A 243645-nucleotide genomic window follows, 5' to 3' on the forward strand; every position below is an offset into this window, starting at 1 on the left:
AAGCGTTTCTACCTTTGGTAACCAGATCATCCTCTAAACGGTTTGAAATGTGCAGGTCCATTATACTCTTGAACTTACCCAGCGAATTTTTCCAGGTATTGCGTTTTTCAGTGCTGAAATTTTCATTTGGTTCTGTTTTTAACAATTTCTATTTCTCTGCTGAGATTTTCTCTTTCCATTCATTTCTTCTTTTCCAGTTTTCTCCCCTCCATAGCTCCCCTCTTGCCCTGTCTTCTTTCTGTAGTTCTGAAGGGGGGTAAAGACGGCGAGAGTTCCGCTGGAAGGTCAGCAGCTGCCCTCTACAAGCTTGCCTTTGGGGCAATGTCATTAGAGGACAAGAACTGAGACCTTTTCCACTGTGAGGATTGCATCTCCACATTTTGATTCCCTACCACATTCTGCTTGGTCTGGTTTATTCTCAGTCTTTTCAGGTAGTTGGGGTATTCTTTGTTGTGCTCCGAGGGAAGGATCAGTTGTAGGGGGTTAACACCACCAGAGCAGAACCAGTACTCCTCAGAACATTTATTTTTATTTTTTGAAGATTTTATTTATTTATTTGAGAGAGAGAGAGAGTACAAGCAGGGGGAGCGGCAGAGGGAGAGGGAGAAGCAAGCTCTCTGCTGAGCAGGGACTCCAATGCGGGGCTCAACCCCAGGACCCCGGAATCATGATCTGAGCCAAAGGCAGACACTTAACCGATCGAGCCACCCAGGCACCCCTATTTTTGTTTTATAAAACACATTTTTGGTGGATGAAATAAAAGCATGATGCAAAGAGCTAGAATTTGATAATAAAACATGGCTACCTGAAGCTTTAAGCACATTTGTTCAGCCTTAAAGCAGTTTTTGGTTAAAGATTTGAGGCCTTTTTGGGTTTATTTAAGTTAAGTTGAAATGGCCATCTAGAAATAGGTTTCAGGTGGTCTTTTGGTTGCACTTGATACTTCTCAGTTCTGCTCCTGGACTATGTCTAATGAATTGGATTATTACAATTTTCCAGATCTGTATCAATTCATTTGTATGGAATATAAGCAATAAGAATAGTGTTCTTAAGGGCTCTTAACAAAGATATGAGAGACATTTAAAGTTGTGCTTAAAGACCTGATAATTTTTTAGCAACAATGTGTGAAGCATCCCAATAGAAACCTCTTATTGACTCCAGTGGCCTTAAAAAATCTGATTCTGGGGGCGGCTGCATGGCTTAGTCGTAAGTGTAATCATCTGACTTCACATGATCTCAGGGTCCTGGGATGGAGCCTTGCTTGAGTCCTGCTCCACGCTCAGTGCAGAATCGGCTTGTCCCTCTCCCTCTGCACCCCCTCCCCCACTTGTGAGCTCTCTCTCAAATAAATAAATAAAATCTAAAAAAAAATAAATAAAACCCTGATTCTGCTTTCTATTTTCATAATTGTTAATTTGCCTAACACTGAATAAAGTTTACATACCAAGTAATGAAAGGTGAGAACTGGCCCAATCCTTTTTTTTTTTTTAATTAATTTATTTTTTAGTAGTATCTACACTCAACATAGAGCTTGAACTCATGACCCCAAGATCAAGAGTTGTTTGCTCTTCTGACTGAGCCAGCCAGGCGCCCCTCAATCAATTCTTTTTAAAATGTTTTTCATCCAACAAAATGGCATCAGTATTTAGCAGTATAGTGGATATTTAATAAATAGTCATTATGAAGCAACTCCAAGAATAATGGAATGATTCTGAGTGCCTCTGGTGGTCACAGGAAATTTTACAGTGATGTGTGGGGTTTAGGGCACAGATTTCCTTGGAGTAGAACTGAATAGTTCCAGCAAAGAGCTAGCAACATGACTCCAAAAGGTCTTTGAGCGGCCTTTATTCTGTTGCTCAGGCTTCAGCTTAGGGCCTCCTGAGTTAATTGCAGCCTGCAGCCTTTCTTGCAGGGCCAGCTGCTTTTTATGGTCAGAGGAGATAAACAGAGGCTCAATAGGGGATCTATTTCTGGCCCTTGAAAGGGCCTCTGTGCCGCTGGGTCAGGGGGAAATCGTCCAACCTCCTCCGTGGAATGCCTGGATGATTTCTTGGGGCTGTCCTCCGCACACTGGCACTTCCCGTACCCAGTTTAACTAGTAGATCAGCTAAGCGAGGCTAGCTTTAAAACGTCGGAAGGTATGTCATCATGTCTGACTTGGCAAACCAACATTCCAATTTGGCAAGCCAATACGTGTGAAGTCCATGTTGAATTACTGGCCAGGATAAGCAGCATATTAATTTAGGGTCACAATTACAATTCAGTGATTGTTAATAACATTCTCTGGGTCAAGAGTGATTTGCTTGAGGGACGGGAGAAGGGAGTTTCCATTTATTGAATACTACTTGGGGCCGCCTGTAAGAACAGTATCCGCAGTATATTTATTTCCATTGTGCATTGTTAAAACGAAGTTTAACTTTATAAAATTGTGAGGGAGGTTTTTAACTGCTATGGTTTGATTTTATTACCTATTACTGTCCATATAATATGTTACTATGTTAGAGATCTGGTTCCCCATATTCAAGGAAGGGAACTTGGCTACAGAGAGTTTGAACCCTTAGTCCAAGGCCACAGCACCCACAAACAGGTAGTAGAATGCAGGCCTCTTTACATTACCCAGACCATCATCTTTATGTGATGTGAGTTTCTTGGTTAGAAAAGCAAGTCAAGAACAAAACCACTGGTTGCAGAAGAAGCATTAAGAAAAAATATCTTCTGGGGACGCCTGGGTGGCTCAGTCGTTAAGCGTCTGCCTTCGGCTGAGGTCATGATCCCAGGGTCCTGGGATAGAGCCCCACATTGGGCTCCCTGCTCAGTGGGAAGTCTGCTTTTCCCTCTCTCTCTGCTCCTCCCCCTGCTCTCTCTCTTTCTCTCTCTTTCTCTCTCTCTCAAATAAATACATAAAATATTTAAAAGAAAAAATATTTCTCTTTTACAATGATTTTTATTTCTGCAAAGAAACAGCCTTAGGCCCATAAATAGTACATCTTTTAGATATTTTTCACTATTATCAATTGATTACATAAAAATGCATGCTGTAAAAGGAGACAGAAAAATTTGAACCCAGCTCTAGTAATAAGTGTGCCGCTCCAATGATCTCTGTGAAGAGATGGGGTCTACCTGTACTGCCGTGTGACTGCTCACACTCGCTTAGATTCAGCCGCATCCCCGCCTCCACAAGTAGAAGGGCGCAGCACAGGCGGCCGCAGGCTCTGAGAGGTTAGGCGACTCCCCGGTTTTTATGTAAAACGTCGCTGCCGTTGTACCGTAACAAACAATTACACATTTTCTAGAAGGAAAACAGTGCTTGCGTCAAATGGGTTGTTCATCTTACAGAATTCCCTGCATCCTAGAACTAGGTTTTTCTGGGGAACAGAGGAGGTGGAGTGGGTTTTCCAAATGGAAGCCTGGAGTACTCCATAGATTGTGCTGTGGCCGTGCTTAGGCCCTGTCTTAGGGCTGACCAGAAACTGTCTCAGGTTTCCAGAGAATTCCATATAGGAAAGGGGAAAGTGTTTTTTCACTCCTTCAAAATTATTTGTTGAGCCATTGATCTCTATGTATCAGACAGTGTTCTAGTTACTGAGCCACCACATACCAGGCATTTTAACCCTGCAACAACCCTTCCAGGTAAGCATATTCTAATTTTACAGATGAGGAATTTGAGGTGCAAAGATGTTAAGTAACTTCTCCTAGTTGCCTGAGCTAAAACGCAGAGCCTAAATTTGTAATTCGTCTGTCTGTTCTTTCTATTACGCCTGACATGCATATAGATGCTATATATATATATATATACATATATATCCTATAAATAAAATATTTGAGACATATCTATACTAAAGGTAGTGGTAGTTTATCTAAAACTGAAATTTAATTGAGTGTCTTGCATTCAGTGTGATAACTGTTGGGTGGTAGCCTCCTCATGGCCAGCAAGGAGGCAACAAGGTGTCATCATGGTGCTTGAATTTTATTTCATGTTGGATTAGGACCCACCCATATGATTTCATTTTACCTTAATTACCTCATTAAAGGCCCTATCTCCAAAGATGGTCTCATTCTAAGGGGCTGGGGGCTAGGATTTCGACGTGTGAATTCTGAGGGACACAATTCAACCCATAGAAAGATCATACTAGACAAGAGTGGGCCCTAAATCCAATAACTGAAGTGAAGTGAAGACACCGCAAGTAAAGAAATGCCAAGGATTGCTGGCAACCACCAGACACTAGGGAGAGGCATGAAATAGTCTCCCTCGGGGCCTCCGAAAGGGACCAACCTTGCCGATGCTTTAATGTTGAACTTCGGTCTCCAGAAATGTGAGAGAATACATTTCTGTTGTTTTATGGCATCCAGTTTGTGGTACTTTGTGATATTAGCCCTGGGAAACAAATACAAAGTGCCTTGTTTGGGAGTGATTTGCAAGGAATGCTCAACAGAGGAGGCCGTGGTGATGTGTCCCATGTGGTACGGCCAGGATGATATTCTGCAGAAGATACTGGGCCTGAGGGCCATGGAGGAGGAGGAGTTCGATGGAGCAGGAGAAGGTAGGGAACCAGCCTGTGCGAAGGCACGGGGGCTTGACATGTTCTGTCCGGGTTGGAGAAATGCTAGAACTGAATAATTTGAACCAACTTTAAAAATACGTTGCACAGATCCAAATTTAATTGCTGAAAGAGACCTTAGAGATTGCCACCTCACTGGTCATTTTAGACTGACCTCTGGATAGTTATGTGGCTAATCTAATGTCACCAACCAAATTAGTCAGAGAATTCAAGGTAGGAATCATTGTTGAAACCCCTGCCTGGCACTGTCTCCCCCAGACCAGTGCTGGAGCCTGGCCTTTTCTTAAATGCACGTGCAGTATATTTTTATAATACAGCAGGGCCTCAATACATGTTTACTGAAAAAATAATTAAGTGAATAAAGAGTATCGAATGGGTTTTCCAATGAATGAATAAGTCAGAGAGAAAGTAACTGGCATTATACCATGTGCTTGCAGATACACTGTTTGCATCAGAATGTTCATACTGATCTTCCGTATTCTGTGAGGCTTCCCCAAAACATGCCACAGCAACACAACACAATCCACTTTCCAGAAAGCATATCCGGAATTTCTGTTCATTCCTGTTTCTGTAGTCTTAGAATCTAGTGCAGAAATGACTTCAATAGATCTTTCCAAATTTACTTACGTTCATGTAATTGTGCCATTGTCAAATTTTACCTTTTCATTTCTTTAAATTCCAAATGTACTGAAAAAAAGACAAGAGTCTTCTCTTTTAAAAACTTTTATTAGGCATTGCTAGATGACGTTGCATGATGTATCACACGCATCATGCGAGTAAACAGCACTCCACAGGAATCCATACAATAGCTCATACAGTGACAATAAAAATAGTTGATTCCCATTACAGTTTTCATCCCAGTAGAGTGTCATTATATCCTTCCATGAGATCTGATCTCACAGTTAAGATTACCCTTCCACTCTAAAACAACCAACCAAAAACATTAAAAAAAAAGAAAAAGCCCAACCACAACAAAAGGCCATAGGGACATACCGAAAGTCCAGAATTAGACTCCAGAATATCGTAAGGTATCCATCTTTTGAAAGATTTGCCCCTAAAATTTGTGTGATCTGACACTTGGGTTGTTTTTACTGCCAGCAGCAAGGGAGATTGTATTTGCTAACAACGAGCAGTACACCAACACATATCCACGGACAATTCTTGAGGTAATAGATTTTTAAATTTTACTGCTTAAAAAAAAATCTGTTAATTTCCAGGTCCCGTCCAGCAGGACATATCTGTTGGCAGGAAGATTCTTTTCCTCTTTTTTTCTTTGTCAAATATGTACACATATTTTCATATACAACCTGTGTCTTTGTCTTTTCTAAGCACACGATTTATTTTAATTATTCATCATACATTCATCAGGAAAAGTTGAATTACATACTATGGTACATAAACAATACAACAAACCCAACTTTTTATATAAAGCTAACACAAAAGGCAAAGACCAAGAAGAGCAAAATAACATTGTACAAAATATCTTGGTATCGATAAAGCCCACTGTGAATAAATAATTACATGTAAATAGCAAACACCATGGTTCTTCAGCATCTGTGTGGAGGTGGGTTACAAATAACATATTGCTAAAGACGAGTTGTAGGAAACAGATCAAATTCTTGAAGGTCCATATATTTACCTTTATTTTTAATGCTTTTTGTAAAGTAATTTTGTCCTCATTGGAGCTAAAAAGACTGATAGCCATTCCAACTTCCGTTTCAAATTTTGAAGATCAGCATTCTTTTTTGCAGCTTAAAAGTACATTTCAATAACAATGGCTTCAAATTATGCTGTTTAATATCCTTTTTTTTATTCTTTAGCTTAAAAATAAACACTGAATTTAAGAAAAAAATATTGGCTAACCTGCTGTTCCAGAGATAATACAGGGGGTTAAATGCAGCCTATATATACCTCTAAAGATACACTGTCTCATCAGCACTTTAAATATAGGGGCCAAGGAACACTCACAAAAAATATATGGCTCTTTAGGTAAGAAATAAAGTCAAGTGAAAAAAAAATAAGGCACTAATAACATATATAAATGTTATATACTCTCATCACACAAAGCACCATATGGAAGGTTAAAGAAGTATACATTAGTGCTATTGGAAAATAGGAATAAACCCAGTTTCCCCTGACTTTTATTCCTCAATTCCTTCCTTTCTTTTCAGTAATTAATGTATTTAAACACTAAAATGGTAGGGGAAATTATAAATTATACTAAAAGCACAATTCATGGAACCAACAGCATGAAATAATCATTTGGAAATAAGTTGATTAACAATGTAAGAAGTTAAAGTCTTTGAATACTCCCTATTTTCCAACATTTTCAACCCAACAGAATTTGTTTCTTCCTTTCCAATTTTCTTTCAGGGATTTCTACATAATATTATCATCTATTTTCTCATTTTATTTCTACTGCCTCTTTTTAAAAAATATAGTCAAAATAGTTCCCTCTACATAGTTTTATGAATACCAAAGTTAATAGTATGGCCAATGAAATGTAGAAAAAGTTAAAAAACAAAATCACGTACATATTTTCCAATGTCATTAAAAAAGAAAATCTCTTTTCAGCTAGGCTCATTTTAAACATGAGAAATATTGTAATTTATATTACTTGGAAATTGGTTACAAATTTTGCAGAAAACAAAAAATTTCTGAATATACAGCAATAACAGATTAAACTTAAACTCAAATGTATTTCTTTTTAGCATTTTACACTCTGTGAAAAAAGAGAACGTGAATCATTTAATTGTCCCACAGTTTTGCAATAGGTATACATACATATAGATATATCTATTTCATGAATATATCTTATGCCAAATTTTGTTTAAAATAAAAACAAAACAACTAACCATTGTGGTTTCTTTATAATGTGTTAAGTTTTAATTACACTGTTTTTGTGTTCCTTCTACACAAAATTATTTCTTTGATCTCTCAGAATTTACTACTTATTAATAATTGATTTCAAATAAACAATAAGATTGTCAATTAATTTTTACATTAAAAATCTGTTAAGTTGTTCTTGTCAAGGTAAATGGTAATGTATATCTATAAACCAATTACTCTTCTCGGTGTCATAAGAAATATAAGGTTGGTCTACTCTTTTCAATGCCAAATACAGAATTTTAATTATGATGAAAATGATCAAAAATAACAAAATTAAGGTATTGTCATATGGAAGTTAAAAAAAAAGGCCTTAAGGAAGGGGCTTATAGTCAGCTGATAAAAACTCATGATGCTTTATCTAGAATTTTCTTTATAAAGCATGCTAATTTTCTATAAATTAAAAATATTCAAATATATAAAATATTTAGCTAGTGTTTACTTGAAAGAATCAGTAAAAGTATATTTGGACATAGAGGAAGGAATATGTTAATGAAAAAATATTATTTTTGAGAATTTGACTGGATTATTGAGACTATTTCCCTACCTGGGGCATGTGGTGAACCCCTTCCAGGAAACTGATGACCAACAGCACAGTTTGTCAGCTGTAAGGAAAAACCTGCAATGACATTATTTCAGCAATTTCTGGGGCCCTTTAATACCCAAGTTTGGCTTTCCCTTAGGTTGTTCCATATCATATACCAAACCTATGCTAAATATATCTTGAGTGTACTTATGCCTAAATGGTATCACTGAAAATGTTGAACATTTGCAAATGACAAATGGTTTCTCTAGAATAAGGCTAATGTCGGTTACATTCAATGTTACTACTGTATATTATCAAAATGTCTAATAATGTTCACAGAGTATGAATCCATGGTCAAATCTTATATACAAATGCTACACTACATAAATCCAGCCCCAAGTCCAAGCTGTAGGACTTTTTGCTGACACAAAGATCGAACACCAGACATGTGGCAATTTTGGATGAATCATGAATGATTTGGGATCAGGTTGGATGAATATCCACACGTGCTTTCTGTCTAACTAATAGGCAAATGCAACACTGATTTTACAATATTCATGAAGCAATTTCTGAAGCTTGGTCTCAGAGTATTATTAGGCTCTCTGATCCAACTGACATCTTCTCATTCATTTTATTTCTTGTCAGAGGGGCTGGGCAGGGTAATCCAACTCCTATCAAGAGGAGGGGCAGTGTTCCAGGTACTCCTCATACATTTCAATTTACAAAGTAAGCCAAGGTAAATGATGTTCACTACCAGAGCCAAATTATGGAGTCCTTTCAGTATTTGAATTTCATTTCATTAGTCAACGAGTCAATGGTGAGATGGAATTTAATCCACAGCTGGCCAAGATGGGAAGGGGACAGAAGAGGGAAAAAGCAAGATAACTAGGAAATCTAAAGAAAACGGGAACGGGATGCTGAAGTACATGAGCATTACTTCAAAAACAGGGAAGAAAGTCATTTAGTATTGATGATAAAAGTGACAAAAATGTGGGATAAACTTGAAAAACAAAATATTTTCTATGCCAATGAGTCTGTATAATCTAAGTGATATGGAGTTAAATATACCTAAAGAAATTTCTTTTATAAGGCAAAAGAAAGTGGCCAAAAAAAAGGCAGTGGCAATATTTTGTGTATTTAAAAAAATAATTTTTTACCTTGTAAGTCATATTGTTATTCTCAAAACAGTCACTTTTTTAGTGAAAAAAAGAATACAGTTCATGATACAGATAATTACATGCTTCTACAATTGGCACTATATACGGGGATCTAAAGTATATGATACATGACGGCTTCAGCTAATGCCCCAAACAGACAATTAATTACAAGTCTCACACTACGTGACTCTCTGCTTCTTGGATTTGGATAAAGTCAGCTAAAGTACTACTCTCAGAACAGGGATGTCCAGTAGCAGTCCCACATAAGAGTTGGCTATGAAATGAGTATTAGCCCTATCCTCAAAACCAGAGTTATAAATGAGTTCTACCGCATTTCTCCTTTAAAGATTTGCATCATTGGTTTGCACTGAAAAGGTAACATTTCACAATCCTGAAGACACCCCAATTTTTGGAACTCTGATTTTGTTCAGACCATGTATTAATGATTCTCTAAAGTTATTTCAGTTTTTTTACATAATTGTAGATGTATATATTAAAAATGGGATTTTGCAACTTATTTTCCAGAGGAAGAAGATCATAATTAAATTATAAGAATGTTAAAAAAGTCATGCTCAAACTGGCTGTTGGGGATAGTTTTGATTTACTATGTTTCTAGCCAGTGGAATTCCTTTTATAGATTTCATGAAAAATGAAAATGCAGTTAAAATGCGGTAGAAATTAACTTAATATTTTAAACAAACATTCCAGCTAGGTTACTAAGGTAACATTAATTACTTGTTATGTTTGAGTTGATATCAATTTTTAGAATTACTATAATTTTCGGAAACTCAGCTACATTTTTTTCGGGTATGTTTTACTTGCTTTAAATTTTCAGCTCTGATTTCTACCCTCTCCTCACCCCACCCCAAATTTAGAGGTGACATATATTTACTAATACTGTTATTCTATTGTCTCCATCAAAATATATGCAACCTCTTCTTTAATTCTGTTGAATTACTTAAATGGCACAAGTATTTTAAAGTGCATTATTTCACTTTAAGGCTCTATTTATAATAGACACTAACACAAAACAATAAAGCTGACCACAAGAAAAATTACTTTCAATAACTGGGATAGATTTCAACTATATATATGAAAAGATAAGCACGTAATCCAATGTGAAGACTCACATTAAGGCAAACGTGCAGTTTGCTCCTAAAATTGAAAAATAAAATGGCTTTTGGCATGATTTTTTAAAAAAATTCATACTAAAAGAAGCATACCAATTACTCTCATTTAGGCCACTAGCTTTTTCTATAATTGTAAATTTAACAGGCAGCCTAAAGTCTAATGTTACAAACAACTGCAATGTTTAACAAGGGAGAAGATGGATCAACGTCTTGGCAGATGTACTTGAATTTGACAAAGCTCAGGAAGGAATACCAGTGCTTTGCCCATGCCAGAGTGAGCTTTTCACCTGTCCCATTCCTGTTCCTCTTTTGCAGTGAAGAGGAGCTAATTAGAGTTATCAGAGGAGTGGAGAAAAACCAGGTTGGGGAGAGTCATCAGGGACTGGACGAGATGACAGGGGTCTGATGGTATTTTAGGGGACCCAGGGGTCATTTGGGTGGTAGGATTGAATGCAAAAGGCTCAGCTGGGGGCTTGGGTGTCAAGAGATGATGGGTGGCACAGGACAGGGAATTTCCAGACAGGCACAGCCAAGCAAGCACAATGAAAGAGAACAGGTTGTGATCAGATTGTGTTTAATAATCTTTGATTGTTTTCCTGTCTGTTCTACCTTTAGGATCAATAGCACCTAGCAGAAAATCAAGGTGGTGGCCACAGGTTGTTGCTTGTACCAAAGGTTTGACCCCTCTCCTCTTCTTAGCTCCACATAGAGGTCTTAGGGAACTTCGGGGATTCGTTGTAAAAGGAATGTTTCATGTGATTTCAAATTTATGAGCATTCCAACAAACTACCAAACCTTACAAATAGTCAAATTTATTTTTTGTAGGTAATTGTGGTCATTCATAATTTCCAGCATATGCTTCCTATTTTTCACAATGGCATAATTAAGTTCCTTTGTGGTGCAACATGCATGAACATGGATAGTGTTTAAAAAAATGTGACAGACATTATCAGTTTAGCTATTTGCTTTAAATCCCTCAAATTTTAAAATGAGGCAATCCAAATATCAGTGTCCCTTACAGACATCTTGTAGACATCTCACATTATCTTAGAAACATCTCATTGCATTTTTTTTTTTATTGGAATAAGATGGACTTTCCTTTATACGTTTTGGCCACATATTTATTTGGCTAATCAAGCAAGGGGGGAAACTATCCTGCAAAAGATGCTTTTCTTTAAAAACTCCTACATAAAACTCCTACATAATCTTTCTTTTTCGCCAAGAAAAGGGTCTCAAATATAGCATCTCTATGATCTCATTCACTGAAAAAGCGTTAAAATTTTATTACAAATATCTTATAAAAAACAAATTTTGAAAGTTATGGAAATGTGTACATAAAGTGATAAAAATATATGTAAAAGATCTTCACTGATGCTTTGTAATAGAGAAGTAAAAACAATCTCGATGTCCATTCAACAGGGACTCATTAAGTAAAGTATAGCCCCACAATGGAATATGTAGTAATTTACAAAAGAATGAGGTAAATCTATTTAAACACTTATGGAAAGGCATCTACTAATGTATAATAAAATGAAAAATAGTCACAGGACATTAAGACTACTGTTCTATTTGTATAAAACTAATACACACGAACATATACAAACACACTTGTATATTTGCACAAAGTTTCTGGAAGGACATATATCAAAACATTAACAGTGGTTACCCCTAGAAAATAAGGGGTGGGGTGGAGCAGATGAATTTGTATTTTATAATTCTATATGGTTTCATTTTTTTAAAAGGAGTATATATTACATTTACAATAAAAAAATGACAAGCTTTGGATAGAACGATACTTATTTTATGTGTATGCTTCTTTTTCTAATGTAGCTTTTAGAATTTATCCCAAAAGTTACTACTGTTTAACTTTCATTGTTGGCACTAACATATAAATAATCCTTCTTATTTTCTTCTTTCTTTTTAAGATCTTGATGACACTTAGTAAAAACATTCACAAATTATTACTTTAAGTCACCATCAGGGAAAGGCCTAATATATACCAGCTTTGAAAGAGAAAAATGCATACATTAATTTAAGAAATCTATGCAATAGAAAAATGAAAAGCCTGTGCAACACTGTGTACAGTATCTCAAGCATTGATGAAAGAGCCTTCACTGATGAAAGACACCACGTTGTAACTGGAAAATTGGAACGTTTCTAAATAATATAAAAGTATCTCCAAAAGATAAGTTATTCAAAGGAAGGAATAAAAATCCCTGAGTAGATCAAAGACAAGATATACAATAACCTAAGAAAATAGATTATCTAAGACCAGAGAGTATATTATTTAGCCAGTTGGTATATATGCATGTGGCATTTGTATTTATATGCAGCTATGGAAATATTAGATATGTGTGTATGTATATTTACATATACATATACATACACATCATACATAAGCATATCCACTAGATTTAGAATTCATGGCATTCACATATGGTCGAACTAACACCTAAGTCCAGAAAAAAATGAATTTACAAAAATTAAGCACTCTAATGACAGAATTACATGGATTTAGGATAGAAATTTTCATTCTCTTGTTTTAATACTAAAGCACATAGAATAGGCACTCAAAAATATTTGTCGGCTGGATGGATGAATGGTAAGATGAATTTGTGAAATTAGAGCGTCACTTTTCCTTGCATCGTGTTAGGTTTAGAAACAGGCCATTGTAGGATCATAAATGTCACACCCTCCTCTAACTGAATGTAGAATAGCCCAGAAACTGCAGTATAGCTAGCCTGAGTGTTATTCAGAAAGAATGGAAGTGTGCTAGCTCATTATCCATGCAAGTAACCTTCACTATCATGGACTTTTTAGGTCTGATAAAAATGATAAATGTTTTTCCATTTCGGAGCCCAACAAGACAAACTATCCATGTTAATGCATGTTTTATCACAGAATTTATTACCATTCAGATAAGGCTGCTGACAGATAAATGCTACATCTATGCAGATAGTTAATTTTAAGGATTTGGAGTCAAGTGGAAACTTCAGGCTTCTTAGCGGTCTTTACTTCCGTTCTGCTGATGAACTTCCATGATGAAAACAAAGGAATAACATAGTTTGGTTGCTTGTCCTTTTCTTATTTTTAAAGACGTCTCGGTTTGGTAAAACTTCCTGAAGATATTTCCTTCATTTTTCCAAAAGTTGTTTCTATTTTAGATAAACCCATGAACACAAAAAGCTGTGTTTACAAATTACCCCATCCATAAGAAGATATCAACACGTTTGAGAGTATTTGAGCAGTAAACATAAGAAAAACCCTTCAAAACTCTATTTTTTTAAATGAAAATCTTGGGAACAGATTAAAAAAGATAAAAAAGAGAGCGAGAAAGAGAAGAGGTAAGAGGTTGGGGTTTCCAATACTATCACAACTTGACCTAAAGCAGAATAATCTGTAATTACAAGTTGATTAAAAAATTAGCAGAACAGTGATTTGTTTAAAGGCTTAAGCAGTTCTTGCTACAGCAAATTTGTTTTTTAAATTAACTAATCCTGTCTGAAGGATTTGTTCATTTAGTAAAGCATGTATGCCAAAATATAAAAAATCCGAAAAGACTGAACGTTCTGGTCTTGAGAATTTCCTAAAAGCAGCCTATCAGTTTCGTCAGTTAATAAAGTTTGATGATCCTCGACGTGACATTGCACAAATTTCTTGTGTGTGTGCATGTGTGTGAAACAGAGAGAGAGAGCAAGGAATAGAAAGGGTCAACATCAAAATAGCCTGTTGTCTACATTGACTTTAATTCAGTCCATTACCAAAATATGCCCAGAAAGGAACGATCATCCTTAAATATGTCTATGAAAATATGGAAAATAGTGTAGAGGCATAGAACTTGATGAGTACAAGGTTATTGGACCTAGTTTTAATACAGATACTTATATACACATACGCTCACACTCCTGCACAGATACACTTCAGTAACTCATGATTCTTCTCATTAATTTTGTTTCACTAGTTCCCTTTTGGGCATTGAGATTTTTAACAATTGTAGCATCTGAAGGATGAAGGAATTATACTGCACAGGCCACAGACAAAAACAGGTGCATATGGTGAGCTTTTGTCTTCTGCAAAGTGGCCTTGCTTTGTACAGGTGGCATGATTTCAGCTATTCACCCCAAGTCTCAGAAGAGGGCCTGGAAGGAGGTTTAGGTACAAAGACCATCCAAACAACGCGCAGGAGAGGCATGCTCAGACAATTCTGAGGATAACTGGTTCTTAATGAAAATATTTTCTTCCAAGAACCAGTAAGAAGGTCAGAGTTATGATACAGATATTTATAGTCTATGAAAGTGACCATTTTTTTAAAAGCAGCAAACTGTATAAGGAAAGGAATCAGGATACCATGGAGAGACTGCACCGAGCCAGAGGCGTTGTGGCCTGCAGACAACCACAGGGGGACAGGACGGGACGGGACGCGACGGGACGCAGTGTTTAGCGTGCCATTCTGTGTGGCTCCTACCCGCACCGGCTGCGTTCCACGAAATCATCCGCATTTTACCAGTGCATTCCTGTCCGTGATCGCTTTCTCTGTTTTTTACAAAGGCAATAGATAGGAAATACAAATAAACCTGAGGATAAAAAAAAGATTAAAGCTAATTAGGAGGAGAGGCATTTAGGTTTATATATTTGAAAAGTTTCCACTTTCCATTTTGCATTTTGCAGTCATTTACAAATGATCGCTACTTGGCAACGCATGCGGATGAAGATGGGGGAGACACCTACCTTATGAAATGTATTTACTTCTGTAAGATTTCATTCCGTGTTAGTTTCTGCAATTCTCTGCCCCTTTGAACAACCTCTGTGGCACCAGTTTGAATATGGAACCATGTTTTCTATCAAAATATCCAATCTTAGGTTTGTCTTCTTTATTATTCCTAGTCATATCATTTGTACCCTGATAGGACACTTCGGTCTCGGGCAGGACAGCACATTACTAAGGAACACGGGCTGTCGAGCTAAATTCCAGGTTCGATTCCCAGTTCTACCGCATCTGAGGTCCTAGTAAGCCTGATTTCCTCCACAGTAAAATGCAAATAATAACAGTACCAACTTCCTAAAGTCCTTCCTAACTACTTGTAAGAACAAATGTCAGTTACTTTACAATTCTATCCATCCCATACATGTAAATAGAACTTTACGTATGGAAATTTATTTTATTTAGAAAGGAAAAAAGAAATCCCATATACTATGGGCAACAGTCATCAAAGCAATCTTTATCTATAGTGTTTAATTTAAAATTCTCTAAAGCAATGGTTCTCCAAGTGTGGTCCCTGGACCGGCATCATCAGCATCACCTGGGAACTTCTCAGAACTAGAAATCCATGGGCCCTACCCCTATATGGGATCAGAAACTGAGGGTAGAAACCAGCCACCTGTGTTTTAACCAGTCCTCAAGGTTATCCTACAGCATGCTAGAGTATGAGAACCAGTGCTTTAAAATACATATTTCACTATACTTGTATGAATGAAACTATACAAATCACTCATACATTTTCTGTTTGTCAGTGCTGAAGTATGTGTTGGGTATATGTTCACATTGAAAGTATCTTTTTTACTCAGGGTCCACTTTTACTAGAACAAACCAATTATACAAGGGTATACCAGACCTTTTTCCTTTACGTTCCAACCTAAACTCAGAATTGGAAAATTTGAGTTCTAGTCCTTCGGACTCTTTCATTAAAATACTAGTTGTATTAACTTTGGTATTAAAAGGGAATTAATAATGTTTTATAAGATACATGAATCAAAGTCTTTATAGACTGCAAAAGTGTCACACAAATACATCCTATATGAAACACACTCCTCTGAATCTATACATCATATGCTGTTTGCTTACCTAAAGCAAGCATGCAACTGATATGTCCACTTAGTAACTGACTCATATTATTACATTTACACTCATATTCTCCTATGGCACTCAGAAAATTCTAATCTCAGATATGTTAAGTGTTTCTTACCGATTACAACTGCTATGGCCCCTAGTGCTAATCCCAAGACCAGGATTAGAGGTGCAACGAATAATTTTCCAGCTAGAAAACAAAAGGCAAAACCATTTAGAGTCTTAAAACTAATTTATCAAACAATTTCAGCAATGCTTCTTAATACCGCAGTGTATACTGTTTTTTAAGAAGTCTGATTATAATTAAGGCAATATTTCTCTTAGGAAATGGATCAGGTGTAGAACAAATATACTTATGTAAATTCAGTAACTCCGCAGAAGTCCTGGGCACATTAGTCAAAGGTCTCATAAATCATTTAAACTTCATAACCAAAAAAATTCCAAAGTTACAGGTCACTTTATTCTATCAGGACCATTCATCTTTGTGCTTTTCCTTTAAATATCTTTCATTTTTCAAGATTCTGAAAGATTAACAAAGGAGTGACACATTCAGAGTTGGCAGGAGAAAATCTAATTAGCTCACAAAATGGAAAGCTAGTAGGTGCTATAGAGGATTACATCCAAGCCCACATCTGGAAAACTGATGGACTTACTTCCTGGGTCCAAAGAAAATTAATAATATGAACACCTGGCAGACTGAACTACAATTGGGATGCTTAAATATTGTTAGAGGGGTGCCTGGGTGGCTCAGTCTGTTAAGCATCCGACTCTTGGTTTCAGCTCAGGTCATGATCTCAGGGTCCTGGGATCGATCCCTGCATCCTGCTCTGCACTCAGTGGGGAATCTGCTTGAGGATTCTCTCTCTCTCCTCCCCCCCAATTCATGCTCTCTCTCTCAAATAAATAAATAGTATCTTTAAAAATAGAAATAAATTAATAAATATTGTTAGAGAAAATTACCAATTACTAATAAACATACAGTATATTTAAGGTTATTCAAATGAATCACTTTAATAAATTCAGAGAAAAAAACTGATGTTGCCAGAGGGGAGGGGGGGTGGTAAGGGCAAAATGGGCAAAGGGGAGAGGGCAATATAGGTTTCCAGTTATGGGATGAATTAAGTCACAGGGATAAAAGGCACAGTATAGGGCATATAGTTGGTGATATTGCAATAGCAGTGTATGGGGACAGATGGCAGCTACACTTGTGGTGAGCACAGCGTAAGGTACAGAGAAACTGAATCACTGTGTAGTACACCTCAAACTAATGTAACATTGTGTGTCAACTAGAGTTAAAAAAAAAAAACAAAACACAAATTGGAAGGTCTGCATTGGTCTCATGGAAAAAATAAAATAAAATGTGAGAAAAATAAAAGGAAGCACTTATAAGAAAGCTAAGTGCTGGTCAGGTTGCCAAAGGATGGCATCAACTAGCACTTTTTTCCTAAATAAATAGCTGAGCAGCGATTATAGTAAGTGCTAGTTTCATGTGAACAGGGCATGGAGTTCACAGTCAGAATTCCACTCACTTTGAAAGGCACTAGCAGACACGGAAAGAGGGTAGTAGTTAATACCTTGTTGTGATACAGTAACCTGGACCTTAAGGCATGTGACACGGCTGCACAATTCAAACACAAAAAGAGGTGAGAATGAATGGAGGGGCTTTGCCATTTAAGGATAAACCAGCGACACTACTTTACAAATTAAGGGCAGTAATTTGGAATAAGCAATTACATAAAAAACCCAGAAATATAATGCTGCCATTTGTTGGAAGTTTGTCAGAAAAATATTAACTTTTTTATGTTTAAGGAACGGTTTTTGGAACCATGACCAGACAGATAGAAAATACAGCTTTTAATATCTAATTTAAAAAGAAGACTATTTAACGGACCCATGTCTAACCATGGGTTTTATTTATATTTTTTGCCAATGACAGAATCCAATTAAGCAATATGAAATCTTACTGAACAATGACATTTTCTACATTCTTAAAGCTATGCTTAATAGTTTAGAATATATTGGCCTGCATATTTTATTTTTATTTTTAAAAAAATATTTATTTATTTATTTTGGAGAGAGAGAGAGAGAGAGTGAGCAGGGGGGAGGGCAGTTATTTATTTATTTTGGAGAGAGAGAGAGCAAGCACGGGGGAGGGCAGAGAGAGAGGGAGACAAGCAGACTCCCTGCTGAGTGGGGAGCCCACCTCGGGGCTCCATCCCAGGACCCTGAGATCAGCACCTGAGCCAAAACCAAGAGTTGGACACTTACCCGACTGAGCCACCCAGGTGCCCCTGGCCAGCATATTTTAAAAGAATCTGTTCTTTCCTGTACCCCTGGTTCAGTATATTCATTCATGTTTTCTTTTTAAATAATTAATATATTTTCATAATAACAATGAAACATGATTGCAAAGTAATAGCACTGATTTTTTTCCCCAAAATATCACAGAACTTGAAGAACCAATGTGCTCTTTCTTTGGGAAGTAATAAACTTATTTCGATCATGTAATCAATGTTTAATACATGTTTAATTTTACTTTTGAAACTGTTTTGAGGAATTAAGCACACCTCTCATAATCATCCTCACATAATCTCACATCCTCACATAATCTAATCCTGGATTATTAACAATTCATTTAAAATACTATTCTCAGTAGCTGAAATAATATTCTATTATACCCATATATATATATTATTTAAATATTTAAATAATTTAAATATTTAAATATTCATGTGCTTACTTTTTTGTTCCTTTTTTTTTTTGCTATTTTAAAATATACCTGCAAATAAACCACTGTCAGCCTAGATTTGTCATATTTTAAAATGTCCTTCACTTTACTATCCAATTTCTTTGCAAAAGAATTGCACAAAATTTCTAATTCATTCAGTAGTGTATGAAAGTCCAGCATTGAGTATTAACAAGAAAAATTGCTAATCAATAATTTTAAAAAATCTTTTTTTTAACTTACACTTCTTTGCCTACTAAGAGCATTGAATATTTTAAAAAATGTTTATTGGCTGCTTGTATTTCCTCAATTCTGGTTCCAGACTTCATCTTTTTAAAAAAATTGGATATTTATTTTTGGAGGAGGCTCTATTGCTTTTGTTCATATAAATTATCTGCCACCTAGAAATCAGTTAAAGACCTATATTTTCTTTACTATTATACACTTTAACTTAATACTTTGAGCATTTGTATATAATGATATGAGAATTCAGTACTTTTTCTCAGTCCCTTTTATTCCCAATGCCATTCATTGAATAATCTGCCTACTCCCACCAGGGAGACAGCCCCATGTCAGAGGCTGCTAAACTCATCCTCAAATCTCTGTTCTCCCTTATTCTTTAGGAGCAGAACCTCTGATCCATAGCTGGGCACATGGTCACATGGAATGCAACCATGTTTCCCATCCTCCAGCTGTGAGAGCAGAGCAGGCCCTTTCTCTGCCTCTTCCAAGGATGTCTGGAGGCTGCAACCCCAAACGGAGGGAGCAAACTGGATTACATCACACAAAGACAAAGGCTGGGAGGGCTCTGCTATCATCCACCCTCTCTCTTATATGGCAGGGAGAAGCTAGGTTTGTGACTTACAGAGTCATTCCTTTCCCAAGCTTTTGGGTGGCTGGGAGAGGTATGGGCCGCCCTATTTGGAGCTAGGGTCCAACAGAAGTTAGAAGCAGCTGTACTGGAGGCGGGAAAGCAGGTGTGGGAGCGAGAGCTTTTCTGAAAGCCAGATGCCCCCTACTTTGTCAGGTTTGTCCGACACACATGGGCGTGCACACACTGTAGAAAATAGGCCCCAAACAAAACCATTTACAGAAAACTGACCATAAAATAAAATTTTAAATAAAAACAGAAAAGACTGTGCAGAAAAGATATTTCTCTGCTGACAATGTTCACTGGCTGGGCATTTTACAGGCTGTTAAATAACTCAATTCTATCTTATGACCCGAGAAGAGGATTCTAGTGGCCTCTAGGCAAATGAGAGGACCCAAAGAGAATGCATCTAAAATACTACTGGACAAATAGGGCAAGAGATAACTTCCCTTATTTAAGAACGATTAAAGCAAATAACAGAAAACAAAAATAAAAGATTATTAAAATAAAAAATGGAAGGAAACATCTTGCCACAAAATGTCACTGAAGTAGGAAAAAAACCCTAGTAATACAGAAAATATAAGAATTTTGTGTTTTTTGGTGGCTCTCTGTATATACAGATTTACAAATAGGTTACAGCTCAAAACTTAATTTGCAATTTAGTATCTTCATGGTAGTAATGTTGTAAATAGGGGTTAGATTCCCTAGCTATCCCTCCAAAGTCTATTTAACTAATAGGTAAATATTGGGTATACAATTATAATACATACAAGCAAATAAACAACAAATACATATATTACAAACAAGTAAAGAGGAAAACACTGAAAATCATTAAAACCAATCTTGACTATATTGAATGCTCTTGGTTGTGAACAATTACATTTAATTAAAGCTCAATAAGGATATTTCATAGAGATCATACAAGATTTTAGAAAACGACGGCACTGGTTTCCATGTTAAAATGAATTTTAAAATATATGTTCTAGTTTTACCTGATAGAAATGTGCCATTAGCACCAGCTTTGTTCTGATTAGCCATGGTATGATTCTAGTAAGGTGAGGGGTTTACAGTAGTAATGAAGTGATGGAGGCTTAAGGCGAGATAAAAAGAGATTTTCATGAGGTAACTAGGCAAAAGTCGGTAGCAAAGGGGAAATGTGGAAGACGTTAAAAAGTATTGTACATCCATGAGAAAGACTCTCAGAAGAGGAAATATTGGAGTTTTGTGTAATGAAAAAGAGAGGAAGAAACCTCACAGTGGACACACTCCAGAGAAGTAGGGAGCCATTGGAAGAAGCAGTATGGGGTCAGAAGAACACTGCATCCCACAAAGGTGGTGGCCTCAGGCCAGAGCAGGAGTCTGGGTTTATGTTTGTGTATGTGTGTATGACACCGTGTGTTGTTGAGGACAAAGAAGAGGGTAAAAACTCAATCCAAAAAGGCATTTCATTTGGATATTTAAACTTGGGTTTGTAGGCAATGAGGGCATTTGATACTCATTTCATTAACTGTTAGCTATTAATATTAATAACACAATAGAAAATACATACAATGGCCTCAACTCTACAGATACAATAAGACTCCAGTACAGGACTCTGAAACATAGGGATATTTATTTATTTTATTTTTAAATTTTATTTATTTATTTATTTATTTATTTATTTATTTATTTATTTTGGTCGGGGGCGGGAGAGAGAGACTGCATGCGCTGGAGAGCAGGGAGGGGGGAACAGAGGGAGAGGGAGTGAGAGAGTCCTAAGCAGGCTCCATGCTCAACACTCAGTGAGAGCCTGAGGCAGGGCTCGATCTCACCACCCTGAGCCAAAATCAAGAGCCTGAGGCTTAACCGACTGGGCCACCCTGGGGCTCCATAAGGATTCTCAAAAACTGTATTACACGTCCTCTATGAATGAATAGAGTATATGTGTATGACCTGTTGCTGGCACTGTCAATAGAAAAATAAATGTGACGTCCCTCTCATCAAGTGGCTTACAATAAGGCTTCAGAAATTTAAAAGATGAATTTACATTTCTGCAGTATAATAAATAACTTGGTTTTTTTTTTTTTAAATCTGCTTGCTCATATAAGTTGTGTCCTGCTAACAAATTTAAATTTCCATTCTAAACTCAAAAGTAAAGAAAGTATCTTCCTCCTGTTTTTGGGTAAAGTCCCCACTGGAATACCTGACATGTGCTCAGAATTATCATGGCTAATACATTTGAGTTCTCTTATCACCGCTTACTTCCCAGAAAACATCCCTATAAATCGTGTCGGATACTCACCACAGACCGACCCTCGCACTAATCTCCTTAGATGAGGTCTCTCTGGGAGGTAGCGATATTTGCAGCCAAATATACTGAGGTTTGATGTGTGGTCTCCAAAGAAACGGAGCTGGCGGTATCTTTCCCCACATCGATAACAAAAATTAGTGTTACATTGTGAGCAGGTCATATGGTCACATCCTTCAGTTCTCTGGATGTGGATCTGTATCAGTGACAGAGGAAAAGACAAGGAAAAGTTATTATAATTTTTTAAAAAGTGAAATCTGGCAAGTGTTATCAAACAATCAAGTTTCACCAAAACAAAAGTCTTACATAGCATTCTTGTGGCTGCCAGTTTACTTATAATCACACTGTGCACGATTGTGTTTGTATCAAATACTTTAACATGTGTAAAGCTCCATAACATTTCAGGTACTCAAGCTGTTGGCTTATTTTGACCAACATGTAAACAGACACATCCCAAAGAAAACTCACTTATCTCTCTAGACATACACCTAACTCAGTGGTTAGGAGGCAATTTAAAATGCTGTGAAAGTATATTTTGTTTATGCCATGATCAGCAAGAACGAGGTGATTTGAGGAATGAGAAGAGATGAAGAATATTCCTTAAAGGAAAGGATTATGCAAAGCTCTGTGTGCATAAATAAGAAGGCACAGAAATCTTTCTTAAAAAAAAAAAAAAGATTTTACTTTTAAGTAAACTGTACACCCAACATGGGGGCTCAAACTCACAACCCTGAGATCAAGAGTCACATGCTCTATGGACTGAACCAACCAGGCACCCTGAGTAGGAGTCTTTCTTTGAGGAAGGAAATGAGAGTAACTCTAAGTGTATTCACAGTACCATTTCAGTTTCCAACTCTAATGTCATTTGCAAGTATGTTTCCAGGACTGTTTATATAACGCCTTCTGTTAAACTCAGTGCCTTCCTCTATTGTTGCAGTCAAGTTACATGTAAATACAGCTTTGCCCAGAATGTAACAAGGATTGTACTCCGAGAGTCTACCAGGCACCCAGCATGGGGGTCACTGTCTCAAGCACTGAGGCCATGTTACAATAAAGATATTATTCCTTGAGATATAATTGGATACTTGGCTCAGAATCCTATGGACACTCTATATAAATTGGGGCCATCTTTCATTCAAGTACATGCACCCTTGTTAGGTGAATAACCATGAAAGAGAACTTAACATTACTTCATAAAAAAAGAAAAAGATTTGGTTACACTGTCTAACCCTTATGTGGTTAAAAGAGGATCACCAGAAATAGTCTTCCCATTTCACTACAGAGTAGGCATTTGTTATATTCAAGTCACATCCCACTCATTCTTGTTTATTTATATATTTATATTTATATATTAGTTCTTTGCTTAGAAAATTTATTTAAAATAGCCCTAATACCATTCTATTATAAATTTCTACCCCTGACTTTGCTTTGAGATGAGTGTGTCAGAAAGTGTTTTAATGTAATTGGGAACTTCACAATTAACATGTGAGTTGAACGCACCACTGGTTGCCTCTTTTCAACGAAGCCGTGGCTGCAGTCCACAACTTTACACAGTTTTTAAAAAGTAAATTCTATACCCAGCATGGGGCTTAAACTCATGACCCTGAGATCAAGAGTTACATGCTCTACCGCCTGAGCCAGCCAGGTGCCCCAACTTCACACATTTCATTTGAAATCCTACTCTCCTTCCCCTGATACACAAGGTAGTTCCCTGAACTTCTGCAGTAAGTACAGTTATATGTTTATATTTTTCAAAAACTTCTCAACGATTATGGAAATGAGATCAAATCATCCAGGAAAGAGAGAAGATATATAATGTGAAAAGAGAAATTTCAAAGTTGGGAGATAAAGAAAGTTATCCATTACAAAATATAACCTTATTTCATAGTTTTTGAAAATAAAAATTTTGAAATTGCTGACTTCAAATCATATGCAGTATTTCAGCTTTAGTGATTCAATAACCAAAATTCTGAACTTCAATTTAAAAGAACATGAATTTTTAGAAGGACTTCTGAGGGTGCTTTTAAAATAACAATACATAGTAATCATAGTAATGGTGAACGTTTCATTTGATAATACACATATTTGTGAATCCATCCTCTACCCATCTATCCATCCATCTACCTACCTACCTACCAACCATCTATTCACCTACCTATGTACCCACCTACCATCCATCCACCCATCTGCCTATCTACCTATTACCTACTATCTCCATCCATCTACCTGTTTACCTACCCACCATCCATCCATCCATCCATCCACCTACTTACCTACCTACCATCTATCCATCCACCTACCTACCTATCTACCTATCGGAGAGCTTCTAGGCGAGGATAACAATTTTGAAGAAGTAATAACTAAATGAAGGGCAGCACATTACAGGCAGCACAATGACTGGACATAACAGGCATTTACTAAATGATAACTGAATGTACTAAGAAAGCAAAGTGTACTAAGTGGTTGGCAGGACATTTGGTATTGAAAATCATTAGGCTGATTATAGGTTAAATGTCCATTCCATCCCAGTGGCTGATTCTTGGCAGGTAAGCTTTAGCTCCTAGGCAGGTTGAAAAAATCTGGGCTTTGACTTCATGAAGCCCTGTGTTTGAATTCTGGCTCCACAAGCTGTATAAAAAAGAGGTTACTTCTTGCTTCAATTTAGATAATATTACTTACATGAGAATAAAAATGTGATTATATATATATATATATATATATATACACACACAGTGCCTAACCCATTGTTTGGCACATACTGAGTCAGATCAATATAATATTGATTCCATCTATCCCTTCCCCTTTACCCACCTAAAAATGTGAGAAATCAAATGCCTGATCAATGTAACTGCACACCCTCTGATTGCTGGGTGGTCCCCATTCTTATGTTTTCATACGGGTAATTTTTAGGTTGATGCTAAACTGGAGAGTACCTTCCTAGATAGGCAAGGATAGTTTGTAGTCAGGTGCATACTAGCATCTCCGGTCCAGGGTTATTGAAAAATCCTTACTGGTCAATAGAAGCAAAACTTGCTTTCCCTGCTATTGGCCACTTCATCTTTTTAAATTATATTATTTTTTTTCTTTTACCTGACAGTCCAGTAAGAGTGAATCCAGATTTTGTGGGACCTGAAGATTATCTAATTTGAGGGACCCTCCTAAAGGAGAAGAATGTAAATTACAAATACAGTTGACCCTTGAACAACATGAGGGTTAGGGGCACTGACCCCCTTGCAGTAAAAACTCTGCCTATAACTTTTGACTCCCCCCAAATTTACTAATAGCCTACTGTTGATCAAAAGCCTTACCGATAACACAGTCGATTAACACTTATTTTGTATATTTTATGTATTATATGCTGTATTCTTATAATATAGTAAGTTAGTGAAAAGAAAATGTTATTAAGAAAATCATAAGGAAGGGGGCACCTGGGTGGCTCAGTCGGTTAAGCATCTGCCTTCAGCTCAGGTCATGATTCCAGGGTCCTGGGATTGAGCCCATGTCGGGCTCCCTGCTCAGCGGGGAGTCTGCTTCTCTCTCTCCTCCCCGCTTGTGCTCTCTCTCGCTATCTCTGTCAGTATCTGTCTCTCTCTCTCAAATAAATAAATAAAATCTTTAAAAAAGAAAAAAAAGAAAATCATGAGAAAATATATTTATGGTGAATCTGCACAGTTCAAACCTATATTGTTCAAGAGCCAACTGCACAAGTTAGATGCAAGGCTTAAGAAGGGACTTTTACAGGTGAGGGTCTCCAAGGCTTAAGCTCTTTAGCTTCCTGATAATTTCTTGCCTAGTCCAGCACTTCCCCTCTTGTGCCTGTTTCTGTGAACGATTCTGAAGAACGATTCCTGTCACCACAACCATTTCATAGTCATGGCCTTCAGGAATAATAGAGGCCAGAGGTTCTAGTGGACCCTTGAACTATTTCTGATCCTTCTTTAAACCCCTGAGCACTAGGAGAAACCATGTTCAAAGACAACTGCTGAGCACCCAAAATAAAGGTTACTTCATTGTCTACTCAACTTAACCAATTTCTTGGTCACATAGCATAGTGTTGTATGTGACCTATAAAGGGAAAAGGACGAATATTTGTTTAGGGCCCATTATGTGCCAAGCATTGTACATAGATTAGAACCTTTAAGCCTCATAACTGCACCATGAGACTGGCATTCTTATTCATAACCTGAGCTCAGAAAAGTAATCTGCTTGAGTGAATGGAGAAAGGATTTTGATTCATGTCTGTTTCTTTGTTATGCTAAGCAGCCTCTTATTATAAACTTAAAGATAAAAACAGAGGGTCAATAGTATCCTTTGCTAACTGACGAACAATCTTTGTGCTAGTCAAACAAACGTGTGTGCTCTTACACACAAGGCGTATCTTGAGTCTTTCTGCTTGTTTTAGCTGCTCTCTGGACCAATTTACGTTCTTCCTGTAACACAATATCCAAACTTTTTCTGACAGGAGACATTTATTAATAAGTTAAGCTTGTCACTGACGTTCACTTGGCTCAAAATTTCACATACAATTGTCACTGCCGTTTTATATCTGCTTGCAACATTGCGTCATTGGTTTCTAAAATCTTTATGCGGCATATTTATTATTTCATTCAAATAGTAAAGACTATAATTTCTAGTCTCTTTGAACAGTCTTCCCTTTTCTCTCTCCCTTTTTAAAGATTATATTGTTATGTAATCTCTACACCCAACATTGGACTCAAATTTACAACCCCAAGATCAAGACCAGGCACCCCTTTCCTTATTGCTAAAATAATATTCTGAACAGAGCAGGCAACTAAAATATTGTTAGTTCAATAATCTTTCTGCACAGGGAGTGATAAAATTTTAAACTCTATAGTAACCTTGCACATTGCAGGATTATATGGTTCTAAAGATTAATTTGAGTATCTTACACAAGACAGGCAATGATTTAATTATGAAAAAGTGGTTTCATAATTCATCAGCCTTCAAGTACACAGTGCTTCCTTTAATACTATTGTAACTGTCTCTTGATTATATATATTTCACAATTTGATAATTACAGAGAAATGAACTGACACAATGTGAATTAATATGCAACAGGAGACATTACTTTTCACATGTTGTAAGCAAGTTGTAATTCTGAACTCCTAACACCCAGGGGATAACAAATTTCATGTGCTAAATGAGTGCCCTAAGTATATTGTTAAAGGTCACCCTTTGACAATGCCATCTTTGTTTTTAGAACATAAAGCTTGAAAACATGCTTTGAATTATATTTACATAAAGTACATTTTATTTCTCAATGAAGCTGTTTTTACTCAGTATTATAGCTTCAAAATATTCATCATTTTATCTCTGCTACAAAACATTAATTTAACATCAAAATTCTGGTTTTACTTAAGAGATGGAGACAAAGTATGACAGAAAAGAAACTCCTAATCTATTAGATCAAACTGACTACTCATAAACCACAACTCTCATTTGATTTGTTATTACTCACAGGGTTTCTTCTCTCCATCTATAATAAATAAGAGTGGCTGATACTTAAAAAGTTGAATATTTAAACACTAAATGTTGCTTAGACCTCTCTAGACTTATAAGTCATGAAATGAAATGTTCAGAATATACTAGATATTGCTTTAAAAAGAGCTTGAGGGGCGCCTGGGTGGCTCAGTCGGTTAAGGTCTGCCTTTGGCTCAGGTCATAATCTCAAGATCCTGGAATCTTGAGCCCAGCACAGTTGGGCTTCCCGCTCAGTGGGGAGTCTGCTTCTCCTTCTCCCTCTGCCCCTCCCTGAACCTTCCCCACTCATGCTCTATCTCTCTCTCAAATAAATAAAATAATATATATATAAAAAAAGAGCTTGATATTAAATCCACTTTATAGTTGGTCAGAAATGACAACATGGACCTTTTTTGAGTCTATGACATTCCTCATAGGGCTAATATATTAACATCTGTAATAAGGTATTAATTATAAAAACCATACATATATATATTTAAGTATCTGCCATCCTCAAGTTGTTTACATTTTGTTTAGTAAAATGCCCACAAAATATCTAAAAAATAGAAGTAGAATCCAGCCTTTAATTTTCATATAGATTCCACTTAATCATAAGGTGGAAGAATAACAATAAATGAACTGCTAAATATCTAACTATTTTATAATTAAATCAGTACACATCCCTATGGTGCCTGGGTGGCTTAGTCTGTTGAGCGTCTGACTCTTGGGTTCGACTCAGGTTGTGATCTCATGGGTTCTGGGATCAAGTCCCATATTGGGCTCCTTGCTCAGCGGTGAGCCTGCTTCTCCCTCTCCCTCTTCCTGCCTCTGCCCTGCTTGTGTGTTCTCTCTCTGACAAATGAATAAATAAAAAAATCTTTTTTAAAAAGCAAACATATACACAAACCTTCAAAGATCTTATAAAAATATTATGAACCTAGAATTCTTGTCCAACTATAAAATAAATAATATATGAGGGCAGAAATAAGACATTTCCAGAGATGCTAAGACTCCTCTGTACCTCTCTGGGGCACCGCTTAAGGAAGCACTTTAGTAAGTGAATGACTGTGAAATTCAAGAAAAGGCCATTTAAGAACATACAAAAAATGTTGCAAGAAGTCTCAGAGAAAAAGCTGGAAAGCAATCAGTCTAATTTAAAATAGAAAGTCAGGTGGTTTAAAGAACATCTCCAAAAAATAACAATGGAATATATACCAAGCACTAAAATTCCTGAGGAGCAAATATTAAAAAACATGGTAATTAAAGTGGGCATTTCTACTCTCAATAGAGGAAAAAGAAAAACAATGAGAACTTTCAGGAAAAACAAAACAAATGGCATGTAAGTTCCAAATATGAGGTGTAACAAAATATGGCACAATTGAGTGATTGATAGTGAGCAAGGACGCTAGAGGCATTTTTCCTAGAAGTTGTGAATTCACAGAAAAGACAATATAATCCTAATTCCATAATTATATGTTCTTGATTGTGGAAACACACAATTGGTTTTTAAATGTTAGAATCATCCTTTAGAAAAAAAAACAGAAGTATTAAATATTATATTAGAATAGAATGTGAATGTTATTAAATTTAACAATATAAAAACAAAGTTACAGCTTATAGAGAATGGGAAATAAGGAAGAAGAAGAAAGAACTACAGGAGGGCTAGATCCTCATATGTCATCTAAAGTTGTTAGAATATTGAACAGATATTTGAGTACATTATTTAAAGGTAAAAGATAATCAAAAGAAGAACTAAAGTAATATCAAAAATTGGAAGGACAAGAAAGGAAGCGGATACATAAGTGAAATGAGTGGTCACCTCTATCATAGTAGACTGCATTGCAAAAACAAGTAAGATGTCGACTGCAAAATTATTTGGTGCCTCTTGCTGTGTTAGCTTCTCGAAGCCAATACTCTGGTAACTTTGTGTTCCAATGCACTGATTTTCTTTGTTATAGAGAATTTCATATATATTTCAAGTTAAATCTTATGACTTACTCATGATGACAAAGTTTTTTTTTTTAAAGATTTTATTTATTTATTTGAGAGAGGGAGAGAATGAGCCAGGGGGAGGGGGCACAGGGAGGGACAGAGGGAGACAGAGAAGCAGACTCCCGCTGAGCAGGGAGCCCCGACAGTACTTAATCCCAGGGTCTTAGGATCATGACCTGAGCCAAAGGCAGACACTTAACCAACAGAGCCACCCAGGCGCCCTGACAAAGTCTTTGAAGAAGAGTGTAGAGTACTGTCCTATGCTTATTCCCCAGAGGAGAACTGTACTATAAATTAGCCCCTAATTTTCTTCCTTCTTCTTCCCCATACTTCCCTTGACCCCATGCTGATGTTCTCAAAAATCTTCAGATGCCAATCCTGCCCTCTTTCTCACTTCCTTCACATTCATCTTCATCCCTTCCTCTCTGTGACAGTATACCCCTTAGCCTGCCAATATCTCAGGTGTCTCCCCATCCTGATAAATCCTTCCTGTAACTCTGCACGACCTTCTGACCAGTGATTACCCTCACCCTTCCATCTTTCCAAGGTTCTTATTTTTTTTAATTTTATTATTATTATTCTTTAAATTTTATTATGTTATGTTAATCACCATACATTACATCATTAGTTTTTGGTGTAGTGTTCCATGATTCATTGTTTGCGTATAACACCCAGTCCTCCATTCAATACGTGCCCTCTTTAATACCCATCACCAGGCTAATCCATCCCCCCCCACCCCCTCCCCTCTAGAACCCTCAGTTTGTTTCTCAGAGTCCATAGTCTCTCATGGTTTGCCTCCCCCTCCGATTTCCTCCTCTTCATTTTACCCTTCCTACTATCTTCTTCTTCTTTTTTTTTTTAACGTATAATGTATTATTTGTTTCAGAGGTACAGGTCTGTGATTCAACAGTCTTACACAATTCACAGCGCTCACCGTAACACATACCCTCCCCAATGTCTATCACCCAGCCACTCCATCCCTCCCACCCCTCACAATTCCAGCAACCCTCAGTTCGTTTCCTGAGATTAAGAATTCCTCATATCAGTGAGATCATATGATACATTATCTTTCTCTGATTGACTTATTTCACTCAGCATAATACCCTCCAGTTCCATCCACAAGATTGCAAATGGCAAGATTTCATTCCTTTGATGGCTGCATAATATTCCATTGTCTATATATATATATATATATATATATATATATATACACACACACATCTTCTTTATCCATTCATCTTCTTCTTTATCCATTCCTCTGTTGATGGACATCTTGGCTCTTTCCATAGTTTGGCTATTGTGGACATTGCTGCTATAAACATCAGGGTGCACATATCCCTTCAGATCACTACATTTGTATCTTTGGGGTAAATACCCAGTAGTGGTAATTGCTGGGTTGTACGGTAGCTCTATTTTCAACTTTTTGAGGAACCTCCATACTGTTTTCCAGAGTGGCTGCACCAGCTTGCATTCCCATCAACAGTGTAGGAGGGTTCCCCTTTCTCCGCATCCTCTCCAACATCTCTAGATTCCTGACTTGTTAATTTTAGCCATTCTGACTGGTGTGGTATCTCATTGAGGTTTTGATTTGGATTTCCCTGATGCCGAGGGATGTTGAGCACTTTTTCATGTGTCTGTTGGCCATTTGGATGTCTTCTTTGGAAAAATGTCTGTTCATGTCTTCTGCCCATTTCTTGATTGGATTATTTGTTCTTTGGGTGTTGAGTTTGATAAGTTCTTTATAGATTTTGGATACTAGCTCTTTATCTGATATGTTATTTGCAAATATCTTCTCCCATTCTGTTGGTTGTCTTTTGGTTTTGTTAACTGTTTCTTTTGCTGTGCAAAGCTTTTTATCTTGATGAAGCCCCAATAGTTCATTTTTGCTGCAGCTGAGGTCGAAGAGGTTGCTGCCCATGTTCTCCTCTAGGATTTTGATGGACTCCTGTCTCACATTGAGGTATTTCATCCATTTTGAGTCTATTTTTTGTGTGTGGTGTAAGGAAATGGTCCAGTTTCATTCTTCTGCATGTGGCTGTCCAATTTTCTCAACACCATTTGTTGAAGAGACTGTCTTTTTTCCATTGGACATTCTTTCTTGCTTTGTCGAAGATCAGTTGACCGTAGAGTTGAGGGTCCATTTCTGGGCTCTCTATTCTGTTCCATTGATCTATGTGTCTGTTTTTGTGCCAGTACCATACTGTCTTGATGATGACAGCTTTGTAATAGAGCTTGAAGTCTGGAATTGTGATGCCGCCAGCTTTGCTTTTCTTCTTCAACATTCCTCTGGCTATTCGGGGTCTGTTCTGGTTCCATACAAATTTTAGGATTATTTGTTCCATTTCTTTGAAAAAAGTTGATTGTATTTTGATAGGGATAGCATTAAATGTGTGGATTGCTCTAGGTAGCATTGACATCTTCACAATATTTGTTCTTCCAATCCATGAGCATGGAACGTTTTTCCATTTCTTTGTGTCTTCCTCAATTTCTTTCATGAGTATTTTATAGTTTTCTGAGTACAGATTCTTTGCCTCTTTGGTTAGATTTATTCCTAGGTATCTGAAAGCTTTTGCACAGCAAAGGAAACAGTCAATAAAACCAAAAGACAACCGACAGAATGGGAGAAGGTATTTGCAAATGACATATTAGATAAATGGCTAGTATCCAAAATCTATAAAGAACTTATCAAACTCAACACCCAAAGAACAAATAATCCAATCAAGAAATGGGCAGAAGACATGAACAGACATTTTTCCAAAGAAGACATCCAAATGGCCAACAGACACATGAAAAAGTGCTCAACATCCCTCGGCATCAGGGAAATCCAAATCAAAACCTCAATGAGATACCACACCAGTCAGAATGGCTAAAATTAACAAGTCAGGAATCTAGAGATGTTGGAGAGGATGCGGAGAAAGGGGAACCCTCCTACACTGTTGATGGGAATGCAAGCTGGTGCAGCCACTCTGGAAAACAGTATGGAGGTTCCTCAAAAAGTTGAAAATAGAGCTACCGTACAACCCAGCAATTGCCACTACTGGGTATTTACCCCAAAGATACAAATGTAGTGATCTGAAGGGATATGTGCACCCTGATGTTTATAGCAGCAATGTCCACAATAGCCAAACTATGGAAAGAGCCAAGATGTCCATCAACAGAGGAATGGATAAAAAAGACATGGTATATATATATATATATATACAATGGAATATTATGCAGCCATCAAAAGGAATGAAATCTTGCCATTTGCAACGACGTGGATAGAACTGGAGGGTATTATGCTAAGCAAAATAAGTCAATCAGAGAAAGATAATGTATCATATGATCTCACTGATATGAGGAATTCTTAATCTCAGGAAACAAACTGAGGGTTGCTGGAATTGTGAGGGGTGGGAGGGATGGGGTGGTTGGGTGATAGACATTGGGGAGGGTATGTGTTACGGTGAGCGCTGTGAATTGTGTAAGACTGTTGAATCACAGACCTGTACCTCTGAAACAAATAATACATTTTATGTTTAAAAAAAAGATAGTAGGAAGGGAAAAATGAAGGGGGGGAAATCGGAGGGGGAGACGAACCATGAGAGACTATGGACTCTGAGAAACAAACTGAGGGTTCTAGAGGGGAGGGGAGTGGGGGGGGATGGTCTAGCCTGGTGATGGGTATTAAAGAGGGCACGTATTGAATGGAGGACTGGGTGTTATATGCAAACAATGAATCATGGAACACTACATCAAAAACTAATGATGTAATGTATGGTGATTAACATAATATAATAAAATTAAATTAAAAAAACTACAATGGAGACTGACATGTAGTAAATATCAGTATTATTAATATTATTGTAACTGTGCTGATACCAAGGCATTTTTATGAATAAAATACAGATGGCACATAGAATGCAGCACACCCTGTTAATAGTTTGGCATTTCTTTTTAAAAAAAGAAAAGTGACCGAGGCGCCTGGGTGGCTTAGTGGGTTAAGTGTCTGCCTTCAGCTCAGGTCATGATCTCAAGGTCCTAGGATCCAGCCCCAGGTTGGGTTCCCGGCTTAGCTAGGAGCCTGCTTCTCCCTCTCTCTCTGCCCGCCCCGCCCTCCCAGCTCATGCTCTCTCTCTCTCTCTGTCTCTCTCAAATAAATAAATAAAATCTTAAAAAAAAAAGAAAAGAAAAGAAAAGTGACTGTCCTGTCACCTAGAAATAGGGAGTATGTTGACCCTGGAATAAAATAAATGACTTATTTACCCATTAATCGTGAATCACATTATATATTAGCCTATGAAAATATATAATTTCCCAGTTAATTATCTTTATTCAATGTCTTGTAAAGTGCCCTAAACAGAGATGTGAGATTATTTACACAAGAGGAAAATTAAGGTGGTCAGCTGCATGTAATCTAGTCACTTGTGACTAGATTTGCTCCCACATTACACAAATGTTTATTTAAATATTTTTCTAATCTGACATTAAGTGAGAAGGTAATTTGGGGGAGGGATGTTTGAGGAATTCCTCTTCAATTTTCCAAATTAAAGAAAGGTGACCGGGGCTTCTGGGTTGCTCAGTGGGTTAATAAGCTTCTGACTCTCGACTCTTGACTCATCTCTCCGTGTGCTTGGGATTCCCTTTGTCATTCTCCCTAGGCCCCTATCCCCCATGCTCTCTCTCTCCCTCTCGAATAAGTAAATAAATCTTAAAAAAAAAAGCTGACCATTTTGAGAAATATCAACACTAATTTTGGTTTAGAAAGCCCAGTATGCTGAGCAACATTTAACTTTTACCCGAGGAAGGGAAAAATATGTAACAGCCAAATCCTTAGAGGTTGTGCAGGCAAATAGAGATGGTTGAATGGCTTCAAAAAGCTATGATGTTATCATCCTTCAATTCCCTTGTTAGATTTCACTTATTTTTAATCACAAACTATTCCAAACATTTTAAAAATTAAAGTTAATAACGTAACAGGCATACACGGATTCACCATCCACATGTGATAATGTTAACATAGTATAATACTTGTTTCAGAAATATTTTTGAAGAGATAACACTTCCTTTATATATACTTCTTTCTTTATACGATTGTTTAACCTCTTGCTTGCTTTAAACTGGCCTGCCACACATTATTGGGTAAAAGGGTCTAAAGGTGTGTCCACCTCTCTTTTAAAAGTACATTTGTGGGGCGCCTGGGTGGCTCAGTCTAAGTGTCTGCCTTCAGCTCAGGTCATGGTCCCAGGGTCCTGGGATCGAGCCCCGCATTGAGCTCCTTTCTCCACGGGAAGCCTGCTTCTCCCTCTCCCACTCCCCCTGCTTGTGTTCCCTCTTTTGCTGTGTCTCTCTCTGTCAAATAAATAAGTAAAATATTTTTTAAAAAAAGAAAGTACATTTGTTAAAAAAATATACTCAGAAGGCAGAAAACTGGCCTTTGGAAAAATGGAGTTTTAACAAGTCAACACTTCACAAAGGAAAAACATGATATGGCTAACAATCAAACTCTGGTTAAGACAACGCTAATTGACTAATATTAAACCTTTTGGGAATAACCAGAAGATTAGATCATTAATCATTTTTGCAAAGTTTTCATCCACATTCTTGAAGGCTTCATAACTGTTTTTATCTAAAATGAAGCTTATTAAAATATTAGACAATATTAGAGATTTCTAATTCTTCTTTTAAAATCTACAATTATTCATGCCTTTAGAAACATCCAGCTGGGGTTTTGCTACCACTTGACAACAAATTTTTAATAAATTAAATATTTATTTTAAAATTTCCTAAAATAAACAGATTTTTTAAAAAGCATGTGTTCAGGGGCACCTGTGTGGCTCAGTCGTTGATTGTCTGCCTTTGGCTCAGGTCATGATCCTGGAGTCCCAGGATCGAGCCCCACATCGGGCTCCCTGCTCAGTGGGAGGCCTGCTTCTCCCTCTCCCATTCCCCCTGCTTGTGTTGCCTCTCTCACTGTCTCTCTCTTTGTCAAATAAATAAATAAAATCTTAAAAAAAAAAAAGTATGTGTTCAGCAATAAGATATATATGTCATAGCCACTTTTTGGAAAAAAGGAACCAATAAAATAGATTACTTTGTCTTTTGCTTTTAATTTAGTTAGTGCTATATTACTCTACCACTATAGAACCATAATGATATACACTTTAGAATAGTTAAAATATTTTGAACTTTTTTTAATTTTTATTTTTTAAAGATTTTATTTATTTATTTGACAGAGAGAGATAGCGAGAGCAGGAACACAAGCAGGGGGAGTGGGAGAGGGAGAAGCGGGTTTCCCACCAAGCATGGAGCCCGATGCAGGGCTTGATCTCAGGACCCTGGGATCATGACCTGAGCCAAAGGCAGACGCTTAACGACTGCACCCCTATTTTGAACTTTTATTTTATTTTATTTTATTATTTTTTTTTAAAGATTTTATTTATTTATTTGAGAGAATGAGGTAGAGCGAGCATGAGAGGGGGGAGGGTCAGAGGGAGAAGCAGACTCCCTGCTGAGCAGGGAGCCCGATGTGGGACTCGATCCCAGGACTCCAGGATCATGACCTGAGCCGAAGGCAGTCGCTTAACCAACTGAGCCACCCAGGCGCCCCTATTTTGAACTTTTAAATGAAAACATAATAAAACACCATTTGCACTTAAAAATGGTTAAGATGGTAAATTTTTGTTTTCACCATGATACAAACAGCACCATTTGACTCAATAATGTTTCCAAAAAACTTCATTACAATTTAAATCTAAAGTATATATGTGAAATTGCCTACAAAATGTGCTTACTCATTTGTTTTGTATTATCTTATGTTTCTTAATTTTTAGGTGTGCATCTCACTTTTCATTTTCTTTGGATTAGCAATTCTTTTTCTTATTAACTCAGAATTTAATATCTAATCTGTGCTGTAAGACATAGTCTCAAAATGAATTTTTACATGAAATTGAACAAATATTTTAATACCTTCAACAAAACTGATGTCCCCTGCTTGCTTTAAATTTAAACTAAAAATTATCATAAACCAGACTTAGTTTTGTAGTAACTATGTTCAAGAAAGACATTTTAAAATTAACATATATTTTCTGTAGGCTAAGAATTTATATAAGACAGAAAACATGTTTTTAAGATAAAAAATAGGGCGCCTGGGTGGCTCAGTTGGTTAAGCGATTGCCCTCGGCTCAGGTCATGATCCTGGAGTCCCGGGATCGAGTCCCACGTTGGGCTCCCTGCTCAGCAGGGAGTCTGCTTCTCCCTCTGACCCTCCTCCCTCTCATGCTCTCTGTCTCTCGTTCTCTCTCTCGCAAATAAATAAAATCTTAAAAAAAAAAAATTTAAGATAAAATATAGCACTGGGCTGCCTTGGTGGCTCAGTAGGTTGTGTTTGATTCCTGATTTTGGCTCAGGTCATGGTCTCAGGGCTGTGAGATTCAGCCCTGGTCGGACTCCCCACTCTGTGGGGAGTCTGCTTGACTTCCCTCTCCCTCTGCGCCTCCTCCTGCCGTGGCGCACATGCATATGCATACTCGCACACACACTCTCTCTCTAAAATAAATAAATAAATATTTTTTTAAAAAGGTAAAAAGTAGTGTCTCATAAGTGGAGAATAGTATGAATTAAGAAGCAATGAGAGTTAAATAAAAATGGCTAGGTAAAGTTAATCTTACTATGCTGCTATTAATTTTTTATAAAAATGTCTTATAAATAAATAACTTCCAGAAACATTTCTATATTTTTACCTTACTATAAAAAAAAAATCCCACTATGAATAAGCATCTTAATCACTTGTGGAAGAAAAATATTTCAATACTAATTCTGGTCATCTGCCAAAACTCAACTATAAATAATAATTTTGACTTCTCAGCATAAGTCAAATCTCTTCATAATATTATACCATATATTAAACTGGTCTTTCCACTTGAGCAAATGATAAAAACTCATTATGGGAGACATTTATAAGCGAAGTTTTTTATTTGGAATGCTAACTAAAATAATGAATTTATAGGTTATCAAAATGTGTTTGGATGGATATCTTTTACAAAAGCCAATCATTTAACACTCACCAATATAATCACAGAATTGCCTTGAAAAATTAGCAGCAGCAAGATTAGGGAGTTTAGAAGAGAGACTTTTTTTTATGTTTCAAATTTTTATTTAAATTCTAGTTAGTTAACATATAGTGTAATATTAGTTTCAGGAGTAGAATTTAGTGATTCATCACTTACACACAACACCCAATGATCACAAGGGCCCTCCTTACTACTACAGCCCATCCCCTCCATCTACCTCTCCTCCATCACCCCTCAGTTTATTCTCTATAGTTAGTCTGTTTTATAGTTTGCCTCCCTCTCTCTTTTTTTTCTTTCCCCTATGTTCATCTGTTTTGTTTCTTAAATTCTATATATGGAGTGAAATCATACAGTATTTGTCTTAGACAGACTTTTATATATATTAATTTAACATATGGTTAGAGAAAAATGACAAATCAATGGGTAGGAGGAGAATTATTTAATAAACAATTAGGTTAGATTGTCTTAATTTGGAAAAAATTAGAATAGGTATTCAATGCATAGTAAACATCAAAATAAGTTATGGTTAGATTAAAGAGTTAAAATTATTTAGAAATCAAATAGTTAAAAGAAAGGGAAGAAAATGAGCTGTTTTATCAAACTTCTGGTTGACAGATAACTTTCTAAGCTTAGGAACAAAATATTTACAAAGTGTATGTAAATATATAAAATATGTGTATAAGTATGATACGTGTTTGTGTATCCACCCAAAAAGAATGATATTTGGTCAAACTAAAAATTTTTAAAATACACACAGTAAAAAAAAAAAAAAAAAAAAAAGTTAAAAAAGAAAAACGAAAACAAAAACCCAAACTATCATTGATATAAAAAGAAAGTAACAGAAGATAGGAGAGAAAAATGCCAGAAAAGAAGTTAATACTTTCAAACAAAGAGTTCATATAATCTGATACAAAAAAAATATGCCCTGACCTGATCCATACAAATGGGCAAAGAATATGCACAGAAAACTCAAAAGGGGCATTACAAACTAAAAAGTACATGAATTTATATTTGATGTAAAAGCAAACAAGGAGATTCAAAATATAAGAACAAAATATTTTTAAACTACTAAAATAGCATTTTAAAAATACTTGAAATGGTAATCAGAAATGCTTACATAGAAACATGTCTTCAAGTTTTTCTGGTGGTATTATAAACTGTTTCAATCTTTTAGAAAGTAAATTGGTACCAAATACTAAAAACATTGATATCCTTTAACCCAATGATTCTATCTTTAGAAATATAAGCTTTAAAAGATCCAAAATCGGGAAAAAAAAGATATATTCAAGATGAACACCATCAATTCATTATGTAGAATATATATATTTTTTTATTTATAAATTTTATTTTAATTTATTTTTAGAATCAAAAAGAAATCATTTAATGTACATATTTTCACTTCTGTTAGTTCAACACTGATTTCTACTATACATGCATAGCCATTTAGTTTAACTTGCTTCATATTTATTTATTTTCCAACATGTTATATTTATAAATTTTAAAGGATTATTTATGAAACCAAAGCCTTGGAGTATAAGACAAACATTAAGTCATTGAGGAATATCTCCTCATGGATTTCTGTTATAAGAATAGAAATGTTTCATGGGAGAAAGTAATTTTAAGGTCCAACAACAGCAACAACAAAAACAACAACAAAATCACAGTTAAGAAAATGCAAAGATATAAAGTCGTATGCATAAAAGAAAAGGAAAACTGAACCATTTATATCCAAAACAAGCCCTAAAATATGACTTAAATTGACATAAATTATATGGGACCTGAATCTCACCAGAAGGTAGATTCTCTGTTACACACCAGTCATGTAAATGGATTCCATGGTTCCTTGGCTCCTTTCTTTTCAGCTATTTAAAAGTGAATTCCTTTTCAAGCCCCAACATTTTAGCAATTACTTCAAAAAGCAACCAACATGTATGCTTTCTCTTAACTGTTTATCTGTATTTGTTAAAACTGTGGGAAGTTGTTAGTGCATTCAGAAAACTCCTTACAGTTGGCTGCTTTTTCTTTCTATATATCAGAATCCGTTTAATGTTGGATTGAAGGATTACAGTAACCCCTGTATGTTTTTATGTATTACCTCCATTCATTCAGAATTTCCCCAATGTATAATGCTGCATTGCTCATTCAGCATACAGTCTTGGAGCCAGGCTAACTGGTAATTGTTTTCACAGCTTTCCAGAGAAATATAAAGTATACTTTCAAATAAAGTGCTAAATGGAATGACTTAACAGCACTCCTAAATTCCTACTGGTCTTTATTTAGTTGAAACTGAGTAGCAGCTTTGAATAAACTGGAAAGGCAAGAGCAAGGGGAAAAGGCCTCATTTTCTCATTGTTCTTCAATGGATGAAAAATAAATGTACTGAGCAATTGATGCAGTGATCTGGAACAACCCTGAAATCAAAAGGATAATTGTGGATGAATTTGCCTTCCACAGGGAAAACAAAGAAAGCTTTAGCTCAAAGTTCTTTAGACATCGCTTTTAAGAGAACCAGGTCATCAAAACTATTTCACAATTTTTTTCAAACGCTAAGAATGCAACATGTTATTTCAGGCAATACTTTTACTTACTATATGTATAAACTTGTATGTGAACCTAATACAGTGAATCTGTGCATTATATTTATGCTCATTAATAAGCTTCAGAATATACTTTACGACTTCAAGTTGGACTTACAAGGATTGATTTTTAACCATTTTCTGAGAACTGAAATTTTATTTATCTGGTGCTAAGTCTCCAGGAAGGAATTGCAGAATGATTTCTAAAGATTAATTTGGCAAAAAATGGAAAACATATATGGTAGGGTGTACATATGCATATACACACATATAGTTTTCTAAAGTGAGCTTTGAGAAAAAAAAAACTCCAAATTTCAACAGATCTCTATCCTGTAAGTATCAAATCCATAGTTTTCTGGCTGGATTTACTTGCTGATTTCTCTGTAGGTGAGTCTTCGCTGGCTGTTTGCATGGTTGACTTTCAACATCTAAATTTTAGCTCAAATGCCTGTTAACTCTTGATTTCCTGCATGATAATCAAGAGAAAAATGAAAAATGGGATTCATAAAATCCCCAAGTCCTGACTTCAACTATTAGCTTCTACGATTTACAAAAAGCAAATGATCAGCTTATTGTAATCCTAAAGTGATAAGCAATGAAAGAGGGAAAGAAAAGCAAAGGATTGCAAGGATTCAGAGCCTGCCTAATTGAGAAGTGATTATAGTGCATGTGGCACTAGAAATAATACTTTTATATCATTTCCATGCTGGATTTTCCCTGTACACACATCCCCATTTTTAAATGGAAAATAAAAACTCTGAAGTTTAAAATCAGTAATTATATGTAGCCTTCTTATATTTTGAAGTATAATGCAAATAAGAAGAATATACATTGTTTATACATAAAATCTTCCATTTAGTTAGGTAATATAATTACTCTTCTAAAATGAAGCAGCAAATATTCTTTTTCTCCACATCTGCATTAAGAAAGTCATGCATGTTGGGGTGCCTGGGTGGCTTAGTCGGTTAAGCGACCGACTCTTGATTTCGGCTCAGGTCATGATCTCGGGGTCATGAGATCAAGCCCCAGACCAGGCTCCACGTTCAGCCGTCAGTCTGCTTGAGATTCTCTCTCCCTCTCCCTGTGTCCCTCCCCCAACTTGCACACATGCTCTCTCTCTCTCAAATAAATTAAAAAAAGAAAGTTATGCACGTAATTCATTTTAATTTTGTAAGTATTACTGTTCAATGATATCCAGTTGCAACGTTTCTTGTCTTTCGTAAAGGTTAGTTATCTCACCTTGCACTTTGGACACTTCTGGGCATTTCTCTGTCCATGCTCAATTTCGCTGGCCCAGTGACGCAACAATTTGTCCCCTTTTTTGTACTCCTTGCAGTTAACACCTTCATGCCAAGGAGAGTGGCACTTAAAACACCAGACGAATTGGCAAGTGGGGCACTGGATCTGTATAAGGAAAAGTAATATTAAGCACTAGTAGACTTACTGAGAGTATTTAAAAGGATAAGAACGATGATGCTTGAGGAAATTAGCTAAAAGGCTGTAATTTGTCCAGATTTAAAATATTGCTCCCTCTACAAGATTAAGCTACAAGAAGATGTGACTCTTATATTATTAAAGGAGGAAAGATATGGATGGTATGGATGATAAAGGCCGTTTGTACACTATACTGGAATGAAACACTGGGCCATTCTGGAAATCATTTTGGCCTTATGAAAATCTTCTAGATTGAAGCACAGAGTAAAACCTGAAGGTTCACAATGCCCCTAATCTACACATTCAGACTGCTGCCCTTAAATTCAGCTTTCCCTTGAACCAATTTCCGAGGCATTTCAATTGCTCTTCTTACCAATGGCTTCATTCACTTTTATAAAATCAAAGCCTCATAGATGCTCCATCAAATGAAAAACACACTGGCAAATAAACTATATACCAGCATTTACTAGGAAGTACCATTTTAAATAAAGGATATGCTTCATTTGCTATTAACCTAAGGGAAGTTAATTATAAAATCAATACAAAAGATCCTATTATACATATATTCGTATGGTGAGCCTGTGGCCTGTACCTAGGAAACCATCAAAAAGACGTCTTCATATTTTCACTATGTGAGAGTGTGTGTTTACATTCATTGAAATATCTGTCTTCCACTTGACATGGAAGACATTTTATCTGACTTTCTTTATTTTGAATGACAGTGAAGTATCCCATTCTCATACAGGATTTCTGGTCTTCACTCTCTAAGAACATATGGGCATAATTTGACTTTCTCGGCCCTGTTTGATTAAAGCGAATGAATAAAATGTCTCACTATGAACAACACTGATAAGTACTCTTCTCTGTGCTCCTGTATGTTATTTCACGCAGCATGAATGAATTTACTGACTACACTTTGAAGATTAGTTAGAATTTCTTTTGGTAAACTGTTGACAATATCACTACTTACTTTTTCAGAAAACCCTTTTTTGACAACAAAGTTTCCAATATACAGGTTAACCAAGGAGCAATTATAATCACAGCTCTTATGTTTACCACTCAAAGCAGGGCAGTTCTCACTAACATCCAAGAATAAGTAATGTTCTTCCTATGTAAATATGAAGTAACAAAAGTACTTTTGCTTTTAATTTATATCAAAACAAAATAGTATTTTGTCATAAAATTTTAGACATCATGCCTATTTATTTATTGAAATTCTGTCATCTGCAATAGTTAGACTGCTGCATGACATGCAGTATTTATTTTTACCCACAAAATAATGCTACAAAGTAGGTACAATCACAAGTTTACAGATAAGAAAACTAAGACTCACAGAGGTTAAATAACTTGCCCAAAGTGACACAGCAAGCTTGTGTTAAGAAGCAATTTAAACATAAGTTTGTCTGGCTCCAAAGCCATCATTCTTTTCACTTTGCCAAACCCGCCCTCACACTAAAGAGTATTCTTTCTTTGGCAATTGAAAACCAAAATGTAGAAGTCAAAGGTCATGTGGTTAAGCTACTCAGTAAATCAGAATTCTATATGACTACCAACATACGGTGAATTTTGAAAACCCTTTACAAAATTTTACTTACATAAACTAGGAGACTCTTGGGTAAAAAAAAAAAAAAAAAGAGGCATGTTACTAGTTGGTCATTTAAAATCAACATTTTTGCCTTCTCTGGTCATTAAAGTTAAAATAAGTTATTTTAAAGTAAGAACAATGAGTTGAAGTGGGTAAACTCCAGATAATAAAAGAATATAAAATGACCATTCCCCCATGTCCTCAAACAATGAGTAATAAATGTAAATGCCACATGGGGCCTCTGTGAATGTAATTTTCGGATGTAATGAGTGAAATGGGGAAGAAGTCAGAAAGACTTGCTTTTCCTCACGCACCTGCCATTATCTCAGAAGGGCTTGAATATTTAACTAAGTTCTTTTCTATTCAACATTATTAGTAGTTCTAAGTCACTGACCTCTAGCACTGTCAAATAAGAAAAAAAACCTCTTTGGTTTTCAATCAGTCAGATTGTATTTTTGAAGTGGATAGAAGAGTGAATGAAAGAGCACTTTGACACTGGGATTAACTGTGGGTACTGGACATCACAATGGTTTAAGGATCCTTGTGACCAAGTGCTAGACTATCACCCCTATGGATCCCTAAGGAAGACGTTAGAAATGTGTGATTGTCCTAACAGACCAGAATGATAAGGAATCTGATACTTAGGTGTCTATACCAGTGACTCTGGCTCCCAACTTTGTGCAATAAACAGCGAAGTCCCACAGCAGATCCTACTGCCAATCTTCACCAACAACCCGGACTCCGTGGCAAACTGTGAAAAAAGTTTTGCTGCAAGCTCTCACGTGAAGATGAATAATTTAAATTCAGACCCAACTGCTTACTGTCTCCCACTGAAAACATTAAAATAACTATTGCTTTGCTCTGGACTAAGATAATAAAAGGACTAATAGGCAACCCCAACAACCCTATTGTTCTGAATGGTCTAAATTCTAACTTTCTGGTCTGAAGATGCCTTATTCCATTGTGGCCTTAACCATATTCAAAATTGGCCTTATATAAAAACACATACGGGCATCAATGCTGCACCTTCCTCCACTCCTTTTTCAATACTTATTCCTTCACATGAAACGCCATCTCACAACCACAGACCTCCCACACAGATTGCCCGCCTTCTGAGTAATTAGAGTCACACAGAGGTCACTGTGTTCTGTGCTTGTTACTCAAAGTGTGCTCCGAGGAGCACCAACATTGGCATCACCTGGGAGTTCGCTGGAAACAAAAAAAATCATGTCACAGCCCACACCTCCTGAATCAGACTCTGCATTCTCACAAGGTCTCCTGGTGATTCATATGCATGCTAAAGTTTGAGAAGGTCTGCTCTTTACCATGTGACCCCGTCTCCCCGGCCACAGCTGATTCCACCAGGGAGGAGGCACTAAGCAAAAGCATGTCTCCTCTGGCTGGCAAGCAGCCTACGTGGTGGCTGGCATGAGCTTTGTGCACTAGGGTGCTCATTGTTGAACAGAGATGAGGCAAGACAGATTTTCTTCTCTTGAGGCGTGAAATGGGGATACACGTACACTTTACCTTTGTTGTGGAGACAAAGACAAGAAAAGCTGAGTGACCATAGTGCAGATCACAAGAGAAGGGAACAACTGACATTCACATCTAGAGACACAAAAGAGGGGCTCTCATGCTACTAGAGCCAGTGACCAGTTCTCCGTGGGGCCTGCCTCGGTGGTGGCTGAGGCTGCTGTCCTGCCCTTCCTTCTTCCTGTGGAGACTCGCAGTAAAGCTCAGAAACTGAGGTAGCTTGAGAGAAAGTACATCTCTGCCTTTTGTAATTGGAGAAAGTCCAATTAACACAATCTGTCCATTGAAATCTTATCCCGATCAAATGCTACTTGCTTCGAGATGTCTTCCCTCTCTTCCCAAACAGATTCAGTATCTTAGAGAGCTCACATTCAACATGTAGATGTCTAATCTCTTTAACAGGCTACAAGCTCACTGAGTTACAAAAGCTGTCTCAGGTATCCCGTGTTTCCTGAGATAAGTAGCGCGGAACTTCTGGCTTATGGTAGGCCCTCAAAGTTACTTGTAAAATGAATTGTTTTGCACACAGCACGTACTACATATTGGCTAACACTAAATGAATTCCAAGAAAAACCAACATATCTAATTTATGACCAATGGCTGAGATGGTATCCTTACTTCTTAGATTACCAGATGATGTTTACTAAGTATTTTATCTACGTGACATTTTACTGAGCATCATTATCACGGTCAAAGTCTTCTACAAGAGACAGGGCTGCGAGTGTTTCAAGAATAAAGTTATCAGAGTTAAGAATCTTGATTAACTTGTCCCAGAATCCATGAAAGATTAAAAAAACCTTTGTATTACATTTTAAACTTCTGAATTCTTTTAGTTTTTCCAGAAATCTGGGCTACCGTGACACTCAGATGACAAGTTAAACCCACCGACTTGCCCTAAGCAAATGGTATTTTCTCTTGACAGTTCATGCCGAATAAAAAAATAACCCACAAAATAAAAACAGAGTTCCAAACCAAAGAGGATCCCAGAAATGTCTTTTTTTTGCCTAAATTCTATACACTCCTATAAACATAATTATTTTAAACAAATCAAGAAATCATTACTTATCAAACTTAAAATATCAGACAATATCTATGTTGAAATGCAGCATTGCAAATATGAGTTAACTCAGTCTTCCAAGAAGAATTTGCCTTATTAGAACTACAGGGTAAGACAGATATGCAATAATGAAACATATTCATCAATTCATTTGCCCATTCAACGAATATTTATTGAGCACCTCAAGTAGCAAGTACTGAGTGTACTGATTTTAGGCACATAAAAAAGAATGAAAATACTGATCCTCAAGGAACTTACTGAAGACAGGCAGATACAAACCCAGAGAGCTATGAAACCATGTAATTACCGGTAAAATAGAAGTTTGGACAAATGGGACAAATGGGAAAGGTGCTTTAGGGCAGAGTGGAAGGCTAATGTTCAGAGAGAAGGTGGCCTTGAAGGCTGAGTGGAATGTCATTGGGGCCAGTGATGGGGTAACACTTCCATGCCGAGGGCCCAGCCTAAGCTTCCACAGAGGCCTGAAAACACCTAGAGCACTGGGGAGATAGCAAGTGTTCTCGTGGGGCCCAAACTGAGATGTCATTTCAGCTGCTTCAGTCCTGAGCCTTGCTGAAGTGTCCAATTAACAGAGTTCACTTAGTCTTATATTTACATTCCTATACTCTTGATGTGTCTCTCAAAATACACTGTGGTCCAGAAACTTCTTACATGTAACATATAAAACTTATGGCTGTCAGACTAGGCTGGGTTCTGAGGAAATTGATCAATATATAAATAATAGGGAAATCTTGTGGTTGTAAAAAGTTCTGTAACAACTCAAGATGGCTTTCTTGAAGACAAGAAGATTGGGAAGAAGTATAGGGTATCATAGAAAGGAGAAGAAGTCGTCTTTGATGCATGGCTTCGAATACCTTCAAGGAAGCACTATCTGCTCCCTTATCAGATCAAATCCTAAAGCAAGAGTGGCAGTGGAGGGAGGTTCTCCACATGGGAAAACATAGGCTTGACTTCTTGCCTCAATTCTTAGTCCCTAAGATTAGTCCCTTAGTCCCCTCCTACTTGGGGATATCTCCCTGAATATAGTGCCAGTAACATGCAGGCTTATAAAGCACTGTTCCCTGAACATAGTCCAAATGTGGTCCAGTGACCTTTGCCTTAATTTCTCACAGCATAGCTGAAACTAAACCAGAAAATGAAAGGGAAACTTTCCTAAAGGTCGGGGATCAAATGAGGACAACAAACAAACAAACAAAAAACCCCCAAAACAGTTAACACACAAGATAACCTATATGGAGCTGTAGTGGTTATTCATATAAATAGCCTTACCGACATCCCTCATATTGGTTTCCAGGCTCCTTTTGTTTCATACCAATCTATTTTGCTTCTGCTGCCTGGAAACACCTTTAAGCATTTATAGACTCTTCCTTTAAACCTAGAAAGCAAGGCCCAGAGAACTATCTGTCTGAATTTATTGCTTATCTGAGGACCTATCTCTTCATAGATGAATATAAATGATACTGGAAGATTCTGCCCTGATTTGTGTAGTCCAAACTCACTAGCCAGAGCAGTATGGCATCATCCCATTCTCAACAAGACATCTCTTCTGAACACAACACAGTAAGGCTAACATCTCACAGAGATGACCCACCTTAAGTAGCAGAAGGGCCATCTAATTATATAGTGTACCTGAGGAAATGGGAGTATTGACTGTGACCAACAGGTGAAAGCAAGGGATAGAGCTCAGCCTGAAGATAACAATGAATTCTTTCAAAATGGAAGGGAATGATTCTCCGAGTAGAAAGTTTCTTAAAAATGGAAGTGTTTAATCAGTGTCTGAATGGCCACCTGCAGGTATTTTGTAGAGAGGACTTATGCACATGTAGACTGTTGCATTAGGTTCCCATACAGATCTGAGAGGGTAAATATGGCAAGGTAGGAATGCAGAGCATGGTACGTGAGAAATCCATTGCCCTAACATCTTCCAGACCATTTCCTAATGAGCACCAGACTTGGCTTACTTTTACCCACTCTTCAGCATGTCATCAGAGAGAAATGATTCTTGAGCTTGTCTCTTGTGCAGAAGACCCAAGGGATGATGTGGTGAAGCAAAAAACCCCAACAGTTTTCAATCCCATTGTAGGTCAATTTATGGTAGCTATGAGCCTTGATTATTACAATTATTGTAGTTTTTTTTTTAAACGTCAGATGTAGGTTAAGATACTAAACGAATTCTAGTATTTGGTCTTTGTTGTTAGAAGTTCAAGTAAAGACTCCATAAAATATTATGGCTAATTTATACATCAATAAAGGAAACAAAGAACAACTTTAGCAAAGCACCTCATTAGTAACTAGAGAGAAAATGCATCCTAATAAAATTTGGTAGATCTGCATCATAGCTGGGTATTACACATTTTTTCAAAGTTAGCATGTATAACACACCCTTTGTTTAAGCTGGCTTCTTTAAACCAGGCTAGACAACTTCATCTTTATCTCCTTCCCAAATCTATGCTAGCAATAATCATTTAAGAAGTGACACTTGTTTTCTACAGCCCCTAACATCAATGATGCATTAATGCCAAGAGAAAGTAGTGTGTGTCATAGGATGAACTGATCTTGCAGGGCTCATGCACAATCTGATTCTCAGTTTGTAAATATTGTCAACTTAAAGTGATGGTGTTGGGGGAAAAACCAAAGAGCAAAGCAGCATGCTAGCCACACTTTCATAGGAAACTGTTGAACATTTTCACACACAGGAAAAAATTCTCAAATTATCTTTACTAAAAGAAAGCTTAAGCATATTGATTGATTGATATAAATGAAAATTGTTTGCTGGAGGCACAACTGAAGATGTGCAGCTGGGATCTGAACAAAGGATTGGCAGGGTCCCCGAAGCAGAAATAGTGGGAAGCCACTGTCACTCTTAGGCCCAAGGAGACAAAGGGAGAAAGAGGTTTCTGCAACCCAGTGAGAATTAGAAATATGGGGGAGGGACCACCTAGTGGGAGGTAATCCTAGAGGGACATAGCTACTGCCAGAGCTTTGTACTGAATTAGGAAGGGAGTGAGGAGGTAATGTATCTACTGCTTTCTCCTTCTGCCCTCTTGTCTCCTGCCAATGGCAACAGTTGGCTGAACCCAAACAGGAATCGAGATGTAAGGGAGTCTGGAAAAGAAGTTCAAAGAGTCAACTTTCTAGAGTACAGGACAGGTCAGAGCGGGTTGAGTAATAGACACAGGAAGAGGGTAAATTGAGTATTACCAGAATTCCAGCCTTCCACTTAAGCACGTTTTAAAGTACATTAATTAAGAACAACACACCCGTTGATTTGATTATAAAGACCTTAGAAAAGTTCTTTTACCACACAAGGAAATAATGTATTTGCAGTTTTATAAAATGTGATTTCTACCCAGAGGGTTTAATAATTAAAAGAGAGGGAAAAAGGACTGCTAACTATATAAGGTAAGAACACAGAGGGAGTTTCCCCAGGACATTTTACTGGTTTTTTTCTTTCACCTTACAATGAATCAAAACACCATTCGGTGAATTTTCAAGGTTCTGTTTATTATCTGTGGGAAGAAGAGTGGGGTTTATATTAGTTTTGCCTCAAGGAAACCATAAAGAAAATGACCTCTAACACATTCCCTGCGTTGATTTATGCATGCCCTTCAACTTAGTCCAAATCAGTATGAAAAGGGGGACAATTTCTTGGTCTACACTGGAACTAGGAAGGAAACCAAGAACTGCCCCTACCTCAGTACAACTCCTAGGCATAAAATGACTACATTTAATCATTTGTAATTCTCTCCTCTTTTTCAGGAAAATCTATAACCTTCTCTACCTCTCAGAACATGTTTTATCCATTTCTGTGAATTCAGTCATCTTCCCCTGCCTTAATGCTTGCCAACAGATCCCTCCTCATAAGATCCACGCTTCTTAGAGATCTCTTTGAAGCCCCAAAGGGTTTTCGAACTTAACATCATCAATACATTTCAAACCAAATTTGTTTTTCACTTCCCAAGCCTGTTCTTCTTCAAGACAGAGTCAGTATCATCCCTCCTTTGCTCCCACCATCCATCAGTCACCCAGTCTTTTATTCCACCTGTCTTCTTCTTGACTCCTCTATCTCTTTCCCAGTAACCCAGGATTGCTCATTCTGTGGCCCGTGCCTAATAATGAGAGCAAACATAATAATTTCTAGCAAGTGTTGAGCATTAAGGATGCGTCAGACATGGTGTTAAGCACTTTACATGTGGGACCCTGTTTAATCCTTACTCTGCCCTTCTGACAGGTACTAACCCCAGTGAAACATGTGAAAACTACTCACAGGGGCAGAGCTTGTATGTGGCAGACTGAGTTTAAATAGAGTTGGAAGCCAGTGCTCTGACCCACCTTTTCCAGCTTGGCAAATTGAGCATTTCAAAGCTTAGTTTATTCTTATTGAAGTCTTTCCAGTCTCTCCTGTCCTTTTTTCTCCCAGTGCTCTCAGCATTTTCTACCCACATTGACTACAGTACATATTATTATATATGCATTGGCCCATTTATTAGTTCTTCCAACAAATATAATTTGAGAGTGCAGTCTATCAGACACAGGGCTTGACACAGCTTCTCAGCAGTCAGCAAGCCTGGACTTGGCCTCCTAGAGACCAGTGGGAGAGAGTTTAAGCAAATAACCACATGATAACACCATAAAACCCCAGATGATAGTTGCTATGGAGAAAAACTTCAGGTGCTGGGGACATGTCTGTCACCAGGCATCACATGAGCGTCATTAAAGCACAACTGCAGCATTTTCATTTTCCCATCGCTAATGTGTTCACTGTATTGATATGCAGTTGCATTAATACATTCTAGGAACTGTTTCAGTTAGAGATTAGATTTTTTTAATTGGATTTGAAATTAACATTGAAGAAATGGAGTGGTAAAATATTTTGGCCTCATGACAAGAGTTGCAGGAACAAGAAGACAAATATTATGAATGAGAAAGATTGGATTTGCACAAAGGCAAGGTTGTCTCAATGTAAATCTCTCCGTTCAGGAGTATACTTATTCTATTTGATATAGTAGTAGTTTAATGGAATTCTGGACATAATGAAAAGCTCTGAGTACTCAAACTTCTGTCAGAAGGGAGATGTTGAGTGAGGGCTTGGAAGGATGTACTGGCACCTAGGAGTTCTTCTTCCTGCTTGTTGATATATTTTGTTTACCTTGCAAAATACTAAAAAAATTAACAAGTGGTATTTACAAACCTATTTAAATGAAATCCCCACATATGGTATTTTAGATTTCAAATTTCATGTGAGATGTATCCAAAGGTATTTCCTGCTATAAAGTAGCTGTGATATTTCCAAGCAATTTTAACCTTCTATTTAAGTGCTTCTGAATTGACAGAAATCATAATAAATGTTCAAGGAGTGACATCTTGGATCACAACATTATAATTCAATGACACAGAAAGAGTAATATTGAAATATACATTACAAGGGTTTCACCAATTGATACAAAATCCATTTTAGGCTGTAAACAATATTATAAAGAGATTTTAAATTGCTCAGACATGTAAGACATTAGTAGTAATCTTTTTTTTTTGTTTCTGTTGTGTTATGACTCAGTTCACTACATTCAAGTACTTGAATTCAATACTCTTAAAGTTATGATGAACTACACCATTTGGAAGTGGATCTGTTATTGGGGAAACAGAATTTTTAAAAACAGAGCAAACCTAAAAAATAGCCATTGATTTACCACAAAGAACAAAGATAATAGTCTCAGTGTAGGGTGCTATACTATAATCATGAAAGTCACAGTTGGTTTGCTGAAGCATCTTTGTCCAAGCTCTCCTTATTCATAATATCCAGACAGGTATGGGCACGTAAATCAAGTAGTTAATGTTAACATAAGAACTTACAGTTTAATGATGAAAAATGCTATATAAACGTTATATTAAATAGTAAAAATCTTTGCTTCAGGAATTGTGTGAATTATCCCTAGAACTTTGTACTGTATAAAATGGGGGGATTATCTTTTCTGTTAGAGATCTTCTCTTCTACAAGAGTAAAGATGAGTAATAACAGTAAGCATCCCCAAATTTTGTGGTAGCTATATTTTTCTTGAAAGTTGTTTAATAGTTTTACTTTATATTTATTGAGATTTTCATCCCTTACCCATTACCAAGGATTTCCACTGTTTATGATCAACAGTGTTTATTTTGTGTTGAATTTCTCCTGTCCCTAAAGCAAATATCCTTCTCCTTTGCTCATCAGAAATAAAAAACTGAGCTTACTAGGTTTGAGGTCTTGATCCATTTGCCCCCTACGTCTCTTCTTACTTACAACCCAACTGATGGACATTGGAGGAAGCCCCACATTGGGAAATGTTATCAGGATGCACTTGGTTCACTCAAAATTATACAAATATAGGATCTTATATTTTTCAATTTTTACATATTTCCCTCTCAATACATGTGCATTCGGATAAATAATGCTCATCACCAAATAATTTGGTGACTTGGGATGAAATGGGATTTATAAAATTTTACTATAGCTATAATTGCACCTTAAATTACACCTCTAACCCATTTCATAAGAACAATATATTTTTGAATGTTTTCCATTTTGACTCAATTATGCATACATGTTTTAATTACCAAAATTCCAAAATAGTACAGTCTGAGTTTATATATATATTTTATAAATATGTATTAATTGTATCAATATATATATTTTATAAACAAATAAGTTATATAAAAATGTATTTATATATATATGATTCCAAACATAATTTAGAAAAAATAAAATACGCTGTTATGAGATAAGAAGTAATTTCTTCTAAAACTAAAACTAGTAATTTCTGATCACATCAACAACATAAAATTGGAATAAAAATAACTAAACCTAAGAAATATACAGAGTCAAATAAAAGTCTGCTCTTGCTATTAAGTCAGTATTCAAAATCACTGTGAGTGTATTATTTTAGTTATACAGTTTTGCAACCTCAAAAATGTACTTTTTGGAGAAGGAAAAAAAAAGGGGGCGGGGGGTTTCCTGCTAGTTACGAGCCTAGCCTTCACAAAAATAGTAAATAAAAGAATTAACTGTGAGAGCCAAGCGATTTTCAAAGCCCAGTTGCTCATTAAGAGGCTTTGAGTAACCCACTGTAGCTCATCACTGCAACCCACAGAGGGAAGTCCTTGCTAAACCACAGTCCCTCACAGTTACAGAATGAATACCATAGCCACGGCTGCTTCCAAGACCAGAACGTGGGCAAAGCCTTACCTTATTATTATATTACTATATTATATTATATTTTGCTGTAATGACAAGGGTGAGAAACTACTGCCACTGGTCTCAGCATCTTCCCGCGTCATTTACCGCACAGGTTCCCAGCTGCACCGCACGCTAGCAACACCCGGGGAGGCTCAGAACTGTGCTGGAGTGTTGTTGAGGGGCGGCCCGGGGCACTGGCAGTCTAAAAGACGCCTAGGTGATGGGGATGGACAGCCGACGCTGTGAATCAGGGAGTAGCTCCCACACCTCACGGCCCGGACTTCAGTCTTGCCCTCCAGTGACATCCTCTACTAATGCTGCCAGAATGATCTCTCCGTAATGCCTACAGAATTAAATTCAAACTTCAGAACACAGTGTAAGACTCTACACGATCTGCTTTTAAATACCGGCCCGGCTGCCTCTCCCTGGCTCCCTCCCCACCAGCCCCAGCAAGCGTTTGTTTCCAGCGTGCCTGCCCCAGCCTCGGGGCCTGCGCATGGACTCATTCCTTCAGTCCTTGCTCGGGCGTGTCCTCCAATGTTTACCTCTTTATCTGCCTGGAGAACTGCGTCTTCTCCAAGAAGTCTGTCCTCACATCCTAGCCTCTTCTCCTCCATCCATGTTCTCAAAGCACAAGTGTATTGGGGTTCTCGTTTTTGTTTGTTTTGTTTTTTTGACTAATCATATTGAACTGTCATTTTAGAACATATGTCTCTCTCACCTTCATTAGACATTTTTGGAGCAAGGACGATGTCACAGTTGCTTCTGTATCCCCCAAATTTAGCATACGGTCTAGCTTATACTGGCATTTTGTACCTGCTAAATACATGAATGAATAGCATTTTATACTATTTTCATTTATTATAGACAGAGCCAGAGGAGATTCATTTTGGGCCCACCAAAAAGACAAGCTTACACTAAAAAAAAAAAAAAAAAAAAAAAAAAAAAAAAAAAGATTAGTATTTACTTAATATTTAGTAATAGCAGGGACAATTACTTTAAAAGATTAGTCATCCAATTAGGCTACTAAATGAATTTTAAACATGGTTAAAGTCAAAGAAAAACTTTAGTTAAATCCTCAATCGTGCTTTCTTATCATCAGCCTCCCCAAACCACGTTATTTTCAGAATCACAGCCAATATATACCCACCTTAGACTTTGGTAAGGGAAGGAAGCCCACTTAATGCCCACCACAAGTTGGCCTAATTTGGCATCATGTGACATCTAACCCACAACTCTGGTGAACATGCTTACTTTGTATTTGCTTTCTGATCTGGAAGGGGTGGGGATATGTCCTTTTTTCTTGAAGGTTGTAAAGTGCTTGCACTGAGGACATGGCTTGGTGCTGGAATCAATACGGCCAAGTTCCAAGAAGTACTTATATTTGATGGAATCTTCATGGGTTAAGTTAAAGACAATCGTTCTTTCTTCCAGGAATTCAAAACATTCTGTGATAGGGCATTTGATTTCTACTTGGCCAAGTTGTACCTGTGAGAAAGAGCACATGGGAGACAAAAAAAAAAGACACTGGTTAATCTCTTCTTCTTTTCTCATATATTATCACTTATTTCATCATTACAGTAAAGGATTATCCGTCATTTTTCCAGATTTCTAACATAGTAAATGGTAATCACTTTGGTACCTACATTAGGCTGTACCAAAATAATTAATCACTATATAAATTTTCCAAAATGATTTATAGCATATTTAAGCATTCTCTATCATCATATTTGTGAACTTAAATGGACCTAAGCCACAGGCTCAGCAAAGAAGCAAATTATCATCCCATCCTTCTGGAAACCTCAGGGTAAGAGGGCATTCAGACAATGTGCCAGCTCGAGGATGAAAAGGTGGTTCAGATTTTTCAACCTTACTACGGAGTATGTCAGCACTAAACTTAGGGCAACTGTAATTTAAAAGAAATAAAAAGGATTTTGAAAAAAAAAAATATATATATACATATAGATATATATCACCTAGTAGTTTAATATACTGCAATAATAACCTCATCTTCCCTGACTCTTCCATGTAATAGTTTTTATGTCATCAGAATCACAGGAACAAGTAAGAAAATTACACAAATCACATTGGTTTAAAAAAAAAAAAATCCATATGATGGGATGCCTGAGTGGCTCAGTCAGTTAAGTGTCTGCCTTTGGCTCAGGTCATGATCCCAGGGTCCTGGGATGGAGTCCCGCTTCAGGCTCCTTGCTCAGCGGGGAGCCTGCTTCTCCCTCTGCCTGCCGCTCCCCCTGCTTGTGCTCTCTCTCTCTCTCTCATCTCTGGCAAATAAATAAATAAAATCTTAAAAAAATCCATATGAGATTTGGCTACAACTGAGGTTATTTATAAAATGAATTTCTCCCCAGGGCCACAGAGTTAAGCTAGGAGAGAGGAGAAGGATGTACTAGAATGCTACATTTAGCATTTGGTATAGGATTCTAGATAAGGTTAGCATTAAAGATTACAGCAAAAGATTAAAGCACAAAGTGTGGACAGAACTAAATTTTAAAAGATGAAGAAAATAAACTATTTAAAATTAAGGAGTTCCATAAATGTCTTCCATAAGTAGTGAACAAGAAGTGTTTATTGTATTTATATATCATGGCATCATAATCTCTTTTTGCATATAGCAAAGGGAGACAGTGAGAGTTCCAAATGGCAAACAATGCTAAACTGTTTCTTTTTCACTTGGGTGAAGCTGACATTCTGAGAAGGCAAAACACACTGACCTTAATGAGAAAAAGCCCTCCCTGAAAACTGAGGGAGGAATGGGGAAAAGCTATGCTGTCTGGGAAAAGAAAAACATCACCACAAAGAGCAATTAAAAAAAAAACAACTGACATCATAGTAACTTTTCTTTTAACTTTGCTGTTTATCTGGCACAGACTTGAGGATAGGTAGTTAAGAAGCCACAGGCTAAAGGATGCATGGGATGATACATTTAATACGAATAAAGGACCTGAGCCAGACTGATAATGAAATGAAGGAGTCTGGCTTTAGATAAACCTCCTTCTTAGGATCAACCTGCTGAAAGTGTCAATTGCTACATAATTTTATACGACTATTGTACAAAACACAGTCTAGAGAGGTTTTTCAAATATCAGCCCAAAACAATTTTTCTACTTTTTATGTTGTTAGAGTTATGAAATGTTATTATAAACCCAATTAAACTTTATAATGCATTGTTTTCAGTTATAGCTCAGTTTAAATCTTCAGATTTTAAACAGACAAAAAACCATGTGTGACATTATTAGAAACTGGGTTAATGAAGCAAATAAAACTTTTTAAAAATTAATAAATGTTCCCTTTTTTAATATTCTGTCAACATTTATCAAGCCTGCTTCTGAGCCAGGTATTGGGTTACGCACCGAAGCTTTGCAGTGCCCATCAGAAAAGAGGTGATCATGATACAGACTGAGTATGCCTCACGGACAAGAACAGGGTGTCAGGAGAGGATATGGGGGAGGCTGAGTAACCTCACACTTTGGAGGTTCAGACGAGGCTTCTAGGAAGAAGTGAGGTTTCAAGTGAGATCTTAAGATTAGTAGGACTTTGCCAAACAAGGGTGAAGGTGTTTCAAGCAGACAGAAGATACACCATGGACGAAGACCTGGAAGTAAGAGAATATGGCAGACTAGAGCAGGGGTACTCATATTTTGCCCACCTCCTAACTGGATCAAATGTATACCGCCCTAACGTACATGCATCCTAACCTAAAGATGATAGCCTCAGAGGGCCTGAAAGATGATCAGTAAGACTGGACCACAAAGTCAGAGTATAGAAAGATAAGGGTGTACAGATGAACTGGGATCAGAGCGTGAGGGCAGAGCATGAAGCCATCCTAAAAGTTTGGATGTTTTCATAAGAAAATAAAAAAAAAACCTCCAGTTTTCAGCAAGCGAAAAACAATTTGTTTTCATTCCACATAGAAGGAGCTCCCTTGGGCCATTTCAAGTGACTCTTGTTTATTGGGGATCAGCATACTTTAGGGGATAGGAGCCAAATTTTTTGCTACCAGGTCAATGTTTTAATCTGGCCTCCCTCCCCTATAAATTTATTTTAACCATACAGTGATAACAATGGAAGCAGTAAGTTCACAGCCAACCAGGGATAGTCAGGTCTTATAGAAATGGAATGTAGTTTAGGGACCAGAGCAATTCAAGGCAGCTCAAGGGAGTAGATTCTCTTGTTACTCCTTCAGCAGTGAGTGCTCATTACCACACCACATTGGATATTACCTACCATCTAACATCCGACCAGAGGACCTTGTCTTCAGTGTTTTTCATATCTGTCTGCATACCTATCCATTTCCTTAGAACGCACAATTTCTTCATGCTCTCAAACTCTCTGCATTTTGCCTATTCTATACCTTCTCTTCTTTCTGAAAGCTCCAAAATCCTTACCCTGAACTGAACAAAATGATCTCTATTTTATTAAGCAGATAGAAGCAGACAGAAGAAGCAATAGGATCATAGCTTCTCGTCTTCCCACTACCAAATGTCTCTGAATCTATGTCTGTCCCCATCTTTTCTATCCTCTTTCCTTTTCAAGCATAGGGCCTGAATCTCCAGGACAAGTGCTTGAGTCTCCACAGGGTTTGCTGAGAATTCAAGTTTTATGGCCCACCCAGGACCTACAAAATTTGAATCATTGCTGGTAAGCTAGTAATTGACAATTTGGAAAAATTCCTCATACAGTTCTTTGAATTACTCATAGTTCTTCATACTAAACAATATCTCCTTTTTCATAATAAAATGCTACTCATGACCTATGCAATCTCTGGGCCTCTACATAGCTTTCTCAGAATAATTTCCTCAAAAAAATCACTACCAAATAAGTAATCATGATTAAGCAAAGTTCATTCATTTATTTATTCAACAAGATATGTATTTCATCAGTTCAAGGACACATTTTTTCAGCATTTTTAAAAAATTTTATCTTATTATGTTATGTTAATCATCATACATTACATCACTAGTTTTTGATGTAGTGTTCCATGATTCATTGTTTGTGTATAACACCCAGTGCTCCATTCAATACGTGCCCTTTTTAATACCCATCGCCAGGCTAACCGATCCCCCCACCCCCCTCCCCTCTAGAACCCTCAGTTTGAGCATTTTAATATCTCAAAAGTCAGGATTGTCTTATCATCAATAGTCTTTAGCATTGTCCCATAGTTTAATTTGCAGTTTTTACTTTCTTGGTGGCACATAATATAATACTGCATCCTACAATTGATCATGTCTTAGATTTCAATGAAATGTGGTTTTTACAAGTTAAGCACCATGGTGGACTCTGGAGAAATGAGGGGAGAGAGACACAGAGCTTCTTTGCAGGAAATGTATAATAAGTAAATAAGCCAGGCAGATTATAGTCAGTGCTTGCACATCAGGGAAGGGATCTCTAAGGGAGAACTTGAATGGGGAACTAAAGTGCCCATCATGTAGAGAAACTGGGGAAGAGACTACAGGCAACAGAAGCAAGGACATGGCCCCAGGGCAGAAGGTGTCTGATGGGCTTGTGTTCACAGAACAGAACTGTGTGACTGAGACACATACCAAATGAGCCAGAGCACACAGACCTTGTTGGCTATGACAGGAAGTTATGGATTGTATTCTAAATTCAGTGCAAATCATCGACTAGTTTTATGAGGCGGAGTGACATACTTTGATTGACATTAAAAACATCACTCAGGCTCTTCCTGGAGAATGGACTGCAGAAGGACAAAAGTGGAGACTGGGAGAATAATAGGACTCTGGATTGTATTTTTCTTCTCACCAGTGGCCTCTGACCATTTCAGCCCTCTAGACGGTCGATGGTGGATGATGGAACTAGGTGACAGGAGTAGCCAGATATGGGGCACATTCTGGAAGTGGAGCCAATGGGGTTTGGTGATGGACCAGATATTGAAAATGAAGTAAAGGAAGGAAGCAAAGATAACTAGGATTTTGGCTTGAATAATCCGATGCTGAGGGATGCTATTCACTGAGAAGTGTCTAATAAAATACAGTTTTCATGGATATGTGATATTTGCTGGAAAGGATTCACTGCAAATTTATTATAGCAACAAGAATAAAGTTCATTAATTCATCCAAAAAAAACATATATTTAACTCTTAAGATATTACAAGTAAAAGACATAGGTCCAGGATATAAAGTAGCTTAAGCTATGAATCTTGCACTTGTGGAACTTGAGAATACAGCAATCAAAGTTGTGTTGATAGCCTCTTCTAGCAACTGATGATTTGATGATACTAATTCACTTAATATTTTACCCACTGTTTTAAACATTTTTTATTAGGGTAATCATGAACATATGCAAAAGTAAACAGATTGATATTATGAATCCTTAAGTACCCATTCTCCAGCCTCAACACTTATCAACTCTTGACCAATCTTGTTTCTTCTGTGCACTGAACCATATGGTCCTCCCATATTATTTTGAAGCAAATAGCAAACATCATGTCATTTCATTCATGAATATTTCAGTATGGATCCAAAGAAAATTAGTCCTTTAAAATACATGACCATGATATCAAATATCTCCTCAAATGACAATGATTCTTTAATATCAATTTAATAGTTCAAATAACGTGTCATCTAATTTCTGTTTCAAGGATTTTATGTACTTAATATACTTAGAACAAAGATATTTTATTTTTTAAAAAAGACTTTATTTGAGAGCAAGAGCAAGAGCGAGAACGAGAGAGAGAGAGAGAGAGAGAGTAGGGGAGGAGCAGAGGGGGAGGGAGAGGAAGGGGGAAAGAACCTCAAGCAGATCTTCATTGAGCATGGAGTCCAATGTGGGGCTCGATCTCAAGACCCTGAGCTGGAATCAAGAGTCAGGTGCTTAATTAACTGCACCACCCAGGTGCCCCCAAACAAAGATATTTTAAATTTGTATTGTGTTCAGTGCTAATACCAGTATTTGTATCACTGAAAAATATATTCTCCAATTCTTCTGGACAAAAACAGGTCCATTCTTGTAAGACAAAATTACTTAACATTAAGACAATCTCCAGGTGTCTCCAAGAGACACTACTATTCACTTAACATTAAAGCTAAAAGGCTAATTTGCCACTTGGGACAACTCAAAAGTAATTTAGTGACACAGGTGAGGGAGGGGGAGCCTCTGGAAAAGTGTCAGAATAATTAAATCATCCAGAGAAGGACAGAGAATGTTTAAAACTTGGACTTCAAAGCTCGATTTATCAAAGGTATGCCTAATGACTTTGATCTTGGTTTTAAGTGTTGGTCATAATAGTTTACAGGGTGCCTCCAACTTTTGTTCACTTGATATTAATTTCCTCTTTCCTTAAAAATGGAACATGTTAATATGACAGAGAAGAGACTACCACAACAAAAGTAGTAACAATCATGAAATGAACACAGCTCCTCCTACATGCCAAACACTATTCTTTTACTCTTTTTTTTTTTAAGATTTTACTTTTTTAAGTAGTCTCTACACTCAACATGGAACTTGAACTTACAACCCTGAGATCAAGAGTCACATGCTCTACCTACTGAGCCAGCCAGGTGCCCCGCCAAGCACTGTTCTAAACATTTTCTGTGCATTAATTACTTTGTGGAGCACCATAGAAGCAGATTCATTTTCAGGTTCATGGATTTCCCCATGACTTTATCATCAGTGACTATAGGAAAGTGGCTGCTTTACTGATAAATATGCTTTTCTGTTTACTCAACAGCAACTACAGAGCATTGTGCTAGATGTCTTTGAATTTTTAAAAAAAACTAATGAAAAACATCAAGCCAAATATCCCAGAAGTTCTCTCAACCCCAAGCAAGATAAATACAAAGAAAAACACACTTAGACACACCAAGTAAAAGTGCCAAACATAAAAAAGTATCTTAAGAACAACAAAGGAGAGGGGCGCCTGGGTAGCTCAGTCGGTTAAGCGTCTGCTTTCAGCTCAGGTCATGATCCCAGGGTTTTGGAATTGAGCCCCGCATCAGGCTCCCTGCTCAGTGGGGAGTCTGCTTCTCTCTGCCCTCCTGCCCTTCTCCTACTGCTGTCTCCCCACTCGTGCTCTATCTCTCTCTCAAATAAATAAATAAAATCTTAAAAAATAAGCAACAGAGAAAGATACTCCCACACAGAAAACTTCAGTCCCAAGTGCCTTGCTGGTAAATTCTGGGGAGAATTTAAGGGTGAAATAATACCAGTATCACACAACTACTCTTAGAGAACAGGGAAATAGGTATGGGGGGAGGGGTCACTGCTTAAGTTGTTTTATTAGGTCAGCATAATCCTGATACCAAAACCTGATAAAGACATTGCAAGAAAGGAAAATTACTGACCAATCTCTTCATAAACATAGATGCAAAAATCCTAAACAAAATATTAGTAAACCAAACTGAACAATACAAGAAAAAGGTAATATATCCTGATCAAAGAAGGTTTATTGTAAGAATACAAGTTTGGTTTAACATTCAAAAATCAATTGGTATAACTCACATTAATAAGGGAGAAAAATCATATGATTATCTCTATAGAAAGAGGAAAAGTTGACAAATTCAACATTCATTCATGGTAAAAATCTTAGCAAACTAGGAAGAGATGAAAACTCTTCATTAAAATGATAAAGAGTGTTTATTAAAAACCCTACAATAAACATCACACTCAATGGTGAAATACTGAAAACTTTTCTTCTTGAGATTGGAAATGTGTCAATTATGCACTGCCACTGTTATTCAGCATTGACTAGAGCTCATAACCAATGCAAGAAGAGAAGAGAAATGATAATAAAACAATCATAAATGAAGATATTAAATCCTCCATTTCTTGCAGATTGCATAATTGCATATGCAGAAAACCCAAAATAATCTACAGCTAAACTATTAGGATTAACAAGTGAACTTAGCAAATTTGCTGAATAGGTCAACTACACAAAAAACAAATGTACTGGGGCGCCTGGGTGGCTCAGTTGGTTAAGCGACTGCCTTCGGCTCAGGTCATGATCCTGGAGTCCCTGGATCGAGTCCCGCATCGGGCTCCCTGCTCGGCAGGGAGTCTGCTTCTCCCTCTGACCCTCCCCCCTCTCATGTACTCGCTCTCTCTCATTCTCTCTGTCTCAAATAAATAAATAAAATCTTTAAAAAATAAAAAAAAAAACAAAAAACAAAAAACAAATGTACTTCTGTAACTGGTAACAAGTGATGTGAAAATAATATTTAAGAAATATCATTTATAGCAGTATAAAAAACATGAAGTATTAATAAATCCAACAAAAGATGAATAATACTACCCCACAGATATATTTGAAATATTTTTGAGAAAATAAAAAGAAGCAAATGAATGGAGGGATATATCAGGGTCTTGAATTAGAAGTTTAAATATGGTAGAAATGTAAATTCAGTCATTTTTATCTATAAAATTTCCTGCAGTTTTCTTTCTTCTTTTTTTTGAGAACAAAGTGAGTTCAAAATTACAAGCTGACTGTAAAATACTTATGGATGGTCATGATATTCCTTTTTTTTTTTTTTAAGATTTTACTTATTTATTTGAGAGAGAGAGAGTGAGAGAGTGTGAGCAAGGGGAGGGGCAGAAGGAGAAGCAGACTCCCTGCTGAGCAGGGAGCCCTATGCGATGTGGGCTCCATCCCAGTGTCCTGGGATCATGACCGGAGCCTAAGGCAGGCGCTTAACTGACTGAACTACCCAGGTGCCCAGGTCATGATACTCCTGATCAAGAAAAACAAAGTAGTAGAACTTGTTTTACCAGGTATAAGATGAATCATAAAGCTACAGAAATTGCAATAGTATGACACCAGCACCAAGACAGGTAAGGATGGATAATGATAAATAGAACACAAAAGAGTATTGAACAGAACGACTTGCATATGGATAGGCATTGACATCACAGAGCAGTGTGGAGGATAATTTCTTTCAATAAATTGTTCTGGGTCACTGTATTTCCCTTTAAAAAATAGTCTTGACTTCTACCTCAAACCAAGTGGACTGTAGCTATAATTATAAAAGATTAAACAATAAAACTTCTAAAGATGGTCAAGAAAAATATCTTCATTATCTCAGGGAAGGGAAACATTTCTTACTTGTGACACGAAAAATATCCCCCCAAAATTGATAAATTGGATTAAATCAAATTTAAACCTCTGTTCACCGACAGATACTGTGGAGGGAATGAGACTGTAAATTAGAATGGGAGAAGATATTTACAATATGTAAAGACAAGGTTTTGTTCATCCAGAGTATATAAAGAACCTCTCCAAGTCAGTAAGAAAAAGGAAGACAACCAACTGAACAGAAAAATAGTCAAGGCACTTCACAAAAGAGGATGTTCAATGACCAACAAACATGAAAGTGTGTTCAACTTCATGAGTTATCAGGGGAATGAACATTAACACCACAATGACATGTAATTTTAAAGGAATTAATTGAGTTCTTATAGCACTTACAGAGTCAGCAAAATAATGTTTAAATAGTTAGAATAGGGACGTTTGGGTGGCTCAGTCAGTTAAGTGTCTGCTTTCATCAGCTCAGGTCATGATCCTGGGTCCTGGGATCGAGCCCCACATTGGGCCCCTTGCTCAGTGAGGAGCCTGCTTCTCCCTCTGCCTGCTGCTCCCCCTGCTTGTGCTCTCTCTGTCTCTGACAAATAAATAAAATCTTAAAAAGAAAACACAGAGATTTAAAAAAATGGTTAAAATAATAACTATATAATTAATGCAGTATTTATTTTCTATTCAATAATGCAACCCTGTTTTTCTATACACCATCACCTGTTTACGTTAAACCTCTTTCCTCTCTTTTCTCACCCAAATTTTCATGCTCCCTTATTCATTTAAGAAAAATTTTTAAATTTTAATTCAGCTTTTTGAATAAGGTTAGAAATTCTCATCATTCAAAAACCAAAAAGTATAAAGTAGATAAAAATAAGCAAGTCTCTCCCTTATAACCATACTCATTTTCTGTCCATCCCACCAAATGGTTGCTGTTTCCTTCAAGAAATGTTTTAGCACATATAAGAAATGCAAATATATGTATTTTGTCCCTTTTTTACCCAAATGTTAGCAAATAATAATCACTTTGTTTTCTGCACTTGACAATATATTGTGGAGATATTTTCGTATTACATAGGAAGGGCTTCCTTGTTTTTTGTTTGTTTTTAATAACTGTCTAGATTTCCACTGTACTAGAAATACCACCAGCCTTATTTCCCATACTGTAGAACATTTAGATTGTTTTTTAGGATATATTTTGCTATGGCAAATAATGCCACAATGAATACCCTTATATGTAAATTATTCACATGTAGGCAAGTATATCAGTAAGATAAATTCCCTAGATTCTTTAAGAAGTTAACTTCCAAATTTTAATCAGTCTATAAAGAATATTAGTATGAAGGGATTTTTCAAAACAAAGTACTGATGAACTATTTAGACTGATGACTATTTAGACTGAAAGAAAAATGTATATGTAATATGTGCTCAGATAAACAGAATGAGTACATATTCATTTAACTATGATAAAATTTGCTTTTTGAAAGGCAGAAATTTTAGAACAGACTAGATATTTGGTCACACATTAGAGAGGGAAATACTTCTAAAAGAAAAATTATGAGTTTTCTTTGTTTACATGTTATCCACTCTGATTTCCCCCATCATTATGTTAATCTAAATAAGCCATTCCAATTTCTTACAATCAGAATATAAAGACACTACACAGGTAATTTACAAAAAGGACCCCCAAATGGAAATCAGAGGCAAGATTCTGCTGCTGTTTATGTGGCCGAGTGTCCTTGAGTTTCAGGGGCACACACAACCAACTCTCTTGGAAATGGACTAATTCACCTTTAGGATTCCCTGCTGTCTCTAAAACGGTGTAATTATAAGGCGTGCGCTAATTTACAAAAAGACCAACAGTGCACTTAAACTTTCTAAAACTTTAGCTCTAGCTAAAAAAAATCAGTAATGTAGTAGTTAAAAGAGCAGATTCCAGACTCAGATTGGTTCTGAGTCTCACCACTAGTTCCTTACTCTCTCCCTCATCCAGCATTTGCATCCATGGAACCGTGATGGCAATATGCCAACCGAACTGAGTTTTTGAGAGGACTATATGAATTAATTTGTGTAAAATACCTGGAACAGTATCTGACGGATAGGGAAAACTCAATAAAAATTGGCTAATATCTATCTTCCTTGGTATTTAGAAAACAATATTTCACAAAATTAGTTTTAGAAATTAAAAACTCTTATGATGCTTATTTCTTATTTGAGAACATTTAAATCCTGCAATAATTCATAACTCAGTATTCTCATTCATAATTCAGTGTTCTTCCTCCAAAAGCATATATTTAAAGGAAGATAAATAAAGTACAAATTACATGAATATATTGTATTCCAATAAGGAGGACTGAATGCTGAGGTAAATAAGAAACACAGATATTATAGATTTACATCAAAAGTGCCCCATTTTCTTAAAAATTTAACCAAGAATGGAAATACAGACACATAGATATGGAAATATAGATATATAGTTCATAGTAATAAACAGGAAATGGCATTTTTAGTTGATCTAGTACCAGAGTAATAATTAGCAATCTTCTGGTGGGGGAGGGAAGACTAATTTTACTTTTTTACCCAGAGGTTTAATTTCAGTAAAAAGGAACAAGTGAAAATTTCAGGGACTAGAGAAAACTTCAAACTTTAAAACATTTACAGAACCTACAAGAAACCTTTTATAACTTCTATCTCTCCCTCCTCATTGGTTTCATTTTCTTGGCCTTTAAAATATGCTTAAATATCTTAAAATGCCAAAAGTAAGTAAAAGCAAAAGCCATTCCAATCAAGAAATGGGCAGAAGACATGAACAGACATTTTCCCAAAGAAGACATTCAAATGGCCAACAGACACATGAAAAAGTGCTCAACATCCCTCAGCATCAGGGAAATCCAAATCAAAACCTCAATGAGATACCACCTCACACCAGTCGGAATGGCTAAAGTTAACAAGTCAGGAAACGACAGATGTTGGCGGGGATGCGGAGAAAAGGGAACCCTCCTACACTGTTAGTGGGAATGCAAGCTGGCGCAGCCACTCTGGAAAACAGTGTGGAGGTTCCTCAAAAAGTTGAAAATAGAGCTACGCTACGACCCAGCAATTGCACTACTGGGTATTTACCCCAAAGATACAAATGTAGTGATCCGAAGGGGTACAGGCACCCTGATGTTTATAGCAGCAATGTCCACAATAGCCAAACTACGGAAAGAGCCAAGATGTCCGTCGACAGATGACTAGATAAAGAAGATGTGGTATATATATATACATATATATATATATACATATACACACACAATGGACTATTATGCAGCCATCAAAAGGAATGAAATCTTGCCATTTGCAACGACGTGGATGAAACTAGAGGGTAGTATCCTAGGCGAAATAAGTCAATCAGAGAAAGACATGGATCATATGATCTCACTGATATGAGAAATTCTTAATCTCAGAAAATAAACTGAGGGTTGCTGGAGTGGTGGGGGGTGGGAGGGATGGGGTGGCTGGGTGATAGACATTGGGGAGGGTATGTGCTATGGTGAGCACTGTGAATTGTGTAAGACTGTTGAATCACAGACCTGTGCCTCTGAAACAAATAATACAAAAGAAGATAGTAAGAAGGGAAAAATGAAGGGGGGGAAATCGGAGGGGGAGACTAACCATGAGAGACTATGGACTCTGAGAAACAAACTAAGGGTTCTAGAAGGGAGGGGGGTGGGGGGATGGGTTAGCCTGGTGATGGGTATTAAAGAGGGCACGTATTGAAATGGAGCACTGGGTGTTCCAGCAAACAACGAATCATTGAACACTACATCAAAAACTAATGATGTAATGTATGGTGATTAACATAACATAATAAAATAAAAAAAAAAAGAAAAGTAAGAAAAATGTAAAAAAAAAAAAAGCCATTGGTGGTCTAGTTATGGAAAACTATTTCGCCCTTCCACAAATCATAGTAAATTCTCTTAACAACTCTGAAAAGTGAGTAAGAAAGTAAAACTGCAAATATAGGTGATTTTGCGGATTTATGAGTAGGTAGAGTAGTGCCATTGACTCAAATCTTGGGCATATTTAAGTTAATGGGTTTAGGGGAAATTATTGCAAAACAGACATGTTGGCCTAGAAAAGCAATGTAGTAGTTCCCCCAATTTTTTCCCTGAACTACAAGTTATTTTTAATTTTCTCCTAGGTCTTATAGGAGGTATTTACCCATTCTTCTTGGTAAGGGGTCTTCAAACACTTGAAGATAGCTATCATGTCTCTTCAGTTGTTTCTCTCGGGGAAACAGCCCCACTTCTCTAACTGTTCCTCATATATCGTTTGAAATCTTTTCTTCTTCCTAGCTTTCTTGGTAAAAGTGTACCACCCAGAAACCAAAGCCATCATTCAGGTGTGGTCTGGCCACTGGGGAAACAGGATTATCCTCAACCACAGTAAAAACTGAAAGAAAAGAAACCAACAAAAAAACCTCCCAGGAATTAGAAGTTACCAAAATTAAGCCAAGAAGTTGAAAATTTGAATGGGCCAATTACAATAGAGGACCTAATTTAGGATATGTCTTCTAGGAAAGCGTCTATTCCCTCGGTTTCCCCTCCACTACAACAGAATAGTCTCTGTTCTCCCTCTTTCTCTCTGTGGTTTTCTCTTTTCTCATCTCATCTGTTCTTCTCACCTGGTCTCTTTCTCACCTTGTCTACTTTTACTTTCTTTGATCCTTAAATCGGGCTCCTAAAAGAATTAATTTCGTATTTCTTAAAATAACCAGCTCTTGGGCTTATCCTTTATACTGTTGGGATTTTTTTTTTTTTCTTTTTCTTTTCCTTCCTTTGGGTTTTTATGTTTAAGACTATCCTCTTTATGCTTTTATTTGGTTCATTTTGTTATCCTTTTCCTAGTTTCTTAAGATGATTCCTCAGTCCCTTGTTTCCTGCTTTTATTCCTTAGTAATGAATAGTTTTTACCATGTTCTAAAAATTTTGGAATGAAATGTTCTCTCCATTTTTTTTCTAGGCAGTGTATAAACTGTTTTCACTTCCTCTTCAAGTGTTGCTTAATTTCTCTGCAGCTAAAACTTTTTTGGTAATTTTTTTCTATTATTTATTTTCACCTTTGCTTAATTATGAATAAAAGTAAGTGGTCTGTAAAATCTTAATTTTAAAAATAGTAAGGTTTTGGGGTGCCTGGGTGGCTCAGATGGTTAAGCCTCTGCCTTCCGCTCAGGTCATGATCCCAGGGTCCTGGGATTGAGTCCCACATTGGGCTCCCTGCTCAGCAGAGAGCCTGCTTCTCCCTCTCCCTCTGAAACTACCCCTGCTCATGCTCTCTCTCTCTCTGTATCTCTCTGTCTCAAATGAATAAATAAATAAATAAATAAATCTTTAAAAAAAATTAAGGTTTTATTTCTAGCCAATTACATAATTTAAAAAAAATGTTTCTGGGACAAACATCTTTTACTCTAATCAAGAGATGTAAGATTCTATATAGATTTCTATTAAGTCAGTTCGAATGGCTTACGTTAATTCTTCCATGGGCTCATTAATTTATTTATGTACTCAATTTGATTCTGAAAGAGGAATATTAAAGTTGCTTACTATATATTTTTTCAAATTATACTTCTCATTGATGTGTTTTTGGTTTACATATTTAACTGCAGTGTTTCTTGGTGCATACAAGCTTATGACATTATCTTTGTAAACAGTCTTCTCCCTATTTGGCGTTTTTATATTTAAATTCTAACTCTACCTCATCAGAAATTAGTACTGCCACTTCTTTCTTCTTTTTATAGGCATAAAACTTCTATGGTTTTGCTCATTTCTTCTCACTTCAACTTCTTTGTAAAACACTTTGCTCTAAATGACTCTACGGATTAGTTTCAATTCAATACCCAATTATTTATTCAGTGCCTACTATGGGCAAGGCACTCTACTACCTACTGGAGAGAATTTATAGATGAATAAACTGCTACCCTCAAGTAGCTTCCAGCTTCTCAGGGGAGATAAACATAAATGACCACTGTTCAGGCAGAGAAGCAAAAAGGAGAACTGGTTTTGACTGTGCATGAAAAAGGAGGTATTTTAGTTAAACTACGAAGAATAAAAAGGATCTCAATGAGTAGATTTGGCTATTTTATTTCTTAAATAGAAAAAATATGAAAAATATTTTAAAAGATATTTGATAATGTTAGATAAGGAAGCGTTAAAATTGTATTTACATAAGTATGTAAAAGTATATATGAAAAAACATGAAGTGAGAGAGAAGAAGGAAGGAATCATTCAAAATTGATTTTTCATGCTGTGGAATTATTATTTTTTATTTAATACCCTAGTATTTTTGTTAAAATTTTGATTGTACAGAATTTTTTTTTATGCATAAGTATTTTCTGAACTATAGTAACTGGTAGATCCAGAATTGATAGCAAAACCAGTAACCAAAATTTTGGGTTGGTCTTGAAAACAAGACAGGATCTTGAGAATTATGGTTAAATTCAAAACTGAATTAATGAACATTATTTAAGTTTATCTCTGAATATACTTGGTAGTCTTAGTTTAAATCCTATACCAATACACTAATGAATTCTGGGCTTTGCCCCTAACCCTCTGTAGAATGCAGTGGAGAAGGTAGCCATTTCCTAAGTAAACTAAACCCTTTGGGTATCCCTCCCACACAGTGCTCCCGTCATTGAAGCTAATTCACAGAAAGCAATGTTCCTTTCCTGGAGCTGATGTCAAAATAGTTATGTGTGTTTTTTTTAAATCCAAAAACCTTTCTTCTTGAAAACTGTTTAACAAATAGAACAACAACATCACTCTTTACAATACTACTTGTAAACCTGAAGATAGTCCAAGTTTGACACTTCTAAAAAATACATGTTCTATATTTTTACTCACAACCATTTAATTCTTTTTCCCTACAGGTTTTGGTCTTTCGGTATTGGCAAGCATCAGTGCTTTCCTAGACGTTAAACCAAGTTCACATAGTTCTTTAACTTAAAAAGAGCAATTTCAACAGAGCCTTTTCATGCCAAAACAAAGTATCTTTGTGCACCATCCACCCAGTTCTAGGAATAGCATGTTCATTACCTGGAGTTTTAGATTCAATAAAGAAAAATATAATTCCTTCTTCCTGGCTTCTATTCATTACTTCTAAATATAAAATACTGTTTAGTGCAGAGTGACCAAATTTTCCTTTATATTTCCCAGAAACAAAGTTAAAGTATATTTGAATATGAAAAGAGAAAAGAATATATGTGTTTTCAAAAAACTGTCCTCTCTTTTGATGTTTGAAATTTAATACTTCCAAAGTATTAAAATTTAATAAAAAATGGGATCTTATTCTAGGAGTAAAGCAATCTCTTTTAAAAATATGAGTAGGGGGCGCCTGGGTGGCTCAGTCGTTAAGCGTCTGCCTTCAGCTCGGGTCGTGATCCCAGGGTCCTGGGATCGAGGCCCATGTCAGGCTCCCTGCTTGGCGGGAAGTCTGCTTCTCCCTCTCCCACTCTCCTTGCTTGTGTTCCTGTTCTCGCTATCTCTCTCTGTGTCAAATAAATAAATAAAATCTTTTAAAAAAAATATGAGTAGGATATGGGTGACTGGCTGACTCGGTTGAGCATGTGACTCTTGATCTTGGGCTTGATCTCCACGTTGGGTGGAGAGATTACTTAAAAATAAAATCTTTTAGGGGTGCCTGAGTGGCTCAGTCAGTTAAGCATCCAACTCTTTGTTTCAGCTCAGGTCATGATCTCAGGGCCGTGAGACTGGGCCCCTCAATGGGCTCCACGCTGAGAAGGGTGTCTACTTGTGGTTCTCTCCCTCTCCCTCTGCTCTCCCCTCGTACTCGCTCTCTCTCTCTAAAATAAATAAACAAACAAACAAACAAACAAAATCTTTTGAAAAATATGAGTAGAATAAAGAGGTGTCTAAAAAAGACTTGCTTGGTGAACGGATATACTATAAACTCTTAGTTAAAAGCTTTGTGATTAGACTGAAAAAGGACTGGAATACTTCAATGTCTTGATTTACTACAAATACATTTTAGAAAATTCTACCCTGCTTCAACTGAGTTTTTTCATTTCTTTAGGTGACTGCAATACAACAATAAAAACCTCTTGACTTTGCTATAGGTCAACAAGGTAAACATAGTTCATGTATTAGAATTGAGATAGTTCAAATGTGAGGTTTTTGACTGAAATAACAATTCGTTTCAGAAAACTAGCTAAGATAAAGTATATAGGAAGACTGTATGATAGAGACCAACTAGAAAACTGTGAGTGATATGGAAAAAGTAGAACACATCACAATATTTTAACAGAGTAAATAATAAGTAAAACTGAAAATCAAGTTGCTTTTCTCTTATAAGCCAAATATAAGTATGAGTGTAAAGGAAGAATACCAACATAATTTAAAGGTTTTTATATAGTATTTTTGCCTGTATAGTATTTTTATAGTATTACATATACCTGAGGTCTATTGTGGGTTCAGTTCTAGACCATCATAATAAAATGAATATTGCAAAAAAGTGGGCTGAGAGAATTTTTTGGTTTCCCAGTGCATATAAAAGTTATGTTCACACTCTACTGCATGTAAGTATAAAATAACATTGTATTAATACAGTAATAGGTATATTATATACCTATTAAGTATACAATAGCATTGTATCTAAAAAAACCCAGTGTACACTCCTTATTTTTCAAATGTTAGTGCTAAAAGCTGCTATCAGGGTGCCTGGGTGGCTCAGTCAGTTAAGCGTCCTGTTCTCGGTTTCAGTTCAAGTCATGATCTCATGGGTCGTGGGACTGAGCCCTAAGTCAGGCTCTGTGCTCAGCAGGGAGTCTGCTTGAAGATTCTCTCCCTCTGCTCCTCCCTCCCGCTCTCTCTCTCTCTCAAATAAATACATAAATCTTTACAAATAAATAATTAAAAAACACCAGCTATCATCTAAGCTCTCAGCGAGTCATGTTTTTGCTGGTGGAGGTCTTGCTTCGATGGTGATGGCGGCTGACTGATCAGCGTGGTGGTGATTGTGGCCGGGCTGGCTGTGGCACTTTCTTAAAATAAGACGACAATAAATGTTCCCACATTGATGGGCTCTTTCTTTCACAAATGGTTTCTCTACAGCATGCAATGCTGTTTGATCTCAACAGAATTTTCTTTTAAAATTTGAGTCAATCCTCTCAAACCCTGCTGCCGCCTTATCAACCACGTTGATGTAATATTCTAAATCCTCTGTGGTCATTCCGACAGTCTGCACAGCATCTCCACCAGCAGTAGGTTCCATCCTAAGAAACCACTTTCTTTGCAATTCAATACGAAGCAGCTCTTTAACTGTTCAAGTTTGATCATGAGATTTGGCAATTCAGTCACATCTTCAGGCTCCACTTCTAATTCTAGTTCTCTTGCTGTTTCCACCACATCTGCGGTTACTTCCTCCACTGAAGTCTTGAATCCCTCAGAGTCATCCATGAGGGGTGGAATCAACTTCTTCCAAACTCCTGTTAATGTGGGTATTTTGATCTCTTCCCACGAATCACAAATGTTCTTAAAGGCATCTAGAATGGTGACTCCTTTTTAGAAGGTTCTCAATGTACTTTTCTCAGATCCATCAGAGGAATCACTATCTGTGGCAGCTATAGACTTATGAAATGTAGTTCTTAAATAATAAGACTTGAAAGTCAAAGTGACTGACTCCTTGATCCATGGGCCAAAGAATGGATGTTTTGTTAGCAGGCATGAAAACAACATGAATCTTTCTGTCCATCTCCATCAGAGCTCTTGAGTGATCAGGTGCATTGTCAATGAGCAGTAATATTTTAAAAGGAATCTTTTTTTTTTCTGAGCAATAGCTCTCAGAAGAAGGTTCAAAATACTCAGTAAACCATGTTGTAAACAGATGTGCTGTCATCCAGGCTTTGTTGTTCCATTTATAGAACATAGGCAAATAGATTAAGCGTCATTCTTAAGGGCCACAGGTTTTCTGGAATGGTAAATGAGAATTGGCTTCAACCAAAAGTCACCAGGTGCATTAGCCCCTAACACAAGAGTCCACCTGTCCTTTTAAGCTTTGAAGCTAGGCACTGACTTCTCTCCTATAGCTATGAAAGTCTTAGACGGCATTTTCTTCCAATATAAAGCTGTTTCATTCACACTGGAAATCTGTTGTTTAGTGTAGCCACCTTCATTCATTACCTTAGCCAGATTTGGATAACTGGCTGCAGCTTCTACATCAGCATTTGCTGCCTTGTCTTACACTTTTATGTTATGGAGATGGCTTCTTTCTTTAAACCTCATGAACCAACCTCAGCTAGCTTCAAACTTTTCTTCCGTAGCTTCACTTCTCTCAGCCTTCATGGAATTGAAGGGAGTTTGAGCCTTGCTCTGGACTAGGTTTTGGCTTAAAGGAATGATGTAGCTGATTTGATCTATCCAGACCACTTTCTGCTCTATAGTAAAGGTTTAAATTGTAAGCTTTCTAGAAACTTCTGGTATTGTCACAGTGAACCTGATGATGACGATGATGACGACAATGATGATGACGATGATGATGACGATGATAGCAGTCACTAACATTTATTGAATGTGTAATAGTCAGGTACTGTACTAAGCACTTTCTATCAATCACCTCATTTTTTCCTGATAAAGATCCTACCAGGTCCCAAAGCATAGAAGAGTAAGTCATTTGCCCAAGGTCACACAGAAAGAAAATACTGAAGCTTTAATTCAAACCTTGTCACTACCAGCGTCTGGACACATCGTCACAATGCCCCTGCAGATGCCTATCTAGACTTGGCGAAATCAGCTACTTGAGTAATAATGCCATGTTGCTAGTGGCCACTGAGAATTCTTAAATGCTTCACCAAAAAGCAGTAAATGTCTTTCTAAACATCATACTTTCATGAGCAGAAGCAGTCTAACCTTGACCTGCCTCCTCCAGGTGCAATGCTGTAAACAAGCAGATGGTCTCCAAGCCCATCTGTGTTGTCATCATTGTGCAGCAGCCCCTCTCTGGGTGGCTCTGGGTTACCCCTTCCTCACCTATGAACCATTTCTAATTTTCACTCCTCAAGGTCTCACCCTCAACCTTCCCTTTCAGCTGGCGGATACATACGCAATCAGTAACCTCACCTCCCAATTGACAGGGTAAAAGCTGATGTGGTCAGATGAGAACCCTTCAACTTTTTGTTCCCCACACATTGGGGGTGCATTCTCTTCCATTCTTCCTTCCTCTTTGGTAGAAAGCAGAACCTTTCAACCTTCTCAAGAGGAATGTTTCTACCTGCTTTGTCAGGGACCTCAACTCTTTCTGGTAACTTCAGCAATCAAGCATATAAACACGCTCGTCTCTCTCATCATAAAAGCAAAACAAAATAAAAACTCTTTAGCACCCCATGTCCCTTAGTCTCCTTCCATTTTCAGCCAAGCTAATTGAAAGAATATTTAATGTTCTTTTCTCTATGTCCACATTAAAAAACCCACGACTATCTGTCTCACAGCTCTACTTGAAGTCTCTCTCTACAAAATTACCAATGACCTTCTCGTTAATAAACGCCTTTGTGAATCCTTATCTTACTCGCCTCCTCTGCATTATTGACACTGTTGACCTCTGCTTCCTTCCTGACCCCTAGTGTATCACACTCTCTTGTTTCCTGATACCTTCTTCTTTCCCCTTTGTGGATTCGTCCCATGTCTATCCATTAAAGTTTCTCGAGTCTCAAGGTTTTGTTTATAACAGACTGTTCTCATTGATCTCAGTGTTATTCCTCCACCACCATGGTTTCAACTCTACACACATGCTGAGGCTTGCCCATGTAAACCTCTAGCCCAGATCTCTCTACTGAGCTTCTGATATCTACATGCAAATCCCATGTCTCCAGTCACATACCTCAAACTCAGTCTAAAAGAAATCATCATCTCCTCATCTTTCCCTGACAGCCCACTTTACTTCATGTTCCTTATCACAGTGAATGGCACAGTAACCAGAAAACAGAATATTTCTTCCTGACTTTTCTTCTGCATCATCTCTACCTCACGCAATCAATCAACAAAATTCTACTTTATTCACACTTCAGAGAACCATTTACCTCTCCTGATTTCCACTGCCACTAAGTCCAGGCTTGGGAGTACTCTTTCTAAAACACAAATCTGATCATGATAATCTACTAGTTAAACTACTTCCATAATACCCTTGTGCTCAGGATAAAATGAAAACTCCCTAGTATGTGAAATAAAGCCCCAATTCATGTTTGACTACTTTTCTGGACTCCCGATTGCCATTCCCTGACATTGCAGACTATACCCCAGTCACACTCTATTTGCCTCTGGAACATGCTGTTCCTTCTATCTGGGGCATTCTTCACATGCACTTTTCCTGCTGAAACACTGCAGGTCTTAGCTTTGGTGTCAAACCCTTTTGGAAAACTTTCCTAATCTTCCAAAACTGCATCATGTGATTCTTAATCACCTGTAGCTAGCCTGTGCTAGCAGTCATTTTATTTATCCCATTCCAGAGCAATTGTTTGCTTTTCCCATTATTCTATAAACTCTTCGAAGGCAGGAATTGCACCTTATTTATTCGTACATCTCAAATACCTCCCCTACCGCCTGGCACAGAGTACGTGCTTAATAAATATTTGTTGACATTCAAAAAGAGGTGAATATAGCTAGTGTTGGTTTTCTAGGTAATGATCAGGTGATGAGTCTCCAGCCACAGAAGTCTAAGGGTCAAGCAGGAAGCAGAAATATAGATGAATATGGGGAACCTGGGGCCGTTAGTCCAAGTATAACATCTATTATAGGGGAGGAATGTGATTTTGTTTTGTCTAGTGTATAAAGTGGCCTTGTAGGTAGAATAATTGATGTCCTGTTCTGGACTATTTTAAGGGGTTCTGGGAGTGGGAAAGGAGTGACAGCCTAATTGGCCTTTATCAGTAGTTCTAAGAAGACAGAAATGATCAATCATAACTATCAGGGTAGAGACCTCACACAGGCCAGGAGCCCAGCCTCCCTTAAGGGGAACAGCTACATTCTTTGCTGGCCTCAACTCAGCTGTTGTATCCAATGTGTTAACTGAAAGAAAAAGGCTGGTATGTAGGGAAAGAAGTGCTTCTGACCCTTTCGACTTGTCAGCCCATTCTTCCTAGTCCAAGTCCTTCAAAGTGTTCCTCAGCTGCTCCCATTCAAGAGCACTGGTTTTTAAATTTTTTTTTATTATTTAATTATTTTTTAAATGCACCAGTTGCCAAAAATGTTACCGGTTGACCAGAATTTCACTGGATCCCTAGTACATAGAGAGGAACCATATAAATTTCATCTGTTGAATAATCATCATTTTTGAGGGAGAGTAGAAATACATTTTTCCCCTCAAAACAAAGTAGATCTGGTCTGGCCTCACTTGCTAAAACTAGAAGAACAGGTATCAGTCATACTGGGGGCCTGGAGGGTGGGGAGGCGTTTCAAGGCAGTCTCAGAGGGCAACTGAGTTTGTGCAGCTATACATGATTTTGTAAAGGAAATTTGGAAAACAGAAAAAGGGAAAAAATTAGGCTTTGTCTTATCCAAATATGACCAATATTAACATACTCATGTATTTCCTTCTAGAATATACTATATCTATTTTACATCACTCTAAATTCAATTTGGTATCTTGCTTCTCCACATAATGTAACATGAGCATTTTCCATGTTATTACCATCTAATCATTATTTCTGAATGTTGTATAATATTTCAGAAAGTGGAGGAGTCACAGCTAACCTGTGGAAGCTGTTTCTAATTTTATGTTATTATAAATAATGTGGTGATGAATGAGTTTATGCATAAGCTTTTTCTGTGGTTCAGATTATTTCCTTAGGATAGAGTGCCAGAATTGGAATTATTGGATCAAAGTGTGTGATTATTATAAGACTTTCCTTGACACATACGGCCAAACTGCTTTCCGAAAGCTATATTTATTTACAGCCCATGATAGTAGCCATTTTATCACACCTTGCTCTGATGAGTACCATCATTAAAAAAAACAAACTAAAACAACACAAAAAAACCTACAAAACTTTTGCCTTTAATGTGATAAGCAAAAATGGCAATATTATTTTTTTAATGCATGTGGTTTAAAATTTATTTTTACCAGTTGTAGGCTTTAATATATATCGGTTCACTCACTTGTTGTTTCTCCTTTTATGTAAGTCTTCTAGTCATGTACTGACCTGTAATAGTTTGATGTTCTATACATACTATGCAATTTTTATAGAGATTATACAATATTCCATGTGAAGTAAGAACAGTATCCAGCAAGCTCAGCCAAAGCAACAAGCCTGGATCCAGAATCCAACCTTGAACAGATGTTTGCTTGGCAGCCTAGTTGCAATAATTAACATCAGAAGGCAGGGCAATTAAAAAAAAATACAACCAGATATCACATCTATGAATCATGGTTCTGTAAATGTCCCGAACCATCTGGATGACTGGGCTTCAATCCTCCATTTTAAGAAAGACCTGCAGGATAGCACTAAAAAGCCAAGGGACCTCTGAATAGCAAAAGCTCATGGGATATTGTTTGTCTGCCTCTTAAATCATTTCTCATTCTCTACCTTTTAATAATAGATATTGATGTAGCTGTCTCAAGCCCTCTTTCCCTGAAATATATACTTTTCATAGGCACAGACCACATTTTATTTATCTTGGTGTCCTAGGGAGTACGAGGACCCTGCTCCATATACAGTAAGCACTCAGTATTTGTTTGTTGAAATAAATTGAAATAGAATAATCAAAGCCTTGGCAGACTTGGCCCAAAAGCCAGAGGGTGTCTCTTAATTGCTCTGGTCAGCTCTGTCTAAAGTACCCGCTGCTGGGAAGTCTGGCACAAGAAACTCACCAGCAGCACTGCATGTGAAGAGCAAAACAGAAAGAGGAGAGTACTGGGCTTCTGAGGCAGGTGGAATGCCTTCACAACACCCATGGTCCTTGTCCAGGTTTACTGTGCTGTTCTCATAAAGCTGACTGAGCCAAGAAGCAAACTGAGACTTCAATTTGATATGCAAAATGGCAATGTGTTATTATTTTAATGTATATTATTTTAGCAGAGGATTTTTTTTCTTTTCCCAATAAACAGATGGTAACAGGTAATTCTCAAAGGAAAAGAAAGAGGCATCCACCTGAATTAGCAACCTAGAGAGATTTTCATTTTGATGTCCTAGTACTATTGGATTGCATACCTTCACAACATTTAACTGAGACCTATGCCGCTTTGTAGGAAACATGCCGATTGCCTTCAATTGCACACCATTTCTTTTGCAAAATCAAAATCTTCACTAAGTTCCAGTATTGGCAAAGAATTTACTAAAGCACTTTTTTTTTTTTTAAAGAATGCATGGCAAAATCTATCCCTCAAATTGCTTCTTTCCAGCTTTCAATTTTGAAATATCTCAATTTTTCTACACCCCCTCCTTTCTCTCTCTCTCCCACATACACACACATGCACACACACCTTATTTTTTTTTTCCTTAACCACTTAAAAGAATAGGGACATTCTTTCACTTAATCACAATCTAATCATTGTATTAGGAAACTTAGCATACATAAACTATTTCTACCTAATATACATCCTATATTCATATTTCCCAAAGTGTCCCCAAAATATTATTCCCAGCTAATTTTTAAAAACTACTCAGGATCCAACCAAGGATCATACAGTTCATTTGGCTGTCATTTCTCTTTCATCTCTTTTAACCCTTCAACTTTTAGAAAAATAATTTGTCACTAACATTTTGAGAAATTCAGGCCAGTTGTTTTGTAGAATGTCCCACAATCTAGAATTGTTTATTATTTCCATCAAATCAAATCTGAATTAAACATTTTTGATGATGTTTATTTCCCATGGTGTCAAATCAAGAAGCACATACTTCCGGTTTACACATTATTGGTGATGACAAGTTTCATCATTCAGTTATGGTGATGTCTTCCAGATCTCTCTATTGTAAAAGTACATTTTCCTTTTGTAATTAATATGTAATCTGTAATTGATACTTGCCCATATGACTATATTTTGTTCCCCAACAACACTTTACCAAAAGGTTGTACCGTCCACTAATGATCCTTCCATCAATCAGACATTGCATTGGGGTTGCAAAATGGTGATATTTCTAGTTCATTATTCCTCCTACATTTATTAGCTGGCATTCTTCTTTTTATTAAGGGAAAGAAGGAATTTTTTATTCACTGATTTTTAAATTTTTTTAAAGATTTTATTTATTTGTTTGAGAGAGAATGAGTGAGAGAGAGAGAATGAGAGGGGGGAAGGTCAGAGGGAGAAGCAGACTCCCCACTGAGCAGGGGGCCTGATGCGGGACTTGATCCTGGGACTCCAGGATCATGACCTGAGCCGAAGGCAGTCGTTTTACTAACTGAGCCACCAGACGCCCCTATTTATTGATTTTTTTAAAGTTGAGGTATAATTGACATATAACATTAGTTTCAGGTATACAACATAATGATTTGAAATTATCACCACAGTAAGTCTAGCTACCATCCTACAATGTGATACTTTTTTTTGTCTTATGATGAGAACTTTGAGGATTTACTCTCTTGGCAACTTTCAAATATGCACTGCAGTATTATTAATTATGCTATACATTACATCCCCAAGACTTATTTATTTTGTAAGTGGAAGTTTGTACCTCTTGACCCCCTTCATCTATTTTGCTCACCCCCAACCTCCCTGCCCTCTAGCAACAACTGTTCTGTTCTCTACATCTATGAATTTTGTTTTTTAGATTCCACATGTAAATGAAATCATATAGTATTAATCTTTTTTCTGTCTGACTTAGCGTATTTCCTTCAAGGTCTATCCCTTTTGTCTTTAATGGTAAGATTTCATTCTTTTTTATGGCTGAGTAATATCCCCATTGTGTGTGTGTGTGTGTGTGTGTGTGTGTGTGTGTGTGTGTGTGTGTATCACATTTTGTTTGTCCATTCATCCATCACTGGACACGCAGGTTGCTTCCATATATTGGCTATTAAAAATAATGCTGCAGTGAACATAGGGGTACATATATCTTTGAATTAGTGTTTCCATTTTCTTCAGATAAATATCAAGTAGTGGAATCACTGGATCCTATGGTATTTCTATTTTTAACTTTGTGAGGAACGTCCATTCTGTTTTCTATTGTGGCCACAGAAATTTACATTCCCACCAACACTGCACAAGGGTTCCCTTTCTCCACAACCTCACCAACACGTGTTATTTCTTGTCTTTTTGATCATAAACATTCTAACAGATGTGAGGTGGTATCTCATTGTGGTTTTGATTTACATTTCCTTGATGATTAATGATATCGAACATCTTTTCAAGTACCTGTTGGCCATCTGCACGACTTCTTTGGAAAAATGTCTATTCAGATCCTTTGCCCACTTTTTTAAATTTGAAATACAAGTTGGGGCACCTGGCTGGCTCAGTTGGTGGAGTGTGTGACTCTTGATCTCAGGGTCATGGGTTTTAACCCCACTTCGGGGCTTCTCCCTCTCCTTCTGCTTGCTGCTCCCCCTGCTTGTGCTCCTTCTCTATCAAATTAATTAGTTAATTAAATTAAATCTTTTTAAAAAGCATAAAAAAGAAATACGACTTTATTCTGACTCTAAATGAAAAGGAATAGGAATGACAGTGACAAACAAATTTTCACCACTGGATATTGGGATGTGACTATAGCAGTCTCATATTTGAAACTCAGGAAGGGAACAACTGAGTTCCAAAACAGCTCAATATGCAGGTCCAAAAAATGAAGGTACTTTTTAAACTGTCACATTCACTCCAAAGCCCATTCATCTCCTTCAGCATCCCTAAGATTAAGCACATGTTCTGCTCAGCTACACAATAAAGCCTTTACCCACTTTTTAATTGAATTGTTTGGTTTTTTACTATTGAGTTGTAAGAGTTCTTTATATATTTAGGATAATAGTCCCTTATCAGATAGATGATTTGGAGATATTTTCTCCCATTCTATAAGCTGAGCTTGAGAAGGATAGGTATTAAATCTTCTTTGAATGGTTGGTAGAATTCGCCAGTGAAGCCATCTGGTCTTGGCTTTTGGTGTTGGGAGGCTTTTCATTATTGGTTAGATCTCCTTACTGGTAACCAGTCTATCCAGTTTTACTATTTCCTCATTTCAGTTTTGGAAGACTGCATTTTCTAGGAATTCACCCAGTTGCTTCTCGCTGATGTCTAATTGTTCATAGCAGTCTCTGTGATCCTTTGTATTTCTGTGGTGTCAATTGTAACTACTCTTCCTTCATTTCCAATTTTATTGTCCTCTCTTTTTTTCTTTGCGAGTCTAGCTAAAGATTTGTCAATTTTGTTTTCTTTTCAAAGAACCAGCTCTTAGTTTCATTTATCTTTTCTTTTGTCTTTTTAGTCTCTATTTCATTTATTTCTGCTATGATCTTTACTATTTCCATCTAATAACTTTAGGCTTCACTTGTTCTTTTTCTAGTTCCTTTAAGTGAAAAAAAAACCCATTTATTTGAGATTTCTCTTGTTTCTTGAGGTAGGCCTGTACTGTTATGAACATTCCTCTTAGAACCACTTTTGCTGCATTCCATTCATTTTGGTATGTCATATTTCTGCTTTCATTTGTCTCTAGGTATTTTTGGATTTCTCCTTTGATTTCTTCTATAACCCAGGAGCTGTTCAGTAACATGTTGTTATACACAAAGATGTGATCATCTGGCCTCTGTTCCCTGAGAGCATCTCAGTATCCTCTAGATGTGGAGCAAACCTGAAGCCCACCTCTCAGGCGGAAGCTCCAGGACAAGTAAATAGGCTTTTTTCAGAGGAAGACATGGAGTGTGTTTCAGTCTGCTATTTGCCAGGTGTCTGGTGGTTGGGAGCCTGCCAAGAACTGTCTCTCCAAATGTGACAGTCCCCTGGGGCTCAGGCTACCAGAGCAAGGTGATCAAGGGAAGTCCCCTGTGTGGTCTGCACATGCCCACCAGCTTTAGTGAGGCCGCTGGATAGTGCAGGGGCAGGGCACACCCACCAGCTTTAACAGGGCAGCAGGAGAGAGCAAGCATATGGAGGAAAGGGAAATGCTTTGCATGTTGGTGGGAATGTAAACTGGTATAGCTACTATGGGAAACAGTACAGAGGTGCCTCAAAATATTAAATATATAATATTGAATTAATAATAATATCGAATAAATAGTAATATGGTCCAGCAATTCTACTTCTGGGTATTTATCCAAAGGAAACAAAAACACAAGTAGAAAAGATATATATAACCCTATGTTCATTTCAGCATTATTTACATTAGCCAAGACACCGAAGTAACTTACATGTCCACTGATGGGTGAATAAACAAAGAAAACATGGTGTGCATGCACACACACACACACACACACACACATATACACAAAATGGAGTATTACTCAGCCATAAAAAAGGGGGAACTCTTGCCATTTGGGACAACAAGGATGGGTCTTAAGGGAAATATGCTAAGTGAAGTAAGCCAGACAGAGAAACTTTGCTTATACTGGAATCCTAAAACAAACAAACAAACAAAAAACTCCCACAGAAAACAGATTGGTGGTTGTCAGAGGCAGGGTGTGGGTGGTAGGTGAAAGATGAAGGTTGTCAAAAGGTACAAACTTCTAATTATAAAATAAATAAGTCCTGGGATATAATGTACAGCATGGTGACTAGAGTTAACAATATTGTATTGCTGGGGCGCCTGGGTGGCTCAGTCTTTAAGCGTCTGCCTTCAGCTCAGGTCATGATCCCAGGGTCCTGGGATCGAGCCCCGCATTGGGCTCCCTGCTCAGCGGGAAGCCTGCTTCTCCCTCTCCCACTCCCCCTGCTTATGTTCCCTCTCTCACTGTGTCTCTCTCTGTCAAATAAATAAATAAAATCTTTAAAAAAATTGTATTGTATATTTGAAAGTTGCTAAGAGACTGAATCTTAAAATTTCTCATCACAAGAAAAAATCTGTAACTATGTGCAGCGACAGATGTTAACTAAACTAATTATGGTCCTCATTTCACAATATATACAGATATCAAATCATTATGTTGTACACCTGAAACTAGTATAATGTTGCATAACAATGATATCTAAAAAAAAATGCAAGGCAGAATATTGGTGACAAAAGTAGTCCAGAAAATGGGTGTATTAGTACTAAATCATCTGGTGGTCTTCAGTACATCTGTAAGAGGTAGTCAGAGACAGATATTGACAATCAGATTTATCATGCACAGAATTTAAAAAGCCATAAGCATCCAATGTTTTGCATTACCAAATACGTAACACAATTAGAACAGAGTTTTCAAAATTAGGTAAAATAAGTTGTAGTTATTATGAGTATTTATTCTTATCCACCAAATAAGCACTAACAATGTGGTGTGTACTTGACAAGAAGGAAGAGTCATCATTATACATAAGAGACACTGGAAATCATGAAAATCCACCTTAGAATTAAATTTTTAAAATGTTTAACAATAGAACTAGATATAAGCTAAAAACTTACTTTACAATAGAGTATTCAAACTAATACTTCACTTCAGAATAGAAAACTTGGGATGCCTGGATGGCTCAGTTGGTTAAGTGTCTGCCTTTGGCTCAGGTCATAATCTCAGGGTCCTGGATCCAGCCCAGCGACAGGCTCCCTGCTCAGCAGGGAGTCTGCTTCGCCCTCCCCCTCTGCCTCTCCCCTACCCTCACCCCAGATGGTGTGTGGGCATGTGCGCACGCACATTCTCTCAAGTAAATAAATAAAAATCTTTAAAAAATAAATAAAATAGAAAACTTAAAACAAAAAGTTCTAATAAATAACTCTCCTGGCCTTAGAAGTAAAAATGTTATTAGCGATATGACCTTTAGCTGGAAATTGATTAAATATCCAGACATGATCACTTCTGGCTTTAAAGGTAATAAAACCAAAGTGCTATCCAAATGTTACCTGATTTCCCATAGCCTATCAAAACCTTAGTAAATTAGAAAGCCAAATACATTTGTAGTAATATATTAAAATAGTATTAATAATACCCAACACTGAAAATATGTACCAAGCACTACATCAGTGCTTTGTATGCATCATTTTCTCTTCATAACATTCCTATGAGGTTATTTTTATTGTTATAATTATTGTCATTATCCCCACTTTGGAAGTGATGAAACTAAGGCTTTTCAAAAGTAAAGTAACTTTCCCAGGGTCACAGAACAACACCATCTGTCTAGACAACTTAAAAATTAGTTTAGGTCAGTCACTATGTGATTGTCCGTCCACTCTATCAATATATTATACATGTATGTTATTTTTATATTTATTTGTCTGAGAGAGAGCATGCGTATGTGCAAGCATGGGGGAAGGGGCAGAGGGAGAAAAAGAGAGAGAGAGAGACACTCAAGCAGACTCCACACTGAATGAGGAGCCGATTTGGGGCTCAGTCCCACGACCGTGAGATCATGACCTGAGCCAAAATCAAGAGTTGGCTGCTTAACCAACTGCACCACCCAGGCACCCCCATGTATGTTATTTTTAAAAGTCACATGATTCTTACAAGGCAGATAATAAAAACAGACATCCAACACTAACCCCTATTCCTGAAAGGCAAACAGTTTTCAATCCTCAGCTGCTTCTTTTGTTACTGCCTTTATGATTCTAAAGAATATGCATATGCTCCAATATTAGAGATTATCTGTTGATTTCTTCAATAAAAGATTAGAATGGAGAACACTCATACTTTTCCCACCATTTTACTTATTTCCATCCTCCCAATAGAGTTATAGCACAAGGTTTTGTTTATTAATAATCCATATTTAGAATATTGTGACTACATAAGTAATATTTACTATTTGCTGCTGAGCCTAATATTACATTATGAAGACATTTCTTATAGAACTATTGCATTCCTAGGACTTTAATTTTTCCTTTTTTTTTAATTGAAGTATAGTTGACATACAACATTATATTAGTTCAGGCGTACAAGGCAGTGATTGGAAACTCTATACATTACCCAATGTTCATCAAAATAAGTATGCTTATCATCGGTCACCATTCAAAGTTATTCCAATATTGTTGACTATATTCCACATTCTGTACTTTTCACCATCAAGACATTATTTATTTTATAACTGAAGGTAGGTACCTCTTAATCTCTTTCACCTATTTCACCCATCTCTCCACCCCTTTTTGAAATTTTAAAATTAAAATCCCTGTTACTAATATTTGTTACAACTCTCCAATTGAATTATAAACTTCCCCTGAAGACATAATCAGATGAACCAGTTTTTCAAGTTCCATTTTTCTTTCTTAGAGCACACTTTCTGGAGCCTTCTGTTCCATCGTGAACCAGCGCTAGGCCTGCTGCTTCTCTCCTATGTTGGAGTCCACAGCTTCCTGGATTCCGTGTTACTCACTATCTTGCTTCATTTATTTCCCCTGTTTAGATGGAGAACATCCTTGTGGAAGTGTTGTGCCATCCTTATTTCAGAGTGAAGCAGTAAGAAGCTGAGCGGGAGGCCTGCGAGCCAGCCTCACTGGCTGGCTGCATCGCTGCAATCAGGCGGCAGGCTAGTCTTTTTGCTGGGAAATCACCAAGTTCAGTAACCTTAGGTCTTTTCCCTGGTGCTATACCCTTTTTGCAGAGAAGAATCCTCCAGTGTTATGCCTGGGGGTGTATGCCCTGCTGCCAGCGCTGGGGCATGTGGCCAAGTGGGGTTTGGGGCATTCATCACCCTTTATGTGGACTTACTCACAGATCCCCAAGGACGGATCCCTATGCAGTGCCTCTACCTCATCCCACCAAGCCTGCAACATCCCTGCTAAACCTCTAGTCTCCATTACTCTGGGAGAAAGAGTAAACACCTTGCTGAGTATAACTGGGAAAGGTGAGGGTGGGGCTCCTTTTCCTTAGTTAGATTTTCAACTTTTCCCCATATCTCCTGGCCCACGAGTCACCACCATCTTCTAAATATTCTGGTGCCTCCTATTCTAAAGACTGAGATCACTGTTGCAGACTAACCTCTAAATTGTCTTCATGACTCAAAGTGCAAGTTATGTGAATGCTAATTTGTTTGACAAACCTTCAACTAAAGCAAAGATACTATGTTTTCAATGAAAATTTTTGTACTCAAAAAGATTTGTCTTTGAAATAATTCAATGAGCTCATTCTGTTGTATCAAAATGAAGTATGAACTAAGTTGAGTTCTGAAAAAAAATTACAAATAATTCTAATTTTTTACTAAATACCAGGTGTCCCCTGGATTCCCAACAAGTTACTTAATCTTATGCAAAGAAAGATAATAATAACTTTCCTCAAATGTGGGGTGGAAGGCCTACTTAAGAAATTAATGAAAATACTGTACAAAATATGTATATAAAGCAGCTACACTTCTTGGTTCTGTACTTTATTAATTGATGTGAATGTCAGAGAAAGGAGCCCCCTTATCCTGCCTATACGAAAAATACAAAACTTTTCTTAAATATTTACATGTTAGTCTATTACAACTCTTGAACAACCAGTAGAAATGGCTAGTGGTTATACTCCTAAAAACTCTAATTCTATTGATTTTATACTACTAGAAGTTTGGGTGTAACCAAAAATAGTTTAAATGCATCAGAAAATCTGATTAAGGGAAATATGTGGTAACTTCTTTTGTAAAATGAATAAATGCTTCTCTGGGTCACTGGTTTGAAATTCTATGTTTTATTTTAATCTTTCACCAATAAATGTGTTAATTCATTATGATGCTATGTTTGTACCAAAATAATTACTGAGCACAATTTGAAAAGAAGTGATTGGTGCCCACACTGTAAAAATATACACTTGGTTAAAACTGAATAGTAACTTCCAAAAAAGTTGATGGTATTTAAATATAGATAATTAAGGAATTTAATCCCTATTTTATTTATAGAATTATATACACTTGAGCTTAAAGGCCTCTAAAATATATGATCCATTTTCTATACCTAACTTCTAATTCCACAGAACTCTAAAGCAGCTTATGATAAGACAGACAAATACAATAAAACTGCAATATAAGGGCAATAGAACACTTGCCAAGAGCTAATATTGTTGATTTAAAGCCCTTGATAAGGACAACTCCAATTATCCCCAAATTTAACTCTGTGTTTACCAGTGTACACACAAGTCCAAAAAACAATGGGGTAAATAGCTGTTCTTATCCAATAAAGAAATGCATACCGACTCACTGGGAGAGAGAAAACCATTTTTTCCAACATGAAATTCTAAGAAAATTTGTATGATTCTTCATATAAAACATATTGAATACCATGAAAGGCAGTGTTGCCAATAGTAGTTTTCAAAAGATGTTTTCAGATGGTTATGTTTTTTTTTCTTTTTAATTGTACTCAGAGCTAAGATTTATTATGGCAAAAGGGAAAATATGCAAAGAGAAAAGGTATATGAAGCAAAGTCCAGAGCAAACCAGGTGCTAGTTTCCAAGGGTCCTCTCCCGGTAAAGTCACATAGAATGTAAATAATCCCTCCAGCAACAGACAATGCGTGTGAAGTACTGTAGTTCATTAGACGCTCAGGGCCCAAGGTTTTTACTGAGAAATGCTCATGCAAGCTCTCTCTGCCTAGCATGTACCAAAATTCCAGACTCCAAGAAGAAGAAAAGGTTTTCAGAATAAACTATTGTGTACACAAACAATTTAGGCTCAGTGACCCATTCTTATCATGTAGAGGAAGCTTCTCACCAGTGTGGCAAAATGCCTACCACTCACATTCCCCTATGTGGGCCAAGGGTTCAACTTGCAAGTAGGGTTTTCTAAGTAGGGAGTCCTCAAGCCTGCTATGTCAATTTAACCCTTTTCTGCACAGATTCCATGAAAATAATGCACTAACAACCCACTAAGTGGATTTCACAACCCATGAAAGGGTCATGACTCAGTTTGAAAACACAGCTCTAATGTACCCCATCTTAAACAAACAAAAATCCCTCTATTGACACCATACTTCCCCCCCCAAAGCCTCTGATTGTTTTCTCTGCTTTCACTGTAAAATTTGTCAGAGTGCTCTATATTTTACCTTTACTTTCACATTTCCAATTCAGTGTTTAATTTTTTTGAGAAATTTTTTTATTCTAAGAAAGTATAAAGAATTATCAAAGAAATATACTCCTGCCATCTAGTAATAATAACTATTAAGTTCTTATATTTGCTTAGACTTTCATTTGTATATGAATTTATGTTTTTATTTTAAGAAACAAAATAGCACAAATACTGAAGTCCCCTTTATTTTTTCAACAATAATTTTTTTTTTTTTTTAATTTATTTGACAGAGAGAGACACAGCGAGAGAGGGAACACAAGCAGGGGGAATGGGAGAGGGAGAAGCAGGCTTCCCGCTGAGCAGGGAGCCCGATGTGGGGCTCGATCCCAGGACCCTGAGATCATGACCCGAGCCGAAGGCAGACGCTTAACGACTGAGCCACCCAGGTGCCCCAACAATAATTTTTTTTAAAGATTTTATTAATTTGTTTGACAGAGAGAGAGATCGCCAGAGAGAGAGCACGAACAGGGGGAGTAGCAGAGGGAGAGGGAGAAGCAGGCTCCCCGCTGAGCAGGGAGCCAGATGCGGGGCTCAATCCCAGGACTCTGGGATCATGACCTGAGCCGAAGGCAAGCCACTTAACTGACTGAGCCACCGAGGCGCCCCCTGAAGTCCCCTTTAATCAGCCCCACTACTTTCATTTTCTTATTTCTTCTTCCGGTGGCATTCATTGTCATTAGGTGGGCAGTCCTCCTTCAAGTACTCTTTACACTTATGTACAAGTGTAGCCACTCAAATATATAGCTGGCATATTGTTCTGTATTGTGCCTTTTTTCACTGAGCCTTTTTTGAGACCTATTTATGTTGGTAGATAAAAATTTAATTTTTTTGGTTGAAATGCTATATAATATTCCATCATATGAATATATCATATTTTTATTAATCCAATCTGGTTTTGGTGGACTTCGAGGTTGTTTATAAATCTTATTCTTAGAAGACAATGGACTCTGAAAAACAAACTGAGGGTTCTAGAGGGGAGGGGGTTGGGAGGATGGGTTAGCCTGGTGATGGGTATTGAGGAGGGCACGTTCTGCATGGAGCACTGGGTGTTATGCACAAACAATGATTCATGGAACACTATATCTAAAACTAATGATGTAATGTATGGGGATTAACATAACAATAAAAAAATTTTTAAAAAATCTTATTCTTAGAAATAGTATAGCAATGAATATCTCTACACATGTTACTTTATGTGTGAATGAGTATCTCCAGAAGTAAAAGTCTTGAGGCTTGGGGGAACCGCATTCCAGTGTATTCCAGGATCACCTAGTTTAGTGAGGGCCATCCACTCTGCCCAAGGCAGGGAACACAACGTGAGTATCCGAGGCTGCCTCTGCAGCTGTGTCATACGGTAGCCCCAAATCGGATACAGACACAGTCCCCACTTAGAGAACGACAAGCTGATGAGTAAAAATCTCAAATATAATTCTTTTTGTAAATAGAAATTGGCTGACTTAATGTAACTTACATATGTAACCTAGAGGGCATTATGTTCCTAGGAGTTATACTAACTCACTTCACAAATTAATTTTCTATCTTATAGGAATAAATAATAAACTGCTTTTACTTATTGGTGCTTTTATGTCATTTACCTTATAAACATTACCCAGTGGGTAAATAATGGCCAAGTAGGAATTTGGACCTTGATTTCTCAGACAAAAAATCTTGTGCTTTTTCCAGCTGCCACCCAGATGGCCCATTGAATGATTTAAATACAATGCATGCACATGGAGTATTCTTGTTCTTGCCCTTCTCTCAGAATTCATATACTTTTCTTTTACTATAGTATTTAATGTGAGTTAGATATGTCAGGTGAATAAGAACTGTGGAATGAGTAAATCTGCATTAACAAACGGCCAAAGCTTTTGGACTTTTTTTTAAGCCCGAGCACACTCTGGCCTCAGCACTTTTGTGCTGATCCTTCTCCCCAGAAGCTCTTCCTCCGGGGGTTCCCATGCTCATTCCCATGCTTGGCTCAGGTGTCTTCTGAACCATCCCATCATCCATGAAACCTTCCATGATCGCACCCTCAAAAACCCCACTCAGACACACACACATGCATCTACCTTACCTATCGCTTCCCTTCCTTTTACCTTGGTTTTGTTTTTCTGGCAATAACCATTATCACCACTGTCCTGTTATGTATTTTTGCTTATTACCTATTTTTTCCTCACTAGAATGTAAGGTCCAAAATTTGAGAAGTGACTCATTTTGGTTAAATGCTACATCCCCAGAACCATGAACAGTTTATGTTATAAGAAGGTGCTCAATAAATACATGCTAAATCAACATAAAGCTCAAAATTAAGTATCAATTATTCCATATATTCTTCTATCTTTCTTTTTATATGGGCCTTCAAGAAAAATCTCTTAGAAATGCTAACTTTTAGGAAACAAACATTTAATATTCTATATCTGAAAAACCCCAATAACAAATGGATGCACTGTTCAAAGATACTTCGCTCAAAGCTCTGAAAAGATACCTTCAATTTAAGGCATTATGAAATAGGCATTTACAAAGGAAATTGAATGTTGTCATCAAAATATAAGGCACATGTATAAGAAATTTAAAGATAAGCACAGATTTGCCAATGAAGCTAAAAATCAAACTAAAGCAAATCATTTCAAAAAGCATATTAATGACAAAAGCATATTATAAAATTAAATATAACTTTAACTCCTACAGGCTATCTGCTGCCATATTATGCTAAGGAGGCACCAAGAAAAACATGGGAACAAATTCTTGGAAATTTCTGAATAGAATACATTTCGTAAAACACAAAATTAATGCTTTCTAGGAATATGTAAAATACCCTGGTTATATCTACCTTTATTAACGAAGCTCAGGTTAGATTATAGTCATTAACAAAAAAATTTTTAATTATTTTAAAAGATTTATTTATTTATCCTAGAGAGAGAGAGAAAGAGCACGAGTAGGAGGGGCAGAGGGAGAGGGAGACAGAATCCCAAGCAGACCCTGTGATGAGTGCGCAGAGCCTGCAACAGGGCTCAATCCCAGGACCCCCAGATCATGACCTGAGCTGAAACCAAGAGTCAGATACCCAACCAAGTGCACCACCCAGGGGCTCCAAACTATATTTTAAATGGAAGCCCTAAAACAGTATATACAATTGTGAACCACTACCCATAATGGGTATATGCAGTGTTAATAAAATTAATTTATAAAAACACACTGTAGATATGAAAGAATACATCTAAAACGTCATATTCATTGTATGTAGTTATACTCATCAGTGAATGTTAACTCGCAAAAACTTCCCAAATTCTGTCAGGTAAGCTACTCAAACATAGTAATTTTCATTCTGTTATACTTAGCAGGATAGGTGTTCATAATGCTTCCTATTTTAGTATTTACATGTATTTAAGTATATTTTAAGTATTTGGAAACAATTTAGAATGCCTCACTTCCTTTTTATTCCTTGGAAGTTTCTTGTTGCTTCCTTTTAAGTATATTTTCTCTTTTAAAGAACTAGATCTCAAACTATCTCCGATTATCTCTTTTATTTAATCTAGGCCTTTAATAAAATTTAATATACATTTGTTCAATGAGTTCCTTTTATTTTTTCATTTTTATTTTTTTAAAAGATTTTATTTTTAAGTAATCTCTATATCCAACATGGGGCTCAGACTTACAACCCCAAGATCAACAGTCACACGTTCTACCATCTGAGCCAGCCAGTCACCCCCAATGAGTGTCCTTTTAAAAGAAGAAAGGGCTTTTGATTTAAAAATGACACCTGTCCAGCATCTCCGGATGCAGCAACTCCCACCAAAATAAATATGAAGACAGAAGAAAAAGATAAGAACTCAGCCCCCAAAACTAGAGCTGGCAGTTAATATCCTACCAGGAAGAATTTCTTCAAATCCCACAGCTGATAAAAGTGGATACAGGGGAGGAAGAGTAAAAGGAAAGAAACAAAACAAAACACAATGGCAAGTAGAGAACTAAATGGAAAAATACCATGAAAGAAATAATATTCCGCTCCTATTAAGCAATCCTTTTTAAACTAAAAGTGATTTTTCAGAATCTTACATTTCCTTGTTCACTCATGCAGAACTTTTGGATCTGATTCAATGAAAGATGCATCCACACTAATGAACTGTCAGTAGATGCTTTAAGATATTACCTAACCAGGTGACTTCTGAATAATTTCGTAAAGAAAATTGTTTGCAAACTGAAAATAATCAGATCAAGAAACTGAAAATCATGGACAATGACACCTGACTGATGCACAGTAGATACTCAATAAACAGTGGCTATCATTAAAACCTGTATCATTGAAGGGGAGAGCCCACTTACACTCTGTACTTGCTTTGGGTCTTTAGGTTTCTACTGTCCCTGGAGATTAAAATTTTTGTGGAGTAAGCCCTAAACAAAACTTTAAAATAAGAAAAATTTGTTTTTGGTGTTCTGCTTCCTTTCTTGTTAATGTATCCACCTCATTTCTTGAATTCTTGTTCCCTTTATCACCACCAAACCAACTTCAAAACTATTGCTTTCCAAAGTGATTTAAATCTCAAGGGTCTGTGCTAATGTGTCTGGCATGCCAATAAGCTTAGTGTGTTAACCTCCTAGGTTATAATTCAATTTCACCCTGTCTTTTGGAGACACATCTTAGTTGAAATCACAAATCTAGCAGAATTTTAGGTACCATGGCAGACCAGGGAGGGCTGAACATTGTAGTTGGCAGATCTTAAATCATTTCTCATATCTCTCTAGTCTACTGCACCCAAGCATAGGAGCATCAGGGAAATAACTAAAGGCCTTTGAACCCCAGAGTCCCTGGTTTAAACTGTGATGTAATGGGGTAGCTAGGAACAAAAAGCACTCTTTGCTTAAGGCATTAAGTAGCTGGGTCTAAGAGTCAATATGTATTTAAACAAAAGTTGTTGCTTTTTTCCTTAAATTCTAAAAGGGCCAATGAACTATTTACACAATAAACTATTTTTACTGAATCAAAAAAAAAAAAAAACCCAAAAGAAGCATTTTTGAACAAAATTCCTAGAGATTCAACATGAAATAGTTTTCATCAGAAGAAAAGAAATTGATAGAGGCATTTAAATGTGCAAAATGCGATGCTCCCTTGCGCTACTTCATGAACTGCTTATTTAGAAGACAATTACAGCAATGCAGATATTTAATGTTACAATTTTTATATCAAATCAGTTCATACATTACACTTAATTAGCACATTACAACAAGAAGTCTCAATTGAAACTAAAGTTGAACATATTTAATAAACCAAGAATAAAACAAGAACATGATAAATCATTATGTTCTGGAAATTCCCATGTTAAGAGGAAATAATCTCTAGTCACACTGACAGCTTTGTATCTGCTACTTAATAATACTCAAAGAGAATAATTTAAGGAAACACTGTTCATTTCAATTATGTGGAATGGGTGAGATGCAGAGAAGACAAACAGTACACCCTGAGGGTGGCCAGCCAACTGCTATCCTTTCTTCTTTTCTCTGTGAAAGCTAAACCTGCCAGTCTGAAAACCTGTCTGACCCTTTGATTTTGTTAAAAAGAATGCTGAGTTGTCTTTGCATCAGCAAAGGAAGGTGGAGGCAGACGAGCATGAACCAAAAACAGTCGTTACTGAAGCAAGCTAAATTAACTGAAGCAATAGAGGAATCTGAATATTTTAAAAGATTCTATAATATAGCATAGGTAAGATCTGCTGGAAATAAAATTGCAAGGATATAAATTATTGTAGAAATTCCTCCTAATGAATGTGCATGGAGAGAGAATGCAGCTTGTCAGCAGTTTATCTGTGATACTAGTTAGGACAGTAAAGCCTTTGATATTTGTCTATGGCTTTCAGAAGAATAACACAATAGAAGTGATAGAAAGGGAGGGAGGGGTGAGGGAAGGAAATAAGGAAGGAAGGAAAAAACAAAAGGAGGAAGGAAAGAAGGAACAAAAGACAGAAAGTCTATATCTAATTATAACGCCAGTAGAATATTAAGCTGCAATGCACCAAAGCCCTGCGGCATCATGATGTATTATTACCCATAGATATAGCCCTCCATGGTATATATTTCCTTCCTCCTCCTCTTCCTCTCTCCCTTCCTCCCTCCCTCCTTTCCTTCCTTCCCTCCTTCCTTCCTTCTTTCCTTCCTTCCTTCCTTCCTTCCCTCCTTCCCTCCCTTCCTTCCCTACTTCCCTTTCTCTCTCTCTCTCATCTCCTTATTCTTCCTAGAAAGAGATGGCATCATCTGAAAGAGATTACTTCTGCTTCTAAGAAAGTGAAAAAAAATTTGTCCAGGTACCATGCCTGTGAGAGGGCTTGACAGAGGTGTTTTGAAGAAATTACAAGGAAACCCGCAGCACAAATAAATAGGCTCTCTTTATCCACATAACCTCCCTTCATCTCTTTCTTGAAGTAGTTTGTGAGTGTGGATGAAAAAAGAAGAAAACCAGTTTTATAACAACTTTGATTTTTGTATCCTATGCCTTTGCCCAAGTTCCAGCAACAGACCCATAAATATGAGTAGAGAAAAAAATGGTGCAAGGTCAAAAACCAAATATATTTCTAATGCCTCTGTTCAGGGAAGCACACTCTACTTAACTTTCTTGTTCTTTGTAAACTGGCTATATAAAATTACATGTAATATGGAACAAAAAATACATGTAATAAAGTATCATTTTCAACCATTAAGTCAGGAAAAAACATTTTAAATGATATCAGTTAATGCTAATGTCAGCATGAAGGAACTAAAATAGTTGATCCTTGAACAATGTAGGGGTTGGGACACCAACTCCCTGGGCAGTAGAAAATCTGCATGTAACTCTGACTCCCCCAAATTTAACTACTAACAGCCTACTGTTGCCTGGAAGACTTACTGATAATATAAACAGCTGATTTACACATATTTTGTATATGTATTATATGCTGTAGTCTTACAGTAAAATAAGCTAAAGAAAAGAAAATATTAGGAAAATCATAAGGAAAAGAAAATACATTTACAGTACTGTACTGTATTTATTGAAAAAAATCTGCATGTAAGTGGACCTGCACAGTCCAAACCCTTATTGTTCAAGGGTCAACTGTACTCTCATGTGACAGAGTCAATTATAAACCTTTTATGGAAAGTAATTTGGAGACTTTAGTTCAATCTGATGAACTGAGCTAAATGAAAAATCTCTCCACCAAACACAAACACAAAAAAACAATGAATAAAATAAAGCATTTCGGGGGTGTCTGGGTGGCTCAGTTGGTTAAGCGTCTGCCTTTGGCTCGGGTCATGATCCCAGGGTCCTGGGATCGAGCCCGGCATCCGGCTCCCTGCTCGGTGGGGAGCCTGCTTCTCCCTCTTCCCCTGCTCGTGCTCTCTCTCTCTCACTATCTCTCTATCAAACAAATAAAATCTTAAAAAAAAATTTTTTTTATTACCTAATTAAGCTTGAAACCAAGAAAGGAAAATCTAGGATCCAGAAGAAAGAGGCTCTCCAAGGCAGGAGCCAGATATCACCGATAGCTGAGGGCAATCAAAGGAAGGTCAAGGATCCAGTCACAAGATCTTGAGCTAAGCTAAATGCACAGAGCCACAGGGGGTTGCTCTGTTTGTAGCAGAAACCAATACCTGACCAAGGGCAAGAAAGGTGCCATCAACCTTCACTGAGGGTAAAGAGTCATTTCAAGAAACTGGAAACCAAGGCCTAGACTCTGCTCAGGGCTGGGATGTCCAGACTCATACTGATTCATGGACCCCAAGCAGAAACTGAATATGATGACTGGTCTGAAACTGATTGATGCTTAACTTCTCTGTAAGTATGGTTCTCTAACCTGAGCACAAGGGATGTCTGCGGAAAATGATCCCAGTAAAGACGCCTACAACTGGAAGAAAGTGTAAGGTTAATGCAAGAATCATTAGTCACCACAAACAAGAGATTTCAAGCACTGGAGACAGCTGAACAAATGAAAAAGGACTTTATAATAAGTATGTTTAAAATATTCAAACTGATAAAGGGAAGAACGGAATCTATTAGGAAAGAATAGGGTTGCTGCCTGAGAAAAGAGAAAAAGAGCTAAAAACAAAGATATAAATTCTAGATGAAAATCAGTCATTGAAGTAATTTAACCAACAAGTTGATTTATGGGCTCAGCAGACTTGAAGACAAAAGTAGAGAAATAGATGATAGATCTCAGAAAATTATCTAGAATTTATTTTTTATAATTGTTGGATTATATATATTGAATACATATACACATTCAAATAATTGTATTTATTCAAACAGAACAAATTCAAAATATTGAGAAAGTATATATATAAAGATGTTCATCATCAAATTCAATTTTAATAATAAAAATCAAAGCTCAGATAATTTTAACATACACTGATAGACTATTATAAAGTTGTTACATATTTAACTTAGTGGAATGGCATGCTTCTATTAAAATTAATTATAAAGTCTGTGGAGCAAATTGGGAAATGCATATGAAATAAGCCGAAGTGAAAAAAAAGGATAGAAATTTCTATGCAATAATTATACCTATATAACATATACAGAAAAATAACAAATACAGTAAAACAACATCATACTAGTGGCTGTACTAGGGAATCCAAGTTGTATTCCTCTATTTTTTTTGTGGTCCTGTAGTTAGAAGTTGAGTATTACTAATCACCTGCATTAAATAACTCCTTTCCCTGAAACTTCTCAACTCTCATATCACAGTTATAATGTAAATTTTGGAATCTCAAGAAAACAGTTCAGGCATCTCTCCTCTTCATTAAATACAGCTTAAGCAGCTCCACCATAAAGGGATACTCCATCTCCTTCTATGCTCCATTCTTCATTCACACTTTAAATTACACCATTGTGGGCAAAAGACTCTCAAATAAGCAGGAGTTCCTTGGGAAGAGTTCTCAGGCCTCTGGTCTTTTGCAGGAGCTACCAGAGATGATAGATTTTGACAGCACTTTCCTGGGCCTGGCAGTGTGCCTAAAAAAAATATTATTGAATTAATAGTCCATCACGGGTCCCTTATAACGGACACCTTCTCTCACCTATTCCTTAAGGCTCTAGCACAAATGGTATAAATAATCCTTACTTGCATTTTAAACACTATTCTTAGAAAGTGTGCTCAAACCTAAATTTGTTGCATAAATAATAATAATTTTCTGTAATTCCTGATTATGCTTGAATGCCTTATGTTCTATAGAAAAGCATATTTAATTAATAAGCTATCTATACATGAAAACTTTCTACTGCATATGATTCAGTTAAAGAGGATAACAACTCAGTCATATTTAGAATGTAACACGGTGTATGAATTTTTAGCATTACACCTTAATAATTCTTAAAGATTGTTTCTTCAAGATTTCAAAGATCTGGATTTAAGAAAAGAATAATTTGAAAAGATTTTTAAAGGAGGCTGAAGGTCTGTTATAGGCAGCTTAGGTAATGACCACATGATGACTGAAAACCTAATTCAGATATCTGCTTTTATCATAAAAGATTTTCCTGCAGAGATCGAGTTTCTCATTCTGTTGCCTGCAAAAAAAGTCTTTCTGCTTTCTCATCATCATTAGGGAGTTTCACCTTGTACCCTTATGTTATGCAAGATGTATCTGTCTTTAAATTGCAGAGTCAACATTTTTGTGCGGTATGTTTTATCCTTTTGATGTCTCAGTATGCTGATATTTCAATGTCAAGAAGCTTCAGACACTTCCCTGAGTGACCTGAGGCACCAAGTTAGAGGCTGAGTTTACAAAATCAGTCCTTTCCACTGTAGCTGTAAATCCTACCTGCAGGCTTTTAGAATACACCCTTTGGTTTCCCCTTTTGTCAACTATTGGAAAAAAAAAAAACAACGTGAATGCCTGTGTAACTATAAAGTCATGAGACTAACTTTCTAAGAAACAAATCTAAATGAACTTTTCAACATGAGTTGTAGCCCTAGTCCTCTGTGTATATATTTATGCATTTATATTTTTACCGCTCTCTTTCCACAAAAAGCTTGAATGAACACAATAGAGGATCATTAAAAAACATTCAGAACCTGAAAGGCCCTCACTGAAGATTCTTGTTCCTCTTCCAACGAACGACGCTATCACGGCTCAGAACATTTCTGTACCTGCCTTTGGGGACAATTTCCTAGCCAGGCAAGAAAATCATTCTCATTATCTTGAATGTGTCAGACATTTATTCTCCCTAGGGCCAGGGCCTTCTCTACTCTGCTTATCTCCCCTCAACTTTCACCCCCATCCCTCTTACCATATGTTTCATCAGCCACGGGAAAACTATCCTGGTTGGAAGCTGGCGGGTACGGTTTGAGGGTGAGGGCAGAGAAAAAGCACTTAGCCAGAGCTGGAAAGCTAGGATGCAGGAGGGAGGGACCTCAGTGGGAGGGCAGCATTCCTGCACCAGCCCCCTGCCTACTCTTAGGTCCACACCTGGACTGGGCCTCAGTAACAGTAAGGTTACAATTGGATGTGGGCCCTGAGTCAAAAAAGATATTATGTCATCGGTATGCCTTGTTTCTTTTAATAAGTGGTTTGGGATCTGTTACTTACACATATATCAAAAGCTTTCCTACTTAATTTTTTCCAACACTACCTCTGAGAAAGGTAACCTTATTTGCTGAATTTTAAAGAAAAAAAAACTTTAATTCCTCAATTAAGAAAGATCAGAAGCCAAAATCTAATTTAAAAACATGCATTTCAAGTGCAGAATTTTGCAGGCCTTGACATTATTTGGCTGCTAAGTAATGAGACTAAAACACAGATGTTGGGATTGATTTGTTTTGAATTCCTATCACAGACCTTCCTTAACTCCTCTGAACCTCAATTTCTTCTCCAAAAACCATTTACCAAGGAGATTTTGAGGACTAAAGCATATAGCATCAATGAAAGGACACAGTATGAGATCTGACTATAGCTACTCAGAGACACTCAATAATATTGAGGTAGTTCCTTTGCTACAATAACCCTCTGGTGATGATGAGGATGATGATGATAACGTGGCTATCCATCAACTGCCGTGTTTATTATGTACTAGTTACTGTATCTCCATTAAAACATGAGGACTCTGAGGCTTGGGGAAGTTAAATAATTTTGCCAAGGTCACAAGCCAACGAGCAGCAGTGTTGGGAATTTAATCCACATCTGTTTGACTCCAGGGCCAGTGCTGTTTTCCTCTATGATAGGCTTACTCCCTTCTCTTATCGGTTACTGTAGAAACATGTAGCCTCTCCATTCTGCTTCTTACTGACCTGAACTGGAATAAACCTATCATATGTAACAATGTATTTTAGATTGATTAAAAATAAATAAATCCTAGATTGCCAATCACAGCTATGTACGTCACACTTTGGTAACAGATACAGTAACATATTCAAGTGAGAGGAAAAGATGAAAAATGAGAATTCTGTTTCATTCCAATCAAAGCATTCTAGACTTACTAACAATGCTAATCATTAAATAATATGATTTCAGCACTGGAAATCAAGACGCGTTACATCAAACCTCATCTACTATACCCACATATCTAATTTTTAGCTACCTTTACATGTCTGAACATGAATGTGTATATGTATATATATACACACATACATATGGAGACAGAGAGAGACAAAGACAGGGAGAGAGAGGACAGGAAGCTCACTACTGACTAAGGTAGGCCACTCAATCTTGGCTACCACTATTACTAAATCAATCTTTCCAATACACAAACAATTTTTTCACTTTCTCCTTATCCTACAACAGAGTTTCCAGACTCCATAGCATCCTGTTTGCGCTTATTTATCTGTTATTCCTGCCTTCCACTGTGAATCCAGAACTATTACAATATAACAAGTAGCCTCCTCTGACTAATAGAGTTGGCAAGATTCTCTCTTTCATCTACATGTAACAGAACCACACAGATTCCACAAAATACATTAAGTCTTAGTTACAAAAATAACACAATAGGGAAGATTCCACTCTGACAAGGGCTATAAAGTTTCATAAGCCAGCACAAAAGTCATGACACTGGCAGAAAGCGGAGCAGAGCGGGGAGGGGAGCAGAGAGGCTTCCCACAGGAAAGCCCCGGGCCAGAGCTAAGCTGACATTGGAAAGCAACAGAGGAATATAGAGTGGCAGTGGGAGGAATAAAAAATAGAGTCAAAAGAAATAATAACTTTGGGGATGAAAGTCAGGGAAGGTATCCAGGCTGGAAATAAATGAGGAAATGAAACCAAATCAGAGCACAGAGAAGCAAGCAATTCTTCTAAGTCCAGTGGGGAGATGATGTGTGGCAAAGAGGGCTTTTAGGTATTGAGATGGAAGCAAAAGTGGGACAGTAATTCAAAGCGCCCTGGACCCGTTAGAGACCATGAAGCTTGTGATGAGCTGGATTAGGAGACTTGAGGTCATGGTTTACTTCATCCACAAATGAGCACATTGTTCCAGTGCCTGGAAAGTGGCAACTAAATTCCTCAGCGGCCAAACAAGCTTCCTCACGCTCAATAGCAACACACCAGACAGAAGGACACTTCACTGAGAAGCTAACAACTAGACAAAGATGTCCCAATTGGGATAATCAAAGTAGGCCACTTCGGGGATTATTATTCTTTCCAGTACTTTACTCTCTAATGACACCGAAATAATTCAATGTGTGCCATCCATGAGGAGTTTGGAGTTTGTAAACATTTCTGTAACAAAAGATCTTATTTCATGTTCAGAATACAAAAACACTTAAGATATACCTGCAAAATGGATTTGAGTATGCCCTGCCTAGATGGAAACACAGTAATTCTAGAGGTCTGCCTCAGAGTACTCCCTCATCTGTCAGGGATAATTGATGGGAGTAACATTTGTTCTTCAGCTGCTGTGCATTTTTTCACTTATCATTGCTTTGAATCACACCACTCAGCATTAAAAGATAATCATTTTGTTTCCCTCTCTCAGCACAAATATACAAAATCCATGCAGTGAGGCGTGGAGGATCCCATTACAATGTATTCCTATCACACAGGGGAGAAATCCTATACTTCATTCAAAATTGTAAAATTAAAGAAGAAAACCAAGACGAGTGTGTGAATTCTGGACCAGTAAGCAATAGTCCCTGATTTTAACGACTGCGATTAAAATGTTAACTTTATATTTTAACGCTAAAGGGATGTATATAGATTCGGAAGAAACTAATTTATTTCAATTTATTTCTGTTGCCATTTTAAAAATTACTAGTTAACAAAACACATTATTACATCTTTACCATAGTATAAGATACAGTGGGTGGTAACGTTCATACGGGATTCTATGTGCTGCAGCCTTCACTAGATGCTTCAACCTCTAGTTCTTAAAATAAGTCCAACGAACCTAAAAAGCACAATTCCATTCGTCACTAACCCCAAAGGCATAGCCTCTCAAAATAAATGGTAACAGGAGTGGAGTATAGGGGATAATAAACACACAGAAAGCCTGATAACAAGAAAAAAACACATTAAGGATACAAGAAAAGTTATTAAAAGCTTCACATAAATACTGAATTCAGCATTCCCTAACAGAACTCTAATCTTTAGAATATTTTACCCTTCTTTAATTTCCTTCATGAGAAAAATCTCATAAAACAGCAGTAGGTGAAAATTAATCAATAGGGAAATCAAAGGACAATTTAAAAACTAATATTCTGCAAAATGCCAAAGGACAATTTAAAAATGAATAAATTTGCAAAATGCCAAATCAACAAAAGGTAATCTTTGAGTGGCTGATTGAAAATCTGACACTCTATTTTCCAAGGTCATTTTGGAATTTTTAAATTATGTGCTCATTGAAAGATTCATTATACCTCTGTATCTTAGAAACACCTTATAGCATTAAAAAAAAAAAAAAAAAGAACAGGGGTGCCTGGGTGGCTCAGTTGGTTGAGCGTCTGACTCTTGATTTCGGCTCAGGTCATGGTCTCAGGGTCGTGGGATCAAGCCCCATGTGGGGCTCTGTGCTGGACGTGGAGTCGGCTTAGGATTCTCTCTCTCCCTCTCCCTCTGCCCTTCCCTCCCCCGCCCCCACCTTACCACCCTCTCTCTCTCTTAAAAAAAAAAAAAAAGGAAGAACAAAATAAATGCTTGAAATAAGTATGTTACTCTTCAAACCTAAGATTTAAGCTCACTGTATTTTATAAAAATCTTTTTTTGACTACATCAGGACTATCTCTTCCCATTAATGAAGCATGCTGCTGGACTATAAAGCATGATTCAAACAGGAATACAGAAAACTTCCTCAAAAAGTATTGGGTCACAAAATTATTTCCATTCCCTTTAAAACATGCAGATACTCCCATATTTCAGTTAATATATTTGGATAAAATATATTCTAGAGGACCTATTTCTTTTATTTTCATACAAGTAAAAAAAGGCACCATGTTTTCCTTGAATATTTGATTAATGTAAGGATCAAAATTTCCTCAGGAAATCACGAAAGAATATTTAAAAATGAAAGAATCAACAGTTGTATTTTTCAAAAATGATAAAAAGTTCTCTTTACAGCATTTACATTCATATAAAAATGACAGTGAACAAATTATAACCACTGCTTGACATCTCTAATACCCCCCTTGCATTTCTATATTATGTGTCATACATAATACATCATATTTTAAGACGTTACATATTAGTGTTTCTCAAACTGGAATCCAGTATACAGTGACCACCACTGCACTCAGAGTCTTTTTGTTTTTTTTAAAACCAGTTTTAAAGAAAAAACTCGTATTACAAGTGATTTTTCGTGTCTTACCCCATTTAAAGAAAATGTCTTTAGTTTTGAAATTTTTAAATAAATTAAAACACTGATTTAAGACCAAAATAATGACACAACATGGCAAGGTTTTGTACTATTGATTGCCCAGGGCTAAAGGGAAAGGAACAGAGGTGGAAATGCAGAAAGTAAATATTACCTGATGAGACCCCATTATTTAAGGCAGGGTTTGACAGCAGTCCAGATGGAGAAAGGCTTGAGAGAACTGAGTCATCGCATAACCAATTTGTCTGCACTGACTTAGTTTCGGGGGGGGGGAATGTTCAGTACACTACACTGACCTTGTAGTTAAGTTATTGGTTATGTAACTGTGTTGGGATCTCTGTGATAATTTGTTTCAGTTTTATGGCTGTAGAGCAGTGTGAGAAGTATGAAGGATGTGTGTGTGTATGTGTGTGTGTGTGTGTGTATGTGTGTGTGTGTGTGTGTGTGTGTGTGTGTTATAGGGTCAAGTCAACAGCAGGGAGTCCATGACCATTTTTTTCCTCTAAAGGTAGTTTGAATATTGCTCAATTTTAAGAAATACTGCTCCATACTTTCCAAAGCCAGATCCTCAGAACAGCCCTACCCGAGCACGCCTCCATTTTCAAGATTAGGCACACGAGGCACGGTTAGGTTGTCTGCCTTGCCTGTGGTTCTAGTTCAGACTCTAGCAAAGTCCAGTGCTTTTTCTCTAACACCACGCTCAACAGGTCAGTGAGCCTCGCCCGCAATGTTAAACCTTAGGAGAAGACAAAGAAAGAACATGGGATTTGCTATTTTTCTAAAAGAAGTGGGAAGCATGAGACAGGAGCTACACTTGTAGGTGTTCCCAAGACAGAGGGCATCCGGTGAGGCTGGGGAAGAGATCCGCCAGGCAGCCGGCTGCGGAAGCGAGGAATCCCTGCCGGCGCCCATGCCGCCTTCCCCACGCACCTGCGGTTAGCCACTGAGGTCGCGGGAGGGCTAAACAGGGAATGGCATGCCCACAAGAGGAAATCTGAAATGAAATATCCCACACCTACCAGTCTGGGGACTAGAGTGGGAGACTTAGAACCAGAGCTAACAAGAGCCGGCAGGCCCCCTTTGTCTTCGTCATAATACACAGTGTTTTTCCTTGCGCATTCACCAGAGGATCTAAGTCACCTTGAGCCATGAAGGTGTGTTTGATGTCAAATATCGCTACAAATCAACGGCTAGTTCTAGACTATATGTAAAGCTATACACAGATATATTTATACTTAAAAACAAAAAGTGGCAGCAAAAAGCACTTTTGAAGGACTCAGTTCAACATGTATTTATTCAGTGCCTTTTATATGTAAGGTATTGCTCTTGACCAAAATGAGAATATAGATTCATTGCCAACTACAAGTTTATGATCTTTAGGCACTTATAATCCTATGTTGACAAATGATTACTGTAAGTTTGATAAAGACTATGACTAATATAAAAATAATGTGTATGGAGAATGGTATATAGAGAATCCTGAGTTTGGGGATGTTGGACAAAGAAAGCTTATGAATTTACATTAGCATTTAAGAAAACTACAGTCGAATTCGTCTTCCCTCTCCCTTGTCCTTAGCCAATGGCAGTTTGTGCCTGTTAGAGAGTCTGAAACAGGGCAAAGGAACTGAGGGGAAAAGGCAGATGGGAGTGACATGTCAGGTGTCATCCATGAGGCTGGGATAATGATGGAAGGCAAAAGGGGGGGATGTATGGAAAAGTGAGCTTATAGTCAGAGATGACTCAGATTTGGATTTGAGGCTAAGCAACTAGGAGGATGGAGATCACAGTGAGAAAGGAACACAGGAGGATGAAGTGGTGAATGTTCTGGAGAAAATATAGGAACTTTCCTTCTGGACATATTTCATTTGAGGTATGTGAGGAGGAATGTCTCTTAGGAGATGCTCCCAGCTCCTTATCAGAAAAGGGCGTCTGGAGCTTGCAAGACAGATCAGGGCTAAACACAAATTTCTAGAGTCATCCCTGCATAAGGGCAGCTGAAGTGATGGGATCGATGAAATCAAAGGAATACTTGCAGGGTGGGAAAATAAAAGTCTGAAAGCATTCATGAGAACTACATTAATTGAGAAGATGGGGCCAGGAGAAGACATCAAGGGCAAGACAGTAATAAAGCTAAAGGTGACAAGAACTAAAGAAAGCAAGCCAGGACAGGAGTGTCGAGGGTGTGGAGAGGGTGAGCAGATGGAAGACGGGGCATTACCCTGAAATCAGTGTCAGGGGCCCACACTAGGCCAGACTCCCTTCGAGGTCCTAGGAGTATATTAATATGGTCATATGCTTTTGCAGAAATAAGGTATTTTAACTGTAATTGGTTAAGAGCACTGTCACTTTCCACTTTGGCCCCCTTCCCCCCGCCTCCATCACTGTGTCTGTGGTCATTACTACAGCTACAAGTGAGCATTTTTCAGGTTTGCCTAAGGAGAATTTGAGTTGGGAATATAAGTCTGAGTTTTGGGGATACGTCTATGTGACTTGCAATCACTTCAGAATATAGTTCACTAATGGGTATGGCTTAGGATAGAAATGACTTCCAAGAATACCTTACTTCCTTCTGTACTGACTCACCTGGAGTCATGACATTAAGGTACAAGGATTGTATCACAACATCGATCATTCCCTACGGGGTGGGAAATATGTGCCTAGTGGAGGAGAAACAAGGTTTGTAATATATGAAGCCATAAATTTATCTGTACAAAACTCCTATTCGTCATAGACAAAACATTTCAGAGATTTTGTTCTCCATAGATAGGTCACAATGGAACTTCAATCACTTTAACAGTTAGAAACACACCCTATTTTTCCTCTTTTTTGATAGAAATGATATGAAATAGAATTTATCAGTGTGTCTGTGTTTGTAGGACAGAAATTTATGGTACTACACACAAGTCCATATGAGGAGGTACATATTTTATGCATTCCAGCTATCAATAGTATAAACATATTACAACTAACTACTTGAGAAAAACACTGATCATCTTTATATCCTGTCTTCCAAGATTACAAATTTTTTGTCATATAAAGGTAATCAAAATGAATGCAGTAAAAAAAGAGAAGGTCATATGAAGATGTATGAGGCAGTTAATATGAATATTATGTTTTAAAATTACGTGGCTTTGTAGAATTTGTCAGCTTTAATTGTAATTTATTTTTCATTCAAGCCATTTTCTTTTGCATCTAATTTTATATTCACAACTTAGGATTCTGTCTTAAAGAGTACGCCCACACTTTATAAGCTTCAGATTCTGTAAAACCTAGGTCTACCTCTGATTATAGATCTTACCTTCAAGAGAGCAGTATCAGTAGGAAGTTGGGGGCAGAACTGAGATTGCAATCGATTAAAGAAAATTAAAACTCGGGGCACCTGGGTGACTCAGTCGTTAAACATCTGCCTTCGGCTCAGATCATGATCTCAGGGTCCTGGGATTGAGCCCCGCATCGGGCTCCCCACTCTGCGGAAAGCCTGCTTCTCCCTCTCCCACTCCCCCTGCTTGTGTTCCCTCTCTCGCTGTGTCTCTCTCTGTCAAATAAATAAATAAAATCTTTAAAAACAAAAAAAAAAAGAAAGAAAAGAAAAACTCTTCCTAAAAAGAACATCATGAAAAGTATAGAAAAAGAAAACCACAAACTGGGAGAAGATATTTGCCACACACGATACTAACAAAGGATTGGTATTTGGAGTATAAAAATAGAACTCCTATAAATCAATAAGGAAGAGACAACCCAAGGGACAAACAGAAAAATGTGCTAAAGACATGAAAAAGAAAACATGAATGAACCCTCATCTTCCAAAAAAAAAAGAGCTCAATCTCCTTGCAAATGGGTGAAATGCATACGTTGAACCATGAATTTTTTTTATACCCACAGGTTTGCAAAACACTTAAAATATGATACCACAAAGTACTGTTGAGGTTATGAAGCAACAGGAACTTGCATCAGCTGCGAGAACAAGCATAAACTGGCACAACCACTTCGGAAAACAGTTTGGCAATACCACGCTAAGCTAAAGATGCAAATGTTTGTGAAGTACCAATATCTTTCCCAGATATAAACCCTGTAGAAATTCCTGTACATGTGCATTGTCTGTAATAGAAATAGCAAACAACAACAATAGGAAAAATTCAAATGTTTGTCGATAGTATAACGTCTAAGTAAATTGGGACATATTCATGCAATGAACTATAAAATTGCAATGAGAATGATCCAACAACTGTCCTAGACTTCCATGTGAATGAATCTCAGAAATTTAACTTTGAATTTAAAACGCCTGCCATAAAAAAATATATCTGTTTTCAGGGAGCCTGGGTGGCTCAGTTGTTAAGCGTCTGCCTTCGGCTCAGGTCATGATCCCAGAGTCCTGGGATCGAGCCCCGCATAAGGCTCGCCGCTCAGCAGGAAGCCTGCTTCTCCCTCTCCCACTCCCCCTGCTTGTGTTCCCTCTCTCGCTGTCTCTCTGTCTGTCAAATAAATAAATAAAATCTTAAAAAAAGAATATATATATTTTCATTTATATAAAGATGAAATTAGGCAAAAATAAACAACGCTGCTTAGGGATGCACATATTTGTGGTGAAACTATATTAATAAATGATTCAACACAATCCAGGACATTGATCACCTCTGAAGCAAAGAGTGCAGAATGTGTTCTGGACGGGCACCATGATGAACTGAACAGGACAGAGGTACTTTTGTTCAATTTCTTACGCATAGTGGTGAGTATATAAGCATTTGTTTTAGTATTATTTATTAAACTCTAACCATGTATTACATACAATCCATTATATGTAAGATAGTTTACAAAATTTGTAAGAGATTAGAGAAAGGCAATAAAAGTATACTACCTTTTAAAAAATTGTGACTCAAGAAGTAAAATTACACACAACAAGCCACAAACATCTCCCTCTTCAGGATTACAAATACAACCAAGAAATAGCAATAATCTTGTTTCATTTCTTTTTTAATGGAAATTTATGTTTTCCTTAAGTAATATTTGAGTACTTAACATCCCCTTTATTGCATGGTACTAGCAGCCCAGATTTACAAATGATATTGTATATTCCTGGCTCATCAAAAATTCCTGTACATCCTTGACTATCTCAGTGCTATCTTTCAGATAGTGAGCTCCAGATCCCTGAAGCTGCCAACAGCCACACAGCTATAAAATTCAAGTAACATGTGTACAGTTTTTCAAATATAATTCTCACTCCTTACAAGATGAAAGCATAACTGGAAATATAATGTCATAGCAGTGTCTATCGTAGCTTACTAGCATTGAAGAAAAACAGTGGGCAGGTTGGACTACATTCATTTCAGGGTACATTTAAAAGTAGATTGTAGAAACGTTTGTTTCCTACCGAAATCATGCTAGTAACTAACTTTTTTCTTCAGATTGGAAGCAAAAGATGCAATTAAGTGAGAGAGAAGACGCACAGATTTGGAGTCAGAAGTTTGGACAAGATTGGTTATTTCACCTACAAGACTATGTGTGGCATTTAGGAGGCAATTGGAAATCTGAACACTGACTAGATGTATGATACTAAGGAATTACATCTAATTGTTTAAGTGTAATAATATATTATGGTTATGTTAAAAGAAAGAGTCCTTACTTTATAGAGATATATATTGAAATATTTGCATCAAATTGTGTCTGGAATTTGCTTCAAAATCATAAGGGGGGGTGAGTGGGGATAGAGATGGAACAAAATAGGTCATGAGTCACTAGTTATTGTAGTTGAGTGACAGGCACATGGGGATTATACTAATTTGTCCGTTTTTTATATGCTTGAAATTTTCCATAATAAAAAGATGCACATACTCATTCATAACACACACACACAACTTTGTATTTTTTCTCTAGGCTTCCATTTTACAATTACTGTTTCTTTCAGTCTTGCTTTTTCCTCCTCCTCCCATGATGACTCCCTCCCTTTCTCCAATCCCTTCTCCGCAGTCTAGGGACAATGATTTATTTTCTAAAATGCACCAACCCCTACCTATCCGTCCTGAGTGCAATCCCAGCACCTGCACCGCCCCTAATGGAGCACCTACCACACTGCAAGGCAAATGCTTTTACTTACATGTCTACCTATGTAGCTCATAATTCCTTGACTTAAAAATATGGCATGTTCGCTTTTGCATCTCCAAGACCTGGGATAGTAAGTACATGGAGCATCGAGAAATCACAGAGTGAGTATTTGTGCAACTAGAAAATAATCTTATTCTCTTATATTTCCTCAGCCTTTTCATTAAAAAAAAAAACTAAATACATGGTGGTCAATAGATGGGCTAATAATTTTAATACTACTACTACTAATAATAAGAAGTAGAGAAAAGAGAGGAAAAGAGCTAATATTTATTACTGCTTTATTTTATTTTAAAAATTTTACTGGGGCACCTGGGTAGTTCAGTCAGTTAAGTGCCTGCCTTCAGCTCAGGTCATGATCCCAGGAACCTGCTTCTCCCTCTCCTTCTTCTCCTTCTCCTCCCCGCTCGTGCTCTCTCACTATCTCTGTCTCTCAAATAAATAAATTAAGTCTTTAAAAAAAATATTTTATTTATTCATTTACTTATTGAGAGAGAAAGTGGGCGAAGGAGAGGCAGAGGGAGAGGGAGAAAGCGAATCCCAAGCAGACTCAGGGCTCAGTGCAGAGCTGATGTGGGCCTTGATCTCACAACCCTGAGATCATGACCTGAGCCAAAATCAAGAGTCAGACACTTAACCAACTGAGCCACCCAGGTGCCCCTATGAGTGCTTTATAAAATAACTTTATTATAAGCACTCTATATTAATTCATTCACCAGAAAACCCAAGACACTTGTTAAAAATACAGATTTCTGGGCCCCATCTCAGAATTACTGAATCAGAATTTCTTTCGGTAGGGCCCAGGAATCTATTTTTAATAGGTGCCTCACACATTTCTTATGTTAAGTCAGCTTTAGGAATAACTGGCCTAACAGTACAGAGCAAAAGAAAGTTCATATGATATCACATACATTTTTCATTTTGAAGTTCATTGTTACATCATATTTATTATTCCATGATGTTCTATACATTTGCAAATAATCCTAGTGTAAGGCAGGGCTGATGATATTGGTTTCTCAGTCTATAAAATGCACAAATATTCTGTTAAATTGGAGAATTTAGAAGGCTTCACAACAATGTCTTTTATTGATACCTAACTATGACATCATCAAAGAAACAAACTGTTTTATGTTTTAGGTAAAAGAAGTTGATCAGCTTTATTAGCAAGTAAGGGTAAATTTATTAAACTTCCAAGTACTTTAAAGTCAGAATTTGACCACAAATTATATTACAACAAAGCATAATAACCTGCTGAATAATTATTCTTTACAAAGATTTGGAATAGAAATCCCCAATGAAATTTTATCATTCAAAAGTTAATTTCATACTTTCCAAAACCAAATCTAAATTCTGAACAACAATAAAGACCCACTAGAAGAACCTCCCCTACCCCTACGCTATTCTACAGTTTCATTATATAAACCCAGCTGTTATTTTGCTCTAGGAATCAGCAGAGTAGCTATTACCTAACATCACATCTACACACCATTGGAAATATAAAGCATCACCAAGCCTCCTATGTCAGGTACATTCTTAAAATGAATGTTCTACAGCGTCTCAGTTTCTTGCTTTCTCCTGCTTGACTATATATTATTTATGAAGCTTTCGTCGGAGAATAGGGAACATGTTTTACTCTATGTAGCTGTGTGTGAGGCCAGTATTAAAGATACCAGCTAGTTTTATTTAGGAAACATTATCCTAACAACAAAAGTGTATCTTTGTGATAAAAATGAATACATTTTCTATAAAACAATACTGAAAGGAATTATTTCTTAACCTTGGTAACGTGTTCTACAGCCTCACTATTCCAAGTGTGATGTCCTAGACCAGCAGTCCCGGCATCACCTTGGAGCTTGGAAGCAATGCAGAACTTGGGCCTCATCCCAAACCTACTGAATCAGAATCTGCAACGTGAACAAGATCCCCAGGGCCATCATATGAGAAGTACTGCTTTGTAGTTTTTCTAAATCATTTGGGTCCCCTGGATTCAATCCCAGTTCTGGACTAATGCCCTGTATGACCTTGAGAAATCTACCTGGCTCCGAGGGCCAGAGCCACACTGTCCAATAGAACTTTTTGTGATAATGGAGAAGTTCCATACCCGTGCTGTCAAACATAATTACTGGTCACAGGAGCACTTGAAACGTTGCTATGGAGACTGGGGGAATTGAATCTTTTATTTAATTTTAATTAATTTAAATTTATAGTTAAATAGCACCATGTCATTATCGGACAGCACAGCTCTAGAGACTATTGATAAATAAAACCCCTTCCAGTTTACAATCTCTTCTAAAATCTTATAATTCTAGAGCCAGAAAAATAATTTAGAAAACCACATTCAGGACTGTATTTAAAACAAACATCTGTTGAGTACCTACTATGTGTCAAGTACTCAAGCCCCATCAAACAAACAAAATGAACACAACTAAACAAAATCCTATCCTCATGCCTTATAATCTTGCAGGGAGAGAAAGACAATAAAAATAAATACAATAAGTAAGTAAAATGTACATTATTAGGAAGTAATAAGGGTATGGAAAAATAGAGCAGATTAAGAAAGGGTTTAGAATGCTCGTGTGGGCATGAGGGTGAGCATTTATACATGAGGAGCTGCGAGGAGGTCACCAGGAGAAGCTGACATTTGAGCAAGGACAGGAAGGAGATAGAAGTTAGCTGTGTAAGTATCAGGGAAAGAATGCATCTAGAGAGAGCAAAAGCTACTTCAAGGTCCTAATGTGAGCAAGAGCTTGATGTGAATGAGGAACAGCAAAGAGTCCCAGGAAGCTGGATCTTGAGTGAGCCATGGCAGAAGGAATGGGAGAAGGAGTCAGAGAAGTCAAAAGGGAAACTGCAGGGATCAGAGGGTCACAGATCACGGAGGGCCTTCAGGACATTTACTCTGAGGAACCACAGTAAAGGAGTAACATGTCAGATCTTACATGTTTAAAAGATCCCTGTGGCTTCAATCTCGAGATCATTTTACAAAGGTGCAAAAGCAGAAGCAGGGGGAATCGTTAAGGTATTATTGCTGGATACCTGGCTAGAAATTATAGTGGTTTGCTTCACAGTGGTAGCTGTAACAAAGGTGAGAAGTGTTTGGATTCTCGGATAGATTTTAAAGGTAGAGCTATGGTACTGCATGAAATAGAAGAACGTAGTATGAGAAAAAAGAGAAGAGTCTAAATTGATTCCAAAGTTTTTGTCCAAGCAACTGGAAAAGTACAACGGCCATTTAGTGAGATGGGGAGCACTCCGGGTGGAACAGGTTTAGAGAGAAATCTAAAGAGCTGAGCTTTTGACATGCTAACTTTGGGGTGCCTATTGCACATCCAAGTGGGGATGTATCACACAGATGGACGATGCAATTTGGAGTCCAGTGGGAACAGCCAGAGCTGCAGATACAGATTATAGAATCAATGGCATATTTGCCAGAAACTAGGTAAGATGACAAGGGCAGTGAGCAGACACAGAGGAGAAAAGAGGACCACTGACTGTTGAGAGTTCAAAGTTAAGAAGTAATTCAGAAAGGGAGGAATTAACAAAGAATCACAAAGGAAATATATGGTGTGGAAGGAGGAAAATCAAGAGACTATGGTATCCTCTTTTTTTTTTTTTTAAGATTTTATTTATTTGACAGAGAGACACAGTCAGAGAGGGAACACAAGCAGGGGGAGTGGGAGAGGGAGAAGCAGGCTTCCCGCGGAGCAGGGAGCCCAACGCAGGGCTCCATCCCAGGACCCTGGGATCATGACCTGAGCCGAAGGCAGAGGCTTAACGACTAGCCACCCAGGAGCCCTGAGACTATGGTATCCTTGAAGCAACATGAAGAAAGTGTTTCAAAGGGAGGGAGTGATCAATTATGTCAAATACCATTGAGAAATCGAGTACATAATGTAAGAGTGAAAAAAATAACCATTAGATTAAGCAATATAAAGGTCAATGGTGACCTTTACAAAAGCAGTTACGGGGGAGAGGTAGAAGCAAAGCTTGACTAAAGTCTGTCCAAGAGAAAATGGAAAGAAGGGAAAGAAGGGATAGGAGTATAAGCTTTTGCAAAGAATGGGACTGTAAAGAGAGCAGAGAAAAGGAATACTAGCTGCAAAGGAAAATGCGGCCATACAAGGGTTATTTCTCTTTATTTTGTTGCTTTTTCTTTTCTTTTCTTTTTTAAAGAAAATAGCAATGGGGCTCCCAGTTGGCTCAGTCAGTAGAGCATGTGACTCTAAATCTAGGGATTGTAAATTCCAGCCCCACCTTGTGTGTAGAGATTACTTACAAATAAAATCTTTAAGAAAATAAAAATGAAATAAGAAAACAGCAATAACAGCTGGTTTGTAGGCTGATGAGAAAGATCCAATAAAGGGAAAAATCAATGATATAGGACAGAGGTCAGTAAACTATTTGGCCCCTGGGCCAAATCTGGCCTAGTAAGTTTTATACAGCCCATGAGCTATAAGTGAGCTACATTTCTAAGTGATTGAAATGACTGAATGATTGAAATGATTGAAATGACTGAATGATCTAAGTGATTAAAATGATCTGAATGACTGAAATATCTAAATAATTGAAAATAAATATCAAAAGAAGAGTAATATATCACAACATAGGAAAATTATATCAAATTCATATTTCAGTGTCTGCAAATAAAGCTTTACTGGAACACAGCCATGCTCATCATTTATGCATTGTCTATGGCCACTTTTGTTCAACAACGGCAGAGCTGAGGTGTGATAAGAGATCATATGTGACATTTTAATTGATTCCCACTGCTGCTCAGTGCACTATGAATCACAATGATAGTTATAGCTTGACAACATTTCAAGTGCCCCGGGTGTTGTTGTAATGTGACATTTTATTATTTATTACCAATGTACATGTCAAAAGAAGATAAAATGGACTTCAAGTGTCATGTTTAGAAAGCACCATCGAGTGTGTATTATTTTGGTACTGAATTAGGTGACAAAGCATTTTGTTTGTTAAGCACTAACACCACAGCTATTCTAAAAGAATACGGTATTTGTCAACATTACCAGCCTAAGGACTCATCAAAATATTCCCAACTCAGAGGAAAACAATGGTTAGAAAACTTAGAAAATTTAAAGCAGAATTATCACATCACAGCAAAATGTCTTTACAAAATGTGAAAACTGAAATCACTGTAGCCAAAGGGAAGCTTTCAAATGGCATATTTTTTAGAAAACCAAAGAAGGCTGTTTACCAATTATAAGTTAACTAAATTATGTTATACTGCAGCTGCCAAAGACCGGTTTCTAGACCCTTAGCCTTATGGTGAGAACACTGTTCACAAACAGGTGAAGAAACTGGAAGCAAAATCAACAGTCAACTTAAAAACAAAGCAAATGATTTTGTTTTTTCTTGGCTCTTTCTGTGTCAATAGATGGACAGATAGTGCTTATTGTCACTTGAGGAGTCAATGCTGAGTTTGAACTGATAGGAAAATTAGACTTTATGAATAGTCAGGTTGAGATTTTTCTGAATGAAGAGAATCATCTTTAACCATCTTTGGAAATCTGCTTTTGCTGAAAACTTTACAATAATTATCAATGAATTCAGCCTAAAATCACAGGAACTACAGCACTTAGATGCAGAAGTTATACTGCAGCAAAATCATTTTAACAACTAACATTTGAGTCACAAGTAATGTCAAATAGCTTTATAAACTTTTCATACTATCAAAAACTAAAACAAGAAGATCGCCATTCCCACACAAATTCATAGCAGATATATTTTTTGAACTCAAACTATAATTCCAACACCATTTTTTGGATCTTGATGCAGTGCAAAGAAAATTTCCGTATTTCAAAATCCATGTAAGTCAATCACAAAAAAACACATATTGTATGATTCTGTCTATATGAAACAAGCAATCTATACAAATAGAAAGTAAATTAGTGGTTTCTTAGGACAGGGGCATGGAGAAGACGTGGCAGAGAGTGACTGTTAATGGGTATGAGGTGTCTCTAAGAAGGAACTAAAATGTTTGAAAATTAGATAGTGGTAATGGTCTCACAACCCTGTGATACTAAATAACATTTAATTATACACTTTAAACAGGTGTACTGTATGACATATGAAATATATTTCCATAAAGATGTTTTTAAAAATGCATTGAACTATGCAATTTGAGGAGCTCCCTACCCTTAAGTTGGAAATAATTTGTAATGTGACATTCTAAAAGGTAAATATCAAGAGAAAAATCTAATAGAATGCTATAAAGGACTACCAAATAATGAATATGTATGCATGTTAGAGGGATGATATCAGTGTTTGGCAATACTTATCTGTGTAAAAAGATATTTTAAAGATGAAATATGTAAAGTCTCAGTACAGATCAGCTGTAACAGATGAATATTTGCAATTAATATTGACGACAGGGAATATTATGAACCCCAATTAAGCAAAATCTTATCCCAAAAGAAAGAATTTTATTCCTCTCTACAGTAGATTAACTTATTTTTAAAACGTCTTGATATTTAGGTGGACAAATTTTCCCTCCTTATTTATTCAAAATTTATTTGTTAATCCCAAACCTTTATTTTCTTTCTTTCTTTTTTTTTTTTATTCACTTGAGAGAGAGAGAGAGCCCAAGCTGAGGGGCAGAGGGAGAGGGAGAAGACTCCACTGAGCAGGGAGCCCAGCACAGGGCTCGATCCCTGGACGTGAGGACCATGACCTGGGCCAACAGCAGATGCTTAAACAACTGAGCCACCCAGGTACCCCCAAACCTTTATTTTCAATACATAAACCTGTTGATATACATTAAATGTATAGGTTAACCAGGAAAACTGACATCTTTAGACATTGCGTCTTCCTACTCAATGGGATATATCTCTCCATTAATTCAGATCTTCTTTTATTTCCCTCAATGAGTAATATTTTCTGTGTAAAGATCACGCATGCCTTTATATTTACTTCTAGGAACCCGTTTGAATGTAATTTCTATTTCTCCTTGGTTCTGGCTGGTGAATAGTATACCAAGATTTCTGTGGATTGCTCCTAAGGCTAGTAAATCTACAAAACTCTCTTAATTGGTTCTAATAGTTTATCTCTGGATTCTCTTGGATACTCTACTTAGGTAATCTTACCCTCTAAAAATAAAGACTATTTATTCTCTTCCTTTCCAAACTATGTCTTTCTTTCTTCTATTGCATTGGCTAGGGTATCCTGCTACATAGTAACAGTGATAGCAAGAATCTTTATCTTTTTCTGCTTCTAAGTTTTCACCACTAAGTTTGATATTTAGTATAAGTTTTTGATCCATAAAAGCCTAATAAACATGTTATTTTTTATTTGAATGAATGCTCTTTCTTCATCTATTAAAATTATTGTGTGGTTTCTCTCCTTCAAACTATTAATATGATCAACAATATGAAATAGATTTGTTGATGTTAAATAAAGGATATAAGCATTCCTAAGATAAATTCTTTTTTTAAATTTTTTTAAGTTTTATTATATTATGTTAATCACCATACATTACATCATTAGTTTTTGATGTAGTGTTCCATGATTCATTGTTTGCTGGAACACCCAGTGCTCCATTCAATACATGCCCTCTTTAATACCCATCACCAGGCTAACACATCCCCCCACGCCCCTCCCCTCTAGAACCCTCAGTTTGTTTCTTAGAGTCCATAGTCTCTCATGGTTCATCTCCCCCTCCGATTTTCCCCCCTTCACTTTTCCCTTCCTACTATCTTCTTTTTTTTAACATATAATGTATTATTTGTTTCAGAGGTACAGGTCTGTGATTCAACAGCCTTACACAATTCACAGCGCTCACCATAACACATACCCTCCCCAATGTCTATCACCCAGCCACCCCATCCCTCCCACCCCCACCACTCCAGCAACCCTCAGTTTGTTTCCTGAGATTAAGAATTCCTCATATCAGTGAGATCATAAGTCAATCAGAGAAAGATGATCTCTGATTGACTTATTTCACTCAGCATAATACCCTCCAGTTCCATCCACGTCATTGTAAATGGCAGGATTTCATTCCTTTTGCTGGCTGCATAATATTCCATTGTATATATATACCATGTCTTCTTTATCCATTCATCTGTTGATGGACATCTTGGCTCTTTCCATAGTTTCGCTATTGTGGACATTGCTGCTATAAACATCGGGATGCACGTACCCCTCCAGATCACTACATTTGTACCTTTGGGGTAAATACCCAGTAGTGCAATTGCTGGGTCGTAGCGTAGCTCTATTTTCAACTTTTTGAGGAACCTCCATACTGTTTTCCAGAGTGGCTGCACCAGCCTGCATTCCCACCAACAGTGTGGCAGGGTTCCCCTTTCTCCACATCCTCTCCAACATCTGTAGATTCCTGACTTGTTAATTTTAGCCATTCTGACTGGTGTGAGGTGGTATCTCATTGAGGTTTTGATTTGGATTTCCCTGATGCCGAGGGATGTTGAGCACTTTTTCATGTGTCTGTTGGCCATTTGGATGTCTTCTTTGGAAAAATGTCTGTTCATGTCTTCTGCCCATTTTTTGATTAGATTATTTGTTCTTTGGGTGTTGAGTTTGATAAGTTCTTTATAGATTTTGGATACTAGCCCTTTATCCGATATGTCATTTGCAATTATCTTCTCCCATTCTGTTGGTTGTCTTTTGGTTTTGTTGACTGTTTCCTTTGCTGTGCAAAAGCTTTTTATCTTGAAGTCCCAATAGTTCATTTTTGCCCTTGCTTCCCTTGCCTTTGGCAATGTTTCTAGGAAGAAGTTGCTGTGGCTGAGGTCGAAGAGGTTGCTGCCTGTGTTCTCCTTTAGGATTTTGATGGACCCCTGTCTCACATTTAGGTCTTTCAACCATTTTGAGTCAATTTTTGTGTGTGGTATAAGAAAATGGTCCAGTTTCATTCTTCCGCATGTGGCTGTCCAATTTTCCCAACACCATTTGTTGAAGAGACTGTCTTTTTTCCATTGGACATTCTTTCTTGCTTTGTCGAAGATCAGTTGACCATAGAATTGAGGGTCCATTTCTGGGCTCTCTATTCTGTTCCATTGATCTATGTGTCTTTTTTTTTTTTTTTAAGATTTTATTTATTTTTTTGACAGAGACACAGAGAGAGAGGGAACACAAGCAGGGGGAGTGGGAGAGGGAGAAGCAGGCTCTCCGCTGAGCGGGCAGCCCGATGCAGGGCTCGATCCCAGGACCCTGGGATCATGACCTGAGCCGAAGGTAGACGCTTAACGACTGAGCCACCCAGGCGCCCTGATCAATGTGTCTGTTTTTGTGCCAGTACCATACTGTCTTGATGATGACAGCTTTGTAACAGAGCTGGAAGTCTGGAATTGTGATGCCACCAGCTTTGCTTTTCTTTTTCAACATTCCTCTGGCTATTCAGAGTCTTTTCTGGTTCCATACAAATTTTAGGATTATTTGTTCCATTTCTTTGAAAAAACTTGATGGTATTTTGATAGAGATTACATTAAATGTGTAGATTGCTCTAGGTAGAATTGACATCTTCATAATATTTATTCTTCCAATCCATGAGCATGGAACGTTTCTCCATTTCTTTGTGTCTTCCTCAATTTCTTTCATGAGTATTTTATAGTTTTCTGAGTACAGATTCTTTGCCTCTTTGGTTAGATTTATTCCTAGATATCTTATGGTTTTGGGTGCAATTGTAAAAGGGATCAACTCCTTAATTTCTCTTTCTTCTGTCTTGTTGTTGGTGTATAGGAATGCCACTGATTTCTGTGCACTGATTTTATATCCTGCCACTTCACTGAATTCTTGTATGAGTTCTAGCAGTTTTGGGGTGGAGTCTTTTGGGTTTTCCACATAACGTATCATATCATCTGCAAACAGTGAGAGTTTGACTTCTTTGCTGATTCGGATGCCTTTTATTTCTTTTTGTTGTCTGATTGCTGGGGCTAGGACTTCTAATACTATGTTGAATAGCAGTGATGATAGTGGACATCCCTGCCGTGTTCCTGACCTTAGGGGGAAAGCTCTCAGTTTTTCCCCATTGAGAATGATACTCACTGTGGGTTTTTCATAGATGGCTTTTATGATATTGAGGTATGTACCCTCTATCCCTATACTCTGAAAAGTTTTGATCAAGAAAGGATGCTGTACTTTGTCAAATGCTTTTTCTGCATCTATTGAGAGGATCATATGGTTCTTGTTCTTTTTTTATTAATGTATTGTATCACATTGATTGATTTGCAGATGTTGAACCAACCTTGCAGCCCAGGGATAAATCCCACTTGGTCATCCTTTTAATGTACAGTTGGATCCTATTGGCTAGTATTTTGGTGAGAATTTTTGCATTCATGTTCATCAGGGATATGTGTCTGTAATTCTCCTTTTTGATGGGGTCTTTGTCTGGTTTTGGGATCAAGGTAATGGTGGCCTCATGAAACGAGTTTGGAAGTTTTCCTTCCATTTCTATTTTTTGGAACAGTTTCAGAAGAATAGGTATTAATTCTTCTTTAAATGTTTGGTAGAATTCCCCTGGGAAGCCATCTGGCCCTGGGCTCTTGTTTGTTGGGAGATTTTTGATTTTTGATTTTTGAATTTCCTTAGTGGTTATAGGTCTGTTCAGGTTTTCTATTTCTTCCTGGTTCAGTTTTGGTAGTTGATACATCTCTAGGAATGCATCCATTTCTTCCAGGTTATCTAATTTGCTGGCATATAGTTGCTCATAATATGTTCTTATAATTGTTTGTATTTCTTTGGTGTTGGTTGTGATCTCTCCTCTTTCACTCATGATTTTATTTATTTGGGTCCTTTCTCTTTTCTTTTTGATAAGTCTAGACAGGGGTTTATCAATCTTATTAATTCTTTCAAAGAACCAGCTCCTAGTTTCATTGATCTGTTCTACTGTTCTTTTGGTTTCTATTTCTTTGATTTCTGCTCTGATCTTTATTATTTCTCTTCTCCTGCTGGGTTTAGGCTTTATTTGCTGTTCTTTCTCCAACTCCTTTAGGTGTAGGGTTAGGTTGTGTATTGGAGGCCTTTCTTATTTCTTGAGAAAGGCTTCTATTGCTATATACTTTCCTCTTAGGAGTGCCTTTGCTGCATCCCAAAGATTTTGAATAGTTGTGTTTTCATTTTCATTTGTTTCCATGAATTTTTTTAATTCTTTAATTTCCTGGTTGACCCATTCATTCTTTAGAAGGATGCTTTTTAGCCTCCATGTATTTGAGTTCTTTCTGACTTTCCTCTTGTGATTGAGTTCTAGTTTCAAAGCATTGTGGTCCGAAAATACGCAGGGAATGATCCCAATTTTTTGGTACCGGTTGAGACCTGATTTGTGACCTAGGATGTGATCTATTCTGGAGAATGTTCCATGGGCACTAGAGAAGAATGTGTATTCTGTTGCTTTGGAATGGAATGTTCTGAATGTATCTGTGAAGTCCATCTGGTTCAGTGTGTCATTTAAAGCCTTTATTTCCTTGTTGATCTTTTGCTTAGATGATCTGTCCATTTCAGTGAGGGGGGTGTTAAAGTCCCCTACTATTATTGTATTGTTGTTGATGTGTTTCTTTGCTTTTGTTATTAATTGGCTTATATAATTGGCTGCTCCCATGTTAGGGGCATAGATATTTACAATTGTTAGATCGTCTTGTTGGATAGACCCTTTAAGTAGGATATAGTGTCCTTCCTCATCTCTTATTATAGTCTTTGGTTTAAAATCTAATTTGTCTGATATAAGGATTGCCACCCCAGCTTTCTTTTGGTGTCCATTAGCATGGTAAATGGTTTTCCACCCCCTCACTTTCAATCTGCAGGTGTCTTTGTGTCTAAAATGAGTCTCTTGCAGACAGCATATCAACGGGTCTTGTTTTTTTATCCAATCTGATACCCTGTGTCTTTTGATTGGGGCATTTAGCGCATTTACATTCAGGGTTACTATTGAAAGATATGAATTTAGTGCCATTGTACTGCCTGTAAGGTGACTGTTACTGTATATTGTCTCTATTCCTTTCTGGTCTATGTTACTTTTAGGCTCTCTCTTTGCTTAGAGGACCCCTTTCAATATTTCTTGTAGTGCTGGTTTTGTGTTTGCAAATTCCTTTAGTTTTTGTTTGTCCTGGAAGCCTTTTTTCTCTCCTTCTATTTTCAATGACAGCCTAGCTGGATATAGTATTCTTGGCTGCATATTTTCTCATTTAGTGCTCTGAATGTATCATGCCAGTCCTTTCTGGCCTGCCAGGTCTCTGTGGATAGGTCTGCTGCCAATCTAATCTTTCTACCGTTGTAGGTTACAGAGCTCTTGTCCCGAGCTGCTTTCAGAATTTTCTCTTTGTCTCTGAGACTTGTGAGTTTTACTATTAGATGTCAGGGTGTTGACCTATTTTTATTGATTTTGAGGGGGGTTCCCTGTGCCTCTTGGATTTTGATGCCTGTTTCCTTCCCCAAATTAGGGAAGTTCTCTGCTATAATTTGCTCCAATATACCTTCTTCCCCTCTCTCTCTTTATTCTTCTTCTGGGATCTCAATTATTCTAATATTGTTTCGTCTTATGGTATCACTTATCTCTCAAATTCTGCCCTCGTGATCCGGTAGTTGATTATCTCTCTTTTTCTCAGCTTCTTTACTTTCCATCATTTGGTCTTCCATATCACTAATTCTCTCTTCTGCCTCATTTATCCTAGCAGTTAGAGCCTCCATTTTTGATTGCACCTCATTAATAGCCTTTTTGATTTCGACTTGGTTAGATTTTAGTTCTTTTATTTCCGTTTCTCTAATATCTTCCATGCTTTTTTCAAGCCCAGCTAGTATCTTTATAATCGTCATTCTGAACTCTAGTTCTGACATCTTACTAATGTCCATATTGATTAGGTCCCTGGCAGTCAGTACTGCCTCTTGTTCTTTTTTTTGAGGTGATTTTTTCCATCTTGTCATTTTGTCCAGAGGAGAATACATGAATGAGAGAACAAAATGCTAACAGGGTAACAACAACCCCAGAAAAATATACACTAAACAAATCAGAAGAGACCTGAAACCATGAGAAAAGAAAGGGAAAGAAAGAAAAAAGAAAAAGAGAAAAGAGAAAAAAGATAAAAAAATATGATCAAATATGGTCAGGCTGGTGCATAGATCAGTGCCACACACTAGATTTTGGGCATATTTTGGTCTGTTAGAAGAATGTGCCTCCCAAAATTTTATAGAAAGAAAAACTTACATATGTATAAAAATAAGGGTAAATATGATGAAGGGATGGAATATGACTGTAAAGATGAAAATTATAAAAGATTTTATAAAAGGAATTGATAAGACAAGAAGTTGGTTGAAAAAAGAAGAGGAATTAAAAAAAAAAAGGGAGAGAATGTGATCAGGCAGGAGACTAGAACAAAGCCATACACTAGAGATTTAAGGTATATTTTGGTCTCTTAGAAGAAACTGTATACCAAAATTTTAAAGAGAGAACAATTTATATATATATACCAAAAATAAGGTTAACTACTATGAAGGGATAGAATACGACTCTAAAAATGAAAAATAAAAAAGATTTTTTAAAAAAGGGATTGATAAGATGTTGGTTGAAAAAGGGAAAAAGAAAAATTCAAAAAAAAAGAAAAAGAAAAAAAGAAAATTAAAAAATTAACTTTGAAAGTCTAAAGAATCGGGGAAAAAAAGCCATGAATTCTATGTGCTGTATTCCCCTAGTGCTGGCATTCTTCCATTCTCGCCGATCAGTAAACTTGGTCTTGGCTGGCTGTTCTTGCTGATCTTCTGGGGGAGGGGCCTGTTGCAGTGATTCTCAAATGTCTTTGCCGGAGGTGGAATTGCCCCGCCCTTGCCGGGTCCAGGCTAAGTAATCCGCTTGGGTTTGCTCTCGGGAGCTTTTGTTCCCTACAAGCTTTCCGTACAGCTTTGGAGGACGAGAGTGAAAATAGCGGCCTCCCAATTTCTGCTCCAGAGGAGCCGAGAACTCGGGGCCCCGCTCCTCAGTGAGCCCCCAGAGAAAAGCAGTCAATCACTCCCATCTCCCTGGTCTCCGGCCGCACTCTGTGCTCACCCGGCCTGTGACTGAGGGTTTCTATCTCTGGCATCCGACCCCGTGTGGAGTCTCCAAACCCAGCAGATCCCTGCGGTGCGCTCCCGCACTGCTCCTCCCAGGGGAGGAAGGGGAGTCTCCCCGGATCTGCCGCTTGTTGGGTCCCTGCTGGAAGAGCAGTGGCCCGACTGTGCTGCGGATCACGGTTTATGGCAACCCCAAGCTGAGAGCCCACTCCTCGGCTCCATCTCTGCAGCCGGCTTCCCCTCTCTGATACCTGGGAGCTCTGCCGCACTCAGGCACCCCTGGTCTTTCTGTGACCCCGAGGGTCCTGAGACCACACTGTCCCAGCGAGGGTTCCATGCCCCGCTTAGCCACTGGAGCGACGTCCCTCAGCGGAGCAGACTTCTAAAAGTTCCAATTTTGTGCTCGGCAGCTCTATCACTTGCCGGTAGCCAGCTGATGGAGGCTCCCTCCCCCCACGGTCTATCCTCCCGAATATCACCTCAGATTCACTTCTCTGCAGGTCCTACCTTCCAGAAAGTGGTTGCTTTTCTGTTCAGAGAGTTGCTGCTATTCTTTTCTTCGATATTCTGTTGAGTTCGTAAGTGTTCAGAATGGTCTGATCCCTATCTAGCTGAATTCCCGGGATCAGAAGAAATTTAGGTCTCCTACTCCTCTGCCATCTTGCTCCTCCCCCTAAGATAAATTCTCTTGATCGTGATGTAAGAGTGGCTTTTTTAAAATGCATCTGCTGAATTTTATTTGCTAGCATTTTATTTAGGATTTTAAAAATTAGTATTAATGAGGGAAATAGAACTACAATATCCTTTTTCTTGTTTTTGTATTTTGCAATTCTGCCTTTATGAAACTCATACTAGCTTCAGAATATAAACACCTTGTGCAATGTGCTTTCCGATACACCAACCCATTAAGTGTCTTTTCCAAGAGTTATATTATAGGCAAAAACTGAAACTCAGATCTTCTAACTCCAAGCCTCTTTTTACTGTCCAGTAAGTAAGCACTGCATTTGAAAAAGGTCCACAAGGCACTGGAGGAAACTAATTAATCTTACTGGGAATGAAAGATCACCATTACACACCTCCCCCCCTTACAAAAGTGAAGGTTATCATGGAAGACAGACTAGAATGACCAGTATGAGTATTAATATTTCTTACTGGTCATCTCTGTTCAGGTAAATGTGTGACTGGAAAGAAGGTAGCTTGGATACATTGATGTCTACCTCAAATTAGATGACCTCTAAGGTCCTTTCCAGCACTGAGAGTGCAGGACTTAAATCCAGTAAACCACTACTCACTCTCTAAATTTACATTTGTCCTGGCCATATTTCAGCTGCTACCTCAATCTTCTAATTTTTGTGCCTTCCTCTCTATACTAAATAGACATGACTGTTCAGAGCTCTAGCCCAATACCTTGAGTATCATGAAAAGCAAATAACCATCATAATTGGACAGACTCTAGCTCCTGAGACATAAAAACCTTTCAAAGTTAGTGGCTCTAAACCTTTTTTGGGGTAATGGCATGAAAACTCAACAAATGTTATGGAGCTACTCACAACAGAAAGGATTTTGCATAAGATTTAGGGCATTTGTAACCATTCTGAAGACAATCTATGAACTGGTAAGATTACCAAGTCAAGAACTCCTACTTGGGACCAACAAGGAGGCTGAAGCAGTGAACAGGAAATATACAGAAAGCATTTTTTTTCCCTTTGAAACAAAATACTCTAAAAAGTGGACTTCTGTGACAGTTACATCTACTTCTTCCCTTTTGTCACTGACAGCGACCTGCTAGCCAAGGAAAGATGAATGACTTCCCTTCACAGTTCTTCAGTCTCACTCAAAGATAACATCCGAGTAATGCAAACCCATTTCCATTCTTCTTATCAAAAACCTAGTAAATTACTTTCACATACCATAATGGCATCAACTTGGGACATTTTTTTCCTGTATAAATATATCAATGATGTAGCCAGTGTAACTTGGGAAACAAGGGTTTGCATATCATATAGAAAATTTTTAAAAGTTTTAGAGTGTAGGTACATAAGTAAAACAATTGTTTGTTTTCAGGTAGGACCTACCACATTATCAAATGTAAATATATTACTAACGATAGTCTGTAAGATGGTAATGGCTATAAATTATTACATAAATGTGTTATTTATACAAAATGCAATGCAGGAATACTTTTTTTGGTTGGTTGAGGATGTGGTTTAGACTATGGGATTTTTGCATAAAATGGGTATCAACCACATTTTTGCTATAGAAAATACTAAAGTGTCTATAAAGTGAAATAAACATTGAAAAATATTTTGTATTACTTTATGAACTAGCTTCTATTTTTCAATAAAATAAGTACTTCTAAGGAAAAAAAATGTTAAAGTGTTGAAATCCCAAAATCAAATCCCATTCCTACTTATAGAAGAAAAATAGTGAATTCACTTTGAAGTGATTTGATTCTTGAAGATTAATACGGGGGGGGGACAGTTAATAATAATAATATTTCAATTTTATTGAGTTGTTATAATGCCTTATTTCAATAAATAAGGCATTATAAACTTACTGAATATTCTAAACATAAAACATGAAGTCTAATTTTTAAATTACTTTACCTTTTCTCAAATTGTTTTATAAACATTGAAGTACTCTGACACACTACCAAGTATGACTATTCACCCTATCTAATTTGAAAATATTTTAAATTTCGTAAAGACTACTGTTCCATAAATTACTTTTATCAAGTGCTAAGAGTTAATGGAGAGATGACTGAAAAACCTGCCATAATACAAACGTAAAGGGTTTATATTCTTCTAACATCTAGGCAACCTGTACATGAAAGAAATCAAATCTATTTTAAAGATAAATACTTGAGGTTTTCTCATAATCTTTTAAATAAAATCACATCAATATTTTATGACTTCAACTGAAATATTTCTGGTTTTACGGTCAATAACAGTGTCATTAGAGGAAACACTTCAGGATGCTCTGAAATAAACAAATGAAAGTATAGGCCCAGGAGGAACTCAGTTACTCAGCATAAAATCAACAAAGCCAATCTTTGTTTAAGTAGTTGCTTTCTCAGTGTACTCTTACTGAAAACAAGGAAAAGGGCAGACACAATCAAAATAAAACAGCCATTGCCTGAGTGAGCCCCAACCCCGGGCCTTTCCCATTAAAGGTAGAGGAAGTGGGACTGACACCGAAAGAGAACACTGTTACGAAAACAAGAATTAGAAGAGATGAGCATGTGTAACAAGATAGGAATTGACTGAGGAAGCACATGACAGTTATTTAAAAACAACTTTTGAAAAGTAAGGACAAGAACTAAGTAGAATGACCAGAGAGTTCTAATAACTTCCTCTTAGAATTGAAGGTTGACCAGTAAGATCTCTATGATCTGTGGGAAAGTGGGGTATGAGTTCCTGTTTGTTTTACATAATGATGAAAGCAAACAAATTGAGCAAAGATTAAAAAGAGCAAAGTGTAAAAAGTTAACAGAGGACAACTCAATTTCCTTGATAAATTGATTCTAATAATCAGTAAAATAACAACTATAGACACCTATTCAAGAGATATTTTCATATTTTTTGATCGGTGAGTTTTTACATGGTGTTCTTGGAACCAAACATTTAAGACCAACCAACCAACCAAACAAACAAATCCATCCCAGACAGGTAAATTGTTAAAAGGAATCAAGTTGAACAGAGGTTCAACAGAGGCTGTAAGGACAGGCATGACATTCTGTTGTGCCAAAGGCAATGCACTCCCAAACCTTGTAAAGGCAAACCCTGAAAAGTGATAGAATAGGAGACAGAACCATCTCCAGTGTTGGCACACTTGTTCAAACCACTGTCATCTCTGCTCTGGATGACTACAATTGCCTCCAATCCACCTCCCTGCTGCTCTTCTTGCCACCCCACCCCTCAAACATAATTCATTCTCCACATAGAAGCCAGAATGTTTTTAAAGCATTCATTGTCATTTTACACTTCTACCAAATGGTCCAGTGACTTCCCATCACACTTGGAATAACACACCAATTCCATAGCCGGGCAACACAACTCTACATGATTTGCCTGCATCTACCTCTGTGAGCCATTTCTAAGCAGGCTCCCTTGGCTCTCTGGTCTTGAAACAGAAGGACACTGGGACCCTCTCTGCCTATGGTGCTCAGCTCTGTGCTAAGGTCTTTGTTCTGCTGACTCTTGCTCACCATTCAGCTCTCATCTCTCCACCATATATAATTGCCATACTATCCACCTGAACTTCTCTCTCTAGTCATGGTGGCTTGCACCCCCTCTCGATTTCCACAGGTGTGTTTCTGAGTGTATAGGCATGCTTGCTCACTCCACCAAGTGGAGAGATGCCCTACCTCTAACCTCCTTCTCCTCTCCCTATGCATCAAAAACTATTTTTTAAACAATAGCCAAGTTCAAACTTTTTCTATTCCCATAAACACAGCTTTCTCTTCCTAGAACCACTTAAGTCAACAATCAGCATCACATGATTTAGTCATAAACATTCCTTAATCTTTGCCTGGAGAGCTTATTTTTCACCTACTGAATTTCTAAACTTGCCACAAGGACAGATCACAGACTACTTATGGGGATACATTGTCACTTCTCATAGTGATTAGCAGAGTGCTAAGCAAATATTCTGTGTCTGTAAATATTTTTAATAGAATAAGAGTACTCTAGCTCCCTCCTCCCCTTTGATTCCTTTAAACCCAACTGAATACTAGAGAACTGATCTTTATAGCTTGACCACAGTGAAAGAAAGTCTTGGCCAGTGGAAAAGATTTCTCAATGTAAACATCTCTGTAACTCACTGATCTATTGGAACATGCATTTTAATTTGTTTTTCCAGAAGTGGTGATGAGATAAATAGTAATTCTTCCATCTTGTTTCAGCCAGTCTTATGTTCAGAAGCAGTCAATTTATGATATGACTGTGTAGAGCTAAGGTAGTTTATGGCCACACATCAGCACGTCATTAACCAGCCTGTGAGGAGACTGCCGGCTTGGTCTTGGCCTCATGAGCACCCTGAGCAAACAAACAGGGCTCTGTCCATCCATCTAGATTATAACAAGCCAAAAGGATATTTGAACAAAATAATCCAAAAGTGCCAATGAATTTTTTTAGCATCTTCATTTTATTTTTTTAGTTAATGATATAAAACATCTTAATAAAAATATTAATAATTGTGAAAGGAATATGTTAGAACTAGCTTCCTTATTTTTAAAGATCTTCATTTAGCACTGGGTGATACTGGTGCTCTAAGGTCTGTGTTCAATTTATTTTGATACACTGTCTAATGACTGCCAGAACTGAAAAAACACCTCCACATGGATATAGAGATGCAAAAAAATGCAGTTGCTTTACTTACTAAATCATTATACTTATATTTGTGTCTCATCTACCAATTATACAAAGAATGGTGCTGAAATTCACATAATAGATTTATATCTTCCCTAATATCAATTAACTACTCTTACAACTAATCAGAAAATGATAAATTTTTAAACAAATGGGTTAAAAACTCTGAAACAATTCATTTGGATGAATTTTAAGTGGGATAGAAAATTGTTTCCTAGTTTTTAAAGTTTGTGGATATGCTTTTTAGAGAAAAAAACGTATCTGAACAAATAGTATTTTTTCAAAAATCCTGAAATCTAAAAAAAAAAAAGTATTGGGATAAATTACTATTCTTTCAAGTGTTCTCTTTCCCAACATTCCTTCTGAGCTCTCCCTTCATCTTTTTTTTTTTTTTTTAGATTTTATTTATTTCTTTGAGAGAGAGAGAGCAGGAGCGGGGAGGAGAGGGAAAAGCAGGCTCCCCGCTGAGCAGAGACCCCGATGCGGGGCTCTATCCCAGGACCCTGGGATCATGACCTGAGCCGAAGGCAGACACTTAACCAACTGAGCCACCCAGGTGCCCCAAAGCTCTCCCTTCATCTTAAGGGTGAAGCCTCAATGACTCATAAGGTGGCATTAAAAACTAGCAACTGAAAAGGTAAACCCAAGGGATATCTATTTTGGTTGATTCAAACTACACCTGAAACACATGAATTTACCTGTGAATGACTACACTTAGATTTTTACAAATCAAGATCAGCAAATAATCCTCTCATGATACATCAATAAACAATCTTGAGACCTTCACACATACACATGCAATTTTAGCATAAAGCACCAACACACTGGATACAGAATATTTTTCTTTATTTTTAGAAGCCTATTCTTTTCAAAGTGTATCTTTCACAACAAAGAGGAGGAAAAAAGATAACATAAGAAAATAAAAAAAAAAAAAAACACTGAAGTTAAGGGTAAAACTAGTTTAAAGCAAGATTAAATGAGAACTCTTGGGATTGCACCTGTCATTTCCCACCATGGGCCTCTCTGGCTGGAGAATTTTAAAAAACAAAACAAAACAAAACATACTCTGTACAGAACTATGTGAAGAAATTCACTTTCCTCACCAAGGTCAGATGTTTACATAAAAGAGGTACACTAAGAGCAGGCCGTATCAAAATCACTTCTGATTTGATCCTACAGCTCTACTTAGACATAAACTAATGAACCAAACAGGGAATATCAGAAAAAAAAATGGTATCGTCAAAGGAAACAAAATGCTGGTAAAATATTATGAGCAATTGCTTTATTTTACCTGCTGTTTAAAATTTTTAAGTAACCAGAGGAAAAGGCTGCAGTGATTTAACTTGCCACATACAACTCAGAGCTAAAGAGCTTCAGGAACACTGAGTATGGCCAATAATCATGTGAGGAAATAAGGCAAGAATCAACACCACAAAAAGGGAAGTAATTTGCTAGGTAGCCTATAATTAGCCTCTGAATCTTACAGTAGAGAATATTATTGAGGCAAATAGCTTAGAAAGATTTAAAAAGGGATTAGTCGTTCACATGAATGAATAAGCCCAGAATTTAGTTACCTGAGCCAGAGGGGAAAAAAAGGCACATCATAAAAGCTATCTAACCCTTCTGTTTCAGGGTATGCAGATCCTCAATCCAGAAGAGATTTCTGAGAAAAATATTTATACTACTGGAAATTTGGAAATTATTAACCAAATGATAAAATTACCCAAGCTAGACTATCACAAACAATAAATATCCAACAGCGGGCCAATTTAGCAAAGATTAACTAGGGGGGCACCTGGGTGGCTCAGTTGGTTAAGCGTCTGCCTTCAGCTCAGGTCATTATCCCAGAGTCCTGGGATCGAGTCCCACGTCTGCTCAGCGGGGAGCCTGCTTCTCCCTCACCCTCTGCCACTCCCCCTCCTTGTCTCTCTCTCTGTCAATAAATAAATAAGATCTTAAAAAAGAGAGATTAACTAGGCTGGTCAATTCTAAGGTGTCATTAGAAATAATATTATTTCTGTATAGGAAGTGCCTGATCTACAAAAAAATATGTTACATCAACTGTTTTTACTCAGAAAGATACTTAACTTTTTCAAATAATAATTAAACCATTACTGAAGCTAAAATTTTCATATAATGGAAAGGAAATTATATAGAATAATTTTAACTGGGGTATATAATCAGAATAACTAGAAGCTGATCCTGATTGGGAGATATTTCCATTACAATGGAATTACCTAAAATATTTAATTTTAAAAGAGAAAGGCTTCTACAACAAAAGTTTTGCTTAAATAAATAAATAAAGCTCTACTATTAAATTATTCAAGAATAAAGCATGAAAACACAACACCAAAACATATTAATCAAAATAATGATATGAATTGGAAATATTTGATAAAATGATCCATTAAGACATTAAATTAAAAAAAAAACAAACTTCAGCTTAAAAGATTTACTACCTAAATTGACAACATTTTTTATTTTTGTCTGAAGCAGTGTGATGGTTTAAAAATGTGGCCCAAATTCCTCCACACTTGCACAAAAAAAGCTGGGGTCTAAGTTCTTTCCTCTTGAATCTGGGCAGGCCTGTGACTGCTTTGCCAAGTGACACTGAACGACTTCCAGAGTTAGTGCAGAAAAGATCATGTAGCTCCCACCTGGCTGCCTTGAGACTCTGGCTCCAGGGGATGCCAGCCCCCGTGTCAGAAGCCTGCTGCCCTAAGACTAGCACTCCGGCAAGGCCACGGGCAGGCACTCCTGTTGATAGCCCCAGCTGAGCTCCCTGACAGCCACGTGAGTGAGCGAACATCTGCCTACAGCCTCATGAGAAACCCCGAGTGTGAACTGACCAGCTGAGCCCTTCCCAAATTTCTGACTGATACGTCATGATCAAAATAAAATAGTTGTTTTCAGTCCCTAGGTTCTGGAGGAATTTGTTAAGCAGGGGACACAGTAACCAGAATAGGTCCTATAATTAAAGAAGTACCTCTGTGATAGATGGGTTGTCAGGATAGACTCAGGCCACAGCATTCCATTGCACTCAAAGTTTAAACATACGGTGGAATAAGGTACCAAAAATTCAGGTTCAAATATTTACCTTATTTTTCCACCAACATACACCTATTATAATTTTTTTTTTTTTTTTTTTTTTTTTTTTTTTTTTAAAGATTTTATTTATTTATTTGAGACAGAGAGAATGAGAGAGAGAGAGAGAGCACATGAGAGGGGTGAGGGTCATAGGGAGAAGCAGGCTCCCTGCCGAGCAGGGAGCCCGATGCAGGACTCGATCCAGGGACTCCAGGATCATGACCTGAGCCGAAGGCAGTCACTTAACCAACTGAGCCACCCAGGCGCCCTAACACCTATTATAATTTACTTTCAATCATTCACTCAGCCTTTTAACAAATATTTATTGAGCACCTACTCTATCCTGGGCTCTGTGCTAAGTGCTAGTTGTAAACACAGCTTAAAGAATAGGGGTGTTGGGGGCAGAAAATTAACCAAACATCAAATCATCACTTAGACATACAATTACAAAAGGGGATAAAAATACAATGGCAGCAGAGGGAAAAGGACTCTAAAAGCATTAACGGCAGACTGACTCAGTCTGGAGACTTAAGGAAGGCCGAGCTCTGAAGGACAAGGAGAGATTCACTCACCAAGGCAAGGAGAGAGGAGAGTTGGAAGGGAGAAGGCACTGATGAGCAGAGCAGAGGCCAAACAGCAGCAGTGTTATGAACTGGGATCTTTACAGGGAGCAATGGGAAGGAAGGGCTTCCAGGTTTTTAAGCAAGATAATGAAATATCGAGACTTCATTTTAAAATATCGTTTTAGCTATCTATCGCAGTATTTCATATATTGACAACACCAGCCTCCAGTGTATTAATTATTTATGGAGTAACTAAGTAAGTCCACTCCACAGATATTCATTTCATGCCTCCAACATGCCAAGAACTAAGAAACTAATCAGCAAAAAAGACTGTCTCTACATACATCAAGCTTTACAGTCTAAAGGAACATAGAGCAGGAAATGGGCAATTTATATACAGTGAAATAAGAATCTTACCATAAGTACAGAGGGTTGTCAAATATTGAAAGGATGCTTAATCCAGATATAAGGAGTCCAGAAGAATTCCCAAAGGAGATGTCTAAGCTGAGACTAGAAGAATCAGTAAGTGTGAAAGGTAAGCAGAATTAGGGGAATAAGGAAAAAAATCAGATCCCCCTGAAACAGAATCTCATGTCACTAAAGGTAAAGGCTCATAATTAAGAGAGTCACAGAGTGTTCAAGGAACAGAAAGAAGTTTTACATGGGTGTACACTTAGAGGGGAGTGGTAAACGAGAGTTTGATCACTCAGGCACATGTAAACTCTCTTTAGATTCTATTCTAAAAGCAAGAGGCAGACACTGAAAAGCTAACAAGGGGAGTGCCAAGACCTGTAGAGCATCTTACAAAAAACCCTCTGGCTATATAGTGTGGAGAACAGATGGGAAACAGTCAAGATTGGAACACTGGGACCAAGTGAGAAGCTGCTGTTGGAATCCAGGATAGAAGTGGTGGAGGCCTCAGCAGGGAAATGTCAGGAGAAATGGAGAAAAGTAGAAAAAAGGATAAAATTATTTTCAGGAGGTAAAATTGAGAGGACTTGATGATTAATTAGGTGTGAGAGGTGAGGGAGAGGAAGAACTCAATGATGACTCCCAAGTTTCTGACCTGGGTACAACTGATGGAAAAGGGGAACCCCAAAGGAGGAGCAGGGCTTCAGGGGTGTGGGAAGGAAGATGAGAAAAGGGAGAGGTAGTTTTGAGTTTAAGGTGGCTGTGGCTGGGACATGCAAGTGGAAATGGGCAGGAGAGAGATGGCTATATGGTGCTGAAGGTGAGAAGAGCAATTCAGGCTAGAGAAAAAGATCTGGAAGTCAAGAGCACATAGGTGTTACTTGAAAGAGTGGCTGAGCTTGTCCCACTAAGAGCAGATCGTGTGAACAGAGAGGGGTTAGGCTAGGACCAGGCAGACACCAATGTTAAAAGATGGTAATACAAGAGAAAGCTCAAATGGAAACAAAAGGAATGGCCAGAGAGTTAAGAAGAAAACAGGTGAGTATGTTGCCATTAAAACTTGACAGTAAGTCAAATTATAGCTTTTTTTAACTCAATTTCTCTTGATTTTCTTACATGAAGATGAGGCTGGGTTTGGTAGAAATCTCTCTCTGGACCTGGGCAAGAGTCCTCCACTTCCTCAAAACATGTGATTAAGTTTCTTCTCCTTGGACTAGAAGCCTTGTGATTTTGTACAATACAGATATAAATTTAAAAGAAAAACGAAACAAATATATTTGGGTTACAAATAAGATAATAAATGTAAACAATGTGAAAAGGCCATGGATTTTAGAGCCAAATGGACCTGAACTGAAATCCCACTTCCACCATTTCTCAGCTATGTGATTTAAGGCAAGTTATTCAATCTCTCTAACCTTGAGTTTTACTGTGTAGCATTCCACTATCTGCAGCATAGAAATGGAGCTGTTCCTATTTTCTCAGACCCACTCTAATCAGAAAGCCAACCCCACCAGTGCCAATGAAAACAGTACTGTTCACGGTTGCAAATAACCTCCTTGTTGGGGAAATCGATGGTCAATTTCAACCCTCATCCTGCTGAAATTATCAGAAGCATTTGACAAAGATGATTAGTCCTTCTTTTTAAAACACCATAATGGTTTGCTTCTGGGTAACCACTCTACCTTGGTTCTCTTCTTGCCTACCTGGCACACTCCCTTTTAGACTCTTTCCTGGTTCCTTCACGTGTCTGGGGTTCCATATTAGTCTATGCCCAGACTCAGCCCTCCTTCCCTATCTACTATCACTCCCCAGGTGACCTCAGCTAGGCTCATGGCTTTAAATATCATCTACATGCCCCGAGTGTTCAAATGTGTATCTTTTGTTCAGATCTCTCTTCTGAATGCCAGACGCCAACTGCCTACTCAACACTCCTTCATGAATGTCTAAACAGCTTTTCAAACTTAGCACGAACTCCTGATTCTCCCTAAATCTAGTCCTCCTACAGTATTCCTCATCGTATTAAATGGCAACCCCATTCTTCTAATTGCTTTGGCTCAAAATCTGAGTCATCCTTGGCTCTTTTTCTCTCATCCCACACTCAATGATCAGCAAATTCTGTCAGCTCTATTTTCACGATATATTCAAAATTCAACCAGCTCAAGCCATAGTCACCTCTATCACCTTACTCTGAACTATACCATCTCTCTGGCTTATTGCCATAGTCTTCTGACTTTTTAAATTTCATTCTTGACTCCTATAGTATATTCCCTACAAGAGCCACAGTAAATCTCTTTTAAAGGTTGTTATATCTGGTTAGCTCAAAATCTTCTTATAGTGCCTTATCTTGCTCAAAGGAAACACAAATTCTCTATGGTCCTAAAGCCTTCTCTGACCAGCTTTCCCACTTCCGCTGTTTTCCTCTAATCACTCCCCATTTCATTCCCTATGCTTCAGCCACATGGACCCCTTTTCCATTCCTGGACCACCCCCAAGCATGTGCCGGTCTCTGGAACTTTACACTATTTCCTCAAATACCCTCATGGTTTGTTCCCTTACTGCCATCATGAAGATCTCTATTCAAAGGTCACCTTGTAAAATCCTCCCTGACAACTACCCCCCCAACTGTAAATATATGAAGAACAATCTCCTCCCCACTATTTCTTTTCAGCCTTCTATTGTCTCTTTCTCCATAGCCCTCATTATCCCCTAATATACTAAGTTAATTATTTATTTTATTCTCTAGCTTCCCCCAGCCTAGTATATAAAGTCCATGAAGCCAGGGACTTTATCTGTTTTAGTTCTCCGAATCCCCAACACCTACAACAGTGCCTGGGATATAACAGGTATTTAATATATAAGTGAATTAAAATTAAATAATAAAATGTGTATAAAGTGTTTACAATATAGATGTTCAATAAATGGTTGTTCTTATTATTTGTGGAAACTTAAAAACTCAAGGGTAATTACCCCAAAATTGATAAGGCAAATAGCACTGATAAAGTGGAAAGAGAATGACATACTTCAGGAATTATTTTCCTGTAGACACTGAATTTTTATTTTAAGACATAATTTGATTTGGGAAGGTCATTTAGTTTATCATATGAAACTCTTCTGACAAAGTGAATTTGAACAAAATAAATGAATTTTTAAAATATTATAAATTTATAGATTTGCCATAATGTCATGAATGATCCAAAACAAACCTAGCAAAGTTATATTTTCTTTTAAGGAAAGGTAATAAATATTTTGGAAGGAGCAAGCTATTTAATAATATTCTATTTCCAACAATTAGAGCTCTGAGAAATATGTATATTAAGAAATAAATAATGGATGAATCTATTACTCTGGAATAAATATAATAGGAGGAATTGTAATGTGTTTCCTAAATGGTAAGATGGTGTTCCAGAATTGGTTTAATAAAATCCTCCCAGAAAGTATGAAGAAGGGACCCACAGTTGTCTGGCAACATAAAAGCTTATTTATACCACCAGATAAAGCTGAGAAAGAAATACTGCGCATAATTTAGAAGGCTCTAAGATGGCTCCTTGAGGGAATTTAATGCATTTATAGAGTATCTCATGGTTCTTGGCCTACTGGTACCCAAGAGATGTTTGTTATATGCATAAATGGTACACTAATACATGAATACATTAATTATAAGAAATTACCACTCAGGTGTCTGTCAACAGTGCCCATGACGAACTCTTTTTTTTTTTTTTTGACAAACTCTTAATAAAAAGCTGGGAGCTTAGGGGAGCTTGGGTGGCTCAGATGGTTAAGCGTCTGCCTTCGGCTTGGGTCATGATCCCAGTGTCCTGGGATCGAGCCCTGTGTCAGGCTCCCTGCTCAGTGGGGAGCCTGCTTCTCCCTCTCCCTCTGCTGTTCCCTCCACTTGTGCTCTCTAGCTCTATCTCTCTGTCAAATAAATAAATAAAATCTTTAAAAAAAAAAAAAGCTGGGAGCTTAAGTCCAATGCTCTTCTTTTTCTCTCACATCAGGAGTAAGGAAGAGACTTCCAGTATAAAAGCTGAGCTCTAGGGCACCTGGGTGGCTCAGTCAGTGAAGCGACTGCCTTTGGCTCAGGTCATGATCCCAGGGTCCTGGGATCGAATCCCACATCGGGCTCCCTGCTCAGCAGGAAGCCTGCTTCTCCCTCTCCCACTCCCCCTGCTTGTGTTCCCTCTCTCGCTGTCTCTCTCTCTGTCAAATAAATAAATAAAATCTTAAAAAAAATAAAAATAAAAATAAAAGCTGAGCTCTACTTTAGAAAGTAAAAAAAAAAAAATCACCACTCTAAAGGTTTCAACTGCCGCCTTGGGTAAGTAGTACTACACGTCCTGTTATTTGCGATCCCTGAGGCAGTGGAGCACAATGCCGGGTTTCTCTTTGCAGCCTCATCTCCAGACAGCTGGAAGAGACCAGAAGGGAAACACTCAGGCGGCACACAGACTAGGTCCTGCTGGCGCAGAGTGCAGCCCTCAACAGGAGATCCCTCTGCAGGAGGTGAATGCCACTAAAATCAGATTTTGAAAGGTAAAAGAAAAAAGAGGTTATTAAAGAGAAATGAAGATGTTATGAGAGACATATTATTAAAGAGACAGAAGTGAGAAGTAAGGGCATGAGTTAGTGAGGTGTGAAAGCGAATGTTATCGCACCCTTCAAATCCACGTGTGAGCACACACACGCAAAGTCTGCGCACAAAAGCCCAAGTGGACAGAGGCCTTAACCCTCACTTTTCGAATGCATTGAGTGATTTAACAGATTTCAGTCTCATTATTCTTCACATTTTCAGGACTATCAAAATCACACCCGGCATGACAGGATCTGTAAATTCACACCTGAGTGAAGATGGCTGCATGCAAACTGCATCTTGAACACGTTAGTTTCTGAAAATATACAGGTTGGTTTAAGATTTAAAGGGAAAAAAGTAGGTTACACTTGTACCCGGAAAGGTCTGCATGACTCAGAGTTTAATAATAGGATACATAAGATGTCACCCTTAGGTCACTGATTCTAGGGTGACTATAGTAGACTGCCATTTTAAGACATCACCATCTAGCAGCTGTTTTGTTCACAATCTGTAGAAGAAATGTGTTGCTTGTCTCTATTAATACTCATTTGACAGGTGTATACATTCCAACTCACATGCATCTGCCAATTGGAGCCCTTTGAAGCAGGGTGTTGAAAGCCACGACAGCTGTTACCTTTAGACAGTCCTTCGCATGCCCAATTCTCTCCTTTATCTAAAGAGCTAATTATTAATACTTCAAATTATAACAGATTTTTGTGTCTAAAACCCAAGTCACCAAGGAAAGATATCAATGGAAGATTTCTGAAATAAGCACAATTATCATTCTCTGGGACAAAGAAGGCAACAATCTTTCCTCCTAGGAAGATGTGGTAGAGGCCAAACAGGCTGAGGAGGTCAACATTTACAAGAGCTCAGTGACCTGCAGGAGACTACAGACATCCCGCCAGGACTGTGCGCTTTTGCCAGAGGTCACTGGGAAATACTTCTAAAACGTATGTATTGACGATTTATGTACCTAGGCAATATAAACTAATGTAGCTTCCACTATGTCATGGTGCTCTAGAGCCTCTGAGTCAACACCTATGTAGTGCCAAAGATTATAATTTATCAGTTCACCCCTTCACCATGGCAAGTGAAAAGTGGATGGTACATACTGCACTGTAAAATCATTACGCTAAGGGGGGTTTCCTGCAGCCCCAGTCACGGTGATGACTGGAGGAGAATTATGTTTTGAAAAATAAAGCTATTATTTCTAAAGCACAGTATGTAGGTATTTAAGTCATGGCCTAATCTGCTTTTTCTGTGCTGAAATAATGCCCACATCTACTCATCGGCCTTTGTTACATATTCAGCCCATGGTGGCACTCATGGAAATAAGACATCATCTAAAAATCCGTGTTCTTACCTTCCAAGCTCATACCTTCCTTCAAAGAACTCAGCATCTCCATTTAGAAGAAGGTTAATTTAACCAGGCAATATTCCAATTCACATTTAGTATGAATTTTTAATGTTTGTATAAAATGCTTAATAGAGGCTCTCCTTTATTTTCTTAAATGATGTTAAATAATGCGCTATTTGACACAAATTCAAAAAAATGGTGAAAAATGTCACTAATAACTTTTTATTTCAAATACATCATTTTATTTTAAAAGGTCTCAAGAGCCCTGCAAGTTCAGGCTTAACAGATTTTAGTGTGTCAAACCCAAGAAAGCTTATGAAATGAGAAAGAAAGCACTCACTGTGCCCCTTTGATCTGGCTCAGAAAGGCAACAAAACAACTCTGTAGTTTGATTTTGTTTTGCTTTAGAACTGGTATGTCACTGCAGATCATGGCCTGCAACTCTATTTCACTGATGAGGAAATCAAGGCATAGAGAGGTTAAGTGGCAAGGAAACACAGACCCTTTGAGTAGAAGGGACCTTAGAATTAACATAGGCCAGAAATACTACAACCACAGGCTTGCATTATTCATCTAACTGAAAAAAAAATGCCATTTTCATAAAAGCTAAAAGTCTGTCTAAAAAATCTTTAATTCTAAGTTTAATAGCAAACTTAGCAGACCTATTCTTTTTGTCTGCTATAAAACTTTTTCTTTCGTCTTAAACATGAAGAAGCTCAGAGTAGAATTTAGTGCCCAAGCAGAATACCACTTTCTGGCCATGGTTACTAGGGGTAATCTCATCCTGTCACTCAGCTCTTCCTAAATTCCGTAACTATTATTTGAGCATCTGTTCTATATCCAACAGCATTCTAGGTGCTAAAGATACAGCAGTGAACAAATCATGTGAAAATTCCTGTCTTCAGGGAAATAAATTTTTTAAGTATAACAGAGTATGTTAACACTATGAAGAAAATAAAAAGCAGAAAAGGAGATGGGAGTGTGGAGTGAGGCTCAACATTAAAAAGAGTGGTCAGTGAAGGCCATTTGAGTGACATTTGCATAGAGATCTGAAAGAGAGAAGGGGGGAGGAGTGAGCAAGCAAAGGGAATGGTATCTAGGGAGGATATTCCAGGCACAAGGAGCAACAAACCACAAAAGCCCTGAGGTAGAAGTATGCCTGGCCTGCATGACTCATATTTTTCTTGTTCATTATTTTAAATGAAGTATGTTTTTCTTTATTGAAAGTTCTGTCCAATACTTTGGAAGACAATCAGGGACATTCATACAATCCTAATTACTACAGATAAGCTTCAGATTCACTTCAGAGGAGTTTTTAGTGGTTATGTATTACTATTACACTGCATGCACCCTGCCGCCCTTCCACTCCCCACTCCTCTTCTCCATTAGAGATCAAAATATTGACTTCCCAAAACTAACTTATGGAGATTTAAAGACAAAATCTGCCTTGGGGAAAGGGCCTACCTTAAGGAAATCAAACTGCAACGCAGAATACCCCAACCCACAGGGACTCCCTCCCTTGAACTTTTAAACCCACAGCCTTTAAGGATTGTGACTGTTTCCATCTCATTATATGCTACCTTGTGCTGTTCTTGTATACACATCTGCTCTCCTAGTGGGAGCAGGGCCCATATTCCTGGGAGCAGGGCCCATATTTTGGGAATGTCTGAATCCCACCACAGGGATCTGCACACGGATGGCACCAATATCTGTCTGCCGATGATGTCATAGAAACCACCACAAAGAGAGCAGACATTCCTCCCGTTTTAAGTATCTGTTTGTGGATAAAGCATGAAAGAGACATCAGTCTCTTACAGGCGTTTGGATAATCTCAACCATCTTGGCCAAGTTACTGTTTGTGTAACATTCCATTCTGTCGAAGTTTCCCTTTGCATTTTTGGTCGGGCACAGCACACACTTTCGGTCTAGACACCAGCATGGATTACCCACTGAACACAGAGGAACCACACCGGGTGGCATCCCGTTCCGTTCACTTCAGCCAACATCCTTAAACACTTATCACGGGAAAGAAACTCGACAGAAAACTATCAAACACCAGCCACGGCCCGTACAGTCTGGCAAAACAGACACATAAGGAACAAGTTCTGTGCATGCAAGACACGCAGAAGTATTTTGAAAGTATATAAGCAGTGGCCCAGAGGGTGAGGTAAGACTTCACAAAAAAAAAGCTGGTACCTGAACAGCCAGGGTTTTGAAAGACGACTAGGCCTAGGACAGTCAAACACGGGATCAAAGGGCATTCCAGATTGTGCACAACACTGACAGAAACATAACAGACTGCAAACTGCTGGAGGAACTCATTCCCCATCAGTGAAGGAAAGCTGGTCTGTTGCACTCTGAAGCTTTCCAAGAAAAAAAACAAGCTTTCAAATAAGGAGCTGAGGAGGAAAGTTTTACCACTGCTTGTTTTGTTAAACCTCTTAGCCTTGCTTTGCTTTGTTTTGCTCTGTTTTGTTCCCTCTTAAAGAAATAAAGTACTGTGCTGGCATAAAACTTCAGTGAGGAAAAGCACTTCAACTTTAGAAAACGTCTAAGTGGGCAAGGGCCAAGGAATGAATAAGTGAATGAATGAATAAGTGAATGAATGAAAACATAAATAAAACTTTTCTAGACTATGTAAATGGAGCAGAATTAAAAATTCAGTCATCATGGACCTGAAATATTCATTCCAACCCTTCACCAACTCAATAGGTACTTATGGTATTTGGTGCCCACTATTTGTTAATTTCCGGAAGACCAGGCCCACGAGGCCCTCTCATTGCCCTCCTTTTTGAGCGAGCTCTTGCTTGCAATTTAGTAAAAGAAAGAAGCAGAGGACAATTCATTGTAGCAGGTTCCCTCCACTAAAGCCTGAAGCTCATGCAGAGTTAAATTCCAGTTAAGGTAGCCAGTGAGGTCAACACACTTAAATAATATTACAATGACAAACAACTGTGAGATGTGAGAAACGTGTCTGACAGAGGTCCTTGATAAGGGTGTCTCATCACCTCTTCCCGTGAGCCGGGAGCGGGCGAGCTGGACTGCCTGGCCAGGGATTTGAAATGCTGAATGGGGAACAGAAGAGGGGACAGAAGGGGGAAAGTTACCTGGGAGCTCAGGTAGACTTTGAGGCACTCCTCGCACACGGCCTTCTTGCAGCAGGGCAAGGGCTTGATGGGCTTGTCTTCCAGGCACACCCGGCACATCAGCACCATGAGGGGCACGTAGGGATCCCCTACCCCACCCAGGTCAGAGTAGGGTGGAGCTCCCAACAGGCTGGGCACGGAGAACGGCTCGGGCGCCAGGTAGAACTCCAGCTCGATGCTGCCGCCGTCGGGGGACAGGGGGTCTGTTGGGAGGGACAGCCGGGGGCTGGGGAAGGAGGAGGGGGTGCTGGGAGCGTTCGTCACCGGCGGAGCCCGAGGTGAAGACGCGGGCGGCGAGAGCTGCTCCGCGGGGGGGGCTTCGGGCAGGTCATTCTCCACGCAGAACACCGAGCAAAAAACTTGTCTCTTGGCGGGGATTGGGCGCCGCTGCCCCAGCACGTCCAGGACCAGTTCGTCCGCCGCCCCGACGCGGGTCCTGGGCTCCGGCTCCTCGCCTGGGGGCGCGTCCTGCTGTTCATCCCCTCCCTCGTTTCGGTCCCCAGCTTCCTCCTCCTCTTCCAGCTGCTGTTGCAAAGTCTGGGGGTTGAGGGGCCCGGTAAGTGCCAGTCCCGCGGGCTGCCCGGGCGCTCGGCTCCTCCTCCCGTCCGGGCCCCACCGGCTCCTCTCGGGCTCCGGGGCGCTCGTGTCCGCGCAGCCCGAGTCGCTTCCGCAGCCACCGCCGCTCGGCTCCGCGGAGGCGGCGCGCGGCCCGGGCTCCCCGGCGCTGTCCCCCCGCGGCCTCAGGGGCTCGGGGTGGCCCGTGGCGCCGCCAGCGGGGGCCCGCGCCTCCTGGGGCCCGCCGCCGCTCACCGTGCTCTGCTCCTCGCCCATCGCCACCCGCGGCCCGCGCCGCCGCTGCCCATCCAGCCGCCGGGACCCCCACCCGGCGCCGGCGGGCAGCGGGGGCAGCGGCTCGGCTCGACTCGCGGCTCCGCTTCTGCTTCCGGGTCCCTCCTCCGGGGCTGGGACTCCCCGAGCTCCCTCCGGGGAGCCCGTGCTCCCGGGCCGCGGCAGGCGGGGAGCCCGGCCCGGCCCGCTGCTCCTCCTCCTCGTCCTCCGGCGCGGCCGGGGACCGCCTCGGGGGCGCCGAGGGCCGCTCGCTCCGGGCGCGGGCGCGCCCGCCCCTCATGCAGGTCGGGGCGGTGCCGGGGCCCCCGCGAGCCCTCGGGCGGGGCAGAGGGTCCGGGGAGGGGAGGCGGCCGTCAGTCCCGCGCCATCGCCGGTCCCGGCTGCGGGCCGCGCGGGACGGGCGGCCGGAGGGCGCTGGTCCAAGGGTCCAGGGGCCTGTGGCGCCGGCGCGGCGCGCACCGAGAGGTGCAGCCGGAGTGCGAGCGAGCCACTGCGGCCCCTGGGGGTGAGGCCGGAGCGGGCGACCTCCCTCTGCTCCCGCTTCACCTAGAGCCCTCCTCGCTGCCCCTCACCCCACCCTCTTGGCGCACACCTCCCCACACGTACACACGCGCGCAGGCACCCGCGCACTCACTCACACGCACACCCGAGTGGGTGTGATCTAAGAGCCGAGATGCGCTCTCGCGCCCAGAGTTCACACTCGGCCTCAGCAAAACCCTTCAGAGCAGGCAGGCTGCCCTTCAGGCTACGCATGAAGTAAACTTCCTACAAAATCACTGTATACTCAGAGCAGAAACCAGAAAACACTGGCCACTTAGGATTTTGGTTTCTCTTGCATCCATCGAATTTTAAATCCTCCAAAGAGGGAGTTAAGAGAAATAACTCCAGGAATTATTCGTTAAAAATGCTGGATATACTGTTTTCTGCCTATTGGGGTAGGAAGGATCTTTGGAACCCACAAATAAGCAAAAGTACTTTTAACCTACTCCTCCAACTGGAATCCTTTTGAGAGCTGACAAATAACTAATTTAAGATTTATCCCTTTTTCCTCCTCTTCATTTTTCTCTTAGGAACTTTTTTTTTAACCCTTTAAATATTACAAAATAGATAACACGAGGTAGTAGGATGGCCTGGCCTAATTAATAAACTAGATCATTGGTGGGAATCATGAGGAGTTAGTTACATTAGCATAACCGTATTTATCCCCCAAACTGTTTCCAAGACAACAATTACATTTGAGCCAGAATTTAATTATGTGTTGATCTATCTTTATTTTACAGGAAGTATTAGTCACCCAGACTGGTGTGTTTTAGTTCCCTAAAGCCAATGAAAACATTTTGGGGAAGCCAACCCTTGTTTTTGCATCTTGAAAGGGAATTCGATTTACACGTTCATTTAATAGGAAGGAGTTGTGAAGTGTGTAGCATTTTTTATCTTGAAGTTGTTATTGGTTTGTTCGAAAATATTTTCCAATTCAGTTACAAATGCTAGAAAGGCAACTAACTATGCAATACTAAGAAAGCAGTGCAACATCCAAGCACATTTCTATCCTTTGTGTCTGACCCTCATTTGCACCCTAGAGGGATGAATCCAATCAATCAAATCAATCGAAATGTCACCTCATTTATCAATCTGCCCCAAGAACGAAGAATTCTTATTTGGAAGAATAAATGCCATTCAAGGATTTTTTTTTTTTTTTTTTCCATTTTGGCTAATTAGTTTCCTGTTAACTGCTACTTTCTCCAAATGATACCTCTAGTGTTTGTTCTAAAGACAGGGACAAGAAACCTACATGTATTGTGCCTTTTGTGTATGCCATCTGATAACTATTCCTCTATTCTTTCAATAGAGATACAAAAGTAATCTGTGTTTTCTAGGTGACAACAGGCTAAATATAAGACCACAGTAACAATAATGAATAGAAAAAAGTATAACTCCTCAGGGTCTATAGGAATCAAATACCTTAAGGTCCTCGCATAGTTTTGGGACCCTCAGCCCCACACATATTTGTCATAGGTGTTCCAAGAACTTGTTCTTAAAGAGCCCACCACCTTGCTCCTTATGCCTCAGGCTTCCATTCACTGGCGGCGGCTTTCCTTGCCACTGCACCAACTAGAAGTCGCTGCTAGAAATCCTGAAGGCTCCCCAAAACTCTCAGCCCTTCTCCTTGCCATGATTTCACTTCTATGGGATTCATCCATCTTTGTGAAGAGAGAACCATGGCGCGTCATATCTTCACCCTCCAGACAGACTCAGACTTGCCTAATGCTGGGCTCAGCCTTGCTGGTGTTTAATCTGGGACACTAGCAGCATGAAAATGAGTTAAAATGCAAAGTTAAAATTCTGGTCAGACCATCAATTTCCCCTGAAATGAAATGCATGAAGCACCTATAATGATTGTGATGACAGGATTCACTTTTTAAAAAGGATTGGTTGAAAACATACTTACCATAGCATAAATTTCACTTCTCTACCACAAGCTTCATATTCTCAAAATTCAGACCATCTGCTCCACATCAGGCTGTGTACAGTTGTTAGTACAACATAAGCGTTATCTGCCACTACCAGTTTGAACTCTCAATATTTTCTAATCTGCAGTGAGCTGTGCACCTTCCCTAAAACCAAGACTAACGTTAGGAGACAAGGTCAAGTTTGAGAATTGACATAGTCAGTTGCTTTAGATCGTTATTAAACATTTTTTTCTATTACTACTTTTCTTATCCTGGCCTTTAAATATGACTTATTTTTGGTGCCCTTGAAGATTTTTATTCAGACATTAATTTGAACATTAAAAAGCCTAAATTTGTTAACTTATTAGAAAAATGTTATGAGATATCAGAAAAGCTGTGAATCATTTGAATTTTACACATTAAAGGTAAAACTAATTTCTTTTTGCCTGTTGTGGAGAAGAAATGCATAACATTTAAATACCATAAAAGAATTATACAGCAAATAACGGACTTGTTTTTTCTGCCAGTCTCTCAACTATCCAAACAGGCAAAAAGAAATAGAAATCATTTAATTTTTAAAAGAAATTCATTTCCTGGGGCGCCTGGGTGGCGCAGTCAGTGAAGCATCCAACTCTTGGTTTTGGCTCAGATGGTGATCTCAGGGTCATGAGATGGAACCCCCCTCCCCTCCGGGCTCCATGCTCAGCACAGAGTCTGCTTAAGACTCTCTCTCCTGGGGCGCCTGGGTGGCTCAGTCGTTAAGCGGCTGCCTTCGGCTCAGGTCATGATCCCAGAGTCCTGGGATCGAGCCCCACATTGGGCTCCCTGCTCAGCAGGAAGCCTGCTTCTCCCTCTCCCACTCCCCCTGCTTGTGTTCCCGCTCTCACTGTCTCTGTCTCTGTCAAATAAATAAATAAAATCTTAAAAAAAAAAAAAAAGACTCTCTTTCCCACTCCCTCTGCCCCTCGCCCCTGAGTGCTCTCTCTCTCTCTCTCAAATAAATAAGTCTTTTTTAAAAAAATTCGAATGAACAGGATGGAATGGTATTCTAGGTCTGCTTTTGAAAGACATAGTGGAACATTTGTCCTCACTTTCTTATTCTCCTCTTCACCCATGGAGGAAGAGAACCTGGAACATTAAGGGAGAGGGCATCAAGAAGAAAAGAAAGGGACACAATTCTTTTTCCACCCTAAGTTCCCTAAATGCAAATGGTAGGCTTTTATAAGATAAAGTTAAAAATAAAACAAAATGGTGTATTCCTTCAACTTATAAAATAAAAGCCTAAATGCTTGGAATACAGAGGAAACCAAGAATAAAAAGGACAAAGAGGGAGGGAAAGGAGGAAAGGGAGGAAAAGAGAAGGAAAGGAAGAAAAAAGGAAGAAAGGAAAGAGAAAGGAAGGGAAGGCAGGCAGGAAGAAATGAGGGGAAGAACTTTAGCTATTACTATCCAAAATAACCACTTACACTACTTTATTGGATTGAGATATTTCATTCTGGTGTTTGCATCTGTGTGTATAAAAATATATTAAATGATGAATTCTCTTTTCCTGCTTTTTTTTACTTAGTAATATATTCTGAATATTTTCTTTCTTTTTTTTTTAAAAAAAAGATTTATTTATTTGTCAGAGAGAGAGAGAGCACAAGGAGGGAGAAGGGCAGGCAAAGAGAGAAGCGGGCTCCCTGCTGAGCAAGGAGCCTGATGGGGGCCTCGATCCCAGGACCCTGGGATCATGACCTGAGCTGAAAGCAGACACTTAACCGACTGAGCCACCCAGGTGCCCCTGAATATTTTCCATATAATTAAAACATCTGTACATCATCATGATTTGTGACCGTATAGAATTTTACTACATTCATGCATCATAATGTATTTAATCAATTCTATTTTATTTTTAAAATTAGATTATATATGACTTTAAGATAAATAACACTTAGGGGTGCCTGGGTGGTTCAGACGGTTAAGCGACCAACTCTTGATTTCAGCTCAGGTCATGATCTCAGGGTCCTGGGATTGAGCCCTGTGTCAGTCAGGCTCACCACTTGGCGGGGAGTCTGCTTCTCTCCCTCTACCTCTTTCTCTCTCCCTCCCCCTTGGTCACAAGCTCTCTCTCTCTCTCTCTCTCTCAAATAAATAAATAAATCTTAAAAAATTTTTAAAAAGATATATAACACTTAATATATGTTAATATTTCTTATTTATATTAACATAAAACCTTTGTTACATTCCTAATATACGATAGCATAAAGTCCTAAAAATTAAATTGCTGCAGAAAAGGGTAGATGTACTTTTGGGGATCTTGGTGCATATTATCACAGAAACTTAACACCAATTTATAGTCCCATCAATAGTGAGGCTATGAGAGAGTCTATTCTCCTAACCATTCTAAGGAGATTTTTTTAAAATTCAAAATGCTGTAAATAACATCTCACTTTTTAATTAATGAGTACATTCTTTTAAATAAAAAAGGGTGAGATCAAATATTAACTGTTGATTCCCCTTTGGATATTTACAATTTAGCACTACATCAATATAATTCTCTATTCCTGAAGTTATGGTTCTGACAGCTTCCTTTCCTCAACTTATTTTTTAATTTCCTCTTTGCCTCTTCCAGTGACAACAGTGGTTTAAAAATGTTCAGAGATAAACTCAGTCATAATTAATACCTCTAAATCCATAATACCAATCCCTTATTTCCAAAACACAGATTCATTTATTTGAGTGCACAGACTCATTCTCAAGGAAATCCCGTCTCTCAAACCACACCGTGGAAGCTCTTTAAGTTAAGATAAAAAGAGGTCCACTAACAGTGTAAAGCTGACCCTTCTTGGATGGAGAACCAGTTCCCTCCTCAATGAAGGAGACACCAAGACCTTGCGGTTTAAAGGCAACTCAAACTTTCCACTATTATGGCTTTGGTTTACCAGAAAGATGTCAGCCCAGGCTCTACATATAGAAACCCACAATCTCCTCTTCCCAAGGCACATAGTGACATGAATAGAGAGGCACGTTCTCTCTGTTCGCCAGCTTCTCTTTCTAAAAAGGGTGTCAAGTCACAGCCTTCCCCCGACAGGCTTTGTTTATAGCAGAAGTCAGAAAAATTTACAGCCTGGCTCCTCCCTGGCCCTGAGATTGGAATGCTTCATTGGTTCAGTAAGCAAGAGCAAGATAAATCTCTTTCTTCCAGTACCATCGTTGCTAGGTAATTCACAGTGAAGGAAATAATTTTGTTCAAACTAAAGGATAATCAAGCATCAAAGTAACAGAGCCAAAGATGCACTTGTAAAAGCAATAGTTCTGAAGAGTAAAGATTTTCTTAGCAAGAGGAAATGTCTTCCAAATTAGGGAAGAAGTAAAACGTAATTCAGAGATTTGTTTAGAACAATGGAAAGTGCTTACAAAACTATGTTAAGTGAAAAAAGGCAAGACAAATGTAATGTGTGATATGATTACAACTATGTAGGCATGTGTATTATAAAATAAGGACAAAAATAACAGAAGTTACTGAGTTATTGTATAAGGTTGATGTTGTTATAATTCTCTTCTTTCTAAAATTTCCAAAATACTGTTGCTTTTAGATTGGACACGAAAGAAAAAGATTTTTTTTCTTTTTTTAAGAATGAAATAGTTTCATCCTAATGAACAGAGAAATAGGCTTGGTGTTAATAGGTGTTATTTGCATGTACACTTGTGACAGTTAAGGTAAGCAAATTTTCCTATTTGTGTTATAATTCAATTTAAGAAACATTTTCTGAATGTCTGTTAGGTCCTATGTCAAGTTCTGGAAAATTCAGTTTACTAATTTGTTCAATAGAAAAAATAATCCATTCCCCCAATTTTCCTTTATTATTAACTTTAAAACATCTGTGGAACACTTTAAACTGTCGAGAGCATATCTTGCCTGTATATGGAAACCCAGTTCCTAGCATTCGACACATATTTACTTTTCAACAAAACATTTTTAAAGGACAGAAACAATGACAAAATACTCTTCTATAGTGACTTCTATAGCATTATATGGAACTACGGTTCTGAAATTATGGGCCAAGTTGCCCTAAGGCACAGCAACAACCTCCTACGGGCACCGTGGAATATTTAAAATTCTTGGGGCACCTAGCTGGCTCAGTTGGTGGAGCATGTGACTCTTGATCCCAGGGTCATGAGTTCGAACCCCACATTGGGGGTAGAGATTACTTAAAAAAATAAAGTAAGGGGTGCCTGGGTGGCTCAGTCGTTAAGCATCTGCCTTTGGCTCAGGTCTTGATCCCATGGTCCTGGGATCGAGTCCCACATCGGGCTCCCCGCTCGGCGGGAAGCCTGCTTCTCCCTCTCCCACTCCCCCTGCTTGTGTTCCCTCTCTCACCGTGTCTCTCTCTGTCAAATAAATAAAGAAAATCTTTAAAAAAAAATTAATTAATTAAAAATAAATAAATAAATAAAGTAAAATAAAATTCTTCAGGGAATCACAGTATCGCCTCTTGGACACCATGCAAATTACTACTGTTAAGTCGTTTGGACCTAATTATTATTAAGGATTTCTTTTTGCCTAAAAAGCACCGTGAAAAATAACTGAGACACACTGGTGCCATAAGCTGAGAAAGCTTGGAAGCTCAGATTGAAAACTTTAGGCACGGAGCAGAAAACAACAGGATAAGCACCTTAAGCTCTTAGAAACTTAAACTTTAAATTTACAAGACATTTATGTAGTAAAGGATTAAGCTTGCCTAAAGAAAAGTCCTTGCCCCCAGCTCCTAGGAGTGACCTTCCTGTGCTGCCTGCAGGAGATGAGTCTCTTTGTTTACCTGGAGTCCTTAGGTCATGCCGCATAGTCTACATGAACCGTGTTATTTATGGTGGAGGTCTTGGGTCATGTAATATCAATTTGACCTCTGGAGGGACTGGGAACTAAGGTTAATCACATGGGTGGTTAGCCATGTGTACATCGCTGACTTCCAGTAAAAACCCTGGACACCAAGGCTTGGTGAGCTTCCGCGGTTGGCACTATTCCATTTATGTTGTCACACATGGTTGCTGGGAGAAATAAGCACCATTCACACAATTCCCCTGGTAGGGGACAGCTGGTGGCTTCATGCCTGGTCTCTCCTGAAGTGTGGTAGTATAGGTTTGCCTGTTGCTGATTATAATCTGTGTCCTTTTGCTCTAATAAACCTGTACTGTGAGTAGACATGTTTGCTGGGTTTTGGAAGTCCTTCTAGAGAATCAGTGAAACTGAAGGTGGTCTTGAGAACTTCCTGAACTACACCACTACAAAAATGGAAGTTCATGAACTTTTATAGGTTCTCATTTTCCTTGTTTTCTCAAGGAGAAAGATGTCATTGAGCAGGTATAGTATCAATTAATGTAAGAATAAGACAAGTTTAATTTGAAAAAAGAGAAATGGGGGCACCTGGGTGGCTCAGTCGGTTAAGCATCTGGCTTCAGCTCAGGTCATGATTTTGGGGTCCTGGGATCGAACCCCATGTCCGGCTCTGTGCTCCATGGGGAGTCTGCTTCTCCATCTCCTTCTGTCCCTTTCCCTTCTCCCCTCTCCTCACTCATGCTGTCTCTCTCTCTCAAATAAGTAAATAAAATCTTTAATAAATAAAAGATTTATAAAAAAAGAGAAATGTATTACCTTCTTCTTGTCACACAAGAAAGTTGATTTCCTTAGATAATAGAGATAAGTAACGAGCCCTTTTGATTTGCGGGCTAGTTGAAATTGGCTTTGACATTTTGCTTGCAAAATCTAGCAAAGGATTAAATTATTCTGAAACTTTTTAAGCTGACAGCTTAAGCCATTCAGTTATATTTACTTTTAAATTATGGAAAATAATTATCTATTTATTTCTTAACACACTTGCTACCAGGTTGGAATGGGAGAATCCAGCTGCCTTTGGGGGCTCCTAAATACCACAAGCTGTTTCTCAAACATTGTGGAATCAATAAAGCTCAAAATATTTTCTCAAATACTTTAAAAAAATTTCTCAATATGCAAGTATCTTAAAAAGCTTTTTATTCACATGTTGCTAACTCATTTACATTTTTTCTTTATAAGACTTTGGAATTGTTATTATGAGCTTTATGAGAATGATTTTATTTCCATAAAATCCATAGTTATATAATGGGAAAGCTCCAGACTGAGAAAAGTTATATTTGTTTCTTAGTCCTATTTTGCCATTGTCTATTTCTAAGCCTCAGTTTTTACTTCTGTGAAATGGGCAGATTGAACTGGATGACTCTAAATTTCATTTCAATACTAAAGTTAGCATTTTTCAATTTAACCAATAGATATTTTTTTTTTTTTTAAAGATTTTATTTATTTATTTGAGAGAGAGAGAGAGCACAAGAGGGCGGAGCAGGAGAGGGAGAAGCAGACTCCCTGCTGAGCAGGGAGCCCGATGCGGGACTCGATCCTGGGACTCCAGGATCATGACCTGAGCCGAAGGCAGTCGCTTAACCAACTGAGCCACCCAGGCGCCCCTCAATTTAACCAATAGATATTAATCCTTACCTTGTGCACATTGTTGTGAAATAGCTAGGCGAACAGTTATAAATGATGAATATAACTCAATCCATGCCCTGAAGAATCTCTCAATTAAAGAGAGAAGACAGATGTCTAACTACAATATCAGGCAGATTTTGGTAGGTGTGATTGTAGAACTATAAATTCAGGAGTATCGGGGCTGCAATGCGGGGAGTTTCTGCCTTGGTGGATCACAAAATGTTTCATGGAGGGCCTGGAAGATGAGTTATATTTTTACAGATGGAGAAGGTGGTAAGGATAGTAAATGTTTCAGTAGAAGGAACTATATGAGCAAGCACATGACGACAGAACACATGAGGGTACCTTGAGGGGCAACTGGTGGTCCTGGTGTCTGATCCTATGAGGCACGTAGAAACAGGACAGGAGATGAGGCAGGAAAGATAAGCTGATCCAAAATTGTTTAGCGACTTTGCATTGGATAGTTCCACCTGTCCTTTCAAATCCCCTTCTGCCTTTGTGTTCTCTCTGCCCCTGGTGGCTGATGCATAAGGACACTTATCAGTGGCCTCAATTGCTCTCTGCTTTCCAGTAAAGTTCAGCCAAGGGAAGGCACTAGCAAGCGATCAGAGGGTTGGAGTGTTTCTTTTTCTGGCTCCCAATCTGCGAGGTCCCTGTAGGTTTGTACCCCTCTATCGAACGTCATAAGTGCTATCATCTCTGGGTTCTGAGAGTTTCTCCCTTAAGGCCAAAGGGAGGTGTATTAGTTTCATAGGGCTACTGTAACAAAATACTGCAAACTTCGTGGCTTAAAATAACAAACATTTATTGCCCTAAGTTCTGGAGGTTAAAAGTCTGAAATCAAGGTGTCATCAGGGCTGTGCTCCCCCTGAAATCTGTAGGGGAGACTCCTTCCTTGCCTCTTCTAGCTTTACAAGCAATCCCTGACATTCCTTGGCTTGTAGAAGCATCACTTCAATCTTTGTCTCTGTTGTCACATGGCCCATCTTCTCCCCGTGTCTCTCTCTATGTCTATTCTCTTCCTAGAGGGACATCAGTCATAATGGATTATGGGCCTCTCCCACTCCAGGATGACCTTATATTAACTAATTACTTTTGCAATGATCCTATTTCCAAACACAGCATTCCAAATACTGGGGGTTGGGGCCTCACGTATCTGTTTGGGGGACATAATTCAACTAATACTGAGATGTAAGGCTTTCCACAGCTGCTAATCCCAGGGTACTGTGCTATCTCTTACGCAAGTCCTAAACTCTGTCCACACCTTTGTAATTGGTTCCATTACTAAGCCCTCCTCATGTTACCCAGTTTGTGCCATCTGTTTTCTTTAGAGATTCTGATTATGTAGATGTAGATTAGAGTGTCTTGACAATGATTTGATTAGGTATTGTGTTTTGTTTTAGATAGTGGGATATATTTAATAGGAGACTAATGATCAGTTCTAGGTTTAAGAAAACTAGATAAAGTGGCAAAGTAAAATATGCATTAGAGGAAAGAGACACAGGAGGCGAGCCTATTGTTACACTGTCATGTTGAGATATGACGAGGTCTAAAGTGGGAAGGAACACCAGTGGCTTCCTATATTCCAGAGTAAAATCCAAAGTCTTCCTTAAAGCCATTCATATAGTTCCCCCTTTTCTCACACTACCCCTGCCCCCCATCTTCCCCTCACTCACTACACAGACTCTCACTGGCCCTTTGCTCTTCCTCAAATGTCCCAATCATACGCTTACCCCATGGCTTTGATTCACGTTCCCTCTGCTGGGGATGTTCTTGCTCCTTGTCATATGCATGGTCCCCTCTCACTTTCTTCTGGTCTCTGTTCAAAATGTTCCTTTGTCATTGAGGCCTTCCTTAACCAACCTCAAAAAAATATCACCACCTTCATATACTTCATCCCCAGTCATCTCTAGCTCCTTACTCTCTTTTGTTTTCCTCATAGTACTCATCAAATGACATAATATATGTTTATTTCTTTATTTCTTAATTGTCTCCCTGCTTTCTTAGATTTTAAGTTCCACAAAAGCAGAGTATTTTTTTTTCTGTCTGCTATTCTGCCCCCAGTGGATAGAACTGTGCCTGGCACATAGTAGGTGCTCATCATTTATTAAATGATAGTCACCATTAGAGATAGAATCTGTGGGGATATGGCAATAGATATAATGTGGTGAAAGGGAACAAAAAAGAATTAAATATGGCTCCAGGTGTTTTTTATTTATTTATTTATTTTCCTGATTTCCTACAGGTAATTTTATGCCTTCTAAAATAGGAAAATTTGCTAGCCTAATTTAGTTATTTTTGCATTTTACATTTCAAAGAAAAAGTTAATCTTTCATTTTCAATGTCATTTTAAAAGTCCTAATGTTAGTCGTAGAGATCAGCAATTCCTATGAGAAACGTGAATAGGTTGTGACTCAAATACATTTTTAAGATGGTGTTTCTTTGACTTGTATTCTGTTATTCTATCAACTGATTCTATTGACACTATTCTGTCTGGGGTTGTGGCTGGGAATTCTAGTGCTTTTTTTCCTCTTTCCCTTAACTTATGATGCCTATGCCTCATCAGTTGACTCAGTGCTTCCTTTTATACATCAAATAGTTAAGTTAGAGAATTAGTCAATGTGTTTAACATGATTATCCAGCTTGTTCTGTGATGCATGATATTTGTTATTTAATTACTTGCTTCCAATTTTAGACATGACTAAGAGATAATGTGAAATCACAACTCAACAATGGTCGATGGCACAGGCTTTCCAATACCCAAGAAACCGTCCAGCGTCATGCCGGCACTTCTCAAAATGACGTCTGTGGATGAAATTCTACAGGCATATGGGGACACAATCTGCTGACCTCTAGTTGTCAGAGTGAGTCATGGATTTGCAAAACCTCTCAGACCCTGTGCTTCAGAGAGGACTTATGTTATTATTTTAAGAATAGAATAATCCTTTTACATTCATATGGAAAATGAAGTAATAAAATTAGGATATTTTTTAATGTTACCAGTGATAAGTAACTGTCAATGAACTTGAATCAAACAAGACTTGACTCTTGGGAAACTACTTTCTTTGTTTCCCCCAGAAAATATGATTAGTAAAGTATCTGAAGTCTAGATATAATTGTTATTATTTATGTTCATTAAAATGCCACAGAGGGGGCACCTGGGTAGCTCAGTCATTAAGCGTCTGCCTTTGGCTCAGGTCATGATCCCAGGGTCCTGGGATCGAGCCCCGCATCGGGCTCCCTGCTCCGCGGGAAGCCTGCTTCTCCCTCTCCCATTCCCCCTGCTTGTGTTCCCTCTCTCGCTGTGTCTCTATCTGTCAAATAAATAAACAAAATCTTTAAAAAAAAAAAAAATGCCACAGAGAAGACTGAGAGTGTATGATCATTCATTTGTTTTATTTACAATACTCACTTGAAAGACTATTCAATGAATGTTAAAAATAGGAACTTAGAAATTCAATTGTTTATTTAAAAATTGTGTTTAAATTATTTTAAAAAGTCAAATTACAGCACATTCCTTGCTAGGGAGGATTATGGCTATTGGTTTCGTGCCATTTTTCTCTAATTCCAAAGCAGCCAGATTAGTTTTGCTAAGATTAGCTTTGGAAAAATATTGCGAAGTAGACAGTCTGTGTTGGTGTTTCCTTTATCTTGCCTGGCTCCATGGTATCATTGCTGGGATCTTATGCTGGTACTTGGAAAACAGTGTCACCCACATATTAATCTGGCTCAGAACTTTCCTCCATTATTCCCTCTATCAAAGCTTACTTTACCTATATCCAATTCCCTTAGGTCTTTGTGCTGCCCTCCAAATGACAATGGGCAATTATTGTCATTAATAATAATACCACACATACCTGTAGTGTGAATTACCGTGTGTTTTCACGTGTATCTTGCCATATGATTCTTCAACATTATACAATAGAATGTCTAATACACAAAGTCAGCATTCTACAGCCCACCACTTGTTTTTTTTACAGCTCCCAAGCTAAGAATAGTTTTTACGTTTTTTAAGAAGCTATCTTAAAAAAGGAAAATGTGAAAGAAAATGCAGCCCACAAAATCTAAAATGTTTACTATTGTCACTTTATAGATAAAGTTTTTCCATCCCTGGATTAGTATTATAATCTTTATTAAAAGATGATTAGATAGAGGCAAAGCTACAGACAGGTGAAGAGCTAGAAGCCCATTGACTTTAAATCTATTTTTAATTAGTGCTCTTGCTTGTGTGCTCTCTCTCTCTCTCTCTCTCTCTCTCTCAATTTCTTTTGCTTAGAAAGGAGTGAGAACAGTTACTCCCTTCTCATTAACCATAGCCTGAGATTCTGTTGACCTCACCCTGCTTACTTACCTGTCTCTTTGAAGCTGTAATAGCAAGAAGGCAGTGAAATAGGTAAACAAGACAAGGGGACAAGAAAGGATAAGACTATGGCAGAGTGGCTCTAACTGTTGGAAATCAATGTTTCCAAAAAAGAATAGGGGTGACACTTCCCCTTGCTTTCCCTGAATTCAAATGTATCTTGAAAGTATGAGCAATTAATAATAAGAAATATGAGAAGTAGTAAGAAGATGAAGAATGAGTACTTATTGGACACTAACTTTGTACCAAGAACTCTATGATGTGCTTTCATAAATACTATATGACTCAATTTTTAATTTATACCAGTATTGTCCTATACATATCAACTACTCAGAAACCCTCTGTGATTCTTAGCAGCTTATGAAATAATATGATCCTAAAGATATCCAACAGAAAGAGTAGATAAGTTAGTAATACGTAGTGATATACTACAGAAGTAAAATCCCTAAGATATGGTCCAAATAACTCTTTTTTAAGTTTTCTTTATTTAAGTAATCTCTACACCCCATGTGGAGCTTGAACTCATGACCCAGAGATCAAGAGTCATGTGTTCTTCCAAATGAGCAGCCAGGCGCCCCTGATCCAGATAGCTCTTATTGGACATGCAACATCAGGAAACTTTGTCTAATTCCCATCAGTGTTAATACTTAAATCACATAGTCATTTGGTCTTTAATTTCTCATTTGCATAATTCGAGGGTTTACCTGGATCACTTGAATTTATTTCATCTCTAAGGGCTGTAAATTTGAAATACTACCACTGGCTAAACTATAGATAATTACATCCTTCCAGGCCCAAAACATACCAACAGTTAAGACAATAAAATGCGGCAAGGGGGTTATATTAGGACGTTGACTCTCCTGAAGGCTATGAAGTGAACTGAGATTAAGTTCAATAGAAAATACAACTGTTTGAAATATTTATCTACTTTCCTTGACATGGTAGGCACTATAATTGAACTATTTCTCTTAGAGACTTGAGAGTTCTATGCGTTTTTAAAATTTCAAAAACTTACATCCAAGTTTTGCTTCTATAGCCATGTGAGTTCCTAGCGGACTGACCCTCTCTTGTATAACAGCCATAAACTCTAAATTAAAAATAAAACCAGAACAAACAACACAAAGACCAAAAAAAAAAAAAAAAAAAACCTACTTGAAATCTCTAGAGTATGAGCCAAAGCAAGCAGATTCTGGAAGAGAATTGGCATTGAAAGAAGGAGCGGGCTCATGATGAATCTCCTGTTTCTATGCCTTAAGCCTAAGGACAGAGCATTGTCTATACTGTACAAGGTGGCAGAAAATCTGTTAGAAAACTCAGAGGTTTGAATGAGCAGAGGACTGTTTAGTGCAATATCAGCTGCCAGAAAGTGAAGGGGAAATCCCAGAAGGAGAGAGCCAGAAGGGTAAGTCTCAAATTCTGTTTAATCATTCCACCAAAATCTCTGGAAGACCCTGAAACACAGATGCATGGGGCAGACACTAAGCAGCCAAGCTAAGGATAAAATGATCAAACTGAGATGGAAACTGCAACAAAGGGCTGCATTTATAGTTTTAATCCAGCCAAGTTAATTACTTGTTAAAACAAAACCAACAAGCAATTAATAAATATCCAAATCCAAATATCTCTAAATATCAACAATTTGGAGTAATATAAAGAATTGAAAATTTCTTCATCATTCCCAATATTCAGAATACAATACAAAATTACTTGACATGAACAACAAGGGAAATATGACCCATTTCAGAAGACAAAACAATCAATAGAGACAAAACACAAGATAATCCAGATGTTAGAATTAACAGACAAGGACTTTAAAGTAGATATTACACTTATGTTCAATGGGATAAAGGAATATCTTCTCATAATGAATTTAGAAAGCTAAGTAAGAGTACAGAAACTATAAAACAGAACCAAATGAAAATTCTAGCTGAAAAAATACAATATCTGAAATTTTAAAATTCCCTGTATTGGCATAACAACAGAATGGAGATGACAGAGAAAAGAGTCAGCAAAACTTGAAGATAGATAAATAAAATTTAATCTATAAAAGAGGGAAAAAATTTGAATAGCAAAAGCCTCTGGTACTTGTGGGACAATAGCAAAATATCTAATTTGCAAGTAACTGAAGTTTCAGGAGAGGAGAAAGGCTTGGAAATGAAAAACATTTAAGGAAATAATATCCTCAAATTCCCCCAATTTAGCAATCAAATATTTCAGCAAACCTTCAGCAAGATAAATAAGAAACAATGCTCATCATAGTAAAATTGCTGAAAACCAAATATAAGAGAAAAATGACATGTTACACACAGAGGAACACTGTTTCAAATAATCACTGACTTATCTGAAACTGTGGAGGCCAAAAGATATTGGAACATCTTTGAAGTTTTAAAACAACAATACAAAACTGTTGATCCAGAATTGTATAGTCATTGAAAATATCCTTCAAGAATAAAGCTTAGGGGTGCCTGGCTGGATCAGTCAGTGGAGCATGTGACTCTTGATCTTGGGTTTGTGAGTTTGAGCCCCACGTTGGGTGGAGAGATTATTCAAAATTTTTAAAATTCTTTAAAAAGAAGAATAAAGGCTAAATCAGAACATTTCAGATAAAAGAAAAAAAAAGAAATTACTACCAGAAAACCTACTATATTATAAGTGATCATAAAGAAAGTTCTTCAGGCTGAAGAGAACTGATACTAGAAATCAGTCCCTATACTGATGAAGACATTAAGAACTTCAGAAATGTGAAGTGTTATATCATTTAGGTATAGAATATTTTTTCTTTTTATTTCTTTAGACTCATAGAATGTTTAAAGCAAAATTACAAAATTGCTTTCTGGAAAATATCTTTTATTCTGAGTTTATTCTCTTTTTCATTTTTAGCTTTAAAGTGTCCTATCTTATAAGACAAGAGTGTCCACCTTCACCATTTCTATTCATTATTATATAGGAAGTCTTAGCTAGTTCAATAAGAAAAGGAAGAAATATTAGGGGAAAAGAAGTTAGTTTGTCTTTATTCACAACTAACACAATAGTTTACAAAGAAAATCCTACAAAATCAACAAAGAACTTTTAGAAGTAATGAACATATATAACAATATGATAGGATACAAAATTACTATGTAAAAATCTATTGTGTTTTATATATTAGCAGCAATTAGAAAATGAAATTTAAAAATAATTTTAAATAGTGTCAAAAACATAAAATACTTGGCAGTAAATTTAACAAAAAATGTCAAAGACCACTACATTGAAAATTACAAAAACTAATTAAATGGAGAGCTATACCATGTTCATGGGCTCTAAGGTGCTGTATTTTTGAGAATTTAATTCTCCTCAATAGATCTATAGATTTAATATGATTTTAATCATAACCCAATGGGGTTTTTTTGTTTTTTGGTAAAAATTAACAAATTGATTAAAAAATGTATATGGAAATGCAAAGGGCCTGAATATGCAAAGCAATCTTGGAAAAGAAAAACAAAGATGAAGGACACATATTACCCGATTTCATGATTCACATAACTACATGATTCTTAATAAATCAAGACCGTATGGTATTCGCGTAAGGATCAACCAATAGAATAATGGAACAGAATGAATACCTCAGAAATAAACCCATGACTTATAGTCATTTGATTTTTTGATAAAAGGCCCAAAACAATATAACAAAGAATAGAAGGTATTTTCATAAATGGTGCTGGAATAACTGAAATATTCGTTTGGAAAAAAATAAGCCCTGATCCCTACTTTCATACCATACATAATAATTTACTGGAGATTGCTCTTAAGCCTAACTCTAAAAACCTTAATCATTGGGCTTTCAAGGAAATCATAGGAGAATGTTTTTGTGACTTGAGCAGAGCAACGATACTTAACTTAGCCTCTGTGAAAACATCCTTAGTCTGCAAAGAACACATTTCTCTAGCGACCACTTTCATGTCCCTGGATTCATTGTCTCTGAGTCTTAAATAATAATGGTTAAATATTGACAGATATTGTGTTTTTGCTAGTTATTCAGTTTCTATTGACATGTTCAGTCAATGTGTTTATGTTGTGTAATGAAGTGCCATCAATTTCTTGTTGTGAACAGTTAGAATAAATATTCAAACTCTTATTTTGACAGATTAAGACCCACATGTCTGGTTCTTGTCCACTTTCTCAACTTAATTTCACAATGTTCTCTCCTTTCCACACTATACTCCACACCCATAAGCCTCTATTGTCCCAACAAATACGCCAAGCCTATTCCAACCTCAGGGCTTTTGCACTTACTATTCCTCTGCTTGGAATATACGCCCCCAAATCCCTTCTGTGCATGCCTGTCTCTTGTCCCCGTTCGAGTGTCAGTCCAGATGTAACCTCCTCAGTTACTCTCTGTCACATCAGCCAGTCATTTTCTTCATAGCATTTACTGCCAGATGAAATTATCTTTTTCATTTGTTTCACTAATTTATTCATTGACTTTTCCACTTGAATACAAACTCCAGAATAATTAGGACTGTGTGTATTTTCTTCATTGCTGTAAAACCAGTTCCAGTGCTTAGAAGAGTATCTGACACATAGTAGACCACAAAAAATGTGTAACAGATGACTAAAGATAAGAGAGAATGCTTCCTCCCATCAGTTGTTGATATTTGGACTGATTTTTTGGAGTCCTAAGAACATTTGCAGCCTACAATCTCCTTACCTTTCAAGTTTTAACACCCACTAATCTCTTCAATGAATTCTTACCTCCTCTGCTAGTTCATCCATTGTGATCTCTGGATAATTGTAAATACTTTGAGGTTAGGGTTCTTTTCTTTATTCTCTTTGTAACTTGACACTTTTGTCTTCTCAATAGTGAATATGTGTTAAGCAAGGGGAGATGTCCTCTAGATAGCTGGAAATATGGAGCTAGTCTGCAATAAGGAACACAGCATTCAGATTGGAATTTTCAACCAAGAAATGGAGCTATGGGGCAAAATTCTCATGGACAGTTAAGTTCAGAGGGAAAAGAGCAGAAAATCCAAGCCAGGAACTCAGTGGAAGTAAAGTAGGAGTGGTAAGAAGAAAAATAAAAGCATACCCTACCCATGTAGTGGAGCAGAGAGGGTGAGAGTGGGGAAGTAGGATATAACGGAAGATAGAATTTTAAGGAGTAATTAATAGCAGTGGATTTGGCTAGAAGATATAGTTTCACTAAAACTGTGGGATCAAAACATGATTACAAAGTGTTCTGGAAGAGGGTATTTAGCCATGTTATTTGGCATTTAAAAATCCTTCTTTACTTTCTTAGCAAGCAAAGTATTAAATAAATTACTATGATTAAATGGACCAAATTGTCTGACCTGTTTCTCCAGAAGGAACATCCACACAAATGTATTTCCATTGCCTTAAATTTACTGGTTTCAAATATAATTAAATCTGGATGTTCTCCATTAATCTGCACTTTATTCATTTCCTTTCTTGATAACTTCATACTTTTTAAAATTCTTTCCTTTTGCTATAGTCCTAACTCACACTACTCCTAAAGTTATTTTTAAATGGCCAGTGGCATTGATAGTTTCCTGAGAAATACAGAGCAGATGGCAGAGAGGGCACTTAATAACCATAGAAAAAAAAAAAGGTCAGATACAGTAGATAACATTGCTCCACTCTCAACTTAAGAAGAGAAGAAAGGGGGCTCCTGGGTGGCTCAGTCAGTTAAGCATCAGCTCTTGGTTTCGACCGAGGTCATGATCTCAGGGTCCTGAGATGGAGCCCTACCTGGAGTCTGCTGGAGATTCTCTCCTTCCCTTTCTCCCTTCCCCACTCCCTCCCTCTCTGTCCCACCCCCCCCCCCATACCGATCACAGATGCTCTCTCTTTCTCAGGAAATAAATAAATAAAATCTTAAAAAAAAAGAGAAGAAGGATGTGTCTGCTGAAGAGCTATCCAATGTATGTTGAGCTTCCCTTGGAAAAGTGAGTGGGAGGGGGGCATCATTTTTCAGGAACATTAGATCTTGATATGAGTGTGAAAAAACACACAGAAGCAATTAATTTGTCAATCCAATCAAGTTGGGGTTTAGTGGAAAGGCCATGGGGTAGTGCCAAATTGGTTATATGATTTAGACAAGTCATTTAGCTTTCATGTCTTCTGTTCCCATGTTGAGTGAAGAGGGGTTGGATATGGTAACCTCTAAGGTCTCACTGAGATCTAATATTCTGTGATTCCTAAGAAGAAAGTATAAATATGGCAAAATGGAAAAATCAGCCTGTTGGCTTTTGCATGTAGATACAGTGAATAATTTTTTTAAGGTTTCCACAGTTCTAGGTCCCTTAACCATTTCTTAATTTCTCAGTTATTTTCATTAAGAAATTTTATATTCTCTTTATTGCTGAATAAATAAAACACATAATACACTAAGAAAAATCCCCCAAAACTAAAAAGAAGATAAATGCCAAATAAAATGTTTCCAACTGAGTTCATTCCTGTTATATTTGTTGTTAAAGACCAAAGCTTCATAGTCAAAACAAAAGGGAGAGTTGAGGTAATAATTTTGGTTCCTGTAAGAATAAGAGGAAAAACAATTTCCATGAATGATGTGACATAGTATAGAGAGACACATGTTCCTTCTATGTAGGCCCACAAACCATGAGAGACTGGCCTGCCTTTTCAATTTACTAAGCCCCTCCTCCCCTTTCCCAAGTAGCTGGTAGTTCTTCAACTACTAGTAACATTGACTGTTTTTAACTTATCTTTATTCACTATTTGTAGTTCTCCTATCATAATATTTGGCCATTTTTCTATTTATTGATTTATGTATATTAAAGATATTAACTTGTTGTCTACTATAGATCTATGAATTTGCTTTGTAGATCAGCAATGTAATGATAGCCAAATGCATTTTATTTTAACTGTGTCTTGTTGTTTTTTTAAGTAGTCTCTACACCAGGGGCACCTGGGTGGCTCAGTCGGCTAAGTGACTAACTCTTTATTTCAGCTCAGGTAGTGATCCAGGGTTGTGAAATCAAGCCCTGCATCAGGCTCTACATTGGGTGTGGAGCCTGCTTAAGAGTCTCTCTCTCCCTCTCCTTTTGCCCCTCCCCCCCTTAAAAATTTTTTTAAAGTAGGTGGGCTTGATCTCTGGCCCCCACATCAAGAGTTGCATGCTTCTATGGACTAAACAATCTGGCACTCACATTTTATTTTATTCAACAATGATTTCTTATAGGCACCCATGATTTTACTGGTGAAACAAATCAAATGTCAACCTATAGGTCAGTAGTCATAAGAAATGTCTCTAAAGGTCTCACATGCACTTTCTAACAAGCTATGGTTTTCAGTCTCCCCATTACTAACTTACTCTCTAGAATTATAGCATTGAGCTTCCACCAAAAATCCCACTAAGTTGGCCTCTTCCCAAATAATCATGTTTGATGTATAATACTTACTCTGTGAATGTTTTCCAGCATGCAGGACTTTATCTTTCAAGAATTTAGAAAGGTTAAAAGTGCCAGAATTTTAGCAGGGAATGAAAAAAATAAAGGATATAGGCAATGAGGGCAAAGCAATGGAAGAGACTATTATAGATGGGTTACCTTGACTTTATGTCACCACTAAAATATTTTCCAATAAAATGAAAGCATAGTTTTAGAACCAGAATTGTAGAATCAGAATGAACAGACTTTGCCCAATTTTATGTTCTTTGAAAAAGCTTTTAGAGATAATATGAAATGATAACCTAATTTACTGAGAGCTACTGAGAACCCAATTTACAGAAGGATCCACATAATAAGAATAATATTTTGTTTCATAAAGAGGAAAACACTGGGCAATATTTTTTATGCTATATTGAATTTAGCAATTTACTATTTCCATAGTATTACATAACAATAGGCAGACTAAAACTATACCCAAGAAATTAATTATAACAAATTATTAAATTAACCAACTGTTCATTCTAATATACAAGTGAATGTTAAAATAAATTAAGACTAAGTCACTGTATTATCCAAATTAGATCATGTATAATTCTTAACAGAAAAGCTTATCATCTCTTTTCTTTTTTTTCTTACTTGAAGCCTTATTAAGCAGTGATTTATAAAAAATTCATTTAGAGGAGTAATATTACAAAATCCCATTTAATCATTCAGGATATGAGTTCTACATTATTAATACTTTTAAAATATTCTAGAAGATGATCAAATTAAGGAATTAAGTATGATCAATGGGTATGGATACATGGGATGGGTCAAATTTGTCATTTAATTATATTTTTCTTCTCCTTCAGGCAAAAATTTCAGAATTAGATTAAAAAAAAAAAAAAAAACTTATATGAATAGGTGAAAAAAAACTTCTTTCCTCACCTGACTTCATGTAATCTATTTGTTTCCTAAGGAAATTCACTTTATTCTGCAAAGCTTCTCTGTTAATTATAGTATGAATCTTCAAATAATGGATTAGCAGCTAAATTTTGAAACTTAGTTCTTCATATGAAATAAATCCAAAACTTAAGTTATCATGAATAATAAGGAAAAAACTTGTACTTTATGAACTCACTCCTATTTCTTATGAATAGCTTAATCCCCAGGATGTATAGTGGATGATATCTTTTACATTTCATTTAAAATAATTCAATGTTTTTAAAAGCATCGTTTTGTGGCCAGGTAATGACTGTAAGATTAATCACAATATTAGAAATACCTTTTAGATTAAATTTTTCTCAATTTTTTTTTTTTCTTTAGCACATGTAAACAATTCTGGGGAAGGTCTTGGTGGCCTGGTCCACTGGGGGATTTATCAGAAACTGAAGCTGAGGTAATCTTTTCCAGGTCAAAATCATTTTTGTAAGTAAGTCATTGCTTCACAAATTTTTGTATTTGAGACACCCTTTTGAATACAAGAATGTTGTTGGAAATTTGGAATAATGGAAAGGCTCAAAACAAATTAGCAAAATTTACAATAGAAACATCCTGCATATAACAAGATCCCACAGAGTTCAGAAAAGCATCTATGGAAACCACATTATTTATTTGCTGGCTTTTGGAAATACGCCTTTGAGAAAAATTCGTTTCTGCTCTAAGCTCTGTCATATACTCAGAGCAAATTTCATAGCTATCCTTGTCAATACATGATTTTTCTTTTTTTGTTTTATGACCAATTGTCCTTTTATTGTGAATTACCTTTATTTCCTTTGCCTATTTTTCTACTGGTACCTGCATCTTTTTTTTTCCCTAAGGATGATTGTGTCTTCCGTATGAGACTCAACTCCAGAGTGGTGGGTCTATGTTTATTTAATTCACTTCACAGAAGGCTCAGCACTTACATATTACATACTAACTCACAAAACTTATATATTTTGAATGAATAAACAGTAAATGTTTGAAAATTTTACCCACTGTTGGCAAGATTAATTCAAAACTCAACATCAGAAGCTGATTGGACAGAATTAGAGGAATTGCGCGAAATTTAAATGTCCCCTTCTTAGCCAGCCTTCAGATGTAATGTGAGTAAGGTAACCCACCCAGGAGACTCTATAACTATCACTGGGTACCCATAGTTCAGAAGCATTTAAATAATCCCATGGTTACATGGGAGTGGGGAAAACTCCTTGACAGCCAGACCCCTTGGTGTGTGTCTCAACACATGATTTTTCTTTTAACACCAGTTGGACATTACAATATGCCTCTTATCTTCTCCTTAGTGCCAGATCTGTCTCATTTTGTCAACCTAGTCGTTTAACTGTTCATGCTGTAATATTATTTAGCTTCATTTCTAACAGAAATTTTCCACACTAGAAAAAATTTCACAGTACTGTACAAAACACTGAAGTTTCCAATAACACTGTGGAGCACAGCATGTATGGCTGAGAAATGTTCTTCTAAAATCTAGTCTGCTTATATGTCCATTTCCTTTTCTCCTGACTTATGCTTTTATACTCTAAATTTCCTATTGTTCTGCATCATTTAATATTTTCCAGACATGTAGTGAACTTTGCTTCATTTCCTCTTTTTTGTTGCTGTTGAACAGTTGGCCTTTTTAATTCTCCTTTTTCTAAATCCATTACCAATGACTGCTTTTCTTTGGACTAACTCCAAGTTTTATAGCTGGTTTATAATAGAGGTAGAAGGGAAATTAAGAAATCCTTGGATCTAGGCTCCTGGGGGAGCAGCAGAGATATACATCAGTGTTTGGGGTATGCTCTTCTCTACCATTCTTGACATGGTCTAAAATCTAGACCATCCAAGTGGGTCTGGAGGGAGTGCCATTTTGGGACTGGGAGACTTGGCAGAGGTCCAAAACCACAGTTATTTAGAAGCCTCCCGAGTCATGAGCATGACTCATCATGACAATGAAACTGCTTCACCGTACAAATACCAGTTTGTAGCAGTATCGGGGCTCTAATCCTTTTGCTCAAGCAAGAGCAATATTGTACCTTGCTTGCACTGCCTGTCTGGAAATAACAGTGTGAACAGCTTGTGGTCGGGATGATGGCCAACATTCAACCTTTCTAAAATTGCCAAAGAACTCACTGTTTTTGCACAATTGTGTCTGTGGACCCTCATTTCCATTAGACTGGAGGAACTCCAGGTGTTTGCTTAAGGAAGTCATTGAAATTCAATGCAAATTAAGGCCAGATTTCCAGGAGGAGCAATTCAGCAGTAAGAATTTTCCAAGCACAAGATTTCAAGACACATTATTTAGACGTTCAATATGTGCTTATAGTATGATGAGTTAAAATAAGTTTTAACTTTTACAAATACAACACCTTTTGCAGTTTGAAAGAAGAAACACTTTGGTAGGGGTATATAATACAGCTTAGAAAGAAATTTTTAAGTTCAGGAAAAATTTGTTTATTCAATGGTGATATAATACCATTACATCATTTCGCAGGGACTTGTTCAAGAAGTTAATTTTCCATTGGGAATCTAAAACCAATATATTGGCATATAGAAAAATCAAGAAAAGTTCATTGTAGTGGAAAGAAATGAAGATTAATAAACATATAATATTAACGTTCAAAATTCATTTGTACTCTACATGGATCTAGTCAGTTGTTACCTATGAAAGAAGGCCCTACAGAAACAGTTTAAAGAACAATAAGTTAAGGGACAGACACACATTGGAAAGTCAGACTAAATGAAAAGACTAAGTGATATGCTATATAAATGTTAAGTTGAATGTTTACAACTTATCTAGATATAACATTCATAGAAAGAAACCTATTATTTTCTGTCTGGTATCCTCATCCTGTAGACGAGGAACCCAGGTTGTAAATGGGTAAGAGATTCACTTGCTGTCACAGGCTGGCACAGATGAACTGACTTCTTGGCTCCTGATCTGCTCATAAGTAGACCGAATTTTAAAAAATTATATATTAAACAATTTTTTTAACCAATAATATTAAAAATAGTTATACATTTGCAGCATTCTGATTAGAGAACATATTTTTTACATATATGATTGTAGAGTAATTAGCTTCTGATAACATCTTAATCTATACATTCATATGAGTATTTGGGTGGACTTGTAATTATTGATCTTAATATGAAGAAAATACAAAAAACTTTATTGGCATAATTAAAATGATCAGTTTCACTTAAAAATGTTAATGTAACATATTCAGTAGCAAAAAATGCCATTTCACCCCAAGACATACAGAAGCCAAGACTATTTCCTTGTCAAAAATAATGAGTTTATTTTCTCTTGAAAGTATTTCAAGACAGAAACAGGAGTCTTTTGGGAAAGGAAATAGGTGTTTGGGTAAAGGCACAGGAAAGAGAAAGAAAGAAAACAACAGACATAAAGCTATCCTTTGTAACTGAGTAAGAAGGAAGCCACTGGAGTGATTTTTATATTTATTTATTTATTTATTTATTTATTTATTTATTTTAAAGATTTTATTTATTTACTTGACAGAGAGAGACACAGCGAGAGAGGGAACACAAGCAGGGGGAGTTGGAAAGGGAGAAGCAGGCTTCCTGCGGAGCAGGGAGCCCGATGCGGGGCTCGATCCCAGGACCCTGGGACCATGACCTGAGCTGAAGGCAGATGCTTAATGACTGAGCCACCCAGGCGCCCCTAGAGTGATTTTTAAAAATAAATCACATCGAGTCATGCTCTTGCTCAAAGTTGTTCATTGGTTTTTCAAAGCTAAGTGAAACAAAAATCCTTACCATGGCTATAAGGTCAGCCGACTTTCTCTAAGATGACCCTTCTCTCCTCCTACTCCACTGTGGACACAGTGGCTGTGTTTTCCCAAAGGCATTTCCTCCTTAGGGCTTATGCACTTCTTCTGGGCTGCCTTTCATGCTTTGCCTCCAGATTCAGTATGGCTGACTCCTGCACTCTAATTAGGTCTCTCTGGCAGAGTGGACTTCCCAATCTCGAACATCCTTCCCACACAACTATTGCCTCTCTTTGCCATGAGATTATAATCTCCATAAGGGCAGAAACGAATCTATTATAAGAACATACATGCTTTTGCTTTTATAAGAATAGTAAGATTTCTTTTGCATTTACCATAATGACTTCATTATAAGTCCTTTACATTAATTTTTTCATTTTATTTTCATAATAACCTTACTAGAAAAACATTATTATCATCATCATCATTTGCAGGTGGGGAAACTGAAGTTTGCAGACATTAAAATACTTGCCTTGAGTTATACAGGAATTCAGTATTTGGGACAGGATTCAAGCTTAGGACTTTCTGGCTTTACATTGAGCTGAAAACATAAGAGAAATGGAGTCTCAAATGAGATAGGTGGCATTATCATTCTTATATATGCAAAGTGACACAGCCGAAACAGAGTACAGGTACAGTGACCCTCAGAGAATAGAATCACAAAGAGAATTTTACAGAGACCACTAAAAAATATATATTACATTGCCTAAGATAAACAGAGCCACATAGTAAATGCTTAAAAAATATTTGCTTACTTGAGGCAAATTATTCATGCTATTATCAAGTCAATTATACCATCATGTTTGAATATAGAATTATGGGTACTTTGAAGTGGACACTGTTTTAAGATCTCATACCCTGGCTTCCTGCCTCATTGAAGCTAATACCTAAAGTAACAGTGAGAGAGAGAGTCTCTTCATATATAAATATTCCTGGAGTGGATTTTTCTTTCGTTCCTTTTCATCAAATAAATTCTTTCCTCTTTTAAACTGTACTTAATTTTTCTGAACAAAGTTTCTTTCTTTTGGCGAGTTTTTTGTGGACTTGGGAGAACAATAGATCCGTGTTTTATCATCGGAACTCATCTTGGTTAGATGTCCTCCTATCCAGTAGAACTTCTATCTAGTTCTACAGACTGTAAAGACAACCTTTGATTGCTCAGTAACCAATTTCTCCCTTTACCTGAACCATGGAGCTTAAGAGCTGGATGCAAGATGTGAGAGAATTTCTCTCAACTCTGAAGCAGCTTGGAAATAGCTAACCGGTTTCTGGAGTAAGCATGTTTTCTTGGTTATCCCTTTGGGATCTTCAAGTATCCTGCAGTACACCTTCTTCACAAGGCTAAGTCCTGGAAACACAAAGACAGCAGTATCAACTACTGAAGTCAGCAAATTATAGGACTGGAATGGAAGATTAAATAGGTTTCAGTTGAATAAGTCTAGTCAAAGCAGTCCCTCCAATTCAGCATTCTGTTTAAATGCACAGATTATAAGCTAATTATTCTACATGAAACACAACTGGCTCACTTGCCTTTTGATGCTTAAATAGAAAACCAATAGTGTAGACTGGCTCAAATTAACATCAGTGAATCAGGCTTCCTATGGAATTAACCAATTATATCTAGTACTGGCCCAAACACGCTTTCAGGGATTTTTGAGTAGATGATGTAATGATTAAGAGTGGGAGCGATGGAGCTAGACCATGCAGGCACATCTCTACTAACCACAAATATTTCTTTTTGTAGGGCACAGGATAATTCCTGTCTTTAAAATCTCTAGTGAAATCCCTAAAAGCATGGAATATAATTAAATTCAGAGTTTTTCAGGTGATTGAGGTTGTCTGTGTGAATAAATATGCGGTTCAATTGGACTGGCTTAAAAATTCCTTGGTTGGCTTGTCTGTTTTTGCTCTTGCTTCTCATAGTACTTTAAAATGGTCCAGTTAAATCAGACTGTCAAAATGGTGAGGTTCCCTGTTTGATTTACTCATGCCACATAAAACCACGCAGACTGTTATGAATGCCACATTTGAGAAAAATCTCCCATTTGTGAAAACATATTGGGTCACATTAAAAAGGAGATTAAATGAATCCCTTCTTCAAAAAGTTTTTGGTAGGTAGAAAGGAATGCTGAGGTGCAGCCTGTGTAATGGCAGAACTACAGATGTCTCTTTCTCATGGAAATATGCTCCATGGGCTAAATTTCATCATATTGGGGGAGGGGGGGACTATCATAAGCATGCTTCAAATTACCCTGAAATGGAAGGCTGGCAAATTAAATCCTGACTTTCTGCAGGGTACTTAGAGTGCAGAGCAAAAAGCAACCCACACATTTTCAAAAGAAACCCTATTGTGAGCTTTGCTATACCTCAGCACAGCCAGGAATGCTCTCTTCCCCCGTTCTACATTGTAGAATGCAGGCAATTAAGTATGTGACCTCTTTATTTTCCTTCTACAGCTTTTACTGCAGGCACACTTTGTTTAATGGGTCTCGATTCTGTTGTTTTTCAATGGAATTCTATAAAGCTAGAGGATTGAAATGCATATATAAGTGTATTATATACATGTATCCTAAGATACATGTAGGTAGATAAGATGGGGTTTTATCGAAACTGGAGTATCTTCTAGAGTGGAGTGTGTGCCAATGTCCAGCAAAGTACGTGTGTGAGGATAGGATGACTGATGACAACCTGGAGACCTTAATTCATAGGGAGCAATGGGGATGAGTAGGATTGAGCCACACGCTTCAGGTTAGTGACCTTCCACGTAAGAACAGAGTCAGGCCCGCAGGAAATGATTCTCAACACTACTACCTCTGTTGTAAGTAAAATGGGGGTGACTGGAAGATATCTTCAGTTCTTTTGGAATAATTGCTTCTAATCCTAAAACTGAAGGATTTTAGGTTGAAAGATGATAAACAGTAGCCAGTATTCTGTGAAGTAGGTATGATTCAGCTATTTTATTTTTTGAAAGCAGAAAGGTTAAGTAAAATTGCCATGTATTTTTGGTTATCATTTTACCATTTCAAGACTTAAATTTTACAGTTAAAATGTTTAAAGAATATACCATTTATTGAAGTCACTTATGTGTGTCCTTTAATATAATTTGCTTATCAAGTGAGTCCTCTTAGAGTCATATCACCACTGTAGGTCCAAACCATTACCACAATGATTGCATTGTTGGAGTTTAATGGGGATAAGACATTTTCATGTTGCTCTTCAGAAACTCTGTGTTAAGCAACACCCTCACGTTTAATTTTGCTTCTACCCATTTAACATTACAAATTAAGCTATTTTTCATCTGGTCTAACTTGTTGTTTAAGACTGATGTTTCATTACAGATTTTCTGTCTGGATGACCTCTCCACTGATGTAAGTGGGGTATTAAATTCCCCTACAATTACTGTATTGCTGTCTATTTCTTTCTTTAGGTCTGTTAATATTTGCTTTATATATTTAGGTGCTCCTATGTTGGGTACATAAAAATATATAAATGTTATATCATCTTGTTAGATTGACCTGTTTACAATTATGTAATACCTTCTTTTCTTATTACAGTCTTTATTTTGAAGTCTATTTTATTTGATGTATGTATTGCTACCACATCTTTGTTTTCATTTCCATTTGCACAGATTATCATTTTCTATCCTTTTGCTTTTAGTCTGTGTGTGTCCTTACATATGAAGTGAGTCTCTTGTAGGCAGCATATGGATGGGTCTTGTTTTTTATTCATTCAGCCACCTAGTCTTTTGTTTGGATAATTTAGTCCATTTACATTTAAAATAATTAATGATAAGCATGTACTTAGTGTAATTCTGTTTATTGTTTTCTGGCTGTTTTGTAGTTCCTCTGTTCCTTTCTTCTTTGCTCTCTTCCTTTGTGGCTTGATGACTGTTTAGTGTTATGCTTAGATTCTTTTCTCTATATCTCTTGTGTATCCATTATAGGTTTTTGCTTTGTGGTTACCATGAACTTACATATAACAACTTATATTTGTAACAGTCTATTTTCAGTTAATAACAACTTAAGTTTGAACATATTCTAATGCTCTACATTTTTAAATCCTTCCCCCCATTTTGTGTTTTTGATGTCACATTTCACATCTTGTTATATCCCTTAACTAATAATTGTAGTTAGTAATTTTTACTATTTTTGTCTTTTAACCTTCATACTAGCTTTATAAGTGATTGATCCACTGCCTTTACTATATATTTACCTTAACCAATGAGATTTAGACTTTTGGATGTTTTCTTGCTACAAATTAGTGCCTCTTCTTCAGTTTAAAGAAGTCCCTTTAACATTTCTTTTAAGTTTGGTTTAGCTTTGATGAACTTTAGCTTTGGTTTGCCTGGAAAACTTATTTCTCTTTCACTTCTGAATAACAACTTTTCAGGGTAAGATATTCTTGGTTGGAAGTTCTTTTCTTTCAGCACTTTGAATATATTGTGCCATTCTCTTTGGGCCTGCAATGTTCTGGCTGAAAAATCTGCTTATCTTCTTATGGAAGTTCCTTTGCATGTAACAAGTTGTTTTTCTCTTCCTGCTTTGAAGATTTTCCCCTTGTCTTTAACCTTTGACATTTTAATTATAATGTATCCTGGTGTGGGTCTCTTCGACTTTATTTTACTTGGAACTTTCTGGGCTTCCTGGATCTGTATGTCTATTTCCTTCCCCAGGTTAGGGAAATTTTCAGTAATTATTTCTTCAAATAAGTTTTCTGCTCCTTTCTCTGTCTCTTCTCCTTCTAGGACCCCTATAATGCTAGTATTGGTCTATTTGATGTTGTTCCATAAGTCCCTTAAGTTATTTCCCCCCTTTTTTCCTTTTCTTTTCTTTTCACTGCTCTGGTTGTGTGAGTTCCTCTACCCTGTCTTCAACACAGTGATCCTCTCTTCTGCTCCATCTAGTCTGCTGTTGAACCCTTGTATTGTATTTTCTAGTTCAGTTATATTTTTCAGCTCTGTGACTTCTGCTTGGAACTTTCTTATATTTTCTATCTCTTTGTCAAAGTTCTAACTGTGTTCATTCATTCTTCTCCCAAGTTCAGTGAGCATCTTTATGACCATTACCTTGAACTCTTTATCAGAAAAGTTATTTCTCTCCATTTCTTGAAGTTTATTTTTCCTTAGAGTTTTATTTTGCTCTTTCATTTGGAACATATTCCTCTGTGTCTATATATTGCTTTATTGTCTGTGTTGATTTCTATGCATTAGATGAAACAGCCACCTCTCCTAGTATTGAAGGGTTGGCCTTGTGTAGGGAATAAAGCTTATTGTTCATCCATGCCCTAGCTCTTGCTTGTCTTTCAAACCTTTGTAATTGTACAAGCAGCATATTTTAGTTTTAATATCTCCCAGTTGTTGAGGCTGTGCCAAGACCAGTCAGTGTCTCAAAGGGAAGGATCACAGTCATCACTTTGCTTCAGACTGATTGGAAGCCAGACCCTCAGGCAGCAGCTTTTAAAGAATCCAAATATATACAGTCCTGTGGGACCACAAGCATAAACCCTGCTGGCCACCAGAGCCAGGCAATCTGGAGGTGTTCCCTAAGTGTCAGGCACAAAAATCAGGACTCCAAATGAGCATATAAGCTCCTTTCTGGAAGAATCTAGTGAGCTGTAATGAAGGAGAGGAAAAGCACAAAGACAGCATGCCCTGACCTATGTTCCCTAATTGCAGCTCAGTAGCCCTTAGATGCGTGCCAAACCTGAAGCCTGCCTCTCAGGCTAATGCTACAGGACAAGCAAGTAAGCCTCTTTCATAGAAAGGTCAGGGGTGTGTTTCAGTCTGGTATCTGTGCAGTACCCTAGGAGGTGGTAATCTGCCAAGAATTGTATCTGCAATTGTTACAGTCAAATGGGACCTAGGAATGTAAGCCCCACTGCCCACCAGAGCCAAGTGACCAAGGTGGCAGCTACAAAAACTAGGGTATCAGAGGAAAAAACTGGAGCACCAGACATGTATAAGAGTTGCCCCCTGAGAAATGCTCATGCTTTGGAGTATGACAGAGGCAGAACACAAAGACCATGCCCACCCTCTGAGGTCTCTAGAAAGGTTTACAGTCTGCCCCTCAGGTTGCGGTTATGATGATAAACTCATAGCCCTTTCTCACAGAAAGACTGAGGTTCTGGGTATTGCTTCCTGCTGTGCCCTGGGGGTGGTAGCTGTTTAAGAACCCTTCTTATGTTGGTTACAGTCATGTAGGACTGATGAGCATGAGCCCTGCTGGCCATCAGGGCCAGGCGAAGTAGAGGTGTCCTGTGGCAACAGGAGCTTTGATGTGCTTTCTGTCTCACTTGCTCAATGTGAAGGGGTCTCTCTGACAGTTTTTAGGGTTTTTTTCACAGGAAATTGTTCCACATATACCTGTAGATTCGGTGTGTCCATGGGAGGAGGTGAGTTCAGGATCTTCCTATGTTGCCATCTTGAACCAGAACCATCAAGCTATTTTTATTATGTATGTATGTATGTATGTATGTATGTATGTATTTTTATTTAATTTTTGGGGGGGGCAGAGGGAGAGGGAGAGAGACTCTTAAACAGGTAATGCTTGATGTAGGGTTTGATCTCACAACCCTGAGATCATGACCTGAGCCAAAATCAAGTCAGATGCTTAACCCGACTGAGCCATGCAGATGCCCCTGGAACCATCAAGCTATTTTTAAACCTAAATACTTGGTGCTTGAAGCACTAATTTCATAAAATAAAAAAGACATAAGTAAAAAGAACAAGTTATCATTGTTTTTTGCTGTTGTTTATTGCTACAAACTTTTCCTCTCAGATGGGAAGGGAGCAGAAGTCTCTACCTAGAACTGGAAAGAAAAATTTTCTCCCTAATCCGTTTGTAAAAGCCTGCATACCACTAACTTGCTTTAGAACCCAGATGACTTAAAAATCAAATATATATGAAGGGTAATTTTCTTCTTTCTTTCTTTTTTTTTTTTTTTAAGATTATTTATTTATTTATTTGTCAGAGAAAGAGGGAGAGCACAAGCAGGGGGACAGGCAGACAGAGGGAGAAGCAGGCTCCCCACTGAGCAAGGAGCCGCATGAGGGACTCCATTCCAGGACTCTGGGATCAAGACCTGAGCTAAAGGCAGACATTTAACAGACTGAGCCCCCCAGGTGTCCCCGTACTTTTTTTTGTTAAGTCTCTGGGATTTTAAACAGGATCCTAAACATATAAATGAATATATGTAGATGAGAGTGGATGTAATTCATTTGAAGGTGTACCTGGAGTGTACTTAACAAGACTATGGCTGGCCACAGGCTGCTTTACAGTAGGGCTGCTAGCCAGGCAGATTCCCTTAGCAGGGCCATGAGTATGGCCAACATGAAGACTTCCCTGAATTCAGCACTGTATTTCTAAAAGAGGCATTAGGACCTTGTGATTTCACTACCTCCTACAGAATAGACTTTTGTCTTGCTCTGATCAGTATTGGGTCTTATCCAAGAAAGTACTATGTAGATGTATCAAATTTTGTTTTTAAGTGATTTGTCCCGGAAGGCAGACACATTGCAAGGATTTAAAGGTCAGCATGATTAGGAGTGTACTGTTTTATTTTATTATTTGGGAATGTACAATTTAGCTCTATAACCAGCTGCCATAGTAAGACTATATTTGCAATATTAATTTAACATTTTTGAAAAGTGATGAGAGCCTTAATACCAAGAGAAGATTTTGGTAAGTTCTTGGCATGTAAGGGTACAAAAAGATAATTATCTTATTTCAAATTCTAAGATCATAGCCAGATATGTTTTCCTAAACAGATGGGACCTAATACACTGTTCCTTAAAAGGTACCTACTGTTAAAAACAGACAAACAGATTATGTTGGCAAAAGAATGTATAGCAGAGGCAGAATTTACTAATTATACTTTCTCATGATAGCAATGACTTAAATATATTGAAGAATAAATTTAGTAGAACAAATTTAAAATTTTACCACAGCAATTTTAAGAGAGATCTGAAAAATAATAGGAGAAACATTCAAAAGAATTTCTATTAATGTATGATTTACTTGGAGTTAACAATCATGACTCAAAAATTTATTTAAAATATCAGGACTTAGAGATAACTTAGTAAAAAACCACTCATATGCAATCAATCTTGTATAGATAGAAAATTTGAGAAAGTGCATAAATTGACTAAAAAGTGGCAATGTTAGACAAATACATTTTTTTTTTTAAAGATTTTATTTATTTGACAGAGAGAGACACAGCGAGAGAGGGAACACAAGCAGGGGGAATGGGAGAGGGAGAAGCAGGCTTCCCGCGGAGCAGGGAGCCTGATGCGGGGCTCGATCCCAGGACCCTGGGACCATGACCCGAGCCGAAGGCAGTCACTTAATGACTGAGCCACCCAGGCGCCCTAGACAAATACATTTTTAACGGTTATTCTGTGTGATGATTTTTTAACAAAAATACTCTAAATGCATAGGCAAGATTTAATAATATATGACAAGTAGATGATCCATTTTGTTTTCTTTTTAAGGAACTAACAATACTTATTAGTATGAGACAATATACTAGAGGGACCAGGTAATTCAGATGTGGGAAAAATTAGGGAGGATTGGTCGAGGGAAGGATCTAGTTTTAGAGTACTTAGAAGAATTTCTGAAAGAAATTCAGGTTCCAGTTGGATATCAATAAAATTGAGGAGCCTTCCTAGTGAGGGGAATTTAAGTGAGACCTGTGGATAGGAAATGCGAAAAGAAATAAAAGAAATAGAGATAATGGTTTCAGCCCTCATAAAACATCCATATAAAGGAAGGACTATATACACAGAAAACAAACCTCCATGGAATATTTTTTAAGATCATATTTTATGGGCAATGCAAATTAATATTGTGGCTATATCTATACAAAACCAAGGAAGCGTTAGAACTGCAGTGCTATTTTGGAGTAAATTATGGGAGGTTTGTGGAGGAAATGGGCTCAGAGTTACAGTGGAAAGAGAGCCTTTGGCATAAATTGTTTAGACTTAATTCGACATTTTCACAAAAGAATTTGATTGCCCAGTAAATATATCTTGACTATCCATTTTGTAGCAGGTTTTCAAAGCTTAATAAACTGAATTTGGAAGGTTTTTCCCTTTATTGTTCATTATAAATGTAACTTGTAATTGCTACAATGAACCATAATTACCTAAAGCCAGATTAGATGAAATCTAAGTGCCATTACTATCTCTTAATTAGGAAAGGCAAGCTCAAGGGAAAAGGAAAATCGACCCAGTGATGCTGGCTTTTACTTAAGCAGAGCAAGGACACTCAAGGGAAGTGAGCCTACAATATTCTAATTCCAAGCTTATTAATGAATTAAAAAGTTTACCATTTAAGAACTATTATTACTGTTCTTTGGGGGGTCATATCCCAATTTTCTGAAAGCTGTAGTTTGGCTTTTTCTGCTAAAAATCCTTTTTTTATGTGTATCCAATGAAAATTCCTCTTCTGACAACAAAAATAGAAAAAGAATGACTTTTTTTTTTTAAGATTTTATTTATTTATTTGACAGAGACACAGCGAGAGAGGGAACATAAGCAGGGAGAGTGCGAGAGGGAGAAGCAGGCTTCCTGCGGAGCAGGGAGCCTGATGCGGGCTCGATCCCAGGACCCTGGGATCATGACCTGAGCCGAAGGCAGCCGCTTAACGACTGAGTCACCCAGGCGCCCCAGAAAAAGAATGACTTTATGGTTGGAACCAGTGAATGGGCTTCCCACATTTAATATTCATGTATTTTTTTTCTCTTCAATTACATGCCGGTTGTTTTATTTATTTATTTTTCCCAGTATTTTCATTTATATGGGAAGATAGCTCTAACCTAGTTTCGATGAGGAAACAAAAGAAACAGCCTTCTGTTTCTGTGCAGAGAAAATAACTCTGCAAATGTAAAGACTTCCCATATTTGCTTTCTTCTTTTCTAGGCCTCTTTTATTACTGGAGTGGTAGTAAATAATTCTCAGAGAATTATATAGATGAACTGCTTCAACTGTCAAGACAATAAAACCCAAGCCAAACAAACAAGGAGAGAATGACGCAGACGTTCTACTTGTGCCCTCTTAGAGCATAATTTCTGCACTCTGTCTGTCACGAGGCAAGATCTCCCCAGGCAACTCAGCGCTCCTGAGGGCCAGTCTCAGAATGCTCACTAGGAGAATTTGAACATATTTTAATACAGCTAGGACATTTTACTTTTCTTTCATGACGGTCAAACAGGGGCACCAGACCTTTTTCTGATGAATTAGTCAAAAGGGGGTAGGGGGGCAAAGACTTGTACATATTTTAGACTGGAGTTGGGATACAAAACAATATGATGCCTCAGGGTATCACATTTATAGTAAAGAACTCAAGTTGGGTTTGAATTACTCTTGTTGTGTGACCTGAGAGAACTCCTTTTTTTTTTTTTAGCAAAAACATTTTTTTGCTACAAAACAATGCAAGACAATTTTAATGAAAATAGTCAAACCATATCTAACAAATATACAGTAAAAATGAATTGTCTCTTTTTCCCTTTCACTCTTACTGCCCAGAGGAAACCATATTCACAGTATGCCCATAGGGACCTTTTTCTACACATACCCTTTTTCTGTCATGTGGATGCTGTTTTTTATTAACAAAAAAAAAGGGATTTCATTTCTACTGAAATTATGTAATTATGTGGATAAATAATGTTCTCAACTTTTAAATGGGTCATTAATTCTTTTTTTAAAATCTTATTTAAATTCAATTAATTAACTTGCAGTATACTGTTAGTTTCAGAGGTAAAGTTTAGTGATCCATCAGTTGCATATAACACCCAGTGCTCATCACATCACGTGCCCTCCTTAATGCCCATCACCCAGTTACCCCATCCCCCCACATCCCCTCCAACAACCCTCAGTTTGTTTCCTATAGTTAAAAGTCTCTTATGGTTTGCCTCCTTCTCTGATTTCATCTTATTTTATTTTTCCCTCCTTTCCCCTATGATTCTCTGTTTTGTTTTGTAAGTCCCACATATGAGTGAAATCATATGATAATTGTCTTTCTCTGATTGAGTTATTTTGCTTAGCATAATACCCTCTAGGTCCATTTGGGGTCATTAATTCTTATTTCAAAGAAGTTTGATGAGGATTTGATGAGTTAACGAAAGCTGGGTGCTTGGCAGAGAGACTAAAATATGGAAAGGGTGCAGTAAATGCTGGATGTTCCCTACAGATCTCTTCTCTGATGGCCCTTCACTTTCAGGGGTCCATGACCACACAAACGCATGTCACTCATCCTTATTGTCCCAAATCCTAGAAATGGTCACAGCTCAGGGAAGGTGCTTGATCAGTGATCTCGGAGTGAATGACTACACCATAAATCTAATACATACTGAGCTTCTTTACAAAGACTGAATATATCAAGTTCTTTTTACGCTGAAAGCTCTTCAAAGACAGGGTGTCTTGTCCTATTCATTTTCTTCCCTTCATGACACAAAGTGGGTCTTAAATACTTGCTGAACATATTGGTGTGCTCCTAATTTAATGTAGACCAGACAGAGCTAATCTTTACTTCAGTGGGAAAGTCTCTGAAGGAGGAAATTCTTTAAAAATTTTTAATTTATTTGGGGCCCCTGGCTGGCTCAGTGGGTAGAACATGCAACTCTTGATCTTGGGGTTGTGAGTTCGAGTTGATGTTGGGTGTAGAGATTACTTAAAAATAAAATCTTAAAAAAATTTTTTTAAATTTATTTTATTTAAATGTATTTAGTTTATTTTAATTTATTTTCAGAGGTTTATTGAAGATAATTGGCATATAATAAACTACTCATACTTAAGTTGAACATTTTGATGACTACTGACATATGTAGGAATCATGGAAAGCATCACTTCGATCAGGACAGTGAATATAACCATCATGTTCCACATCTTCTTTTGTGACTCTTTATAGTATTTCCCTCCTCTACTTACTGCCTGGCTCCTGAAGGAGCAAATTCTGAAGGTCCACTGTAAGGTAGAATGAGAGCCTCACAGCCTCATTTCTTTAAGGCCAGCTATCATTATTTTAAAACACCAAAACAATTCTTTCTAGCTCCTTATGACATTTTAGATTAAGGATGTTTGGGGACTACTAAGGAAGGGAGAACTGATGCCCAGATGTATGACTCATCTTTGAGAGAAGCCACAAGGGAGAGAGGATTCACTGATGATTGAGAAAAAGCCAAAAGTCTCTGGGGTCCTTTCTGGACTTGGGCCTGGATTGACTTCTCTCCTCTATTCCTCTGGATTCCTGGAGGAAAAAAAAAATTTTGACTGGGCACAAGGCACGATCTCTTTATTTTCATGTCAGAAATTGCTCCGTTAATTTGATTTTCCAGTCTCACATATTCTCTGGGATTTATCCTGAGGAATTATATAATTATCTCCTCCTTTAATTGCTCTTAACATATCATTTAAATTAAAATCTTCTAGTTGACTTTCCAGAATTTTCTGGAAGCTCCTTTGTTTCTTCATAGTGCCACATCATCAGTTTGTCTACCCTGGAGCATAAAAATCACTTATACAAGCATCAATTACCAATATTTCTTGGCTTCCTATCATAGCCTCCATATTTCCCACAAACTCTCAATTACATTTAACTTTTAAATTTCTGTACAACATCCGTAGAAGTTCCTATTTAGCAAAACATTGTTATACCAGACAATAAACAGACCTTTTAAAAATAGTGGTAAAATATACGTACCATAAATTTTAACATTTTAACCATTTTTAAGTATACCATTCAGTGACATTAAATAACATTCATAATGCCATGTAACCATCACCACTACCTATTTCCAGAACTCTTTCACCATCCCAAAGAGAACCAAAAAAGGCCATTTTTAAAAAACAGACTTTATTTTTTAAAAAAGATTGTATTTATTTATTTGACAGAGAGAGAGAGAGCACAATAAGAGGGAATGGCAGGCAGAGGGAGAGGGAGAAGCAGGGACTCAATCCCAGGACCCTGGGATCATGACCTGAGCCGAAGGCAGCTGCTTAACCAACTGAGCCACCCAGGTGCCCCCAGACTTTATTTTTTAAGGCAGTTTTAGGTTCACAGCAAAATTGAGTGGGTAGTACAGAGATTGCCCAAATACCTATTGCCCCCCCCCCCCCGGCCCTGTATGCATAACTTCCCTCATTATCAGCATCTCCCACCAGAGTGATACAATTGTTACTATTAATGAACTTACACTGATACACCATTATCACCCAGAGTCCAGAGTTTACTTTTATTCTTGGTGTTGTACATTCTGTGGGTTTTGACAAAAGTTTAAATGACATGGGGCGCCTGGCTGGTTCAGTTGGTAGAGCATATGACTCCTGATCTCCAGGTCATGAGTCCAAGCCTCATGTTGGGTGTAGAGCTTACTTGGAAAAAAAAAAAGTATAAATGACATATATCCATCATTATGGTAATATGGTACTGCCCTAAAAATCCTCTCTGTTTTATCTATCCATTCCTCCCCCACCCAGTCCCTGGCAACCAGTGATCTTTTCACTATCTCCATTGGTTTGCCTTTTCCAGAGTGTGTCATATAGGTTGGAGTCATATAGTATGAAGCCTTTTCAGATTGGCTTCATTTTTAGTAATGTACATTTAAGATTATTCCATGTCTTCTCGTGGTTGATAGCTTATTTCTTCTAAGTACTGAATAATATGCCATGGTCTAGATGTACCCACAGTTTATTTATCCATTCACCTACTGAAGGACATCCTGATTCCTTCCAAGAGGCTCACTCTGGTCATTATTAATAAAGTTTCCAGGGGTAGCTGGCTGGTTCAGTTGGTAGAGCATGTGACTCTTGATTTCAGGGTCATGAGTTCAAGCCCCACATTGGGCAGAGAGCTTACTTGAAAGAAAGAAAGAAAGAAAGAAAGAAAGAAAGAAAGAAAGAAAGAAAGAAAGAAAGAAAGTTAGTTAGTTAGTGTCTATAAATAACCAAGTGCAGGTTTTTGTGTGGACATGTTTTTAGCTCCTTTGGGTAAATACCAAGGAGATGATTGTTGAATCATATAGTGAAAGTATGTTTTGTTTCTTCAAACTATCTTCCAAAGTGGCTGTACCATTTTACGTTCCTATTGAAAATGAATGAGACTTTCTGTGGCTCCATATCTTTCCCAGCATTTGGTGCTATCAGTGTTTGGGGTTTTGGCCATTATAATAGGTAAGTAGTAATATCTCATTGTATAAATTTGCATTTACTTGATGACATGTGACACAGAGCATCTTTTCATGTGCTTGTTTCCTATCTCTATAACTTCCTTGATGAAGTGTTAAAACAGATCTTTTTAATAAGATTTTTTAAAACATCATTAATTCAAAAAGCATGTTGAAAAAAATCTATGCAGTTCTTCCTCAAAGTTGGGAAAGTACATGATGAGACAAAGCATAGGTTATTATCTAAGCCGTTATTTATATTTTCTTTTTTAACCACAGCTTTTAAAAGAATGTAAAAGCAGGCTGGAAATATCCTACATTGCACATAAAACCAAGGTAGAAAGAGCTAATTAATCAATAAATATACCTTTCCTCAATTTGTTCTCCCATTTTTTTAGACCTAGTTCAACTTGTACTTCCTCGAGGAAGTCTTCCTTGTTAACCTTCGTCAGAAATAGTTTCTCATTTTCTTGAAATCTGCTTAGCTTTTAGTTTCCTTCATTGTGGTTTTACTTTGTATCTCATTTAGAACATGTCTCTCTGACCAGAGAAAGAGCTCCTTGAGAACAAGTTCCCATTCATTCATTAATAGAATATTTTATTGTATGTCTATGACAAAATGCGTATCTTAAACTTACTTGAAAGTCCATTTACTTCTGCATTAAAAATTACTTTTTCCTGGGGACCCTGGGTGGCTCAGTCGGTTAAGTGTCGGACTCTTGATTTCAGCTCAGGTCATGATGTCAGGGGCGTGAGACTGAGCTCCGTGTAGGGCTCTGAGCTGGCTGTGGAGCCTGCTTAAGATTCTCTCTCTCTCTCTCCCTCTGCCCTCCCCTTGCCCCTACATGCACATACTCTCTCTCTCTTTCTAAAAAAAGAAAATTAGTTTTTCCTGAATAGCCAAAATAATCTTTAAAAAGAAGAACAAAGTTAGAAGTGTCACACTCCCTGATGTCAAATTTTAAACTACAAAGCCACAGTAATCGAAGCAGTGTGGTACTGACATAAAGATGGACATACAGACCAATGGAATAAAATAGAAAGCCCAGAAATAAACCCTCATGGACATGGTCAAATATTTGAGACAAAGGAAGCCAAGACCACTCAATGAGAAAGGGACAGTCTTTTTAACAAATGATATGAGGAAAACTGGACATATAGATGCAAGAAAAATAATGTTGAACCTTATCAAAATTGAACACATTTTAATTTTCAAAGGACACTAGCAACAGAGTAAAAACAACCCAGAGAATGGTAGAAAAAATTGCAAATCCCATATTTGATAAGGGACTGATATCAGACTATATAAAGAACTCCTACCACTTAATAATAAAAAAAAAACCTGAAACAACCAGATTAAAAATGGGCAAAGGACTTGAATAGATATTTCTCCAAAGAAGATATACAAATAGCCAACAAGCCCATGAAAAGATGCTTAACATCACTAGTCATTAGGAATATGCAAATCAAAACCACAATGAAGTACCACTTCACACCCATTAGAATAGCTATTATGAAAATAGCAAGTGTTGGGGAGGATGTGGAGATATTCAAACCCTTGAGTATTGTTGGGAACAGAAAATGGTGCAGCTGCTATGGAAAACAGTATGGTAGTTCCTCAACAAATTAAACATAAAATTAGATAGGATCCAGGCATTTCCACTTCTGGGCATATACCACAAAAAAGTCAAGGTAGGAACTCTAAGTGGTATTTGTACACTCATATTCATAGCAGTGTTATTCACAATAGCCCAAATCTGGAAGCAACACAGTGTTTATATACAGATGGATAAAGGTAAAAGGTGGTGTATACATACATACAATGGAATATTATTCAGTCCTCACACAGAAGGAAATTCTGACACATCATTTGGTATGGATGAAACTTGAAAACATCGTAAGTAATAAAGTCCATCACAAAAACACTTACAGTGTATGATTTCACGTATATGAGGTTCCTAGAGTAGTCAGATTCATAGAGACAGAAGGAAGCGTGGTTGCCAGGGCCTGGAATGAGGAGCTTGTGTTTAACGGCAAAGAGTTTCGGGTGGAGAAGATGGAAGAAGGTGGATGGTGGGGATGACTGCGCAACGTGTGAATGTACCTATTGTCACAAAACTGCGCACTTAAAGGTGGTGAAAATGTAAATTTTATTATGTATATTTTACTACAAAAATTTGACTTTTAGCTGTTCGGTCTTATATTCCCTATTTTCCTAGATGTCTAAAAACAGATCTGATGAGAAATAATGAGACATTTTTCCCCCCTTATTTCCATGTTTACTAGCATCTTTCTGGACCTTGTTCATGGACAAAAATGATCTAGTGAGATTTAATCAATTATACTCTAGAAGCATCTGTGAGATCTATAATTTTTCCCAGAATGGAAAATCAACAACAGAATCCTTGAGCTGCAAGATAATCAAATCTAACTCCTGAGTTTTACAAACAAAGATGCTGGGACCCAGGGGGCTTTCGTGACTTGAGGAGATAACACAGCTGCTCTCTGAGGCTGCAGGTCCACGGCATGACTGCTTTCACAGAAGTCAGAGGGTTTACGGGCTGTGTGCTACTTGTGGTGCAAATCATATTAGCTAGGAAAACAAGGTTCTGATAGATTCAGTAAACAAAACAGCCATTAGAAAAACAGGATTAGGAAGGGGCTCAAAGAAACCTCAAGGCTTTGAAGATTTCCGAGCTTTTGATCCCCAGTCACAGCACTCAGTAGTCGCATGACCAAGGGCACTCAACTGCTCACTTCTCTCTGATGCAAATTGAATTTAATTGCAGGGCATCCATTCTAGAGCTCCTATGAAATTAAATGAGATAGCGCATATAGCGTGTCTGGCAGGCAATGCACACTCTTGATCAGTGTTCATCTTTGCTATACAGAATCTGAACTATCTATTCCATAAGGAAAGAATGAGCTTATTTTGTTTGTTGTTTGCTTGCTTTTCATAAATTTATCAGAACATAAGGAAAGTGTTTAATAGAAACACATTCTTGAAGAGGAAAAATGATTTCCCCTGAGAGACCAGGCAGAGATGCAGTTAAAGGGAAATAGGCAGGAGCACAGGAACTCCAAGATTGAGTAAAGGTCTAAGGGCCTCCTCTAAACTGACTCCACACCTTTCTTGTCCTCTGGCCGACCTCAGGGCATTGTGGCTTCCTTCCCTCATCACTGTCCTAAGCGTCCTGTGGCTCCTTTCTCCCCGGGGCGAGCCAGGTAAGAGGACATCGTCTCTCAGATGGTCACTAAACAAGCCTACAGGGCCTATTCATTGTAAGGGTTTCATTGTATTCACTACAGAAAAGCAAACTAAAATGTTGAAGAGGAGTAAAGGAAATGTCAAAAGGCTCTCTCTCAGTGGTCCTCAGTTATGCCAAATGTTTTACAAATGGGATTAAATTTGCCTTCTTCAGGGTCAGTTTCTACTTTTAGATGACCCTCTGGAGTGATCTATTATTGTTATTTCTGATTCTTTTATCCTAAAAATGGAGCAACCCAAATTCATAGAACAGCTATGCTATCACAACTCCAAAATTATAAAATTATTATGCTATAATCTCTGTTTTTTTTTTATTTCTTCTTTATGGATTTTGTTGACCAAATTGCTGCCTTAAATGTCTGGGAAATTGTGCTAAGAGTTATTATTCTAAGATATTCTTTACAGAATTTGAAAGAAAGAAAAATATCAAACAGTAAACTTATTTATAATTATTTATGCCTCCTAGAAACTTACTAGCTGTGGTAATTCGGTAACTTGAGGTTTGCAGGTACACCCACATAGTAGACTGCAAGATCTTTAAGGAAAACAACATTATCTCATAACATTACTGTTACCTCTAACAGTAGTTGTAGCCACACAACAGATGATTGTTGAATGGTCAAATAAATAAAAGAATTAATAGGGAAATAATGAACTGCCTTGCTCATTAATTGCTCATTAGTATTGCTATAGCTTTGACTATTTTTTCCATTGTATATTTCCTATTCATCTTTCATGTACTATCATTTTGACTGAGTTCTTTCATTTAAAAAAAATTATTTAAGATAGTAATGCCACAATGCTGGGCATTCTTTAGCCCCCAGCTCATTATCTCTTTTCTATGGGAACAGATTAATCCTAGCCACAGTCATGTATCATTGATCAAGAACTTTCTGGGTCATGTCAGGGATTGAAGTTGGGGGAGCAGCTTGGGGACACCCCAGAGTGAGTTGAAACAATTAATTTACTAAGTATGCAGGACTAGGTCTCAGGCTTATGGTGACATAAGTGAGCATCAGACTCCTGTGGAGACTGGTCTTACAAAGGTGCCAATAAGTTTTCTTTCTATGATAAACTTGCTTTCTTCTTATCTTTAGCCATCTTAAGTGATACATTTTTTTACGTTAATTTATATTTGATTGTCGATTTTTTTCTTTTGTGCATCATTTTTGGTTTTGGTCATTTCCTTTGTCACAAATAAAAGTTTCTTCTAGTGTTATTATCTGTCCCTCAGAGCCTGTAAGAATATTCACAAAGAATAATTACTTTGCGAAGAAATATTGCAGAAATCTGACATGAGTTAAAATCATTTTGTTGCTGGAGCAGGACCAGTAGTTAGTCATGGAGAGAAAATTTTTTTTTTTCTGTTTGCTGCTGTCTGGGAAATAACTGTGAAGTGTACTGTACCCTATGATTCTCTTGCTCTTTCTCCAAGAAAGGAATTACAGTTACCACAGAAGTTAAATTTATGGTCATATATCACTTCTAGGAACAATAGATATTATCTCCATTGAACAGAAGTATATATATATATACATTCAGAAAATATAGGAACATAATTAAATTTAAAAAAAACCTTCTAAAACCCTAGTTGGTCAAAGAATTTAACATCTAAATTCCAAGTTCCTTTTCAAATAAGAGGAAATTTAAGAATTCTGTTCTTGCGAAGGAAAGGGTAGAGAGCCAGCATCTCGGTGACCCTAGTTATATGTCCTTCTCCAGGACCACTTTATCAATAAGCTCATAGCTCTCTCTTAATTCGGACATGGATTAATTTACTGAAATTATTTCCTTAAAGTATCAGCTCACATTTCTGTTTTCTTTTATAAAGATTGATTTATTTATTTTAGAGAAAAAGAGAGTATGAGTGGGAGGAGGGGCAGAAGGAGAGGGAGAGAATCCTCAAGCAGACTCCCCATTGAGTGCAGAGCCTGTCGCGGGGCTCGATCTCAGGACCCTGAGATCATGACCTAAACCAAAATCAAGAGTCGGATGCTTAACCAACTAAGCCACCTGGGTGCCCTCAGATTTCTGTTTTCTATCTTTCCTGTGACTAGTTTAGAACTGGTCCATCTGAAGAATTTTGTTTTTTATTCCACAAAATGTTGAGTTATTATCATATTTTACATTACTGAAGTAATGTAAAATTAAAATTAAAATCAAAAAGCTTCCCTTTTTAATATATGTTAATATCTGATTTACAAGCAATATGCAGATGCAAGGACTGCTAATTTCTCAACTGCTTTCTGGCAAGCTTTCGTTAGCATTTGGTTAAGGTGATTCAGTGACAAAACATTTACTCAGTACTAAAAAGATGAGTGCAAATGGCAATTCGTGGAATAGTAGAAAAACCTCATCCAAAGATATAGAAAATGTGATGTAGGAAAGCAGGTGGCAAAAGGCAACAATGGAAGGTGTTAATTCATTGTCCTTAATACAAACAGAGTATTTATAACGCTGAAAGCTAAGTCCCAGTGAGAAAGCCTCATGTTCGAGGGACAAGGTAGACGATAAAGTAGTTGAAGGGAACAAGCAAAGGGGGAGAATAATAGGAGTTGACATCAGAGATAGGTACCGATATCATCCTAGCATCTGTGTTAAGATTGGACTATATGCAAAAAAGTTGAATGAAGGGTTAACATTACAATACAAACATTACAATAATCCAAAGTAGAAATGAGAGTGGCGTGGATTACATGGCAAGTAGTCAGATACCGGGTAGGTTTTGAAGACAGAGCCAACAGGATTTGCTGATACATAGGATGTGCAAATTGAGAGAAAGAGAGGATTCATTCTATATTTATCGAGTCAGTATATGTGTTAGGCATTGTGCTAAGTATCTTGGCCTAGAAAGATAAAAAAGCACAGCCCCTGCTTTTAAGGAGCAGTTGACCTAGTACATTTTTTTTTTCAAACTTTTTGACTGCATAGTAAAAAATAAATTTTATCTGTGACCCAGGATGTACTTACATATATATCTGCGCAACTGTAACAAAGGTTTCAATAAATGATATTTACCCATAAAATATAAGACATAAAAAATTAATGTAAAATATTTCAGTAATATAAAACTACAATGTTGTTTTATATTTTATTTCATTTAGAAAATGCTGGTCAAAATCCATTAAATCAATGGTTCTCAAACATTTTGGCCTCAGGAGCTCTTTACTGACTTTATTGACTTGATTATTAAGGACCCTAAAAGGCTTTTCATTTATGTGGGTTATACAAATTGAGGTTTACCATATTTTAAATTAAAATGGATAACTAAAAAATATTTATCTAAAAATGGCAATAACAAACCCATTCTATGTTAACATAGCTTATTTTTAATGAAAAACATCCTTAAGGTAACCCACACAAAAATTAGTGAAAAAGGACCTTGTTTTACATTTTTGCAAATCCCTTTAAGGTATAAGACAACTAGATTCTTATATTTGCTTTTGTATTCACTTGGTTGAGATATGCTATTTAAATTGAAGTAGGTAAGAAAGTCTGGCTGTACACGGATATGTAGTTAGAAAAGGGAATAGCATTTTAATAGTCTTTTGAAGATAATTGTGGATTTTCTTTCTTACTACACCAAATTCAATGAGTAGTAGTTTCTTTTTCTTTTTTTTTTTTAAGATTTTATTTATTTACTTGACAGAGGGAGAGAGAGAGAGCACAAGCAGGGGGAGCGGCAGGCAGAGGGAGAGGGAGAAGCAGGGAGCCCAGTGCTGGGCTCTATCCCAGGGCCCTGGGAACATGACCTGAGATGAAGGTAGATGCGTAACTGACTGAGCCACCCAGGCAGACGTCCAATGAGTAGTAGTTTCTTAAAGGTTACTGCATCATGAAATCTGAAACTGTCAATGAACTTTTAGCACTTTTTTTTAGAATCTGTTGGCCTGTCTTGCACTTTGAATGGATCTTTTACCCACTCATGAGTTGGGCAAATTATACACTGGTCACTTGGAAAATATTGGTCCACTGAATTATGAAGATTTTCTAAATGTTTATAAATTGCATTATATAATATCAAAAAAATTGCATGTGTTAATATCACCATTCATCTCATCAGAAAAGTCATTAAATATCAGGAAGTGTCAAGCTCACAGTGGTGGATACAAGGTTTTTCAAAAATTCCATATTTGCTAGAAACTTTGCATTTTATAATGGCAACAATGATATATACTCATTTTGTTCCTATTCACCAAAGTGGTGGCCAACTACCCGAGACTGAATAATAATAGTTTCTCAGTTCTTTCAAATTGAAATGGTATGTCATTTACAATGTATGTAGCTCCTCTGGTAGCTTCCCTGCACAAGAATTTTCCTTGAGACAACATTTTACTTTGCTATTCCCCTATTGTCACAGAGAAGATTGGAAAGGGGTGTACTTAAGTTGAGATTTAATATAATTAATATTTTCACTGTTTCATCAAGGACATTCCTAAGTGAAATTGATAATTTGCTTTTTAAACTGTGGGTGCATTGCAATGAAGAATATAGTGTCTACTAGTATAGTTTGGTGCTATTGCTTTGATTTTTGCTAGAGGCACACAGTTTTTCCCCCTATTCCTTTTGCACCATGATTGTGGAATATCATATACTATGTTGCAAATGTTAACACAGTGGGAAAAGCAAATAACATCTTAGTATCATTATGAAAATAGTTTTGACCTAATGGACATGTCTCCCCCCAACCCCCGCCCAGGTTCCCATAGATTGCACTTTGAGAACTACAATGCTAAGTTAGAGTGGGCAGTCACTAACAAGTGGTCAACCACAGTTTAACATAGAGAACACATTAAAACAGGAAAACAAAAAAAGAAATTAATTTGGAGGAAATGAAAAAAATGTCTAGATTTTAGTTTTATCCCGACCAACCAAGGTCATGACTAATAACTGAATGGAAGAGAATGCAATTTAAGTTTATCCAATTTCAAAAACCATATTTTTTCCAATATAAATGCCATCTTTTTGTAAGAAAATGCTGTGAAAAATGATCACTTGCATTTGAACAAATATTTACTTAGTATCTGCTATAAGCCACATGCTTAGTATCTGCTATAAGGATTCCTATTATTCTAGTATCATAACAGGCAAAGTCTGCTTTTAGTCCAGTGGTAGCAATATTTTCTTTTCTTTTTTAAAAATTAATTAATTAATTAATTAATTTATTTATTTATTTATTTTTACAGAGGGAGGGAGGGAGAGAGAGAGAAAGTCTTAAGCAGGCTCCACACCCAGCATGGAGCCCAATGCAGGGCTCTATCTTACAACCCTGAGATCATGACTGGAGGAGAAATCAAGAGTCAGATGTTTAATCAACTGAGCCCCCCAGGCACCCTGGTAGCAATATTTTCTTAAATGTAGATAAAAAACAAACAAAATAATATTCTGGATAGTATTCAAGTCTATGATAGGAGTATACAAAGGTAAAAGCAGTACTACCCAAGCTCCATACTTTAAAGGACTTCACTATGGCCCTCCAGTTGTACGTCGACTCACAAAGCAAGTAGTCCCTGAGGTCAAGTGTCATGGTCACCCCAAGTCAGCAATCCCAGAATTCCCCACTTCCAGGTCCTTCTTCTTTTTTTTTTTTCCTCTCCCTTTTATTCTTTTTTTTTAAAATTTTTTATTGTTATGTTAATCCCCATACATTACATCATTAGTTTTAGATATAGTGTTCCATGATTCATTGTTTGTGCATAACACCCAGTGCTCCATGCAGAACGTGCCCTCCTCAATACCCATCACCAGGCTAACCCATCCTCCCACCCCCCTCCCCTCTAGAACCCTCAGTTTGTTTTTCAGAGCCCATTGTCTCTCATGGTTCTTCTCCCCCTCCGATTTCCCCCCCTTCATTCTTCCCCTCCTGCTACATTCTTCTTCTTCTTTTTTTCTTTCTTAACATATATTGCATTATTTGTTTCAGAGGTACAGATCTGAGATTCAACAGTCTTGCACAATTCACAGCGCTTACCAGAGCACATAACCTCCCCAGTGTCCATCACCCAGTCACCCCATCCCTCCCACCCCACCCCCCACTCCAGCAACCCTCAGTTTGTTTCCTGAGATTAAGAATTCCTCATTCTTTTTTTTTTTTTTTAAAGATTTATTTATTTAAGAGAGAGAGCACAAGCAGGGGAGGGGCAGAGGGAGAGGGAGAGAATCTCAAGCAGACTCCCCACTGAGTGCAGTGCCGGCCCTGAGGCGCAATCCCATGACCCCGAGAGACCATGTCTTGAGCAGAAATCAAGAGTCCAATACGCAGCTTACTGAACCACCCAGGCGCCCCTCCACTTCCAGGTCCTTCTAATGGTGTTTGTATTCTAAAGGGAAAAATGAGCTGCATGTGTGTAAATTCCTAGGATGACTTCTGAAACAAGGAGGCTGGACTGAGCTGCCCATAAGCAAGAGCATGAAAGAGGTCTTTCTCGGTACAGGATAAAGTGAAATGGGAAGGATAGTGAGCATGGGGCAAGAGGTTCCATTTATACTCTGCTCTGTACTGTAAATGTTAAAGATGGGTCTGAGTAAATGGGTAGAGAGACTGGGTACATAGTTTGAAACTTACTTTTAGTTAGGTAGATTAGGAGGTTATGCTTGAATATAGACAAGGCGCTCTTGCAGAGTCCCCACATCATATCATATCAAACACATCAAAAATGTACATGTTGAATATTAATTTTTGTTATAAAAATTTTAGGAGTTTTTATAGTGTTGGTTTTGATAGAATTTGGCCAGAAGAAACTCATTTAATTTAAGATTTGATTTCTTGGCAACTGTTAGTATACTTAGAATTCTTGTAAAAAAGAGGAAAAATATAAACAATTATTTGGAAATGATGCAAATTTCTCAAGTTCTTAAATAATTTTTTTAAAAACTGACAAAATATGTTTTGCAATACTTAATCATCTATTAACTTCGATTTTGAAATTTACTGTTATTTTGTAATAATATTTTTCAGTTCTCATACATTTCCCTACATCCTTGAAAAGCTTATTGTGTTTAGTGGGTCCAAATGTCATAGTATCATTTGATAGCTTAGGGCCTAGCCTTACACTGTGTTGTCTAATACACTAGCCACATGTGGCTATTTAAATTAAAATTAGGTAGAATTAAAAATTCAGTTCCTCAGAGGCATTAGCTACATTTCAGTTGTCCAATAGTGACATGAATTTAATGACTACCATGTAGAAAAATGCAGGTATAGAATACTTCTATCATTGTAGAACATTTTATTGGACAGAGCTGATCTGTGCCAATCTTAGCCTGGAGTTATAGACATCAATGCTGTCTGCAGACTACAAATCAACTCAGTTATGAAGTACTGGGAGATGGGTCTCTCACTGGACTGTGAAGGAAAGGAGTATGATGATGACAGATAATGTTTGCAGAATGCTTTGGAGTCAGGTTTCCAATCCAAGTACAAATGACGTGGGACGGAGTCCAGAGCCAAGAGGCTGGAGGAAAGTGTGAACAAATAAGTGGGTGGAAACAGCGATACCAACAAATAACAACAAATTCAAGACTTTGGAAATGAGACCTTGTGGCTCATAAGGAAAACGAATGCCAGCTTAGTCAAAGACAAGAGGATCTAATTCAGGTATCTGCCTGCCCCCCCCCCCCCCAGGAAGAAGCAGATCTCTGAGATCAGGCAGAGGAAGTGGCAGTACAATCTGGCAGCTGATGAAGTGTGAGGGGGAAACAGAAGCTGCCAGGAGACCAAAGAGAATGGAGAGATGGTCCTTCAGAGCCGGGGCCACTGGGAAGTGTCTGTTTGTGGGACTGGACTCCCTTTGGGAGGAAATGGAGACTTCAGTGGAGAGGATAGTCAGAGGGGGTCACCATCAGAAAACAGGAAGAGATGTGGGACTTGATGGGGTCAGGGGTCAGTGGGTAAATGATTCACACACACACACAGAAAAAACCATGGTGCAGGCCTGAAACAGATGGGCTTTCTCAAGGAAGAAAGAAAAGCAGCACTCCTTGTTTGGAGGGCACTTTTCTCCTGCAGAGGAAGGAAGAGGAACACCAAAAGGAATGCATACCAAAGGGTCGGTAAAGGTGAAGAGTCCAGAAGAGGAGCACTTCTGAAAGTCAGGAGGGAGATCTTAGGGGGAAAAAAATGACACAGAGAACCGCAGGTAGAAAAAACTTTGAGATTAGAAAATGAATAAACCTACACTGATTGCTACATCACTAAAAATCTTTCTCATACTACTTGAATATAAGAGGGCAAGGAAATGCCTTGACTCTAGGGCATGGCAGGCCACATAGAAAATTCTGGAATCAGGATTTTTATTGCAAGGAGGGCAAGCACACTGATTCATGGGGTGAGAGCAGAAGAGAGGTGGTTCTGTAGGTCAGTGTTTAAAAGATGTGAGTCGTATGTTCACAGTTATTCAGTAAGAACAACTAAAACTTATAAAATACTGTATTGTTTCCAGAGTGCTTTTCTTGAGCATGCCATCTCATTTAAGTGCCAACTTGCATCTTGTAAAGGAGGCACTACTCTAACTCTCATTTCATGCGTGGATAATGAAGTAACTGAGACAAGAAGAAGATTATTTGTCTGGGACTCTCCGTTCCATCTTGTGTGGCCATGTTATTTCTTCTTTCCACATTCCTAAGGATGCACTGAAGGGTTTTGTAAAATGTTTCCCTTGCAATAACAACCAGATTCCACCTGTCTGTTTTTTGAACTGGCCATCAGATTTTGCTGAATTGAATCTAATTGCTCTAGGACTTTGTAATGCTTTAAAAGTTCACCCTTGGCCAGGAAAGAAAAGAAATAAAAGAGTTTTCAAAGGTGCTTTCATGACTATGTTCCTGTGTCAAAAATTGGCTTATGTTTTGGCTCAAATCTACTGGAAATGCCATATGCCTAGTGTAGATTTTGTCTTTCTTTCTGTAAAGATTTATTTTTTATTTTTAAGTAATCTCTACACCCAACATGGGGCTTGAACCCACAACCCAAGATCAAGAGTCACATGCTCTATCGACTGAGCCAGCCAGGTGCCCCATGTCTTCCTGATCTTAATGAGGCTATTTTGTCACAAGAGGAAAAACATGGTTTGAGCTCCTATTGCTAGAAACAGACTTTGGAATAATAGAGGAAGTTTACATGTAGATGAAGCTATAAAACAATTGAGAAAAGTATATTTCTTTAAGAGCAAAATACGGCAGGAATTTTTATTTGAGAGCTTTAATTAAAAGCAGTTCACTACCATTGGAGACAGGGATTAGATACTTATTTTTATTTCTATTTTCACTGTGTGTGTAAAATAATGTAAAAGAGAGTCAGAGACAATAAGTCTGATTTAAGCTTCTTAAGACTATTGACAAGCCTTTAATTATCTCTAGCAAACAGTTTAAAGAAGATGAACAGGCCTCATTATGTCACTTTTCTGGTTACAACTTTCCTGAGGCTCTTATGTCCTTTAGGGAAGAATCTAGATCTCTCACTGAGGTGGAGAGATGTTCTCATTTGTTAATCCTGACCTACTCTTCTACTTCTGGGTCCATCTCCTGTCACCCTTCACCTCTACTCTCCATCTCAACCACACAGAAAACCCCAAGTACACAATCCTGTTTCAGGCCTGTCTTCAAGATCCACCTCACATTTCACTCCCTATGTGAATCTTCCAGAACTCCCTGAGACTGAGTCACTCTCCCCAGTGCTTAGCAAAGCTTCCTACAGACCGTCCTACAATGTTCAGCACTCTGCTCAGTTGTTATTTGTTCCTGAATTTTCCCCATCTCCAGTTTTTGAGCTCATTGACACAAAGGATCCTGCCTTAAGTAATCTTTGTGGTTAAATGACAGCCCCCAAATATTTCAGTACCAAACAGCATTTATTTTATAAACTAGGTGTCCACCAATGAGAGAAACCACCTTGTGACAGGAGTTGAGTGAATAGGAAGGGGCTGAGGTAGGAGGTTACGCTTAAGAAGTAGTAAGTGAACTAGCATGTGTTGATGTCTCTGAAAAATTGGTTCTAATATTTCCATGTTTAAACACACAGTCAATGTAATAAACAGTTGGATTTGGTTGGGATATTAATTGGTGTCTCATTCTCTGAGAAGGTGAAAATGCACCTTGTGTGTTGGATGACTTGAAGGATCCACTTGTGGTCGTGGCATCATTCAGTCATTTCGGTGGAAGAACATGTACAGAAGAACTATAATGTCATTGGGGTTGAATTTGAAAATGTAATTTAAAGTGGTGGCAAGTGCCATGGTAACAGTAACATAGCAGCCCAGTGTGGTGGGCTAATTAAGGAAAATCTACATAATTTTTGACCTTGAAAATTAATGTCAAATGTTTTTAACCTGATAAGAATTTTTCTTTTAGTGCAGTTCAGTTATGTTCTAAATCTGTGATTTCTAAAGGGTGTTTTAAATCATACAGGCTTGGGGCGCCTGGCTGGCTCAGTAGGTAGAGCACATGACTCTTGATCTTGGGGTTGTAGGTTTGAGCCCCACATTGCGTGTAGAGATTGCTTAAAAACAAAATCTTTAAAGAAATAATGAAGAACACAGGCTCTGTAGAGTATTAATAAATATTACATACATATATGTTTAAGTTTCACCATCAACTTTGAGAAACATTGGATTAAAAAGGATGAAGGTGGTTTCTTTACTATTTTTTTTTATTTAAATTCAATTAGCCAATATATAGTATGTCATTAGCATTAAGGAGGACACGTGATGTGATGAGCACTGGGCATCATAGGCAAGAGATGAATTACTGAACACTACATCTTTACTATTGTTTTTAATAACTGGCAATGAATTTTACATCTCCAAGAGATGTATGAGGTATGGAGTAGTTTTAAATTTTCCTCACAGCAGATATCTGCCCCTGTCTGTCTGTCCCCTCTTCTCTCTCTTGCTTTCTTTAGCTTTGATTTGCCGTCCTCGTTTATTTGGCTGCTATAAGAAAATATTACAGACTAGGTGGTTTATAACAACAGAAATTTATTTCTCACAGTTTGGGAGGCTAGGAAGTCTAAGATCTAGTTGTCAGCATGGTTGTGCTCTGGGAAAGACTTCCTGTTTCATGGCCTGCTCCTTCTTATTCATGGCTTGTCCTCACATGGCAGAAGAGGCTGGGTGATCTCTCTGAAGCCTCTTTTATAAGGGCACTAATCCCATTCATGAGGGCTCCACCCTCATAAATTAAGCGCCTCCCAATTCCCCACTTTCTAATACCATCATCTTTGAGAATTAGGATTTCAACATATAAACTTTGGGGGAACACAAGCATTAAGACCACAGCTCTTGAGCATCCCAGAAAACTGTCTCCTATGTTAGTGTTCATCTGGATATAAATAGTAGAGGCATTTACTCTTTTGTCTTCTCCTGATTTAAAAGAAAAAAGAAAAACAGAAGACATAAGCAAGCTGATGTTATGTGATACTGTGAGATTTTCAAGAGACATCCTTTGAATGATAGTCAGTCTTGGCCTGGCTAGCAAAAGTGAGAAGCTAGGAGGCTGGATACTTAGTGCTTATTCCCATGCTTGCTCAAAACAAAATGTTACAACTGGTATAGTATGTGGTATAGTTATAGGGAACTAAATTCTTATAAAGCTCTTAATTTACAACAGCATTTCCCAAAGAATGTTTCACTAAACAGTAGTATCTCCTAGATATGAAAGAGAGAAAGAGAGAAAGGGAGAGCGAGAGGAAAGGGGTGGGGGGGGGGAGAGACCATTTGCCCAAAGAAGCAGTGAACAACTGAATAATTGTAAGGAATCTTTGAGCTAGGGAAATGCCAAGGACACTTCAAGTCGGCAGAAATAGCTGAGACATTCAGGCTAGTGCTCAAAGGATTTGAATTGCACTGATGTGGAAGTATTAAATGTTATAAGGTAGAGACAGAGTCAGAAAGAGAATCATCTAGATGAGAAAGCAAATGATCCATTTAGATCATGGATTTATTTTTTTTCTGTTTTAGTGTGGAAAAACAGAATATTTTCCTTTCTTAAATTAAACACCCACGTCTGTGTCAGCTGAAAATTTCCTACTATCACAATAAATAAAACAAGGTGGGAATGAGAATGGAGAGAAAGAGGAAGTGTTCTTCACAGTGAATCACTCTGGGCTTGATATAAGGCCGAAACCTTTCAAGAAATGAAATTTATTTTGAACAATGATTACACGATGAAAATACCAGTGTATTTCACAATGTAAATGGTATGTTTGACCAAAAGAACAATACAATACAAAACAAAGGCAACTAAGAATGGATTATAGAATAATGTTTTGTCTGTCTTTAAATTTTTTTCTGACCAAATTTTTTATGACAATTCATACCTTTTTGGTTTGGGCTGTTGAGGGGTCCTTTTTCCTCCTTGAAAGAACCTGAGAAGAAATGATTTTTTGCCACTAAGTCAGAGGGGGCATATTTACATAGTTCCTCATGATGTGACCAGGAAATCCTGTGTAGAAAAAAAGCTGCAGAAAAAAGAAGAAGGTCGCCTGCTTATGTTTTCTTAAACTTCCCCGCCCCACCCCCAGAGCCATTTAAAATAAGGCCTCACTTTGTTTTTTAAACTATGGATATTAGCACCGAGGCTCATATTTCAGGGGTCGCTTGTCTTTGCTGATGAGAACCTAAAGCGGTGGAGATTCAGATGTATCTCTCTCTCCCTCCTGGGGCCGTCCAGTCCCACTAGGGACAGGTGAATCTCCATGTGACGAAGGCATTCCTGCTTCGGAGGCTTCTAATCTCTTGCCTGACATGCCATCGGCTCTCCCGCTGACGTCTGGGGGCTGTGTGTCCCAAACAGAAAGGTTACAGGCTCTGTGATCTCTCTCCTGAATGACAGGGACCCTGCCAGCCAGGAGGGGCCTGTCACTTCAGAGCCCACAGCAAGGACAGCAGCTGCAGCTGACGCCTTAGGGGAAACCAGATGCACTAATATTTTGAATGTGCTTTCAGGTTTGCTAGGAATGTACCGACTTGCTGCAGTTGCTTTGCAGGATCCTGGTATTTGAAATCTGTCATGCCGCCAGTTCCAATGGGGGGAAGAATATGGTAACTCTGAGCACTAGGCGCCGTGTACTAAATTTTACTTGAGGGTTCACACATTCTTGCTGACAAGTTCTATGGACCCCGGGTTTTAAAAAAGGAAACTTACCCAGAATGTCTAAGAATACGTGGTGAGTCAGTGGTATAAATGGTAATCCAGTGGTACATGTATTCTCCAATAAGTTAGAACCATTTGTGTTCTACCTAGAATGTATTCTGTCTTTGAGAAGGATGGGGTCCTTCTTCACTACCTGGGAATGAAAACTTAGCAAGCTAAATCAATTGCTCTGGAAAAGGTTAATTTTAGTTGGAAGCAAGCACTGTTACTGTAATTCAGAGACAGGAACTCATGCCTTTTACATTATCTATATTTGTCCATGGTGGCTATAGGGTATTCCAATGGGACTCACTCTCCTATTCCTTTTCTTTGTAAGGAAGGCAGATTTTGCCTTCCCCTGATCGGGTTCTCTCTTTCTATAGCTCTTTCCCCAAGTTGGCTGTTTTTGTCACTTTCGGAAGTATAAGGTGACAGCTTAAGCTTATATCACAGAGTTCAAGGTTTTAAAGGCCATGTTTCTTCCTTGTTCTATTGACAGAGTCTCTTGGTCCTCAACCCCAAGTGGTATTTGACACTTTTGAAACTCAGCTGGATTCTTTGATCAGCTAGTAAGGATTTTCATTAAGCCAGAGCAAAAACAGGAGAAAAGGAAGTCATCATGCGATGAACTTCCCCTACAGGAGATTTTACCTCTAAGGACAAGGACACGTGCATGTTGCATAAGCAAGGACGTTGTTCGACTTGTTCTCTCTGTATCTCAGGCTCATAGCACAGCGCCCGGCATGAAGTAGGGACGACCTCATGTTTATTGACGGAAAGCATGAGCGAGTGCATAAGCAGATTAATAAGTGGCAGTCTTTCAGAAGGAGCTCTCCATGTTATTCTGGGAAGAAAAAGGAAGGTGACTATTTTCAACTCTCTTGGCCATTTTTTTCCCTTACCTTTAATAACATAAATGTATGTTGTATGCATTCTAGGGGCTAACTAAGATCTCTGCCTTCCAGTCATTTTTGGTAACAGCTCCGAATTCTGATGGTTGGCATCAAGTCCTAGGCCCTTCAAGGGTCAGAACCACATCATTTATTCCCTGCGAAGTGCTCTCTTAGGTTGTTGCAAAGATTCAGGGAACATGAACTTGGTGGTTTGCATCATTGTTTCTCATCTCTAATTCCCGACACATACTTGGTGTTCTGCTGGTATTGTGGTGGAAGTGAATTAATAAATTTCAAAAGCATATTTTCAAATACAATTACAAAAATATTTTCACTTAGTGTAAGTAGTTTCTCAATTACTTTCTGCTAAAGAGGGATGCTGAGAGCACTGCAGAAAGTTCCTTAGGACTGAGCTTCTTCTACATGGACATTTATCTCTCCAGTTTACATGCCATGTTTCTTTCTACGACACTCAGTTTTCTCGTGTATAAAATGGAGATATATTTACCTTTTGAAGGTATAGTTGTATTTTCAAGAGAGCCTCTATAAAAACACCAAAATTCCGGCACATTATAAGTCCTCTGCTCAAAGCTGCACATTGGCAGTATTGTTTGGGATCAGTATGCGGGATAGGTGATGAAGACACAAAATGAAAAGTACTCTGACTTTACTCTCAAGCAGCAACAGTGTCAGCACTTGAATAAATGGGTCGTAATGCAACTGTGCAATAATAATAAATAAATAAAGAGATTAGGAACACAGTGATTAACTTTCTCAAGGGTCCTCCAGGAAAACTTGCTAGAAAATGGGAACTCTGACTTCAGACTGTTAGAATGAGTATAAATGTGTCAGGCAAAGAAAATAAAAAGGGTCACTGTAGGCAGCAGAAACGAATTTGCAAGATCTCATTCCTTTTGATGGCTGCATAATTGTGCAAGACTGTTGAATCTCAGATCTGTACTTCTGAAACAAATAATGCAATATATGTTAAGAAAAAAAAAAAAGAAGAAGATAGCAGGAGGGGAAGAATGAAGGGGGGAAATCGGAGGGGGAGATGAACCATGAAAGACGATGGACTCTGAAAAACAAACTGAGGGTTCTAGAGGGGAGGGGGTGGGAGGATGGGTTAGCCTGGTGATGGGTATTAAAGAGGGCACGTTCTGCATGGAGCACTGGGTGTTATGCACAAACAATGAATCATGGAACACTACATCTAAAGCTAATGATGTAATGTATGGTGATTAACATAACAATAAAAAATTAAAAAAAAGAAACGAATTTGCAAAGACTCGATACGTGGGATCATATTTCATATTCATGAAATAGAAGTCCAGAATGACCAGAACCTTCAATGAGGGTTTAGACAAAGCAGAGGTGGGGAAGCAGGGTTTGAAGCAGGGGGAAACGTTTGTTGGAGGCAGACTGTGGAGGAACTCCTATGGTAAGTCAAGGAATTTGGTTTTCTGTAATGTAGTTTTTGTTTTAGGAAACTAGTTTGGGAGGTAGTATGAATGATGGCATAGTGGTTAAAAGGATGGAGTCTAGAACTAGGCTGCCTGGATTAAAATCTTGCCTCTGCTATTTGCTAGTTGATTACTTTAGGGTAAGTTACTGCAACTTCCTGGGCCTCCTCAGTTTTCCCAGCTGTAAAATGGGGATAGTAAAAGCATCTGCCTCGCAAAGTTGTTGTGAGGTTTAAATGAGTTAACCTACAGTTAGAATAGTACCAGGCACATAATTAGTGTTATAAATAAGTGTTGGTCAAATAGTCATAGTGAATTAATAATAAGGAAGAATAAGTGTTGGTTTAAATAATCATATAAAATAGGATATGGCTAAGATGGAGGCAAAACCCAGATGGTGGTTTTCTTATGGCCCAGGTGAGAATCAGGTCTAAGCCTTACAGTCATTTTAGTGGACTACAGTAAATGCAGAAGGAAAATTCTCAGGTCCCAAACAGAGGAATCTGAATAAAACAACAAGGTTTTTGAAACCACAGGTGAGCTTGAAATCATCAGTGAGTGGGAGCAAGTAGACAAAAACACATAGTAGTACTCAAACCAGATCCCAGTCCCATTGCTGGGCCTGGGACCAGCAAAACATGGAGAAGCCAATCGTGAAGACATGTGCATCTTGGGGCGCCTGGCTGGCTCAGTCAGTAGAGCATGTGACTCTTGATCTCAGGGTCATGAGTTCAAGCCCCATGTTCGGTGTAGAGCTTACTTAATAATAATAATAAAAAAAGACATGTGCAGGCATATGGAGTCCTGAAAGGAAGCTATCTGCATAAAGCTAGAAGCATCGAAGAGCTGCACAAGCTAGGAAATGGGGACCAGAAAAATCTTTATCTGTTAGCCTGGGGCATGTGACAGGAACATTTTATTCTCTATAGTTTCATAAATGGAAAAAGTGTCACCTGCTTAAATATAGGTAGGCGAAGCAGCTCTGGGGTTCTAATGAATATCACTCACAATGTATGGAGATTTTAAGCCAATGAAATGAACATAAAAACTGTTCCTGAACAACCCAAGTATGTGCCATATAAGAAACACAGTTCAAATTCAATGACATGGGTGGGTAGAAAAAAGATGGAAAAAGATATACATGCCAATATTAATTTAAAAAGAATGATGAAGGGGTTCCTGGGTGGCTAAGTTGGTTAAGCTTCTGCCTCTGTCTCGGGTCATGATCAGGATGGAGCCCCCATGTCAGGCTCCCGGCTCAGCAAGGAATCTGCTTCTCCCTCTCTCTCTGCCCCTCTCCCAACACATGCGTGCGATTGCGTGCGCTCTCTCTCTTTCTCTCTCTCACGCTCTCTGTCTTGAATAAATAAATAAAATATTTAAAAATAAAAAATAAAAAAATAAAAAGAATGATGAAGTAGACTTCGGAGCAATGAAAATTCCTAGGGAAAAGGAAAGACATTACATAATGATCAAAGTTTTTAAAATACTTTTATTTTTTTTTTTAAAGTAAGCTCAACACCCAACGTGGGGCTTGAACTCACGACCCCAAGATCAAGAGTCACATGCTCGACCGACTGAGCCAGCCGGGTGCCCCTGTAATCCACCAGGAGGACATAACAAGCTTAATGGTGTACACGCCAGCCGTATGTGAAGAAAAACAACAACAACAACAACAACAACAACAACATGAAGTAGAAATTGATGGAGCTGAGAAAGGAAGTAGACATATTCAAAATTATAGTTACCTAGGATGTAAAAGAACCAGACAAAATGATCAACCAACAGACCTACTTGGCAGATACAGAGCATTTCACTCAAGAGCAGCAGAATACACTTGTTTATAGGTCTCCATGGAAGAATAACCGAGATATTCTGAGCCCTAACACGAAGAATTGAAGTCATATAAAGTATATTCTCTGATCATAATGAAATCCCACCAGAAACCAATAACAGAAAGAAAATAGGGATATCTTCAAACACATGTAAAGTAAACAACACAATCTAAAAAATGCTTGGGCCAAAAAGCAAGTCTAAAAGGAAACAACAACAAAAAAGAACAGAATGGAAATGAAAACACAGCATATGAAAATATGAGGGATGTAGTTAAAGCAGTTCCGCGAGAGAGATGTATGGCATTAAATGCTTACATGAGAAATGAGGAAAGTTTTCAAATCAGTAATTTAAGTTTCTACCTCAAGATACTAGAAAAGGAAGACCAACATAAATCCAAAGTAGCAGAAGAAAGAAAATAATAAAGAACAGAATATTTTTTAAAGATTTTATTTATTTATTTGACAGAGAGATAGCGAGAGCAGGAACATAAGCGGGGCGGGGGGTGGGGCGGCAGGCAGAGGGAGAGGGAGAAGCAGGCTTCCCGCTGAGCAGGGAGCCCGATGCGGGGCTCGATCCCAGGACCGTGGGATCACGACCTGAGCCGAAGGCAGACGCTTAATGACTGAGTCACCCAGATGCCCCAATAAAGATCAGAATTAAGTGAAATTGAAAATAGGAAACTGGTCGAGAAAATTAATGAAACAAAAGGCAATTTTTTCAAAACAAAAACAATAAAATTGATAAACTGCTAGAAAGAATGATTAAAGTAAAAAAGTGAAAAACAGAAATCAACAATATCAAGAATGAAATAGGTGATATCACTCCTCCTACCATAGCCATTAAAAGGAGAGATAATAAGAAGAGAACAATATGATTACAAACAATATGATCCTCATAGGTCTGACAGTTTGGAAAAAATTGAACTTGTACAACTCATCCAAATTAGCAGAATTGGCTACATACACATATATAATGAATTTGTTTTCCAATCTGTTAAAATATACTAGTTGAAACTCTACTGCAAATGACATTTAAGCACTTTCTGTTTCAGAATATCCTTGAACAGTAAAAGGCAAAGGTTAAGAATTCTGGCTTTTGTGGTTAAACACGTGTGTTCTGTTGATCTCTAGTTGTGTGGTTTTGAGTCAAGTAAGGAGCCTCTTTCATGTCTTCTAAGGCAAAAGGATGACAGCAAGGACCTGTTTCACAAAACTTCAACCACTGAATGAACTCCACTTTGTGACATCCAATGCCTGATAAACTGCTCAAAAAATACTAGGTTTTATTAGAATTTGCTATTGCCTCAGTGCTGTCATTATATAATCAACTCTCAATTCCATATATGAGAAAGCTTTGTATGGAAATTTGATTAATAGAGTATGTGGTTGGTATAAAAATGCAGACTTTAATGACAAAGGTCTCGTAAAATGAGAAAAGAAAGCTGTTTATATTGAACTTCTGTGTTACAGATGTGCTGTGAGCAACTTTCACATGTCGTATCTCATTTTGTCTGCACAACAGCCCTGTAGAATAGTAACTATCCGGGGCGCCTGGGTGGCTCAGTCGTTAAGCATCTGCCTTTGGCTCACGTCATGATCCCAGGGTCCTGGGATCGAGCCCCGCATCAGACTCCCTGCTCCATGGGAAGCCTGCTTCTCCCTCTCCCACTCCCCCTGCTTGTGTTCCGTCTCTCTGTCAAATAAATAAATAGATAAATAAATAAATAAATAAATAAATAAATATCTTTAATAGAATAGTAACTATTCTTTTCATTCAGAATTGGGATATGAGAAATCCTGTTTCAAAAGCCATATGGATAATTAGTGGCAGAACTATATTCAAATTCCCCAAGCCCTTATTTTTATTTTCTTTTTTAAAAAATTTTATTTATTTAAGAGAGAGAGAGTAATTAAGAGAGAGAGAAAAAAAATACAAGCAGGGGGAGGAGCAGGGGCAGAGGGAGAAGCAGACTCCCTGCTGAGCAGGGCTCCATCCCAGGACTCTGGGATAATGACCTGAGCTGAAGGCAGATGCTTAACTGACTGAGCCACCCCGGCACCCCTATTTTTACTCTCTTGTAGCAAATGTGATTAAGCCAAAATTGACTGAATGGAGATGAACTTTTCTTCCTTTTGATGTTTCATCTAGTTTAACTAATTTAAGCAGTTCACCGTTTGATCTTGTATGGCTGGTCTTGTGTATATAACTTTGCTGGAAATAAGTCATGAAATAATTATGATTTTCATAGTTTCTGGTTGATCTCCGATAAGTTGTCAATGTATAGGTTGTAAGTTCTGACTCGTGAAATTATAGTTAGGTAGATAGGTAGGTAGGTAGTTGGATGGATGGATGGATGGATAGATAGAGCGAGCTAGCTATCAAGAAAGTAAGAACCAGGCAGGCTTGACTATAATGAATAAAAGACTAACTTTTTTGCTAAGTATCACAGGACTTGGGCATTTTTTAAAGGCAGAGGAATGTGCCCCTAAACTTTAGCAACCAGGAGAAATGAAACTAGAAGGATGTAACAGAGGGGACAATGACCCCATCTTCCACAACTCTCCAACATTTTTAAACATCAAAATATAGAATGTTGAATCACTATATTATATACCTGAAACTAATATTACACTGTATGTTAACTAACTGGAACTTGAATAAAAACCTAAAAAACAAACAAAACATTCTTGAGAGGAATTAAAGAAAATGTAGTAAATGGGGAGGAGAGGTAATGTACTATACCCAAGGTTTGAAAGAGTCAATACGTTAAAAACCAAATTTATGTAGAGATCCACAGCAATCTTAATTAAAATCTCAATAGTTAAAAAAAATGACATATCACAGTACACTGGGGAAACCTTTTAAATATTTGTATATATTCAGATATATGAGTGAACATGCTGTTTTATAAACATGCATTGAAAAAAGGTGTTTCATAAGAATAAAAATAGAGTTTATATTGCATTTGGGATAAAAAAATAAATTATGCTATATTTAAATGTTTGAATAAAGGGGTGCTTGGCTGGCTGAGTTCCTAGAGCATAGGACTCTTGATCTTGGCATTGTGAGTTCAAGCCCCACATCCGGGGGAGTAGATTGTACTTAAAATTAAAAAATAAAATAAAAAAAATTTGAATAAAAACTCAAGTATATTTTTTGCTGTCTTTCTGGATTTTTTTTTATATCACTTAGGTATTTTTGGTTTAGAGTTTGCTTATATTGAAAATTTGATAGCATTAGCTTTAAGAAGGCTGCAGTTTGTATTTCAATCTTAGAGCGCCCTCTTCTGGTTATTTGTAGGCATGAGAAATTCTGAATTTTATCAATGGATGCCAAGATTTATGTCAAAATTTGTATTTCCGTATTTTTGTAATTAAATTTCTGACATGTGACTGCAAATCACTACTGTTGACTGTTAGGGACTGATAAGTTTACCTGAACTACAGTGTGTGATGACCAGGAATCATTTATATGCACCAGAAATCCCTAAGAAGCTGATATCTGAAAGCCAAGATACGTTGAAACTTAGGGCCCAAATGGGAAAGCCATAAAGGGAAAAAAAGGAAGAAGGAAGAAAGCTCATATAATTCATCAGTTATTGCATGTCAGGTGAAGTACTAGGTATTCCCCAGCTATCATCTTAAAGAGTTCAATGGTTTTTGGTTGACAAAGAAAATTGAGCTCAAGAGTTTAAGTGACTTTCTTAAGATCACATAACTGATAGAGTCAGGCGTCAGGGCCTTCTTGACTGTAAATTTTGTCCTCTCTCCATTAACACGTGATAGAAAATAGAGAGAGAAGCAGAAAAAGAGTGATGTATGGCAGAGAAGAGTCTGTGACTTACTCATTCAATTACTCATTTAACAAGCATGAATAGATTTGTGGATTGAAGAGTATATATGGTTAAAATAAGTTAAATATATTTTAATTTGGAATATTTTAATAAGCAAATAGATTTAGCTATAAATATTGTTAGATGTCAGGTAATCTCTTCATCACATAGTAATAAGTACTAACAAATTGTGTTCTTATCCTTTTTTTAACACAAAAAATTGTATTTTTAAAAGATTTATTTATTTATTTTAGAGAGAAAGCACGTGCGTGCGAGCAGGGAAAGCGGCACAAGGAAAGGGAGAGAGAGAGAGAGAAAATCCTAAGCAGACTCCCTGCTGAGTACTGAGTCTGACGTGGAGCTCGATCTCATGACCCTGAGATCATGGCCTGAGCCAAAACCGAGAGTCAAAGGCTTAAACGACTGAGCCATCTAGGCGGCCCCCCCAAAATCTTTTTTTAAAGATTTAATTAATTAATTTATTTATTTATTTATTTATTTTTAAGATTTATTTATTTGACAGAGAGAGACACAACGAGAGAGGGAACACAAGCAGGGGGAATGGGAGAGGGAGAAGCAGGCTTTCTGCTGAGCAGGGAGCCCGATGTGGGGCTTGATCCCAGGACGCTGGGATCATGACCTGAGCTGAAGGCAGACACTTAACAACTGAGCCACCCAGCCTCCCCTATTTATTTATTTTAGAGAGAGAGAGAGAAAGAGAGAGAGCATAGGAGTTGGGGGAGGGAGAGAATCTTTAAGCAGACTCCGACTGAGCGCAGAACCCCATGAGACGCTCCATCTCATGACCCATGAGATCATGCATGACCTGTGCTGAAACCAAGAGTCGGAGGCTTACCTGACTGAGCCACCCAGGTGCCCCCAAATTGTATTTTTTCATTCCCCAAAGGAGAGCGACAAAAGGTAGAAAAAGAGAGATTTTTGCCTAGTGCTGACTACATGCTAAATTTTTGTTTTGTTTTGTTTTTATTAACTGTTACAATAACTCTATGGTGTAAGGCATTGAATTTCAATTACCCTGATAAGATAACCATACATCCTGACTTGTTGAACAGTCTTGGTTTACTCTTGTTGTCCTGGGGTAGTTGTTAATAACACCCTTTTCACTGTTCAAAATATCCTAATTTGGACAATGTGTTATATGTCCTTCTAATTATCTATCTTTTGTACTTGTGGAAACCAAGGCCCAGAGAAGTGAAGCAACTAGCCCAAGGTGACCAGATTGTAAGTTGCCAGGTTAGAGCTGAGAGAAGATTCTGCCTGACCCTAAGCTTTCACTGTGCCAAGGTTGTTTCTGTCACATTTTCAGGATTTCTCCAGGGCCTTTTTGAACCTCCCTTGTCTATTGAGGCATAAAATTTATTGCTTATCTTGTAGTCTTTATAGGCTAAGTCGTAACGGTGATTAAACTTTCCACATAAAATAGAATTCCATTTTCAAAATGAAACCCAGATCTTGCTGACATGACCATTCACGAACACTAGCAACTTTTTTAATGGCTGCCATTTGGTTGCTTTGCAGAGTGACCGCCATACAGTTCTTTCCTAGGTCATATCCAAAGTTTCTCAGGATATTGAAAGGCAGTGTTATCTTTATTGAATATTCTGCCCATCCTGTAGTGCTCTGTCAGATCAAAGGGTTCACCTTGTGGAATAATAATTTTACTAATTAGTTCCTGGGAAAAGTGTGTCATTGTCAGAGAGGAGACAATCCTTTGTGTTAAAACCTTCAGTACTGGGGTTATCAAATGTATAGATCCTTGAAATTCATCTTCAGGACATTTGTCCATTAAAAAAACCCATGCGGTATGAATGTAGGGTCTGAGGTGGAAGGTGGGGAGTAGGTTGAAGCCAAAATGTGAGATGCACAGCCAAGAGCCCTCTTGGGGGAAGAACCTGCAAAACAGCAGCCTTGGGGGTGCATGGGAAGTGTCTACCTAAAGGGAAGCCGGTTCACCCCCCCTTTTTTTAAAGACAGTGGAAGTGGGACCCTGAAGAGCCAGATAATAAAATACTATATTTGATAAACTCGTTAACTTTAATGTGGCTTGACACATTTCTTTGCCCAGGAGTATTTGAATTTCAAGAAGTGATAAGGTAGACAGAAACCTCAGCAGGGGTTGACAGCCCGGACGGATTTCAGTGAGGGCTCTGCTTGGAAAATATCTAATGCAGAGGGGGAGGCTACCAGCTCTGGCAATGGGTAGGGTGCCTCTCAGGGCAGCACCTGCATTTAGGTGGACTTACAGCAACATTGTGAATGAGGATTTTTAAAAAGCTGTTCTCTTTCTGGGCTTTGGTCCTGGCATAAAATTCCAAATGAGAGACTCTTTTTCTTCTCTCCTGTCTTGGCTTAAAATAACATACGCATAATACGAGTGTCTCATAAACTTTCTCATTTTTGTGTGAGAACCACTTTTGTGTTTTATATGGTGAGAAAAGAATATTTTTTTGGTGGATAATGAGGAAGAAGGAGAGAGAACGATTTCATACTCTGCACTTTGTACAGAGAAAACCATCCCGAATCTTGCAAAGGCACACTACAAAGTCAGCTGGCTGAGAAGCTGTCCAATTTCTGCAAAATCCAATTGGAGGAATTCTTTACCATTCTATCAGCATCGTCATTCTTATCTTGGCTTATTAGGGATTGCTAAAATTTATTCCAATGTACATTTAAAAAACGCCCCCCCTTTCTTTTTCTATTCACATGTCCTCATGTCTAGCTCCTTAATAGTCCATAATCAGGTGAATTGTTTATGCTGTTAAGTGAAGACGGCCTTATGCTGGATGGTCTCTGGTGTGTTGCCATGGAAATGCCATGATCACTGATTCAACATCAGGATTTTTGGCCACCCTGTGGAAATGAGCATAGACAAAAGACAAGTTGAGATTTGAAAAAAAAAAAAAAAAAGTATCCAAAATAACCTCAGCCATACTCTTCCCTTGCTTATACAGCAAATGTGTCCTTTAAAGAGTTTAATCTTTGTATTTAACTTTAAAAAATGAAATCCAGTTATAGATACATGGAAGAAGCCCGAGAGCTATAGTTGGCTAGCCTGGAAACAAAGAATATAGAGATTTTTGTTTTTGCTATATTTGTTAGGGATAATAGTAATTATCTCCTGGTTAGATCATTTTAAATAGTTAAATACCGTCATGTATGGAAAGCCTTCAGCATGGCTTTGTAGTAGGCAGATTACTAAAGCTGCCCCTGGAAGATTTCCATCCCCTGGTTATTCAAGCAAATGCTAATGTAGACATTGCCGGAAGATGGTCTACAGGTGTAATTGAGGATACTAATCAGCTGACCTAGAAGAGCTTGTCCTGGGTCATCTTGATGGGCCCCTTGTCATTATAGGAGCCCTCGGAAGACTAGGAGGGAGGCAGAAACATCAGTCAGAGAGACGTGGCAGAAGTCAGAGACATTTGAAGCGCGAGAAAGACTCAATCCAACGTTGCTGTGAGCCAAGGAACATGGGGAGCCTCTAGAAGCGGAGGGAAAGCCCTGGACCACAGCCGGTGTGGAAACAGGTCCTCCCGCCCTGCCACTGCATGGAACCCAATTCTGCCAACGACCAAGTGAACTTGGAAGCAGATTGCTCGCCAGAGCCTCCAGCAGGGAACGCAGCGCTGTTAACCCCTTGATTTCAGCATTGTGGGTCCAGAGCAACTATCTGACCCCTAGTACTGTGCCATAATCAACTCGCATTGTTTGTTTCTTATTTTTTATTTTTTTTAAAGTTTTTTTTTTTTTATTCATTTGAGACACAGAGATACAGAGAGAGAGAGAGAGAGAGAGAGAGCATGAGCAGGGGGAGAGGGAGAAGCAGGCTCCCCACTGAGCCAGGAGCTGGAGGTGGGACTCGATCCCAGGATGCTGGGATCATGACCCGAGCCGAAGGCAGACGCTTAACCATCTGAGCCATGCAGGCGCCCCTGTTTTTTTTTTTTTTTTAAGATTTTATTTATTTATTTGACAAAGAGACACAGCGAGAGAGGGAACACAAGCAGGGGGAGTGGGAGACGGAGAAGCAGGCTTCCCAAGGAGGAGGGGCCCGATGCGGGGCTCGATCCCAGGACCCTGGGACCATGACCTGAGCCGAAGGCAGACACTTAATGACTGAGCTACCCAGGTGCCCATTGCATCGCTTTGAATAGCGAAATTTGTGGTCACTGGTTATGGCCACAACAGAAAACTAGTGCAGGCACAAAGGAATGACCAACAAAGGTCTTTCCTTTTCTTTTTCTTTCCCTGTGCCTTGTTCACTGATCCAGTGTTGCCCTCTTCCTCCCTTATTGATATCCTTAATTTATTACTTTTTTGTTACACACTTGCGATCAGAAGGAGTGGGAGAAAGAGCAGCCTTTCTCCGTTTTTAGGGTCATTTTCTGCCCTTGCCCCCCTCAGATGCTCATTTCTCTCTTACTCTCTTTTTCTTGTTCATCGTCATCCCTTCTTCCCCCAGCATGTTCCAAGTGATAGATAGGCTGTGTTGGCTGGGAGTGTGGCCAAAATTACTTGGGGAATGGGGGAAGAAACATTTAATTTGTTTTTTCACCAAAGAACCCTATACCCTGCTCTTAGGTAAGAGCAAATTTGAATAAAAACAAAGAAAGAAAAAGTGGAAAGTGTCTTAGAAATGGGGTTGTTTTGAATGTAGCACTTCCTTGCTTTTGTAAAGCACCATGGAGGTGATTGAGAAGATAGCAATGAACTTGTGAGAAGGATGGAAGCCTATGTAGGTCTAGGTCAAGGTTAGAGTCATTAGTGCCCAACGTCTGTAATTACCATCAGGGTTTCCTCCTCTTCATGAGCTGATATCCAACAGGTAAAGTGCCCAGATTAATTATAATACCATGTAATAGATGACATCCTCCCAAGCCAAATGTATCCCTTAATAAAGACAGCTGATGATAGAAGGATGTGATGTGTTTAAGAGGGACATAAAATGGACCGGACTGTGAGGCCCTCACCTTGTAAGACCTTAGTGGAGGCTTCTACATTAGGGCCTCTCTAGAAACGAATCTGCCTTGGTTGTGTGTTCTCTTCAGCGTATTCAGCAGCTCAGGTTTAGGGAGAGGAGTTTTTTCCAGACAAGCATGAGGAGGGATTTTGGGAGTAGAGGATATTTGCAAAACAGCGGGGAGAATTTCACACCGTGAAGACTAAGCTGGCCATGCGAAAAAGTAGACTCCCATGCTGGAAATGATCATTCTGGGGTAATGAAAATTCACACTTGACATGTGAAAGGCGATTCAAAGGTATCAATGTGTGATGTGAGAATGTACAGCTTAGAAGAAAGTCAGTCATTTCCTGTAGCTGGATTTCTTGTCATCGTTATTTATGATACTAAAAATCCTTCGTGAAGGTAGACAGCTTTAGAATTTATTTAAAAAATTCTCACTTACAAAACCTTACTTCTCCCATGAGAACTGTGAGGTAGATATCATTATTTCCGTGTTACCGATGAAAAGAAGCCAAGACGCAAATAATTACATCATTGGCCAAAGGCCACTCCTTAAGAAGTGGTGCAGATGAGGCTCAGCATTTATGCTTCCCAGCACCACAGTGGCTTCTGTTTTCTTTCAAGCTCTCCACGGCCTCCGGAAGGGCACTTGGAGAGGACTAGGGTATAGTTCTTTCCCCTCCCCTAGTTTTTGAAAAAATTGTGGTAAAATATACACAACCTCAAATTCACCTCTTAACCTTTTTTTTTTTTTTTAAGATTTTATTTGTTTATTTAACAGAGATAGAGAGCACAAGCAAGGGGAGCTGCAGAGGGAGAGGGAGAGGGAGAATCAGGGAGCCTGATCTAGGGTTTGATCCCAGGACCCTGGGACCATGACCCAAGACGAAGGCAGATGCTCAACTGACTGAGCCACCCAGGTGCCCCACCTCTTAACCATTTTTAATTGTACAGTTTAGTGGTATGAAGTACATTCACACTGTTGTGCAATTGACACCATTTTCCATTTCCAGAACTCTCTTCATCTTTCAAAACTAAAACTAAAACTCTGTACAGTTAAACATTAACTCCCCTGTGCCCTCTTCCCCGGCTCCTGGCAACCACCACTCTACTTCCTGTTTCTATGAATTTGAGGTACCTCATGCAAGTGAAATTTATAGCATTTTTCTTTTTGTGACTCTATGGTCCTTTTTAATTAAAAATAAGATCTCCAGGACTCTTGTAGGTCTAGATAAACCAAGAAACGTTTTATCTGGATTCCTGGCTTATCAGGTGATGTTGCCCTCAGCACTGCCTGTGACTCGCTTGCAGACTTCATGCTTCTCACACCTGTAGGCTCTGCTAGGTTGCAGGTCCTGGTCCCTGGGGGATGGAGAGGGAGGAGGAGTGTTTCCTACAGAGGATATAGTAAGTGGCCCAGGGAACCTGAAACCCTATACTGTCACCTGTTCACTTAGGGCTTCTCATGCCAAGGGACCAGCGGGCACAGAAAGGCAAGGGTAAATGATCTGTTTTATTTATTTGTTTATTTGTCTGTTTATTTATTTATTTATTTAGAGTTGCTGTTACATATGGGAACAAGGAGGATTATGTCTAGAACTTAAAGGATTCACTGGCGTGCCTCCTGGTACTGCCAGGGGTGATCATCATGTTGATGGACAAGTGTAGCAACTGAGGCCAGGTAAAGACCAAAGAATGGACGGCGGAGATTCGTCAGTGCTGAAGGTCTGAAGCATCCCACCACGTAAGCGCCCTGGACCTGTTGAAGGTGAGGCTGACGTGAGGGACATCTAGAACAGACTGAGTGAGGCAATGATGAAAATTAAGTACAGATCGATTATGATCAACAGCCTCTCAAGACATCTATGGTAGAGTGGACGCAGTGTGGGCATGAGCAGATCTGACTGCTGCAAGGGATCTATGCCAGGATGCCCTTGTTGGCCCTGGCCACTTCTCCCAGGTCTACCTCTGATTTTACTCATTGTTGAGGTGAGCAGCTCTTTATGAGCTTAAACTCAACTTCTGCAGGCAGCTGTTTCATCCTAAGAATGTAATATATATCTTTGCACTTGCCGGGTGCAGGGGTGTGGGTGGATTCTAAAGCCTGGAACTGGAATCTTTAGAGTCACCCAGCTGGCTGCAGGCTGGGACTTCCGTTGGGACTCCTGACTAGAGCGCCCCCACACAGACTCTCCACAAAGCCTCGACTTTCTCAGGGCATAAAGCTGGGTTCTAGGCATCAGCATCCTGAGAGAGAAAGAGCCACACAGATGGCGTATCATGGTGTTGTTTCTACTACAATCTGTTCTCAAAGCAGGCATAAAGGCCAGGCCAGGTTCAAGGAGAGGGGAAGTAGGTTCTACCTCTTTACGGAAGAAAGGCAAAGTCGTGGGGAAACTCACATGGGACAGGAGGTATTGTTATGGCCATTTTTGTAACAGACAACCTACCACAGATCTGAAGAATAAGTAGAAATTAATTGAGCTAAGAAGGAGAGGATGAGGTGGGATAAGGAGGAAGAACATTCTAATAAAAGAGAAGAGGATTACAGGCTCTGTGTGAGGTGAGTGAGGGGCTGTTCAGCTTCAAAGCAGAGAACCACTATGGGAGACAAGAGATTGCTAGGCAGGCAAGGCCAGGCCAAGTAGGACCTTGGAGCCCATATTAAGGATTTTGTCTCCATTACAAAAGAATTGAGAAGACTGGAAGCATTTTAAATGGAACTGAGTGTGCCTATGTGTGGGATGTTGAGGTGGAGAAGGTGGTTGATCTGATTTGCATTTTTAAGATACCATTTTGGTTATAGTGGAGTGTGGATTGGAGGCAGGTAAGGACAGATGACATGTTAATGGGGAAGTGTGATGGGCCTACTGGTAACACAGACCTGAGAAGTAATAAGAGGAATGGAGATAGATAGAGTAACTTGAATATGGTCAGATGATTTAGTTGTTTTATGGGGTAGGGGTAGCAAGAGCATTCAGGAATGGCTCAGGTTTTGAGCTTGCATACCTGGAGAAAGAAGTGATACTGTTTAACGAGGAACACTAGTTTGGGGGAAAGATTGAGTGTACATTTTTGGTTTGAGGTGCCTTTCAGACATTCAAAAGCAAATGCGAGTTTGCAGTGCCAGGCACTCAACATTTCAGAATATATCAAATAGATTTTCCTCTGGTTCAGCCCCCACTTAGGAACTGGAAATTCTTGTCTTCTACACATTTGTCTCTGTCACATCAAGAATTCCTCTTTAATCATGCGTTAAATCCATAAGTTTACACTGCATAACATAAGTACCGGTCACTGTTCTAAGCACAAAGGATACTGTTGGGAAGAACTAAAAATTCCTGTCCACATGGAACTTATATTCCAGTGATGGAGAACGTCAATCCACAGACAGTAAACATGAATTATAGTTGGAAGTGCTATGAAGAGAAAAGGTACTGGAGAGTGACAGGTGGCAGTCTTTTTAGATTTTAAAGGGAAGACATCTTTAATGAGATGATCTTGAATGGCAGCCCACTGGTGGGGATAGTGGGGACCAGCTGTCCAAGGCCAACTGAGTGCCCGTCCTTCAGCTTGGGCAGGACTCTGACTTAGAGGCATTCAGTCACCATCCCACAAACAGTAGCTTTGTTCCATTGGTTCCAAGCATATACATCAAATGTCTGATGACTTGATTAAAGTGAGAGAGCCAACATGCAGATATCAGTGGGAAGAATGTTCGAGGCAAAGGAAAAAGCAATTGTGAAAGCCTGAGTTAGGTGTGTTCCTGATATATTGAGAAAGATTTGGGGCCAGTATGACTGGAGATAAAGTGGTGGGAAATGAGGTGGCAGATGTATTCAAGGATGAGCTCATAGAAGATCTTTTAAATCCTGGTAATGAAGGTTGATTTTGTTTTAACTATAATACGAGGATAGCCAGAAGCTTTAGGTGGAAGAGTGACATGATCCGAATTATATTTTCAATGAGTCCATCTGGCTGCTGTGTGAGCACAATGTGGAAGGGACTGAGGAGAGTAGGAACAGGAAAACTAGCAAGGAGGTTACTGTGGTGATCCAGAAGAAGATTATTATTAGATCAGGGTGATGGAAGCAGGGATGTTGGGAATGGTCAGATCTGGGGTACAGTTTGGAGGTGAAGCCTACAAATCAGGCTGCTCCTCTAGGTCATAGTGTGGCATTGTTGTTTCTCTCTCTCTGCATACTCTGTCACCTCTCCAGATGAGCTGGTTTGATTGGCTTCCCAGGCCATTGTGCTGCTCACCCGCTGCTTGCCTGGTCCATAAAATGCCACCTCCTGTCACATCATATGTTGCCCTACTGAAGTGGGGACAACACACTTCCTGTCCCTCAGACATGACCCCTGGTCCTTGGTGCCAGTGTGTGCCTTGACTCCCACTCTCTCTTTCCTCAGAGTGATTTTTTCCCTCAGGATGCTCCTTGGTCGCTTAGGCAAAAAGGCCCCGTTGACCCCAGGTCTCTGCTTTCTAGGCACCCCTGGATGTGTCCTGTTGCAGCACCACCCAAAGGCAGCCTGCAGCCAAACTCCTCAAGAGCTGGCTGAGGTGGTACTACGGGTTAGGGAAGGTTGAGAATCTTGTGTGGTAAGGTTATCTTTGAGTTCAAGGACGTCAGTTCGTGATTTTCACCATTTTAGGAGTCTTAGAACTTTAAAAACTAAACCTAGCTTATCATGAAGATAAAAGATAAATAAAAGATTCACTGTCTCACTTCTGAAGGTATTTGCTCCTCCTCGTCTAATGACACTCATTAATTTAGCATTTAAATATTTTACTTGCCTTTGACTTCCTTTGTGCTTTAATTCTAAAAATTGTCCTTTAAATCTGTAAAATGCCTTGAGCTTTTTTTGGAATCAAGAAAGGATTTCAATATTAATTGAATTGCAAGAAAGGATTTCAATATTAAATGAGTGAACAAACAAGTGAGCTGTTAAGTAAATACACTACTTTGGTTCAGAGGATTTGTAGCAAAGACCTAGAAAAAAGAAACATTTATTTTGTAGAGGAAAGCTTCAGGAGGCATCCTAAAGCTTGTTTTCATGCATATGAAAGGGAGCGATATACTAATATTGATTTCCTTTGAATACAGTACCTCAAAAAATGATCTTGGGTATTTTTTTAATTGAAATATATTTAACATATAACATAGTGTAAATTTTAGGTTTACAACATGTTAGTTTGATATACTTATATATCAAACTATATGGCAGTGATAATTAGCACCTCATTTATCATAGATACCTAAGAATAGAATAAGTGTTTATTAGGAAAAATTTCTATATATAGAAAAATGTGAACTACTGGAAAGGATTAATAAAAGTAGTTGTGATTGGGATTCTTTAGATGATTCTTTAGAATAACTTGTTTTCTTCTGCCTGGGACCTCTTCATTGCAATTCTACAAGGAAAAGTAAAATAGATGGATTAAATAAAAATAATTTTTATAAATAGAAGGTATAATTAATATGTGAATTTCCAATAAATTTATTTTTGGAAAAAAAATAACGTGAAGTTTTAAAATGTTCCAATGATAAAACTTTTGGTTATGTAATAGCACTATATCACATTTGAAAACAGTTTTTATTGGGACGCTTAAAAGAAAAATGTTATAAATTATGAGCAAAACACAATAGCAAGTCAAATTTATGATTTTTTTTCTTGTTGTCTCTATGTTCAGCCTGAGGACTAGTGTCCTAATTAATTATAAGAATTGCCAGCCCAGATTCAACCATCACTAAAACCACAATACATTTTAGGATTAAAGATGAATCATTCAGGAAATATTTTGGGGAGGCTTTTTTTTTAACATTGTAACTCGAATCAGCAGGTGGAATTTAAGAGCACCTGGATTAAGCAGAAACTAACAAGGTAAAAATTCCTTCCTCTCTACATCCAATTTTTTTTTCTCATTTTCACTAGCTTTTTTAAAGGGAAAAATCATTCAGAGTATATTTATTGAATACCTGGAAGGTATAGCAAAATAGTGGAGAGCATCCCACATGAAAGAAAAGATAAATGCTTATGGATCAGAGATGAATTTACAGCGAAATGTACTCGATTGGTCTACTAGTCAGAGAGACTTATGTATGTTGCTTGTCCCTTAATATACAGAATCTCATGAGCACCCATACACCCCTATTGCTACTGTTACTATCCAAGATTCAGTTTCAATCAAGAGAATTCCTGCCAGGCGCAACTCATTTGCCTAGTGCCCCCTGTTCACCTCCCCCAGGATTGACTGGTGTTCAATACCAGCACTGTTGATTGATAACGTCTCGAAATAACTTATCCAATATTTTCATGATTTCCTGGGGAACCATCAGTATCTGATCCTGTAATATGCAGTAGAGGCTCCTGACTTGGGCAGGCCTGGGTTAGACTGCACACCCTGGGGGTTGTTGCCCCTGCAGAGCAGGGCGGACTGAGAGGTGGCTGACTGTATGACTGTGACTGAGCCTCTAGGGACTGAAGTGTGAACATCCACCCATGTCTACCGGGAGTCACCACGGTGTGGCATTGCTACATCCTTGCAAATGCCTTTGTGCACCTAAGGGAGTGCAATTTGCTACTCTTAGTTTTAAAAAATTGGCCTAGGATAAAATCATTGATATTGTGGTATTTGTAGTATGTAAAGCTTTTAAAGAATTTGTAATTTCCTTTGACTTTGTTTTTCCATCTAAATTCTCTGAATGTAAGAGCAGTATGAGTTTACTGGCATGTAAGTTCAGCTGTTTCATATGGCCAATGAAGTAATAGTAAAAGCAGGAGAAAGAACAAGGCTGCTGCCTACCCCTTGTTATTTCTCATGTTAAATTTGCAGAAAGTTTTAAATCTTTGGTTATATGTTTCATACATAACCATAAACCACCTAAGTAAACTTTTGTTTTGTTTGCTATAGGATATTGTTTTGTTTGCTATAGGATAAAAATAGTAAAACCAAGCAAGCTATGTTATTTTGATAAAATTAAAGAACTTAAACATCTCTTTTTGGTGATGGTGATAATAAACTCATTTGCTACATAAAACTTTTTGCTTTTGATAGAACTATAAAGTTAGTTGTAAAAATTCTTATTTAAAAAGATGCAGTTTAAATTGAACTTGATTTGAATCAAACATATCCTTCTAGACCTAAGAGTCCATGACAAAAATGTATCTGATGAGGCATTTCAATGAGAACTAGCCTCTGTCTTATGGTAGCTGAGGTCCTAAACTTCTATCAGAATAGTGAAGGAATGATTTAATTCCTCTCCTTATCTAATAATTAATTTAGTTTCTAGAAGCTCCTATGGCCTTATAATCGATGATTTTATTGTCAATATTTAACATAAAGTCTTGGATGGAATCTCTGGGATGTAGAACCAAAGAGTATGTGTTGACAAAAAATTAAAACTAAATTGTTTGCTTATTTATTTCATCGATGAAATCTTTTAAACACTAGATGGCACTAAAAATATAGCACGATAAATTCTGTTTTCATTAGGAGGAAATGTTAGCAATTTCATGACTTCATAAGGTGGTGCATTGTTTATATTTTTTTAAACATTCAAACAAGTAAGTGCTACCAAACTATAGAAATGCGTAATTTATAATTAAAATTATTCAAAGTGCTATTTCAGTGGCCCACAGATTTTGCCTTACTGCAGGCTTTTTCATTAAATGAGTTTTCTCCCTCTAAGTTCAGTAAGAGGAAGAAATATTTTGTAAATGGAAATAATCAATAGACTCTTGAGCAGTTTGATAAACTGATTAATGATGAGGCATGAATTGTGTGAACACATTGATAAAGGATTTAAATTCTTGACACGTTATACTTCCTCCAACAAAGATAACATAGACCTAATGATATGCCATTACATAAGGACATCAGTGACTCATGATTGACTTGCCATCAATCCGAGGAATATTTACAATTTGTCACTGTACAGGATACTTTGAAATAACTTGAAATCTCACAAAGGGTTTTCTAAATTTGACAATGGTCCTAAACAACAGAAAGGAAGGGAGGAATGGTGTACATTAGTATTTTTGTTTCTCTTTGCTCAGACTTGATTTGGGTTCAGGGTTCGATTCTTTTAATGAAATCAAGATGTAAACCCTGAAATAATTCTGTGGTTTTTAGTTAGGCTTGTTGCAAAGGAATAAAGTTGCATTATCTCCTTTAAAATAGGTGATGTATAAATAACCAAACCATTAGTACAATTAATGTAAAATATACCATTTCCTATAGTGTTAGTGAACTAGTGTGTTATAAACTTCGGTGTATTTGTAAATTGTCAACCTTAAGGGTAAAACAGCCAGTTATTTTATTAACAAAATGGGTTTATTCAGGAATAGTGGAGGAATTGCAATTCAGGACAAGCAATCTACAGCAAAAGCCGGAGGCAAGTCTGGAGAACAAAGAGGAGAAATGTCTTCTATAGAAGAAAAGGGAAAGGGATCGTTGAGAGGGGCTGTTATAAGCAGAGTCCACTGGCATTAATTGGGAGTTCCAAGTGTAGTGGCTTTTCATTGGCTTAGTTATGGCAATCTCTCATTGGCTGAGCTGCTGCTAGGCAAGGAGAAAATCTTCCTTTCTCTGGCTAGAAGGCTTCTTCCTAATGGAAATGCAAAGTGTAGTACATCTCTTCCTCATGGGTTGGCCAAGGGTTTCAACTAGTGGTACCCTGTGAGAGCTCCCCCTGCTGGCCTCTGGACTCCATTTTAAACGAAGTTTCCTTTATGCTGTTTCACAAAAGGCAATGCAGAGAAAGCTGACCTCTGGTTAAAATATATACACTGAAAGAATCTCCACATTGAGCAGTCATTTACTATGGGCTTTGGTGATGGGAAGGTGGTGGGATTTGGGTTGGTCAAGCCAAGGAGATGTCCCAGGAAAGGTCTTGGCAGAAAGCTGTCAGCCACCAATGCTTTCAGGGAATCGAGGGATGAGTGTTTCATTCCTGAAGGGGGATTCTGGATAGTGTACCACAGCATCCTTGTACTGCACATATATTCTAGGATTGACCATGGGCCAGATAACTAAAGAGAATTATGGGAAAAATCCTCAAAGATGAGGCAGTCAGGGAACTGGAGACAGCAGAATATGCCATCCCCAAAATATGCCATTTTGGCATATTGATTATTTTGAATTAAAGTTACTTAAGAAATTGGGCGCCTGGGTGGCTCAGTTGGTTAAGCGACTGCCTTCGGCTCAGGTCATGATCCTGGAGTCCTGGGATCGAGTCCCGCATCGGGCTCCCTGCTCAGCAGGGAGTCTGCTTCTCCCTCTGACCCTCCCCCCTCTCATGCTCGCTCTCTCTCTCAAATAAATAAAATCTTTAAAAAAAATAAATAAATAAAGTTACTTAAGAAATAGCCAGTGCAAAAGGACACTCTGACTCTCCTCTGTTCTCCGAAAGCAGAAAATAAATCTCTTATGTGAAAAATACTCTCCTTGTACCAGGAAGGTAGAAGGCATGTTTATCACCAGAGATAGGAAATATAGGGATGAAAAAGCTATATAAACAAACCTTGTTACTTCTTCACAAATTTACTACCCCATGCCCAAACCTCTTTGTCTTGTCAATTCTTTACAAATGTATTATTTCCTTGCCTAAAAGGTATAAAAACTACTGCTTTAGCTGCTTCTTTGAGTCCTTTACTTTTTATGGGGCTCCAGCATATATGAAATTAAATGTATTTTTCTCCTGTTAATCTGTCTTATGTCAATTTAATTATTTTTTTAAGATTTTATTTTTAAGTAATCTCTACACCCAACATGAGGTTCGAACCCACAACCCTGAAATCAAGAGTCACACACTCCACTGACTGAGCCAGCCAGGTGCCCTGTCAATTTAATTATTAAGTCAGTCGAAGAATCTAGAAGGGAAGATGGGAAAAGTTTCCCACCCCTACAAACCGAAGAGGCCAGTGGATTGAACTGATTATTCACACTGATGTTTAAGTCATTAAAGATGATGTCAGGAAGAAGGAAATGTCAGGAAGAAGACTATGAGCTAGGTGCCAGTGTTCTTCATTGGCTTCCTGACTGTTAAGGGGATAATAATTATTCTACATCACATTTACCTCAGGGCTGGGATATGGTTGTATGTTTTCCTATTTCCCATGAAGTGTTGCTTCACAGACCTTGATTTCTCCAACTCCAACTCCAGTTTTATGCTAACCTGGCTCACATCAAGTCCTCATCACTGATGATCTCAGCTCAGCTATGAGCCTCTGGATCACGATCTTCTTTAACACACAGAGTCCTCAGGGCATCCTCAGTAACTTAAACTTCCATGTGAACATCCCATCAAATAATCTAGTACTTGGTTCTCTGATCACCTCATCTCCAATTCCCTATCCATCCCACTCTACTTTAGCCACCCATACTACCATGGCCATATAGATGCAAGAGTGGTATAAGTATTCAGGCAAAACGATTCATGGGCAGTGATACGGAGCCATCTGAGACTAAAGAATGTGAGTGCTTAGTGGTAAGATCCTGGATTTTTTTTCTTTTTTCCTTTTTTATATCTTCAGCAGTATTTAATAAAAAGTAGTAGAGATAAGGTTTTGCTCTACAGGAGTGGAAGCCATGCATGCTAAATAATTCCAGTCACAACTGATGATCTGGGAGCCCATAAGAAGGGAGTAAGAGAGCTCAATAAGTAATTAATAGGCTGGGGGAAAATAGAAGGTCCAGTGGGCTAGACATCTCTCTGAGGTCAATGGCTGTATAAGGTATGAGAGGACAATAATGACAAAAGTGTGGTCAGAATGAACAACTGAAATTTACTGTTTCTGAGATAGAGCAGACCATGGTTGTAACTCAGTTTAAGGAGGTAACCTGGGCAGAGCTGGCGTAGAAATGGGGGCGACAGCCCTACTGAGGGTGGAGCCATCCCTTCCAGTGATGGATGCTTACGAAGAGTTACGATCGCTTGCTTACTGCCAGGACTTCCCTGATACTTGTAGAGAAGAAGGTGGGCAGTTTGGTGGTGAAAGGTCTTTGTCCCAAGAAAACCAGGAACTAATCTGGAAGCTAATCCCTCTTAATATTTTGAGAGACGGATTCTTTAAAAAGGTTGTTGAATTGGTTGCTCTGTTCTTCTGCAACTCTTGAAAATTTTATATAACTTCAATTTAGCATTTCATTATAAACATTTCAGAGTCGCTTAAAAATTGTTTCTTGTAATTTAATTTTTGTCTCCTTTGAGAGATATACTTCTGGATGGCAGGAAGTTTTGTTTTTATCCCCAGAGATGACCTTTTTGTTTCTTTGGTATCTTCCATAATGATAAGCCTGAAGAAGGATATGGAATAGGGACACAAGGAACACGGTGCTTTCTGGTGATTCCAATTTTATGTTTTTATGATTTCTGCACATATATTTTTTTTATAATTTTTGCAGTTGAATTTAACCTCTAGGAGATTATTGGTCTAATTGAGTTTTCTGGGTAAGCATCACTTTGTCATGAAGTTTAGGGAAGTGGATGGGTTAACTTGGAGGCCTTTGCTCTCCTTGCAACTTTGCCAACGCATGGACAACACTTTGTTTAGGTTTGCTTCTCCAAGAAGGCATTACTGACAACATTCACCTAATGTTGATTGTTCCTTTACCCTGGTTGCATTTGTCCTTGTGTAATCACCTCCTATAAAAATCACATATTTTAATTTTCTATTTATAAATGTATTTTTGATTCATTTTTTTCTTTGGACTATAGGTTGTGGGGATGTAGCTTGATTAAACTCTTAAACTTTGGAATCAATACCAAATAATGTATGTAGGAATTTGGAGCAACATGAAAAGTAATGTAATTCACATTATCTACTCTTTCCTTGTATAAATGTGGAAACAGAAAGAATAGGTAAATGATTCAAAGCTTGTTAGTGTGTAATCTCCTTTGCACAGTGTATTTTCTAGGACATCCCCATAGTCATTCTGTACACTAAACCCTGTCAGAGCTAGCCCTCAGCAAAAGGGGAAGGGAGTAGGGTAACTGCAGCAAGTAGCTGAATGGAAGCAAAAGGAAGATCAACTCAGAGAAGCTGAATCAGAAGGGACCCGGATGGAATACAGGAAATGAAGTTGGGGCTGTAGTGCAATTGACCAGACTCTACACTTGGAGAGCTAGTCTTTTTTTTTTTTTTTAAAGATTTATTTATTTATTTGACAGAGAGAGACACAGCAAGAGAGGGAACAGAAGCAGGGGGAGCGGGAGAGGGAGAAGCAGGCTTCCCGCCGATCAGGGAGCCCAATGCGGGGCTCCATCCCAGGACCCTGGGATCATGACCTGAGCCGAAGGCAGACACTTAACGACTGAGCCACCCAGGCACCCTAGGAGAGCTAGTCTTGACAGAAGAATAACACAAGTACGTTATCAGACTGTGAATCAGGGATCAAGACTGGATTCTAAGAAAACCAGTTGGAGCATGACCTTCCTAGTGCAGAACAGAGAAACTGAGGGCCTCCAACATTAGTGAAGGAAGAAACCAGGGTGATGGAGGGATCATCTATCTGGATGTTAAAGTTTTCAAGAATAATGGTGGAGTTGGGCTAGAGAGAGATGCTGAGGACAACACTAGAAGAGGGAGAGGGACTGAGAGATATGAGATGATAAGCAAGGAAGGGTAGTGTATGGTAAAGTCTATCTGATGTGCGCTTCAGACGATCTGGAGTTTTTGAAATAAGAATGAAGAAGGAAGGAATGGAAGCATTATTAGTGAGAAAGAAGGGCACACTCAACCAGTATGCCCTATGAAATGCAAGGTATGGAAGAGAAAGAACTTCACATGTGAAGGGAAAGAGAGCCTTCAGAGATGTTCATAAAGGAGTGGTTCTTAAAATGTGTCCTTGGATAAGTGGCTTTGGCATCATCTGTGAAAACACATGGGTTCCATCCTCACCTACTGAATCAGAATCTCTGGGGATGGAGCTTAGGACACAATTTTAACAAGCAATCTGGGTGAGTTCTTTCTTTCTTTTTTTTTTTTTTTAAGCACCAATAAGTCTTTATTTATTCACTGTATTTTGCCAGGGAAAGAAAAAAGAAAAAAAACCATTTATGTTACAAAATGATAGCAAACAGGAAAGGAAATACTTGGCACAGCAAAATCAACCATCAAATAAACACTCCCTAGTGATGGGATCACCAAAGCCCAAGGGGCTTAGTCTCCTGCAGTTCAGGAATGAGAGAACGGGATCAAGGAAAGAACAGAGAGGCACATGTTCTCCCACCTTCCCTCCCTCCCTCCCTCCCTCCTTCCCCATAAATTCAAGGTTTCACACAAATCTTTGGTTTACAGCAGTAAACACAGTGTTACATTTGTTTGTCTTCTATTAAACAATCTTTCTGCCACTTTGACATATTTCTTGCACCTGCATAAAATTTCCTGAGCAACTTGGATATACAACTATCTTCTCTTCCTTGGTCTTCTGACTCTACTTTCTACATGGAAGACCCTCTCATTGTTTCTCTCTACTCAAGGATTAGAGATTAAAGGAGGTTCAATCCACCCAAATACAGCAGCGTAAGTGTTTGGCATGAATCACACCAAGGGATGGTCTTTACTCAGGTGGTTAGGAATAAGGGATGGAGTGTTTCTAGCTTCTTCAGGATTTTTACACAAATCATTTAAGAGTTGTGAAGACATCCCATAAATTAAATGGGTATGGCAATGGGTATGTGGGCTTTTTTCAGGAAGGGAGAGAAAGGAGTAGGGTAGGAGTCAAGTTTTTAGGCGCAAAGGCCTGGTTAAGAAGAGGAAATAGGGGAAGGGGAACACAAAGAAAATATGGTTCAAGACCTCCACTTCAAGAAGAGGGGACCCCAAGTTTATGTTTTAGATCTTTTTGCCTGGTGCAGAAACTTTTGTCAAAGATGCTTGAGCTATTTTTCTCTCAATACAAAAAGAAATTTTTCAACCCTACAACTCCAAAGGAACATGGAGAAAGACCAACACACTATATTTACATGAAGCAGGCCAACTAGCAATTACAAATCAGTAACTTGTGAAGTCCTACAAAGTCCAGACAAATACAGTAACTACAGGGGGGAGCAGCAGTAGGGTGAAACAAGAACCCAGGATCACACATACATCACCTAATGCGTTCTATTGCATTTGCTCCACTTTGACCCGGTGAGGCAGGTTTAGAGTGATCTCACAGCGTGCAAATGAAACCCCTTTTTCTCTTTTAGCTACCACAACGCTATTAATCACTGCTGCAGGGCAGGGCCCTGGCTCTGGGCCCCAAAAGAAGACATTGCTTATGGTTTCTCTGGAAGCCATGGAAGAAGAGTCCAGAAGTTTTAAAGATTAAGGATTTTAGTCCTTCCTTCATATATACATCCCTGGGCAGCATAAGATGGGTACAGAGGTATTGTTCTTAAGATCTATCTTTACCACCTCACATTCTATATAATAACAAATACTTATACCCTGTTGTGCAAGGTAGGCCTGGCCCAATCCAGTGGAGGATGCATCTGGTATGTAATGCCAGGACCATGCCCTGGGATTAGAGGTCTGGGACAGGAAACATTTATCACAGATGAGGCAACCCTCACTTAATCCTGGCTTCCTCCAGATGACTTTCAGCTGGCCCACCCTCTCTTAACCTTGTACCACCTTTTCCTGTTCAGACTAATTTCCAAGGAAATCAAGTCACAGGACAAACCAGTTAAAACCTAGGCTCCCATGAAACATTTTAGGTGGAGGGGTTTCAAGAGGACACTGTGGCAGAAAAGCCAGCTCTGACTGGCAAAAGTGAGATAGTTCAATAGGCTATTGCACTCCAAATAGTTCTTCTCCATGGTGATAACACAACAGAAGGTATTCCTGCTGTGCAGACCCAGAGCTGTTGTCCACTTACCCCTGGGCTTGTTCAACTACCTGGGAACACAGTGTGGGAATGAGGGCGTTAGGTTAAAATGCGCAAACATACAAACCCAGAATATTTATATTAAGAAAAAAAGTTACAAGGCATAAGATATGCCATTTGCACACAGCTAGCATAGTTGGCATCCTGAGGAAGGGGGACCCAAGGTTTGTTATCCAAGGGAGCAAATAAATAAAATTGTGTTGGCCCAGAATGGGAAATATGGGTAAGAGGCAGCCTAGGGGGAGCAGGTCTGCAGATGGTCCTTCAACTGCTCCTTTCCCCTATCATCACAATCTATTTCTTGGGACAGATCCTGGCACCCTTTCCCAAGAGTGGGTTAGGAGGAGATAAGACATGGAAAAACCCTGCCTTATACTTGAGAGTTTCCCTCCAACAAAATGTAGTGGCTTGTGGGTGGACCCATCAATCTGGTCTCATGCTTAATCTTTCCATTCTGGCATGAGAAATATTGTTACATATTTTTCTTTAGAAGGAAAGCAACTTCCTTATCCAGGCCGCGTTCAAAAAGCTGGAGATTCTGGGGGTGTTGACGCCATTAAAACACGCAGGCTCTAGAGGAATTTCCCCCAAAGCCCTCTCATGCATCTGGACAGAGCAGGATTGGAGTTCCTTTGCCTCACCCTCCTGACCCCAAAAAGGAAGAAGGGGTGACTGATGTGGACTTGGCCTGAAAACCTGGGCAGTGCCAGCTACCCACCCTATCCCCACCTTCTCCAGTCTGCTGATTGAGGTCTGCTTCTGGAAATTTCCTGATGGCAGAAGGACAGCCCCCACCCACTGTGGCTCAGTTCTGGCCTTCTGGGAGCAGGGCCCGGCTATGGATCTCTTTTTCCTCCTGAAAGTAGGCTGGCTTTTCCCGTGAGCCTGTGGGCCCTTCAGTGAACATCAGGCCATCAGGGCTGGGGTGCTCTGGCAGAAGGGGCACTTCTGGGCGGGATGGCAGCTTGCATTCTTTGGCCTGATAGTCTAGACCTCCATAGTCATAGCGCCGACTTCCTTTGATAACCCTTCTGCATGTTCCTCCTTTTGGTGCTCTCTCACTCTCAATACAGAATACCCCACCAGGCCCTCAAGGACTTCTTAAAGGTCAACTCCACTGCCACACCCTCCTTCAGACTCTGGAAGCCCTTCATGAGCAGTTGACTCTGGAGCACAAAGACATCCACTTGAGGGTCTTGTGCAAACCCGGGCCTGGAGGTCATGGCCAGGAAGCTGAACCCCATGCCCATGGTGACCACTTGCAGATGCTTGCAGGGTCTGCAGCTGTGGCTCCTTGGCACCAGGTCCACGTCCTCCAGCACTTTCCTTGGTGCTGCCACCCACACACATGGTAGGTGCCTGAGCCCATGGTAGGCGGCTGAGCCCGTGGCCCTTGGCCCTTGATTGGGTGGCTGCTGGCCCTGAGAAGTCCACAGGCAAAGGGGTGGCAGGAAAAGTGGCTGTTGCGGCTTCTCCAGGACCCCATGTGATGTTGATGACACCAACATTTGAAAACCGTGAGTGGAGAAACAGGGTGAGGAGCACGTTGAGAGACATGTAAGGATGTGGGAGAGTTTGCTTGTGATAGACCTGCGGACTCCGAAGCACAAAGGGGACTCTGTTAGGAAGGTGGAGGCGGGACGGGATTTGAGATTGGATTGAGTGATGGGCAGGACATCAGACAGGCAGCATCTGCATTCCGAGGTGGCTCTGGGAGGTGGACTTGGGCTGAGGTGCATGGGAAGACTCTTAGTAACAACTATTAGAGGTGACATGTCTGAAATAATTCAAAGGACAATAAAAATGACACTCAGGTGTGAAAAACACACTTTATTCAAGATCCAGTCATAACTGTAGACTACTCACTTCCACTCAGGTCTAATTGCAGTAGCACCGAATTGCAGTCACTGCTTTCACTACCTGAAGGAAAACAGGCCATTTAGCTTCTCAGGGTTTTATTTTTCAGGTGTGTCTAACATGAAAACTAATGTATTTTTCTTAATACTTGAAATAGGGAGTATTTCTTCTCATTTTTAATTTTGAGCCCCCTTGGTCTAAATCCTTTAAGACTAGTTAGTTAACACATGTTTGGGTCAAAGCGTTCGGGCATGATACAACTAGAACCAGGACAGGGGTTTCTCATTCTTCGATTATTTTGAAAGTGAGACAACGCAATACAGAAAGGTAGAAAATCTTTGCATAATTGCAAGTTATTTTGGTCTGTGCCTCTCTCTCTTCGGGGTTGGCTTAGAGGAGAGAGACAAGATGGGATAGAAGAAAACAATGAGAGCAAAATGAGTTTTACATTTTCTGTAGTTGATTCTTTGTTCTTCTACTACTTGACAATACCAGACTATCAACAGTTTGTAAGTTTTTTCATAATAGAAGTACTTATCATCAGAGGTATTTTGCTTTTCCTCACTGAGACCATTCACTCCCATTTGTTTAGTGAAATTTCAAAAACATGCATAAGAGAGAAATCATTGAAATTTCAACTACTTGTTTTTAGCCACAAGTGGTTCCCATCAGCACTCCTATCTACAGCACTCACTGCATACTTAACCATGCATTATTAATCCTTTATGTTCACTGAGGTAGATATCTGTCTTAAAACTCCTTTGTATTCCCTCAGAGTTTATACTACCTAGTAGATCCTCAATATCTATCAGTTGGTTTATACAGCAATGAAAGATCAGGTAGGTTCAAGTTCATTGATAATCCTGGTTGGAAAATTTGAGATCTGTTCACTGCTCACGGCTGGGTTCATGAACATTTTATAAATGACATATCTGGTGGATAACGTGAGAATATTCTAGCAAAAAAAGTAATTTCTGAAAAGTGGGCAGTTATTTGTACAATGAGAAATTTACAAAAGAATAGTGGTATCTTTCAAAGTTTATCTTTGTAAGACCTGCACTGGTAAACATTTTTCCAAAGTTAGAGAACATAACTATATGTTATAAATCATTTTTTGGAATCAAACATAGTGTTTAACAACAATCTTTATTGAAATTTGCATACATATATACTCTCCAGAGACCTTTGGTTCTCAATTTCCTCTTATTGATGAAGATAAGCAGTTGTTGCCTCCCTTGTTGACCACAACTTATACATATAATGTGTCTGTCAGTAACACTGTATTCATCTTCTATGTGCCTCATCCTAGAAACTACTCATGATTTTCTTTGCTTTGTTTCTGGATGTAAATATTTCTCTTTTGGTCTGTTATATCAAAGATTGGGGTTATCTTGAAATATTAAGAAAGAGGGCTCTTGGTTGGCTCAGTCAGTTAAGCGTCTGCCTTCAGCTCAGGTCAGGATCCCAGGGTCCTGGGATTGAGGCCCGAATCAGGCTCCCTGCTCCACGGGGTGTCTGCTTTTCCCTCTACCTCTGTCTGCCACTCCCTCTGCTTGTGTACTCTCTCTCTGTCAAATAAGTAAATAAGTAAGTAAGTAAATAAATAAATAAAATCTTTTTTTTTTTAAGATTTATTTATTTATTTGACAGAGAGAGACACAGCGAGAGAGGGAACACAAGCAGGGGGAGTGGGAAGAGGGAGAAGCAGGCTTCCTGCGGAGCTCCGATGCGGGGCTCGATCCCAGGACCCTGGGATCATGACCTGAGCCGAAGGCAGCCGCTTAACCAACTGAGCCACGCAGGCGCCCCTAAAATCTTTTTTTTTTAAAGGAAATATTAAAAAACAAGTGAAAACCATATGGCAGAGATTATTTTAAAGAAATATTTATCACCATTTTTTGAGTGATAAGCAGCTATTCTGTCTTCATTGAGGACAAAGCAATTGTCAGTAGGCTGAAATTGCTGGAGAGTGCACTTGGAATAGACACAGGGAAGAGTGTCTCTGCAGTGATTGCTGATGGGCCCTTAACTAAGTGACACAGCTGATAGGTTGGCCTCAGAATAAATTTTTTTTTTTAATTTTAATTCCACTAGAGTTGACATTCAGTGTTATATTAATTTCGGGTATACAATATAGTGATCCAACAGTTCCATATATTACTTAGTGCTCATCACAATAAGTGTACTCTTAATCCCCTTCACCTGTTTTACCCATCTCCCCGCCTACCTCTCCTTTGGTAACCATCTGTTTGTTTTCTATAGTTAAGGATCTGGTTTTTTTGGTTGGTCTCTCTCTCTCTTTTTCCTTTGTTCGCTGTTTTGTTTCTTAAATTCTACATATGAGTGAAATCATACGGTATTTGTCTTTCTTTGACTGGCTTATTTCGCTTAGCATAATACTCTCTAGATCCATCCATGTTGTTGCAAATTTATGTCCAAATAATATTCCATCATATATATATATACCACCTCTTCTTTATGCATCCATCTGTCTATGGACACTTTGACTGCTATAGTTTGGCTAGGTTGCAATAAACAGAGGGGTGTAAATATCCCTTTGAATTAGTGTTTTTTATTCTTTGGATAAATACCCAATAGTGTGACTACTATTCCTACTATTATAGGGTAGTTCTATGTTTAATTTTTTGAGGAATCTCCATACTGTCTTCCACAGTGGCTGCACCAGTTTGCATTCCCAACAACAATGCATGAGGATTCCATTTTCTCCACATCCTTGCCAACACTTGTTGTTTCTTGAGTTTTTGATTTTAGCCATTTTAAAAGTTGTGAGGTAACATCTCGTTGTGGTTTTTATTTGCATTTCCCTGATGATGGGCATCTGTATATCTTCTTTGGAGAAATACTTGTTCATGTCTTCTGCCCATTTTTAATTGGATGATTTTTTTGGTGTTTTGTTGTGTGAGTTCTTTATGGTCTCAGAATAAATTTTTATTAATAAGTCTTGGTTGCCTACATAATAAGATCTGAATTATCATAAGCAAATGTACATTTCCTATGTTTTGGAAATACAATTTTCTCACCATGAAGTCCTTTTAAAGGCCTCAGTTCTTCCCAGAGCTGATGATAATCAATGGACATGGAATAGATTTCACTGAAGTCTGAGTGCCACTATGGAAAGATCTTCAAGGTACAGGCATACCTTGAAGATATTGCCTATTCAGTTCCACACCACTGCAGTAAAGCTGATATTGCAATAAAGGGAATCAAATAAATTTCTTGGTTTCCCAGTGTATATTAAATTATGTTTAGCGGTGCCTGCATGGCTTAGTCAGTTAGGCATCTGACTCTTGATCTCAGTTCAGGTCTTGATCTTGGGGTTGTGAATTCGGGCCCCACATTGGGCTCCACTCTGGGTGTGGAGCCTACTTTAAAAAAAAATTATGTCTAAATTGTACTGTAGCATATTAAGTATGCAGTAGCATTATGTCTAAAAAAACCAACATACATATCTTAATTAAAAATATTGCTAAAATGTGCTAATCATCATCACCTGAGAGTTCAGTGAGTCATAATCTTTTTTGCTGGTGGAGGGTCTTGCCTTGATGGCTGATGACTCATCAGGGTGGTGGTTGCTGAAGCCCGGGAGTGCTGTGGAAATTTCTTAAAATAAGACAATAAAGTTTGCTGCATGGGTTAATTCTCCCTTTCACAAATGATTTCTTCATAGCATTCGATGTTGTTCAATAGCATTTTACCTATGGTAGACCCTCTTTCAAAATTGGAGCCAATCCTCTCAAACCCTGCTGTAGCTTTATCAACTAAGTTGATGTAGTATTCTAAATCCTTTGTTGTCATTTCAACAATCTTCATAGCATTTTCACCAGGAGTAGATTCCATCTCAAGAAGCCACTTTCTTTGCTCATCCATAAGAAGCAGCTCCTCATCTGTTCAAGTTTTCTCATGAGATTTGGCAATTCAGTCACATCTTCAGACTCTACTTCTAACTCTAGTTCTCTTACTGTTTCCAACACGTCTGCAGTTACTCTCTCTACTGAAGTCCTGAACCCCTCAGAGTCATCCATGAGGGTGGGATTCAACTTCTTCCAAACTCCTGTTAATGTTGATGCTGTAATCTCTTCCCATGAATTACAAATGTCCTTAATGGCATGGTGAATTCTTTCTAGAATAGTGAATTCTTTTCAGAAGGTTTTCAGTGTACTTTGCCCAGATTCATCAGAGGAATCACTGTCTATTACAACTAGACACTTATGAAATTTACTTCTTAAATTAATAACACTTGAAAACTGAACCTGCTCCTTGATCTGTGGGCTGTGGAATGGATATTGTGTTAACAGTCATGAAAACATTATGGATTTTGTTTTACATCTCCATCAGAGCTCTTGGGTGAGCAAGTGCATTGAGAACAGTAATATTTTGAAAGGAATCTTTTTTTTTTTTTTTTTTTTTTTCCCTGAGCAATAGCTCCCAGCAGAGGGCTCAAAATATTCAGTAAACCATGTGGTAAACAGATGTGCTGTCATCCAGGCTTTATTGTTCCATTTATAAAGCATAGGCAGAGTAGATTTATTCTTAAGGGCCCGAGGATTTCAGGATAGTAAAGGAGCATTGGCTTCAACTTAGAGTCATCAGCTGCAGGAGCCCCTAATGAGAGAGTCAGCCTGTCTTTGGAAGCTTTGAAGCGAGACACTGACTTCTCCTTTTTAGTTATGGAAGTCCTAAATGGCATTTTCTTCCAATATAAGGCTGTTTCATCCACATTAGAAATCTGTTGTTCAGTGGAGGTACCTTCATTAATTATCTCCACTAGATCTTCTGGAAACTTGCTGCTGCTTCTCTATCAGCATTTGCTTCTTCACTTTGCACTTTTATGTTATAGAGATGACTTCCTTCCTTATATCTCAGGAACCAACTTCTGTGAGCTTCAGACTTTTCCTCTGCAGCTTCCCCACCTCTCTCAGCCTTCATAGAATTGAATAAAGTTAGGGCCTAGTTCTAGGTTAGGCTTTGACTTAAGGGAATGTTGTTGCTGGTTCGCTCTATCCAGACCACTCAGACTTTCTCCATCTCAGCAATAAGGCTGTTTCAGCTTCTTTTCATTCGTGTAGTCATTGGAGGTGCACTGGTAATTTCCTTCAAGAACTTTCCCTTTGCGTTCACAACTCGGCTCACTGCTCTGTGCAAAAGAGGCCTAGCTTTCAGCCTATCTCGTGTGTCTCAGGGAAGAGGGAGACCTGAGGAGCAGGTGAGAGAGAGACAGAGAACAGCTGGTGGGTGGAGCAGTCGTAACACAACATTTATTAAGTTCGCCATCTTAGATGGGTGCTGCTCGTGGCACCCCGAAGTGATTACAGTAGTAACAGTGAAGATCACAGGTGACCATAGCAAATATAATAAGAGTGAAAAAGTTTGAAACATTTCGAGAATTACCAAAATGTGACAGAGACATGAAGTGAGCAAATGCTGTTGGAAAAATGGCACTGATCAACTTGCCTGATGCAGGGTTTTCACAAGCCTCCGACTTGTAAAAAATACAGTATCTGCAAATTGCAATAAAGGACGTGCAACAAAACAAGGTATGGCTGCACTTTTTTTAAGTGAAAAAAAGCAAGATGCCCCACAAAATGTATATCTATGGCCACCTTCAAAAGGAGAAGTCAGGTTTAAAGAAGAGGAGTTCACACCTCTGTTAAACCTTTTTAATTTTGAACCAAGTGCATATATCACCTTTCCTGAAATAAATAAAAATAATACATTTTCAAAAGCTCTTTGTTACCAAAACAAAACAAAACAGAACCTTCGAATACTTCTGTTAATCATTAAGGGAGTAGTTAGATAAATTACGATGCTCCACATACTAGAATATACTCTGCATCTATTAAAAATCATGAGGTAGATTGGCATCGATAAATTCACAAGCAAACAAAAGTAAAGTGCAGTATGTGCAAAGTTTCACATCCGTACATCTTTAAAAAGCACACCCAAAACATTACACACATATGCCATTCTATAAACCATTGTGTTTTCTGGAAGGGCACACCTGAAAAGATGAATACGTATTATCTTTACAGAGAGGAGATAGGATGAATGTATGGGGAGGATAACTTTTATTTGTCATTTTATGAATTTCTGTAGTATTTATACTTTTAATATGCTCTTTTAAAACATTATTTTTATTTAATGAGTCCTTCAAAGTCAGTCTTATTATGCTTCTGTGAAAAAAGTTCAGTGTCATTAGGAATATTTTCTTAAGTCGATATGAACCCAAGTGAATAAGTTATATAATATTATAGAAAACTCCTGTAAAAATTTCGTAAGAAGATAGACAGCAGCTAATCCATTCTAGAGACTTTTCTTTTTCTTTCAGTCACACTTAGTCTTTAGAAATGATTTATTAAAAACGAGTTGGATTTTACAGGTTATTAGCAACAAAGTGATGTAGTAGAAATAGCAGTCTCACGTGCTCTGAAAGTCTCACTGAGCTCGACCACTTGGGCATCACCAACCTAAAATGCAACAATCTCATCTGTTGCAAAAGGAGGTGACTGGTTCATCTTCTGTCCCACCTTACAATTCCGGGATTCTAACTCTTACTGCCAGAAAGCAGAGGATTTGAGCTTCTTTAAGGAGTTCTGTCTGTGAATTCTTAAAGATTTTTAATATCCTACATACTCTATATCAGCAGCGAGAAATGCTAACTCTCAGCAAGAACATCTTACATCAGGGCGTGTGGATAGTACCTAGGTAGAGACGTAGGTGATTATGGTAGATGGGATAATGGTTCTCCAAAGATGTCCGCGGCTTAATCCCTGAAACCTATGAATATGTTACCTCACACAACAAAGGGACTTTTGTAGTCCCTTTTACAGATGTGATTAAGAATTTTGAGATGGGAAGATTATCCTGGATTATCCAATATAATCAGAAGGGTCCTTTATAAGACGGAGGCAGGCAGGTCAGTGTCAGAGAGAGATGTGATGATGAAATCAGAGGTCACAGGGAGAGAAGAAGATGCTGCACTTCTGATTTTCAAGATGGACCAAAGGGACTCTAGCCAAGGAATGCATGCAACTTTTAGAATTTGGAAAAGGGAAAGAAATGGATTCTTCTCTCGAGCCTCCAGGGGAACAAAATCCTGCTGACACCTTGATTTTAGCCCGAGGAAACCCATTTAGGACTTCTGATCTCTGGAAGCGTATCTTAATAAGTTTGTGTTTTGTTTTGTTTTGTTTTTAAGATTTTATTTATTTATTTATTTGAGAGAGAGAGAGAGAGAGAGAGAGAGAGAAACAGCATGAGAGGGGAGAGGGTCAGAGGGAGAAGCAGGCTCCTTGCTGAGCCGGGAGCCCCATGTGGGACTCGTTCCCAGGACTCCAGGATCGTGACCTGAGCGGAAGGCAGTCGCTTAACTGACCAAGCCACCCAGGTGCCCAGTTTGTGTTGTTTTAAATTACCAAGTTGTGCTAACTTGCTACCACAGCAACAGGAAACTAGCACAGTGATTTATATCTAGAATTAAAATTTGAGGGTCATATCAATTGTGTGTGTTTCCATCTCCTTTACTACAAATAGAAGTTGTCAACCAAAGCAAGACTGAAGAAAATTTGTGACCACCCACTAACAACCAATAATACATATAAAATGTTGTTGACTTTTATGGACAAAATATAAGATATGAATCAGTAGGTAAGTTTTTTTAAGGAAATACATTTTTTCTTTCTGTTCACATACCTGGCTTTTAGTTGCAAAGGAGAAATTGCCAGTAGACATTCGATGAGCCTAGGGATGAGGGAATACCATTCTGCTTGGCAGGAGTGGTGGAAAACTGTAGAGACTTGCTTCAGTTTCTGTTTAGCCTTTTAATATAAACAGTCCTTTAAGAAGATGTGACTTTTTGTAGTGATATTAAATCCTGTCTGTAAGAATGAATGACACTGGCAACAAATACTTAAGTCCTGGTTTACTGCCCATCCATAGCCCTTTTCACTCTAGCTCAGCACTTCTCCGTGAGTTTCAATTTTAAACGTCAGGCACCAACCAAATTGGGACTTACGGAGAAGAGAATTTATGAACACAATATATTACAAGTGTCTTGTTTTCCTTCAGAGTTGACCATGTTTCCCAAGATTTACTGTGCTTTTGTTTCTCTCTGTACAGACAGGGAAAGACTATTGGTGGGGGCCTATGGTCATGAGGGCTTAAATGGATGACATGTAAGCCATGGTGCCCCTGAGGGAGGGATAATTCCAGAGTTTTGCCCTGAAGTCCACCCTCTGCCTATCAGCCTTCATTGTTAAGAAACCTCATTGCATGTCTTAATGTAAAGTGTTTGGGGAGGTGTGGTGGATGGAAGGAAGGAAGTTGTCTGAACAAGAGCAGAACTACATATTCTGTGAATGAGTGGGTGAGAATGACTATAATAAGAGACAGATCTTCTTTGATTTCAAAGGGAAACATAGCTACTCGCATCTGCATCCTGCCCTCTGGAGATTTTGTTTAGTAGAAGTTGGAGCTGTGGGCTCTGCAGACAGATTGTGTTTGAGATTTGGATCTGTCACTTGGATGCTATGACCATGTAGAGTACTGTGTGGTGCTTATAGCTTTAATATCATCTTTTACTGCAGAATGTTGAAAAAGAGAAAAAAGGAGTTAGGGAGGGGACTTTGCTACTGCAGTACTTCCAATATATGCCCACATAGAGAAATATGAAGGAAAAAATCTCTCAGTTACTTGAAATATAGTTATTTCAATTTATTCTTTTGGCACATGGTGTCTTGATTCACAATACATTATAATTAGGTATATTTTCAGTTTCTTTTTTTTCTTTTTAAAGATTATTTATTTATTTATTTATTTGACATTGAGAGAGAGACAGGAGAGAGGGAACACAAGCAGGGGGAGTGGGAGAGGAAGAAGCAGGCTTCCCGCTGAGCAGAGAGCCCGATGCGGGGCTTGATCCCAGGACCCTGGGATCATGACCTGAGCCGAAGGCAGACGCTTAACGACTGAGGCACCCAGACACCCCTCAGTTTCTTTTTTTTTTTTAAGATTTATTTATTTTAGAGAGAGAGCTCAGGCACACATGCTTAAGTGAATGGGGGGAGGGGCAGAGGGAGAGAACTGCGGGCCGACTCCCCACTGAGCGAGGAGCTCGAGGTGGGGTTCCGGGTTCCCTCTCAGGACTCATGAGATCATGACCTGCACTGAAACCAAGGATGTTGAACTGACTGAGCCACCCAGGTGCCCCTATTTTCAGTTTCTAAATGCATTTCAACAATATATCCATCTTATTTTAAATGTATTAGACATATACTATCACCAACCTCAGCAATTCTTATTTTGGAATTTTAGTGGGAAGGATTTAGAAACCTTTGTTGTTATTCTTGAGATTTATTCTTATTCTTGCAGAACCACATTGAATTACGGCCATGAAATGTTAGTGCTCATGCACTATAATAGATTTCAATTATCACGATAAAACTCTTCCTTTAATAGAAATGTAATAGAAACCTGACTAACTATGCATGTAACTAGATGTTTGATCCAATTCATTGGGAAGTGTGAAAATACTCACCAGCCTTGGTGTCCAAGACATCCAGTCTATCCTTTTTGTGTTTTGTTCTTTTTTTGGGGACATGATCATCCTTTCATTCTTGGTGAAAACATCCCAGGCCTATTTTTAATAATAAATGAAATATCCTAGTTCCTTTCATTCCAGTAACAAAATGGGGGTAAGTTTGAAGTAGGGGTAGATGTAGAATTTTTTACTCTCGGCTTCTGTAGCAAGCAGGGCTACCTAGCGTTAAGCATGGGAGGGCATGTGACATGCCTCATTGCACATGGTCCCCACGCTCAGAGGAGTCTGACGCTTGGCTTAACGTCCTACTCTCCTCTTTGTGAAATTCTTAATATATTTTTCTTTTTCCTTTTTTTTTTTTTTTAAAGATTTTATTTATTTGACAGAGAGAAAGACAGCCAGAGAGGGAACACAAACAGGGGGAGTGGGAGAGGGAGAAGCAGGCTTCCCGCTGAGCAGGGAGCCCAATACGGGGCTCAATCCCAGGACCCTGGGACCATGACCTGAGCCGAAGGCAGACGCCTAATGACTGAGCCACCCAGGCGCCCCAATATAATTTTCTTGAGCATGTGGTGAGCAGACAAGATACCCTGGGGTGACAGCTTGCATGACTGCTTGTGATCGAGCAGCAGTACCGGAGGGCACTGGCCCAGGCCCCTGGGCACAGCGTGCAGCCGCAAGGCCCTTGGTCTGGCCCACCTCAGGGCAGTGGAGAGAGCTGCTGGGCTGGGCAGTGACCCGGGGCCAGATTGGCAGTGGTGACAGTGGCAGCAAGGGCTGCAAGAGTGGCTGCTTTACCCCTGGGGGAGAGCAGGGGCCCTGGGTGGCCCTAGGAACTGGGGGAGGCCAACTTACCTATTAATTCCCCAAAAGCGCTTGCCCCCCGTGGTTCGTGTGCACTTGTACACTGCGGTTTCGCTGGGACGGCGACGGCTGGTGCTCGGGCAGTAAGCGTTGTCAGTAAATTATTGTCAGATGGAAGTGTACACATCGACATTTAATAAAGCATATCAGAGAGTTATTAGAATTATCCAAAGAGCTTGGAGGCTATGGCTTTGAGAACTGCCGTAATATTGTAAAACAAATCCACAGGCTTACCCATAAAAAGTAAAGGTAGCAGTAGCGGTAGACAGAAAATAACTCTCTTTTCACATGATGCTTCAGATGAGCAAATAATTAATGAGAAGGGCAATTTTAAAATTATTTTTCTTGTAAATGAATATATATAGCAATAGATTACTTAAGTGGGTGTTTTCAAGTACACGGAAACCATGAAGCCATTTTCAGTTTCTTGAACAGTAAGTCACAGGAAATGTCAGAGAAAACATTAAGGTGCTACTGTAAATTTTTTTTCTTTAAAATTTGACTCAGACTTACACGAAAGTGATTTTTATGAAGTCTTTTTAGAAAAATTGTCCTGTGAACCATTAACTCAAATGATTAAAATTTGTATTTAAAAGTAATCGATCAGAAATTTATCTCAGTGCTGTCACGGTTTATAAAATGTTCTTCATGGTTCTACTAACAGTGGAAGCAGCAGGAAGATTCTTCTCAAGACTAAAAATTATAAAAAAATATAATTTTATAAAAATTATCAAAAGTTGTGATGCTTTTGCCAGAGTGACTGACTTCACATTCATTTATAGTGATTGAAAGTTAACTGGTTGAAAGTATACATTTTGATGACTCAATATTAAGTTGTAGAAAGGTGGGTCAAACATCTTATGATCCAAGATGTCTCATTAATAAAGTATATTCATTGTATTATTTAAAATGATGACACCAAAAATATTTTTTATTATTTATATTTTATATTGTTATTTATGTGTTACTATTTACCTTTATTATGTTTTATAAATAATAAAATACTTTTACAGGAAAAGTCTTTGGGGTGCCTGGCTGGCTTAGTCAGCAGAACATGTGACTCTTGGTCTCAGGGTTATGAGTTTGAGCCTTGCACTGTGTGTAGAGATTACTTGAAAAAAAAAAATCTGAAAAATAAATAAATAAATAAATAAATAAAGGAAAAAACCTTTATTTTGCGGGCCTTGAACTCACAACCCTGAGATCAAGACCTGAGCTGAGATCAAGAGTCAGACAGTTGGGGCGCCTGGTGGCTCAGTCTGTTAAGTGTTTACCTTTGGCTCAGATCATGATCTCAGGGTCCTGGGATCAAGACCCACATCGGGCTCCTCGCTCAGTGGGGAGTCTGCTTCTCCCTCTCCCTCTGCCCCTCCCCACCCTTTGTGCTCTCTCTCTCTCCCTCTCTCTATCTGTCTCAAATAAATAATATCTTAAAAGAAAAAATAGTCAGATGCTTAACTGACTGAGCCACCCAGGGTCCCCAAGGAAAAATTGTTATATTTCAGTACCTTTATTTTTTTTAAGATTTTATTTATTTATTTGAGAGAGAGAGAGAGAGCACAAGCAGCAGGAAGGGGCAGAGAGAAAGGGAGAAGCAGACTCTCCGCGGAGCAGGGAGCTCAATTTGGGACTCGATCCTAGGACCCTGGGATCATGACCAGAGCCAAAGGCAGACGCTTCACCAACTGAGCCACCCAGGTGTCCCTATCTTAGTACCTTTAGTAGCACTTTTTTCCTACTCTTTGAACAAGGGCCTCACATTTTCCTTTTTCACTGGGTCTCACAAACTGTGTAGCCACCCCTGATAACAAGATTTAGCAGATATCTGGCTCATTAGAAATGGAAATGTGTCACGTCTAAGAATATTTGCCTTTCAGGGGCGCCTGGGTGGCTCAGTCGTTAAGCGTCTGCCTTCGGCTCAGGTCATGATCCCAGGGTCCTAGGATCGAGCCCCGCATCAGGCTCCCTGCTCCGCAGGAAGCCTGCTTCTCCCTCTCCCACTCCCCCTGCTTGTGTTCCCTCTCTGGCTGTGTCTCTCTCTCTCTCTGTCAAATAAATAAATAAAATCTTAAAAAAAAAAACGAGTATTTGCCTTTCAGCATTCAAAACAATACAAATACCGAATCTGGTTTGTTTTTCTATGAATTATTAGCATAGGCCCCAGGCTCTCACCCCTCCGGCTCCGCCCTATCTATCTGCTTTTGCAGATGGAAGTCTAGTGCCATGGGTGTCTGCAACACAGAGTTGTTACAACTTTGCCAGTGGAGGAATTCTCATAGTCTTCACTCAGTTTAATAGGTTCCCAGTGACTTATCATTTGTAACTCAGTGTCCATTTGCTCGCCTTCATCCTGAGAGTTTTGGTCAGCCTGAGATAACAATGACAAGAGGCTCAGGTGTTCTGGTGGCCTCTAGTTTGAGGCTCAGAAGATTTATGTCTAGACAGCGGTGTGCAAAACCTCTCTGCACGTGGAGATCAACATATCCCCAAAGGATATAATGAGTAAAACTAGAAGAATAATGAAGAAAAATGACAGGCACATGGGAGGGGAATAAACAGGGTATGCCTCTGGTAAATAACTCCCTGAAGGACTCTTAGGAAAGACTTACTGATTAATTGAATCAATCCATCATCCTTGGGGTGACAGCATCAGTTTGCAATCTTTTTTTGGGAGTTGTTTTATTCCATTGCTGTTACAGCTTAAACTCACATGAGGATAGAATGAGAGGTTAAAAAATATAACTGTTTTATTATTAAGGTGCCACAATTCTGTGCTCTCATTATAGAGAAGGCTTACATTAATTTTAATACAGGTTTGGACTGTGTCAGAACATCAACATGGGGCTCATAAAAGGATTTTTCCTCTTTGGATTTATCTTACAGAAATAAACTTTCAATACCTATTAAAATTTTAGGCTCATTTGCTTCTAAATCCATGTTTGAGGATTTTTAAAAATAATCTTCGTTACACTTCTAAACATTGTAAAAAGTGGTCCTTTTTCAGAGGAACTCCCCTTCATTTTCTTTCTTGTCATTGGCAGGCATAACTCATGATACCTGTGCAGATTTCAGTGGCAAATGAGATCCCTGAATGCATTATCTAGTTCAAGTTTTTGCTGAATTAAAAGGCCTAGAGTACATAAATGTCTTAGAGATTTTGCTTTTATAGTTATCAAAAGTGATTGTTTCAAGATACTAGCATGTTTTAAATTGGACATAATATATCAATCACAGATTTTGTTCTTTCCTGTCTTGGGAGTGGGTGGAGGGAAGATGTAATAGAATGAAAAGAGGATTGACTATGCATCCTAAGCAAAGATTCGCATGTGATGAGGATAACTGGGGCTTCATTTCTTACAATGTAAATATCTCGATATCAAAGCTTTCTGAGTACAAGTGTTTAATGCTGAAATTTTATCAAAGACAGATAAAATGTCTGAAGAAAGATTATCTTGACAATCACAGCATTTTCGTGATGGAACGGTTTAAGTAATCTCAATCTCTCTAATATTAACTATTCATAAATGTATTATAAAAGAAATAACAGGGGGTGCCTGGGTGGCTCAGTCAGTTAAACGACTGCCTTGGGCTCAGGTCATGATCCCAGGGTTCTGGGGTCGAGTCCCGAATCAGGCTCCCTGCTCAGCAGAGAGTCTGCTTCTCCCTCTCTCTCTGCTTCTCCCCCTGCTTATGCTCACTCTCTCTCTGTGTCATATGAATAAATAAAATCTTAAAAAAGAAAAAGAAATAACAGAAAAACTTCTAACCCTGAAAACAAACATAATTGGTTGACTATGTTTACATATGGGTACAAGTTACTAGTTTTTAAAAGAATTGGAAGATAATAAAACATATTTAAACATTTTTCACGTTGAGACTATATGGAACCCAATACACAATAATTCAGACACACTTCATGATCTTATACTGTCTTAGGGTCTTCCTGATCAAGGTTCATTCTGATTTAGCAGTCCAGCATCAGTCGACAGATCCCCATCATCTGGGATTTTGTTTATTCTACTCTGACCAGAGTACACATACCAGAATTTGGTGTAGAATGGCGAGTTGTTTGCATTTTCAGGATAAATGGTAAATTCGAGTAATTTCTTACCTCTGTGGGCTTTAGTTTATTGTCTCTGTAATAAGTGGGTTTGGATCCCAAAAAAGTTTGTTCTGCAATGTGACCTACTTAAAATGAGTTTGTATTTCTGAGTTTATGGTCCACTCGTTATAGTACAATGGAATGTTAGCTGTTTCCCTCACTGTATTAGAGATTATGATTTTAACAGTTACCAAATGAAGATCTTGGTACGATCAAAAAATACCATTTATTATTTACCAAATGCACACCCTATCTGAGAACTTGAGGCCGGAATCCTTTCTTTAGGGTACCTGGATAGAGTTGCTTTATTAACTTTTGTCTCTTTTTATGCGACGGAGATATTGTGTGCATTGGACCTCACAGTGAGAAGCCACATCCTGACAGTCATCCACAATGAGCCACATCAACATCCCTTTCACACAGGGAACAAAAGTAAAAACAGGCTTGATCATTTACAAGTTCACTGTGTGGCCAAGAAGTCAAATACTACAAGCTGATCTCCAGCTTCTTGGAAAGCCGCCTCAAAGCCTTTTTTGTTTTCAATCGATTTCTGCATTTTGGCTTCGGGGGGCTGCTGTGTCTGTGTGTAGTGAGAGGAACCCCAACAGCAGCTCAAGCCTGAGACGGCCCAAGTGGGGAGCAGTCTAAGCCCCCTACCTTATATCCCCCTTATCCGGACAGTGAAATCATGGGTATGCAATCACAAATGCCAGGGGTTAATCTTCTCTACTTGCCCATCCCACCCCTACATGCTCCACTGAGAGGGTTGTCAAAGACTATGTCATCAAAGGAATAAGGAATAAATGAGTATTTTAAATTATTTTATTTTAAAAAATTTGGCCTTTAAAAAAAATGAAAAACCTTACCTATGTTAAGCAAAGGTTTTTAATATAGCACCCTAACACCTCCGTCAGCTATTAGCCTGATGCTAACTCTAAATTCCAGATAGAAAGGGAAAAAAAAAGTTCTCTAAATGACAGCAAGTCTATTCCAGGCAGTCTCATAAAAGAACCCTTAGCGTTAGGGGATAATGAAAGTACGTGCTAACTATGACTGAGCTAAAATGGAGCCGTGACCTGGCAATTTCTTTTTACTGCTGACACATGCGTCCCTGCATAGCACAGAACACCAGCGTGGCCTTCATGTAAAT

The 243645-nt window shown here is 38.1% G+C and overlaps 1 protein-coding gene across 5 annotated transcripts; it reads right to left on the minus strand.

Annotated features, from left to right (window-relative positions):
* Positions 1–3012: 3012 nt before the first annotated feature.
* RNF217 (ring finger protein 217) lies at positions 3013–142922 on the minus strand. Of its 5 annotated transcripts, XR_004922346.2 has the most exons (7): positions 141327–142912; positions 54172–54405; positions 41323–41487; positions 21981–22182; positions 16222–16293; positions 14606–14832; positions 5267–13413 (listed from the first exon to the last, which is right to left on the minus strand). XR_004922346.2 is itself a non-coding variant. In XM_036108596.2 (6 exons), exons 1-6 carry the CDS (start codon positions 142194–142196, stop codon positions 14759–14761), a joined length of 1617 nt encoding a protein of 538 aa, XP_035964489.1. In that variant the 5' UTR covers positions 142197–142912; the 3' UTR covers positions 5267–14758. The 5 variants fall into 5 exon arrangements, 4 of the variants coding, with proteins under 4 accessions (XP_035964492.1, XP_035964489.1, XP_035964493.1 ...); XM_036108596.2 differs by having other exon boundaries at positions 5267–14832; XM_036108599.2 differs by lacking the exons at positions 5267–13413; positions 14606–14832; positions 16222–16293 and adding an exon at positions 3013–3289 and having other exon boundaries at positions 141327–142913.
* Positions 142923–243645: the final 100723 nt, after the last annotated feature.

Source organism: Halichoerus grypus, chromosome 9, assembly GCF_964656455.1.
Source record: "Halichoerus grypus chromosome 9, mHalGry1.hap1.1, whole genome shotgun sequence".
NCBI classification, from domain to species: Eukaryota; Metazoa; Chordata; class Mammalia; order Carnivora; family Phocidae; genus Halichoerus; species Halichoerus grypus.

Coding starts and splice junctions, on each gene's coding strand:
- RNF217 (XM_036108596.2), bottom strand. CDS start 142,196: ATGGGCGAGGAGCAGAGCACGGTGAGCGGCGGCGGGCCCCAGGAGGCG. Junction 41,488..54,171: donor GATCAGAAAGCAAATACAAA/GTAAGCATGTTC, acceptor TTCCTTATACAG/ATCCAGTGCCCCACTTGCCA. Junction 22,183..41,322: donor AGAAGTGTCCAAAGTGCAAG/GTGAGATAACTA, acceptor TCACTGATACAG/ATCCACATCCAGAGAACTGA.